A 227700-nucleotide genomic window follows, 5' to 3' on the forward strand; every position below is an offset into this window, starting at 1 on the left:
GTGCGCGTTGCGCCCGAAGGAGGGTGAGCGAGGCAGCAGCAGCCCTGTTGCTCCTGATGCTCATATTCCTCCGGAGCGGCCCCGCGCTCCTTCCCGGGCGCTGGAAGTTTTGGGGAGGGCCGGGGCGGTGCCGCCCCCGCCCCGCGCCACCCGCCCGCCCTGTCACCGCCTGCCGGCGCGGCGCGGTGCGGGGAGCTGTCCACAGAGGGTGGTGCTGAAGGCAGGGAGGAAGCAGAGGGACGCAGACATCTTCGCTCCCCTAATTTCCTCCCTGCCTTCTGCAGCCATTTTGCACCAGCAAAGCTTACGGGAGGTGTGAGGGGGGAGGGAGAGGGTGGGCTGCGGAGGATGAAGGGGAGAGAGTAAAGAGTTACAGAGAGCAAAGAGGCAGCCATGGGAGATCCCGGCTGGTACGTCCGCTAAGACTGGCTCACAGCGGCAGCTGTCATCAGCATCATGGTGAAAAGGAAAAGCTCAGAGGGCCAGGAGCAGGAGAGCGGCCGTGGCATCCCTCTGCCCATCCAGACCTTCCTATGGAGGCAAACCAGGTGAGAGCTGCAAGCCTTGGATACTTGGGATACAGCTGCAACAGGGCAGTGGAAGTGGGGAGGGGGGGCAGGCCAGCTGCTGCCCGGTGGCGGGGAGGAAGTGGTTACTGCAGCTGCAACATGAGGGAGTGAAACAAGCTACTCTCTTTGCACTCAATATAGAGCAATCTGTGTGTATCAGGGATGTGGGGAGGACTGGAGACAGATTAACCTAGTGACAGTCTCAGGCATCTTCTTGATTAGACTTTAAAATGTCCATGTGTTGTCTGTCTATGCACCTCTCCCCTCCTCCATGTCGTCTGTTCTCCCCACCCCCACGTCCACCCCACTTTTAAGAGGACTCCTGGAGCTCTGGTGCCAGAAGCAGCAACCCTCAGTGCTGCACCAGACTTGCAGCTTTGCTTGTATCTGTATTTGCAGCTGTTCTTGAAGTGTAATCTATGCCTTGAGAGGTCACCATACAAACAAATATGTCAGAGTCTCACCTTATTTCATTAGACTGGAGAAATAATTACATATGAGAGGCAGGCTGCAAGTATGGCTGGGGCTCTATGTTTCTTGTGAATCCTGTCTTAGGATAATTCTAAACTGAAAACATTGTGGGGGCTGGGGGGGAAAGGGAGGTTTGAAGGTTGTTGCTCTAATTTAAGGTCTCAATCACAAATTCCTTGCCAGCTTCCGTGTCCTCCAAAAAAAGCCAAAACAACAACCCAAACCAAAACAAAACCACAAAAAAAAACAAACCCAAAGCTGTAATAAGGTGACCTGATTAATTTGTTAAATGTTAAATGTTTAACACTGATCCCATTCTGAAGGGAAATTACTGAAGAGGGTGGGTGTTCTCTACCTAGAGGGTACAGGCCTGCATTTCATCACAAGCCTTCCACATCAGCAGTTGTGGAGGAAAATGCTTAATAGAAAACTGTCAAATGGATCTCTGGCTTAAAAGAGAGGCAAGGTGAAGTTCAGTCATATTTAACACATTTTCAACAGACTTATACTGAAAAATCTTTCACTGAGGCAAAATGGCTGAAAACTGTCTGATGGAAGATCTTATCCATGTGGAATAGGACTCTCCTTGAGGATGGATTACCTGCCTCTTGACATAGCAGTGTGGGTACTTTAGTCCTCTAGAAAAGGTAAAAGCATTTTGTCAGATGTCATCAACAGGTATCTGAACATTGTTTTGGCCTTATGTCTTACTTTATATTAGGTTTCTCAGCATTTTGCCAACCTTCTGACATAAGAAAAATCCTAGACATGAATAAGCAAAATCCACATTTGAAGTACTGCATCTCTAACATTTTTTCTCCCTTTTTCAGTGCATTTTTGAGACCTAAATTGGGGAAACAATATGAAGCTTCCTGTGTGGTATGTACATATTTATCTTTTTCAACTCATATTAGTAAATAACATTTCCTGCAACTTGATCTGACCATGGTGGCTGATCAGCAAGCTTCTCAGATTAAGCCAGAAGTGGATTTAGTCCATTCAGCTTAATTTTGTACTTTTATCACATGAAGGTTTTGAAACCTTTTGCCATCTAGAAAATTTGGTTATCATGTGCATCTCTAGACACATATTAGTGATTTACGTAATTAGTAATTAAATGAAGTAAATAGTGGTATGGGCAGACTGAGCTATGACAATCTGGGTGTAAACTTGCACTTCATCACGTGTGTAGGTTCTTTCAGATGAGAGAGATGTAATTTCAATTTCAGATTACTGGAGTTTTTTCAGATCTAAAATACTGAAAACCTAAACATTACTGAAAGACTCTAAACAATACTTTTACTATTGTATGAAAACATGAAAATACATCTACTGGAAAATAGAAGGAGCATATGTTAGTGCCATAAGTAAAGGTTATTATGTGGATACTAATAACTCTTATTTCTAACTGTATTTTGAATGAAAACTCAATCTGTTGTCTAAAGGGAGGAAAAAGGAAAGGCACACAGGAAGTTCAAGAAAGATGGGTATCTAGGGAATTTCAGAATTCCTTGAACTGTTGCTGATCTTTGGATGGCTTAAAGTACATTAAGCAGTTACAGCTAAACTTGACAGACTGGAAAAATTTGGTCTGGATGTCTATCTTAATAGCTTAAACTACTTAGGTCTCTCTGCAGCAATTTTCTGGCTTCCTTCTCACAAGATATGAAGCCTTAGCTGCTGCTGACTAATTTTCTTCTTCTAAGAAATCCATAAATTTTTCAGGATTATTGCTAGATACTAAGTACTGATACAAACTGGTGGCTTAGTGTGTTCGTGACTAAAATGTAATTCAGTTCTGGATCATGGAGCAAGAAGTGTCATCACTGGTTTATACAATTGACAGTTCCTGCATGTCTGGATGCTAGAAAATGGAGTTTGTTGCCTCCTGTCCTTTACCAGGAGTCTCAGCAGTGTGCAGGACCCATGCCCTGAAGCACTTACAATCTGAGGCTGTGGCCTCACCTGTGAGCTAATGTCTGTTACTGTTGAGTAGAGGGACAGAACTTCCTTCTCCGTGCATTATCCATGGTGTACCTTTCTGTCCGTGACTTCCTTGTGCTTCGTGCTGTTCTGTTGGCAGCAAAAAAACCCCACAAAACCAACAAAACAGACAACAAAAAAAACACAAGCCAAAAAAAAAACAACTAAAAAATCCCAGCAACATAAATCACATGCTTCAGCCAAGGGAAAGGGAGCCCTGGAAAAACTCATTTAATGAAGATCCAATCCATTTCCACCCCTTGGATGAAGGAAAGCTTGATTCTTTTCCAATTAACCATCAGCAAATTATAGTAGAAGGCTCTCAAAGGCAGGGCTTAGATTTGAGCAATTGATGGGATACAGCCTGAGCTGCTGCACCTGCCACCTTCTTTTGCTCTATCCTTGCCAATGCACAGGCATGTCTGCCCACAACACCTTCTGTATTATCCAGTGGGCTAGCAGTGTGCTGCCCATAGGGGTGAGACAGGATTTCTGGAACTTGAGAGGTAGTTGGCTTGTCATTTGAAACATCAGGCTGACTATCTAACACCACTGGATTGACTGGTGTGCCTAAAAATACTGTGCACCTGCTATATGATCTGTCCTTTTAAAATGTTCTATCCAGAATTGTTCTAGACATGTCTATAGGTTGTTAACTGTCTGACAATGTATATGACACAACATTGTGCTGTATGCTATTATTATTCTTGGCTTTAAACTTGCTGCATAGAATTTGCTGCATATTGTGCATTGAGAAAGCAGATGCTGGAGGCCTAGATTCAGTGAGCCAAGCATCTGGTCTGCAAGAGCAGATTGCATTGCTTCTTAGAGCTTTGCTTTTTATTTAATATGTGAAGAAAAACCTGGCCCTTTCATAGCCTTGTTTACTTTACCTGAACAATCACATTGACTTCAATTGGTCTATGAATAACTTCCTTTAGTCTGAAGATAAATATGCCCCCCCACCTCCCGCTTCCACCTGCATTGTCTTACACTGTCTAAATGCTCTTGTGCCTCAATAGGATTTAATGTTCTTCCTTCCCTCTGTTCTGAAGTTGTTCTGCCCTAACACAATGTCATTCCTAAAGTGCATGAGTCAAAGCTGTAAATGACCTCACAGCAATGTATGTGAGTGCTATAGAAAGATGCAGCCTGAGCTTTGGAAGAACAGGGAAGTAAGTTTCCCTCAAAAGTCTGGTTCAGGAAGCCCTGCTCTCCTAGCTTACTGCCTTTTTTCCCTCCCCCAAAGTGAGATCCTCTAGGGCTACTTCTCTGGAGGAGACCTGCAACTCATCTGGCACTCCCGAGAAGGTGGAACCAGTGGGGTGCTGAGCTTCCTGAGGTTCTGGCTCTTTACTGGGAGCTGGGGGCCTGGCTAAACCCTTTGCTACCTTACATAGTTTGCTGCAGGTGCAGCTTCCTTGCCCTCAGAGCAGGGAAAGTTCATGTGATTCTAGCAAAGCTGTCTGGGAAACCATGGCCCAGCCAGAATCTGTAGTGCTTGTCTAGGCTTCATCACGCACATACCTGTTCTTACTCCAGCAGCAAAGTGACACACAGGATTACCATGGTCCTGTGGTTTTTGGTGGAAAAGAAGGTAAAAGGAGCAGTGGGAAAGCAGCCAGACAAGATTGACCACCGCTCCCTGTGAAAACAGATGGCATCACCAGGATAAAAGGAAAAATGCATGTGTAAGTGGCCCTGAGGGAGATGAGCACACACCTAGAGCACTGCTGAGAAGGGCTGTCCTTTCTCCAGCCAAGGCATAACAATGATTTCCCTTATTACCACCTTGGCAGATGTTCTTTATCTTTCTTAGGCACCTGGGGAGTTCCAGGCACAACAAACCTTTTATAAGTATGGAACAGTTTTCTTAGCCAAGCAGCAGCCCTGAGACTGCAGCTCCAAACATACCTATAGCATAACTTTATCTCTTCTCTGACTGACTTACAGACTTCAGACATTCTCATTAAGCCTTCTCATTGAAGCATGTAACTCCTCTGAACTGTAGCAGCAGTTGTTTAGTTCATGTGGGTTGAAAATTTAGTCTTTCATCTTAATGTCTATATATTCTCTGTAGCAGGTCGTAAAAGTTGGAGTAGAGCTACAGCAGACCAAAGGAGGGTCTACAGGAGCAGGGCCTTGCATCTTAAATGTCTGGTGTAGGCAGAAGCTGCAGTCAGCTGGACCTTTATGGACAATTCCAGGCAAATCCCATGGAAACACTCATCCAAAGAACTGCATATTCCTGTTGGGCTGCTGGTGGCAGTTACCAGTGTGGGGATTGATGCCAGCTGGTGCTGACAGTACACACATGGCATCAACTGAGTACCAGCCAGTGCCCATAACACACAGTGGTTTCCATAGTAGCCTTTGTGTTATCATTTTTCTGTCTCAGATGCTTGAGATATGTTGTTCCGGAGGCTAATCTTTCACTGTGGGACACCAATATATTTAGCTTTCTGCTCAGGCCAGGAAAGAACAGAGGAATCTGGTGGCTAACTGTGTAAGAAAGAATGTTGAGGTGAGTATAAACCTAATTTAAAGAATAGATGGAGACTTCTTGGCTTCCTGTTGAGTTTCTCAAGTATGCAGAATGTGGGCCAGAGCTTACTGAAAGCAGTTGTTGGGGGACTTCGTGATGCTGTTGAAGTACCCCTGAATGAGACCTTGAATGGAAAGCCAGAGAGCAACAAGGTGTCTTCCATGACACTTCATACAAGTTTTGCCGCTCACTGTGACTTTTTTTTTCCTTCCCCTTCCCTCCCCAGTGAATAGGTTGGTCACTGTACTGAACTGTGAGCTTATGGCTTGGCTTTTCTCCTGGAGGTGAGAAGACAATTTCTTTCAGTAAACCTAGGTCAGCACTGGTGCTTGGCAAGCTTTTCAATGACCTAAGTCAGCTCACTAATCTGGTAGCAACTACTTACCTCTCTGCTGAGCTTCATTTTGGCTTGTGCTAAGGCTTGATTTGGCTGAATGAAGGTTTCACTGAGTCCTTATTTTTTACTGATCCCCAAGAAGCCAGCATTTTTGTCCACATATTACAACTAATGCCCTCTGATTTCAGCCATTGATCCATACAGAAAATGTATAGAGTTTTCTGACTAGAACCTGGGGTAGGTGAGCAGTGGGGCTTTCTACACACTTAGGTTTGTTGGAAGCTCTGATGTTTATTGTTGGTATTTCCTTAGGTTTAATTTGTGTTGCTACAGTCTTAGTCCTCTATAAGCACTCTTGGTTCTAAATACCCCCTGAATACCTGTCTATAAATCATACTGTCCATCTCCCCTTCTCTTTGTCTATGCCTGGTGCTTTTGAGGAGTTACTGATTTAGGTTGTAAGTGCAGATAAATGTGTTTCTCTGCCCCCATGCTGGCCAGAGCAGAGTTGTTAGGGGATGCTGTAAAACCATGGTGGTGCTGCATTCTGCAGCATGGGGAGGCATCCTGCCTCTCAGTGGAGGGGCTCATGTCTGCCCACACTGGTGGATATGGACATGGCCTGAGAGAACAAACGTGCACAGAAGAGCGCAAGTTACCACTGGTTAGCCTGCCACGCCTGGGAGTGGGACGTTTAGGAGAGCTACGTTATGACTGCTTCCCTTCTTGCTTTTCTTCTTTGTGATTAAGTCTGTTCTTATTAGTCCCCCCAATTTACCGGAAAAATCAGTCTGACTAGTGTTAAAGGATAAGCTTTCTGAATCTGGAGTGAGGGCATTTGAAGCATTCCTTAGGTCATGCATGCCAACAGTTACTTGTTTGCCCAGAGCCTGATCAAATCACTGAAACGGCTTGTGAACAAATAGGTAGCCAGGAGGCTAAGCTGGTGTATGGCAAGGACGTACATTGTCAGTAGTGTATTTCTTTGCTTTAGGAACTTCAGTGAAGGAAAATAACTGCTTTTGTGACCTATAATGAGATCTTTGTATCTGATCAGAAGAAGAACTTATTGAAATGGTTGGAGTAATGAGCAATAAGGAACTTCCTTAGGGATTTCAAAGGCAGATAGTCTTATTTTGTGTTGCTTGAGGTGGAAATAATGAACTTGCTGCAGCCATCAGCTCTTTTAAGTGCCCACAAAACCATTACATCATGGCTCAACAAAAAATTGTACAGCGATTATTTTCTGTGGCAGAGTGTGAAAACATTTCCTAAGGCCTGTATACCTATAATGAGTTGCCCTTTATGTTACACTAAAGTGAAAGAGCATGTGTGTGTGAGAATATCCAGCTCTCAGCTACACAAGCACAGGCTTCATTAGCTCCTGTGGCTTCCAGCAGGATTACTGGCATGCCAGATTAATACCCAGCACAACTGTTAAGTCTGGCTTGATGTTGGTACTTGCTAATATACATGATACTTGCTTTAATTCTTTCTTATTAGAGAAAATATATTCCATGGCCCATTCATTTGTTAGCCAAGTATGTCCATATGTCTGGTGAGCTCTAGTTACAGTCAATCTCTTACAGGAAAAACGTGTGCTTTAGTTATCTCATGAAAACTTAGACTACACGTTTTTAAAATATAATGTTGTTTGTATTAGAAAGTATGTGCAGAAATAGATATACAGTGTTTTCTGGTTGTTTTTTTTACTTTGTTCTTCCTTTTAGTCTTTTGAAAGAGTATTAGTAGAGAACAAGCTGCATGGCCTTTCTCCAGCTCTCTCTGAAGCCATCCAGAGCATTTCTCGCTGGGAACTTGTCCAAGCTGCGCTCCCCCATGTGCTGCACTGCACCGCAACGTTGCTCTCCAACCGGAACAAGCTAGGTTAGTGCTCCTGAGGGTGAGCTTGTCCATTGCTGAAGTTATCAGTCAAAATATGACAGATTGATGCTCAGGTTGCCAATGTATTCTAAATCCTGGAATCCCAGTTAGTTCATTCTGTGGATTGCCTTTCTTGGTCTGTTCTCTCTGAATTAGGAGGTTTTAAACATAATGAAACAGAATGCTGATACTTGTAGTGGTAATGCTTGTCAGGACACTGGGTGGCCAATTTCCTGGGCAGCTGTGAAAGCCTCAACAATACTGTTACTGGCAACCCTGTGAGATACTGTGATGCATTTTTTTCATCCAGGACATCAGGATAAGCTTGGAGTAGCTGAAACAAAGCTCCTTCACACTCTTCACTGGATGCTGCTGGAGGCCCCGCAGGACTGCAGCAATGACCGATTTGGAGGAGACAGAGGTTCTAGCTGGGGAGGGAGCAGTAGTGGCTTTATCCACCAGGCTGAAAACCAGGGGTCACCAGGACATCCCCGGCCCAGCGCCATGAATGATGAAGAGGAAAATAACAGAAGGAAATTCTTCCAGAACTCCATGGCCACAGTGGAGCTCTTTGTGTTCCTTTTTGCTCCCCTTGTCCACAGGATTAAAGTAAGTGGAACGCTGGCGGGGTAGTTGTGTGGAGATGCCTCTGAGCAGGAAAAGAATAATTCTGCCTTTGTGATTGTTAATTAATTCAGCCTACAGTGCACACCAGGTGACCACTGGAAATGTTTTAACAAACTAATGGAATACCATTGCCATTAGGAGGAAATACTTGCAGTGACATGAATAATCACCACAGCATCAGGCAGGTGCAAAGGGAAATAAATCTGAAGTGAGTAATTTTCAGCCCTGGAAATATCGAAGATCTGTGTCCCTTGTGAAGTCTTTGGGCCCTGGAACCTACAGAAAGGATTGCAAGCTGTAACTTGCTCCAGTGATTCTCAGCCATTGCTTAGATGGACCTTCCTAGTTTTCAGGGCTTTCACCATGGGGTTGCCACTGGCATTTGTTGTCATTAATGCTAATATTGAAGCTAATTACCAGGAATGTGTGATAGTGCTATAAACATGGCAGTGGCAAAGGCAATTGACCATCGCTTTGTTCTGAAGTTGAATGGGCTTCCTGTCTGCCAGGGTCCCTCTGTTGATTTCATGCTGAGTCCATCAGCTTTGCAGAGTGGTGTGATGAGGAGACATTTTCTACATGCTGCCTGACTCCTGCCTCTTGTCTTTAGTCTCTCTGGAGGGCTGCTGTTCAGCCTTTATGTTTCCATAAATTCCACTGGCTCTGGAGAGTAGCTGCTTGGAAAAGGTCTATAAAGTCATGAAGTGATGAAAGGTGTTACCTGTTCTAGTCCAGCCTTGTATATGCAACAGTTGAAAAAGATAAGAAAGTACAGGAGACAATTACAAGATTTTGGTTAAGGCAGGTGGAAACACATCTGGAGAGCTAGGTGCTTTCCCTGCTCCTACTACTGAGTTCCTGTACAGTAGTGCTCAATGTATTTTGCCCAGATTTTTCATACTTGTTTACTAGCTCCATATTTTTTCTGTAAGCTACTGGGACATGACAGGAAGAAATGCTGAATTCTTCATAGTGCTGCAAATACAAATGTGGGCTGCCCTTTGAATAAATAAAATTAAACTGGAGGTAGACCATGGCTATGACAGATTAGGTCTCCAATTTTTATATATTAATCTTTCTGGGATGTAGTTTCCCATTTACAAGTTGGGGTTAATAACACTATCTCAGGTTTACCTTAAAAATCTCTGAGATCTCGGAGATACATTGAAAAGCCCGTGAAAACATGTATGTTTCTATCATCACAACAAAAAGGTAAGGCAAATGAGGCATATAAATGGTTCACTAAGTCAGCATTGTCCCCTCTATGTTGCACAGAGGTAGTAGAGATCTCAGGGGAAGAAGACTATCTGATCACATAACCAAAGTAATGCATGCGCTCAAGGAAGGTGATATATCTTTGCTCAGGCAGATCTAAATGATGAAATTCCTCACTTCTGACAGGTTTTATGTCTTTAGCAATGTGTTTTTAAATTAGGCTTTTGGGGGTGAGGGGTATGCATGTCACCCTGTAACAACAACTGTAGATATGAATGTTGGTTTGTCACCAAAAGCTATCAGTAAAAATGAAACACATTACTACTGCCACTTCCAAAAGCCTTGCAAGGTGCTCTTCAGTAAAAATAATAATTAAAACCAAGATTAGTTTATAACAAGGCTTGTGAGGTCATTATGATGGCATTATCAAAGAGCAGGCAATAGAAGGGCTGGAGAGCTACTAGCAGTCAGCTCTTGCCATTTTTTTTTAGCTCTATCTAGATCCTTGATTTCAACCAATACAGCATGTGGAGCTGTCAACAGAAGACGGCAGTGTAGCTATAATTATGCTGCTAAAACTGCTATTACCATGTCTGTTTGCCTCATGGGGATAGCTGGACTATACCACTGCCAGTGTCTCCTAATGTAGATCTGACCTTAGGTCAAGTAAGTGCATACCTGCACCTTGTTACTTACGTGCAAATTGACATTATTTTAGCTACTTGCATATGTAAAACAATGATGGCACAAGTTGAGTAGTACCAATCTCTCTGTATTGACATAGCTCAGGTACTAACAGTGCTAATAATAATATTATGTAATGATGTTTCATAGGAATGTGTTACATTTTGTGACTCCTCAATTTCTAACCCTAATGTAACCCTAGTGTTTCAACATTTATTATTCTTACTCTTTTGGAGAAAGAAGTTCAAGTCTTGGAGTATAAATCCTAAGGTTCAGACTGAATACTAAATATGAAGTGGTTATATACAGTGAGAAAGGATGTTTTGTGATACAGGAATTGCCTTTTACAGCTTAATGTTCTGGGAAGATGTTCACTAACTACTATAGAAATTTAATTTTGAAAAAGCCTCTAATATATTTTTGTTTTGAGGTTTCTGTATTATTTTTAATAACTATACTTGGAATGTATTCATGTCTGCTCGGTAGTGTCGGTGACCCCTAAGTTAGCGTATACTCACCACAGAACTGCACAAGGTATCACTCAGTTCTTGTAAGATCAGAGAAATAACAATCCTTTTGGACTGGAAACAGCATTCTTTTGTGTGACCTTGTGTGATACAACCTCTGTTTGTCTTTCTAGGAGTCTGATCTGACATTTCGGTTGGCTAGTGGCCTTGTTATTTGGCAGCCTATGTGGGAACACAGACAGCCTGAAGTTTCTGCCTTCACTGCCCTTGTAAAACCAATCAGGAACATCATTACAGGTCTGTGACTTTGCTGTGATAATAGCTTCTGAGAGCTGGAAACCCTTTCCTTTGTTTGCCTGATGCTGCCTTACATTCTGTAGCCATTGTATTTGAAGTAATATGTTAATCCTGCAGAAGCTAGTCAACTATGAGAGTGTATAAGGCTGTTTCCCCTCAGAGTCAACCAACATTTGCATAATAACTAAATAAGAGGTGAGAGAGAAATCAAAAATAGGAAATGAGAAACTCTACCTAAGAGTTATCATTTCCTGTCAGCCTCATACCCCTGTTTCACTACACCTTCCTTAGTTGACAAGAAGGGCAAAGGCAGTATCTAGCAGCAGCCTGACACAGCTGGGGAAGACTTTCCCAGACTGGCACTGGACAAAAATGAGCACTGAAGAGCACACATTTGGCAGTGTAGGTTCTCCCACTATATACAATTTGAATTTCACCATTTTATGAAATTAAAGTAGTGTCAGGAGGCTCCAAAGAAGGCTTAGGCTATGAATTCACTTTTGCATACTGGAAGGGATTGCTCCTCCTTTGTACTTCAGCCACAATGAGACTGGAGTTGGGTGCTTAGGCTTCCAAGCCTTTGGGTCTGGCCTATTTCTAAAAAAACTTTTTTACTTTTATGTTTTTAGGCAATAGTTTTTCATAATTCCTATAAGGTGGTGAGTTGAAAATGTGCTGGGTATATTGCTGTAGCATCTCTTGCTTATTCTCAAAAGCATGGAATTGTAATTTTCACAGTAGTGAAAATGTAGTTTGCTAAATCAGACTTTTCTGATGACAAGTCATTTTGGATGTCATCTTTTCTTTTGAAGGCTTTGTAGGCCTCTGGAGTAGTCCAGAATTGAAAAGATGGAAGCCTTTCAAAATATTTTAAAACTATCTTTGACATGTAGTTTTTCCTCCCTCTGTTTCAACTTCTGGAGTTAAAAAATAGGACTTCAGCCCTTAAATTAACCAGAGAAATTAAGACTAAATTTTCTTTGAATGTTGGAATTTCTTCCATAGGTCTGTAGCGTGTTCAGGAAACCAGTAAAGAATAACTTCATTAGTCAAGTCTGAAATGAAAACACTTTGCTATGATTGAACACACTTTCAGCAGAACAGAAATAGAAATTGAAATGAGGATCTTTATATCAAGGAAGATCTTGTTGTCTCAAATTGGAACCAAAAAAGTTAAATTTACCTATATTTCTGTCAAACAACAAATTAAAAATTTCCACTGAAGAAGCTTTGCAATGTTGTATTTGGAGACGGTCTGATACTAATTCACTTCTGAATAGCTTGCAATGTGACAGGATTTCAAGGATTGTCATCCTAGTCCTTGTGAAGCCCTTGTTGTTCTGCAGTGTCACTGATCAAACTTTCTGTATTCCTGTGTTTCCTGTGATGGAGGCTTTTGTCCAACTGGAAATCACAATACATTCTGAGAGGTGTAACCTAGAAAAGGAGCTGAATACAAGTGAAAATACGAGGAAGAGCTCCAAAATAAAAGGCACTAGTATGCACTGGAAAATACAATTTTATGCCAAGTGGATTTAGAATAAAATTAATATTCAAATTTAATGTTAAAGAAGTAGAGATTTTTCAGTAGGCAACGTTGTTGACAAGAAGAATTGTACAAAAGATTAAAACATTCCTTTTTTCCTTTTTATGGTTGTGGCTAATGCCAAGGAAGTCTGCAGCAGAGAGATGCTGCTTTGGGGCTGTTTTTGTGTTCTAGTTTATCCTTTCAGTGGTACATTTTAATATTTGAGGTGGTGTCTGAAATGTCCTCCTTTGACTTCTTTTCTCAGCTAAAAGAAGTTCTCCCACCAACAATCAGAGCGTGACTTGTGAATCCCCTAATCTGGACACTGGACATACCGAGGTAAGTTATATGCTAAGGTTAGACATGCTTGAATAATGAGCTGAGGAAGGAGGGAAATTAATATTGAAACAGCACTTGCAGTTACCACCCTAGGGTATTCCATCTTCAGAAAGTACAGTTCTTTCAAAGGCTCCCAACTTTGTTTGCAATGGAAGCAATGGGTATTGAGTATGGTTCTCAGGATCTCCTTGGCTGTATCCTACCTTACAGGATGGGAGCCTGATCTTATGTACTTTCTTGGCAAGCCCCAGTCTTAGCCTTTGCCTGTACAATGCCTAGCACTGAGAAGCCACAGGCACAATCAGTTTCTCCATGGTATTCCCATGGTATTATGGTATAAGTAATAGTGATGTCTAAGCACAAATTGCAGTGAGAAGACTAATAAGGGAGAGATAAATATGTTTATATACCTATTTCCTTTGATTAAACCTGCCCAAAGGGACTACAGGTGGTGTGTGAGACAACCCAGCCAGATTCTGTACCTCCAAAGGCCACTGTTTCAGCTTGTCATCGTGGAAATTCCTTGGATGGAAGCGTATCCTCCCAAACCTCTCAGGAGAGAGGTACTGCACATCCCAGGTAACAAGCCCCTTCAGCAGAAAGTTGGGCTGGTGTGGCTCAGTGGTGGAGGACACAGAGTCCTTTATCTTGAATCTGCTATTGTCTGTACACACCAAGTGTGCTGGATGCTTATCTCAAACTCTCAATTCAACAAATCTCAGTTATGGTGATGAACGAGGTGCTGACACTTGATATTCAGTGCCACTTTCATTGGAGAAATCTCTAGCTGGTCTGTTGGGACAGTTTCTTTGGTCTTTGCCTATCTGGTTTTCTTACAATTAAAGATGCTAACAAGTAACCTGCAGGTTCCACCCTCCATAGCTAGATTCAGCCTTGGGCAGCTGGTGTCTTTTCTGGCTTCCTTTTGATAAAATTTTCTTTGCCTTTGGCAAAGGATTTTTGAGGGCCTCTCTTCATTGCCTTCGTTGTGCCCTCTCTGCATCGTGCTGCTTAGCATGCTGTAGACTACTGACCCAAAGGGACAGACTAACAGAGAAGTGCAGCCACATAAACATCCCCCTAGCTTGCCCTGCAGAGCTCGAGCCATGATTTTTCAGCATGACACTGATAAATTAACTTATTTTAATCTAGATTTGAGTGGGTAAAATAGAATCAGATTTTCAGTAGTGCTGGATGCTCAGTAGTGCCATAAAATAAATTAAGCTGGTGAGTGTTTTCAGGGAGTGGAGAGGGAGGGAAGCCTAGCTATATTTTTAGGTCTCTATGGATTTAGGACTGTCTCTTAAACGCCTCCTGAAAACTTTCTCCTGTTGCTTATCTCTTTTGGGAAATGTCATATCCAAAACACTGCAACATTTTAAGAAATTGCTTCATTACAGAAACAGAAGAAATGTGGGATGGAGTGGGTTTCTGGATACCATCTAGGAACAGCTCTGATTTCTCAAAAAGGGGTTTGTTGCACCCTTTCACTGGTGGAAAGGGCAAAGCTGTTCTCTAAGGTTCTGATCCCATCAGGAGGCTTCCCTTGGGATTTTGTATCAAGCCTGCTGTCAGTTCTGGGTCTTTATTTAACTTGTATTAATGTAAGCCAGTACAACTGAAGTTGGGAACAGAACTGCCTCTCTGTGTTTGAACACTACTGCTCAGAGAGTCCACAGCCATAAAAAAATAAGCAGCCTTTTAAGAACACAGCATCAGGTGATCAATTTGTCAAGCTGGGTCTGGTGGTTGCTATGGGAAAGAAGCTTCAGACAGGCTTGGAAGAGAGCATCATTATGTCTCCTCATTTGCAGGACTCATTGATCAGTTAAAACTGTGCAGGGAGCTTTGGTTGCCAAGCAACAGACAACTGGGGAACAAATGTTGTTTACTCTACTTACCAACAGCCGCAGTATTCCTTTGTCCTTGGGCAGGGACTGAAGGAAGGCTGCCTTTCCGCCCTCCCTGCAGTCACAGGCAACCAAGAGCTGATTATATGAGCACTAGGTTTCCTTCAAAATGAAGCACAGAGTTTAATTTCTGATTCCTCAGACAATTCTTGAGGAAATGGCTCATTCCTCTGATCCTGGCTGATTATCCCTGCTCCACTCAGTGAAATTCTCCATTTACAGACGATACAGCTTAACACTGAGGCAAATAAAGCTATAGCCCTTAACACAGCAGGTGTCTTGGACACACTGCCTGGGAAACAGACTTTGCAGGAAGAACGTTAGTGACAAATGTTTCATCAAGAGAACATGCCTTGCTCCAGGCTGTGTTGTGCCTTGGGTTTGCCCATGTGTCTGAGTCGACACAGTCTTTCAGACTCCCCCATGTTTGCCACATAGGCACCTCATCCTTCACTTGTGCTGATGAGGTGATGGGCTCTATTTCCTTTGCTGGGATACTTTGAGTATCCCAGCTATCCTTACGTTTTTTTACAGGCTGCATTTATGTGACACAATCTCAGCTGTGACAAAAGCAGCCTTCACATCAGGTTTATGGGGAAAACTTAATAGCATTTTTCCATTTATCATTATTTTCTCCTTCCTTATTCAGTTTTCAAGGTTTTTATAACAGCTGATTTTAAACTCATCAAACTTGTAACATTTTACTTTGAATATAGCACTAAGAGAGAAGCTTGGAATCTATAGATTGTGTATAGTGACATATGCAGACACAAACTGACTGGTCTGCAGTCGCTAAGTGCCTTCAACATTGGGCTGTGGGGCTGGCAGCAAGCCAGCTCCTGCAGGTTGGAGCTCTAGATGCCCACATTGCTGCAAACCCAGCCTTGCCACCTGCCCCCCGTTGCCAAACATGGAGCAGGGTTCAAGTGATCCCAAGCAGTGTCAATGTTCACTGCACACTTCTTTCTTCTCTGCCAGTCCTATCTCTGCCTTGGATGCAACACACAGCTTTGTGGCACTGGGCAGTGATCCAGCAAAGCACTTCAGGCAAGCGCTTCACTTTAAGCACTTAAAGGTTCCTCTGGGCAGTGTTGCTGCTTGTTCCCTAATGCTTTGCAGGACTGTGGCCTTGGACACCTCTGTGCACAATGTGGTGGTACCCAGCTTGAGACAGGGGTGTCCTGCCAATGCTCTTTGCATGTTGTTTCGTGGAATTGATAATATAAATGTTGTTTTAAAAAATATTCCCAAATGCCTGACAATACAATTCATGGAAGTACTGTTGATTTTTATAGAATCCAAAAATCACAGAAGTACTCAGTTCACAGAGGCGTGTTTCTAAGACACTGAGTTGAAACCTTCAAATTGTATACTTCCACAGGCAAAAAAAATAGATCTCAAGTTCTTGCCCCACCCCACACATTTCATACCTTCTTTTACCATCTGATTCTCATGCCTCCAACTCCTTTTCACTCCTTCTTTTTCTGACAGATTGTCTCCTAACAGTTAGGAACTGTATGGAGGGTAGATCAGGCCAGTTGTACTCTGCTGGGAGAGAAGTGGTGTAAAAAAGAAATAGCAAAAAAGTTGGGGCATTTTTTTGCAATAAGGCTGTCTCTGAGAACAGATATACCTCTGAAATCTCTGGAGTCTCATTCCTACAGGCATCTTGCTGTTGCATGCACTAGGTTTTACAGTACTTAGGAAATTCTGTACTAAAAGCAGTCAGGAAATGACATCACCTGAAAGGCAGGAAAACCATAATGAAGGCTAGAAAGGGTCCTTTTCTCTAGCACACCTTGGCAAAGAGTCATCATCACAGTAACTTTTACTTGTATAAGAATCACTGTAAGTGGCTTAAAGGGTTAACTAACTTAGCTGCCCTGCCTACTCCTTCTTAAGTAAGAGCTCATGTGTACAAATGTAAAGCATTTCTAAATGTATTACTAGTATCTGAGCAGCAGATGCTCAAGGGTTGCTGTTTTCCAGCTGAACAAATGAATCGGTTAGCACAGGTGCTGAGGCTTATCTTTAGACCACAGTTGAAAAAAGCAGCTCTCTCCAAGAAAACACTTAACAAAGCATGTACTTGAGTCCTCCAGGGAGCTGAAAGCTAAATCTCTACTTTGTGTCATCAGTAATGCTTTCCTCCATCAGGGCCTTAGTCCCAAAGGGCCAGTGTCAAATGTCCCTGCAAGCTCAAACAGGCACGGCTGTGTGCCCATCCCAGAGATTTCTGCAGGTGGCAGGAGAATGAGAATGTCTTACAGCTCTTGATGAGTGGCGAAATGTTAGGCCTCCTAGTAGAGCTCTTGGGTCTTTTGGGGTGGACCATCATGCATGCTTGGACAGAACTGGTTTCCAACTATCAGAGAAAACTGGTCTCAAGACTGAGCCCTTAAGAACAGTTGGAACATACAAACCTGGCAGATCATTGTTGAGTCGTTCTTTATTCAGAGAGCTGAGTATCCAAGAGGGGCTAAGGAGCATGATGAATAACATTTTCTACTCCTGCTTTTTGGAACAGGGTGTCTTTGGTGATCCCACCGTGCCAGAAGTCTCGCTATGCCACATACTTCGATGTGGCGGTGCTGCGTTGCCTGCTGCAGCCACACTGGTCCGAGGAGGGCACACAGTGGTCACTCATGTACTACCTGCAGAGGCTGAGGCATATGCTGCAAGAAAAGCCAGAGAAACCACCTGAGCCAGAGATCACCCCTTTACCAAGACCTCGCAGCAGCTCCATGGTGGCTGCTGCCCCCTCTCTGGTGAATACCCACAAAACTCAGGTAAGCAGTTGTTAGTAGTAAGAAAACAGCAACTGTTGTGGTGAAGCTGGGAAGTGATAGCTGGACAACTAGTGAAAAGCACAGCTTTGGTGTTGGTTAAACTGTCCAGAGGTCAGAAAAAGACCCTCAGAACATTGAGGGTTTTGGAGGCACCATCTGATGCAGAGAGCCAGAGCTAATTGCTGAAAGCTTGAGCATTGATTTGAGATAATTAATCTAGAATGAATTGTGATAACATTATACTTTAGTGTGAAAATATACTAATGTAGTTGTCAGAAGAAATCAGACTGTCTTTGCATTATGATGTAATGCTCAGGACTTACTGAGCTGCTTTGTTGTAACCCCTCAAAAGAGAGAAAGGGGATTGTGTGCAGTACAGCACTGCACACACCAGGCATGCACTTGACTTAAAATATTGGAGTAGACTTTGCAAACAGTGGCAGTAAGCAAAAGGTCTCCATGTTGTTACCACTTCTCCTGCTGTTATTCTTATTGCACAGCTTTTACCTTTATCAACGTAACTTTTACCTTTATATTTACCAACAAAACCTCAATAGACAAATTGTCCTAATGGGTGTCAAGACTTGCTCCCTGTTTTGCTGGAAAAGCAATGCCAGATGCCTGACCTTGGTGCAGTAAAGAACTTTATGTTAAAGTTTTGCTTTTTTTTTTTTTTCTTTTGGGTAGCTCACTTTAGTTCCAGGCGTAAAAAGGGAATCTACTGCAGTTTCAGTTAATCTCCTTGTTGATTTGTGCTACTTTTAGGTTGTGCACTCTTTTCCTGTCATGTGGGCTTTTAACAGCAAATTCTGATTTACTAACTTGAAGGAACTGCCTAACAATATTTAATACAGATTCTATTTTTGCAGTCCAATTTTATGACACACCTCAAGTACAAGGCTCTGTCTTCCATTAATGTTGCTGTCAAATGTCTTTTTTTGAGTCAGAACCCTCTTAGTTTCTGGTGTTTCTTTCTTAAAATCCTTGCTTTCAGAATTGTAGAGCTCTGACAGTTTTTGACCTGCCATTTTAGAAGGGAGAAGAGTGAAATACCTTCTCTCCTGTACAGCCCAGATGCTGCTAAGCCAGAAGTCAATATAAACGATGTAAATATTAGTACTGTTATTTTTAAATAGCCGTTGTTATGATTTTTACAAGGGCTGGTGGTTACTTGTGGTTTTAAGGACTCAGCAGCAACAGTGTTGTATAATCTGTATTACACTTTAGTGTCATTTCTATAAAATGTTGCCAGTTTCATCCCTGTAGAAGCTTGAAATATCTCCACGAACGCCAGGTGATAGGAACTATTATGCAATCTTAATCTACCTTTGCGTGGGGATTTTATAGGATTACTATGCATGTGCAGAAAATCCTCCTTAATACCATCTCCTGCAGAGAGAATTGGAAGATATTGCTGTTGGTGGGGTCCACTATTTCCATGCTCATAGCAACTCAGATATTTTGCACAAGTTTAGCTCCTAGTGCAACATGGCGTGCAGTCCGTGGTTCTTGGCACACTGGCAGCAAGAATGCAGTTGTCTTCCGTAGCTGTTGTTTGCACTAGTATTCTGCTGGTTCTTCTCTATACAGGAAAACACTTCTGTCCTTTCACACACTTGGCTATTTCTTGCTTTTCCAGGCTGTTTCTCTACCAGATGATTCCTTTGCTCAGTTGCTCTTCACTAACGTTTTTCTGTTAAATCCATTTGGCAGTTCCACTGGGTACTTTCTAGCTGTTAATGTGAGAAGTCTGTCAAGGGCATTCTTCTCTCTAGGGCTAGGTTTGATTGCTTTCAGTAACTTCTGTGTCAGTCGTGTGTGTTTTTACTCCATCAAACTGGAATCTGGTTTTAAAAGGTTTCAAATTTGTTATGCAGAACATCTGTGATGGAGGAGAAAACGATCTTCCATGCAGCAAAAGTTTCAGCTCATGCCCCCCTTCTTTACAACTCTGAGGACTGAATTCTTTGTTATGCACAGAGACACCTAGGCTCTGTTTCATCCCAGCCAGCTGTAGGGCCCTAACTGCTGTTCTTAAATTCGGAGTCTCATCACTCAAGGCTCTCTGCTAGTCAGAGAAGAGAATGCCACCTCCAGTGGGCTAAGAGTTGTTAGTTTTTTCTGTCAACACAAGGGGTTGTATGCTCAGACTTCTCCAGCTCATCTGACACAGGGAAATGGTTAAAGTCTGGGGTTTTTTGTCTAGTTCTTAAACTCCTAAAGCAATGTCATCAATTCAAGTTGAGCAATAAGTTCTCAAAAAATACCAGCACTCTGTGTTTCAGTGGGATAGATTTGAAGTGGCAGCCAGAAAGTGATTACAGACAAAAACAGCAGCCTGCAAATCGCATCAGGGACCAGTAAATTTTTCTGGTAAATCCACATTCTTTCTATTGTTTTGCAGTTTATTGGGGTAACTTCCTGCATCTTCCTAAGCCTCAGCAAAACCCTCACACTTCCTGTTGGTTTCTGTGTGCCTGAAATCACATTTCAAATATAAGCTTGGGCTAAAGGAGGTGGGATCAAGAGAACATGAAAAACATCCTCCATGTATTGCCTAGAGGAAGATTCAGTGCATCCTGCCAGCACTCCTTATTGAGCAGGAAAAGGGGTACTGCAAGGAGGGTGAATAAAATGAATACTAGCTTCCTCTAGAAAGTTACTTTAGTCTAAACATATTTCAGACCTGGCAACACGTGATAAAGGAAACCTGCATTGCATCTGTATGCAGTAAATTCAGTGTAAGGACAGGTCTAGGAAATGAAACCTTCAGAGGCTCACAAACCTCTACAGCCTTGCACTAACATTGCAGGGGCAAAGAGCCAAAGCTTAAATTAAGCATAAAACCAATGCCGCTGTTGTGCTGACTGTAATGCTAATATAAAGCCGAGAGCATCAAGTGTAATATCTTGAGAGCTGAGAAAAGTACTAATGAGCTGGTAGGCATACAGTCATGCAGAAGGAAGGCAATAGAAAACAGAAACAACAAAATCTAAGAGAGCAGCCCCAAAACTATTTTGCTTTCTTACCCATCTTTTGCATATCATAACTGCCACATGGCCTACTGCACTGAATAGCCACAGTTTCAATCAGTGTTCAACAAGAATGCTAGCTTGATTCATTGAAATACATCATATACCACACTGTGCATTGGAAGTGATTCTGTAATTTGGTTTTCTAGTGTCGTTTGCTTGATACCTACCCATAGCAGTTTTCAGAAGTGGGGCTGTTCTTTCTGTCTGTCTGCGTGGCTTGTATCCCAGCAGACCCTGATCCTCACTTTATCTTTTTGGTGACCATAAGCCACTTAATAAAGCACTGATTTAGTGACTAATGGGCAAAGGTAGTGAATCTTAAATAAAGTCATACAATGTTTTCCAGCCAGAAGAAGGCAGAGAGCTGTAAAACTAAGAACCAAGCCACAGGAAGTACTTGCTGGCTTCACTGTTGAGAGCACCTAGGGCTGAACCCTAATTTGCTGTCTGTGGGGTTTTATGTATGACTCCTCCCCTGAATATATAGTTATATATATACAAAATTATTTATGTCATATCCTGACTGAATGTGAATGAAAACAGCTGTGAAAAGGAATCCTTCTGTTGTGTGTCTCCTTCTTTCTTGTGTCGATAAAATTAATAGGAAGGATTCAAGGGCAGTCTTTGATTAGTCTGAGAAGTCTCTGAAGAATGTGTGGTCCCCAGTGCTCAGTACTGCAAACACAGTACCTGGTGCTTAGGACATCAGCTGCAAAGGCTTTCACTGGCTTCTGCTGGACCTTCATATATATACAATGGCATACTTGTGAGCTCTGCAACACACAATCTGCCTAGCCAGAATCTACACCTCCTATACACTAGGAGTTGTTTAATCTATGGTGCCATGTGGCTATCTCTGGAATGAAAGCAAAAAGGTATTTTAACGTGACTCAGTTGTTTAGCACAAGCTTTCTGATGGGGGAGTGAGGATAAAGAGCATCTCCATTGGAAACAAGCTGATATTTAGACAGAAGAAAATTATCTTGCCAGAATTTGGTCAGGTCAGCTGCACAAACATCTCATGAAAAGTGGCATCAGATCTTTAATGAGAACAGATGGCCAGGAGCTGAGCTTATGCCACCTTTTGTAGCAAAGCCATTCTTTTCAGTTGGCAGCTGTGATGTGTGTGGCTCAGGGCAGAAGGGGAGCAGAGTGCCCTCTGCTGAACTGTCAAAAATTAATCTCAAGGTTTTCACTGTGTGGGACATTCTGTGCTGTAAATACAGGGGCTTTCACTAATATGAACTATTATGACAACCTTGATGGACAGATCCTGGAGCTCTGTTACAAGTGAAGGATGCTTACTGATGTAGAAGTCTGATGTTTCTTTAGTGAGTAAATATATTTTTTTTTCAAATCAAGTCTCTTCAAGAGACAGTGCTGCTTATTGTAGTTCAGTTCCAAAATACATGTTTAAGGGCATAAGTCATGAAGGACATATTCTCTTAGATCTTAAATAAAATGCTTCACAAAGGGTGGCCATTGTGACTGCTCATAAATATAAACTAAGGCCTCAAGAAGATTGTCAGCTACCCAGAGTCATACCTGGGATCAGAATCAGAGCTGAACAGAACATGAGTCTTCCATGCAACTAGATCACACTGACAGCAATACCTGAGGCTTTCTGTGGCAACACAATGTGATGTCATTTTTTATTCTGTGGTGACAAAAATATTAGACAAGGTCAATAACTCTGGGACTTTCTAAACTTTGTTCCTTTGTTTTTCTTAAAATGTGCAAATAGTGGTTTGTGTAACAAACTGAAGGTTCTTTTTGTCTACAGTGCTCCTTTTGATGTCAGTTATTTTCGGGACAACTCTATGACAGGTCTTGGAAGTAAGAGCTTTTTTAAGCTGGTTTCCCTCTATTTCTCCTTGTACTTATTGTCTTCTTCTGGCAACCACAGGATCTTACAATGAAATGTAATGAGGAAGAGAAATCACTAAGCACAGAAGCATTTTCCAAGGTTTCACTGACCAACTTGCGTAGACCAGCAGTTCCAGATCTCTCAACAGACCTGGGGATGAACATCTTTAAAAAGGTGACTGGAAGGAAGTTGTACTTCAATTTATTTATGATTCAGCACCTGACAAATAGCAACTGAAGGTCTGCTTGGACTGTATTTTCATGCCATATGTGAGACCGATGTCTCTTTTCACTGGAAGTTAATTCTCTGTGTTATTACATAGGTTTTTATATGCACATTCCAAACACAATACTGAAATCTTTGTACAAATAACTGTCCTGCTGAAACTGCTTGAGGGGAGGGTACTCTAGCAGTGCTGGTTTTTAAGTGCTGGTACTTCTTGTGGTCCCAGTGAAATCAGTAAGTTTTTCCAATGTTTTTACCTCATGAAGCTCTGAGTTTGCAGCCATCCAAGATACTTAGCAGAGTTTCATGTATTCTGCAAATCTAGCCCATGATCTGAGAATGTCATAAAATTATACAAGGGCATCCATCCCAGCCTGGGGCAAGGCTGAGTTTCTTTAAATACTCATATGGTCCCAGAGCGCAGATAGTTGCTAACACAATAAATGGGCAAGATAAAAAGTTCAGAATGGATGATTACACTTGGGCCACAGATCTGTGTTATGTTTTACCTTCTAATGCTAGTTTGCCAAGCTTTTAAGCCTCTACCTGCTCTCATAAACCTACTCTTCCTTCTGCAGTTCAAGAGCCGCAAAGAGGACAGGGAGCGTGAGCGAAAAGGGTCAATTCCTTTCCACCATACTGGGAAGAAGAGGCAGCGAAGGATGGGGGTGCCCTTCCTCCTCCACGAGGATCATTTGGATGTGTCTCCCACTCGCAGCACTTTCTCCTTTGGCAGTTTCTCTGGAATCGGAGAGGACCGGCGTGGCCTTGAGAGAGGAGGATGGCAAACCACCATATTAGGTGAGATGGAGTTATCTCTGCCCCAAGTTCTGTGTCATTCCTGCCCTGAATATTCAGAGAACAGCAGAGGCTCTTTATTTCTTCATCCATCTTTTCAGCACCGTATATCCGTGGCTCTGTTTGCAGCATTACACACTTGTTTGGAGAAGTAGCAACTGTGCTGACAGGAGACCTTGAATGACTTAGGCTTTAGTTCACTTTTTCTCTGAAAACTGCCATCTTTATCAGAATAGTAGCTACTGTAGCAACCTGCAGTCATGGCTGTAACACTTCTATCCACTTTCCCTGAATGGTAGCAAGTATGGAACAAGTGCAGCTTAAAATAGATTCAGGGAATGGTTGCCCTCTCTTCTTTTAAAGAGAACTCTCTGGAGAGGCAGCAATATGGTCATTAGAAGAAGAGCACAAAATATTCACAGTCTTCCTCAAGTGGATACAAGATAAATAGGGTATTATCTCAGATGGTGAGAATTATACTGTCTGGACAGTGCAAAGTTACAGTGTTTAAATGTAAATATTGGCTCCTTCAAGCTTCCAAGTTCACTGAACAGTGTCTAGGCATTGTTTCTGTTTCACAAACTTACTCTTAATGTCATAGGATGTCATCCTGGCACCCTTTTTCGGAGATGTTTGGCAGCAAGATGTTTGCCTAAGGCCATGCCAGAGCCTTCTCATTTTCACCAGCTTGGATGGCATCATTTGGTAAACTCTCTATTGTAAACATGTCCCTCTTTGGGACACCAGACAATTAACTTAGGCAAATGAATAATTAAAGATTCTCATCTGTTTTGTCAATAGTTAGTACATAAACACCTGCAGATTTGTACAAGAATGGCAAACTTAGTATCCAAATCCTCTTTCCCATATCTTCAGTAGCTCAAGAAGTTTGTTAAATTTTGATCACAGGGGCTCCAGATTCTTGTCCTGAGTTAACCTGCAAATTCTTCATTCTGATATCTCAGTGAAATAATGTATTTCAGGTCAAATGGTCAACAAATCCTTTGCTTTAGTGCTCCCCATCCTAATATCCCTATTTCTTTTCAACAAGGGGGGAAGAAACAAAATTCCTATAACTTGCCCCAAAGGGTGGAGTCTTTCAGTGCTGTCCAATCTTGTTTTCCTCAAGCTGCTGGAGGGTGACAGTGTGGCTGTCAGTTAAATCAGTGTGCTGAGGGAAAGAGCCTTTCGAGAGTTTGTACTCTTGGTCTACATGTCAATGAACCCCCACGAGATATTCCACTATAATATTTGGTTCTGCTTCATGGGGTCCTGGAAGGCCTTAACCTTTGCTGACACCAATCCTTCAGTTTCTAACTTCGGTTCACTCTTGCCTCTGAGCACCTCTCAGATGAATAAACTAAATATCCGTTTCTTGTCCTTAACCTAGGAAAGTTTACCAGGCGGGGGAGCTCTGACACAGCAACGGAGATGGAGAGCCTGAGCGCCAGGCATTCACATTCACATCACACGCTGGTCTCGGATCTGCCGGACCACTCGAACAGCCATGGGGAGAACACAGTCAAAGAAGGTAAATTAACTCATCAGGAAGTAAACGTTTCACTGAGATATTAACTCCAAGAAGCTGAGGAAGTGTTACTGTTTTCATGTATGAGTGTGTAACTAATTGGGTTTTTTTCCGTCTCCATTAATTGAGGTTTTTGCTTTGTTTTGTTTTTTTTATCTGTGTAGAAAAGTGTTCCAAACCTTTCCTGTTTATCTGGTGCAGTTTGTAAAAATAAATAAATTAAAAACAAATCAGTGATCAGCAGGGAGAAAGGGAAGGTTTGGGGTTTTTTTGCCTTTCCACAATACAGCACAGAAGTTTGGGAAGAAACTTGGTATTGCTAACTTTAGTGGTTTTGTGTGTAATCTTGTGGCATTGAATGCCCCTTCACAGTCCCCAACTTCTGGATTGTGCTCAGAATCAGAGTTTTTTTTCTTAACTCCCCTGGTTCCAAATAGAAGCTTTGCTTTTAAATTTACTTGAAATCTGCCTGGGGCTCATCTATCGCAGGGCCCTCTGCAGAAATAGCAATGCCAATGTGACCAGGATGGGAGAGCCTCTGGAGGGATGAAGTCTGATCCAGAAGGAAGGCTTTATTGACAGGGCAACACCACCTTTGTCAAACAATGTTAGCTAAGCAGAGGAAAGCTCTCAGCAGGGCTCTCTTCACCAGAGCACTTTGCTGGCACTGCTCCTGTTGCTTAACACAGTTAATTTGTTTTGTCTCTCATGTGTAGTGCTACTGGCCAAACCTGGTCATAGAGATTGGGCTTCACTTGTGACAACTGCAACCTTAAACCTTGATGAGGGAATGGGGTATCCCTCACCCCATGGAGCAGGGCACAGTCTCTCTGTGTGCAAGCTGTCAGGCAGCATGTGTAGAAGGCTACAGATGCGCTCATGTGATATGTGCTGTAGCCTTGGAGCTCTCAAAGATCCATACTCTTTTAGCACAGCAAATCTGAATCGTCTGGGAAAGGATGCATTTGCATCAGCTCTAACCCAGCGTGAGCATGTCGTCTTTATCTCCACACTCCTGAGTGAAGCTTTTCCCCTGGATCAGTTTTGTGGAGTTTGTCTTCCAAACCTGCATTCATTCTATAGACCGTAATTCCACTCACTGCACCAGTTTCCCAGCCAAATTTATTCTAAGAGGTAGCCATATGCAATGCTTACTTTTCTAGTTGCACCTCAGGTGCAATTGTGCAGTAACCATGTGAATAATAGGACAAATCATACTATTTCTAGTGATAGTCTGTGACTTTGAATGAACTGTTCTGTAGTTAGAGAGTAAGTACAAACACTACCTATGTCTTCTGTTTTGTGTGACCAACTATATCCAGGCATACTGGTTATTAATGATTTTCCATCTGTTGTGTACTTTCCCTGACCAGGAGACATTTGATAAAAAACTAATTTCTTCTAGCTGACACAGTGAAAAGCAGAAATAAAAATTAGTTATGTCCTAGGCAGCTGCTCAAGAATAGTCACAGGCACATGGGCATGTGCTACAGGCATGCATGATGTAAATGAAGAGTCTTTAGTCCTCCTTCCCTGCCTCTGTGAGTCCCATCCAGCAGTCAGTCCTGTCAGTGATGATGAAATAAAGACACAACACAGGAAAAGTTACTTTATTTAGGATTTGGATATGGGTTTTTGTTACCCATTTCAAAACCTTAGTGAAACAAAAATAGCTACCTGTGGAAGCTACCCGTGGATAATAATCAAACTTGGTAGCTCAGGAATAAAATTTCCTATTGCCATCTTTATTATTATCTTCACCATGCAAATTTCAGCCATTAAAAAGTCACATTTTCCAGCAAGTAATCCTGTGATTACAGGCAGCTCATTTCTGCCCTGATCAGTGACCCAATTGTAGCCTAATTCAAGGCACTGCGATTGGCCTTGGAACATTTCTCCTAATAAAAAGTGCTAGTTTAGTGTTGGCAGGGTTGCAAAAGCCATGAGGAAATGTAGTTACCCCTCAGGCAAGTTGTTATTTGCATAATATATCATAGAATCACATAATCACAGAATCCTAGGGGTTGGAAGGGACCTCAAAAGATCATCTAGTCCAACCTCCCTGCCAGAGCAGGGTCATCTAGAGCACATCACACAGGAACGCATCCAGGTGGGTTTCGAATGTCTCCAGAGAAGGAGACTCCACAACCTCTCTGGGCAGCCTGTTCCAGTGCTCTGTCACTCTCACAGTAAAAAAAAATTTTCGAATATTCACCTTGAACCTCCTATGCTCCAATTTGATCCCATTACCCCTTGTCCTATCACTGGTCAACACTGAGAAAAGCCTAACTCCATCTCCCTGACACTCACCCCTTACATATTTGTAAACATTGATGAGGTCACCCCTCAGCCTCCTCTTCTCCAAGCTAAAGAGACCCAGCTCCCTCAGCCTTTCCTCATAAGGGAGATGATCCACTCCCTTAATCATCTTTGTAGCTCTGCGCTGGACTCTTTCAAGCAGTTCCCTGTCCTTCTTGAACTGAGGGGCCCAGAACTGGACACAATACTCCAGATGCGGCCTCACCAATGCACAATAGAGGGGGAGGAGAACCTCTCTTGACCGACTAGCCACACCCTTTCTAATGCACCCCAGGATGCCATTGGCCTTCTTAGCCACAAGGGCACATTGCTGGCTCATGGTCATCCTCCTGTCTACCAGGACCCCCATCAGGCCATCCCCAAGTCAGTGCTGGAAGATTCTTACTAGATATATAATATTTTGTTAATTAAAACACACTAAATAGCCTTGGTAGAGGTTCTTTGTTACTCCATAGCCCTGCTATTGTACTGTCTGGCAGACAGTGGTCCAACCAACACTGTGGGACATACAGGGTCTTCCTACACTACAGGATGTATAAACCTACTTACAAAGCACAAAGTGTAGGAAATTATTAAGATTGTGGCCTGGGGTTCAGCTTGAGTTGTAAAACCATAGCGAATTCTTGGTAAAATTAGGCCTGTGTACCCAAAATGCTGTCACTACCTGAGCCAGCCAACTAAAATTAAGCTTGGCTAGGTCATGAGGTCCCTCCTTTGAGCACTGTGAACTTAGACACCACATTGCCTTTTCTCATCGATCAGGTTTGTTTTTTGAAGATGGTTTGGACTGTCACAGGTACTGTAAGGAACACACTGCTCCATTTTTTTCAACTGGTGTGATGAAATATTTCTAACTGGTGTGACTTAGAAAGCTGTTTCAAACTGATGCTGCTATTGCCCTACCTTCACTCCTGCATCCAGCTGCAGAGTCCTTCCTCTTTCCCTTGCTGGGCCAGTGCTGCTTTTAAGACCAGGCACTGGACCAATACAGGGAGCAAAGCTAATCCCCCTTTTTGATTAGATTTAGGTTGGCTGAGCTCCCTGATCTACTTAACTGCCCAGTTGACTGGGATTAACTTAAGCTGCCATGGAACTGTACTACAAGAGCAAGCTTGGGGTTGTTCTAGTTTACACTGGCTTAAAGGAAGGAATGAATGTATGCTTTCATACCTGTAGCCATGATAGGAATTAGGAATCTGTCTTGTTTTTCAGCATTACAAGCTGCATTAAGAGTTACTCCCTTGTAAACAAGGACAGCCTCAGTTTGCCATGTCATAACTCCAGAGATGGAAATTTACAGGTAGCCCTTTTCCCCCCTGCAGTGCGGTCCCAGATCTCCACCATCACTGTGGCCACCTTCAACACTACCCTGGCCTCATTCAATGTGGGCTACGCAGATTTCTTCAGCGAGCACATGAGGAAGCTTTGCAACCAGGTGCCTATCCCTGAGATGCCCCACGAGCCGCTCGCATGTGCCAACCTCCCACGGAGCCTGACAGACTCCTGCATCAATTACAGTTGCCTGGAGGACACGGATCACATTGATGGAACCAACAACTTTGTCCACAAGAACGGCATGCTGGATCTCTCGGTAATTGGCAAGGAATGAGGAAAGCCAGGTCCCTCTTCTGTCAATATAGCTGTACCATTGAGATCAGGGTTTTGATGGGCTTTTCCTCCACCTCTTTATCTGACTTCTCTCAGCAGTACATAAAGGTCAGTCAGATACATTGGTGCATATCATAAAAGTCTCCTCTGAGATGCTGCAACTCCTTTTACTCCTTGCAAGGAGCGCATGTGCATGTGGAATGCACACATCAAATCTTAAGTGATTTTATTTAATGGCTGTGTTCCTGGGGCATGCACCAAGTTTCTTACGCAATAGTATAAAACTGAATAGCACCTTTCTTCTAATGGCACCTTAAAACTCACCTTTTCTGCATTCCCCTTAATGATTTGACAGCTCCTGGTGCACTGAAGCAGTGTTCTCAGGCTCACAGATGTCATCTCGTGGTTTCCTTTTCTGCCTGACTATGCCCAGCCTGTGGTTTCTTGTCTTACACCTAGATTGTGGGCTCTTGGGGGTGAGGTTTGTATGTACTTCATTCTGAGTTTGTACTGTGCCTGCTATAATGAGTCTCAGGTCTGTGACTGGAATTTCCAGGTACTAAATAGTATAAGGAGAGAAACTAAGTCTAACTTAAAATATGACGTTTGAATCCCCCAGGTGGTCCTGAAGGCTGTTTACTTGGTCCTGAACCATGACATCAGTTCCCGGATTTGTGATGTGGCACTGAACATTGTAGAGTGTTTACTTCAGCTGGGTGTGGTGCCCTGTGTAGAGAAGGTTCGGAGGAAGAGTGAGAACAAAGAAAATGAGGCCCCTGAAAAAAGACCAAGTGAAGGATCCTTCCAGCTCAAAGGGGCTGCTTCTGGTGGTTCAGCTTGTGGATTTGTGCCTCCCCCAGTTAGTGGAGCAGGAGATGGAGGGGAAGAAGGAGGTGGTGGAAGTGGTGGAGGAAGTGGAGGTGGAAATGATGGAGGTGGTGGTGGAGGAGGAGGGCCATATGAGAAGAATGACAAAAAACAAGAAAAGGTTTGTCTTGCTTCCCTTTATACGTACAGTTGATCTAGATATATGCATACATGCATACATACAAAAGATCTAGATACATACATACAAAAGATCTAGCTCTGTTAAGACAGAGCATGCATGTGAATGCGACTGCCCTTCTGTTTTCCATCCTTTTTTTTTTTTTTTTTGGCACTGCAATCACAAATTAATTTGTTTTGCTATGGTCCCCACTTGGGATTCCACTCAAGAAACACAGTTGGGAATTCAAGGACTGCAACTACTCCAGCAAAGCAGCTGCCAAAAGCAGAGTTTTGAGCCTTGTATGGACATTTTCAATATCTTTTCTAAGTGCGTGAAACCCTCAACCACAATTATTTTATGGGGGGGGGGGGGGAGGGGGGTCTTGTTATTATTCATAGCTTTTAAGAAAAAACAGAATCCAGCATGTGAGCACAGTTTGTTTTTCCTGATGGCCAGAAAGAATACATTCTTCAATATTGCTATGAGATTTCACCAAGAGATGGTGTTGCTAACCTCCAACTTAACAACTAATAGTAGCTGAATACATAAGGCATTGTAAAAAGATACTTGTCTTTCTGCTCAAGCAAGCCAACTCTCTGGGGTTTGGGCAAAATTTTTTCAAGTGCTGAATGATATTTATAGCAGTATGTAGGGAGCTTCATATTTATAGCATGACCTTTTGAGGGGAGCTGAAAGGGAGAGGGCTGGTCCCTAAACTGGAAAAATAATAGGAGTAAACATTTCAAGACTAACAACTCAGTAATGGAGTGTCTGAGAGGAGAAATGGACAGCAACTTGTTAAAAGTAAAATGCTAGAAAAATGCCAGTGATTGTGCCAGGGTTTCATACAGTCTTTCCCTCTGTAACTCTCAGGATGAAGGCCCATCGCTCAGCACCCATAGGCTGGCACTCACAATGCTGATCAAAATTGTGAAGTCCCTCGGTTGTGCCTATGGTTGTGGAGAAGGACACCGAGGGCTCTCTGGAGATCGCCTGAGACACCAGGTATTCCGGGAGAATGTAAGAGAACTAAAGCTCATTAAAGTGTCCCCCCTGTACTTCTGACATCAGCTGCTGAGATTTGCTGTCTGCACCCTCTGTAGCTTTCTCTGTACTGGCAGTAAATGTGTTGGTCTTTGCCCCAGCTCACAAACTGTGTTACAGCCCAGCTGTAGCACTTTTTCAGCTGTTGTGTTGCCTCCCAGCCTCTGGGGCTTGCTAAGAGCACACAGGAGTCCCAGGGTACTTTTGAGCACCCTAGTGGATGGGTTGTCTGGGAAGGGACAATGGGAGAGTCCCCTGTGTGAGCTGGTGTGCGTGATTTCTCACACTGACCATACCCCAACAGAGTATGCTATTTACAAGAGGTGCCACTATCCTGGACTGGATATCCAAAGTCTAAGGTGTAGTTATGTCCAGTTTTCCCAGTAGTGATTATGACAGGTGCTACTGGGCTGCATCATCAGCTCCTGATAGTTGGAGTGCACTGTGCTTGCAGGCATGTTAGAATGCTGCAAGGAAGTAGAAGGCTCATGTCCTGTTGAAGGGCTGGGTGGATGGTCACTACTGATTCCTTACATATTTTTATTCTGCCCAAGATGAAGCAGTGGAAAGTGCCCAGGTGTAGCCCAGACATCTCACTTCATCCAGAAGAGTTTGACTCCCTTGGAGAGCCTTTGAAAGGCTTTCTCCAGCACATGCCTCCTCCTTGCCTTCTGTGCTTGCAGCAGGAAGCACTTTTGATGACTGTAATGAGAACTGACACTGTGTCCCTCCATGGTGTGGGTGGGAGCCAGGTGCTCCTTCGTGGCTTATGGTTAACCTGAGCCATGCCAGCAGAGCTACAGTTTGGTTCTGGGTTCTGAGCTAGATGGCTCAGAGATGGATTGGCTACCTCCACAACATGTAGCATTCTGTTATCTAGACTGCTGGGTACTGAGGAGACTGCAGCAGCAACGTCAGTTCTGACACAGTGGGACAAGATGGGGTAAGAGAGTCCCAGTGCTAACAGTAGAAAGGTTCTGCACAGAGCACTGGTTAAACACCAACTATATTTGTCAAAATGTCAGTTAGGCTTTCATGTTGTGTTGGACCTGAGCCAACAAAACATTTAGGCCTATACATAACATTAAGCATAAATTGTAGATCTCTTGGAGGTTCTTATCACACTCACTGAATTTATGGAAAGAGATTTTCCTACCTGTCTAAGTCTGCTGCATTTTCTGTGCATTTGTCTGGCCAAACTGCTTTGCATGCACCATTCGTGTCGACTGCATGGACAATCTTGTCTGAGTTTATTGGGAAGTTAAGCGCCCTGCTGTAGGTAGCATATGTGTAAATTGATAAGGAGGTATAGGTGCATCAAATGGGTTGGGTCTGAGCCAGAGGCTGAAAAGCAGATTCCTGAGGCTAAGAACCTGTTTCACCAAGGGAACAAGCCTTGACTGAGGTGGTACATTCCTACTTCATTCATATTCGGTGAGATTTTACCTTGGGGTTAGGGAGAGGAGAGGCTTGAGACATGGCTGGCAGTGACTTCACCACCACCTCCAAACAGTGGGACCTGTACTGATGCCTTCTTGGTGCCTTCAGCACTGTCTCCTTGTGCTGAACTTCTTGTTTGCTTCAGAGGTGAACCTGTTGTCTGTTGCAGGACCTGAACCTTCTGGCTCATAGGAGAGGTTAATTTAGACAGCACAGCAAAGCACTGGCTAAGCAAGAGCAAAAATTACCCTGCTCCTATGAGCAAAACTGGAACGCATACTTTGATGTGATTTGATGGATATCATTGCAGGCTCAGAGCTGCCTCACAAAGCTGTACAAACTGGATAAGATGCAGTTCCGGCAGACCATGAGGGATTATGTGAACAGGGACTCTCTCAATAATGTGGTGGATTTCCTGCATGCTTTACTGGGATTCTGCATGGAGCCAGTCACTGACAGTAAGTACAGCTGGTAGTCAGAAACTCTCACTTGAATAACAGTACCATCAGAAGCAAGCCATGCCTTTCCTTTAAAAAAAATAAAATAATTAATTACTATCCTCAGAATATACAGACTGTATCCTCAGCCAGTGGGGGTCAGGGGAGTTGAATCTCTTCAGATTTGAACACCCAGTGATCTCACCTAGTGATCTTGCATCACCTAGTGCACCTGAAATTGAAGACCTATTGTTCATGGCTCTTCAAAGAAAATATTTTCATTCAACTATGCCTGAGGCAGGGAGTTTTCTGCTTCATGACATGATGAAGCACCACCTGGAATGGCCTGTTTAATCCAAGGTTTATTCTGAATGGAAATACAATTGAGCATTAAAACCCCCTGTGGTGATTCAGGTGAGGCAGTAAATAGCAAGAATACATTGAATGTCCAAGAACGTGAACACATAGATGCACGTGCCTGCAGTTACAAGTGTGTGTGTATGTGTGTCTATGTGTATATATGTATATATGTTTTATTTTAAAATTAGAAAAATTATTCCAGGTGCTATAAGAATGACTAAACATTTATGTTTAGTCACTGCATTCAACAATAGCTAACAATGATAGGTCACAACCCACCTCTCATCTCAGGCATTTCAGAGAAAGCATGAAAAAATACTATATAGCAACTTTTGTAAAGAAGATGTCTGTCTCTGATTGATGGGTGATCCTGCGATTTATTATTCTGGGATTGACTGATGATACTGCAATCGATTTACAATTCTGGGATCAAGTGATGATTCTGGAATCCATGATTCTGGGATATATTTACAATGCAGGGATCAGTCAGTAATTCTGGGATCAATACTTCCAGGAGCGACTGACAAGCCAGGGATCAGTCAATAACTCTGGGATCTATTTACTGGATCTATAATTGTGAGACTGATACATGATCTTGGGATTGATGGTTCTGGGATTGATTGATGACACTAGGATTGATGGGTGATCCTGGGACTGATTGAGGATTCCAGGATTGATAAGTCTGGGACTGATCAATGATTCTGGGAGGGGTTTATTATTCTGGGATCAATTACTCTGGGATGTATTGCTGGGCCTGGGATCAATTATTCTTGGATCGATTGGTGAGCCTGGTGTTGGTTAGTGATCCTGGGATAGATGACATTGGTGTCAAATTATGATCCTGGGATTGATGGTTCTGGGATGAAATTATGATCTTGAGATCGATCTATGAAGAGGGCATGAATTGATGGACATTTGTATGATTCTGGAATAGACTGCTGATCTTGAGAACAAAAATTCCTGGATTAAATTATGATCCTAGAGCGGGCAATTCTGGTATGGATTGATAGCCCTGTGATCTAGAATTCTGGGATGGATCAATAATCCTGGCATAGATGATTCTAGGAGCGATTTTTGTCCCTCAGATATATTAGTCTGGGGTTTAGAGGTGACACTGGGATCAATAATTCGGGTCTCGATTGATGTTCCTGGGATACATGATTATAAGATGGTTTTAGTGTTCTGGGATTGATAGAAGATGCCAGGATTGATGATTCTGGAAAAAAAATGATGTTTCCTGCATCGATAATTGTTGGACAGATGGATGATGCTGCAATCAATTGAGCAATGATTCTGGCTTGATTGAGGTTCCTGACTTCAATCATTCTGGGGCTCGATTGATGTTCCTGGAATCGATGATTCTGGGCTCCATTGAGGTTCCTGGGATCAATTATTCTGGCATCCATTAAGGATCCTGGGATTGATGATTCTTGCATCCATTAAGATTTCCTGGATTGATGAATCTGGGCTTGAATGAGGTCCCTGGGATTGATTATTCTGGCATCCATGGAGATTCCTCAGATCGATGATTCTGGCATCCATTGAGATTCCTTAGGTCGATGATTCTGAGCTCGACTGAGGTTCCTAGGATCCATGATTCTGGAATTCATTGAGATTCTTTAGGTCGATGATTTTGAGCTCGATTGAGGTTCCCTAGATCAATGCTTCTACGCTCGATTGAGATTCCTTAGACTGATGATTCTGGCATTCATTCTGTTTCCTTAAATCGATGATTCTGGCATCCATTGAGATTCCTTAGATCGACGATTCTGACATACATTCTGATCCCTTAGATTGATGATTCTGAGATCGATTGAGGTTCCTTAGATCAATACTTCTGCGCTCAATTGAGAATCCTCAGATCGATGATTCTGGCATCCATTCCGATTCCTTAGATCGATGTTTCTGTGCTCGATTGAGAATCCTCAGATCGACGGTTCTGAGCTCGATTGAGAATCCTCAGATCGATGATACTGCCATCCATTGTGACTCCTTAGATCGATGACTCTGAGCTCGATTGAGAATCCTCAGATCGATGATTCTGGCATCCATTGCGATTCTTTAGATCGATGACTCTGAGCTCGATTGAGAATCCTCAGATCGATGATTCTGGCATCCATTGTGATTCTTTAGATCGATGACTCTGAGCTCGATCGAGAATCCTCAGATCGATGATTCTGGCACCCATTGCGATTCCTTAAATCGATGACTCTGAGCTCGATTGAGGTTCCTGGGATCGATGATTCTGAGCTCGATTGAGGTTCCTTTGATCGATGTTTCTGCGCCCTTGTTCCTTAGATCGATGTTTCTGCGCTCGATTGAGGTTCCTTAGATCGATGATTCTGAGCTCGATTGAGAATCCTCAGATCGATGATTCTGGCATCCATTGTGATACTTTAGATCGATGACTCTGAGCTCGATTGAGGTGCCCTATATCAATGCTTCTGCGCTCGATTGAGGTTCCTTAGATCGATGTTTCTGAGCTCGATTGAGGTCCCTTAGATCTTTGATTCTGGAATCCATTGTGACTCCTTAGATCGATGACTCTGAGCTCGATTGAGAATCCTCAGATCGATGATTCTGGCATCCAATGTGATTCTTTAGATCGATGACTCTGAGCTCGATTGAGAATCCTCAGATCGATGATTCTGGCATCCATTGCGATTCTTTAGATCGATGACTCTGAGCTCGATTGAGAATCCTCAGATCGATGATTCTGGCATCCAATGTGATTCTTTAGATCGATGACTCTGAGCTCGATTGAGAATCCTCAGATCGATGATTCTGGCATCCAATGTGATTCTTTAGATCGATGACTCTGAGCTCGATTGAGAATCCTCAGATCGATGATACTGCCATCCATTGTGACTCCTTAGATCGATGACTCTGAGCTCGATTGAGAATCCTCAGATCGATGATTCTGGCATCCATTGTGATACTTTAGATCGATGACTCTGAGCTCGATTGAGGTGCCCTATATCAATGCTTCTGAGCTCGACTGAGGTTCCCTACATCAATGCTTCTGCGCTCGATTGAGGTTCCTTCGATAGATGAATCTGAGCTCGATTGAGGTTCCTTAGATCTTTGATTCTGAGCTCGATTGAGAATCCTCAGATCGATGATTCTGGCATCCATTGTGACTCCTTAGATCGATGACTCTGAGCTCGATTGAGGTTCCTTAGATCTTTGATTCTGAGCTCGATTGAGAATCCTCAGATCGATGATTCTGGCATCCATTGTGATACTTTAGATCGATGACTCTGAGCTCGATTGAGGTCCCTTAGATAGATGATTCTGGCACCCATTGTGACTCCTTCGATCGATGACTCTGAGCTCGATTGAGGTTCCTTACATCTTTGATTCTGAGCTCGACTGAGGTTCCCTACATCAATGCTTCTGAGCTCGATTGAGGTTCCTTCGATAGATGAATCTGAGCTCGATTGAGAACCCTCAGATCGATGATTCTGGCATCCATTGCGATATCTTTAAATCGATGTTTCTGCGCTCGATTGAGAATCCTCAACCGATGATTCTGGCATCCATTGTGATACTTTAGATCGATGACTCTGAGCTCGATTGAGGTTCCTTAGATCAATCACTCTGAGCTCGATTGAGGTTCCTTAGATCGAGCTCAGAATCATCGATTTAAGGAACCTCAATCGAGCGCAGAAACATCGATCTAAAGTATCACAATGGATGCCAGAATCATCGATCTAAGGAACCTCAATCGAGCTCAGAATCATCGATCTAAAGTATCACAATGGATGCCACAATAATCGATCTGAGGATTCTCAATCGAGCTCAGAATCATCGATCTAAAGAATCACAATGGATGCCAGAATAATCGATCTGAGGATTCTCAATCGAGCTCAGAATCATCGATCTAAGGGACCTCAATCGATCTCAGAATCATCGACCTAAGTATCACAATGGATGCCAGAATCATCGATCTGAGGATTCTCAATCGAGCTCAGAGTCATCGATCTAAGGAGTCACAATGGATGCCAGAATCATCGATCTAAGGGACCTCAATCGAGCTCAGAAACATCGATCTAAGGAACCTCAATCGAGCGCAGAAGCATTGATATAGGGCACCTCAATCGAGCTCAGAGTCATCGATCTAAAGTATCACAATGGATGCCAGAATCATCGATCTGAGGAACCTCAATCGAGCTCAGAATCATCGATCTAAAGAATCACAATGGATGCCAGAATCATCGATCTGAGGATTCTCAATCGAGCTCAGAATCATCGATATAAGGAACCTCAATCGAGCGCAGAAACATCGATCTAAAGTATCACAATGGATGCCAGAATCATCGATCTAAGGAACCTCAATCGAGTGCAGAAGCATTGATATTGGGAACCTCAATCGAGCTCAGAGTCATCAATCTAAAGTATTACAATGGATGCCAGAATCATCGATCTGAGGATTCTCAATCGAGCTCAGAATCATCGATCTAAGGAGTCACCATGGATGCCAGAATCATCGATCTGAGGATTCTCAATCGAGCTCAGAGTCATCGATCGAAGGAACCTCAATCGAGCGCAGAAACATCGATCTAAGGAACAACAATCGGGCGTAGAAGCATTGATCTAAGGAACCTCAATCGAGCGCAGAAGCATTGATATAGGGAACCTCAATCGAGCTCAGAATCATCGATCTAAAGAACCTCAATCGAGCGCAGAAGCATTGATATAGGGCACCTCAATCGAGCTCAGAGTCATCGATCTAAAGAATCACAGTGGATGCCAGAATCATCGATCAAAGGAACCTCAATCGAGCTCAGAGTGATTGATCTAAGGAACCTCAATCGAGCGCAGAAACATCGATCTAAAAATATCGCAATGGATGCCAGAATCATCGATCTGAGGGTTCTCAATCGAGCTCAGAATCAAAGATCTAAGGAACCACAATCGAGCTCAGATTCATCTCTGGAAGGAACCTCAATCGAGCGCAGAAGCATTGATGTAGGGAACCTCAGTCGAGCTCAGAATCAAAGATCTAAGGAACCTCAATCGAGCTCAGAGTCATCGATCTAAAGTATTACAATGGATGCCAGAATCATCGATCTGAGGATTCTCAATCGAGCTCAGAATCAAAGATCTAAGGAACCTCAATCGAGCTCAGAGTCATCGATCGAAGGAGTCACCATGGATGCCAGAATCATCGATCTAAGGAACCTCAATCGAGCTCAGAATCATCGATCTAAAGAATCAGAATCGATGCCAGAATCATCGATCTAAGGGACCTCAATCGATCTCAGAATCATCGACCTAAGTATCACAATGGATGCCAGAATCATCGATCTGAGGATTCTCAATCGAGCTCAGAGTCATCGAAGGAACCTCAATCGAGCGCAGAAGCATTGATATAGGGAACCTCAATCAAGCTCAGAGTCATCGATCTAAAGTATATACGATGGATGCCAGAATCATCGATATGAGGATTCTAAATCGAGCTCAGAATCATCGATCTAAGGAGTCACAATGGATGCCAGAATCATCGATCTAAGGAACCTCAATCGAGCTCAGAGTGATTGATCTAAGGAACCTCAATCGAGCGCAGAAACATCGATCTAAAAATATCGCAATGGATGCCAGAATCATCGATCTGAGGGTTCTCAATCGAGCTCAGAATCAAAGATCTAAGGAACCACAATCGAGCTCAGATTCATCTATGGAAGGAACCTCAATCGAGCGCAGAAGCATTGATGTAGGGAACCTCAGTCGAGCTCAGAATCAAAGATCTAAGGAACCTCAATCGAGCTCAGAGTCATCGATCTAAAGTATTACAATGGATGCCAGAATCATCGATCTGAGGGTTCTCAATCGAGCTCAGAATCAAAGATCTAAGGAACCTCAATCGAGCTCAGAGTCATCGATCGAAGGAGTCACCATGGATGCCAGAATCATCGATCTAAGGAACCTCAATCGAGCTCAGAATCATCGATCTAAAGAATCAGAATCGATGCCAGAATCATCGATCTAAGGGACCTCAATCGATCTCAGAATCATCGACCTAAGTATCACAATGGATGCCAGAATCATCGATCTGAGGATTCTCAATCGAGCTCAGAGTCATCGAAGGAACCTCAATCGAGCGCAGAAGCATTGATATAGGGAACCTCAATCAAGCTCAGAGTCATCGATCTAAAGTATATACGATGGATGCCAGAATCATCGATATGAGGATTCTAAATCGAGCTCAGAATCATCGATCTAAGGAGTCACAATGGATGCCAGAATCATCGATCTAAGGAACCTCAATCGAGCTCAGAGTGATTGATCTAAGGAACCTCAATCGAGCGCAGAAACATCGATCTAAAGATATCGCAATGGATTCCAGAATCATCGATCTGAGGGTTCTCAATCGAGCTCAGAGTCATCGATCTAAGGAGTCACAATGGATGCCAGAATCATCGATCTGAGGATTCTCAATCGAGCTCAGAATCAAAGATCTAAGGAACCTCAATCGAGCTCAGATTCATCTATCGAAGGAACCTCAATCGAGCGCAGAAGCATTGATGTAGGGAACCTCAGTCGAGCTCAGAATCAAAGATCTAAGGAACCTCAATCGAGCTCAGAGTCATCGATCTAAAGTATTACAATGGATGCCAGAATCATCGATCTGAGGATTCTCAATCGAGCTCAGAATCAAAGATCTAAGGAACCTCAATCGAGCTCAGAGTCATCTATCGAAGGAACCTCAATCGAGCGCAGAAGCATTGATGTAGAGAACCTCAGTCGAGCTCAGAATCAAAGATCTAAGGAACCTCAATCGAGCTCAGAGTCATCGATCGAAGGAGTCACCATGGATGCCAGAATCATCGATCTAAGGAACCTCAATCGAGCTCAGAATCATCGATATAAGGAACCTCAATCGAGCTCAGAGTCATCGATGTAAGGAGTCACAATGGATTCCAGAATCAAAGATCTAAGGGACCTCAATCGAGCTCAGAAACATCGATCTAAGGAACCTCAATCGAGCGCAGAAGCATTGATATAGGGCACCTCAATCGAGCTCAGAGTCATCGATCTAAAGTATCACAATGGATGCCAGAATCATCGATCTGAGGATTCTCAATCGAGCTCAGAATCATCGATCTAAGGAACCTCAATCGAGCGCAGAAACATCGATCTAAGGAACAAGGGCGCAGAAACATCGATCAAAGGAACCTCAATCGAGCTCAGAATCATCGATCTAAGGAACCTCAATCGAGCTCAGAATCATCGATCTAAGGAGTCACAATGGATGCCAGAATTATTGATCTGAGGAATCTCAATGAATTCCAGAATAATTGATCCCAGGAACCTCAATCGAGCTGTGAATTATCGATTTAAAGAATCTTAATGAATTCCAGAATCATTAATCAAAGGAACCTCAATCGAGCTCAGAATCATCGGCCTGAAGAATGTCAATGGATTCCAGAATCATCGATCCCAGGAACCTCAATCGAGTGCTGAAGCATTGATATTGGGAACCTCAATCGAGCTCAGAAACATCGATCTAAAGAACCTCAATCGAGCGCAGAAGCATTGATATAGGGCACCTCAATCGAGCTATCGATCTAAGGAGTCACAATGGATGCCAGAATCATCGATCTAAGGGACCTCAATCGAGCTCAGATACATCTAAGGAACCTCAATCGAGCGCAGAAGCATTGATATAGGGCACCTCAATCGAGCTCAGAGTCATCGATCTAAAGTATCACAATGGATGCCAGAATCATCGATCTGAGGATTCTCAATCGAGCTCAGTATCATCGATCTAAAGAATCACAATGGATGCCAGAATCATCGATCTAAGGAACCTCAATCGAGCTCAGAATCATCGATCTAAAGAACCTCAATCGAGCGCAGAAACTTCGATCTAAGGAACAACAAGGGCGCAGAAACATCGATCAAAGGAACCTCAATCGAGCTCAGAATCATCGATCCCAGGAACCTCAATCGAGCTCAGAGTCATGGATTTAAGGAATCACAATGGGTGCCAGAATCATCGATGAGGATTCTTAATCGAGCTCAGAATCATCGGTCTAAAGAATCACAATGGATGCCAGAATCATTGATCTAAGGAACCTCAATCAAGCTCAGAGTCATCGATCTGAAGAATCACAATGGATGCCAGAATCATCGATCTAAAGTATCAGAACGGATGCCAGAATCATCGACCTGAAAATTCTCAATCGAGCTCAGAAACATCGATCTAAGGCACCTCAAACAAGCTCAGAATCTTCGATCTAAGGAACCTCAATCGATCTCAGAATTATCGATCTAAGGAGTCACAGTGGATGCCAGAATCATTGATCTAACGAATATCAATCAAGCGCAGAAACATCGATTTAAGGAATCTCAATGGATGCCAGAATCACCGATCCAAGGAATCAGAATCGATGCCAGAATCATCGATCTGAGGATTCTCAATCCAGCACAGAAACATCTATCTAAGGAATCACAATCGAGCTCAGAAGCAGTGATCTAAGGAACCTCAATTCAGCTCACAATCATCGATCTAAGGACCTCAATGTATGTCAGAACCATCGATCTAAGGAACCTCAATCGAGCCCAGAATAATCAATCTAAGGAATCTCAATTTATGCCAGAATCATTGATCTAACAAATATCAATGCATGTCAGACTCATCAATCTAAGGCATCTGAATGGATGCCAGATTCATCAGTCCAAGGAATCTTAATGGATGCCAGAATCATTGATCCCAGGATCCTTAGTGGATGACAGATTCATCAAGCCCAGGAACCTCAATTGGGCCCGTAACCATCGATCTAAGGAATCTCAATGGATGCCATAATTATCGATCTAAGGAATCTCAATGAATTCCAGAATCATCGATCCCAAGAACTTCAATCGAGCTCAGAATCATCGATCTAAGGAATTAGAATGGATGCCAGAATCATCGAACTGAGGATTCTCAATCGAGCTCAGTATAATTGATCTAAGGAGTCACAATTAATGCCAGAATCATCGATCTAAGGAATCACAATGGATGCCAAAATTATTGATCTGAGGAATCTCAATGAATTCCAGAATAATTGATCCCAGGAACCTCAATCGAGCTGTGAATTATCGATTTAAAGAATCTTAATGAATTCCAGAATCATTAATCAAAGGAACCTCAATCGAGCTCAGAATCATCGGCCTGAAGAATGTCAATGGATTCCAGAATCATCGATCCCAGGAACCTCAATCAAGCTCAAAATCATCGATCTAAGGACCTCAATGGATGTCAGAATCATCGATCTCAAGAACCTCAATCGAGCTCAGAATTATCAATCTAAAGAATCTCAATGGATTCCAGAATCATCGATCTAAGGAATCTCAGTCGAGCCCAGGAACATCTAAGGAATCTCAATCGAGCTCAGAATCATCGATCTAAGGAGTCACAATGGATGCCAGAATCATCAATCTAAGGAACCAGATTAGATGCCAGAATCACTGATCCCAGGAAGGTAAACGAATACCATAAGCACTGATCTAAGGAACCTCAATGGATGCCAGAATCATCGATCCTAGGAATCCCTATCGATCTTCAAATCATCGATCTCAGGAATCTCAATTGCATCCAGAATCATCATTTGAGAACTGAATTATGGATCTTAGGAATATCAATCAAGCCCTTAATCATCAATCTCTAGGTACCTCAATTGATGCTAGAATCATCAATTTCCAGGAACCTTGATGAAGTCCAGAATCATCCATCTCGGGATCATCAATTGGTTACAGGATCATTGATCAACAGGAATCTCAATTTATGTCTGAATCGATCCCAGGAACATCCGTCAGGCCCAAAATCATCAATCACAGGACCATGAATTCATCCCCCAATTATCAATCCTAATGCTCTCAGTCCTTTCCTAAGTCATTGAAGCCAGGATCAACAGTGCAGCCAGAACCATCAGTTGAACTCAGAGCCATCAGTCGAGCTGAAATAATCGGTTCCAGGGCCATTAATTCATCCAAGAATCATCACTTTCAGGCTCATCAACTGATTCTCAAATCATCAATCCCTGGAACATCAATTCCTCCCCAAATCATCGATCCCAGGATCATAAACCTATCCCAGAATAATTGAACATCCTCAGGATAATACATCCATTCTTGGGATCATTGATTCCAGGATCACAAATCAATCCACTGGATCATCCATCCATCACAGATGTACATTATTCTGTGTATCTTGAAGTGAGATATGTGGCTAAAAGCAAGACAGAGTGGTCCTGATCTTTTACATCCGTTTAGAGTCCTCCAGTTATTTCTGGCAAGATCTTATCTTTCTCATTTATTTTACCTGTCTTTTCCGATTTATTTTTGTGGGCTGTGCTTGTGAGAACTGAGGACAGGATGGGTGGCGACTTGTTCTTGTCTTATGTGTCTGAATCCCCTTACTTGTGTCTTTAAGTCATCTTTTTTTCAAATCGTTCCTAAAACTGGGACTTGCTTGTATTTGAATTTTACAGACAAGGCTGGATTTGGTAATAACTTCACCACAATGGACAACAAGTCTACAGCCCAGAGTGTAGAGAGTATTATTGTGAGTGCTATGTTCAAGTCATTGATCACTCGCTGTGCTTCCACTACACATGAGCTGCACAGCCCGGAAAACCTGGTAAGCACTTGAGTTCATGTTAACAATAGTACTTCTCACTTGGGTGTGGACAGTGAGGCTTTACAGTGAAGAATGAATTTAGTTTAGCCAAGTCCCATGACTGTTGCAAGCTGTGCAGTCACAGTTGAAACATGATACAGATGTTATGCCCTTCTTTCCCTTGGAACTTGGGGACTTGGACAGGATACAAAGTTGTGCACCCTGAATTGCATTTTTTTCTCTGGTCAGGCTTTTCTGGGGGTCTATTAAAAGTGGATTAGTAGCATAGTCTGGAGCAAGGGATTAATGAACAAGACCACAGCCAGCATAATTCACCTTTCAGCAAAGTTAAAGCTAGTTTACTTGTTTAAGGACATGGCCCACCTGTGGCACTGTATGTGCGTTACTGAACAGCAGTTTGGTAGGTCTTCCCAAGGTTTAGACAAACATTCAATTTACTGAATTCCTGGAGGAAAGTGAGGTGCTGCTGGTTGCTTCCTACATGCTATTGCCCCCAAGTAGTCAGTAGAATGGATAATATGAGCTCTTTTTCCTAATTGGTTACTAATCTAACAGCTGATCTCAGACTACCTGTTTTATTATAAGAAATTAGGATTTTCTTATGGAAGTAATCAAGAAGCACTCTTGTGCTTCATCCTCACAGTAGAGCTGTAGAGGCACTCAAGTCCAGCTAAAGGGATAGTAATCCTGTGAGGGGGAGGGAGAGGGAAAAGGGAAACACAGTAACACCTAAAACCAGCAGAGTGGTCTGCCCATGTCCCAGTCTATTTGTTCTTATGGACATTCCTCCTTTGGAATGTTTCTCAGTGGACATTTAGGTGGTGGGATGCAGAAAAACATGCACCATTGTTGGACGTAGGCTAGGATTACCAAGCCTAAATTTTCCTTATAAAGTGTATGTATTTCTGGATCTTATTTTAGCTAGTGTGTAAGAAGAAATTTAAACACATCACTATTAAATGTGTCTATATGGAGAACACAGTATGCAGAGTATATATGTGAGGATTACCTGTTTTTCAGTCACTTTTTAAAGTGAATCTTCTGTTCAATATCTTATGAAAAAAAGAGCCTTAATCATTGTATATAGATGCAATTATTTGTTTGTTTGGGGTTTTTTGTTGTTGTGTTGAAAGCTGGCCATGCAGTTCCTACCTGGGAATTTTCAGAATAATGCAAGATCTTTCAGGAAAAATAAAAAATCAGGTTCTGTAAAACTGTTCTTTTTGCCCTCAGACATCGAGGTGATTTATCACATCATGGATGTGTATGAATGTTTGGAACTAAAAAGAGCCTTGAGTGTAGGAGTAGGTTGTGGAATGAGTGAGTCATTCCTGTCTCTTCCCATGATGTAAAGCTCTAAAATAATTAAGAACAATCCCAAGGCACCCACTGGTTTTGAAACAAAACATGCAAATTTTTTGCACTCTATTTTCCACCCAGCTCCTTCATTTGGCTTTTTTGTCCCTTTTAATATTGTGGGCTAGGTAAAGGGGATAAAACAGGTTTTAAGTAGTCTTTGCAACTCCCTTCTCTTGCAGCTGTTTTAACCTCTCACAGCTCTACATCTGCCCATTGCAGAACATGTTCCATAACAATAATGGTCCTCATTGTCAACCTTTTCTGAGTACGCTAAATGGAGTTTCCAGCTTTTGATCCCTGCCAGAAAACACAAACCCTGTATATGGAGAGTATATGAGATAACAGCTAGAGGAAGTAATGGCCTGCTGAAGTACCTTAGAAAGTATTGATTCTCACTGCTTCTTGACAAACTGCAGACTGAATTATTTCATTTTCACGATGTCTTGCTACTCAGGGCTTGTACTGTGATATCCGACAGCTGGTCCAGTTTATTAAGGAGGCTCATGGAAATGTCTTTCGGAGAGTGGCTCTCAGCGCCCTCTTAGACAGTGCTGAAAAGTTAATACCAGGAAAAAAAACAGAGGAAACAGAGCAAGAGCCAAAACCTTCTGGAAGCAAAAGGTGGGTGTCTAGGAGGGAGAAGGCAAAGCACATAGCTGTATGACTATCTCCACCAAACATAAACGTAGAAAGTTGAATGCCTTGTGGTTTATCTTGATAGCAATGGAAACGCTGGGAGGAGGAAAGGTTAAGAGAAGTAAGAAGCATAGTATCAGTCCTGAAACACTGGGTGGACAAAGCTTTTAATGTGTATCACATCCTTAGTGTTGCTTATCTGACAGATAAACCTTGGCACAAGCCCCAGAAGAAATCTAATCCTGACATGCCTCTTTATTAAAAAAAAAGAGTAATTAAAAAATAATAATAAAAAAATTCTCTGGTGCTTTGAGGCTCACCATATTAAAAACTTGGGAAGAGGGATTAATAAAGCTGAAAAACTCCTAAACCCCTTGGTTTTGCTTCAAAGAGCTGATTCCTTTTTTCAAGAATGATACGGAAACAGGCAGTAAGTTGATAGAGTACGTCTCTAAGCTGCTCTTGTTCAGCAGGGCTGGTTTCCTTAGCTATGTGATGACCATGAGATGGACCATCCATTTGTTTAGCTGATGATTTCTATTGTCTGCTTAGATCCGAGGTGGGAAGTGTCATCATTGACAAAGGCCAGGCATCAGCTGCCCCTGATGAGTGTCGTAGTTACATCTCAAGCCGCCCAATGCAAACTCCGGAACAGTAAGTAACTCTTGAGTTGTTTCACTGGTTGTTGCCAGCAGCTTCCTTCTGGGGTCAGTACAGATGGGCAGGATAGCAAGGACTTACCTCTTTGGATGGTACCACAAATGTCTGTTCAGGAACTGCTGATAACACCCGGGTAATACCTATTTGCAGTGCTGCCAACTGGATCCACCCTGATTTTGATGGGAAACCACCAGAGATTTTCAAAATTACAATGGAGTAGATTTATCAATATTGCATACTGTCATAGCCATGAATAGAGTGTTAATTCCTCAGAGATGTCATCACAGCTGTTTTCCAGGCTTTGTTTGTACTTCTGGGGGATGATTATTCATTTTCAACTTCCAAGTTGTTGCTAAGGGTCATTAATCCTTTACTGCCTCCCAAGAGCCAGCCTATTCTTGGCCTTTCTTGGGTGTGTAGTCTCCAAAGATTTTTGAGCTTTCCTTATCAGCACAGGTGCTCTCCCCATTTTCTTACTGAGTGAATCCACCTGCTGTTAGGCATCACATGTTTGAAGTTTCTATTGTCCAAAGAATTCTACCATTTAATATTGAATTAAATCTAACCAATAGTCTTTAAGAATTTTAGAAATGTTTATAAATGGCCACTGGTCCCTAGATAACTTTGGACAGTCATTTAACTTCTCTTTGTCTCTCAATACCCATCTGTCTTGTTAAAGTGCTTTGACATGCATTGTACAAAGACACTGCCCTCCCAAGGGCCCAGAGCTCTACCTTCCATGTTCTGCTGCATTAACTGAGCCTGAGAAGTCTCACAGTTGCTGAGACTGCAAGGATAACACGATGCCCTTTACTGCTCTGCAGAACTGCAGCAAGCTGTTCTGCTCTGAGCCTGCCACAGCCATGGGAGATGTCAAGCATACAGCAAAATATGCTGTCCCCATTCCAATATGTTAATGTGAACTGTGACTCCAGTATGTCCATAGATGGCTATGGTGAGGTCCAAAAGCTCCCCAGTACACATGCCTGTAGAAAGCACCAGTGTAGTCTTAGCACTGTGGGTCATTTTGACCTAAAGAAGATTATTTGTTTTTCAGGCATAGAAAATAAAAATGTGAATGACCTGTTCAGTGGACAAGATCCTCAGGGTAGAAAAGACCTTTATTCTGTGCCTTGAGCAATATTGACCATGCTGTCAAACTTGATTATGTCTCACTGAGAAGAGTATGCTTGGAATTCAAAATGAAACAACTGCAAAGAACAGAGTTCAGGAGGGGGCTGCAGAAGGGAGGCCTCATTCCCCTGAGCATCCAGACTTCACTGAAATGCAGTTCACGCCTGCATCCCTTTTCTTCCAGTGATGAGCAAAATCAAGGGGCTGTTCTGGGACGCAAGGATTTCTGGCGAAAGATGTTCAAGTCACAGAGTGCAGCAAGTGATACCAGTAGTCAGTCTGAGCAGGACACATCCGAGTGCACCACTGCTCACTCTGGGACCACCACAGACAGGCGCTCCCGCTCCCGGTCCCGACGAATCTCCCTTCGAAAGAAACTCAAGCTCCCCATAGGTAAATGTATGTCTCTTCATATTCTATATACATATTGCATGTGCAGAGAAACACAGATAGATATGTTTGTCTTAAGAAATATTGCAGCACAATTCCTTATTGTCCAAGTATATTGTATATTTTACCAAGGAAAGCTGGGAAATGCTGCTCTCTCTTTTTTACAGATAGGGAAGTGAGAGCAAAGAGAAACGTTAGCCATTTGCCAAAGGTAACAGGGGATATCTATGGCAAAATAGAATACTGAATCCGTGTCTCCGAAGCAGTAGACTAGTACTTTAATCTCAGAGGGATAGTTCCTTTCTGTAGAAGGGAAATACTCCAACTAGCATTTGAAAGACAAAGAATATATCCTTTACAAGATCCAAGACCATGCATGGTCATTCATGCATGTAACATGAAAAGGTTGCCCTCCCTTTTCCTCCGATTTTCCCATACCCCGGCTTGCCCACTTTGGAGAGATGTGCTGCAATTGCTAGAAATAGATTCTGCTTGGAAGCATTTTCAGGATTGTCCTAACTGGCTTATTCTGCAACAGGGAACTGGCTGAAGCGATCCTCCCTCTCTGGCCTGGCTGACGGGGTGGAAGATCTCCTAGATATCAGCTCAGTCGACCGTCTGTCTTTCATCAGGCAAAGCTCCAAGGTAAATATGTCTGGTGGGATTGCAGAGAGCTTGGAAGAACAGCATCTGACCAGTTTTAGCTGTCCAGGGAAACACTCTGCTCTGTATGGACACTGCAACTCAGTCACAGAAGTCTTCAGAGTGCCATGGGAACTGGCTCCTGGACTTCTGTGACTCACAGTGAAGACTACATTAAACCTGCACTGAACTTGTCTGTCTGCCTTGGGGTCACTAAGAAAGAAATGCAGGCTCTGTCAACAGACTTAAGGTTTAATTGTTGGTCACCCTTCTCCTTCCTCCTTTGTGCCTTTACAGCCTCTTATAAAAGACCAATTCTTTAAGCAGAAAGCTTAAAAGATGAAGTGTTTCTGCCTACGTAAATCTGTGCAGACCCATTTGTGTTGCTATGGTGATCTGCTGTGTTAAAGCCCTTCTGTAAATGCTTGATATCTCAGCCAGGGAGACCAAGAGGTGGTGGTAGAGTGCAGCTTGACCTGGCCCTCTGTCTTTTGACAGGTGAAGTTTACCAGTGCGGTGAAGCTGTCAGAAGGAGGGGGGCCAGGAGGTGGCCTGGACAATGGGCGAGATGAAGAGGAGAATTTCTTCAAGCGTCTTGGTAAATGGCGCACCTGCCGAAGACACCCATCCAAGCTTCATCACACAGAAGAAAAAGATGGTTAGAAATCAGGGTTCTCGTCTCCTTTTTTCTTTCTTTTTATATATCTTTTTTTTAAAATCTCTTTCTTTCTGTATTTTACTCCTGTCCCTTTTTTCCTGCTTTCTCCACAGTTTTTGTATCCATTCTAGACTTCTCCAACTTTTTAGTCTTGGTAACTCTTTTCTTTCTCTTCCTTCTTTCTTTTGTTTCACTTTAGAAAAAAAACAAACCTCTAGTAAAGTTGACTTATTAAAAAATCAAGACTAAATAAATAAATTACACAAATACAACATTTGGGCTTTTAAAATCAAACTGAATTTGATCAATACACTTGAAAAATTAATGCTTGCTTCAAAGCACTTATTCACTTCAAAATTAGGTGGGTAAATCTTTCATTGCTAATATAACAATGGGTGTTCCATCAGTTTTTTTGTTTGGTTGTTGTTTTTTTTTTCAATTTGTGACCATTTGACAGTTTTAGCAAAGATCAGCACTGATGAAATGGAAAACCTTGCACAAACCTTGTTATAATTATCTCTTTTCTTCTGTGTTTGCATGTCTAGTGTCTGCATACCATCCATTAGGGATGCTGTCCCTTTTTCTTAGCACACAACATAATAATAACACCACTATTTTTCCTTTCCATGGAAGTATATTGAATTGCAATGCCTTTTCAAAATCAGCAATGTTTGAAAAGTGCCTTATGAATAATATGAGGTTATGATATATTCTGTTTTAAAATGTCATGCAGTCATCCACATGCTCATGTCCTCAGCTCAGAGCTCATCCTTGTTGTCAAGGAGACAACCTTGTATCTTGAAGTTCTGCTACTGTTTTTTCAAGAAAATGCAACCCAACTCCCAAAAACACACAAAAATCAGTAGATTTTCTTTATCACCTTGATTTCTATAGCTTTACAGTATGACACGTTCTCTGGCATTATGTTTTTTGTTCTGTGACATTACACTTGGATACTGCGTTGTATGTATTGCACCATCATTTGTCCCAGACCTGAAGTGTAACATGTGAGACATTATTCAGGCAAGTGATACTAGCAAAGTAGGAGTGTAAACTGGTCATCATTTGACCACTGCAGGAACACTGGTGGTGGTTTTCAACCAGCTTCTAGGTGAAAAGTATTCTTCCCTTAGAAGGAGAATGCATCAGCCCAGCAGCTGATTGTAGCTGAAGGTGAAAACCCCCAGAATGGAAGGAACTGCATTGTTTTCTTCATCCGCTACTTTGTGCTGTAGGAGGTGTGAAATATTTCCAACAGATTTTCTCCCAGCTACAGCTGTTTCTACAGTTCTCATGTGAGATGTCCGTCATATTTTCTTGTAGGAAATGTTTTTTTCATCTTGCTAATGCTGATTTTATGCCACTGTGAGTTTGCTTTGGCCTAGAATGTCCATACTCTTTAGTCTTGGCACTGTGGCACATCTCCTGCCTGTACCAAACTCAGATGACACATTAGTATTGGCTTTTTGAACTTTGCAAGTGTTGTGCATACTTTTGCCTTCTGTGAGTAATGTCAGAGTTGATGAAATTGATGAAGAGAACTTGAAACCTTTTTCCCATGCCTGTGAGAGATGTATCTGACACATGCTTGGTTTTGACATATACACACATTAGAAATACCATAGTACAAGTGATGCAATGGATTGAAGTCAAGAGTCCCTTTCTTGCATGTTAGTGTGAGAAACAGGCAAATTGTCCAGTGATGTTGACAGGCAGGGTTGGGCTGGTGCCTGATCACTAACTGAAGCAAAGGGAGGGTATTTACAGCTATAAGGCAAAGTGTGGTGGTGAAAGAAGTTTTATCACCACAAGGATCTCTCGTATACAATGACAGCCACACACCATTGTGAAAATACAAGGGTAGTTGTACATGCCTGTGCAGGTATGTCCTTCTGTGTGTGTAGTGAAATTGATGTGAGGCCTTTTCAGAGAGGGATGGTTTATAACATGGTAGAACAGCAACGTTACAGAGGGCTTTCCAATTTCCATAAAGATCAGCAGGTTTTCTGTGCTTACGCAGAAGAGAATAAAAGCCTGTTGAAAGCAGGTGGAAATACTATTAAATCCCTCAACGTCTGACCCTACAGCATTCTTTTGGAGCCTGTTTCTGACTAGCTGCCTTCCCCTTCTAGTCATTCATGGTGCTATGCCATTTCTTTGCTCACACTTTTTCCATGTGGTGTTTTCTCTTGTGTTTTTTGGGTTTTTTAACACAGTAGGCAAAATTGAAAAGAAAACAGAGAGACAAGAAATACGTTGCAGTAGAATACATTGCAGTAGAATAATGTGTCGCATCATTTATGAATTGTAATCTTCATTGTTATATACCATCTAGACCACTGGAAATTCTGTGTTAGATATGTATGTAAGCATATGTATGTGTGTGTGTGTATCTGTATGTGTGCATATGTATACATATACATACACATAAATATATGCACATTCATGCATAACAAAATGCTTGTTAATGATCTATTTGCCTATACTAAGAACACAGCATGTATACAGATGTGAGTTACAGTATGTTTACAAGAGACCCTGAAGGTTCCTTTGGGCACTTACTGAAGGTATTGTGACTGTAGAAGTTGCCAGGGTGTTCAAAGCATGCAGCACAGGTGAACCACAGCACGTGATTGCTCTGAGGGGTCATCTCCCATTCACACAGGAAGCAACAGGGAGCTCAGGCACCCGGTGTCCTTCTATGTTAGGAATTGGTCTCTGCTTACTGGGTGAAATTTTCTGCAGGGCTGCGTCACATTGACATTAAGCCCCTGAGGGCTCCCCTGCTTACAGCAAGGCCACTCCAGGATGGGTGCAGTGGAGGACAGTCTTTAACTGCTTCTGAAGGATTCTCTTGCAAAGCTTCAAGAAAGTGCAAGGCTGGGACTGCAAAGGGCTCTGAAGGGCTGTAGTGATAGACTGTAGGTAGTACCACTGAACCCAGGGGGGCAAAGCCTCTGCCAGATCGTTATAGTGGGGCTTAGGAAGATGCCACAGGCATGACTTTCTGCATCAAGAAGTCAAGTTTCTGTTTTTTAATCTCAGAAAGGCACAGCCCTAACAGAGCCTTGAGAAGGAAACATTTGTTTGTACCTCAAATCAGTTAGTGTTACAACAGCCATAGCAGGAAGGCTTGGATAGCATGCTACAGGCTATGAGGAAATAGGAGGAGGTGAAAGAAAACAGTATTTGTGCCTGCTTATTTCTGTAAGTGTTCTACATGTTCTTTCTACTTTATCTGTTTTTTCCATTTTGATTATATATTTTCCAATATAGGAACATTATGTTTACTGGAAAAACTATATACAGCTTTACTGGAGAGAGAAAGGACTCAGATGATGTAAAGTCTCTTGACTTTTTCTTCAAGGGAAGAGTGAAGTTCTACATTGTCATTTTCCGTTGTGACTGTTGCTTGTGGTACATAAGTGCTTTCCAAGTAATTCTGAGGAGTGCAATCTCAAAGGGACTTTGAGTTTTCAGGCATTCTTCTCTCCTGAGGAAGAATTCACAAAGTCCTGTAGAGCTGACATTTTGCCTCTTGTCTTTCAAATCCATGTTTAAAGCCAATCTTGAATTCTCCACTCAGTGTTCTCTTCTTCAGTGCTCAATCCTTCAGTGTTCTGTAAACATTTGTACTTTCACATGTACACAGGTAGAGTATTATGGATAAAGACAAAAAGCCCAGAAGCTGACCAGTCTTGTTTTGACCAGCCACCTTGACCTTGATACAACTTTCCTGAGTTCTCACCTGTATCTTTCTGCCACTCTCTCAACTTTGGGTGCCAGCTGCATTCAGAAGTGTTCTTTCTGATTGGCAATGGAATTTCTTGATTTATCCTGTGAACTCTATACATGGAGTTTTAAATCATGCATGAAAAAAGGCCTGGAGGGGGGGTGATAGCTTCATTTTCAAAAGGAACACATATTAGGGAGCTTTTTAACCCAAAGAGTGCAAGGCTGGAATGATGACACCTAGGAGCTGAGTCCAGTCTCACTTTGCATGTTCTGGTAATTACAGAAGATTAATGCCTAAAAAAAATGGACACTACTTGATTTCCACATAAGAACATTTTCAATATTTGCTGTTGATTTTGCTGTCCTAGTAGATGATACATTACTAACTTGATATGTAAGAAATAAGGTTTATGCATGCTCCACTTTAAGGTAAACTTAAAGGAAATAGAGAAGTAAGAGATTATTCAGGAAAAGCAGCCTGTAAGTATGGTATTCTGTGTTACAGAGGTGGGGAGAAAGAGCCATATTCTGGTTCACCTATGTTGGAGTAGATCCTGGGCTTCCACAATGAGTGTAGTGGAATTGCTTTGGGCAAACATCAGTATGACCAAGACCAGAATCTCTCTTGCTGTAAGCCTCTTCCACAGAAGTAATGAATATTGTAAAAATACCCCTGTTATCAATAGCACATCAACGTGAGGAAGAGATTTAGACCCAGACTCTACTCATCAGGGATTTTGTGCCACTTTTTTATTGGTGAGAGGCTGTGTTCCCTTCTCCCTACCCCTCCCTGCATCCCCTCTGTACTCTCTACCTCTTTAGGTTGCCATAGCTTTGATGATCACTTGGCCTCCAACCAAGAAGGAGGAAAATCCAAGAACGTTGTGAACCTGGGAGCAATCCGCCAAGGCATGAAGCGCTTTCAGTTTCTCCTGAACTGCTGTGAACCAGGCACTATCCCCGATGCCTCCATTTTGGCAGCAGCCCTAGATCTTGTAAGTCATTCGTTGGTGTATTTGTATCTGCTGAGTGAGAGCATGTGCATACGTGGTGGCCCACTGTCCTTCAGGAATGCTGTTCGTGATTGCACAGAAAGCAGGTAAAGTGTGACAGCAATGCCAGCTGGTGGTGCTGTTATTAGGTGGAGTTTTAGCCTCTGTGACTGGATGAGTATGCAGGCAAAACAGATCTTCCCTTATTACATGGTTCCCCATAACTAGATTATTGCCAGCAAAAAGATTTCATTGTTAGACTTGAAATTTTGCTCACAGCCTTTCTGCTTCTAGTGTCAATAATAACCTACCAAATAAGGACTGAAGACTGGATGATTGCCTGGAGGGGCATAGTAATCCTCCTCAGGAGTTCTGACAGCATTACAAGTGCATTCAGCAACACTGAAATTTTAGTCAGAAGAGCCAGTCAGAAGGGAAAAAACCCTCAAAAGTCAGTGTGCCTGCTTTTAAATGCACATATGGATAATTTGTAGATCCAGATCACAGAAGTGACACAATTCAGTCCCTCCTTCCTGACACTGAGTGTCCCTTCTGTATCTCCTTCCTTCTTTTCCTTGAAGCTGCTGGATTTTTAACTGTCCCTTCCATTTCTGAAGTGGTGGCCTTCAGCCTGTTGTTCATGGGCCAGTGGGGCTCTGTGAGGTGCTTATGTGATAAGCACAAGAGTGTGACAAAGACAGCTATGAAAAACCACCCTATTATGAGTAACTTCTCTGCACAGTGCTCTTCTACTTCCTTCCATAAGTGTTTGGAAGTCTGCAAACTGAAGAAGATAGAAAGCCACTGCTCTTGGAGCCCCCGCATCCTTTCTATCCCTTTGTCTTCCTGCTCCCTGCCTCTTGCCTCTTTGACTGCCATGCTGTCTGTGCTCATGCTAAAGCTTTTTTGCTTGCTGTTGGAGATGCCAGGCTCATGGACTCTCCTATTCTGCTAGTGCTGTGCCCTGAGTTGTGCTGCCTTGTCTGCTCCATAGTTCTCAGGATGATATGCTCTGTGCACCATGCCTTTATATGTTCTTCTTAACCTTGCATCCTTAGGCTGCAGATTCAAGCAAGTCTGCATTAATATTGGTCCAAAGTTGCTATTGCTATTAGTTCACATCTACTGTTTGGACTAGTCCTCATTCATCTTCCAGTAGACAGATGTTCTCTTCACTAGTTCCCACTCTTCCTGCTGGAGATTGTTGGCCTGCTGGCTGGAAGCTATGGAAGAAGTGACTGATAGGGAAGCCTGTCTCATGCTCTCACAGTCAGAAGTGGTTCCTACCAGACAGGGTTGCAGTGAGCTCAGAAGGTGGGTTGGGGAGACAGTCACTCCTGCCAGGTGGGCTGTGCAAGGACAATTTAATTCTTCAGGGCTGCTGGGCTGCCACCCCACTGTGAGTTCTAAGCTAACACGGAATGTGGGGTGTGTGGGGATAGATACCTCTGAGGATATGCTAGTCTGTGTGCTCATCAATCAGATGATAAACCAGGGGTTTGGAAATTATGTCCCTATTGCCTCTAAATCTCTTTCATTTTTTAAATTTGTCACATGCTTAAGCCATAGACCAACAGACTATGTCCATGTATGAAGTCAACTGAAAACTGCTGGTCAGAGTGCACTGTTTGAGGATGTCTGTTCTGACTTCCAGAGCTGGCTTTTACAAAATAAGACTTTGACTCTGTTTGCTTTCTGCTGAGTGATGCAGAAGGCTTTGGTAGCAGAATGTTTAGAAGGTGTGCAGCTTGAGGGGAAAGAAGCCTTGTTCTAATTACAGACTTGGGAGACTCCTTACAAGTACCTGCTCAGCTGGCATTTTGGTTACAAAGTATTGGAGATATATGGAAGTCAAGTCACATGCAATACAGGTTTCAAAAAGGAAAGCCTGTCATCTCACTGTATGGCTTATTGGCAATGTCTGCTGTCCTAGAAAATGATCACGTTTTATGTCAATAGAGCACACCCAGCAGAACACATTCTGGTTTTTCAACTTCTGTATTCATGCTTTTGAAGTCATAGTTTGAATCAGGTTTGGTGCAGTTTAAAAGCTTCTGAAGTAATTTTATTCAGCTGAATCGCTATGGCAACCTGTAAGGAAGGAAAGGCAAGGAGCTCGTTTCAGTTCTTTGAAAAACGTTTTGACCATGCATTTTCATAAGATTTTTGAAATTTCATTCTTATACGGACTTCAAGAGCTTTGATCAGCCTGGATGTTTATACAGTTTTGCCATAGTGATTGAAAGAACTTAGGACAGTGAAACAAAGGCTGCATCCTTATGGAAGTAATTATATATTTATATATTAAATGGAATGTTTCCTTAGTTTCAGAAATTATGTAATTAACATATTTTTCCAGAAGCAACATCCATTCTTGACTGAATTTTGTAAAACTATAATCAATATGTGGCTTTGCAAACATTCAATGACAACTGATAACGTTGCAGGTAGTTTCATCCTTATGTCACCACCTAAATCCACACTTGGCAATAATACATTGGTTTTATTTCCCTTTTTAAAAACCTTAGGAGATTGAAAGGCAAGTAATGTGATGTTTCAGTCTGTTGTCAAGTTTCTGCAGAGGGTTCTGATAAACCACTGTCTACCATTTTATAACAACATTTCCTGAAGTATCCTAATTAAACTAAATTATTCTGGTGAGGAAACACAAGATTCCCTTTAGCCAATGTAGTGATGTGTGACACCTATCACCTTTATGCTTCTATAAGATGTGTGAGCTGATCTGTTCTAATAAATTAATCTCTTATCCTCGTACAAATGCTGTGATGATCCTGCTTTATGGCAGGATTGTGTTTGAGAGGACCTAGGAAGTTTTGTGAGGGCAGAAGCTAAGTTGAAACTGCAAGAATACTTGCCAGAATCCTGACTCCTTGACACCCAGGATCTTAGGGAGGCTGTATTGTGCCATGTCCCTGTTTCCACAGGATAAATATTTTTCCATAGGAGGGCCTGTGAGCTGGGAGGAAATCACAGAGTGCTCCAAACAGGTGCCCAGAATATATGACTAGGAACAGAAACAAAGAGCTATGTCATAAATTGTACTTGACCTTTTTGAGATATAATCAGAGAGATTTGAACTAACACTTTTGAGGCAATTCTCCCAGACATCAATTAATAATTTACTCACCTATCTTCATATACCTGCTAAGCTATTTCTCATGTCAGACTTCTCTTGTGGCTAAATAAAGCAGAGCTAGCCAGTCAGCATCTTCTGACAGTACTTAAGTTTACTTTATTTACTCTAAAAGTTAATTGTTGCTCTTTTTCTTCCTATTTTTTTCTCCTTGAAGAGACTGGTGGAAATGCATTTTTGCTCCAAGTGCCTTGCAGAGTATAAGAAAGGGCACAAGAAAATTACCACTGGTTGATTAGTCTTGTAAAACTCATTGTCCTTGAAAACAAAACTAGACCTAAATGCTCTGGAGTCATAAAACTGCAAAATCAGCTGTATTTGAACAGTAACGTGGTGCTGTAGTATTCCAAGTCCATTCTGTATTTGCCCCCTTCCAGCCAGGTCATTGCTTTTGCTGTTATTTGTACAAATCACGGTATCTGCTGAAAAGCTCCAACAGGAGTACTTGAAATTTTGTTAAGAAAATGGTGGATTCTTATTCATGTCAACTTATACAGTATAAGAACAATTTTCAAAAGGCAAAGTGATATAGTAGGTCTAATGTTCAAAGTGACCTTGTGAACAGTTTCACAGGCATGGGCAGGCTTGTGAGAGTATTGCTGCTGTGTTAAGTTTTGACAGTGACCATGGTAACTTGTGTTCTTTTCAGCTATGCATCGCCTGTCTGATTCATTTCTCTCCATTTGTGATGTGTTTCTCTGTGGTGTGAATCCATCCCTGTCCATTCTGTCACATCTTCATCTTTCTCTTGCTGCTGCTTCAGGTTTCTCTGAGCCTCAGGTAAGCAATCACAGGGAGCTTGTGCCCTATGATGTTCAGAAAGTCCTCCTTCATGCAGGAGGTCTTTTCAGTGATTTCTAATTTGGAACTCCTGCTCCAGGACACACTCCTCCTCTCCTTCACCCCCCCTCCTACATCTCCTCCTTCAGTAGTAGCTGAGTGCTTCCATAACATTTACAACATGTATCTTTACATGATTCATATATGCTAAGAAATTGTGACTTAACCCATGGTGAACTAAAAGAGAAGACTGAGGCTGGGGCTTCATCTTTTCATGTATGTCTCCAGGTACGGTTAAGGTTTTACTCTGCAAGATGAAAAGAATATAATCCTCACCTGTTTTGTGATGCATATGGGCAACAAGTAATTTGTAATGTTTTCCCCAGGTGCTAGATAGTAGTTTTGTTTCTGGTTGTCTATGACTGTCTGGCTTCAGATTTCTGCATTCCTTGTCAGAACATTGGGCCAGCTTTAATGTTCTCCTTATTCAAGAGAATTGCTAAAAGATTGCTGTTTTCTTCCAACATTTGAATGTAGACAAAACATAATCCTTTTTTTTTTTTTTCTGGCCAGTCTCCTAAAAGGTATGACTTTTTTCAGTCCTTTGGTATTAACTTCTGGCTGTAAGTTAGCTGCAGAACAGAATTTCTTAAATCAATTCCCAAAATTCTGGAGCATTTGTCCTAAATTTCTTGCTTTCAACTTTTGATTAAAGTGTTATTGGAGACACTACTTAATAATGTTCCACAGACCAGCTTGCAGACCATCTTCCATGATCTCAGCGCCCATTTGTTGCCTGTGGACCACAGATGAGGAACCTGCCCTTAGAAGTAGATACTGATACATTTAAATTACCTCACTATAGCTGTCAGCATCTAAATGTGTGGAATACACTTTTGTGCTCTGTGAAATCCCTGTTAGAGAACTTTTCTAACCCAGCTTCTAAATTCTGGACATTGTTGCATCGTTAGTTTTACAACCTGCTGCCTACAGGGGGTTTTTGATTGTGAAAACTGCAGGAAGAGAGATGGGAAATTAAATGGAAATAAAGAGAACAATTTGCTTTCAGTCACTCTCCATGTCTGTAAAGATGTTATTTTTGCGGAGTTGTAGACTGCTAGGAAGAAAGCTCCTTCCTGAGCCTAAACTACCCTCTGTGAAACAAATTACAGTGTCAATTTTTGACATATTTCAGAGTTTCTGGAGTGCTCTTTATTGGCCTAACATGGACCCTGCTGAGTGATTTTATACAAACTAAGATACACTCAAAATAATTTCTCCCATTAAAGAAAAGGTCTCTTCCAGGCTGGGGCAGGACAATTTTTCTCTGGAAAATAGTCAATCACTTCAAAACTCAGCTGCCTGAATTTAAGTTTCAGTACTAAATTGTTTGATGCTTGCTAAGGCCATTGAAGTTAGGTCAGTGACATTTTGTTGATTTCTGCCAGTAATGCCTTTAATTCTGCTTGTTGTAAGTGCAAAATAGCTCTCTTCCTAGTTTCAGCAAGCCTCCTTTCATGCTTCCACCCCCAAGATGCACAAGCAGAACTTAAAAGTGACAAATGCTAGGATGCCATTTGCTCTTGCAATGCTTGCAGCCTTACTGGTGGAGGTGAAAAGAAAACGTGATTTATTCCTCCAGTAAAAGTGTCATGGTTTCTGAAAGAAAGGATTACAGAGAGGTACTGAAGCAAGGTTGTTCTTAAGTTCATAGTTTGTCTCTTTTCTGCCCCTCTACTGGCTGGACTAAGCGTAACTGTTCAGTGTTTGTGAGCCTTGGTTTTAGTAGCTCAAGATGTGAGACCACAGAGATCCTGGTTTCAGATTCTGTTGGACAAACTGCTCACCCTGTGTGACTCCATGGCAAGCTTGCAAAGCAGTTGATTAAAGCACAGAATCCTCTAATGCTCAGAGGGTTTTTCCAATGTATTTCTATTGAAGGTGATTTTTTGCAAACTTTTCAGGAAGCTCCTGTCGTGGCAAGGGCAGCCCTGTTCCTCGAGTGTGCGCGCTTTGTTCACCGCTGCAATCGTGGCAACTGGCCCGAGTGGATGAAGGGCCACCATGTGAACATTACTAAGAAAGGCCTGTCCCGTGGGCGTTCTCCTATCGTGGGCAACAAAAGGAACCAGAAGCTGCAATGGAATGCAGCTAAGCTCTTCTACCAGTGGGGAGATGTAAGTGTTTGCTTCTCTTCTATTTACACCCAAAAAATATACCAAAATGCAAAGGCAATTGTATCCTGTGCAGAATTTCAGTTCCAATAAAATGGGGACTCATAAGCCTCCCTTCCAACTTGCACTTCACAAGCTGCCAGGATCAGCTCTTCTAGTGAAAACAGAGTTTGTTAGGATGTACCAGTGTCCCTTTCCCTCCCCCTTTACCGTGTTCCGTCTGAAGATCCATTTCGTCCCCCCTCCTCTTTCCAGCACTTGTCATATGTGAATGCCCAAGGAAGAGTAAGAGCAGGGTCTGTAATACTACTTGCTTTTGTCTAGCTTCCAAGTATTTTTAGCTCAGGGCTGCCTGAGCTAGATGGGGTGCTGTATATTTAGTAATGGATTTCTCTTTAACCTACTTACCCACTCTCTCTTTGCACCCATACTGACTGTTACCACTCATCATTCTTTGCCAAGAAATTCTACAGGGCTGCTACATGTGATCTAAAGAACTGTCTCTGTTTCTTTTGAGCGTGGCCCCTTCAAGTTGTATTTGAACATCTCTTACTATACATAAACTAGGCAATTATCCTGTCTGGCCCTCTCAGTACTCTTACATACCAGGGTAGATCTGCTGAGTGTCTGACATTTATTGCAAGTCATTTCACACAACTCAAAATAGTGCGAGAAGTTCCTGTGACTTCTGTGGTGCCTGTTACGTGTGTCTATCTGAAGTGAGCTTTGTGCTTCTCACCTCTTTTCACAAAATCAGAGATTGTTAGAGTGAGCATCATGATTAAAATAAAAAATAAAATAAATTTAAAAATACATAAAGTACAAGGCTCAGGGGAATTGGAAAAGCATGTATACTTCAGTCTTGGGATACTTACATAGGCCATGCCAAAAAAGCTTTGCTGACTTTCTGTTGGGTGGCTATGTTAATAACAGCACAAATACCAAAGTTCCTTGATAAAGGACATAGTATTTGTACATTTGTATTTGGTTCTACATTCCATGAAGTTACCACCTTAGCCTAACTCCTTTGAGAACACCTTCCAAGAGAACACAGGATTAGTTAGTCCTTGTATTTTTGCATCCATTCCTGACAGTCAGGACTATCCATCTGTTTGTAGACTCTATGCTTCCAGACATTCCTTTTTTTTCTGACAAAAATGATAGCAAGCAAGCCAGTAACTACTAGAAGCCATTTAGTCTTCTCTGAAGCTGCCATTTTTAGAAACTGAAATAGCCTAAGCTAGAAAAGGTCCAGGAAGGTTTTCTTCTCAAAATGTTAAAAGTACCACCTGCGTGATGCAAGATCACAAGAAAGGAGCCAGGGAAATCTCATCTTAACATCATTCTCTTCACTTTAACTTCAAAGACATCACAAGGCATATCTGGATGCATTCTCCCTGCTAGGAATAATGTGTGTTTGGTAGCTGCTTAGGAACATCCCAGAAGGGAAAAGCCTTTCTTTTACTTTACTGTAAGGCAGGAGAAGATTTGGACAGTGGTCTTTACAGTGTAAACTTCTCTTTTTACTGCAAGGTGTCCTGCCACTCATTAATATTTGAGTTTCTTCTCACTGAAGGCTAGGATAGTATAGTCACCCACAGCATCACCAGCCCCCAAACAGACTCATGCTTCAGGACTTTATGTCCTTTGTGTTGAATGCTGGGCAAGGTCCTCTGGCACTATTTTTACCTCCCAGAAGCTGTTTCAGATGAAGGTGGCTGCAAGCAGAAACAGCAGCCACCAGCCAAGCCTTTAGGGCTGGGGCTCTGCAAGCTGTGTAGGGCTCTGACCAGACTCCAACCAGGTAGGCTGAACTTTGAGGAGAAACAGCTTTCTGTTGCAGTAGTACAGGCACCTGCTGTAGGACATGCTGCCATTGCTGCATGCTCACCTGCCCCTTTCACTGTGGGCACTATCAGCATGAAGGGTGAAGTGATTGTGCACTTCACACAGCCCCTAAGCAGCTCCAGTAACTTGAAGGTGGGATAACTCACCCAGCCCATTGCTGCCTCCATGCTACCAGATCCTTGTCAACACAACAGCACACCATCCTTCCTGCTGGGTGGTAAAAGAGCTGCTGCTCTGGAGGGAAAACTCTTGGACTAAGAGAAAAGAATATATTAGTCTCTGAATGCACTAAGGCCTTACTCTGTTTTTTATTGGGGATTTTTTGTGGGTTTTGGCTGGTTGGTTGGTTTTTTTGCAGTAAATAAGGCTGGAAATTTGTTCTAATTATGGATTCTTGTCTGTCTGTAATTGCTCAATAGTTGTGATATACAGTGCTATTGTCAAAGTTTAGTGAGACCAAGAATGAGTGGAAAAGCTTTTTTCCTCACCCAGCTCCTCTCATTCAGCCTGCCTAATAATAGCCATCAGAGAGTAGTAGTGATAAACCCTTTCCACATGAACTGGGATTTGGACTGCCCATAACAGTGATAAGCCTCTTGAATCAAGCAATGTCACTTTTTATGCTGCCTTTGAAATAATACAATGTTAAATCTATTCTGATCAGGTTCATCTGTCACTTCCTTTGGGTGCTTAAGTTAAGGGGCATATTCTTTTAAAGTGTGACACGCTCTGTTTGCTAGGAAAACCGAGCATAATTCATGCAGATTAATACCTGTTAGGAATTCAGGTAGGTAGGAAGCTGTGGGGTTATGTATGATTGCTTTAATATTAGGGTGTACAACACAGCATAAATAATACATGATATATTAGTGCTTTGTGGAGAGGCATGCAGAACACTTCTTCCTTTAAATGCCTGAAACATGAAAGGGGAAAAAATGTAAGAGATGGGGAGTTTATTTAGCAATGAACAGGCAGGCAGCTGAGATTGGCAGCTATTTGCATCAGGTTGCAAACCACAAGAATACCACCTTATTCTCTTTGTGTAGCAGAGTCTGCCCTCTTGGTTGTTGCTGGGTTTCACAGCAATTGCTTAGTAGCAAGGAAGATGAGTCCTGACAAGTGACTGTTTCTGTATTCCTTCACTTCAGCTGAGACAGGAAAATTATAGTGCTGGCATGACCATAAGTTCTGACTTGTAGAAGAGTTAGAAATCCTCTTCAGTATCTTTCTCTGAAACTATCCCAAACCCAATAAGGCCAGATGGCAAGTGAAAACTCTGTAATTAAACACATTTCCTCCCTCCCAAAGTGATGATATCACTTTTATATACTTATTTGTGTTCTCTTCACCTATCTGCAGCAAAGAAGGTCAAGAATATCCTTAAGAGCTCTGAAGTGTCTCAGCAGGAAACCATTCTTCTTGCTAACACACCCCTATCTGTAGCTTTGCTGAAGGCTCCATGAGGGCTGTTTACATACTCATAATGATGCTGGCAAACAGCCACAAATAAATGAACGTTTCTGGAGTACATAACAGTATTCCATGGAAATCTGTCTGTGTTCTCTCCATGGATCCCCCCTACACAATTACCCATGCACCTTCCCAGCTTTTATTTACATATTGTCAACTCTTTTTTGGAAAGTGCATCAGGGAGTGTCTCCTTGAAAAAATGGAAGCAGGTTTTCCTATTGGCATTCAACAGTTTTGTGGAGGAAACAGGGACTCTTCCTGGACTCCTAAGTAAAATCTGGCACACATATATATTGAGGAAAGAAAGAAAAGTGGAAGAAATTAATACAAAATAATGACCCAATCTCCTCCTGCCTATCATTTGCTGGTTTAGGGTTATTTTTGTTATTTAATCAAATCTGAAAAAAAAATTACCCTGAAATTTAACACCTTTTGCAAATTTTCATTGGAAAAAAAGGGGGAAATTAATTACGGTGTCAGCTGCATCTATTATTCCTTTCCCTGCTGCATCTCACAGACAATAAAAATAGAGCTCCACAACCTGCATGGGGCAGAGCCCTTGACCACCTGTGAGCTGGGCTGAAATTCTCACCTCCTTGTGCTTTCTCACCTCCTTGTGCTTTCTGTTTCTCCCTGGCTGCAGGCAATCGGTGTCCGCCTCAACGAGCTGTGCCATGCTGAGAGTGAGAGCCCTGCCAACCTGCTGGGCCTCATTTATGATGAGGAGACCAAGAGGCGCCTGAGAAAGGAAGATGAGGAAGAAGACTTTTTAGATGACAGTAAGGAGACTCCCTTTACTACAACAACCCCCGCTTGTAAGAACCTCTGCTTTAGGAGCACTTAATTTTTCTTCTCTTTTCATCCTCTTGCCACCCTGCTGTATTTCCCAGTCCCTCACCTTCACCCCGGCTTCCTCCCCTGTTCTTTCTGTGCCTGGATCTAAAACATGAGACATGGGTAGTAGCACTGAGAGACTTTGAAGGAAAGGGGGAGTGAGGGAAACTAGGCAGTAAGTTGCAATTCCTGTGCACTGGCAACTGCAATTACAAGCAGGGTAATAGTGTATTTCTTGAGTCTTGCTGTCACCTGAGTGCCAAAAGTGGTCCAGACTCCCATTCTTCCCAGTTATTTCTGCCAAAGTATTTAGGTGAGATGAGCTGCTTTTCTGCTTCTTAAGACTGAAAAGCTATCTCATGATGTGAATTGGCACAGCACTACCAAAGGCTTTTAAATCTTGACTTTAGAGTATTTGCCAGTTCTCCAGCAGAAATATAACTCAGTGGTGTAAAAAGTATCATTAAAAATCCGTTTAACAGCAAGATAACTAAAATATGCACATATGTGCCTGTATGTACATAAGGGTAGGAAAGGGGGTGACAGATCTCCGATTCTGAAAGTCTAGATAGGCATGCAAATTATAACAAACCTTGTGAATCAAAATAAATTAAGTCAAGACATATACTGGTGTAGGTGCAGGTGAAGGTGGTACCAAACATTCTGTCCTCTCCAGACACCATTTGTATATACGTGTGTGCTGTAATGTTCTGGTTCCTGTGTACATGTACTGTTGTTTGCCCTTGGATGGAGTGTGCTGCCACTGTTTATGTATCTTCTGGTTTCTTTTTCTGTGGTTCTGGGGTTGTTCTTAGCACTGCATAAAAGCCAACTCTGGAGTAGAGAGGAGTAGGTGGGAGCACTGATACGGCATTTGTGGAAAATTATCTCAAGAGGTGTTGGCCCTAAGCTAGACTTCACCTGTGCCACTATGTGGTGTGCCAGCACTGGCAGCTACATGAATATGGGTGGCTCTTCTGGATACTTTATTGGGCCTTTAAGAGAGAGATCCAAAGCAGCAGAGTGCACCGAAGATTTTCCCTCTCCTGCACCATGTATGACTTGTAGGGTGAAGAACAACTGCATTCCTATGACCAAGTGACAGAATAGTTGTCCCTGTTCAGACACTGATAAGGCACCCCTAAGTGGGTGTGGAGCTCCTTTAAAATTGTGGTCTAAGACCAGAAAACAGAGAGAACAAGTTGTGATCTAGAAAGCCAGGTAAAAGCTCAAGTACTCTCCTGAAAGCCAGGGTCTGAAAACAATATATTTGCATTCTTGCTGAAAGCAGAGATTTTTTAAAAACTGCCCTGAATGCTGTGAGGAGTAGGTGGAAGAGCATAAAATATGCAGTTGGATATTTTATTACACTGTAAAACTCATCTGTTTTTGATAGTTCCAATTACTTTATTCCCTACAAAGTCCATAATTTGTTACTGGTACAGAGGAATTAGCAAGCATCACAAAATTAATCTGCTTTTATCTGGTCCCTGCAAAGATCTCTCAGTTGTTTGGTTTGGACTGTTTCTTTGCACAAGTAATTAGATCATACATAGGTAAAGCAAGTGAAAACATAAATGTCTCTGAAATGTATGCAGAAGGTAACATGGTGTGGTTAAAAAGAGTGTGGTTAGTTGTTGTCACAACTTTTTTTTTTTTTTTTTTTTTTTTCTCCTGTCCCTTATCCTAAATAGTATTTTTCAAATTGATCAAATACTGAAGAATCCTTCATACTTTTCCAGCTTTGAATGGCATTAGAGGGGTTAGAAAGTGTAGGGCTTTTGAATCTGGTTGTTTAGACTCAGCTGAGACAAAACTTCAAGTTTTTTGATAATTTCTCTTCTCCCTTTTCTTTTAGGTTAAGCATTCAAACACATAATTTGATTAGGCAGTTTGACTTTTTTCTTATTGACTCTAACTAGCACTTGGAGTCTGTGCACAAATAAAGAAGCCTGGCTTCAAAAAAGGCCATCTTTTCACAGAATCACAGAATGGTTTGGGTTGGAAGAGACCTCAAGGATCATCTAGTTCCAAACCGCCCTGCATGGGCCGGGACACCTCCCACTAGACCAAGTTGCTCAGAGCCCCATCCAACCTGGCCTTGAACACTTCCAAGGATGGGGCAGCCACAGCTTCCCTGGGCAACCTGTTCCAGCCTCATAGTGAAGAAGTTCCTACTGATACCTAAGGGAAAGTAGGGGAGAAGGAGAAGGGAAGGAGGGTGCAAGGAGGGTGTGAAGGGAGGGCAAGAAAGGGCAAAGGGGGGCAAGGAAGAGCAAGGAGAGTCATTTTCAATTTATCAGTGCAGTAGTTAGTAATAAGCACAGTACCTCTTTGCTGCCTAGTCATAACTCCATGTATTTTGAGAAATTTCCCTGTATTTTAAAGTGGTACTTTTATAGAACTGCAGAAGATTTGGCTGAATACAAAACTGTAAAGGGAAATAAGGGTATCTACTTCTTATCTTGTACTTACTCTAAAAGAGGTGTAGACAAAATGCTGCATGATCATGTTATTTTCGTAGATATTTCACCACAATAGAGCAGAATATATACTACAGTGTACTAGAGTGTGTTAGTACTGTTGCACGTGCTGGTAAATACATGGATGGATATTTGCTTGACTAGGTTCTTTTCAGTGTAGGAAAAGCAGCATAGATAGAAGTCTGGGTTTCCCTCTTTTTTAGTGCAGCTTGCACTGTGCATCATGTGTGAAAATGCCCATCACCTCTTGGTTCCTGATTTTATCTAATCTCCTTGCTCACCGTAGAAATGCATTATTTTTTTTTTCTCCTAGGCACTGTGAATCCTACCAAATGTTGTTGTCCCTTTGCACTGAAAATGTCAGCCTGTCAGCTTCTCCTGGAGATAACCACGTTCCTTCGAGAGACCTTTCCCTACATGCCCAGGCCACGTACTGAGCCTCTCGTGGTAAGTGGATAATACACACTGGAGAGTGAGCCATGCCTACAGAAGTCATCAGGCTCTGGGCCTGGCTGAGGAAAGGTAGAGTGGGGTAATAACTCAAGTAGATATCTGATGCAGGCAGAAAAGAGCCGTGGTCTGGTGAACAGAAGACAGGGCACATCGAATGCCTTGATCAGGAAGAGAAGACTGTGAAAGCACAACATGTACTGGAAGTTCAAGAAAGCTTCAAAACAGAGAAGAAGGCAGCACATGGATTCAGAAACTTAGTGTGGGGGGCCTGAGTGGTGCAGAGGATGGACTGCAAGAGGTGTCAGTTCACATGCTGCCTAGCTGATGAGGAGGGCCAGTCAACAGAGAGCTGAACAGTTACAAAAAAGGGAAAAGGACAGTAACAGAGAATTTCCTGGAGTGTAGAGGCTGCAGAGTTTTGGCTTGAGTTAGATAACAGAACTGAAGGGACTGGGGGAAGAAAGGAAATAAACAAAGCAGCAAGGAAAGAAATAGCCATTTATGAGACTGAGAGAGGCATAGGCAAAGCCTCTCATGAATGGTAAGCTAAATGACTGATTAGGTGAGAACTAATTTTGTCAACAGAAGAACACATGAAACCTGATTTCCAGTGATTCGTTCTTGTGTGGATTTTCTTAGGTCTAATAATGTGGTTGAATGTTGCCTTCAGCCTGTTTCACAAAATATGCAAGCACTGAGCAATCTTTTGTCTAATTGGGTTGATGGTGACCTTCAGCTTCAGTTGTGGTTAGCATGGAATGAGATGAGAATTGAATGGCAGAAATGCAGCTTCATCTTTAAAGCCTAATTTCTTTAGGAAATTGGGATAAAAATGATAAAGCAGGAATGAGGAGTTTCCAAGTGAACATGAAGGATTTAGTTCTACTATTCTCTTTTTTGTTAAGGACAGATTAAATTTTGCTGATGACAGTTGTGCTTGACAGGCTGATTTGGTTTGGGCATTATTGTAAGTAGGTTCTACAACTGGTTTCAAAGACTGCAGTTGACCTATGATGAAGCGACTCAGCCCCCATGTATGCAAGAAGGACTTCTTTTTTCAAGGGGTAAATTCAGCAGGAGTCTTCCTGAATACTGTGTTGATATTTTTACCATGTATTGAATGATTGCATCCAAAAGCAGTAGAGTAACAGGGTTTAGAATTAATCTCAGTAAAGTAGTTAAGCTTGGAACTAAGAATATATTGGATAATGAAGGTCAACAGAAATGTGTGCTTTTGTACCAGATAGAAATGCAACTGATTAATAGACTTGTATATGGGAGAGAAGGAGGAGAAATTTTTCTGTGATGTGTAAAACCAGAAGGTCACGTTATGCAAGAGCCTATTAGAGAAAATGGCCATCAAGTGCTTCTTTTAATTGTGTTTGTGGGGGGGGGGAAAGAGATAACACCACTCCAGATTAAAATATTAGGTCTGTATTTATGGAGTGATGCTTCCCTTCCAGGGGAATCAGGTACCTAATGTTATGGTCATAAAGCTGAAATTCCAGTAGAGAAAATCTCACCTCCATTGGTGTTTGCAGGCATACCTGTTCCCTAGGTATGAGAACAGACTTAGCAGCCTTGAAGAACTGAAGCATTTGCCACTGAACTAGTTGTGCTGAACCAGTTTAGCTAATCTGCAGCCCATCCAGACTCATCAGGCTGAGTGCATAAGCACCCTTACTTATGTCTGAGTGAGGCAGGCAGTCCTGACTGATATTTCAGTCAAAGCCTTTTACCAAAGCTGGCAGAGTCCATACAACCTCACTGCAACTGGCTAGGAATTACAAATACACTCTCTTGGAGCTGCTGCTCCCATAATAGAGCCAGGGAACAGGAACTTGTTTGCTGTGGCAGAATCTCATTCATCTGTTTTAGCAGTTGCTGAAGACTGAGTCAGACTAACTGTGCTGAAAGGATATATTTCATTCTGTCAGTTAATTTGTGGGAGCAGCAATTTCTAATGTGAGCATGTTGACAGTCAGCTGGGAGCATTAAACACTCCAGGGAGGGGCACTCAGACCATGCCCTAGCAATATGCAAGTACTGCTATCATGGCCCAGTTCATGCATGCTAATTCATGAAGCTGCTGTAATCCAGACAGATTTGATCCCATATTTTTATCCTGAAATGCTTTAGCCTTTGTTTAATATCCTAACGTCTGTTAGAAACATTTTAAACTATTTAAATGGAAGTTCTCAATGCTAGAGATACTACAGACCATTACTTTAGGCACTGACTTTATTATATCATGGGGTTTTTTATTGAGGAAAGTAAAAATATTTCCCTTATGGAACTAAACTGTTAGCTTTTCTGATAATATTTTTTTGATAATTCTGATAAATTACTGCAAATGGTTTGGGAACTTTGGCTGGTGTTACCTAGGCTTGCTAACCCATTTTAGCACAGCTCAGTCTAGAACAGCTATTTGAGAATAAATGATTATTTTTTTCTAAACCAGCTCCTGGACTAGCAGACTTTGTCACTACCCAACCAGCGAGTATGAGATCTAATATGAGATCACTTAAGCCTACAGAATTTTATCCAGAATATCTATTTTGGATCATTTCAGTGATTTTATCATTCACATTCCTCAGCCAGTCTAAAGGCACAAATGATGTTCTTAAAGAGACCAGCATTTGAACTGTGTTTGCTAGTGTGGGAGTTCACAGTCTTTCACTTTTTCTAGCTGTGGTTAGAGTAAATGGATGATAATCCATAGCTTCTGGAGTCTTAGGACTTTTGCCTTTTTTTGGCCCAAATTGGTAGCCAGTAGGTGGCAAAAACAGTGTCATTTCTGTTAATAGGAGAAAATGATGGTGCAAACAAGTTTCTCTGTGGTGCAATGCATTTATTTTCCAGAATTGAAGTGCATCCAACACATTTATCACTCCTTGTTTTCTCCTGTGTCCTTCAGGCTGATCTGCACACAGAAAGCTTGCTCTGGGCTATGCTGTTAACGGCTGTCACACCATCAGCTGGCTTTCTGTCAGCTTTTCTGCCTCTGATGAGTACAGTGGCAATGCATTCCCTAACCAGCCACAGGGAGCCTTTTGGAGTAAAGACCTAACCAGCCACCCAGCACCTTGGGCAACAGCCACCTTTTCTTGCCACATCTTTTCCCCCCTCAGGAGCTTGCAGACAGGAAGCCTTTTCACTCAGCAGTGTTAAGCAGAAATGTGTGTCTACACCCATTAACTCTTTCATCCCAACAGTGTTTACAGTGTGGCTCAGCGTGCTGTAAGCCCAAAGAGTAGTTGGATTAGGAAGTGCCAGGGTAGATGCAGAACTGTGTGATAGACATAAATTTCCATCTGAAGCAGTTCTTCCTGAAGCTTGTATGATTGCAGTGAAAAGGATAGAGGCTCATACTGCTTGCCCCTCTGTGCTGTCTACATTCTGCTACAGGATCTGGAGAGCTGCAGGCTGCGTCTGGACCCTGAGATGGACCGGCACAGGTATGAAAGAAAGATCAGCTTTGCTGGGGTTTTGGATGAAAATGAAGATTCAAAGGATTCCCTGCACAGCAGCAGCCACACCCTCAAATCTGAGGCTGGCTTCGAGGAGAAAAAAGGTTTGTCAGCACAATAAGGCTTTTGTATTCTCAAAGCTTGTGAAGTGGCGCTTCAGTTTGTTTTCATTTGCATAGACTGTGTTAAAAAGCAGGTGGCCATGGAGTCACGTGGCTTTGTATCATTTTGGAGATGCTTCTGGCCTTCAGGGTTCAATATAACATATGTGAGAAGCAAAGATGTTAAATTTTGTAAAATGCTGCTATGACTGAAACCAATAGAGAGCATTGCAAGATTCCTAGAAAGGAGGATGCCTTGTTTGAATCTGTCTCTCATTGGGATGCTGAGAGAAGCATCACTATTTGATACATTTCAAAAATAAAGATAAAAATTGTTCTTGTTTGCTTTTCATTCTGATAGCAAGTTTTCATTTTGAGAAAACCACAGATAGGAGGGAAGACAGGGATCTTTCTGTGAAAATCTGTCCTGGTTTGGAAGTCATGGCATCTCACCGAATTAGTCATTGATCGCTTGATCTGTTGAATTCTTTGCTACCACATGAAAAACACACCTATGTGGCTTTTGATGGCTAGCAGATTAATGTTACCAATGTACTGTATACTGTACAAGCAAACCTCAAGCTCCCCGTGTTTGCTGAGAACAGCAGATTGTTTCCATTTTTGAGCCATCTCATGCGAAACTCACATATTATCTGATGGTACAATTGTTGCAATACAAGATACAGTCATCATGCGTATTTGCAATTAGAGGCTAAGCTGCCAGACAGTTCCCTGTGCATGATTCTCCCTCTAACAAGGTTTCTAGAACTGTTTAAATTCCTTCTCATAATAGCCATAAAAAGATGCAGATGTTTGAATGGTAACTTTGATGATTGATTGAAAAGGATAAACGTTTGATGGTTGATTGAAAATGGATGGAGGCTGTGGCTGGTTATCCTCTAGGAACTGTAATGTGTATTAATGATTCAGAGGAGCTTTTATTGACTTCAGGGAGCTTTGGATAAAGTTTGTGTTGTCTTCAGCTGTGACCCTGCCACAATTAATGGAGACAATATTAGAACTGTTTCTAAGACTTAATGTGGTATAAAACTGCCTCCAAATGTGTGTCAGGTGGGACAGTTACTCCTGTGAAAAGAGCTAGGTATCTACCTAAAAGAGGTGAGCTGGATAAATTAATGCTCAACCACATTTTTTGTACCTTTGGGATACTGGCAGCCCAGAGAAGCACACAGCTTGTGGTCTGTCTGATATTCTAAGATCAGCAGGATAAGATATCTCTAACTATTAAGATGAGGAAAATCTTGGGTTTGGGTTGTGTGTTTTTTTAAGATAGTTATGAAAATTGAAACCACTGTTGAATCTCTCAGGCAGCAGTCCCATCCACTGGGATGTTACCTGAGTGGGAGAATGCCTACAAGCACACAGTTCTGCTGGAAAATGCTGGTGCCCAGTCTCTAACTATCCTATTTTTCTTGGAGGCAATGCTGACCTAGGTTTTGCTTCATGTGCTACTGTGCTACAGACATAATGCAGTATTGATTTAGTTTTGCAAAGACAGTACTAGTTTTCTGCATTTTTTACTCTGTTAAACTATATTTTCCCTGCAATTTCAGTTGGGTTTTTTTCCCATTCTCCTTTTTCCCTAAGCTGTCACACAGTATTCCCTTACTAAAGCTGCCTCTTTATTACATTATAGAGATGGGAAAAGTGACTATGGTAGGATGGCTGAATCCTAATATACTCTAGAAAAAATATATTTGCAGTATTTTGAAAGTTGGATAAATGATAAAGTTGTATCTTAAAATTCCAATAATTATGTCATTTTCTCTGGCCACAGCATATTCTTCTGGGGATCCACCTTAGCCAAACATACCAGATGCAGAGGCATTTTTTTGCAGTCTACACTTTTCCTAGATAAGAAAATGCTGTTGTGTGAATGTAACTACATTTTTCTTGCCTGCTGTGACAGGTTTCTTTACATCAGTCTCTCCAATGAGTACTAATCTGCTTCCTTTCATTTTTTTTCTGAGTTTTAAAACCTTTGCTCTCATTGCTCACCCCAGGCCTGGCTTAATAGCTATCCAAAAGCTACAAGTTTACTGTATAGAATCTGCTCCAGGTAGGTCTGAAATACAGACTCGAAAGCTAGGTAGATGCAGGCTCTCAGAGTACACATGTACCATCTGGGAGCTACTGATGGGATTCTGCAGACTTCATGAAATGCAGGTACAAGTGCTTGAATGGTTTGGCAGCTGGGGGAACTGAGCAACTGTGTCGAGGCTGATCTGAACAGAATTCCAGCAGTAGTGATTGCTGAGGAAGTCAGCGTGGTCACTTGGAAGGAGGTTCCCTGGTCACTCGACAGTGATTTGCCCAGCTGATTCATGAGGACTGAGGAGTAGCTCACACAACCTCTCCAGCTGTTTCCAGCCAGGATGTTGCCCACTGGAAACGGGTGTGGGAACTGGGTTCTGGAGGAATTAAGGGTTATTCTCAGGAGTAAAGGTGTGTTTGATTTTTTCCTTATATATGCCAAAATATAATTCTATTAAAATATTTTGCTTCCCCATGGTATCTAAAATGTTGTATCCTGTTCATACTGAGCAACACACCAAAATGTAATCGATCACACATGGCCTTGCCTGATTAGATCTGCAGTAAAATGACTGAGTGTTGCAACATTTGGACTGACATACTGCCATGTACTGCCTTTGATCTAAGAGGAGAATGAAAGTGCAAACGGTTGGTGCTTTGAACATTGAACCATTTCATGTCTGTGCTCATCAAAAATGCAGAGTGTCAATGGATGTTGCTAATGCCTGAAAGCTGCTGATTTGTCTGAAGGAGAGGATCTACGTGCTCCCATTTCCTCTAAAGCATTCTAATGATGAAGAGTAACATGCAGAGACACGGATTTATGCAAACCTTACTTCAAAGAAGTCTTGTATGCTAACCTCATGAAGCAGACTACCCTCCTGCAGTCACACATGCTGCACAAATAAATAATTGATCTTACTGCAGAGCTCAGTGAGGTTTACAGAACCCAGGCCCACAGGAAAATAGGTTTGTCCATGGTGCCTTGTTCATGCTTGGGATTCAGCCATCTGTCCCTAGCAAGAGATGATTCTGCGCTAATGTAAACCCCAGCGGCTGGCAAAGAAAACTGCAATTTACATCCATGGGACAGATCCTGTATCCTGGCAGAAATCGATTCAAATTGGTGTGAATCGTAGGTTTTCCTTGTCCACGGTTTGGGTTTCTGTTAGAGCAGCTGACTCTACTTGCTGGTGGTTGAACAAGGGCTAATTCCAAATACAGACAAGGCCTGAGGTGATGTTCCAGGACTCCAGGAAAGGAGGTGTGCAACACATTTCTGTAAAGCATCTTTACTGCCTGATTGACAGAGCTGCATTGGCGGTGGCTTTGGAAGGAGCCTCTGGCCCCACATTCCTTGGTAGAAGCATAGATGCTGCAACACAGGCTGGCAGCAAGGGGTTGGGAGGGAAGGGAGGGCCAGGATATATTTCTTTTTGAAACGGGGAAAAATTAAGGGGAAAAAAGTCCTCTTTTATTCTTTTAATACAGTTCCCAGCAGGAAGATCAGGATAGGAGGCTCCCGCTTGCTCCAGATTAAAGGAACCCGCAGTTTCCGGGTGAAGAAGGGGGGTTCCCTTTCCAGCATTCGCCGGGCCGGCAGCCTAAAGAGCACCAAGTTATCACGGCAGGACTCAGAGTCTGAGAATGAGGAGCTGCAGCTGTCCCACAGCAGGGACACTGTCACTGATATAGGTAACTTAGACAAGTGGGTGGAAAGGGAGGGGACACTAGGCAGGACCTAAACTCTTAATGTGATTGCAGCAGAGCTAGAAACAAGAGACCCCCACCCCAGCAGGTTAGGAAAAACCAAGAGTCTTCTTCAGGGACTGCCTCAACTAGGGCCTGGGATGAGCCCAGCTCAGGTCCTGGGTGCAGCATCAGCTCCATGCACAGGTTGTCAATTCAGAGCTCCGTGTTAGAGCATGAACTCTTGGAATGCTGGTGCTTGCCACCCAGATGCATGCTGTCTTTAGGGGAGAACATGCACATGTGTATATGCATATACACACCTGATATTTTATTGTTCATATTAACAGGTGGGATATATATATATGTACAGACATGCACTTCATATTCTATGTAGCATATGATGTCATAGGCATGCCATATTCCATGTCATATATATATTCCTATATGGAGGACATAACATGTACATGCTGCATACTATATTTCTACACATTGGCATGTACATATCTTTTTACAGTTTATAGATGCCTTCCTTTGTCTTTAAAAGATGAATCCACATATATTTATCTTATGGAAATCAAATGTGCATCCTGCCACAAGAAATCTCTACCACAGTTGAATTAAAGAGGCTCCCTCTGCTAGGGTTGTTAACCAAAAAATATGGTTTAGATACATTTAGAGCTGAAATAACCTCCCAAGATTAATGGTCATTTTTATGTTGCTCATAAGGTGCTTCAGTAGGTGAACATGGAGGGTGCGATTGCCCATTCTGTAGATTTTGTGAAGCCACAGTTCACTCAAAGAGGAGAAAGACAGAATTAACCAGAGTTCATGCCCAGCCATCTCTTAACAGCATTAATGTTAGTATCATAGGAGGCCCATAGGTTATGGAATGGCTAGAGGAAACAGAGGGTTCAGGGAAGTTCCCAGATATATCTCTCCCTTGCCTGAGTTCCTTAGAATTAGTGTGCTAGAATCAGGATTTTTTTCCCCTTTCATCCCCATGACATTAGCATTAGTTTCCCCGGGCAATTGCAATGACTTTGCCCATTGGCATTTCCAGTTGGATGCCACTTCTGGTTGGATTTTTTGTTGACATTTTTGATCACAGAGCCCAGTCAATGCAGATCACTAAACCAACCATTTGCAGCATCTGAATGGTGCAATGAATTTGGTTTTGATGTTTTTCATTTACCTTCTCCCCTTCCATTAAAGAATAAAATGGGGAGGCAGCAGTGCTTGCTACTGACAAGATGGCCTGTGAGACCGGCCTAAATGATTCTCGTAACTTTCAAGCCAGCATGATACAAGGACTGGGGAGGGGTGTCCAAACACAGTCTTTCCAGTGCGGCATTTTCTGTGTACTCTGGTCTGTTCCCACAAGGCTGGCCTGGCTTACAAGTGCTGTCCTGAGTCTTTAAGCACATAGGGAGCAATAAAAACAACCACCTTTTGGGTATTTTTCTTTTGAAGAAGGGAGCCCTTGGAGTGCGAGCGAGCCCAGCATTGAGCCCGAGGTGCTGAGCAACACAGGCACGGAGGAGAACTACCATCGCAACATGTCATGGCTGCACGTAAGTATGAGTCGCCAGCAGCGCTCCCAAGGGTGGCTTTTTTGGTAGGAAAACCTTTGTGCTGGCAATAAGCAGATCACAATCTGTTCTTTCTCCATGTAGCATCAAGGATCTAAAGTGTCAATAAGCTGTCACCTTTGGAAATCGTCTATTTGCCATTTCTAAAATGGACTGAAACCAGAAAGTTGTTGTCTTGCTCCCTCTGTCCATTTCATATATTTTAGTTTGTAAGGGAAAAGGACTATTTATTTCTAGGTGTGCAGAGACAGCCATGCTACCTCAGCTAAAAAATCCATTAGCACAGTATCTTCTCTCCAGCATGGCTCATAGTGAGTGGCTCAGGAAGAGGAATAGAATGGGCTACAGTGTGAGCTGGGCTCCCAGCTTCTGGAAAATGGCATTTGAGAAGCTACTTGAGATGAAGGTTCTGTTGTGACTACTTTGTTTAGTAACTACCAGAAGATTTTTCCTTAGGGAGTTTTCCCAAGCCCTTTTGGAGCCAATTTATACATTTTTTTGTCTCCGTTAACTCCATGGCAATGAACATAATTATGCACTTTGTGGGGAAAAAACACCTTATTTTTGGAACATTTTCTTTGATTCCATTAGATGCATTCTCTCACAATGTCTAAGCCAAGAGGGCCTTGCGGAGTTTTGACTCTATCCAATGGGGGATCACAACAGTGCAAATGTGGTTTAGTCATGCACGGCCTAGGACATCCATGCCCAGGATTTAGACATGCCAAAAGTCAGTTGGGAAATCTGCACAGTTCAATCCACTGGTATCCAAGGACTGTACACGTCTGCCCCTGTTGCCTCATGACGTGCTGTGTTGGTGCAGTATGGTCAGTGTGTCCTTGTACACCTGGGATTGACTCCCTGTGCACAGATTGGTTATATCCTGCACATGTGTATGAGGAAGGATGCCTCCCAGATGTTCCTTTGGACTTCTGAGTTGCCTTTGGGAAAGACAGCTACCAATGTCTTCCTCATTCCCCTAATTATTTCACACACTCTGCTCTCAACTGCCCCATTCTTATGGGGTGTGGGCAGGAACAGGCTTAATCCAATACTGTGATGTCAGAAGCAGTTCTTGATAGGTGTCTTTTGGAAGAGGGTGGCAGGGGAGGGGATGGGAGTGTCACATCTTCCAAGGTAATAACTCAGTCCTTGGACTACTCTGCTTCTCTGCCAGTGCTCTAATGCTCTTGGTAATGTTTACACCTCATTTGGAAATTCCAGTGTACTAAACTGAGTATGTTAGACATGAGAGTGTGTACTAGGCAATTAACTGCTAGAGGACAAAGGCATCTCCTTAGTTGGCAGCTTAGGATAAGTCATGGTGCCTTTGCTTTGTGTGAGAGGATGCATGGACCCATAAATATGAGGCATAAACTGAAGATTGAGATGTTTGTCTCACTTTACATGTGATTAGCCTGCATAGGAGAAAGGAAGATTTGAGAAATCAACCGTTCCAGTTCATGCTACGCAAGTATCAATATCGCATGAGAACCTTTTTGTTTGTTGGAAAGAAGGTGTGGGTGAATGGTCACTAAAACCACAGGAAAAAAACAACCAACCTGCTTTACTTAATGATAATGAGCAAACCACTCAAAAGGATCACTGGTTCCAGTTGCTTCTGTGCATGTGCCAGCATTTCCTCTCCCTGTCCTTTACAGCAGCCAGAGCATGATGTCCTCCCTCTGTTCTGGAACTATGAATTATAACAGTGCACCAGAGGCTGCACAGGGGCTATGCAATGCTGATCAGATTTGTACCATTTGCACTTGGATATGACACTAGTGGCTTGAGTTATTCCTGATTGACCCCAAAATAACATGAGGCCAGAACAGGCAGCCAAAGACAAGAATCCCTCATATGCAGTGCAGATTTGTTTAAAAAAAGCTTCTGACTTCTGAGAAGCCTGAATATTTGAGTAGTGGGAGTGTTGTGGCTGCCTTACTTGAGAGAGCCAGCAGACTGCAGCTGCAGAGACCATAAATGGATGGAAAAGATGGGATAGGCTCTTTCTGGTAGTTCTGGGTACTTCTGCACTAGGTTGTGGGATGAAGAGAAGGCTTCATAAAGGCCAGTTCTGCCCTACAGCATGAATGGCTTGGAGATCTCTGTCTGTTTTCCTCTAAGTGCTTCCAAGTGGATGGATTTGTGTGTGGCATGAAGACCAATTTATAAAGAGCTGCTGGACTGAGCTCTGCTGCTCTGGAAAGAAAGTTACACCAGAGAGCAGTCACTGAGGTGTAGACTTACCCAAGGTTTTCTTTAATTAATTAATGTAGGTACTAACAGTGGTTTTGCTGCAGCCAAGCAGGGCTCAGAATAGATAAATGCCCAAATATTTACTCTGTTTGTTAGATGGGTTTTACAGCTCCTTGCTGCCATATGGCAACACTATTAGAAATTGTAACTGAGCCAGCTAACATAAAGCGAGGCTGGATGGGTGTCCCCGAGCACAGTGAGGGAAGCATATGCAGAACAACTGGCCCAGTTTATTCCTACTTGAGAGCATACTGATATATTTCCTTTCCCATTCTTTGAAGGAAACTAAACCCGAACCTGGTGGGTTTGCAGCTTTAATGATAATTGACGGTTTCCAGTCTAAGATCTCATCTCAGAGTGGTGACACAACAGCTTTTCTGCAAACTGAGAGAATACTGTTTTCCTCAGCCTTAATCTTGCCACAAGACAAACATACACATCTACAGCAGCTCTGTCTCTCTGTCTGCTTTGTTAACACTAATGTTTCTTTAGCCATGCCTAGCTAGTTTGTAAACCACTTGCAACGATGGAGCTCTGCACAGATATGCCTATCTGTTCAGAAAGCTGTGTTGAACTTCATGCCTCCCCAGCTAGGTTGTGGAAAAGTTAATTTGACTGTCCCCATCACTGGCTGCCCTACGCAGTTCTCTCTGTAACTCTCTATTCTATAGGTAACTATGCCCTTTTTTCTTTTCCAGGTTATGATCCTGTTATGCAACCAGCAAAGCTTCATATGTCCCCACATTGACTACTGTCACCCACACTGCTACCTCCATCACAGCCGATCCTGTGCTCGCCTTGTCCGAGCCATCAAACTCCTGTATGGAGACACAGTGGACTCGCTGCGAGAAAACAGCACACTGAACAGTGTGGCCAGAGGCAAAAAGCAAAAGGAAGTGAGTAGATGGAAAAGCAGAATGTTTTGGTGTTTGTCCAGGAAGGTCATAATTACCTTCAAGGACTCCATAATGTACTCAAACAGTTCTTTCATAATGCAATGAACACAGCCCTTCCTAAAAACAACTCCGGTGTAAAACACCTATGAAGTCATTCAGCATTATGGAAGGAACTGACAGGGAAGAATCTTAGTTGCTGATAAGGTTGTTTAAAAGCTTATAGCCTGACCTCAATTTTTGAAGTTCTTTTATGGCCTCTACCTATGAGCCCCTGGAGTCAGGTCTCTTATTTTTCATGTTTCTTCTCATCTGTTAATAAGAATCACTCTTGAAATTACTGTGAAATCTTGTGTAATTTCTTTCTTTCAGGTCTGAGCTCTCAGAACTGTTCCAGGAATTGTATACATTAGTCTTTAATGTTCTAGTCTCTTTTGTGACACAATTTTAATGATCGGTTCAGCAGGATATTCAAACAAAATAATGCCTTTTTAGCCACTTAAGTGGTGCCTTTAGCCTCAGAAGAAATAAATTTCTGCTTTTAGTAGAGTGCCCACCCAGGTACCTACTGAATCATGTCACCAGTTGCTTCATATTTTCATATTCCTGACCACAGGAGGCAGAGGTAACTTATTCTGAATACTTGTAATGGCAGAGTCATTCAAGTACTTTGCAGTAACATTGAGAAGAAAAGTGTTTATGAAACTCTCATGCAGATTTCAGTTGGGCAAAGAGGCTGTCATCCACGCAAGTGGAAAATGAAGGACTAGGAGACAAGTTCATTAATGTTTCTTCATCAACCAGCAGATTGTTTCCTGTCAAGTTAGAAAATTGAAGAGTATTTGTGTGGAACAAAGCACAGAGCAGATGAAACAACAGATAATGATTCTGTTTTCTTGGCTACTGTAACTGCCATATATTTCCTCTGGCACAGAAAAGTAGTGTATCACTTAGTTATTTAGGAAGAGAGGCAGTAATTTCCTCTACAGAAGGCAGGCTTGAGATGAGCAGCTGTCAGTGTTCGTGGAAAGGCAGCAAAAGAACACTGTGCATTTCCATGTGTTCTTTCATCTCCAACTTAGAATTCTAAGGCAAAATGATACACATTTCACCATCCATCAAACCTTCAAAGCCTTTAAGCAACAGCAAGGAAAAAACAGAGACTGGGGGACAATAAGGTTTCCTGCAAACACATGCACCATGTTTGTACATACTCACTACAGGTGAGCAATTGATTAACTTCTGTGTAACAGTAGACTTTTCACGCTGATTCCTCATGCTCTGGTATTCTTCAAGTGTTGCCGCTCTGACTGCACTGGCACCATTTCTACATTTACATGGGTTCCAGAGGAACCTCTCTTTTACTCTCACAGTTTGCAGAATGAAAGGGTGGAGATGGCTGCAATATGCAGACCTGGCTATGTGCTCCATGGGGCTTGTTAGCTCTCTGATAAAAAAGGACCCCTGTGCTAATCAGCAGGCTACCAGGTTGAGGAGAAGAGTCAGTGGTAAACCAGCATTCTGGGAAAGTCCCTGATATTATAAATAATAAATAAAAAAAGGACTTGTCGTTATCACTGTCATTGGCAATCTGCTAGGGACAACTCCCAGGCAGGCATGAACTCAGGTCTTGAAATGTGTTGTCATTTATGCCTTCTCAGGGAGAAGAGAAGATAAACATAGCTGAGAGGAATCCGTGTTGTACACACTAAATGCTTCTGTTGGTAATTTTTTAGCAGGAAGCCTCAGACTTGTAACCTTTAACCTGCTTTAAGTACTGTTCTCCTGAAGTACATGGCTGTGCCACCTGTGAAGATTACACAGAACGCATTCACATTCCTTGTTTGCTTTACTGGCTTCTGCCTGACAGCTTTATAAGGAAAAGCACTGTTAAAAGAAGAAAATTGGATTTGATACTTAATATCTCTGATAGCAGGTCTGTTGCCAGCACAGGTGTAAGCTTTGTCTTACAGTGCTGGTACTAGAGAGCTTCTAGTGTATGAAAATTCCTCTTGTACATCATCTCCTCCTCTGTGTTCTTTGTTTGGGAAATCCAAATGTGAACTCCACTTTCTTTTTTTCCCTTTCAGTGCTCAGACAAGTCATGCTTAAGAACTCCTTCTCTGAAAAAGCGAGTGATCGATATCAATTTGGAAGGGAAGAAGGACTCTGGAATGCTAAAATACATCAGACACCAGGTACCAACCAGGACATATGCTAGCTGGGCTACTGAGCTGTCAGGTTAGATTGCAACAAGAAGGAAAATGCACCTGGATCTCTAAGCCAGTGTAAATAACTATTGGTCCTGAATATCAATTAGTTCACCCTGCATGTTTTCCCCAGCTGAGCCTACTAAGGTAACTCCACCCAAGAATCTGTTAACATGTAGCTCCATTAAATCACAGTCTGCATCACTGACTTCCCATACTGACACATGCATCAAAACTGGGGATAAAAAAGAATTAAAAAAACCCACCAAAACCCCAAACCACAAAAAAACCAACAAAAGGTCTTTAAATACAACTTACTGGTTTACAACAATAGTTTTCTTTGTTCTTTCTTGTTCAGTATTCCTGAAGAAGCAACAGGCTCTTCACAGGCCTGTTCTTGGCAGTCTGTGATACTTCCATGGATCTATATCACTGTGCACTAGCTTGAGAGAGTATGGCTTCCCTTTTGTCCTTTTTATCACTGTTTTGGTGACAGTAGTGACCAGCAACAGACTTGAGGAACTAGCTTGCAAACACTGCTCTTTCAGTGTATGCTGAAAGCTACATTTTCCTGTGAAGCATTATCTGAAATGGCTGAAACTAGAGGTTATTGGTGGGTCACTTGCAGCCCAAAACTAGGGTAAAATCACTGAGCCTGTTGCTCATTGTGGATAGATTGCACAGCTCAGCTGTAAGGCATGGCTCGTTTTTTTGCAGGTAATGAGCCTCTCCCCTGCACCTTTGTCACTGTTAATCAAGGCAGCTCCCATCCTCACAGAAGAGATGTATGGGGACATCCAGCCAGCAGCGTGGGAGCTCCTGCTTAGTGTGGATGAACACATGGCTGGAGCAGCAGGTAAGGGAACAAAACCACTTAGTATGGCTACCCTGGCTGCAGAGTTCACAGAAGTTCACAGGGCCTTGCAGGACAGCTTTGCAGCAGAGGAGCATTAATGACTCCAAGGATTTCTTGGGGGCTGTTTGTTTTTCATAGACCTTCAAGTGCTTTTTCTGCTCTGGACATAAGAGGTAGTCAGAAGGATCAGGAAGGTGGTCTCTCAGATGCTGGTAGCTGTGGATTATTAGAATATATCAGTTGGCCAGAAGATGACTGCCTTACTGAGTAGAATTCAGTTGTGACAACAATAAATACAGTCAGGATGTGTGAGAAGATGTATTTCATTAGAGATTCAAAGTGTTAATGCTGTGTTGTAAAGCACATTGTACAATTACCTGGAACACAGCACATCCCTGTACAATTCTGGTCACTGAAGAAAGAGACATTTTCATGGGACAGGTACAATGAAAGACTGTTATAACAGGAGGAAGAATGAAAAGCTTGTATGATGTGGATATTTGTTTAAGGGATTCAGTTGAAGACTGAGAGGGGATGCTGTTGCTCTCCATAAATACAGCAGACCAGGCAAGGATGAAGAATCATGTAAGCTATGGTAGCATAAGGATGAGTATGAACTCTTTATGACTTATTTCACCTTAAAAACAGAAGATGACTAGCCACCAGAAAAGAGAGCAAATACACTTGGGTTTAAGAGTTTGTGAAAGGGATTAGATGATGTGACTCAGGAATTCTCTTCTAATCTTATTGTCCTGCCCAAATGCTCATAGCCAGTTTGTGCTGATGCCAAATGTTCAGAAATCATAAGCCAGAACCCTAGAAAATGTGACCACCCCTCACACACAATACACAGATTGCTTAAAGCAGAAATTAGAGCAATCAAATTTGTAAGCCAGTCCCCCACAGCTTTTCAGTTTTACCTTTCTTCTTCCCCAGAACCCAAGGAAATGGCTTAAAGATTGCCATCATTCCCAGATTTGTGCACCTAAGGGAGCCTTGATAGGTCTTCTTGCACTGGAGATTAAATTTCAGGCTTGTTATCAAAAGCTGCTGACAATGCAAGAGTTTTGAAGTGCTCCTCAGACATCTCTCACCTTTTTACCACACCTCAATCTAGCTTGAAGTGGAGGATCAAAATCCCTGAGGGTTTGTAGTAGCTTTTTTTTTTTAATAGCATTGTTATTTCAGTCCCAGCATAAATTACTTTCATCAACACCTGTGTTAGGAGCGTACAGCAGCACCATCTACTGACCTCTTCCAAGACTGCGTTTCGTTTTTTTGTTACTTCAGTGGGAGCTCACACTTTTAAATCAGCCCTGCTAAGACTTGACATAGCTACACTGAAAACGCCAAAGGGGGTAGCAAGTTCTCTGAACTGGTGAAACAGGAGGGTCCCTAGAGATTTGAAGCTGGACTTTGGAGCAGGAACAGGAGCCTCTGCAGTGCTGGGCAGGCCCTAGGCTAGCAAAGAGCAGCCTGCTTTTTCTGCAGTAGTTCAGACTGCCTCCCATCAACACAGCTCTCGTGCCTGGCACCTTCTGAATAACCTTTGAGGCAAACACAATGGCAAATGTCCTCTTTCTGCTATGGAGGACCACCCACCAAATCTAGATAAATTACCTCCAGTGATGTGTGGTGAGCTACTGGCCAAAGAAGCCATGGACACCCACTGAACTCTGCCAGCAACTATTCCCCCTGCTTTTTGTTTCCTGTTTGGTGTCCCTCAAATATCCATCTAAATTAGTTGGCCTCCATGGTCAGGAGTTAGACTATGTTTATATTCAACTATGCTCCATTAAAACAGCTATGGGTCAGTTCAATGTCTTTGCTGCTGTTTTCCATCGTGATCTTGTTCTTTGACCAGCAATTCTTTTTTCTCTTGGAGGCAGATTGTGGTATTTGCATGGTTCCCATTTCACAAAGAACTTTAGTTTTATCCATTAAAACAGGTGAGACCTCTAATGAGGCACAGCCTACTGCTCTGGGGGCAAGGCTGAGCTTCTGTTAAACCAGCCTTTATCAGTCATAACAGAAATCACCTGGAAATGGAGTCTTTGAAAGCCAGACTGAATTAGTCCTGTTACTTCAGGAGATGCTCCTTATTTTAAACCAGCCAGGACTGAGATTTTAGTGTGAAGAGCAAAGCTGTGTTTTAGTTTAAAAGCAGGTTTTCCAGAACCTGTTACAAGCATCACATGTAACATTGTGTAGCTGCAAAAGGTGGAATTACATGTGCTTGATTTCACAAAGCAGTACAATTTTTCCTGGGTCTGGTAGACTGCTGATCTCATTTCTGGGGCAAAAATTAGGTTTATTTTGGTGGGGCTTTGTACTGCTGCAGTTTTTGTCTGCCAAATAAACACATTATTAAGGAAAACAGATGATCAGATGTTCTCTCCCTGCAGCTGCCATGTTCCTGCTGTGTGCTGTGAAAGTGCCAGAGGCTGTTTCTGACATGCTGATGTCCGAATTTCATCACCCAGAGACAGTGCAGAGACTGAATGCCATTCTCAAATTTCACACGCTCTGGAGGTTTAGGTATCAAGTCTGGCCAAGGATGGAAGAGGGAGCACAGCAGATCTTTAAGGTAGTTAGAACACGCGAAACACAGTGTTGCTATTGACAGCTTGCCTTATGTGTAGATGGATGTGTAATGACACACTGCTTTGAAATTGCCTGAAAATCTGTTTGGAGAAAAAACTGGTGGTGTAAGTCACACTAATGGGGAAGGTGATGCATAGAACTCCTGCATAAGATGAGGAGAGGATAATGGGAACACAGGTCAGGAAAAACATCAGAGAAAAAAAAGTGTCATACGTGGTGTTACAGTGTAGTGAGATACAGAGTTGAGAAATTTTAAGAGGTAACTGCTATCTTAGGAACTTCTTGTGCTCATGCTTAATCAGCAGTACTGACATTAATAATAGTTTGCTGTTACAAAATGACTTCTATGTTTTGTTTAGATCCCTCCTCCAAGTATAAACTTCACTCTGCCTTCTCCTGTCCTGGGGATGCCATCTGTGCCAATGTTTGACCCCCCCTGGGTCCCTCAGTGCAGTGGGAGTGTGCAAGATCCTATAAATGAAGACCAGTCGGTAAGCAGAGACATTGTGAGAGTAAGCACTGTTTTTTATTTGTAGCAGAACAGGGGAAGCTAAGCCCAAAAGATGTGTTCTAAACTCTGTTTTCTTGGCTGCTTCAGCTGGGAAAATTCTAGTACACAGTCCATGTAGGGCACACAATTTCTACATGGGCATAAGGCTTTCCTGTTTGTTCACTGAGGTACTGTGCAGCCTATCATATCCCCATGAGAGACAGGAACTCAGATCTTGGGAGCACACAGCTGCTCTCTCTCCAAGAGATTAGTTCACCTGAACTGCCTGACAGACCCTTTTCTCTGCACTGGTTCATGTGTTGTCTCTTGGAAGAAGTCTGCACCAAGGATTAACAGCTCCAAGAGAAGTCTCTTGGTGCTTCTCTGATCAGCTAGCACTAGTCTGATGTGTATTCAGAAACCGAGTTGCTTAATGTCACCAAAGTCTATGGCAAAAAATGCAGGCTGTGTGCATCTTTACTTACAGCTTCAGGCTGTGGTTCTTCTCTTTTCTTCCTGACAGAAGTCCTTTTCAGCCAGAGCTGTGTCACGTTCCCATCAGCGAGCAGAGCACATCCTGAAGAACCTGCAGCAGGAGGAAGAGAAGAAACGTCTGGGTCGGGAAGCCAGTCTCATCACTGCCATCCCCATCACTCAGGAGGCCTGCTACGAGCCAACCTGCACACCAAGCTCAGAGCAGGAAGAAGAAGGTGTGCTCCAGGGCTAGGAACTGCATTCCAAGAACCTGGGAGCACCAGCCCCCAATACAAAGTGCTGCTTAGGAGTGTGATGTCCAGAAACATTAATTGTTAGTGTTGGGGAAGTAACAACCACATCGATTTGTTAAACAGTCCAAGTCATTGAGAAACAGAGTAACTAAAAATTATTGCAAGAAAAACACAAAACCTTAGATATATTAAGCCCCTTATCTCTCTCCTTCAAACTTCAGTGGAACTTGTCAGCATTTAACATGTCAAAGCTGCCAGCATCTTGCAAATACTAGGAATGAAATTTGTCTTTCCTAATTTTAATCCATTAGCAATTAAGGGGCAGGAGGAATCACCCTTTGGCACTATCTCTCTTAAGACACATAGCTTAGGATAGGCTGAATTGCCCCTGGAATTTCTACCTTTATGGTGACTGGTGGGGGAGCCTAGCTGACCAGCTCAGCCTCAGTACCAGACTTTGAGATAGCCCAAGTTACATGACACAAGTCAGGAAAAGCTTAGTCTTTGGGTGAGAATTTCATTGGTCCAGGCTCATAGAACAGAGAGGTTTCATTAAAGGCATTCCAGGATATGTGCCTTTAGGTGAGTACAAGTGATGTTCAAATCTAAACATACATTAGGAAGTCTGTGAGCAGAAATCCCAAGTCTTAGGAAAAACTAAGCACCAGCAACCATGATGGTTAACAGGATGTAGATGAAAAGAAGTATAGAGCTGACTCAGTTACAATGTGACTCTCCAAAGCACTGGACTCTCTTACGGAACAGTGCTCTTCTGGATCCCAAAGCATGAGCAAACTACCTGTCTGACTGATCTTTATCAGTCTGTGCCTTTTGTGTGTGACCTGACTTGAATTTTCAATGTTCCAATTTGGTCTTAAGTCCCTTAGAAAGCTCCCTGAAGTCTGTCAGTTGGATCTGGGTTGACATTTCCCGTTCTCTTTGTCAGTAGAAGAAGTTGCCAACCTGGCCTCCCGCCGTCTCTCTGTGAGTCCCTCCTGCACCTCCAGTACATCTCATCGGAATTACTCTTTCCGCCGGGGCTCTGTCTGGTCAGTGCGGTCAGCAGTCAGTGCAGAAGGTGTGTAGACTTCACTTTGGAGTATCCTTTCCTAGGATTTCATTCACTGGAAACCTTTCTTGTTGACCCATACAGCTGGTGCCATGTCCTCTTGCTGAATGTATTCCCAAACTTGAGCCACTTTATCATTAATTTGTGCCCTGCATTATTTTATTCCCCTCTGTTGTCACAATGTCTTCCCTTTCCTGTCATGTTTCATTTAGAGAGTAGTGCCATGGGGAGCATTCTAGCTGAGAAATAGTAATGGAATAGGATTTCTTTAAAAACAAAATGCGTTCCCTACATGAAGATAAATGTAAATGTAAAAAATATATATTTACAATGAAAATTCTTGATGAAGAAGTTGACTGGAGGCTCACTTTCTTCTTGGAGATAGCCCATTGATCGGACAGTCTATCATTTTGTTCTGTTTGTACAGCACCTAATGTAAATGTTTATCTAACCTGCCTGGATCATACCACAGCTTATTCACTAACACTCTTTCCACTCTTCTTACTGCTTCAGATGAAGAACACACTACAGAACATACTCCAAATCATCACGTGCCACAACCACCTCAAGCTGTGTTTCCAGCATGCATCTGTGCAGCAGTGCTCCCCATTGTCCATTTGATGGAAGATGGAGAAGTCCGGGAGGATGGAGTAGCTGGTACTGACCTACATTAAACTTCAATTGCTCTAGGGTGGCAGAACCTGCCAGCACTTTGAACAATGGCTTACATTTGTTAGGTGCCATAACTAAAGTGGAAAAGAAGTGTAACACAACCTTGTATTTGCTCACAGGTCATGTTTCCTGGATGTATTTATTATGTGCCATGTATTGTTAAGAGTATATATGTTTGTTAAAAAGGTAATGAATAATCTATTAAATCCTCACAAATTATTTGAAAGTACATTCACAACAGAAATATGACTTTGTAGGGGTTTTACTTCTCTATGATTTGTGCTTGGTTTTGAGCGATTTTTGCTCTTTTGGGGCCCAAAAATAGCCCCCAGCTCAAGATAGATATGGAGAAGCTGAAAAGTGTATAGTGGGGGGATATCAGGGTGGTAAGAGGCCTAAAACAGCTGTCCTCTGTGGAGTGATTGTTGAGGCTGGGCTTGTTTGGTGTGATGAAAAGGAAACAGAGTAGGAGGAACTCTGACGCAGAGGTTTTAACTTGCACAGTTCAGGTTAGGACTGTTGCCTTTCCATTCTCCTAACTCATCATGTCAGCTGACTGCACATTTAACTTTCTGTTACATTTTTAATTTAGTTTGGGTGGGTGCAGTCAGCCATCTAAATAATGTATATCTCATTTTATGATCAGAAACTGAAAACAAAAGAATGAATAATTCTCTGTTTGCAACTAATTACACTTTGGGAAGTTGATCATCAGCACAAATCCCTGCTGACTATCTAATGCTGTTCACCAATACCTGATAAAATCACTCAGTGAGTCCCCACAAAATTCTACTTCTATGCCTGATCACAGAAGTACATGAAATGTTTTTCCGTTGCCAGACTTGTCAATGTGGGGTTGTAAATACAAATCGTTATTTCTTTATTATTCCTCTGACTACAGTGGTGAAGTGCTTCCTGTCACATCACCAGAAGCTAAGGAAGGTTCAAATATTAGACCTGTCTTTACTGCTTGAGATGACTGCACTGGTGACCAGGAATCCTAGTGCCTCAAAGAGCATCCCGTGTGTTTTAGTACAAAACATGACAATTAGGGTAGAAGCTTGGGAACATTTGTGTCTCAGAGCACCAGCTCAAGGCTTTTCCAAGGGGGACTGTTTTGACTGTGTTTTCTTTCTCTCTCACAGTGAGTGCAGTTGCTCAGCAGGTCCTGTGGAACTGCTTAATTGAAGACCCCTCTACAGTTCTGCGCCATTTCCTTGAGAAGCTCACAATCAGCAACCGACAGGTAAACCCTTCCTCCCCCCCTCTGGGTGTCTTCATTGCTTAGAGCAGGGGAGCACAGCTGCAAGCAGAATCACTCTGTGGCCATCACTGGAGAGCAACATTTGCTTTTACAAGGTAGCTGGAAGTCTTCTAGGCCATATCATCAGTCAGTTTCACTCTTTGTCCACTAATGTAAATGGGTCATAGATGATTTGCTACCACTAAGGATCTGACTTGCTCTAAGCAAAGCTTTGAACAGTTGCTTCGTGAAGCTCAACCCTTTCTACCTAACATAGGTGATATTGCCTCCACCCATGCCACTCTGTTCAGCTTCTTCTGGAAGACAGGGGTGGCCTTGTCTCTCCCTGGCATTTAGACTGCATTCTAGTGCCATAACTAAGCTTTATGGAAGAAAGGCATACCAGTTCTGACTGCATGAAAGGCAGTGAGACCCTCCATACTGCCTTCTCAACTGCACACTTGGTGTACAATATCAATAATAGTATCGCTGTCCTCATCTTCCAAGCCATCACCTAAGAACTGACCACAAAATGAATATTAAACCTTGAGAAAGGCCAGGAAAGGCTGCTTTTCAACTCCTTAAGTAATCAGGTTTCAGTGGCCTTGCTATTCCTGAGACTTTTTCAGCCATAGTTCCCAAAGCTTCTGCTCAAGGTCAGAGGGTCACTCCTGTTTGTTAAGTATCTCTGAGAAGGAAGCTTTATGCTGTCCAGACTCAGAGGCCTCCGAGCTATCACAGTCTGCTGTTTTAGCGTCTATTGATAGGCCCATTACAATCATGAGTACAGAACAGAGAATAGGTGTATTTCCTTGGAAGCTTCCAGCAGCTGAATCACTGGCATGGGTTGTCCTGCGCATATTTATACCCCTAACACTAGCTCAAATCTGCTGTTGGTTGAGGATGAGTGCCATAGAAGAAATTTATTATACAGTTTGTCTGTCTTTAGCTAACAGTGAGATTACTTCCCCTCTACCCCCTTCCCACCATAAGAAATGTATTAGTCTAAATTTAAAGCAGGCAGACTCTAAAGGAAGGAAGTTAGTCTGCCCTCACCTCTTACCCAGCAGCCACAGCTTTTGAATTGAGCTTAACTAGATTCCACAGATGATCTAGGTGGCCATTTCTTGTGATAAGCAACTTTGGGATTATCACAGGGAGAGGAGTGCAGAATCAGGATGCTACAGACAGTACAAATTATAATAGGAGGTATTTGCCTCTCTCAGATAAAAAAGAAAGACATTCTCCATTTTGTGAGAGAAAGAAAAAAAACATTTGTTCTTCTTCCAGGATGAACTGATGTATATGTTAAGGAAGCTTTTGTTGAACATTGGAGACTTCCCTGCCCAGACATCTCATATCCTCTTTAACTACTTGGTAAGTAGCTTGTGGGTCCACTGTGCCATCCAGAATCTCATATGTGTCCTAAGAAGTTAATGTCACAATCTGCAAGGAAAGGAATGCTTTTAACTTTTCCTTTATAGCTCATCACTGCTTCTGGTTGTGGGTGCAAGTCACCAGGCTTAGACCAGCCTTTCTTTCCTTTTAGGAAGAGGAAAAGGAACCTTTAACTTTTTGTGAAACCCCTAAGCAACCTGTCATGGATTTCTAAATTGCACAATGGACAATGAGTTGTAGACCAATAGTAAGACCCAAGTGCCAGAAACTTTTACTTAGGTCCCTTAATTTTGATTCAGGAAGTGCTTTGCTCTTGGAAAATCCTGTTGGACCAAATCTAGTATCATTTTTCCAGACTGTGGAAAATGCATTTGCTGCAGTTCTCTCAGTTAGGAGATGAAAAAATAATCAAGATATATGCTACTCCAGGTGAGTTGTCCACGTGACAGCACATAAGAGCAGAAGGTACAGGAATTATCTTACTGCAAAGGTTCTCCCTTCTCGTCACTATAATGGCTTTTGAGGCTGGGCTGCAACAGTACTTTTTGCCCCCATCCCTCATTCTCTCTAGAAAAAGCAAGACTGGTACTGGCAGATACTTTCCTGTTCTGTGTTTATACTATGCTCTGCACATTTAAGAGTGTATATAACCTGCTATTCCTTGTACTTATTACCTGCAGGTGGGACTGATCATGTATTTTGTACGCACTCCATGTGAATGGGGCATGGATGCAATATCTGCCACACTTACCTTCCTTTGGGAAGTGGTGGGCTATGTAGAAGGACTGTTCTTCAAGGATCTCAAGCAGACTATGAAAAAGGAACAATGTGAAGTGAAGCTGCTAGTGACTGCCTCGATGCCAGGTATAAGAAATTATTCTTTAAATCTCCTTCACTTCCAAGTTCATGACCCCCTCTACCAAAAAACAATCCATCAATACTGGATCAGAAAAAGTTCTGGTACAAATGGCTGCATGTTTTAAGTCAGTTTTACTTGAGCTGTGGATTCAGTCAGTAAAATCCACCTATAATTCCCTGAGATTCTAAGAGGTCTAAAAAGAAGCCAAGTGAATTAGAACAGTATTTTCAACCCAGAGCTTTGTGCCAGCTGGTATGTGAAAGGCTAGCAGGATAATCATTGTAAGACTGTACTATTCTGACTCAGTTTGATTTGATGCAACCTCTCATTTAAGTCTTGGGAGGGGCCAAGAAGAGCATGCTGTGAGCCTGGGACTTCATGAATCAGGTGAGGGATATCTTGCTGAAAAGCAGATTTGACCTTTTAGGTTTGTTACTTCCTCAGAGTGACAGTTGCTGCTAACGCCACCTAAATCCTTTAGGAACAGATCGACTTCTTATTAACTGTGGAAATGTGAGGCTATGCTAACACTACAGAATGGTTTCCAGCCAGCACCACCACTGTCTCTGCCCAGGAATTAATTTTATCTATGAATTTTTCTCCATGAGCAATCTTTTGAAATTGAGTTAATTAGATAGGCCAGGGAGAATTCAACTTTTTTTCTTCCTTTAGGCACCAAGACCCTTGTTGTACATGGACAGAATGAGTGTGACATCCCAACTCAGTTACCAGTCCATGAGGACACACAGTTTGAGGCTCTTCTGAAGGTAGGAGTGAGTTTTTGAACTGGACAAGCTGCTTAATAGTATATTTATCTGCCATACCTGTATGCCAGCAATACATTCTGCCTGATCATTCTGCTTCAATGGGGGGTAAGAGAAGTTCTGCTGTAACAGGCATTTCTGTCTCCATATGAGGAGAGCTTGGTTGCAAGAAACAAGGTCCCATATTAAAGGATAATAGAAATGCCCTGTCCTCACAGACAGCCAAAAACCCCACAAATTCAACTACATTTGAAGACACTGCAGTTTGTTGGGTATTTGCTGCATGCTATCTTTTGGATAAATACATAAATAATTTAAATGTTTGGTTTTATCAACACTAAAGACTGAAAAGTATTACAATGGTTGGAGCAGAAATGATGGTGCAGTGGTTATGACAGTATCTTGAGATCTGGAGATGTGAGGTCAGTTCCCTCTTCTGCCAAAGATTTCCTGGATGACAATAGCTGAGTTTCCTATGAAAGAGATTTGGAAAAGTTTGTCCAACTATGTTAAATTTGAATTGGAATCACACATCTCAGTGATCTGAAGGATTGGAACTTAAGTGTCTCTGTACATAACCTATCAGTAAAGCCTGATGTAGGATGGAACTGGAAGCTGCAATACCCAACGTGGCTTATATAGCCAGACAAGCATGTGCAATGTGAAGACATCAGGACTGTGATATCAGCATGCCTTGATTATCACAAACATATTAATGCACTTTCAGTTTAAAAACAAATCAATTGAGAATTGATGGCACAAGAGTGTACCAGCCTGACTAAGGCACTGTGCGTTGTGCTTTTATACATTATTAACTGGTTATTCTTTCTGATGTTGTGGCCTTAGACAAGCACCTAATAAGTAACAGAATGCTTCTTCCATTTCAGGAGTGTTTGGAGTTTTTTAATATACCAGAAACACAGGCTTCTAATTACTTTTTAATGGATAAGCGATGGAATCTTATTCATTATAACAAGGTAAGGCAAAGGTCATGTCCAGATGACTTTGGTTTTGCCATCTTTTCCCTTTTTAAACATTGGGGTTATCTAAAGGAGGACAAGCAGCACATAAACAGACAGAATTCTGTCCTTTGTGCACCACATCTTGGATATTTGTGTGTGGTGAAAGACTGGGGCTTGACAGAAGAGGCAGGAGTGCAGTCCTTTGCTCTTAAGTCATTTATGTCTAGCTTTCTTGGAAGAGAGCAAATTTATCTTCTTTTATGCTCTTCCACGACCTGACACTGACTGAAAGCCCCTACCCAAAAGCTTCAGAAAGGGCTGAAGGGCCTTTTATTCAGTCCTGTTGAGTGATGTTGTTACAAATACATTCATTTAAAATACACTTGTTTCCTTTCCTGGCAGACCTACGTCCGTGACATTTATCCCTTCCGGAGGTCAGTTTCTCCCCAGCTCAACCTGGTGCAGATGCATCCAGAAAAAGGTCAAGAGCTCATTCAGAAACAGGTATCTGTCACCAAACATCTCCCAGAAACAAACTCTGTAAATAAACGTTTATTTTCACTTTAAAGGCCTTCACTCATGCTTCATGCAGATAGAGAACTTTGCTGGAGAAGAAGCCATTTCATGAAATCTGCCTTGATGCTGTTGGACAGGTGTATGGTGTTTAAAGAAAAGTCAGAGTGCACTGTGAATGCCCTCTCACTTTCTAACCACCAGTTTCATTTAGGTGTATCATTTTGTACTCTACTACACTTGGCCAGAAGTACTTCAGTTGCCTCAGGTTCAAAAGTTACAGAATCATAGAATGGTTAAGGTTGAAAAGGACCATGAAGATCATCAGAATCCAACCTCCTTACTAGGAGCAGGGACACTTCTCACTAGACCAGGCTGCATGAGGCCTAAGGTTGCTTATTCCTTTCTTAAACATGACTTCTGACTCTTTAGGAACCCATGTAAGAACTTTTATCTGCAAGTCCCGCTGGCTGTGGAGCCAGAAATTGTCTGTTCTGTCTTCCTCTCTGCCCTCTCACTGTCGAAAATGTCCCTGCCTCTCCTCCTTGCCCTGCTTTCTGATATTAGTCTTTTACCATAGCCACCCTCAGAGGCACAACAGTAGCAATTGTTTTGTCAGGGGAATATCTGCCCTCAGAAATACTCTGTCCTCCCTACCCTCCAGCCTTGTGACCCATCTGTCCCATCCTGCTAATGCTCCGCAGCTCCCAGGATCTCTCCCTTAGGAACTAAATTCTAACCAAAGCAGCAGGGTAGTGTTTTTTATGTGCTGCAAATCCCTACAAGTGTCATTGCTTTAAAGAGTAAGACAGTGGTACTGAGCTCACTCAAGCCATGTGCTCTGTTTTAAAAAAAAAAAACAAACCCAAATTGGTCTTGGTAGTACAGGGCTGAGTGTTGAGGGAAAAGTCTCTCTAGCTGTATTTGCAAAGGATGATAATAAGCAGGAAATAAAAAGGAGAGGGAATGTTGTTAAACTGTATGAGTTTGGCATTAACAGTTGTATTATTCCAGCCAAAAAGCAGCTACTGCAGTTGTGTCCCTGCCAATCTGACTGCAGGGACAGGAAAATATCATCAGGAATGGTTATAAAAAGCAGCTATAAAGCTGCTTGAGAGGGACTAGCAGCTAAAATAATGGAGAATATAGTTAATACTGTCTCATATGTGTATGGAACCCATTTGGTTCCTTCTCTGGCAGAAATTATTCTCATTGTGGTTCTAGAAGATGCGTGCCACGTAATAAATAAATTAGTTTGATATAATTTTCATGACACTACAAGATTAAAATGGCCTGTGCAATTTTGGCAGGGCTTTATTTTACACACAGAAAAATGTACGTTTTTCTATTTAGAGTACTCAGAGGCCAAAATATTTCTAAGGTAAAACTGAAATCAAGCATCTACCAGCCTCTCTGTAGTCATGCAAGAAGTTGCTGGACAACAGCCAACTTCAGCAAAGAAAACAGCACTGTGGAGTCTACCCACAGAGCAGCAATCCATGGAAAAGTACTTTCTTTACTGTTGATTGATTGAGCACCCAATTCTAAGCTGAGTGTACTTCAGAGCAAGGTCATAGCAACTGCAGGATGTAGGAAGCTCAGCTTTGTCACATGTTAAGCCACATGCTTCAAGTTTTGGCTTCATCCCAGTAGCTAAGAGCTGTCTCAAAACTGTTTCCAAAGACAGTTGCTTCTACTGCTGAGCATCATTCAGCCTTATGGTTACTTTTAGCATCAAAATAAATCAGCTAACTGGACTACTCCCTACCACTGAAAAGTTTAAAGGAGGCTGGTGGAATGGAACTTGGTTTCCTACTTGGTGTAAATGAGAAGCAATAATCTGAACTCAGCAGGACTTTGCTCATTTTCAGTAACTAAAGAATCTGGTCTGCTATGTTTTATGTCTACGTTTATTTTGCATCTATAGCCAGACATGAGCCAGCCTCGACCCAGAAGGTAGATAACAATTCCAACCTCATATTGACTATGCTTTAAGACCTTGCAGAGATCAACTGCAACTTTTGACTGGAGATTGCTTTCAGTCTGGAGTTAGTTTGCCTCTGAACACCCTGGGACTCACACTGGCAAAACTTATGTTAATCTACAAAAGACTGCATAGCACAGCTGCAAACTGTTTGACAACCACTCAGGGACCTCCACAAGACTGAAATAGAAAGCGTTGTTAAAACCTCTTTTTTGCAAACATGATCCATCTTTGTGGAGCTGGGCTGAAGAACAGTGCTCATACAAATTCTAGCAGAGAGGTGGAGCACTATCCCTGTGGATTTCAACAGGTTTCTCTGGGCCATGGTTGCAGCATCTCCCATCAGAGAAAGCCATAGAAGCTAACCCAGGAAAGTGCATATAAGTAGTAAAGAAGTTTTTGCTCAGACTGTTTATGATCCTTGTCTCTTTTTCTCTCAGGTGTTCACACGTAAGCTAGAAGAGGTGGGGCGGGTGTTGTTCCTCATATCACTGACACAGAAGATCCCCACTGCCCACAAGCAGTCCCATGTATCTATGCTCCAGGAAGACCTCCTCCGCCTGCCTTCGTTCCCCCGAAGCGCCATTGATGCCGAGTTCTCCCTCTTCAGTGATCCCCAAGGTATGGCCTTTGGATAGCTTCCTCTGGTGGTTCTACAGGGCCCAGAAGGTTTCAATGAGGTACTTCCTTTGCCCTAGAAACATACAGAATTGCAGCATTACTGAAAGCTGCTAAATCTCTTCCTACCTAGGGAAAATGATAGATGGTTGTTGGTTTGTAAGCACAGCAGCAGAAAGGGTTTTGCTGTTAGAGGTCTCCAGACAAAGCTTCTTTCCTTGGACCCAAATAAGAATAAGTTATAATTATGTATTCAAATTCTGCATGAAGCTACAGCTGGGATAGTGTGTCCAGCAGCATAACAGCACCTAAAAAGGTGTTCAGAGTCCATTGCCATGTTGAGGAAGCAATGGACTTTCAATGAAATAGGGCAAATTCTGCAGCAGGGATATAGAGTCAGCTGTGTTTCTAGAAACTTTGCTCTGAAAGTAGTGTCTCCAGCCTGGCTTGGGTGTTAAAACAGGCCACTGCTGCAGGGTGGTAAGCTTTGGCAAGTTCTGTAACAGGCCTTAGAGGCACTTGCTAATGTCCAGTAAAGTATGGGCCACTTGAAGAATAAAAATTCAGCAGTAATCCACACAGCCATTGAGGTTGTGTGGGGCAGATGATGCACATGCAAGCTCAGATCTGCTTTTGCTTTTTAAGACTAAAATTTCTAACCAGTGGGGAGCAGATTAAATGAGCTGAATTATATTCATCTTTCATCTTTATGTGTGCTGCTTTCAGTCAAGGTTTGCTCAAGCCGTGGGATCTCTTCCAGAAGTACAGGATGGGTGAAATTACTTTTATAAGGCAGAACAGCAGTCAGTGTTGTGGAATGGTTCTCTGGAGAGGCCTTTGGCCTCTGGGAATATTCTAAGGCTGGGTGTGGAGGACAGAGTAGATTGCTGTTGCCTCTTCTCCCCCTGCAGCTGGGAAAGAGCTCTTTGGTCTGGACACTCTTCAGAAAAGCTTGTGGATTAAGCTTCTGGAGGAAATGTTCCTTGGCATGCCGAGTGAGTTCCCCTGGGGGGATGAGATCATGCTGTTCTTGAACGTCTTCAATGGTGCCCTGATCCTGCACCCTGAGGACAGTGCCCTGCTGAGGCAGTACGCTGCCACCGTCATCAACACAGCCGTGCACTTTAACCACCTCTTCTCCCTCAGTGGGTACCAGTGGGTCCTCCCCAGCATGTTGCAGGTGAGCCATCTCCATCGACAGTATGACTTCAGAGCAAGCATGGTGTTACACAACTGACTGTTCATGGGGAAACCTTAAACTGCTGAATCCTGGTGAGCTCACAGAGTTTGGCAGCCCCAAGAAGACAATCAACATGATCAGTGTGGGAGGGCTCAAATCAGCATTCCTAAGGCTGCATTTCCTTTTCTTCTTGAGTAAATAACTACATTATCTTTTTTTCTTGATATTAAATAAATTTACATCTGTTGCTCTTACTATGTGCTTCCATACAGAAATGTTAAATTTCTGGAAAGTTTTTGGACATTTGGTATTCCTCAATGTTTTTTCCTCCAGGGATGGCTGAAATTTGAGGAACAGTTGAAACATCTGGAATTGTTACTTGCTGATTGAAACTAAATTATATTCACTTCTTTAAGTATGGTCATTGTGTTATCTCCAATTTAAATAGCAATAGAAAATAACACTTTAGTGTTTATGAAAAACAGGATGTTGTCGTTTCATGTGAATGATGGGAAACACTGCAAGTGCACTCCAGACTTGAAGTGCTGGCTTTGTCCAGCCGTGGGCACATCAGTTAACTGAAAATACTGCAGACTGAACAGGGATGTACATCTAGAAAACACATCATATGGGAAAGGGCTGAAAGAGCTGGGATTTGATGAAAAAATATGAAAAAGATGAAGATTGAGGAAGAAGTAAATAACTGGCTTAAAAAATGTAAAATGTTTCTAGGAAGGAGAGGGAAGGGATCTACATTTGATACACAGGACAAAAAATGTTGGACTTAAGCTGTGACAAAGAAGGTTCAAGAGTAACAAGCAAACCTTTTTTTCTAGGGATAGTTTGTCCCTGAAGTGCATTTCCAGGGTGGACAAGTCTCCATCTCTAAAAACATTAGGCAAGCATATCAGGAATGACAAGGCCATAGCTGATTCAGTTTGGGGTCAGGAGATAAAGAGCCCTTCCACTGCAGCAGTACTTCCATGTCCTTTTTCATTTGCTCAGGTATATGCTGACTATGAAAGCAACCCGCAGTTACGCCAAGCAATTGAGTTTGCCTGCCGCCAGTTCTATGTCCTGCATCGCAAGCCCTTTATTCTGCAGCTGTTTGCAAGTGTGGCCCCTCTTCTGGAGTTCCCTGTGAGTAAAACCATCTCCTGAACTATTTCTGCATGCTTCTGTTCATCAGTTACAGAATCACAGAACTGTTCTGGTTGGAAAAGACCTTTAAAATCATCGAGTCCAACCATAACTTTACCAACCACTAACCTTATTCTACCAAGTCCAGTGCTTAAACCATGTCTCTCAGCACCATACCTATTCATCTCTTAAACACCTCTAGGGATGGTGATTCAATCACCTCCTTGGGCAGCCTGTTCCAGTGTTTAATTACCCTTTCCATGAAGAAGTTTCTTCTAGTATCTAATCTAAACCTTCCCTGGTGCTATTAGGGGCTATTTCCTCTTGTCCTGTTGCTTGGGAGAAGAGACTGACCCCCACCTCGCTCCAACCTCCTTTCAGGTGTGAGAGTGAGGTCTCCTCTCAGCCTCCTTTTCTTTGTACTGAACATGCCCAGTTCCCTCAGCTGCTCCTCATAAGACTTGTGCTCCAGACCCTTCCACAGCTTTGTTGCTTAAAACTGAACACAACACTAGAGGTGAACTGAGCAGGTGGCTGAGGTAATGGGCCACTGGTATCCAGGCTAGTAAATGTGGTCTCGCTTTGAATTTCTGTGTATAAATAGGGTACAAAAGGACAATAATGATTTGTAACTCTTGAAATGCAAGTCCCTTCTTAGAATGCAGCAATAGGAACTAAAAGCTTAATGCCAAGTTTTAGTACATGTGAACTATAAGACTGGATTAGCCATGTCTTGAAATATTCACTGATTACTTTTCAACAATTTAATGAGTTAAAACAAGTTAATGGAATTTTAATTTGAAAGGGAACTGCCCAATCTAACTGCACTTACACTGTAAGCACACACTTCTTTCATCTTCACAGGGCAGCAGAGATAAGCTGTTGCTGAGAAGTAAAGCTGTGTGCAGTTTTCAGACCACAGTTCCACTGTACAATCAATCTGTTGAGCCAGGCAAGGCTTGTTGTTTGATAGCAATAAGCTCTTGAACACCATGAGGGCCCTTTGCCAAAATAAATAAAAGGCTGCCCACACCTCCAAGTAAAGATTCCTGAGATGCACACAGGCCCTCAGAAAACCAACCATGAATGTCTGTTATTGAAACAGGATGCTTCAAACAATGGAACCAGCAAAGGAGTGTCAGCTCAGTGCCTCTTTGACCTGCTGCAGTCTTTAGAGGGAGATACTCCAGACATTTTGGACATCTTAGAGCTGGTGAAAGCAGAAAAGCCTCTCAAGTCACTAGGTAACACCAAAGCACCCTTTATTCAGTAATTCTGGTTTGTTGTTTATTGATTCAGTGTGCATCTGATGAAGCAGGATTTGTTCATAGAACCACAGAATAATAGAATCATACAATGGTTTGGGTTGGAAGGGACCTTAAAGATCATCTAGTTCCAACCCCCCTGCCATAAGCAGGGACATCTCCCACAAGACCAAGTTGCTCTGAGCTACATCCAACCTGCCCTTGAACACTTCCAGGGATGGGGCAGCCACAGCTTCCCTAGGCAGCCTGTGCCAGTGTCTCACCACTCTCACAAGGAAGAATTTCTTTCTAATATCCAACCTAAATCTCCTTTTTTTCAATGTAAAATGGCTACCCCTTGTCCTATAACTACCACTCCTGATAAAGAGTGCCTCCCCAACTTTCCCACAGCCCTCCCTTTAAGTACTGGAAGGCTGCTATAAGGTCTCCTTAGTTCAGAGCCCTTTTCTTCTCCCAGAGTGCAGTAATATATGTTCCTTATGCCTCATGAGGCTTTTAACATTAGCTTTATCACCACCATCCTTTTACAATCTTCTGCAGGAAGGGAGCTATTAATTTCTTTTACTCCAGAGCTACTTTTTCTGCATTGAGCCTAACAGTCTGAGACCAGCCCCTGACATTTTTAATTTTGTTATGTGTGGATGAAGAAGAAAGATGCCTAATAAACTGTATCATGCTGACAAGATCAGAGTCATCCTCTCCTCTGCTCCATGTGGTCTGGAGACAAAACCATCTTCTCCCATGGTCAAACTATGACTAGTAAATGATGGATGTCATTCAGATGTCTGACAGTTCTGTGTTCTAGGGGGATTGTTGATTTATCACAAAGCAGAATATGTACAGCTGCACGATGTATCCAGGACACTGTGTTTCTTGATAGTTGGCCATGCAATGGACCACTTAAGAATCTGGCTGCTTTGGGATTTGCAGGGAAATAATCCTTGCTAGTTTTCATAAAGTTCTTCAACTTATTTTCCAAATTTGCACTTCCCTTTAATAATACTGATTTTGATGGCCTGTAAAACCTGTCTAGCTTTAGAATTAAAGGTTTGTTACATACTGAGATTTTATGATGCTGCACCATTACATCACAAGTTACAAAATAAAATGGTACAGAAATCGAAGATATTTTTTTCCTTTTTGTGGATTGTACGAAATATTTATATAATAGTTTTGGGTTTTCTGTGGAAGGTTATTCAAAGTAGTCTCTGAAGATGCCCAAGTGTGTGTTGACAATGAGACTGTAGATTGCGTGCCTGGTGTTTTCCATATGAAGATCAGAATTATTTAAAACATCTTGACTTCCAAGTTCAATTGTTCAAAGTGATTTACACACTTTAGGATCTTAACTTTGACTGGGGCTTCTGTATAGCAAAGTAACTTCTGAAATTGGGACTGCAGTTGTATTACAAATATTAATCTTGGGACACTTCAGTTTCTTGGTGCCTGTCACTAATAATCCCCAAAGTAATATTTCTAGTATGGAACTTCAATACTTTTGAAAACTTTTTCTCAAACCACTAGCAAACCAGACTCACTTTTGTGCTGGTGCCCATGTGGCTGCCAATATAGAGGGGGATTGATTTTTTAAAAATATAACTATCTTATGCCATCAGTGGTGTATCAGCATAATTTTTAGTGCAGTGGAAATATCTAGGAAAAAGCGTAGGGAGCATAAAAATTGTCATTAAGTTGACACATGTTCTTGTAATGTAACTTAATATAACTTAAGATTTTGCTTATGATGGGAGGATATTTGAAATGGGATTCCAGCAGTAGCTGTAGGCCTTCTGCTTACCAGTGATTTGACCTACTGAGAACTGCTCCTCACCTATGGAGTTCCTGGACAGCAGAGTGGAAGTGAGAGAGCAGCATATGTTTCCTCTATATAGACAAATTTTTGTTAGAGATCAAGAGCCTATTTGGGATTGTTAACGTGAGACGCAAGCAACTGAAGAGGGGAAAAAGGAATGAGCATGCTAACTCCTTTTATATTCAGCATGTTTGTGTGATAGTCTTCTCATATTGCTTTACTCCCTCAGATTTCTGCTATGGGAATGAAGACTTGACCTTTTCCATCAGTGAAGCCATCAAGCTATGTGTGACAGTGGTGGCCTATGCTCCTGAATCATTCAGAAGGTGCTAGTCTGTTTTCTTGGTTTATGCAGACTCAGACAAGGCATACAAGCAGCTTACAGCATGCCAAAGCAAGGCTGACAGATGGAGGCACAGGATATAGAAATGCCTTCTAAGCACAGGACTGCTCTGTGTGGCCAAGCCTCTGCCTGTTGATACCTGTCCTAAGGCACCAGCTCTAAATCCTATCAGCTGCCAGCTGCAGCACCAAGCTGAAGGGCAGTCTGAGCAGCAACACTTAAGCTCTATTTCCAAGTGGGCATCACACTGTGTCCTGCAGGTTTCTGGTGTCAGAGAAGCAATGAAGAGGGAACTGGAGGGGAAAAACAGCTCTAAAGAACAGGAAGATTCAGAGAGAGGGGAGGTAAACTGGTAAGGCAAAAAGGTTAGTTTCAAGAGGGAACCAAAGAAGAAAGGAGTCTTTGGAAGGGGAAATGAGTATCTGCAAATGGATGCCATATTCAGCAGATACCCAGAAGTTCAGGTTGTTTTCATTAGTATTGTTTCATGCAGCAGCTAATTTTGCCCTGAAGTCCCTGATCTAAGAGATTCTTTGGTCCAGGACTGCTTGTCTAGCGAGAAGCAATGAAATCACAAAGCTAGTGAAAGATCCAGGGGTCTTCAGATAGAAAGTTATGCCTTTGCCTGGTATGAGTTTCAGGATTGACAAAATACAACAGACCAATATTGGTTATTTTTCCAGCCTCCAGATGCTGATGGTCTTGGAAGCACTGGTTCCCTGTTACTTGCAGAAACTAAAGCGACAAACCTCTCAAGTGGAGACTGTGACAGCAGCTCGTGAGGAGATTGCTGCTATGGCTGCCCTTGCAACCTCTTTGCAGGCCCTCTTGTACAGCGTAGAAGTTCTCACCAGGTAAGCCACACAGTTCAAAGGTCTGAATCTGCACTTGGTTATCAGTGTGGGGAGAAGGAATGCACAGGAGGTCACGATATGCAGCTCAGCTTGAATAATGGTTTTGTTTTAGATGTGGTAACATTAGTGCCAAATTTCACCAGATCACAAATAGAATTTCAGTGTGCTTGTTAGATTTATTCACCTTCCCTTTGCTAGGCCTATGACAGCCCCACAGATGAGCCGATGTGACCAAGGACATAAAGGGACCACCACAGCAAACCACACCATGTCAGCAGGTGTGAACACCAGGTAAGTCGGCAGGCTTTTCCTTCTTTCTCATTTTTCTGAATGTCTCCACCCCACCCCACACCCCCCCCCCCCCCCGGCCCCGAGTAAGGTAACATCTCATTGCTAAGAGTGCTCTAGGTTCTGTGACAGAAAACAGTTAGATAGAAATCACTCTCTGCATGAATCATCAAAGGCCTATTATGTCCATTTACAGATGGAATCAGTCTGCTATTCTTTAAGACCAGTTCAGGCATGGATGAAACACAGCTTTGTCTTTCCATCTCAGATCAGAAGTAGATAAACCCCTTCATGCTCAAGGCTGCAGTGAATATTTGCCATTTACTTTGATTACAAGATTGCCCACATGCAGGAAAATAACATGTAACGGAAAGCAGCGCTTTATTATTTGTCTGCTGATTCTGGAGTGCAGCTAATACGTATCTGCTGAAAGGCAGTGTAGAGACTCCTGATGCTGTGTGACTCAGACATCTTGGTTTACATTTCTAGACCTTTCTGATTATCAAATGTTCAGCCTCTGATCTGATATTTTTGTGCTGCTCCACGTTTCCTGCCCTCATTTCTTCTGTTGTGTTACCACTGCAACAGACATCTGCTACCAGAAGCAGGAGTTTCCTGATGATAGAATGATCACTGTTCCAGCCTTGAACATGTTAGCCAAGTGGTGCATGGTTTGTTAATGCTTTCTCAATAAGTAGTGACAGGAGAAAATTACAAAGAAACAAAAAACATGCTGAGGTATTCTTTCCACTAGGTTAGTTGAGGCCTTATGAAATAGACCAAGCACAGTAAGAGAAATCAATAAGAGAAACTGCCTGAAAGAGGGCTATGGTGTCTAAGCCTGAATTTTTCCTTTCATAACAAAGGCAATAACTATAGAAATCCATTGTTTGCTGCCAGCTGGGAGGTAAAGGCCACTCAATGTGGTCACTAACTGTGTAGCCATTGTTCCAGTAACACAAGGTACCATCTGCCCATGGTCACCTGCTTTCTGAAAGGCACAGTTTAGTCACTACTAAGGTGCTATTTACAACCACACTCTTTCTGTTTTCCCAGGTACCCAGAACAGGGAGCCAAACTGCACTTCATCAGGTACAGTAAAATCTTGGCCCAGTCTTCTCTGACATGTGGCAAACTATTCCCCAGCAGTTAACTGCGTCCCATCCACTGTTGCTGTGACAGGCAGTCTTTTCTTAGGGGAGGGCAGCAAAGAATAATTAATATAGAAATTATTTAAATTTCTATTAAGATTTGGCAGATTATTGTTTATTTATTTATGTATTTATTTATTGCAGATGCAACTACCCTTCTTTTCAGTTGCAGTGAAAAGCTGGAGAGGTTGTTACAATCTGTCCTTGCTGCATATGACACTTCCTACTTTTTCTGATTTTAAATTCTCCAGGGAGAACCTTCACTTACTGGAGGAGGGCCAAGGTCTTCCCCGAGAAGAGCTAGATGAAAGAATTGCCAGAGAGGAGTTCAGAAGACCACGGGAGTCATTGCTGAATATCTGCACAGAGTTCTACAAGCACTGTGGTCCACGGCTTAAGATTTTGCAGAATCTGGCTGGTGAGCCCCGAGTGACTTCTTTGGAGCTGCTGGATGTGAAGTCCCACATGAGGTATTCCACAGGCATTCTGCTTTTACTTGTTCATTTCAGGGCAATTCCTTTCTTTTAACTCTTAATTTTTCATAGTAACAGATGGAATCACTTTTTGGTAGTGTAGTTGCATCTTACTGCCTGAAACATGCAGAACTTGTTTTGGGTGTTCCTCAGCTTGTACCTGATGCTACTTGTGTGTAAGTTTTCCTATGCTCTCCTCTGGTCTCATTCAGACCTCCATCTCCAGGGGATGAAATTGCTCTGTGGAAGCCTGTCTGATACATCAGAATAAGCTGCAGTGAGGAGCAGAGCAGAAAAAGCTGTCCCTGCAGGGCAAGGGGTGGGGAAGCTGTCTACGTGGCTGAATACAATCTTTATCCTTTCCTGTGACACTGTGTATCAGAACCAGCTGCTAACAGGCCTGAAGGGCAAAGCAACCACTGCACCAAATGGCATAAATTCCTGAAATATGGGGGAGGATGGACCAGGACCACCACCTCTGTGTGTGATACAGCAGGTACACAGGTCCTTTATTAAGGTGCAGCACTGAGCCCAGCTTGCTGGTTGGATGCTCACTGCAAACCATCTCATGTGTTGCTGACCTAGAAGAAGTTGGGGATCTTCTAAGGGCCATCTAAGCACTTTAAACCTGATTCTCTGTGTTTGCCATTCATGGTAAACACAAAAGAGCCTAAGTTGCTACTGAGAAATCTGTCTAGATGTAAAAGATAACAAAAGCTGTGACAAGAGGAGATGGAGCTGACTCTGTGGTCAGGTTTTCATTAACTATCAGGGGAAACTTCTTTCTCACCTAGTATTATCTCGGGAAACATAAACTCTAATGCAAGCAGCCCTGATACTGAGTGAGCCAGAGTTAGCACTGTTTTAACTGGCACTCACCAGAAGGAAAACTGGGATTAATATGTGGTAGTCCTAGTGTATCCCTTGGCAAGGGGGTCACAAGGAGACAGCTATCTCCATTCTTTTAGGAGACAGAGAAATACTTCAAGATCATTCTTTGAATACAGAACTGGTAAATACCAAGAGGCTATTTTTTTATGGCCTAAGCCAAACAATGCTCAGTGGAGTATTAAAGTAAACAGGAAAGATAGCAAAAATATCTTAAACTCTTTGGATTGGTCTCAAAAGTGAATCAGAACCACCTTAACAATAATTTATATTGCTTCTTGAACCCCAAGAGGCCATTCTGGCTGTGAATTATGCCTCTGAGTGCTATACTTTTTCCTCAGGAATACCCTGTAAAGGAAGCTGAAGCGTGACAGGTCCTAGCTATGCATTGAGCCAGCTCTGTTCCTGGACCAAAGCAAACACTCTGAAAGTTCTTCTGCATTTTACATGCAAGCTCTGAAGAAAACAGCAAAGCCCCTTAGCTGGCAGATTCTGTCAGAGAGATCTTTGGATTCAGGCTGTCTCAATGGAACACAAAATTGTCTTTTACATTAATGTAGGTCTTGTGAGCTGGGAGGTGTTTTTGTTTGGCTTGTGTGTTTACATATGAATTGAATGTTGCTGTTCCCCCCCTCTAGCAAATGTTTAATAATTTAGAGGGTAATGTTAAACCAGAGGTGTTTGTTTCCACAACTGCATGTCATTCTTATGTAGTGCTTGGCTGCAAACAAACTGAAAATCTGATGGACATGGCTGCTTTTGCAGTGCCATTTTGTCAAAGGACAGAAGCCTCAGAAATCAATACATCTGTTTAGCTGCACTGCAGACTCCCTGACTTTTAGCAATAGAAGCCTAAGACAGGTCTTTAATCTTATGTGAGAAACAAAGGTGAGATTCTCTGGACAGATCATGTCTTTGGTTAGACATGGTGGATTTTTTTCAGTATTTCAATGGGAGTGAGGAACACATGTCTGATGGATGAACTTCATTTACTGCAACAATGCAAGGGGCTTCCTTCTTTTTACTATCCTAATCTTACATTTGCATGTCACATAAGAATGCTCTAATATACTACCCAGAACTAACTGCAATTTAACAGTAACATGGGAACTTCGTTTCTACATGTTTTTATATTCCAGAATAATTGACTTAACTGTTAATTTTATGCACCTCTTAAAAGATGAGTTTAACAAACTTAAACCCCTATGTACAGAAGGTGCTATTGGTATATTTTCTGGAAAGATACATTCTTGTGAGACAATATTTGTGAAGCAGAGTCACAGTACACAGTAGTGGCTTCAAAGTACTGCATTCTTTTCAAGAGAGGTGGTCTGTCATAACCAAAGGTTACAGCTGTAACCTTTGATTTGCAGATTGATTTGCAGAAGATACTAAGTTGTGCTTTGATTCTCTTATGTCTACTGAAAAGTGCTAGAAATAGCTGCTTTATTGGGGTTGGAACCTGAATTGCTTTGTCACAGCCCTAAATAAAAGCACACATCATCTTGATTCTTATACAAGTAAGTATCAGTGGAATGACTGACAGGGTTTAACTGCTACAGGAAAAAAACCTTTTCTAAGCAGAGAGCAGATTTACCAGAATGTGATGTGACAGATGTGGTCTTGGGAGTCTGACAGATGCCATTTCAGAGACCTCAGAAAACAAGTTAATATGCTACTAACTTCAGACAGGATTAATCTCACCCAAGTTTAGCCATTTAAATTTAAATGTTTGGTCAGCAAAAGTCACAAAGATCTTATACTTTATATATACTTTATATACTTTAAGGCAGATACACAACCAATGAGCTGTTTATCTTACTACTTCAAGAAGGCAAGAATTTCCTCTGTTTATTTCTGCATAAACGGAGCCAGAAGATTAATTGAGGTTGATGTCTCAAGTTGGACAAGATGGATATCGCACTTTATAATGCATAAGAAAGTTTTCTTATACCATTATGTGCCACTGATATTGTATAATTGATAACTTAAATTTCACAGCTTTTAAAAAAACCCAGACCTACTCCATAGTATGACGAAGTAGTTTTTAAAAGCAATAATAAAATACTGGATAAATAAACACTTTTATAGCACTTTTGGTTATTCTGAGGAGCTCATTGCCCTTGATATGGCTAGGCAGATTTTAAAGAGAATGGAAATAAGTTGCATTAGTTGAAGGCATTTCAGAAGAAATCCCCCACAACAGGAATGGGATTGTACCATAATCATCCACTACAAATCTATTGATGTTTCAGGGAGCATACAGGTTTCTCCCTTTGTTGGGAGATGTAGCTTTATTACTTGTCTTTGTCTACCAAAAATATTCAACTATTTCAGTAAGTCTTTGTCAAAGTGTAAGTTAAATGTTGACATGGTATTTCACGGTCAATGCAAAAAGTGCCATCAGCGAGGCCATCTGGGAGACTTAGAAGAAGCAACAGCAACACAATCTGTGAGGTGTTAGGAGAAACAAATCAAAGTTGCAGGGAATAATTATACAAAGTACATGTTGTGTAAACCTATGGGGTGGCACATTATTTTTAAAACTTAATAACTGATGATGGAGCACCTCTTAAAGTGGTGACACTGAAAACCAAGCATAAAACCAAACCAAATCACTCATTAATTAACTGACAGATGACCACAGAATAATAGAATATGCTGAGTTGGAAGGGACCCATCAGGATCGAGTCCAACTCCTGTCCCTACATAGGGCAGCCCTAGAATCACCCCATGTGCCTGAGAGCATCATCCAAATGCTTATTGAACTCAACCAGGTTGATGCTGTGACCATTTCCCTGGGGAGCTTGTTCCAGTGCTCAAACCTCTGGGTGATAAACCTTTTCCTGGTATCTAACCTAAACCTCCCTTGATTCAGCTTCTTGCCACTTCTTCGAGTCCTGTCATTGGTCACAGGAGTGAAGAAAGAGGTCATCTCTTTCTGTTGTGAGGAAGCCATAGGCTGCAATGAAGTCACCCCTGTATCACAGATGTCACATCTGTGTTTCAGAGGCATTTGCAATGTTGTAATCTTACAAAGACCTCAGGTACTTTGTTTTTAGCTACACAAATCCATGATTCCTGATGCACCTTTGGTGCATTTAATATCAATGTAAAACTATTCTTTAGTCCATTCATGCATACATAAACAGTGATTCCAGCAAAAGAATTGTAACAGATCAGGAACTGTGGTATTGAGTCTAAGAGTTTAAATAGCAGCACATTTGACTTGTGCATCTTTATACTAGGCTACTGAAGATTTATCTGTTAGTTCAGTGGCATGTATGGAGAAATGCCAGTACATCTGCAAGAAATGCAACTGAATTTGATTTTCCTCTTCACAAACCCTGGTTTTAGATTGGCAGAAATCGCACATTCCCTACTTAAACTGGCACCTTATGACACGCAGACAATGGAAAGCCGAGGTCTCCGGCGGTACATCATGGAGATGCTGCCCATCACTGACTGGACAGCTGAGGCGGTGAGACCTGCCCTTATCCTCATCTTAAAGAGATTGGATCGTATGTTCAATAAAATTCACAAGATGCCTACTTTGAGGTGAGCAAGTAGAATGAAACCCCCCCGGGGTCCGTATCTGATGTTGCAAGCCTTGAAGTGTGGGTATGTCCTCTAACTGAACCTGTCATGTTGTAGTGAACCTTTACAACACATCAGAAAATGAACAGATGTTTTTCTCTCTGTAAGTGTGCATTTATGTTGACATCTCTGTCGTGTCTTCTGGTATCAAGAGGAAAAATGCATGGTTATTAAGAACTGCAGAGAGAACTTCCAGAAATCCAATTTTTCTATCTCCAGAATAAGCCTTCAGATTTGTACCATCTCACTACTCTCTTTATTTATCTTAGCTGTGAGCTGAGAAGATGAGTTTTAATTTTTAATGGAAAGTTAAACTGTAGTAAGTGTATTTCTAGCATGGCGTCTCATGACAATACTGTTATGTTCTCTATAAAGTGAAAAATAGCCTGGAGCTATGCAGTAGCTTCTGAATGCTCCTTAGCAAAGGGAACAGAACTGCATCAATTGCATCTAGTCAGTGGCTAGTGAAAGGCTGGTGCATCACATAGGAGCATTATGGTACAGGCTTTGGCAACTTCAAGAAGTATTCATTATGAGAGCATTCCTGCCTTGAAGGCAGTGATACAAGTTCAGACTGGGTAGTATAAACTCTCTCAGCCCTGTGGATTTTCCAGTGAACTGAGTAAAGAGTCATTTGTCTTAGTCACCCTCGTGGGCATATGCTTGAATAAGTTGCTTTGTTGGCAGTCTCAGCTGAGAAGCCAAATGATGTTAGAGAGCATCAGAATTTAAGACTGAGTTACTAAACTTTAGGTCCCAATGGGAATCATATGTACACAACTTAGATGGAGGAAATAACAGGGAGATGATCTCTTCTTTCTGGCATCACTGCTTATCCCTTTCCTTTGGCTAACAGTCTGCTTTGAGAAACTCCTGTCCCTGAAAGGAATTTAGAGGCAGAAATGTTAATGTTTCTCCTTCCTGTTGGTTTGATTCTTTGCCATGTCTTGCTGCCTTCTCGCTTATTCTTTCTTTCCTCGCTTATACATTCTTCTGCCTCCAAGGCAGCTTAGGGGTCTCCGTATTAAAGGTCTTTCCTCTTTCTTTGTGTAAGCTGAATGAATGCTCATAAATTAAAATTCCCTTCATATTCTCTCTGTCTGTGCCTGTACCTATGCCTGGCTGAAACTGCACTTCTGTACACAAAGGGATAGAGACAGCAAAGCCACTGGACAAAATGGAGGAAATACATTTAAACATCATTGGGCCAAGAAGCTTCTTAGAGATGGGGCTGGGTGCCAGAGCCCAGGAGCCATCCAGTGGCTCGTATCAGAATCTTACATGCTGCTTCCTGTGGGCACCCCACATCAAAACCAATGTCCGACAGGAGTAGTATATGTATAAGAACAAGAACAAACTACCACTCTGGAGATTTAGGAACAGTGGATGCTGAGAGATTAGATATCTGTTGGTCTGCATAAGAACTTACGTAGTGAACACTTGATCCCCCATGTGTCTCTGAGAAGTCTGCTGAGGGGCTTGACTAGGCTAGTGTTTAAGTCTCGAGCTAAAAAGTTAGGCAAGCCCTGTTTTTCTGTCCCAGAAAGAGTACAGACAGAGGCTGACTTGTGAAGTATACTTACTTCCAAGACTCAGGCCCTGAGGTGTGAACCACTTTGATGTTACCTCTGCTGTGTCTGCTTACAGTTAGGAAGATCCATTCAGCATCTGTCATGAGCCCTGTAAGCTATTTTGCTGCAAAAAGCCAAGTGTCAGGGAAGAAAGGATCCTGGAATGAAGGCCCTTGGCGCTGGTAGGCAATAGACCTACCCTCCTGCACAGGGTGAGGAAAGTAAACATCGTACTGCTGGGCCAGGTTAACTTTAGGACAGGCTCTGGCAGAGCAGACTAGACTGAAAAAGTAGCTTGCAGAGGATACTCACAGCTGAGGGGTTTGTTCCTTTCTGTGAGAAGATCCCTGGGCCAGGAGAGGTGGAGGAGCCCCCCTCAGCAGGCAGGCTGCCCTCACCTCGCAGGCTGCTCTCCTCCTGAGGTGGCCAGCAGGCGCTTCCCGCCCTTTGCCCTTTCCACGCGGGAGGGAGCGGCACAGCTCGCTGGCCGCTGCCGTTGCCACTGGGGCTCTATGTCACCAGTGCAGGCCCCTCTGCTGTGTTTCTCGTCTCTCTCAAACGTGCTCTGTGGCTTTGTGCTCTCCCGAGCTATGTGGGTGAAGCCTTTCCTCTGTGGTGCACTTTGTGCTCATCTTGGACCTCGTCACTGTCTGAAACATTTCCTCTGTGGGCGTTCGTGTGTGTCGGTGGCCGTGTCTGCAAGCGGCTGGGGGGGGGGGTGGAGGCCGGCAGCTAACGGCAGCTACTGTTGTATTGCAGGCGCCAGGTTGAGTGGGAGCCTGCCAGCAATTTGATTGAAGGGGTTTGTTTGACACTTCAGAGGCAGCCAATCATTTCCTTCCTGCCTCACCTTAGGTCTCTGATCAATGTCTGTGTCAATCTGGTGAGTAGCCCAGCGGCAACCCCGTGGTGAACCTTTGCTAAACCTCCCCCCTGCTGTTGACTTCTCTGAACTGAAGAAGACAGTTCATTCCCATTCCTGCCATTTTACCTGTCCCCCTTACCCCTCACAAGGGGACTTCGCAAGTGACACTAGAGATAGCAAGGTTCATTTTTGAAGTGGTGCATGGGGAGATACAGTGACCGGCAGTGGTGGTCAAGCGATTCATTTCCGTTGCTTCCCACGCACCACTTTGAAGATCCACCTTTGCCAGATTGAGCTGAGAGTTGAGGGCTGCAAGTTGGAGAGTGGGGTGGTGGAGACTGCACACACCTGGTAGATACAGGGAGAGGGTGGCACTGGGGATACCTACCGTCTCCAGTGGGGAAGGACCTTGGTGGCCCTTGGTGGCCAGCAGGGGTTGGCTAGTTAGAAAGGTTTACATGGGTGGATTCATTCTACTGTTCACAATGTCCCTGGCTTGATCTAGTACAGGTTTGCATTGTACAATGTTCAGATCCCACTCTTAGTAGAATTTATGCTTCTAAGTTTGTTACAACAGAGAGGTGATATAGATGGAGCCCGTCTGGACATTCAGGGATAGATTGTAGTGTTTCTGCAGCTGTTACACTCGGGCCGAACCCTCAGTTTGGTATCACTGTTAATTCCTGCCATTTGAACAAGCATACATGCTTACATTCCATGTGCAGAAAATACAAATAAAGGGGGAAGAGCTGCCCTAGCATTTTTATTGTTATTGGGCTTTATAACATTCTCTTCTTAGAACAGAAAACCTCCCAGGTTTTTACCAGTGATCTGAGGAGCTTTAAAAACAATGATAATCAGTTAAAATGCAATATTAATTTTTGTCAGACTCCCATCCTTCAAGTCCATCCACAGCACTCATAGTTGCGAGGGCAGGGAAGCTCCAGCCTGTCAGAGTAAGACTTCTCCCTTGTTCAAGCAGAGGTAGCTACTTGAAGGCACTGCAAATCTGGGCCCTCAGGGTTGCTGCATGGTGATGTTGCTACAGAGTTATCTCAAATACAAGCTTAGAAAGGACTTGCAGTTTGGCAAGCAGGCATGGCAGAGTGAATCCCACCAGTAAGCTCTCCAAAGGGCCTGCATTAAGAATTAGCCAGTGATCTAAAAACAGCAGAAAGCTCCGCAGTGCTTAAGTGCTGTCATAGTGCATACATTCAGCTGGGTGGGGGCATCAGGAAGAGCTACCAGGAAAATATGTGCTCTTGCTGTTAAGAGTATTTTACCTTTGACTGTCAGAACTATGGCTGCTATGAGCTGTGGGAGCACCCCTGCCTGCATGCTGTGTCGTGTGTGGGCCAGTTGCATCATGAAGCCCCAAAAGAGATCAACCAGGAAGGGGGGAAATGTCTAAATGATAATCCATCGTGATACAATACAAGACCTCTGCCTCCTCCCCTTATAAATTGTACTTTGGTTTTATGGCAGAAAAATAGTTACTGCCTTTCTCCCCAGGCTGAATTTGAAAAAACACATTAATCTCCCCTAAGCTTAGGTGTCTGCCAAGTAGCTTCTCCCTGTCATTTAGATGTGTCTCATCATAGTGAGAAACAGGCATGTGCAGGTCTATGATTTGATTCCTACTGAGAGACACATCCAAAATGGTTCAAATAACCTTTCCCTAGAAGTGCTGTTTTCTCGTGCTGATATTTCAAGGAGTTCAGACAACCAGGCCACATGCAGGTGACTCTGCTTCCATCATCTGGGGTCAGATGAAAGGAATCATACTTACAGTTCTAAGAATGGACTGTGTTTGGGAGGAATCTGAACATTGTACAAAACCTGGCTTGAGTCAGACTTAGGACATTACTTTTCAAACAGATCAGCAAGACAAGGGAAAAGATGACCAGTTTCAATGCAGACTTATTGCTTTGATGACATATTATTATTTGTTACAGTCCTTACATGACATATCCTCCAACTCTAACTGTTCCACCAGTCCAGTGCTGGTCATTCAGGGCTGGTACTGGGTACATTTATAAATGTACCAGGTTACCTGTGCACCCCTCTCATCCTTGCTGGTTCCCTCTTCTCCCCTCCCTTTCCCTGCCAGATCACCTTCCCCTCACTGGCCCCAGCTCCCACAAGGATCACTGAGGGGGCTGGTTCTCCTACAGCCACCCCAACTCAGTGCTCGATGGAAAGCCCCTCCATTTCACTAGCCTTGGAGGATATGGCATGGATGAAATTACAAGCAGTCAGTTGTGGTGATGTGCTCTGTTTGTATTGCAGGTGATGGGAGTGGTAGGACCCTCCAGTGTGGCTGACGGATTACCCCTTCTTCATCTCAGCCCTTATCTCTCGCCACCTCTGCCCTTCAGCACAGCTGTTGTCCGGCTTGTAGCATTGCAGATACAGGTGTGTCTGCCCTGGCCTGTGGCCAGGCCTGTTAGAGCTTCTGGTTGAGACACCAGCTCATGGTTGCTCTGTTTACTTTCTGCAAAAGCTGGGCAAAAACTGTGGAACATACACCAAAAATGAAAGAGAAGCAACGTGTAAATTCTGCCTTCTTTATGAAGGCTTGAACTGAGCTCAGAGTTCACCTGTTGGGGCCAAGTCCACAGCAAGCATCCATCAGCTTAACACTGCCATTGAAGTCCAGGGAGTTCTGCTGATTGATGCTGTGAAAGGCTCTGACAAAGACATTAGGATTCTCTGCAGGATCTAAGGAGCTATCGTCACAAGTCTCCTGCCACGGGGAGATGAGCCCTGGCCTGGGTCACATCCATGCAACCCTGTCTCTTTTCCTGTGGGACCATGTGTGTAACTCAGAATGGGTTTGTGCTCTTCTTTTCTTACCTGAGCGGGTCACGCACTGTGCCAGCTCAAAAAAGTAGGGCAACTTGGCTTTTCAGCTGCTGACTCAATGGCATCCTTGCCGTCCAGAGTTTAAAAGAAAACAACATCCTGGACTTTTTGAAGAAGTCACCACTGTTTCTTTCTCATAGCAGTGCCATGATTATAACAGAGTCCTTCTGCCTCTGTATCCTTTTCCCTCCCCATTGGCATGAAATCAAACAAAATGGTGAACAAGAAAGGCACAAATTTCCTAATTTCACTCCAATTTGCATTTTTAAATATGCATTAGTACATCCAGTTGAATATACTTCAGCAGGCATTTCTGAGCAGTGGGGCAGCTTGGGAAGAAAGGCTTGTAAGGACCAAAACACAGTGCTGTACCTCAGAGCATGAGGCACAAAAGGGCTCTGTGGTACCAGCTGACACAGAAAGAGGACAGATTTCTTCCAGCTCTGAGGTAATGGTTCTTTAATGAAAAGCGAAAAAGTGGCCACCTTCACCTTCTCTGAAATCTTTTCTCTTTTTAAAAACCAGATACCAAATCATTTTTTTTAGTATTGGGAGTTTTTACTTGTATTTTGCTCTGCTCTCTGTTCACTCATTCCTGTCATGGGATTTAAATGTAATGAAAACCAAACATGTCAGAAAAACACACGAGTGGTAGTATTCCTAATACTTCCAGCAGGATATAAACCAGAAGTACTTCACACCCCATCAGAAAACATCTTCTCCTGGAATTTCTCAGCCCAGATGTGCAAGCTTGACAGTTGCATTTCACAGCTAAGTGTAGCTACTGGGAAGTTGCAAATGAGCAGAGTTCTACTGACAGTCATTCGTATTGCCTCCTCTGAAGATGAAAGACCTTTCAGTTTAGACTTGACTATGCATCAAGAAGCAAATGTGCATTTTTATTTTTTTATTTTTTTCAGGAGTTCATTCTTTGCGTTAGGGAGGATGATAGAGCAGCACAAAGTGAGGCAGAACAAAAATTGTGTTTGGGAATAACCTCCACGTTCAGACAGCAGAATATTTAGATCATGTCATTTGTGCAGTTTCCCCTGTTTTTTTATTCCCCATAGTCTGGGTCAGATCCTGATGTCATTCACAGTAGTGCAGAGTTGAGGGCTAACACTCAGCTGACTCCTGTGGGATACATCTGATTTTGTTAATAATGTTTATGAGTTAGGAACCAGGGCTTCTTTCTTCTTGGCTGTGACAAAAGCAGGTGACACTTACTCTACTCTGTGAATTCCTTTTACTCCTGACTAAGTGTTCTCAGGGCTTCAAATTCAATCAGGACATAAATGCTGGTGTTGTACTGTGTAAACAGGATGCCCAGGGGATCGTCATTCCCTGCAGTAACTTGCATGCGTGATCTGCTAATGAAATCATTTAATCCTTTCTTATTATTACTGCACAGGCTTTGAAAGAAGATTTCCCCCTAAGCCATGTCGTCTCCCCATTCACCAATCAGGAAAGAAGGGAAGGAATGCTTTTAAACCTACTGATTCCATTTGTGCTCACAGTAGGATCTGGAAGCAAAGGTCTGACTAATGTAACAAAAATAATTTTTCTCCCCCTTTTCTGACAACCAATGTTTGCGCTTTCCTTGCTCTCTGTTGATTGTATTTATTTATTTATTTATTTTGATTTGTATTTCTGTCACTGGCAGTGTGTCAGCTAAGTGCCCTTTGGATCTGAGACTGAAAAGAGCCCCACTGGGAGAAGCTGTTGTTTCTTCTCTTTGTTTCAGCTGTGTCATGGTTCTTGAGTCAGATCTTACACAGATGTGCTCCTCCTTTTGAAACTGGAGTGCCGGGCAAGATGAGTCTGTTGTAGCAGAAGCCACAGAGGGGAGCAGAGGTCACAGAAATGGTGTGCCCCTGTGGATCACAGTCTGCCCAATCCATGCCAGTTGTCTGGCACAAGTCCTTCTTGCTTTCTTCTATAGTGGGGGATCACTGGTAAATCCCCAAATGAAAGGAAAGAGTCAAGGGAGAGGGGAGTGTCAAAAGGAAGTGAGATTATAAGACTACTGAATGGGATGTTTCTTTGTGCTGTGCAGCTCTGTGTTTGTGTGTATTGGTGCTAAAATAAACTTTGCCTTTACTTGCAGGAGGAGAAGCAGCATAACAAGGTCTGGGGGACGGTGTTTTGGCTTAGGGGACATTTAAGATTGTACCCCATTTTGGAACTGAATAGGGTCTGGATCTTCTGGATGTCTTTGATGGAATGTAGCCTGACCTTTCTCTCTCTCTCCCCTCCCAATGCATCACAGACAGTCCCTGGCTGGAGCAGCCTGAGGTCCTGCTGCTGCTCCAGACTGTTATCAACATCCTCCTGCCACCTCGCATCATCAGCACTTCCCGCAGCAAGAACTTTATGCTGGAGAGCTCCCCTGCCCACTGCTCCACCCCGGGGGATGCAGGGAAGGACCTGCGGCGGGAAGGGCTTGCAGAGTCCACCAGCCAGGCTGCCTACCTGGGTGAGTGATGGCTTCTGCCCACTGCTGGGAAGAGACAGAGGTAAAACAGAGCATTCCAGACCATAGACAGCACCAAAGAAAAGTCTCAAGCAGGTTTAAGCTTTTTAGAGCTACTTCAGGTCTCGTCCTGAAGAAGAGACTAGGCCAGAATGTGAAGCCAGGAGTACCTCTGGAATATATTGCAATGTGAGCAATGTCTGCACTGCAGCTGGAGGAAAATGCAGCACGGCTGGAAGTTGCTCAGTTTTCACACCACCAGGATATGGCAGTGAAGCCACAACAAGCAAGTAAGTCACACTGCCTACCAGCCCCTAACATCACTGCTGCACTGGCCCTGGGCTAGTCAGGGTGAAACAAGATGCAGTGTGCCTGCTTGCTGGCCCTGCACATGCACAGTCCTTACTGACTGACGTTCCCTCTGCTCACTCTGTGCTGCTGCAAGGCAGTACTATATTTTCTCATGTATGACCCACAAGTGAACAGAAAGAAAAAATAATCAAACTGGAGACTCAGCAGCAGTGCAGATTATCAGGGCTTTATGGGGAGAGTTTTGTCCCAAAGCTCTCACTCCTTCCAACAGCTTCACTGTTCCTGATTTTGTGAGGGCATTTACCTGAAGACTATTCAGGTCTTTTATAACCCACATCTAAGAAACAGGGTAATCCTGATGAAAAAATGACAGTTCATCACTGATCTAGCCCCTTACCCCACCAAACCTGGATACAGATGTGTGATGACTGATATGTCTTGGTCATTCCATCAAGAAAGATGGAGCTGTTAACCTTCCCCCAACAATTTGCATGCTTCCCCGTTTGTTCCAGACCAAGGGAGTATGGAAAGGGGAAGACTCCTTATGAGTTAACCATCAGGCACTGCCCACTTGAATACAGAGCATTGTTGTGAACCTCGTTGCTGCTCATGCTCATTTGTAATGCAGTGCTCTTGTGAATTATGGCCCTTGGCTTACTGGACCATATTTTTGTTTAGATTGCAGTTTGGCCATGACTCATGCAAGCTGCACTGCTGGAAGGTTCTTTTCATTACCCCATAAATAACCTGGGGGACGTTGTGCTCACAGGGTGACTCTTTGTGTGGATAAGCTTGATCAAAATTTTGGAGACTGTCTGATCAGCCAGGGCTGTATTTCCCCCCCAAGTTGCTTTCAAAATATCTGAAATCCAGGAAGACAAAAGAAGTCTGCAGGGAGCCATAGGAGGAGCTAGAGCAAGAAAAATACAGAGGAACTTAGGTGTGAAGTCAGAAAATTTATCTGGAAATGAGACTCTCGGTCCTGATCCTCATGCTTTTGTTATGAGGAGGTTGCCCTCCTTCCCTGCAGCATTTGGAGACCAATAGAAAAGGCAGTTGTGACTCTGAGGGGTGTGCGTATGCATGCCTGTGTAGGTTTGTGCCTGCTGTGGCCCCCCCATTCCTCCCTCAATGTTTGTAAGGGACTCTGACAGCATCTCTGACTGCCATTTACTGGTGTGTGTTCTCCTGTAGCCCTGAAGGTGATCCTTGTCTGCTTTGAACGCCAACTAGACAGCCAGTGGTACTGGCTGAGCCTGCAAGTCAAAGAGATGGCGCTGCGGAAGGTGGGAGGGCTGGCCCTGTGGGATTTCCTCGACTTTATCGTACGGACACGGATCCCTATCTTTGTGCTCCTTCGGCCCTTCATCCAGTGCAAGGTAACAGTTGCTTTGGCTACATCACTTGCTGAGGGCAAGATATCCTTAATTCCCCTGCTGAGAACAGAGAAATGGCACTCCTGGAGGAACTGGCTGTTTATGTAGGGAGTGACTTTTCAGAAGATAGTAGCCTGATGAACACTTTGAAACTAAATCACAAGCCTTTTTCCTAGACAGTACTAAAGACTATGCCAATCATACAGGAGCTCTCATCCATGAAGCCACAGAGCATAGGTAATCTTAGTCCCTCGGGATGGGAAAGTACTCTTGGGCTCAGCCAAGAGGGTCTGAATGTGGACTTAGTTTTTCAACAAAGACACTCAAAGCACTTGGCAGCAGTGTGGATGCTCTGAATGTAGTTGGGGTCTGCACCCCTGGGGGCCTGGGGATTGGCAGAAATCGTCCAGAAGTGTCTCTTCTGCACAGAGCTGGGCAATAAAGCTAACAGTTGGGAGGAACCACCCCACTTAACATTTTTTGGGTGAAGGTCTGACAAGGCTCCTGTTGCTAGGCTAAGGTGGCCTGGGCTTAAGCCAATAATGGCCCTTCCCTTCTTATCAGGTAGACTAGCACGTGGTACTCCACCTTATTTAGACTACTGTGTCTCACCGCTTGGACAGACTTAAATCATCTTGGAGGGAGGAGCTGTTTCCTGTCTGAGGGTAGAGCTTAGCATAAGGAAGCCCTCATCCCCCTGTAACAGTGAGGTTTTGATTTCAGTTTGGTCATATGTCAGTTTGTCCCTGAAAGACAGCTGGAAACCTCCTAGCTGGCGTCAAAACTTCATGCCTACCCAAGAGGACAGTCTGCTGGCTGCAGGCTTATGTTGGTCTGGAGACCAGTCCCAGTTCTTAGGGCACATTTTCCTGCCCTGCTAACACTTCCCAATTTTGCAGCTGCTGGCCCAGCCAGCTGAGAACCACGAGGAGCTGACTGCCCAGCAGCACATTGCCGACCAGCTGGAGAGACGGTTCATACCACGCCCGCTCTGCAAGAGCTCCCTCATTGCTGAATTCAATAACGAGCTGAAGATCCTGAAGGAGGCAGTGCACAGTGGGTCTGGTAAGGAGGAGAGGGGACAGTTAAGGGCTATCAGCTCCATCTGCCCAGCTGGATCACCTCTAAATTAACTGGTGAGGCAGATCTGCCTGCTGCCTCAGAGTGGGACGGGGCAATCCACCCGCACCCTGACAGTCTGTACTTGGATCAGGCCCTGTGCTCAGCCCAACCTTCCCACTGGATGGCCAAGAGAAGTCCAGGTTGGTTGTGAAATGCACCTTGTTTTGCCCATTTTTTCCCACTAAGTCCATGTCCCATTCCTCAGCACCTGCCTCTCACTGTCACAGTGCAGCCCCAACCCCACAACACAGCCAGCCATGATTTACATCTCTGTAAATACGAAGCTGCTTGTGTACAAATGTGTGTTTGTCAGCAGCAGACCTGTCTCCTCCTTTCTCCTCTTGGTCTCTTTTTTATATTCCCTGCTGTTCCCAGCCACATCCAGAGCAGCATCCCCAAACTGGCAGTGCATGGACTTCTCTCCTGCATGAGGGGACTTTTCTCCTGGAACAGTCATACTTGTTGCCACGAGATGGCAGCCATTGCTTACACACAGCAAGAAATTTTATGTGCTTTGTCTTCCTAAGAAAGGAAAACAAATTCAACATAAAATACCTCAGCCTTTTTTTTACTTGGTAATAATTGTTTCTAAGCTCATTTGGAAAATATGGTACTAAGATTAGGGAGAAAACCAGGCTGCATAAGAGAGATTTTGGAGAGGTGAGGTGAGCCAGGGCAGATGTGTTTGTTTCACCACCTTTGCCAACCCCTGTCCTACCAGTCTGGTGCCTGATGTGACTGGAATGCTTGGCTGGTTTTTCATTTCCAGTGCCATCACTGACCAGAGTTTGGTTCTTCCACTCCTACACAGCTTACCAAGGGAAGACATCTGTCAGCACCATGGGCACCTCCACCTCTGCCTACCGCCTGAGCCTGGCCACCATGTCCCGCTCCAACACCGGCACTGGCACAGTCTGGGAGCAGGACAGCGAGCCTTCCCAGCAGGCCTCGCAGGACACACTGAGCCGCACGGATGAGGAGGATGAAGAAAGTATGTGGCTACTGATTTGAGCTAAGCCCTCAGTATTCAAGATGTTTTCTTGATGCCCCAAGAGGGTGGCTGGGAGAGAAAGAGTTGTCCCTGCGCATGTGTGACAAAAGGCCCATAAGAACATGAGGCTAAGAAAGTGCTGTGGTTGTGACACAGTTCATGGTGTTAATGCTTGGCGTTATGTACCTTCTTACTCCCTCCTGAGCTCTGGGAAGGAAAAAGAGAAGGGCACAGGCAGATTTTTAGTGTATGAGACCTGGGCTGGGAACACATTTGGCAGTCAGTCCTCTCTTTGACGTCCATCATGACAGGAGGCAGGGGCTGTGGCTGGCTCTATAATTAGGGTCCTGTTCCTGCAGGATCTTAGTACTTCCTGCTCATCAGTTTCTTCCAGATGCTCAGACGTGGATTATGTTCTCCTTATGCTGCATGCGATCCAGCTGTGGATCTCTGCAGGATAGAATGTCTATGTGCTTGTGTCTCTTGATTAACAAAGAGGAAATTAAGCCTTAAACCTACTGACAACAAAAGCTTGATCTCCTTTTGGGCAGCTGGCAGGTTCTGGGGTTGCCAGACTTTCTGGTGCTGGTTTAGAAGGAATGGGCTAGTGAATCTTTTGGGGAGTAATTTGCAATGACCTGAATGTTGCTCTGTCATTTCAGCTGAGTTTCATGTTATTCTTGGAATCTTGCCTTCTCTCTGCTTCTGAGCTGTCCATCTGTTTCTGAGCTGTCCATCATTGAAAGACAGGGTAGATAACCCTGCTCATATGCCATCAGGCTTGGCCTTCCCCCTCCTTTAGAAGGGACATTGTCTTCTGGTGCTGCAGTGGTTGGTTGCCTCAGTACCTGAAACTCAGGTGCTTCACTTCTGTATTTGAGCACTGCTGACTATTCCTCAAAGACACTGAACAAAAGGGGTGAAAAACAGGCTTAAAAGAAGGGCCTGTGCAGTTATGGCAGAATTGCCTTTTGGGAAAGAACAGCCTGAAACTTTCCAGGCTTAGCCCAACTTTCTTTTAGCTGGGTTCATCACTAAACATTGCACAATCCAGCCAGGATTGTACTGCTGATACATCACTCAGATGCTCACTGTGGCCAACTCTGGTTTCAGCCTCAGATGAGTTGTGAGCCACTCTGTGAAATGATGAGTGACATCTCCCTGTTCGCTTGCAGCACTATTACTTCAGCCCCACCTTGGCTTAACGCTGCCATAAAATACCTCAGTATTTCAAAACTGGAAAAGGTCAAAAGGAAAAGATTACAGAAAACTTCCATTTGTTTTATTTGTTAATTTGTAATTAGAAGTTGTTGTGGTAAATACCACAATGGAGTATTTTCCTTCTAGGCACTTTATATAATTTTAAACAGCACCGAAAATTTCTAGCTCTCCTTGATCACAATCCCACTCTCTGCACAATTCAGTTGCAGTATGGTGTATTTGAGACAATTCATCCGATGTTTTTGGGTAACATTTTAAAATGCATGTTCCAAAAGGTGGTAAAGGTTGTCAGTTCTGCATTCTGTTGTTAAGTCTTTTAATTTTTGAGACAGTGCTTTACTATATTGTAGCAGCAGTTTATTTCACACCAGCAAAATGTCCAGGTGCAACTTTTATGCCAGAAAACACTATATATTAAACAGCCATTTACTAATCACAGGAATTAAGCCCTAGTGGAAGCTGAATTCCCTGCACAGATTTTCCTGAGAGCCATATAAGCTGAAAGCATGCATAAATCCTTGCCCCACGTGTGCTGTGTTCCTCATCCTGCAGGGTTTTATGCCTATGTCTTTCTGCACTGTGACTGTAAAAATGTAATAGAGCTATTCAAATTTGCAGGCTTGGTAAGTAAATGCTGGGTATGCCAAAGACATCCTGTTATCTCTTGTCAACTGTAAATATGTAGGTGGGGTTTGGGATGGTTGTTTCCTCTCCTTTCCTGTTTTTTCTTTCTTTCTAGATGACTCCTTGAGCATGCCCAGTGTGGTAAGTGAACAAGAAGCATACCTTATGGGTGCCATTGGGAGGAGGCGGTTCTCCAGCCATCTCTCCAGCATGTCTGCACCTCAGGCTGAGGTGGGCATGTTACCCAGCCAAAGGTAACAGCATGGGTTTTTCACCCTTCCCATTATAGTCACAACAGCAGAAATGGTGCAGGTATATTATGTGTGCATCAGAGTCATGGAACAGTATAATCAGTGCCAGAGTAAGTGATGCTAAATTTATTCACCCTGAAATAGTGTTGGTTCAAGGGTGCAGGGTTGAAAAAAAAGATTTTCCAGGATGATCTGTGTTGCATAAGGTCCATCAGAACAAGCTGTCATCCACAGAAACCTTCCTTTTAAACAGCTTCAGAAACCCTCAGCGCTATTATTTTCTTCTGCTACTACCGTGGAAAGAAAACACACAATTTTGGGGTTATCCACTGAGCCAGAGGACTGTCCACAGTCGGTGTAGGGAGCGGGAAGGAATCCTGAGAAGCAGGGCAGAGGCATCATGTTTGATTTACTTTGCTTTCTTCCATGTAGTCTTTGTCCTTCCTAGAACAGTAGTTATCACAGAAACTGAATGTCAAGTTCAAAGATGGTGTTTAATACTGTTTAAAACCAGAAACCTACTTGTTGATAGAAACAACTTTGAATGCCTTATTCCTGGTTCATATGGAGTAGTGAGAAAGAGACTGGAACTTGGAAAATGTACATCTTCAAAAGACACAGGGAGAAGTTGTGCATTTAAATGTTTTGGTTGTTTTTTTTCCTAAGCAAGCAATGTTTACTGTTTTATTGGTCTGCGACATTATTCCCCAAGGATATATGACAATGGATAGATTAATTTGTTTCCTTTGGACCTTTAAAGAATACATTTTACATTATCTCTTAGCCAGCCTTGTAAAAATCAGTTTCCCCCTCCTCCCCAGTCTTGCTTGGAGTTAAAGAAATAACCTTGATACATGAAGGATGTGGTGCATACCAGCAAAGGCAGAAGAAGTGATTTACAAGAGAGAAGTTACATAGATTTTATCTGGGAGTTCTCACAAAAGGGCTTACAGGAAGTCATTTGAGTTTTGAACTCAATTGATTCAGTCCCTTTGTTTCTTGAAAAATTAATATGCAAGACTGCATTTTCCTCAATCTTTCACTACCATCTTCAATGCATAAACTTCATAAGTCACAGCTGACTGACAGCAATGGTTGCTTTGTGCAATCCCAAGTCATGGGGATGCTAAGAAAAAAAGACTTTAATTGCAACAGAGCTTTGCTCTCTACTTTCTAAGCACATGGTATACCAGGAGAATTGCTTTTCATCTATGTAGGGAAAGTACAAGCTTAGAAAGCATCATGCCCTTTTTAGTTGCGGTCTCTGGGCTTTCAGACTGCCTCACAAATGTAAACTAATTAATGTTAAGTAATATTATTATTGCTTTCCTGCTGGTAACCCAGCAGACTCTTCTCTTCCTTTTATGTTTTCCTATGGGCTGAAAAGGCTGCTCCTGCCTGAATGGCTGAAGTGTAGAAAGCCATGTGATAGTGTACTTGTTTGCCAGGATCCAAGCCAGATGTTAACTTAGATTCATTGCACTACAAGACCCTGTCTTCCAGATGTTTGTCCTTAAGAGTTGTACCAGAAAGAGATAGGTTAGCCCTCCCTCAGGAAAAAGTGGCTCATGGGGAAGGGGGAAGAAAAAAGCTTTCCAGGAAGCTGGAAGTAAACAGAGCTGGAAAAAATGAAAATGCTGCAGGAAAAATGGCTTTGAAAATAGTTCCCTGCCTTCATTTCCTGTGGAAATGCATCTACCAAACTTCTCAGCTCCCCAGTTTTCTGCAGAGGTGTACAAGTCTCCCTGTAGTGTAAACTCTTTCTAAAGACTGCTCCTGTTATCAGACGTTCTTTCAGCTTCTCTGAGTCATATATGTGCTGTTGAGCGTGCAAGACCAATTAATGTTACTGTCCTTTTTTACTTTTTTTATTCCGTTGATATTTTTTCCCTTGAAAACAGAGACAAGCGCATGCTTTTTTTCATTTTCTTTCCCTAAATTCTTAATCTCCCTGCCCCTCCTGCAGTGAACCTAATGTCCTCGATGACTCCCCGAGCCTGGCCACTGAGGGCAGCCTCTCTAGGTACAGTGTTAACACTACCTGTCTGTCAGTGTGTGTGCTGGGAAACAAGCCGTTTCCAACCACCTCTGTCTCTTCCCCTCACCTTTTTGTCGCTCTTTCCATCTCTGTCTCTTGTGGCTCATTGATATTCAGGCCTGTGAGTCAAAGGTGTAGCAACCCACCTTCAGTTTTCAGCTTTGATTGCCAATAACTTTGAGGAGGCTAAGGGGAAGGGGAAAAAAAAAGGTGTAGCAAGTGAAATAGCAGTCTGGCTGGCTAGCCTCAGGATTTTCCCCTTGTTTAGCAATTGCTTGAAAGGCATGAGAAAGATTATCCACGAAGCATTAGCTGTAGCCTGTTATAAGCATTAGTCTGGAAGCTTTTATAAAACAGAGACATCTGTTTTTCCATTAAGCTCACAGTGCTGTCACCACAAAAGGCTTAATAATGATATCAAGCTGTGTTCTTTAGCATTCACTAATAAAACTAATTACGATAACTCCTCTGGAATATAGATCTCTGTGGATTCTTCACAGTAATTCTCATTACTTTTCCAAAGTGTTTCCAGTTCTCAAATGATGGCTTGGAGAGCTTGCAGGTGAACACCATTAATACATATTTAAAATTGTCATCAGTGCTGGAGTTCAGGTCTAGCTGTTCCCCGCTATCCATGAACAGGGGAGTTTGTGTGCAAACACTGCTAGGACCATGGTGTCAAATGGATCAGGAGTGAGCTTGGAAAGGAGGTGTGCACCTTTAACAGCCAGTTCAGTCATGTCAACCATCCTTTATGTCCTGCTGCTGCTGTGCTCGCACCTCTCAACCCATCCTTGCGAGGTCAGAGAGCTGTCCTTAGTTCCAAGAGCATCTATGTTTCCTTCCAGACAAACACAGTCCCTTACATTGACAACACAGGGAGTAACACACTATTTCATGACTTTATCACACCAGCTGAAGATTTGTACATGTAGAGAGGCGTTTGTGTGAATGGTTCTTATTTTGTGAGCTTGGTTTTAGATGTCAGTGGTGGCTTTTCGGGGTGGGGACTGGCTGCTTTGTCCGTTTGTTCATTCTTCTCATCTGACAAATGGCGAGTTTGTCATTGGTGTGTCACTGAGCTCATCCCATGATTCATGGTGTCCTTTGTGTGCGTGAATCCTTTGGCAGATTGGTTCCTAATCGGTGCTACTGTAGGAGTGGTGTTAGGAAAAGACATTGGCTTGTTGGCAGCAGCAGGCATTATGTTATCTGCTTTTGTAATAAAGCAAAATGCTCATCCAAGTGTGCTTTGGGGCCTAAAGAGAACAGAAGTCATTCAACCAAAGAAGTTAAGTCTCATCCCTGAAGTAGAGCTAAAACTCATTGCAGTTGAGTAGGATGATGAAGAAGGTTTGTACCTGAGTTAAAGCCATAATGACCTGACAACAGGCTACATCAGGGTTGCTTTTGAAATGTTTTGATCTTGTTAAGTGGGGGGGACTCACTCTTAAGAAGAGTGGCAAAGCTGAGGAATACGAGACAGCTAAGTCAACAGATGAGTTTCAAATGCAAGGATTTATTTTGAACCCTGAAATATAATCAGCTGTACAGTGAGTCCCTACTAATTTCTGTCACCAGTTTTCACTAGGGACCAACACACTATCCTCCACCTGGTACAGAGAATTCCTTAGGCAAAAAGGTTAACAGATGTACTTGGGAGTCAGTTCTGTTGAGGTTTATTATTCTGTTCAAGGAGTGGACACTACATCTGAAGAAGGGCCATCAGGACTTAGAAAGAAAGAAGGCAGGGAAATACTACAAATGTTTATAAAAAGGCTAGGTTACAGTTCTGTTAAGAAGAAGGGATGTTTTTAATGCATTGTTACATGTGCAAATTGGATTCCTCCTCTAAAGGACAGAAGTAATAAAGCAGATGTTGTCGGAGCTCATTGTGCTGTGGGGATGAGAGGACAGAGTTAACGTGTTTTTATATTCAGGAACATTAGTTCTGAATAAAGCAGGCTTGAGTTTTTCTTACATAACTTTGATTTTGGCTGGAACATAATGATAACAACTGTTTAGCATTGCTGTCTGAATTAAAAAGCTGATGTTTAGTCATAACTGACATAAAGAAATTAATCATATGGAGACTACACCCTTGTGGAAGATAGGAGTTTTAAATAAATTAAATAGTGACAAAAACAAACAAAAAAATGAAGTCTGTTTCCCTTTTTTCTAAAGCAATTAGACCCAGCTATGCAGAAGAGCAGGGAAGACAGGAAGGGGAGAACATTTAAGTGCTCAGAAGACAGCATGGGGTACAGGGCCGAGAAGCATGTGTCCAACACTGTGATGTGTGGTGGTTATAATCTGACAGGAGAAGATCTTTTCCCAAAGCAGAAAGATGAAGAATGAGAAGTCACTATAATGGAAATCTGTTGCACAAACACATTTCCCTTAAATGTTTGTCCTAATGCCCATCTTAGCTTAATGGTGCCCAGGAGAGGAAAACAGAGCCAATTCACATTGCCAGGGCAAGAACAGCAGACGTAACACGAACTGGGCCAGGATGTGTTTGGGAATAGAAGAGCTGGAGTTCACCTACATTTTAACCCATTCCCTGCCAACCTCTGTCCACTAACTCTCTCATTCAGATGTCTTGGGACCCAAAGTGTGTACATTCTACCATAGCAGTGTGGCAAGCATGTACATCTTTTTGTTAGAAATTAAACTCCTTGCTTCTTTGGTCTCTGTTTTGTTTTATTCTTTGTTCCTTCTTTTCTATTTTTTGGCTGCGTGGTTTCTTGTAATTTATGAGCATCACTTACCATAACTGCCAACCTGACAAAGTTTATTTTCACCCCCACTGTGTGACTGCACTAGCTATAATTTCCTGTAGTGCTGGCATCCTGCTTCCACAAAGTTGGGTTGGTTTGATCTTTTGCTTACCTGTCTCTGCCCTAGCTATGTAATGGGAGTGACATTATTGTGAAGACAAAATCCCTGACAGAGATACTCAGAGACTGACAGAGCATCTTCATGTTGGGTAGGAAAAACTTCTGTTTTTCCAAATAAATCTGGCTTATGTAGTGCAGAATAACTCTTCTTGTCAATCACATTGCCACAGGAGGGAAATGTACTATCAGCTGAAATGGCATCTGATTCAGTGTTCCTTCCCTGGGTCCCATGGGCTGCCAGAAAAACAGTATACTCCTGGTCAGGTCTGGTAAATAAGGAGAGACAGAAAGGAGGGAGGCAGGGCTACACAGAACCAACAGGCTGCCTGCCACACTCATCTTCACAGAAACAAGATCAGTAGTGCTGTTCCTTCATGTGAAAAGAAACCCTCACAAACCCTCATGAAGTGAAAGGCTGTATTGAAAAATTCAGTCACTCATCTGAAATTTGTCGTGATTACAAGTCTCTCCCTCTTCCCTTCTTTGAAATGTGGGGCTAGAAGGCAAAAACACAGCCACAGGAGCACTGTGCTGTGTGTAGGCAGCTCTGCTAAACTCAGCTGCTCTCGGGCCCACCATTTGCCTGAAGCACATACCTGCAATTTCAGCTCATAAGATCATCCCAAATTATACCAATTTGTTTAATGATTCAGTACTGGAAATAAAACATCCACCCGCTTCACTAAACTCATTTTACTTATAAGCCAGGCTGAAAATCCCAGACTTACAGCAGGAAGACAAAACCCAGCCTTTCTTTTGCTCACCTATTGTTTGTCTTCCATGTACAGATTACTCCATGGAAATATTTTTTTTCCTCATGTATAGCCTCTGTGCCCTCATGCAGTCTGTGTACTCCCCTTATCTCATGACTTTTCAAAGTGTTTTCATGATGCATGTAAAATGAGCTTGTTTCACCGCTATAAACAGTGTTTTGAACTGAATATAATCGTAGTCTTTCTGCCACAGACATTGATGTCTCCTCATACATAGAACTAAGAGCTGCTATTCCTTCATCAGAAATTGTAATGGTTTTCTCAAAAGCTAGTCCAATAGAATTTTTTTTTTTTCCCAACACCTTCTCCAGCTAATTCCTACTTAATTCACATATTGGTAACAACACTAAAATCTTCTTAAAATTCAGAGGGATTATTTAAATAGTCTTTGAGACAGAAGACTATGAAAATTCTACAAGCTGTAATTCAGGTAGTCTGGATCACAAATCTAAGGGCAAATTTAAGCAGTCTCTTTGCTTTAGTGAGGAATGGTGTGTTGCTTCTGGACCTACCAGTCATCTGTGCTGCAGTCAGTGTCTGTGTCAAGAACACAGTCCTGCTAACAGGAAGAAACTTTGGGGACTCTGCTTATTCATAACCAGATTTGCATGATATTTAGGATGCTCTGTATATAAATCATGTCAATACCCTACGTAAAAGCTGGAAAATATGTTCCAGAGACTGGTGATCTCATCTGGAAGCACTGTCTGAGGGAAAAAGGACTCAAATATATCTTGTTTGTTCTGGCTTTGAGTTTACAGAAGCTTTTCCTTTTTTTTTTTTTTCCCTAAGCCACCACAGCTGTGGTGAGGTTGCCAAGGGCATGCCGAGGATTATTAGGCTGTGGCCAGACAATCAGAAAAGAAACAGCTTCAGGGGCTTAAGATGTCTCTCCTTGAAGCTGCCCATGTTGTCCCCATCAAAGCTGGTAGAAACACATGAATACGGTTTAGTGCAAAGTCTGGCTTCAGTTTAAACTGATAAGGGAAGAAGGAATAGAACTTTCAGATCAGGTAACTGGACTTTGACCTGAAGCAGGCCAGGAAGCTCTCATGTTCTGTTCCACCAGACCTTCTAAGGGCAATAACTTCTGACAAAGCAAAGAGTGAGTTGTTCAGAAGACAGAACTTTTTAAGCTTCTTCCATGTCTTGTCTGACCATGTCCTTAGGTTTGTTTTCTTCCTCCTCTCCTGTAAGGTCAGGCAATAAACCTTAACTCTGTTGATAGTACTGATCTCCAGGGAGATCTAAGGAAAACATCTGGAGAAAAGAATGTTGTTTCCCTTTAGATTAATGCAGACCAAAGGCAAAATGGATTGTAATGCTGCATCTTCAACAACACATACCAGAGAGAGCTGGGAGTTGCTTAAATAGGATGTGTGGCTCAGTGAATTCCAGTCTGTCCCAAATAATCAGCTGCCTGATTTAAAAGTCCGTCTTAAATGTTAGCTGCGATTGTAACCATGTGTCTCTCAGACATAGTTCCTTGAGCTAAAATGCTTTGTGACTACTGTCTGCTAAATGACCAATTTTTAGCTGCTTAGAGGAATACAGTACTTTGATAAAAATGGGGGGAGGACGGTCTTTTTATGTTAAGCAGACTAAAAGGTCAGTTGAATCGTAGAATGAGATGGTATGTAGCCAAGTATGTTTTATTGCTAAAGATTCTTTTGCTGCAGAGTTTCAGATATTTTGTGCCAAGATATTAAAAACTAAAAAGCTGTGTTTCTCTCTCTAGATATATATTTAATTTATGTTTACTTGTCTCTTTTGTTTGTTAGCCACAAAAAGACTAAAGGCTGCAAGTGTTGAGTGTGGGGCCTTGTTTACATAACTCATGCATCCATTATGTGAACAGATCCTTTGTCACTTTGTGTTTGTTTTTTGTTTGTTGACTTAAATTGCAATTAAAACCAGGTGACAAAATTGTGATGAAGCTGTGGAGTCTACTGGGGAGGAAAAATAATAGCTTTTACACCATTGTCCTTGAAAAAGGAAAAGTAACCAATAAGGCTTGTGAGCTAGGAAACTGATATTCTTGCCTTTATTAATGTGGCAAAGGATGCAGAGAAGTGAGTGTTGTTCAGTGGGATGCATCAATCAATGACTGAAAACTGAAATCTGCAGTTCTTTATATCTGGATGCTACCTGTGCGTGGCCAAGTCCTGAATGCCATGACTCCACCTCCCACCCTTTCCTGAGCTCCAGAAGCCACAACCCAACAGACACGTCCCCCATCCTTCAAAGAGAGTATTGCTCTTTGAAGTGACTGTGCCATTAGTGGTCGGTTTATTTATTTATGTATTTATTTTAGTCACAATTACCAGGACACCTACTAGTTACACAGGGTGCTTTCTGTGCTTGGCCTAACGCTGTCAATATCTAACAGGGTGGCAAGCGTGCAGAGTGAGCCAGGACAGCAGAACCTCCTTCTGCAGCAGCCCCTGGGGCGGAAGAGAGGCCTACGGCAGGTGAGAACATGGGGACTGAGCAAACCTTCTCTCTTTTTTTTTTTTTTTAATTAAATGATCTACCTTACATTCAGCGCTGACACTGAGAGGGTACAAAATGCAGAAATTCATAGGAAGGAGATGTCTGAGCCATGCAAACCTTAAAACATGAACCTGCTAAAAGTAGGGTAAATGGACAACTGGAGGAATAGACAGTGCTCTCCTCACAGAGAAGCTGTGTAATATGTGAATGTACATCAGCCTAACTCTTTCTTGCAACATTTAGCTTAGACGACCACTGCTGTCCCGCCAGAAAACCCAGACTGAACCTCGAAGCCGTCACGGAGCTCGACTTTCAACCACGCGGCGGAGCATCCAGCCAAAGCCAAAACCCAGCGGTAGGGGAGTGTTGCATCTCCAGAAACAGCACTTTGTATTTGAAACTACCAGCTATTATGTTGTTGTTTTAGCCTAAAGGAAAACTCATGCTGGTGTCAGTAGCCTATATTAAAGTGAAATCCCAGCAGCTTTTTCTTTTTTCCCAGTAAGTGGATATCCTATCAAAAAATGACCCCCTTAAACACACTGATAGTTTCTCAAAAGGTTTTCAAAGTGAAACGGGACATGCTCAGTGAACAGAGTGTTTCTTAGAGGTATGGAGAATCTAGGGGACAGATGTTCTCTATTCAAGATGCCTTGTCCAAAATCTCCAGGTGTTTTTGAAGCTGCTATTAAGAGTAGCAGAAAGAAGGAAATTCCCCATCATTTGTAAGCTTAGCCGTGCAGAGCTTCAAGTGTTGTATCTATCAAAGTGAACACTAGACTGCTCTAGTCCATGCTGAATGTTTCCAGGAGTAAGCACTGCCAAGGAAAGCAGATAGCTGTGTTCTGTACCATCTGAAGTCAGCAGTGAACTTTGGAGAAAGCACCTGGAAGAGCAAAAGTTGCCAGCAAACTTCCTGGGGTTCTAACCACTCAGGACTCTGCTGGGGCAACAGCACTGCTGGAGATGTTTCAAACAACAGAAGTAAGAGCAGGAGCAAGAGTATCAGTTTTAAGTCTTAAGTTTTAGTCTAGCTATCTTCACCCTGTGCTTTTCCGTTATTCCCAGATAGTGAACTCAGTCTGCAGGAATGGGGGCAAGCAGCTGCCCTCTTTCTTTTCTCAGATTTCCTGTAAAACCTTAGGCAATTCCCTTATATAATTGCCTCTGAGTTTTCCTTCCATAGTTGAGGTCAGAAATGCCTAACTCAAATGGGAATTAAATTCCATATATTCTTCTAGGAGGGAATGATGGTATGGGTGGCATATATCCCACCAAGCCATGCCAAAGACAGGCTGGTTGACTGGTCTCCAGGAGGTCCCTGACTCTTGCTGTGGCTTTAGAGGAAGCGTAGAGTAAAAGGTGTTTGGATTAGACTCCACTTAGCTTATAAAAATGGCATTAATTGCAAATCCTGTCTTAGTTGTAAAAACTCCAGGGATTCTCACTCTTCTTTTCTTGTTGTGTTTTTCTTCTCAAATTGTCACATTTTACAATTTTTATGGGCTTTTACCTTCCAGCAGAGCAGAAGCGGTCAGTGACTTTCACTGAAGCCCAGCCTGAGGCACCAGCAGCCCCCCTGGGAGATCCCCCAGCTCCAGTAGCCCAGCAGCAGGGCTGCAGCCACAGCAGCCCCCAGGCCAAGCAGGAACCACCAAGTAAACCTGTGCTGACTTCCTCACCTGCCATTGTTGTAGCTGATCTCCACAGCCAGACCACTGCCCAGGTAATGTGACTGGTGTATCATGTGTGTTTGTCCACTGCTTCAGTAAAGCTGCAGGGAAGATGTGTAGGGAAACACCTGATGCACCACTGCACTGTGACAAAAGCTGGCAGGTGAGTGAAGACAGCAAACTCCTCTTTGTCTGTTCTCTAGGCTGAGTTTGCTGTCCAACCCCCTACTTTTGTAAACCACTTCTAGATCTAGGCAAAGATTCTTGATTTGCAAATGTATTTCCTACATCTTCCCTTTCCATCTCCCCATCACATACAGCAGTCCTTCTGGACCTGCTCACCCGTGCATGTTTCCATCAACAGTTTTTACAGCTTGCTCTCTGAGAAATAAGTCCTTAAGGAACGGCTCCTTCAAAACCACAGGACTGTCTTAGCAAAAGCATCACATTTCAAAAGAAACTGCTTGTCCAACATTTGTCTGTGTTGGACAGGACTGAGGACAATGCATGGACAATCACAGTCATCCCTTCAACACATCTGTGACATTGAGACCACTTTTACAGGCTCAGACCCTTACTGTCTCTTGGGGATTGTGTCCTTTGCCATAAACAAATGAAAAGCACTTAAAAGTAATGAGGAAATGTTAATGGCTGAAATCAGATAACCTTTCTGCTCATTGCTACAAATTTGATTCACCAGCAAAAATATATTGTTGTTAGGGCAGAATTTTAGGGATTTATAATCTGCAGGTGCCCTGGTCCTTTACGGTAAAAAGTGTTTCAGAATGAGAAAATACTTAATAGATGTTCCCATGCTTTCTGCTTCCCTCTCCCTCCCACTTTTTCTGAGCCTGACCACTGGCTACCCTTAATTGCAGAGTGAGGCACTTCCTGCTGAGGATAAGGAAGAAGAGCAGGGTTTGGAGTCCCAGCCAACAACAGCACAAGGCACCCCACCCACCCAGCTCTCTGACACTGAGGACTACGCTGGCCTCGAGACCACCAGCTTGCTGCAGCACGGGGACACAGTCCTTCACATCAGTGAGGACAACGGCATGGAGAACCCCTTGCTGGCCACCCACTTCAGCTTCACGCACGTGGAGCTCGGGGAGACTGATGTTGATCTGGATGAATCTCATGTCTAACCCCCAGGGAAGTGCAGTAGTGGGAGAAGGAAGAGAAAGTCTGCCTTCTCCTTGGAGTTCCCTGATAGCTAGTAACTAATTAAAACAAGAGCACTTTATTATCCAAAAGCAGAAAATAGCTAACAGCCGCTTGCTATAGACTGGCCAATTTCTGTTTGTGAAACACATTTCAGTTCAGGGCAAGATAGCAGGAACAGAGAATTTGTACAAAATTCTCAGGGCAGGGATGTGTGTGGGTAAATATGTGGTCCATAAGCCCTTGATCTGGCAGCCATGTACCGTGACCAGCAGCCTGGCTGGGTAAGCAGGCTGTTGTACTGTGTGAGACAGAGAAGTCTCTCTGGAGATTGTGCCTGAGATTTATTTTTGTAGCATTTTTGAGAGGAGGGCTAGAGCAGCTGAATCCAAGGCTCTTACACTTTGGTACTGACAATGAAAACACTGACAAAAAGTACCAATCTAAAGCTTGATTTTTCACAAGCCCGCAACCGTAGTTTCTAACTTGCAGAGCAATGATAAGCACCATAGAGCAATTATACTTCTCTTTTTTTTTTTTTTCTTTCTTTTTTTTTTTTTTTTTGTCACTGCAGACTTGAGTTTACTTTTGTCTGTTGGTTTCATTCCACTCCGTAAGATACTGCCCTTGTGCTACAAAAATATTTGCTCTGTAAAACTAAATACAGTACATACCGTAAGAAGGAATGCACGTGCTGTGCACAGACATAGATGGGCAGGGGGTGAGTGGTCTGCAGATGGTATAAACAGCCCACGCTGTCCTGCTTAAATCTACTGAGTAATTTCATCTCCACAGCTTAAAAAGACCCAAGAAACCGCATCTGGAATGCATGGCCCTCCCAGCACCTAGCAACTGCTTCACTGATGCTGTCATATGTACTTAGATATAGAGATTTAAAGCAAATATTTATATATGGTATTTTCATGTTCCTAAATATATAAAAGTATAAATATGTATGTACATTGTAAACAAAAGATGGATATTGCAGGGCAGAAAGTTGACGAAATAATCTATTTTTGGCATGTCGAGATGGTATTTAAAAAGGTTCAATTTAATGTAGGTAATGTTCATGGCTGAAAGTATTAGATATATAAATGTAACATTTATATGTGGGTGGAGATCCCTGTGGGGGGATCAGCTGAAGTCCCAGCTAAGTTATGGGCTATGCTGCAGCACCATGGAATTACACTGAACTGTGAATTTAGCCATTAGCTGCCTATGGGCAAACTGCACAACAGCTGTGAAACCAACCATGAAATCATAAGCAACGCCCAAAGTTACCCTGTGCTTTGGGAATCATATCCTGCCTTTTTCAGCTTACGTCAGAAGAACTAAAGTTTATAATCATGGCATTACTGAGCAGAGGAAAATGGTTTAGATCATCCTGGGAGCCTGTAAAATGTGGTAATTACCGGTTTGGTCCTGAGGGCTTGTCATTTGGATGCAGGCATCATGATACAGGCTCTCTGGGAAGACGGAACGATATCCTCCTCTCCGTCTCCGAAGAAAGGACTCGCATCTCTCCTCAACAGCTCCCAAGTAGCTGTGTAAAATACTGCCATGCCAACGACGGCCCTGCTGCCATAGTGCAGCATGCAGCCTGTAATGTGGCGTGGAAAATTAACCATACAGGTTTCAGCCTGCTGAAACCTATGGAGCCTTCGGGCTGTGCTGCCTGGTGATTGCCAAATGCTCAAGTGTGACAGGAGCTGTGCACACCCGTCTGGGGAGGGCACTCACGCAGGTTAAACCTCTGAGGACAGCAAAAGTCATCCTTCTTCAGGCTCACTCATAGGTGCTGAGCATGTCTGCTTCCACTGCTCTGGTGGGAGATGGAGACTCAGCACCTCTTGGGAAAAGCAGGGATGAAAAGGCAACTATTTTTGTAGTGTACTGCCTGTATCACCATATAAATAGAGGTGTTGCACCGGTGCAACTTTAAAGTCTGGAGGGTTTTCTGAGAGAGATGGTGAGGTGAAAATGGCAGAGTCTCACATTTGCTGCTCAGAGGGTGTCCTGAATGACCAACAGCTGACCCAGACGTGCTGTACCACTGCTTATGTCCTCAGCACAAGGCAGCCAGCACCAGCTACCTATAGGAGACTGCTTTGGATTAGCTCCTGGCTTGGAGGTCACTCAAAGAATTGCTAAGTTCCAGATGCTAAGTTGTATTATTAACAGTGACAGAGAAATGAGAAAAAAACACAGCTTCACTGTCGTAACCCCACAGCAGGCTGGGTTTATGGGCAGCCAGGCATGGGAGGAGAGTTGTAAATGTGAGCCTGAGTAAACGGCCAGGGCACAGCACACATAGAGCTCGTGGTGCATTGTATGGAGTGACCTTTTCTGCTGAAAATGAGAAGGAAGCAACTTCCTTAATGAAAAGTAGATGTCTCACCGTGGTACTCCACTCTAACGTTGAGAAAATGACTGTGATTTACTTCATCTGATTCAGTATATATAATAAATGTTTCCATTCAAGTTTCCCACTGCCACTGGTGAACTCACAACAGTAAGCCATAGCAAGGTCTGAAATGCTTCTTCTTAATGTCTATCTTGCTAGAAACCAGTGCAGCTTATTTATGATAAAACCCACGATTTCCTTTTATTCAGGTGCCAGGCGGATGCCTGTCAGGCTGAGAGGAGGAGCAGGCAGGCAGCCCCACCACCGTCTCCTCACGTTTTACTTTCCTGCGGGTTGCGCTTAACACTCTACTGATGAGGTGCATACGATGTACGCCCGCTGCTTGCGTGCTTCCCTCCAGTATTTCTTAGCAGAACTGCTCTATCCCTGCTGTGAAGACGAACGACGCTGCTTAACCCGTGGGAGAGGCCTCAGGCGCAGGTCGCGTGCCACAGACCTCCGGCCTGCGCGTCTCGCCAGCGTGCCTGCCGGTCCCGCCGGCCGCCGCCTGTTGCGCAGACACTGTCCGCGGGGCTAGGCAGAGCGGAGCGACGGCAGCAAGGGCCGAGACCGGTGCCGCCGCTCCCCGCACGGCCCCGCCGCTCCCCGCCCCGCAGCCTCCCAAGATGGCGCCGCGTCTGAGGCGGCGCGCGGGGCGGGGCGGGGCCCGCGCCGCCGCCGTCCCGGCATCCCCCGCGGCGGGGCGGCAGCCATGGCGTCCGGGTGCCGGGTGGGCCCGTCCATCCTCAACAGCGACCTGGCCGCGCTGGGCGCCGAGTGCCGCCGGCTGCTGGGCTGCGGGGCCGACTACCTCCACCTGGATGTAATGGACGGGTAACGGCCGGGGGACAGCGCGGGGGGGCCGGGCCGGGCCGGCGCGGGGCGCGGGAGGGCGGGCGGCTTGTCCCGCCCCGCCGGCCGGCTGGGGGTAACGTGCGGGCGGGTGGGTTTCTCTCTTCGGCCCCAAGACACTTCGTCCCGAACATCACCTTCGGCCACCCCGTTGTGGAGAGCCTGCGCAAGCAGCTGGGCCAGGAGCCCTTCTTCGGTAAGGAGGAGAAGGGAGCTGCGGGCGCGGCGGGAGCCGGGCAGGGGTTGCGGGGCGCTGCGGGAGCCGGGCAGGGGCTGCGGGGCGCTGCGGGAGCCGGGCAGGGGTTGCGGGGGCCCGGCAGGGGTTGCGGGGCGCCTCGGGGACCCGGCAGGGGCTGCGGGGGCCCGGCAGGGGCTGCGGGGCGCTGCGGGAGCCGGGCAGGGGTTGCGGGGGCCCGGCAGGGGTTGCGGGGCGCTGCGAGAGCCGGGCAGGAGTTGCGGGGACCCGGCAGGGGTTGCGGGGCGCTGCGGGAGCCGGGCAGGGGCTGCGGGGGCCCGGCAGGGGTTGCGGGGCGCTGCGGGGGCCCGGCAGGGGCTGCGGGGGCCCGGCAGGGGTTGCGGGGCGCTGCGGGAGCCGGGCAGGGGTTGCGGGGGCCCGGCAGGGGCTGCGGGGCCCCGGCAGGGGCTGCGGGGCCCCGGCAGGGGTTGCGGGGCGCTGCGGGAGCCGGGCAGGGGTTGCGGGGGCCCGGCAGGGGTTGCGGGGCGCTGCGGGAGCCGGGCAGGGGTTGCGGGGGCCCGGCAGGGGTTGCGGGGCGCTGCGGGAGCCGGGCAGGGGTTGCGGGGGCCCGGCAGGGGTTGCGGGGCGCTGCGGGAGCCGGGCAGGGGTTGCGGGGCGCCTCGGGGACCCGGCAGGGGTTGCGGGGCGCTGCGGGCGCCGGGCAGCGGGCAGAGGGTGGGGGTTCGGCCGGTGCTGCAGCCCCAGCGGTGTTGGAATGGTGAACGGCTACAAAGATCCCGGGGTGGGCAGCCAGGTGGGCGCGTGCAGTTGGTGCGGGGCATCCCAGCTTGGCGGGGGGAGCAACCTGATTTGAAACACAAGGCAGCAGCAGCCTCGTCTGAAGAGAACAGTAAATTTCTGCCTTGGTTCGTGAAGTTAGGAGTGGCGAGTGACTCACCAGGCATTTGCTTCACTGTAGTTTCATCTTTGTGGGCATGTTATCTGCAAGGCCCTGCTGATGCCTTACCAGGTGTGCTGGCGGTGCCAGGGGCAGCTTAACCTGCTTTTCTGTGCAGAAATGGAATGAACCCAGTGCCTCAGCTCTTGCCTCTCCATTGCTATTTGCACACTGGGTGGAGAACCCAGTTTTGGGGACACCTCCGGGCACTGCCACCTTGCTGATGGTTCTTTGCTCCCTCTCCTTCTCCAGACATGCACATGATGGTTGCCAGACCAGAGCAGTGGGTGAAACCAATGGCTGTCGCGGGTGCAAACCAGTACACCTTTCATCTGGAGGCTACAGACAACCCCGGGGCCTTGATAAAAGACATTCGGGAGAACGGAATGAAGGTGAGGGGAGCGTATGCCTGGAGCAGCCCACTGCTCCCTGCAGAACTACCCACCACGTCTCTGGCAGTGAAGAACCCATCACTGCAGTTCTGGGTGGTCAGAGATTGGCGTGTGCAGCCCCAGCATTGTGCACCAAGTCAGTCTTGAATTTCAGTTTTAAAAAAATGAGAAATGTTTCTTTAAAGCAGCCTGCTCTTACTGCACTCGCACAGACGCGTTATTGTTTTCCCAGGGATCAGGCCAATCTTGCTGCATTTGTGTCATCCTAAGGTGCACTTGGATTTGTCTTTGCCTCTCCTGCAGGTTGGCCTGGCCATCAAGCCTGGCACCACAGTTGAACAGTTGGCACCTTGGGCCAACCAGATAGACATGGCTTTGGTGATGACAGTAGAACCTGGATTTGGAGGGCAGAAATTTATGGAAGACATGATGCCAAAGGTAAGCTGAGTTTCTTTCTTTATTTACTGAGCCTAAAGGTGATGAACAGCATGGAGTGTAGTGGCAAAGTGAATAAACCTTGTCTGGGGGGGTCAGAAGGTAACTGTAGCAGCTGAGTGTGGGTCTTCCTGCCAACCTTTTTACGTGATGTCTCAGGTTCTGTGGCTGAGGACACAGTTTCCCTCGTTGGATATTGAAGTGGATGGAGGGGTTGGGCCTGACACCATCCATAAGTGTGCAGAGGTAAGAGGCTGAAGCACAGCAGCGCTCTCGGTCACTGTGCTGAGAGACTTCACAGCTCCTTGGGAAACCAAGTTGAGGAGGAATTGCATTTTGGTGGTCAGTCTTCAGAGAGAACAGTAAAGCCCACTTAATGTAAAAGTCTACTCAGAGTCTGATCTTGTGTCTTTTTTAGTAGTGGCTCTGGAAGCCTCCCCTAAGCTAGAGAAGTGGGTTGTTTCTTGCATGTTTGGGTAAATGGGCACAGTGATGAAGAAATTACCTATTTGGGGAAGAGCTGTCTTTTCTGAACTTGATTTCTGGTTGTAGTTAGAGGTGTGCAATATCTGTCCCACAAATAGTCCTTGTGTAGCCACCAGCCTAGAATTCACCACCTCCTTATGTGCTTTACAGCAAGAAGCCTCTTTTAGAAGTGGATCTGTTCCATTACAGAGTGGATGTTTAATGTCTTTCAGGCAGGTGCAAATATGATTGTGTCTGGCAGTGCTATTATGAAGAGTGCAGATCCAAGATCTGTGATCAATCTCCTGAGGAATGTGTGCTCAGAAGCAGCTCAGAAGCGCTGCCTGGATCGATGAGACCTACCCCAAGCAGCGTCCAAGGCTCTGTGCCTGCAGGAGAACCCTTGTTTCTCATGTGTAAGGGAGGGCTGGATGAACATTTAATTACAGGAACTTGTTGCTGCTGAACAGAGGAATCATTCCTTCGCTGCAATGAAGCAAGCAGCAGTGAAAAACATTCTGCCTGTCTGTCAGGGCTGGAAATGCAATGGTTTGAACCTGTTTCTTGATTCTGTGGAGGCTAATTTTATGGCACAACTTCTAACGCTGACTGGATTGAACAAAACTTCAGTCACTTTTTATTGCTTGCTAGAAGAGTGTAGCATCACCACAGGCAATCTCTCTTGTGGAAGACTAATCAAACTGCTGTCTGTATTTTGTCATTTGATCTGTGCATTCCTACAAAACTTTTTCAATATCTGCATTAAACACCCCTCCCTTGGTGTGGTAAGTCTCCTTTAAGCTGACTGTGGAAAAAAAAAAAGAGTAGTTTTGGGAGTAAGTTTGGGGAAAATGCAGTTTTGAGAGGGCTAAAAAGTCCCACAGGTGCCAGAAATGTCCCTGTTGTGCTTTTATTGCATAGAAGTACTTGACCTCAAGCATCTGTACCAGGTTACAGACTGGGAAATAACCTTCTGATTTACCTTTCAAGTAACCAGCTAAGACAGCTGTGTCTGAAATTCCTGGAAGTGATGAGATTTGATGGAAGAATACTGCCTTTAAAACTTGATCTTGACACACAGCCTCCCTGGTTTGCATTCACGCCCTGGTAAGCATTCAAGATGGAGACCTGGAGGAGTGTCAGCTACTGCAGTGATTTCTGGTGGCTCTGTAAGGTGGCTTAACAATCCTCTTAGGAAACCAGATGGTTCTAATACCTTCAGTTTGCTTGTGCTGACTTCACAGCCTGGCCTGTTTGGGCATGTGAAAGGTGAGGATTACAACCCACTAGAAAACCTGAGCAGGTAATTTTAGATAGACCCGCCTCCCATGGCTCTAATTAGTATTTCTGACTCTTTTAATGTTTCATGGCATTCTGCATGGTATTTTTCCCTTTAAGTTGTAATTACAGAAGGGTTGCAACCAGTCTGCTGCCCCAGGGGAGCAGGCCAGAAGGCTCAACAGCTGCAGCCAGTCCCCAAGGCCAAAGTCAAAGCTGTCTGTCCTTCCAACTTGTTGCCTTCCAAACGCTGAGGCAGTGCTAGGGCTGATGCACCCATTCTCCTAAGCCCAGGACCTGCAAAGTGTCCCACAGATCAGCCTCTGCTTGGTGGCTGTGGGAGGTGACAGCTGGGTGACTGCTGTTGTTAAGGAAGAGGAGCCAGGGGTCATTCAGACAATCTAGACAAGTGTCTGAAATGGCTCACCTACTGCTTTTTCCTTCATGGTTAATTGGGGTTTAGGTGAAAAAATGTCTTTGCTTCCTGTTTCTACTTGCAACTTCATTTGTGAACTAGCCAAAGAAAAATGGAGTCATCTGGACCTACTGCACTGAGGATGTCTTTCAGAAGAAAGCTTGACTAGGAAAGGCAACAGTCCAGATCACTGTTAGATGTGGAAAAGCAGCTTATTTGTAGTGAGGAAAGAACCTGTGTAGAGTCTGATACAGTGTGTGTAGAGAAACTGTGTGTGTAGAGAAACAGGCTGTGGTATCTGAAATACAGGCCAAGCAGCCACTAACAGGCTGCGAAAAATGTTTAGGAATTCGAAGTGCAGCTTTTCATGCTATTGAAAGCAGCAGGACAACAGCTGTCATGTCCTTGCCTCCTGCCAATGGCCTTCAGCTGATTGGAAAGGGTAATCAAGCTATTTCTGGTTTGTTGTGGTTTTTTTTCAAATTTGGGGTGGATGGATATCCCAAAGTCATGCTAGTTAATTGAGGGTACTATGCTTTGTTCTGAGCATGGAACCACATGGTAGGTTTTATTTCACAGGTTGTGGTCACTTGGTCCGTGTTAAATCTGGTAGTTTGCACTTGCATTGATTCCCAGGTTAGGAGTGTTATGGGAGGGAGAAATTTAACAGTAAAATTGCCCAATTGCTTCTTTCTGTCTAAATCCCACCAAGATGGGTTTATGCAATTGGCTACTACTGCAGCAGCTTTTTGCACATCTAAGGTTAAAGCTATGAGTGACCACAGAGCATCCATGGAAGTAGCAGTAATGATACTTGGTCAGTTAATGCTTAAGCCTCTTCCAGTCTTGCCTTTTTACCTGAATAGAAGTTGGTTTTTTTAGGCCTGACCACAGTAATGTAACCCCACAGCAGAAGCACCACAGCTGCAGGACTTGAACGCAACACTAGCATGAAAACCACAAGAGCTGTTTGCATGGTGTCCAGAGGGCCAAACAAACCCAGGACCGTTTGATGTTGCAATACTCTGATAAAGTTTCAGCAACACAGGAGAGCATGGTCTGGTGATTCCTAGTCACATGGTCTAGAGTAGTCTAGGGTGATCTGACAGAGAAAAGGCTCTGTCTGCACTGGAAAACAGGATAAATGAATCTCTGATGTAGGCAAGTAAGGCTGGGCTTCACAGGGTGGTAAAGCAAGATAAACAACTGCAGCAGACACACACACAGCTTAATTTTAATAGGGCTGAGAAGTTTGTATTTGTACTTACATTCCAGTACTAGGTCCTGGATGCAGAGATGAAGCCTTTAAACCCTGGTAACAGCAGGAAGCAGAACGTAAGTGGCCTTAGAAAAATGTCTCCACTGAAAATGGTTGCTTTGGGAAGCTGCAACATCCCAGCTTAATGTGGGGGGCTGGAGAGAGGCCTTGCTGCATTAAGTTGGTATTTCACAGTCAGGCTTTGTAATACCTTAAGCCACAATATTAGGAGCAGTGCTGACAGCTGGTTTGTTAGTTTAGCAGCCAAAAGACAAACAGTTCTGTTTCTTTCCCCCTGTTTTAAAAGGAAAGACACCAAGCAGGGGTTTCTCACACATTTTATGGCTTCAAGCATGAGCCTGGCTCTGAGCTCTCAGCTGGCTCCCACCACCAGCAGCTCCCTCATGACACCAACATTCATGCAAGACTGAACTGTCTGGAGATGCGAGTCCGGCTCTGCAGGGGAAAAGGGCTGCAGGCAATAAACCAGAGTCCTAGTGCTGACCCTAGCTGCATGCAGCACAGGGAAAGGAGGGGGCTGGTCCTGAGACAAGTTCAGTTAAGGAAGTTTTCTAACCTTGTCCCAGTAGTGAAATGGGGCTAACTGAAAAATCAAGTACCTTGCTGGCTGGAGCAAAGATGCACAGAGTAGAGACAGAGGGCAGAGCACAGCGCCTGGTCTGCTGCAGGAAGGTGGGAAATGACTGCTGGTGCTGTGGGTGAGGAGCACAGCCAAGGGCTTCCTGAACGTCATCTCCCTGGACATGTGCACGCCGCATTCCCCATCTGCTCCTGCCAGAAGAAGGGCTGCTGGAGGTAAGCAGGCGATGCAGGTAAAGCAAATGCAGCCTGTTCTGGGTCACCCCCTCCCTGCTGGCCTGTGCCTGCCACACTTCCATGTCCTGCTCACCTGATGGCAGGGACCTGGCACCACCCTGGCCTGGAGGGCAGCCCTGTGACAGGGTGGTGGGGAGGAGGAAATGCTTCAGTTGTCTGGTGGTGCAGGCAGTCCCTGAGGCAGCTCTGTGTGAAGGCAGTGGCAGCTGCTGTCACAGGTCTAGTCAGCTGAGGGGCAGCTGTTAAGAGAAAGGCCTTCTGACGGTGGTGGGGCAGGGTAATGACCAAGTAGACTTTTTTTTTTAATAGTTTCTCCAAGGATTTTTTTTTTTTTTCAGTCTTCTGATTACCCAGCCTTTCTTGGCTAGCCTTTTTACTGATGCCTTGTCAGGCCCTAGCTGGTTCCTCCAGTGGCTGAAAATAAGATCTAAAGAGGGGATCAAGAAAAAGTGCTTACCCTTGCTGGTATCAGTAAGGATTTGTGCAGGCCCTGAAACTGGCAAGGTAGCAAGCAGCTGCTTTAGACCAGCACACTGAAGACCACTGACCCAGTGGTTCAACAGCACAGCTGGGCACTGAACAGCAGTCCACCAGGTTAATCCAGCTCCTATCTCACAGGGTTTTTGGAGCCTCATTTTAACACCTTTCCCTTCCCATCTCTCAAACTAGAAAATGCTGTGTTATTGCATTTCCATTTCCTCACAGCACCTTCGTAAGGCGACTCAACCACTTGTCTGCTTGGGCTGTCCCATCTCTTAACCTGCAGAAACTCCTCATGCTGCCCCAGGGACCAGACAGAGCAGGAAGCCCGGACCTTACAACAAAGCTGGGTAAGAGCTGGTCAGATCAGGCTTCTTAATGAATGGATATGGGTATGGAAAAGACCTGCAAAGCATTTGAGACACCTAACTCTGAGAAACCTCTTCCCAAGAGCAGATGCACATGCAGGACAAGAGAGATGGAAAAATCCACCTCTCTGCTGAGACACTGCAAGGAACCTTAGCCTCATCATGCTGCTAGTGCAGCTTCTAGACCACAGGGAAGCTTAGTGCTGCTGCCACTACAGTGTGTTTGCAAAGCCATTCTTGGGCCAGGCAGGTCCCTGTGCCAAGAGGAAGCATTACTGCTTTCTTCACTTCTAAAAGGCCATCAAATTCAGACTATATACAACATATATATAGAAATAACTTTTAATTAAAAAACCAACCTTGCAACAAAGATTATTGTATCAGACATTGAGGCAAGATTCAAGTTTAAGACAAACCAGTGTTAAAAAAGTGTTTAAAAAAATAATCAGAATGTGCAATAAACTACAATGTAACAATAGGTTGTAGTGTTGAAACTTTACTGAACTGTTTTCAGATGCCCAGTGTATATTTCCTGTCATTCTGACCAAAAAAAAAGGACACTAAAACTGGGTCATCTGTCCAGTGCCATTCCAGATATTACACGTGGAAAAAAATTTTGCACAAAACCAGAGACTCCTATTAAATTGCCTTCAACTGTCCTACACAGAAAAACTTCCTGTTGATGGATTATACCTACATTCAATGTTTAATCTTTGTTAACACCTCTTGAGATTGCAGATAGATACATTCCAAACTATGCTATTCAGCTGCAAGTTTAAGCAACTTGCTTTTGTTTCCTCACTGCCAACTGACTGGGAAATTAAAAATCTATCTGGAATCACAATGGAAAGCTTTGGGTTTTTTTTTCCTTTATTGGTCTTCTAGACATCAATCATCTTTTCCTTTTCAGCTAGTCACCAAATGTTGGCATACTTACGAGACTCTTACAAGGCACTGTACAGAAATTGGAACAAGACTTTGTCTTTAACATATTAAAGCAAAATATTATGAGCCTCATTAGCTACTGAAGGACTAAGGAAGTAAGATGACTCGAAACACAATATTCAAAGAGCTGCGCCACTGATTAGACTCGACTCCTCTTCCCTTCTGTTTCTCTATACCCACAGGACTGAAGCAGAAACCCTACTTTCTGAGCAGCAGATACATCAACTATTGCGATGCAGTGGTCTATTTCTATCTTATTGCTTGAGGACATCTATATGAAACACGTCCTGGCACTACTGAGAGCTGAGTACAGATTTTAAGCTAGATGCAAGGCTTCCAGAACGCCTGCTCTGAAACTGCTGGTTCACACCTACCCTTATCTTAGGTATGGGTTGCACACATGCATTTAGAGAGGCAGATTTTTGCCCCATGGTCATGCCACGCAGGAAAAAAAAAATTGAGGCTATTGCTTCTTCCTACTATTCTGTCAAGTAGTTTTTCTGTGTTCAGTTGAAGTTGTTGGTTAAGGTAGACAGCATATCCCTGCTGCACCAGAATCCACTAGAACCAGAAATGCATTTGAACACAAACAAAACAGAAAAGGATGATTATTAACAAATGTGGCAACGTGACAACAGAACATGAATGGTGCCAGCAATTTATGTGCGCCCACTCCCGACACTGGGAATATTAGACTTCCAGCTTGAAATAATTACTTTCTCTTGGGGTTCAGGAAGAAGAAAGTGTTGTCTTTGGGATTTATCCTGCCTGTTACAAAGCAAGAAAGAAAATATATTATATGCAGCTAACGTACAAGGTTTGAATTGTGCTGTCATATGCTGTGTGAACAAGAGAGATTTTACCTTACACTTTTCTCCACCTTAATTGGCTTTCTTAATGAACCACATTATTCCCTGTCACCTTTGTTTTCTTGTGTTGCTGATTCCCAGGCAGACGTTTTCGCAGTCTTCTGACTCTTCAGCAGATTGTTTTCCTGGTAGATGGCCACTGTCTGGCAAACCAACGGGTGTGCATGAAGTACAGAGGGAGTCGCTAGGGAAAGCTGCACTTGACATTTCAGTCGGATTCGTTATTTGATCCTGGCACAGTAAAGCTTCCACCTCTTCATCTTTTAGTGGAAAAACTCGGCGTTCCCACAGCCCAGACTGAAAGGAATCAGAAGGGTAGGAGTGAGGGTGGAAAAAGAGAAAATGGGGAAAAGGGATTTTAGTTGAGTCTGAACTGATTAGCAATGTGCAGAATGGGCTGCTATCAAGTAACAAATGAGTGTCTTTCTTTACAACGTTGGCAGGGCTCTTCAGATAAAGAATACGACACTTAGAGGCACCAGCTGTCGGTGTAAGCTGGCTTCATAGGGTGTTGAACTAATAACAGAGCTACAATTGAACAGACACAGTACAGAAAGGGGGAAGTGCTTCTCCATGGTGCCAGACCATCAGGACACCTGACCTCATAACCATCAGGCTTGTCTGGAATCCTGGTCAACATCTCTGAATAAAGATCCAGCCTCCCTGAACCCAGGCCTGCCATACTTGCCTCAAAAAACACGTGCCATGCATGAGCCATGAAATGGTTACCTGTTGACAAATCTTGGGCTTAATTCATCAAGCACAGCAATCTGGTTCTCAACAGGAGCACTACCTTCAGTCCACAAAAATTAGGGTAACAGCCTGAGATTCTGCTGATCAGTGGGACAGCAGGATATGTTCAGGTTTTTTGCTTTAGGTTAGAGACAGTGATGACTGAAGACCTGACCAGACTTGGAAGCAATTGGAAGCACCCACCTTTGCCTCCTGGGTCTCCCTGCAGAGGTGTGCAATCCCTGAACAAACAGAGCTGTGGGCTTCTACAGCCAGGTCGGGAAGAGGTTCAGCAGCGCCGTGCAGTGAGGCACAGGAGGGGCCGTGGGGGTCTTTCTGCACTGCATCTTGGCTGTGTCTTCCATCGGCGTTTTTGCTGTAAGACCTAGTGCAGGAGAAGAGATGATACTCTTTAGAGCTACTCCCTGTCCTTTCACCTCACCAGGAAGAGTTCACATTTTCTTTTCAGTGAGTGGTTTCTCCACACAACACACACGGTTCTTGACAACTTCACTGTCACAAGCCAAAGCAAAGTGTGCTACGTGGAAGAGCTAACCAGATGAAATGGGGCTGGAACAGGCACACTCTGGCTGGAGAACAGCTGCTGGCTGGTCCCACTCCTGCACCTTGCTCCACATGCTCACCAGAACTGTAATTCTGGACAAAAGAAGTCAGGGAGCCATGGGCTGTTCCCAGTTGGGAAAACATGGCATCATTTGCAGGAGCCTGTGGAGTCCAAACTGCACTGTCAGCAAAATGAGCCAATGTAACTCGAGAAGAAATGACAGGACCTTGGGATTCTTCCTCTTATCTCCAAAGTGGTCAAAATTATGTATTAAGATTAAAAATTTTGACCTCGCCTTTAATTGCAAATTTGAACTAAATATACAATACTGGCACTCAAATGGCAGGTGGAAGTCTGACCATGCTCCTGCTAACAGCACTTTTACTTCTGAATTCAAATAGGGCTGAGATTTTGCCAAGGAGTTCACAGTTTCAAAATTAAGGGTACATCTGTAACTTTTTTTGTCGCTTAAAATCGAATTCCTTAATATGGCAAGTTCTAATTTTATCCTGCATTAAAGAAAGCCATCTTTGCATATTTGTTCAGTATCACAGTTCACTTTCACCCAGGAGTAGACACAAGCATATGATAAATAACAGAAGAAGTTATCCCACCATTTATAGGATTATTTTTGTCCTGGCAGATTCTGAAGCAATTTAGGAGTATTTTCCCTGAGCAAAACTGCAAATGCAGCTTTATGACATTTGCTCTTTTGCAAGACTTTTAGGAATTGAATTCTGATTAGTTTTGCTCCAGACAGCAAGCCTGCAAGAATCAACCTTTTTCACACAATGACGTTTTTAAGTGTAAGGTTCCCCTCACAGCCAAAGGCCCTTCAGTAACATATCTCTGAATGCAGCAGACTTTCATCTAAGTCAGGTGAGTGAAGAAGGACTCATGTTACACTTGGTGGCTGAAGTCATAACAACTGGGAGTGGCACAAACTGGCAGAGCTATGTGTTCAGGATGGGAGTAAGATTTTTACTCACTAATACCAGGTCACTAACATGCCAAATCTCTGGAAGTATCCGTGCTTCAGAACTGCCTTCCCTTTCCAGGCACAAAACCAAACATAGCCGTACTGTCCCCCACAAGTTAATTAATGAAGAGTGCTCTCCTTTTCAAACTTCTCTGTGACAGCATTTCTGAAACTGCTGCACCAACAACCAACACCAGTGGCTCAACAGAAATGCTCTGATCCAAGTCAAGACACCTGCCTGCTGTTCCTTCTGGGCCAGCGGCTCTGCTCCCACAGTGACCACCTTGCTCTTTCCCTTTCTTCATACTTGGTATGTCGTAAGGAAAAAGCTTCATCTGATAGATCTTCTATCTGTAACAAAACACAGGGAGAGCTGCTCTCGTAATTGTGGACACCACTAGAAACTATATTACATGTATTTCTGCAAAGGTCTGTTCACCAAACAAGAGGAGGCAGCACAATGCATGCTTGCAGCATAAAGGCACATCAAAATACACACATTCAGCTTACGCTCCTGCTGGAGCTCTGGTACACAGGATGCTGTCACTTTCACTTGATTTCTTTACACGTCTGCCATTGATCTGAATGGATATAGAAATTATACCCCCCCCATGCAACTAACACATTTTGTCTGTGGTGAGAGGCAGAAAATTAGGAGGACAAGTATTCATTTGCAAATCAAGGCATTATTAAAAGCACATAATAAAGACAAGCAAAAGATCCAAGTGCTTCCAGAGACCGCTTTAGGAGGAGGTTGGGAGGCAGCAGAAATTTGCCAGATGTACTTTAAGCACAAAGAAATAGGTCTGAGATCACCAAGGACTTCCATAGCTCCACACTGAGAGGAACTCAGCAAACCTGAGGTGCTGCATTCCTGCTACGAAACCAAGCAGAAAATGACTTCTGCTTTGAAGAGACTATTTCTTAGCAAATCATTTGCATGACCCCAGTACAACTTACAAGGGCCCTAATGGGAGTCCTTTTAACTTGGTTGCCCTTGCCCCTCACTGCCCTGATGGTGGGGTGAGCTCTTGGCCCAACCCCTCCAGCATAGCTCAGTTATTTCAAAGTGCTCCAAACCATTCAAACTCTTAAAACTTCACCTAAAAAACTAAGATTGGCAAAAGCATATGTGTGCTGCAGCCATGGATTTTATGCCAGCCACTCCCAAATCAAAAGCAGAGAAATTCTAGTAAAGAACAATTCCTGCTCAGGGAAGCTGTGAAGCTGCACTGCCAGATCTATCCTGGACAAGAACTGTGTCATGGGTCACAAAAAAGAAATATGGCCCAGAAAGCCAGCTGTGTCCTGGGCTGCAACAAAAGCAGCGTGGCCAGCAGGGCCAGGGAGGTGATTCTGCCTCTCTACTCTGCTGTTGTGAGACCTCACCTGGAGAAATGTGTCCAGTTCTGGAGCCCCCAACACAAAAAGGACATGGAGCTGTTGGAGCGAGTCCAGAGGGGGTCTGGTGAGACACTGGCCCAGGTTGCCCAGAGAAGCTGTGCCTGCCCCATCCCTGGAAGTGTTCAAGGGCAGGCTGGATGGGGCTCGGAGGTCTGGTCTAGTCAGAGGTGTCCCAGCCCATGACAGAGGGGCTGGAACTAAACAATCTTTAAAGAGCCTTCCAACCCAAACCATTCTGTCAATTTATGATCCCAAAGACTTCAGTGCTATCTGAAACAGCCACAGGACCTACCTGCTAAGCCTGCACCTGCCTGGTTCCTACTCAGCCCAGCACTTACACAGTAACCTTCAGACCAACAGGCCTGCTTTGTTTGCCCATCTCATGACCACTTTCTGAAAGCTCCTCACTGCTTTTATTTATTGATGTTAAACGCAAACCACTTTGTTAGCTGCTGATTTCCTTTCATGCAAGCCAACCTAATGGGTTTTCTCCTCTCCCTGAAAATCTCCAGCTCTGCCACTGGGATGGCATCAGTAAAGGGCTGCACCTCAGTTCAGATTCTGCCTTTCCAAGGTCAATGATGTATAGCGTGAAAGTGAGAATTTTATGAACTACAAAAGTGCTATTCCCTCCGGGAAAATTCAGGATTCTTCTGTGTGCTCAGATTTCCTTTGAAGTGGAAACAAAAGATAATTTTGAAAGAAAAACTTAAGACTTTGAAAATACTATTTTTAGCAAATGGCCAGAACTTTTCATGCTGGGAAGAAACTTCATTTTTAACAAGCTTCCTTTCAAAAATCAAAGTCCACATTCCTCTCCAAGTGAAGAGTTTTGAAAAATATAGAAATAAGCCTTACTGTTCCTTTTCCATTGCTGATGACAGCAGATTTAACTACTTGTTTATTTAAAATTGGTTTTACCCTATTGCATTGAAGACTAACAAGTAATACATTTTCTTATTTAAAAATTGTTCTACGTATAAAATGACATTATATCAGAGTGAAAGGTCTCTACTTGGATCAGTAGAGCTGCTGCCCCTCTCCAGCTTTGATATGCTTTATATGTATTTCCTCCACCAATGTTAGGTGCTTTAACTCCAGTTATAGCTAATGTTTAACTATATATATTTTTTCTCCAGTTGCTATAACTAGAGAAATTTGATCTACTTTTTAAATCTCTACTAAGGTTAGTTTGGAAAAGGACAAAAGAACTGTCATTCCTTGGTGGATGGATCTGGCAGTGATGCTGAGAGAACTCACTACTAGAAGGTCTGTTTGTGAGGCATGTCTAATGATTTCACTCAAAGAAAAAGACTTGAAGCAAACTAAGATCTGGATCCTCCCATCACATCTATTTAGCTACAAGACACTGTGCATTAATGTTGAGTAGCACCAGGAATATTTCTGAAAGGTTCTCAAAAGAACAAAGTCTGTGTTTCAGTCTTTGGCTTCACAGGAAACACTGAGTCAGTCATAAGCCATGAAAACACTTATGCAAAACTAATTATGCACAGAATCATTCCAAAGTATTTGTCATTACTAGAACACAACAAAATAAACTTGAGCATTAGTTTACAGCCCTGACTTGCCAAAAACCTTAACATGAACAAAACAAAATAAAACCAAAATAAAACAGGAAAACCCGTGCCACACCCTCCCATGCCTTAAAGCAATAACAGACTGCAAATTCATACATGCAAACCAGGAAATTCAAATGCTTTATTTCAAAAGACTACGTATTTTTAGAGCAAGTAATAGAGCAGACACAGATAATAGAGTAAATTTTGCACTGCCCAACTGTTGTGCTTGTCCTTGTAAGGCAAAATTTCCAGAAACAAACATTACACACTCAAAAAAGCTAAGCTTTTTGTAATCAAATAAAGGTAGAGTAAATGGGTCTGATTTTCAGAAAGCAACAAGTTCCTGTCCTTGAGTCTCTTATAGAACATGACAAATTGGAGACCCCACTTTTTTTTTTTTAACTTGTGGAACCTTTAGGTGCAAGTCTATTGCACAGATACAGGTTCACAGAATCACACAATGCCAGGCTGGAAGGGATCTCAAGATCACCTGGTCCAACTTTTCTAGGCAGGAACACAGTTTAGATGAGATGGCCCAGTACCCTGTCCAGCTGAGTCTTAAAGCTGTCACATTGGGCAATAAGAGCCTTTATATGAAGAAGAGAAGGAAAAAAAATAGAAAAAAAAAATTAAAAACCCCAAAAAGATATTAAGTGGATGAAATCCCTAACTGCTGGTTGACACACAGACAACTCCAGAAGTTTTAAATTTAGCCATGCAGAACACACAGAAAAGAAAGTACTATGCAGTACCACCACAGGCAGCTATGCTGTGGAAAGCAAAGCAAAAGCTTACTTTATATAAAAACAAAAAGTACGTTTTGCCCTTTCTTGTCCTTCACGAATGATCTACTGAAGCTTGCCTTGATTTCAGTACAAGGGACCATTTCACGAGTGTCAGAGTGTGAGTGCAGAAAAAACAAACCGATAATGCTGTTTTCTCATGTCTTATTACAAGCTTGCTCAGCAACAAATCTAACTCAGCCTAAAACCTAAAGCAAGGAAGTGGAAGAATTATGACCAGACCACCACATTTTCTCAGCACTCTGAAAATCATCCAAATCAATTAACACGATCCCAACAGAAAGGGAAAAAACTGGCAAAGGATGATTAAGACAAACGAGATCTTTAGCATTTTTCTCTTGTCTGCCATCTCTTTTCTCTCATTCTACCCAGCAGCTGACAGACAATACAGAAAGCAGTGGACCACAGCAGGAGGCAAAGCTGCTTTATTGTTAACTCAAGTTATTTCCTGGCCAAAGGATGAATCATACAGGATCAACTAATTATGCCAAATACAAATGTACTGGGAGGGCTACTAAAGGAGCAATTATCCCATGAGCTTCACAGAGAGACACCTTGAAGTCCCTTCAGCAAAATAGGCTAAAAGTATGTTAGACAAGTCATCTGCGTGGGATCTGAAATCAAAACAAGAAATCCAGAGTCCTCCAAGCAAGTCCCTTGAAGCCCTGAAGGCAAATCACTGTTGAAAACCTTCTTTTCCCTCCACAGATACCAGCCTGAAGAGTGCCCTTGCTACCTTATTCTGCAAATGGTTTAATTAAATATCCTTGCAGGAGGCTTCTTTGGAGTATATAATTTGACCTTCTCACTACAAAAGAAGATCAGGCATGTTTCCTGCTAGCAGAGACTGTACCAGACCAAAAGGCGGTGGTGGAGGTGACATGAATCAGATCACCAGATTTCACAAGTACTTCCCAAGTGCATGAGAAAGGCAGGACAGAATCAATTTTTCTTTCTTCTGACCCAAGAGTACAGTGCCAAACCAGTGCAACTACACCAGCTAGGAACCTGGTATCTTGGTCAGGGACACCTCCCACTAGACCAGGTTGGCATAACCTTCTGTACTGCTACCCAAATGCAATCTTTTTTTCTACTACTGAGACACCTAAACCTTGGTTCTAGAGCTTCTCTGAAAAAGGAGGTCAAGAACAGATATTGTGGCTGAAGGTACAAACAGAAGTTCTGCAGTTACAACAAGCGGCCCTACAGCAGAGATTGGAGGGAAATTAGGTATGTCCAAAGGACAGCAAGACTGACAGGCTTCTGGAAAAGGAGCCACATAAAGATCAGAAGGACAGAATTCCAGGTTTGAGACCAGACCTGCTAGTACATTGGCACTGGGGTTAGGACATGCCTCAAACCCCTGATTAGGGGACAAGGGCACCCCAACCTGCAAAGTCCACAGACATTCCCTGAGAGAACAGGTAGATTCTTACGTCTGAAAATAGTAGGTTCATATATCTGGAGGAAACAAGAGTAGCATATGATGTGCAAGCTTAGCTCAACAGGCAAGCTGGAAATGTTCAAGCTTATGTTGCTCCTGACAAAGCAGAAAGAAGTAAAGTTTGCTCCCAACAGGAGGGCTGCAGGAAAATGAACCCTGAGGAGAAAATGGAAGAAACCTGTTGGGCCCACAGGCAAAATGCCAATTTTCTTCCCAAGAACAGGCCATGGGAACTGGCCATCAAAGAAGAGGATGAGAAAAAGGGACAGATGTTGTAGCACCGGTAGCTGTGAAGAGAGTGTGGTGCTGGGAGACCCAGTCTCCCAACACCCAGGAGCAGGGGAGGCAGAGGACTGAGCAAGGGGTCCCTGTGGAAGCGCTGACCATGCCAACAGCAAGGGCCAGAAGAGCCCAACGAACAAGAGAACAATGACTGTCTGTGGAGATGTACACATTTCTGTCATCCACCAGAGGGCCAAGTAGGTTGGGATAAGACACATCTAATACATCACAATCTGATACTTAAGAAAGTTCTTTTTGAAATATAAAACTTAGCAGGATTTGCATGAAGTCTTGTTGACTTTGGAAAACACACACCGATTAGTCCAATTATAGATCTAGTTTAATTAAAAACTAGTGGTTTAATTAAAATACAGCCTACCTCTTCTTCATCTGTATGAGATCCTTCTAAAGGTTGAAGTTCAACAACTCTCCAGCTAGAAATGAGACAAGAAAAGTCAAATTAATTTACATAAATATTGTTTCATTATTTCAGCAGTAGAGATTGCTTTTCTGTTTCTACACTATATTGTTAGCTACTCCTCCTTCAACACTGCTTGTGCTTCAGAATTTCCTTCATATGAAAGAAAGTCAAATTTAAGGTGCTGATAACAGAACCCAACATTTAACCTTTCATTTTCCCAACACAGTCCTTAAGCTACCCAGTAGGCGTAACAGTATAATTACAGATTTAAAACATGGGACAACTGCATTTAGCCATTTCAGGCAATTTGCTAGTAAGCCACTGAATTACAGCACAGGAGATCAATTCACCTGTTTTAGCAATTTAAAGATGTCCTCTTTCTTTAAAAAAAAAAAAAAAAAAAGAAGAGATGTCTCTAGAAATCATGGATTATAGGTTTATGCTGTATGGAAAAAATTAAGCTTGTTCTGCTGTGTCAAGAGTGAGTAAATTTTAAAAATATGTGCTAAAACCATTTCTGTTTAGTTCATTGAAAATAGTTAACTATTTTCTCCTTAACTGTAACACACAAAAAAGAACAGCAACTTCTAAAGACCCATTCAGAGCATGACAGCCTTCCAGCACATCTAAGGCCACGAATATCATTACAATTAAGATTATATAAATCCACTTATTTTTTTAGCCAGTTTGTGCATCTGCCACCTCCCTGTGGAGGGGACTATTTCCCCTGTGCTATCCAATGCCCAGTCTTCCCACCATTCCAGTCACACAACCTGAAGTGCATAGAAAGAAAGATTAAACTGAATGCATGGAAAGATAATCTTAGTATTATAAAATTATCTAATGACATGCTAACAGTATTCCTAGTTAACACTCTCATGTTCATTTTGGTATCTTCTTTGCAACAAAGTACGTTATGAACAAACCTTGGGGTAAGGATTTCTTTGTACTGTAGTTTCTCCAGCTTCGACGGTGCCACCAGTGACATGGGAATAACAATGTTGTCTATATCATAGGAGCTCTCACTTCTCAACCTCCTCCTGGAGTTATGCTGTATGACATAATAAATACAGATGAGGTCAATCAGCTCAAATCATAGGACCCACATATTAGCTGAGAAACATTATAGCTGCATGAGGAGAAAGTCTGTCACTTGAACACATTTTCTAGTGGTGTAATGACTTCTGACTTTCCCCCTCAATGGAATCTCAACAAATCTTAAAACTCTCTCACCTCTGGGATTTGCTTCTTGCTGGCATAACTCTTATTGAAATCAGTGGGAGGCTCCCTTCCTTGATTTTAGATACAGTTAATTCTGGCTGCTTATGAGAACTTGGAAGTTAATGCTGCCTTCTTCATAATGTTCAGTCTACGAGGACAACCTTCTATAAACTGTCTGCTAACCCCTAACACAAGTGGTTCTTCAGAGGGATACAATTAAGAATAAACCTACATTTGGCAGTGAAGAACAGCCACAGGAAAGTGGTTTTCTGAAATATGTGCAAAAGACAGAAACTGAGTTTCTTTGCTGTGACCATAGAAGGATTCCTGGTGGTGTTCTCTGCACACTAGTGCCTGGAACCTACATGCCTAGAACCTACTTCAAAACCTGAATTTCCTACATTGCAGGAGAAAGCTTAGTTTTAAATCACAACACATTCCACATTACAACACCTCAACTTTTAGCTGAAAGTTAATGGAAGCACCTATTCTAAAAAGCATATTTGATGATGGTCTCCTCCAAACAAGGGAGAAAAGAAGGAGTGTACATTGCCAAAAGCTACATGGGGGACACAGATTTAAACTGAGCTCTCCAGGAGTTGTCACCAGATTGAAACATGACAACTTGCAGAGCACCAGCATACCACTAGGTTTAGCAGAACTGTGGGACTGAAATCTCAATATTATTAAATTCTCAATAAATTCCAATAAAACAAAGTGTGTTTCTGCAGGGACTTCAGTGAACCAGAGCTGTGCTGCTCCTCAGCAGATTTATATACCAGAGACTGTCTGTAGTTGTGCACAAAAGGTTTTAAAGAGTGAAGCTGAGAGTTAAATTCTGTGACTTTATTTGCACTGTGAGGCAACTTTATGTAGCTGCACCAAGAAAAAAAGCGTCATAAGAGCCCTTGTGTAAAATCTGCAACATAAATCACAGTATATTTAATGAAATTTAGAAAAAAAAAAAGAAAGGCCCAATGCCAATAAACTAAACTTACACTCCAGTTATATGATCTGCAAAATTATTTTACAAGCAAGTATCTGCTTTAGGAACACCGCACACTCAATCTGGAATAAATTACTTAATGTAATCCACTTAATTAACTGTAAAAATGCTCTGTATTGTAATTTAACACTAAATTAGATGTAAAAGGCGTGTGGTTTTGGATTATCAACTTGCACAACTCTGTCGATATTTGTTAAGACTGATACATTTTTTGGTTTACCTGTGATGAAGTGCTGTGAGTGGGCCTAGACATGGCACTGACATTGGTCACAGCAGCAAAACTGCTCTGGGATTCTGGTTCTGCATGTTGAAAGGAGAATGTCTCAAGCCTAGCATTGCGTTCACCTGTCACAAAAAGGAAGAAGAATAAAAATGCACACCAGCTGTTGTCTGTTAGACTACAGATATTTTTCCATACAGTAACAGCAAAATCATTTCTAGAAGCCCACAGCTAACCACTCACAATTTAATGAAAACTAAAAAAAGCCATCTAAATAAACACTTGTTACTCATCCTGTCATTGCTGTTCCACAACAGCCATCCCTCTCCTTCTACGGAGGATTACTTCTCGTGGAACCAGCTTCATATGGGCAAATCCTGCTTCTTTTTTTGGAAGCTGCCATAGACTTACACACAGAGCAAACACAATCAGGCTTAGAGGAACACTCCCCTAGTTCCCCAGCAGCCTTTCCTGAGCTGGGCTACTGCTCACTAACATACCAGTTCACTCAGCCCTCACTGACTCTTTCTTCCTTGATAAATGACAAAACAAAACTGGCAGCAAAGGTAACAAATGAAATCAGTTCCTAGGTTTCCACATGTGGCTTCTTCTAGTAGTGGTCCACTCCTCCAGACAAAGCATAATTCTGGTTTTCTCTTGTTCAGTCTCAGTGCATGCAGCACTTGGGGGCATTCAGAACTTAACCACCTGTGTTCTGCTTTCTTTGTACCTTAATTTCCAGTAAGAAAAAAGGACTCATATTTAATATGCCAACTAATAAAAGACTTAGTGTATTCCAACACGGAAAAAGAGGATAAGACTGATCCTAAAGACTGTATTGCACAGGCTGGGTCAAGGACATGAACTCTCATCTTCCAGGAAGCTCTGCAACTCCCGGGCACACAGCTTTTATTTTTGGCCTTGTTCATCAGGCTGACCTTCCCCATGGATAATTTCTCCTAGACAGAGCCCAAATTAGGAATAAATATGTAGTACTACACCCATAGCACTAATAAGCTAGAGCTTCTGCTACTCCCAAATACACCACACAGCAGTTTTCTGGCACTGGGAAACTGTCATCCTCAAGACAAAAGATTGCTTGCTTTCTTCCCATTAACTCAAAGAAGTAAATACTATGGGCAGAACACTAATTGTAACACCAAAATATTTATAGCAAGAAGTTCTCTCTCTTACTAGTGCTCCCAAGTAACTCCAATTGTTGATCTCAGTGTGCATGACAGAACATGCTGGAAACAATGTGGTTTCAAGAAACACTATCTCAGCATCTGCGTTTTTGGAGACCAGTGACTGGTTAGAGGAGTAGGTGGTATGGAAAAAAGGATCCCTGATGGCAAGGGGGGACAGGGCACAGCACCCCCACAGAGACAGGCACAGAGTGAAAAAGAAGACTGCAAAGCTATGGGGAAGGCTTTGATGCACAGGGGGAATGATGCAGAGCAAAAAAAACCCTTCATCTACATCAAAGACAAGTTTTCAGTCTGTCCAAAACCACGTTTTATTCTCTCCTGTAACTTGCAAATCAATAGGATTTTTTGGTTTGGGGTTGGGGTTTGGTACCAGTTTGTTTATTTTTAATAGATCATAATTTTTTTCTTAAATCATCTCTGCTTTAATTCCCATCTCTCTACTTCTATTGCAAGATTACATTAGCAGTTTTACCTGGATATGAAACAGAAGTTTATCTTTGCACGTTAACTGTTCATTTATATATTTTATTTCTTTCTTAGGGAAATTTTAAACTAATGTAGTTTGCCCTCTTACTCAAGTGATTTATTTTCTTCAACTGTCCTGTGAGGAATTTTGCCAAAAGTTTTCCAGAAATTCAGATAAATTAATCTGTAACCGAATCTATTACGTTTTACATTCTGTCCACCCAGAGAAGTAAGATGCTATTTATCTTTACAATGGTATGCCAACTTTTTTGTCCCTAAATTATGACATTATTCTTTAGAACATTCTGGGCACTTTCTATTAATTTACCTAATGCTGAAGAAGAGACTCAATGGCTTAAAAGATAAAGATAACAATGGTGAAAACACTAACTATAAGCACTGGTTATCCACAAGTCCTCTTAACAGTCTGGAAGGAAACCAGAACCACAATTGACAGCACACAACAAACGAAACATAGCTGACCAGAGATGCCAGGAATAGTAAATGTTTGGTTGGGCACATGATTTGACAGATAACTTTGCAATTCAGTCTGTTTCACTGGCTACTATTTAAAAAAAAATCCTTCATACGGAAAAGAATGACACTATGACACTCAGTGTTAGAAAAACACAGCTGGACTGCTGAGCAGTTTCATTTAAGAGCATTCAAAAAATAAAATACAGAAGCTCATCTCATTTTGTAATATGTACTCCAGAGGAAAGTGAAAGATTCCTATGCTTTCCAAAGGCACATTATTTTCATGGCCCTAAGTCCACTTCTTCACTCCTGTAATGTTTCATAGATTGTCATTTTTGGAGAAAACTTAAAATTAATTCTCAAAGCTCAGTGATACTAAGCTAATTTACACAGTACATGTTTTTAAAGAAGTAGTGCTATCTTAATACCATTTTTCTCTTACCTACTGCTGTCTCACTTAGGTGTCTTTTCTTTCTTCCTTCCAACAGCTGGTCAGATGTTCCTGACACTGACTGGGATTTGGAATTAGATAAACAGCCACTGCTCCATTGTTTGGCAGAAAGGTTATGTTGATTACAGTCTACAACAGAAAAAGCATGTATTGAGCTGAAAACATATTTTCTTTTGTTGCAATTTATAGGCAATCTAAACTGCTGAACTATTTATAATGGGGAAAAAACTCCACAGATTTCTGATAGGAATCCAAATAGTAACCAGTACTGCTGTCAGGCACCTGTGTCTGCAAAGAACCCATGGTCCAAACTCCCCCACTTGTATTAGTGCCCTCCTACAGCTCTGATGAGATCATTTCAGTGCAACAAAGGAGAACGTGACACTGTGATCTGGGAGGAGATTCCTGTTCCACTCTTCTACATCAGGTGGTTACCTTCTCTGATAACCTGCTGTGTGCTAAGATTATAAACTGAACCTCTTCAGGACAGAAAGTACTGGCCAATGGATGAAAAATGATCTTGCAAATACTGAAATACTTTGCTTTACTTACCATTGTCTGGAGATACTTTAAATTCCACTCCCAAAGATGAGGTATCAACAGGTTCTCCCTTGATGTCATCATTCCTTAGTAATGTTTCAAAGTATATGTGAAGAGGAATATCTAATAATAAAAAAAAAGAAATCCAAAGGGAATGGAATCTGTATCAGAAAGATGGCAACCTATGAGCCAATGAATTCTGCATCATCTCTAAAGGTCTGGGAAGCAATCAGACAACACTGTGCAATATAATCTGTGAGCAATACTGCTCCCTTGAGTCCTTCAACTCATGCAGTGCAAGGACCGACTGCTTGTTTCTGTTGCAGCAGTATCTTCACAGGGTCAGGCTGAAGACAATATAGGAAAACATGCTCTGAAAGTGGTGAGAGCCAAAGGGAAGCTCTATTACACTACCCTAGAAAAAGAGCAGTCAGACATTTAAAAAAAAAAAGTGGCTTTTGCATGAGTAACTAAGAACATTTGAGGTGAGGTAATTCTCAGCCAGATGATTATTTCATCAGCGCTGTCCTCCACTGCAGGCAAAGAACTGCAGTCTTTCTTATCTAAGCAGTACACAAGATTATCTCCAGTAATTGCCTGGATGAAGATCTCAAGGTACCTATCTTTCTATTAAAGGGAAGTGAGAGTTATGCCATGGTAAAAACAAATCCATTTTTAGCTGTGAAGCTGCGCTGCCATACATGCTGCCCAAGGCAGTGTGCTTAAGTGCTTCCAGGCTCTCTGGCATTAAGACCTTCTAAGGGCTGACAAGACAGCTCAGATCAAGGTAGGACTCAAACCTAAGGAATGCTCCTGAACAAATCCCAGTGGAGGCACACACACTTTGCAGATTAACAACACTTTTTTGGTGGTCAAAGTCAAAGTAAGAAAGCAAGGTTGTCTGACATAAACTATGTCCCTACCTGCAGTCATTCCAGAACTGTTACTAATGAAAACAAGCCCTGGAGGGCAACAGGTGAGAGTAAAACTGGGGTCTTCCCCTCTTGACTAACTCCTGCACAAAACCCTACACAGTAGTGAGCATACAGTGAACTTCTCCTGTAACCTGAAAAGCCTTCAGTTCAGCCTTTTGGGTACAGGCAATTAATGCTTTTGGAAATTGTTACTGCTGGGAGCCTAGAGGTAATTCAAGTTACATTCCTTCTTTCTCTCTCGTAATTCATTTCCCAAGGGAGTTCTAACCAAGAATTAGTCTGCAAAACGTCTCAAGTGGTAAGTAATTTACCCACTGTTGTAAGGCAGGAAGGCTGAATAAAAACAGGTTTCTGTCTGAAATGCCTTTCTGGAAACATTACAAGAAAGAAGAGAAATTAAGTAGAAACAAATATGTCAACTTAAGAACCAGGCTGGACTACCACTATGATCAGAATGAGAAGTCTAAAGGGCAGGGCAAAGGGTGGGCATGAAACTCTTTTTATTTACATACAACCTTAGTTTCATGTGCCTTCAGGACTTGCCTGGACAGAAACTTCCAACATATTCTGCTAACTGAAAGGAATAATTTATTCAAATTTGATAAGCATTTAACTAGGCATTTTGCCGCAAGACTAATGTGACGTGTGAAAGGTTGTTTCCCCCCAAGGTTTTTGCTTTGTTTGCTATTGTACTTGAGTCAAACATAAAGCAGGTCTGAAGGGTTTATTAGTCACAACATTTAACTAAAAAGATAAACACAACACTTGTCCTGTTTTGTTGTTGTTGTGGTTTTTTCTGGGGAAGCACCTGGATGTCTCCAATATCTTTTCATTGTGTGCTCCTGTATCACAATTAAAAGGGCAGGAGTGTTTGCTCCACTTTATCTGCACGTTAGATGCAGAAATACCAGAAGCTCAAAATTCTTAGATGCAAACGACAATTTTCCAGTTATCAGGGTGCAAGTTTAAGGAGGAGCTTTTATGCTCAAGGGATGGTGCAACCACTGACACACTTTTAGTCAAGACCCTTGGTTACATAGAAACTCTGCAAGCAAGACTTAGAATTTTAAGGACACCTACACTTCCAGAAGCCTTTACACTAGTGAGCCAGCCCCACTGTGCTGTGTTACTACATTGCTTGCAAATTATGATTCTCCTTTGAAAGTAAAAAATAGGCACAAGAGAGAACAAGATCTGCATCTTGAATTTTAATCCCTCCTCACATATCGAAAAATCAACTCCGAGTTTTAAAATGGAACAAATATCAATAATACTTTGTTTTAAGAATGAAGGATATTAAGCCAAGAACCTTTTCTTCTACACTACTGAAAAACATTTTATTTTAATCAGAAGAAAGTGTTAAGCTGGGCTAGGTGAGTGATGGACAGCATAGGTAAACATTTCCAAAGTAGTATTCTCTCCACAACAGAGTCCTGCTGACTGGGATGTTTGCTAAAGGGAGTGGTTCCTCCTCTTTATCCCACGCATGGGATGTAAACACTTGTAAACCTGCAAGAGTCAAGACCTTCTCAGGATTCCATGTCCACAGTTGGGTCTTCTCTACTGGTCAGTGATGAGTTCTCCAAACCCAACACTTACTTTAATCCTTGACTTCCTATGACCAGGCTGGAGTGCATACGCTATCATTCTGGGCAGACAGTGGGTTTGATCAAAGCCTCGAGGAGATCCATGGGCCCCATGTTCAGGATTACTTTGTGGCAAAGAAGCCCTCAGAACAGCAGAATTCCTGTATTGATCAGGACCTACTTGGCAATAGTTTTTTCCTAAAATAATAAACAATAACCAAAACCCAATAGTATCTGCTGGTATCCACTCTCTCCTGCTGGTAGCAGCACTACATACCCTATTTTGAAGCACAAGGTGCTGTCAAGTTGCACCTGCACTAGTTTCAGGGCTAATAAGAGTTAGAAAAAACAACATCTGCATGACTGTTCAAAAAGATTCAAGAATCAGATGACAGAAACCATAAATTTCAAAGACCACCAAAAAGGCTGGCTATCACAAAAACAATTAGAAAAACTACATAAAGCTTTTTGGGCCTAGTCCACAGGGCCTGAACTGAAAGTTGCTCATAATAACAACACAAGAAGGTAAGGCAGTGTGCTGGCAAAAGCATCATCTAGAGGACTAATGTGGACTTAATTAGACACACCATGAAACATACAAAAAACATCTTAACCAAACTGGTTCCCCTGATCTTTTTCTTGGCTGTAACCACATTACTGGTATGGGAAATCCAGAAGGTTTACTTTTTAAATGTCAGGAAGAAGTTAAGATTTTCATTTATTCTACACTCATATTTTACCAGTATGAGGTTTTCTGTAAGAGAATTAAGTTCTAAAAATCACTGAAAAGAAAAGTTAGTCCATAAACTCTACAGCTCTCACAAGCACACCCACTCTCTGTTAGCGTCTAACTCCACTGAGTTACTTACCTGAAGGGAATGATAAGACTGGATGGAAGGAAGAGTCCAGCTCTTGCACATAATCTAGTATTTTAGATTCTGTGCTGTATTCACTACTGCTGAAAGTAGAGGCTGGCACCACACATGGTAACTGAGTTTTGTATGGAAAGGAGGCATCTCTAGATGGCAAAGCCTGCAAGGACATAGAGAGACAAAGGTTAACTTCTCTTCTACTGGCTTCCTTCAAATTAGACCAGAAAGAAAATAATAATAAAAATCTGAGTAACATTCTTCAATATGAGAAGGGGAAAAAAAAAATCCCCCAAACTTCACCTAGTCTAAATATGACTTACCTCCACCTATCACAGACTATGGTGAACAATACAAAGAATATAAAAATACCCTTCACTTAGGGCCAGGAAACAGTTGTCTCAGTTTCCAGAGAAAATGTAACTGTAATGTAAATGTAAATGTAACTGTAATTCTAATAATTATTCTGATACATCCTATAATAAACACACATCCTTTAAAACTCCATTCCAGCACAACAAGCATGATACAGATACACAAACAAACTAACACCAGACTAAATAGAGAGGTCTCCTCCATTTATCCCCTTAAGTCTTTTTAAGGTTCTTAAGTGTCTACACTGCTAGACAGTTTGAACTCATACACTTCAATGCAAGACCAAATATTGAATGTTTTGAGCACACTGGGTACTTAGAGAAAGCAAGAAAGCAAAGCCCTTACCTTGTTATAATTTAAATATCAGATAAGCAACACAAACATTAGAAGATACAAAGCAATAAATACAGAGAGGAATGCATCAAGGATTGATTAAGGGGTGGTACAAGGAACTACTAGGAAGAGAAGAGCTGCTAAAATTATTAATTTAGCTGCTTATTTAAAAGGCTTGTGTAGGAATGGGAAGTAAAATGATGGACTGAACAGAACTAGTAGGTGTGAGGTAGCAGGACACTAAGGCAAAAGGCAGGGTGAAAATGGGCAGGAATAAGCAGCAGAGTACAGACAATATACTGAGCTCCAAAAGACAGAAGGAAAAGAACTAATGTCATCCTGTAGAGCAGCAGTCAACGGTGGTTTGTCCTTCAGAATAAGCTACACAAACAGTTCAGAGAAACAGTGGTGTTTGTGTCACTTTCAGCCTTCCTGGATACTAGCAGTAGTAACCCCAAATGTACTGACATTTTTAAAACCTTTCATCAATTTTTGATACTCTGCCAAAGGCTGCAGAACCCTCTTAAGGGGGAGGGGGGGGAGGGGGGCACTGGGGTAATTTGAGATTCTCAGCCTAACACTGTGCAAACTGCCACATTTATCATCTCCTGGAAAAGGATTTCAACACAAAAAACAACCCTGTAGGAATGAATATAATAGTGGTCACCTTGATTTTCTTATCACTTTTTATGGAATGACAGGAAGACATCTAGCAGTTGCATCAGAGGCAAGACAATCAAATTACATTACTTCTATTTTTAGTACTTCTAATTTCTGAATCCAAGAAATCTCTGCTGTTCCCTCCTGTCTGAAATACCCCAGGCTGTATTCTAGCAGTACCACTCATCTGTTAGTGATGCAGTGATTATGTCCATAACATAAAATCCCTCTCCACTTACTAAGTTCCTCTGTCAGGTGGCATCAGTATTCACAACCCACTTTAATGCAGAAAATGCCCCATGAAAAAGTTCCCCCTTTCCATCTCTTCCCTTCACAGTCAACAAATTCCCAATGCTGGTGTTGCACTGCAGGAACTATTAAAATGAAGTAAGGATTTTATGATGCTGGAGCAGAGACCCTGTAGTAGTGGGGGAGGTTTTTGTAGTTCACTTTTTTTTCCACAGGAAAACACTAACAGTCCTCAATCCACCTTGATCTCCATACACAGGTGTATCTAGCATTACTTTTAACTTAATTGGGAAAGAATTCCTTTCTAGCCTAGGACTTCTGACTCCTTAAATCACTGTTCTGTTATGTCCCTGTGACAGACATATGGGACTCTTCATCTGTTAAACTTTAAACATCCATGAAACGTTGACAGAACTGCGACCTCTGTTTGGAAACATTAGAGGGATAAATACTAAAGCAAATTTAATGTTTCCTATTATATGGACCATTAAACTAAAGCTTAAAGAGCTGTCAGGTAGCTGCTCAATGTTTGATGCAAAACGGGACTGCTTTTCTGAAATGCACAAAAGTGCATTTCCTCTTGCCTTTTGGTTTTCAGAAATGAACTAATTTCTTGAATCTCCACTGTTTTAGCAGACACTACTTGCATTTTGTTATACAGAAATGAATCCACGTTGCAGTAAATTATAAGTCTCTCATTTCTTTAAAAAGAACTCTCCAAACACTGATCAGTAGAATTAGCTAGAAAATATATAGGTAAGACCAACACATATGGATATTCAATCCTTTAGTCCTGACTTGCTTTTTCTTGCTTTAATTCACTTCAGTCCGAAACACATTTACAGTATAGCTTGAAGCTAAGTCTGCTGAAATACATGCACACATGGTCAAAGAACCTCCACAATTTCTATCTGCTTTGAAACAGTATTACAATCCAACTCCCAACGTTGGTAAATGCCAAATTCATTTCCTCATCTTGCCTGTGATGGGAGTTACAAAGCCTTATGCCTGAATTTGTGTGTTATTTCCTTGAAAGCTCTGGCATCAACACCTAAATAATTAAATCTTTCATTAAGTCAGTTCATAATTCAAAAGAAAATAAATAGGAGCAAGACTAATTTTATTTAAATGCCTGTGAAGCTACTACAAAAAAGCTAAAAAGTTTGGCAGTGTTTGTGTTTCTAGCTACCAGGTCTGGTACAAATTTTTGATGGAACCATTTTCTACTGGAAAATGCTGAATTAGTGAAATCATGATCTTTGTCAGGAACGTTGATTTAATCGACTCTGGATGAAAAGATTTCTGAAGCCTTTCACTTGGGAATAAAATTGTGTTGCTTAGTCAAAGAAAGTAGCTTATTGAAACAAAACTGAAGAACTGTTTATTGGAAAACTAAACTCTCCCCCCCTTCCAATTCACTACAGACCAGAGTCTACAACCCAACTGGCTTTTCCATCCCTTAATCATTAATTTTGTAACATAACCAAAAAAAAAAAATAATCACCAAAACTCATCTGAACACAACCCCACAAATACAGCCATTCAGCCACAGCAATGAAAGGGGTTTAATGAAAACTAAGGCAAGCAACTTTCGCAGGAGAGGACTTGACAGCAAAGCCTGACTACAGTGCCAACCCTCCAGCAAGACAGAGAGATTACTAAACTCTAATCAATTTTCCCCCAGCTACATCTCCTGGTACATCTCCTGGAATGTTTTTCTTTGTTCCTGAAATAAAAACCTCATGCTTCCTGAGCTTAAGTAGATATGAAGAATAACATGATATTAAATAGAGTCTATTATGGAAAAGAAAATATGAAGTATTTAAGAGGAAATCAGAAGTGTGCAAGCTTTAAATCTTCAACTAAAATAGCAGCTATGTTTTAAACTTTGTAAGAAATGGTGTCACCAAGAAAATCTAATTTTCTAACGTATTAGGAATTTTAATCTTCTTGGAATATTTTTCCCTTAGTACTGTTTCACTAGGTCACAGAAAATCTAATAAGCAATTTATTTTTATATTCAAATAAATTCTTGCACTTGCTTGTGATAAAACTGATGCATTAGACAAAGCACAACTGGCTCACACCTCAGTTCTAGAAGGGTCAGAAGGCTGAACTCAACTGGCCAACCATCCTTCTGCAGACAATAAACTTTGAGTCTATGCAGCATGCAGTAACTGAAAAGCAAAATGTTTTGTGCTCTCAGTTAAAAATTCTCAAGAGAATACTCATTTCATGGTTTCGCTACTGAACACTTAAAACTCTCAGCATTTTTGGAAACATGCCTAAGTGTAACAGTACAAAGAGCCACAGCTCAATTACACCAATGTGGATGAATTCAGTAGGGCAATTTAGTTAGCTACAATACACTCTGCTTAATACCTGTCATATCTGCTTCTGATTGCTCTTATAAGCCGAAAAAGGCAAGGAAAAAGCATTTATTCTCCCTACACACAGCACTTTTTGGCAATATCAAAGAAGAGCTGTCTCCCTCAATATTAAAAACTGTTCTTCAGTAAATGAGTCGCCAACACAATTGCAGAGGTTTAATTACAGGACCCAAGAGAATCACCATGTGGGTGGCTGATGCCTCCTCTTTGATCACCAAACATGCTGCTGACTTTCAGTCCTCCAGAAGCACTATGTACAGCTCACACCAACAGAGCAAGCACCACACTACCTGCTTGCCCCTGCGCTTCAGCATCAGCCTTAGGGGTCAGCCCGCTTCTCCATGGCCTCCCTCTTCTGCACACCATGATCTGCTCTGAGCAGAGCTCTGCCCCTCGAGTAGACTATACAGTTAGATGAAATGTCTTATTTCACAAGCTAAGTAAGTATCAGGGGTTCCTTAAGCAGGAATTCACTGCAGAGTGCTTTTAGGAAACATGAAGAGCGAAAGGTTAATCTGAAAGCCCCAAAGACTTTCTCATCAACAGGTAGTGAGGGAGAAGGTAGCATCTAAGACATCCATCCCTACATGGGGCAGTGCACAACAGATAGCACCAACAACACATATTACCTGACAGACCCTCTTCAGGTTTCTGAACATGTCCAATGGACGGACCTTTCCCATGCATTAGCCTGCAAATCTGTACACAGGTCAGGTACAGAGAAGCAAGCTGCCCTGGGATGTAAACAAATTTAACTGCCTCTGGCCCCTCTGAAGCTGTTGATAAGGGTAAAGTGGCAGATCCTGTGGCAAAGACCAGTTTTTCCAAGAACGGAACTGAGACTTTAATTAAACACTAACAGCAACTTACTTGGCATCCAGCTTGTCTCAAATTTAGATTTTTAGCTAGTGTCACAGAAGGAGTGGTAGCTTCTACCGTTCTTGGAGACCACCCACCACCTTTCATAAGTACACATGGAGTTTAGTTTCTTTAATCCTGTTATAAGACAATGGGAGATGGACTTTCACCTGCTCTGTGGGAAATGCACACTGTCCTCAGCATCCTGAAACAAAGAGCTTTTGTCCATCTAGCAAATCCATTGTAAAAATCAAGGATAGGGCTTAATCTTTGACTAGTTAAATAAACCCAAAGAAGGAAAGATATGTTAACCCACAGGGACATAATTTGAAAAATGTCATGTAGAAATTAAGAGTATATGTCATCAGTAAAACACTACAGAAATATATTAAGCTAAAGGTGCAGGATTATGAAAAACACACTTTGGGTTTTTCATTTTGGAAAAAAAAAAAAGGATTTGTGGGCTGACTGGCTTGCCACAAGTCTCAGAAAGGATGTCCTTAGTTCCACTGGCATTATCACTGTATTACAAAAACCAAGTGTTCTCCCTTCCTCCTAAGTATACAACAGACTTGTCATGCACTCAGAATAGCTGAATGCACAGAAATACTTATTTTTTTCCCCATTCAGGTTTTGTTGATTTTTAAGTAATAGAAGATCTTCTTTTTTAGCTTCAGTATTAAGGAAGTAATTTTATCAATGCTTATTTTCACTTACCAACCTGGTAAACCACAACCAAGTGATTCTCCTCCCCAGACCAGAAGACTGACATATCCACAGAAGTATTACACCATTTTCTCTGAAGCAGAATACATCCTCTTCTTGAAACCAGTTCAAAGGAGACTTGGCAACACATCAACATTCCCTGTATTAATGGCTTTTTAGAAGTCAGCAATGCCAGGAAGCTATGCAGAAGCAGCTGGTGGAGCCAATATCTAGGGATACCAAGGAGGGGGATGACAACCAGTAGACTCCTTTCAGTGGAACTAAGAGGTAATGACCATTTCAATGTGTGAAAGTCAAAACTTCTAGCTGACTACTGAATAATATGCTCGATAGTTACTAATCTAGACAGTGCTGCTTCTTTAAATTTACAGACTGAGGGAGCTAGAGAAAGCAGTAATTGATAACAGCCACAAAACACTCACCCCTACCTCCTCAGATGCAAATAAACCACAACACAGGATAATATCATAGAGGAAATGGGATTATATTCTAGGAAGCAAGTGCTAAAATATTCTTTCCCAGGCAAACATATCACCTGGCAGAAAACAGGGAACAACTTCCACTCTATATGCTATATTCTGATTAAGCACCTTGTTTGCACATGCACCCTTCTCCCTGTCCCTTATTTGCCTTTACTGCTCACTAGACTGTCAGGAGACATTTCACAAGTAAGATAAAAACTCTGCATGCTGGGTATAATACAAATTATAAATATGTTTGTGTGTGTGTGTATATATACAAACACTTTTCCCCAAAACCTGAAAATTAAATAGACTCAGTGAAAGACTGGTATGTACTTATCAAGTGGCATCTACAAGAAGTATCACTGCCCCTCGGCATGTACTTGAGAATGCAGCACGACACAAATCATAAAACTGGCATGAGAAACAGATTAAAATAAGAAACCCAAACCCTGTAATTTAAATACTTTTTTCTTGTCTATTTTGAAGCCTTCTGGAGAAGCACTCACTTTTCCCCCCCCTTTTTTTAAAAAAAAAACCAACAAAATCAAAACACTAAACTAAAACAGATATTCTTCTGCTCTCACTTAACTCCTGTTTGAGACTGAAGAGGAAAAAAGTGCTAATACTCAATGGCAAGAGTTGGCAACATTATACCAACTGATTGCTTGTGGCATCTACGTAAGCTTTTGCACCTAAATTCCACACTTTTGAAGGTGCTGGCACCTTTACAAATTTGAAATCCAGTTTTCTCCATGTGCCTCAGTCCACACAACCAATTCTTCCACCAGCAGGTGGAGATACAAATACAATGAGAATTTTCAGATTAAAAAACATCCCATTGTGCTCTACAGCCCTGCAAAGAAAGGTGCAGGGCCAAACCCAATAGTACTCAGATCACACTGTTCTATTTATTGCCTCTTACCTTTATTTATAGCTGCATAAAGTTTTCATAGATTGAAACACCACCTAGCCTCAATGACATCTCTTGGCTAAGCATGACAAAAAAACCCCACAAAAACCAAAACCAGTGGAACTAATGTCATTAGTTAGGATGCTAAATGAGAAAGTAGAAAAATATATTACTAAAGCAAATTGTTACTAAAAAATCACTGAAGGAAGCTACATGGATAAAATACTAGAAAAGAGAGCAACAGGGCACATCAGCTGAGGAAAGACCTCTCGAGAGTTCCTCACTAGTAACAACACTTGTCTGCTTTTAAACAAACTTAATAAACTTTTGATATCTCACAGATAATTCAGATCCTTCAAGTCTAGGCAAAAAACAGCTGGAGACAGAGATACTATAAGTCCTCACTGTAGGAAAAGCATTTGCGGAAGCACCCAGGCATCAGACTTTGGAGAATCCAGTGGGGAGGGGGAAGAAGCAGTTATAAATGCAACAACCACTGGGAAATTATTCAATTTGAGGTCGTGTCTTAAAGTCCTGAAAATTATCTGCAACTTACAGACTTTCTCGGTTTTAATGTTTTGATACTCTTAGCCCACTTTCTTAGTGTTAAAGTATTACCTGCACTTTATAGGAGGAGACAATGCCCCAGAGGTTGCCCTGCCAGCTGTAACAGCGAAAACAAGTGGCAGATCCAGTGTTTTGAACAGAGCATTCTCAGACTTCCAACCCCTGACTGCAAGCCATGTGTCCTCCTACTTAGACTATGCCTGCAGTTTACTCCTTTGTCTAAGTTTTAATATTAATTAAAAAATCACACTGAAGAAATGCACCAGTACAATCACATCCTCTAGACTGAAGCACACACTGCTGTCCCAGGGTTTACTGTGGATGTGGATTAGTCTGAGTGACCTGTGCACTGACTCACTATCAAGAAATGGCCTAAGCTCTTACCAAGCTACTGAGATAATGAAAGAAGAAAGATGCAAAACAGATTCCAGGGCCAAAAGATGACTCACTGTGGTACTTAGTAATTCTGAATTAGGGGACGAGCGGATTTGGCCCCAAAGGACGTTTTAAGTTCCTGAGGATACTGCATGGTGACAGATAAACCAAACACCCTGCATCCTGTTTTATTTATCCCCACTGCTAACTAGCTTGTCGATCTGGCAGGTCTTCTAGAGTTTCATAGCGTGTTAAGTTTTCTTTTAGATACTACTCTGTGCATTATTTAAAGCACCAGAGCAGGGGAAGGTATAGTCCTCTTCAGAAAAGAAATACAGTGAAGCAGAGGACAAGATGGGGCACCTCTGAACAGGCACTAGGAGAGTAAGAGGTCACTGAATACTCAGACTTTTGACAGCACTGTAAACGTATGTGGCATGGCAGTAGATAAGAGAAAAAATGTGGCTGTCTTCCCAGTGACCTTATGAACTGACAGATGGAATACAGTTCACTGTTTCATACTCTGCTTTTCCTAACATGGATGCTGGGGAGTAGGGGGTGTGGATGAGCTTCCCAAGCAAATCTGAAGAGATGTGAAGGACAACACTGAATGCCATTTGACGCACAGAGGGTACAACCAGTCAGCCCAAACCCACCAAATTCCTCAAAGTTATTCCAGCATTTCTTAATCTCCAACACATGGGAAGTCTACGTTTTGCTGTGATTCTCTGGTCAGAATCTGTTAGTCATCATCTGCTCCGATTACCCTGCAGAGCAGCTTTGCCTGTCAGCACTGCCAGGCGCTTGCTTGCCGGCTGTTCAGACCAGGCAGTGAGAGGAAGCTGGTGCAGGAGCACTGACGTTCTGAAGATTCACACTTCTCCTCAGACTTCGGCAAGCTGGTCTCTGTTAACTCCACATCTGCTGCAGGGAGGTGGCAGCAAGTCTTCCCTAGCTCCAGCTTGCTCTGTGGCCAGTGATCTTAAAGAAATGGGGGCTCTCTCAGACCACAGTACTATAAATTACTATAAATATGTAAAACTTGAAGAAACACAGCAGCAGCACTTGCTAGAGATGGCACACCAACAAGACATTAACAATCCAGCTATTTTCCGTGCTGCTAAGAAGTAACTCCTTTTTCTATGAAAGGCCAGAGGAAATTTACTGGGTTACTATTGGGAATATAAATGCATTTCAAAGAAAACTAGGCATTAATCCCAGAGGCCATTTCTCATTTTGCATCCTTGCCCTCAGACATCTGCCTAATCTAGCAGTCAGTCTGGGCTGATAGCCACTGGTCTTCCATTACAAGCTCATCAACAGCTGGGTAACCAAGTGTAGCAAGCGCAGGTCTAAGAAAGTGACAGGGCTTGAATGAAACAATACACTGATGATGGTTCTTCATTCAGAGACTTGATACCCATTTTGGTCTGATTGTCAGAATGTGCTGGAAATGTCCAGTTCAATTTTATCACTTCCTTCCCCAGCAGGATCCCTGATAGACTGTTTTTAACCAACACTGCGGAAGAGGCTTTGTTTGCTGCTTCACCTTAATTTTGAAAACTTTAACTGAGTTTGGCACTGGAGTCAAGTCTGAAGCTGACAGCTTGATTGCTGCCACCCCCCCTGATTTTCTCCAGGAAAAGGAGCAGGATCTATCTGTAGCATACAAAGCAGTATTCCACATTGCTCCTTGGTTAACTTCCCTACAGACAGGACATGAGAAAGCAGAGTCTAAACACGAGGCTTGAAGCCGAGAGCTGCAGTAAGCACCAACAGTCCTGCCTACAGGGGTGACTTCCACACTGTCTCTGGGACATCTCTGCACCTGAGGTACAGAGACAGTGGAGCTCAGTTAGCATGTGGTAACCCAGCACTAGAAATGTCACAAGCATGGAGCAGACACACAGCTGCACCAGCTCCAACACTGGAAGCCTGCACCTGTAACTTAAAAATGCACTTTTTCACTGCAGTCCACAACCAAAGTTAAACTACAAATTTATCTTTTTAGTCAACAAGCTAAGGTAAGCTGTTGAGCATTCAAAGCAGCTCAAATCTAAGGCTGGTTGAAGATAAAAATCTAAACTCTGCTTTGCATTCCTGCTGCTGGCTGCAGAAATGAAGTTTCTGTCCACAAGCTTCTACTGTTATGCTCTGAGCTGCTCTAACTCTGGCCCAGTTTTCAAAAGACAGAGATATAGGCACCACTCTTAAAAATATGAGATACTTGAACCAGAAAGATGCAGGCTTCCAGAAAAACCTGTTACTTAAAAGCTGCATCTGGAGTGGAAACCCCTCATATTTAAGTAGAAGGAATGGAAAGTCCTCGAGTCTCTTGCTAAGGAGCAACTTCCACAGCTGCAAGAAGCAGTTCTGGTACTGGAGGCATCAGTTGGGGAATGAGGCCTCCACCTCTATGAGGACACAGACTGGACTGAGTGGGAAACAAGGGAGCCCAAGTCAGCCACAGGCTCCTTGGTTAGTTCAAGGAAGGTGAAAAACCTAAGTGCCTAGGAGGTAGAGCTCCCGAACTCCAACCCTCCACCTCCATCCCCCACCATCAAGCCTTCAGGCAGGCTGCTGAACCTTTAAGCCCTGCTGCCAGGAAACTGGGAGGTCAAGCTAATAAGAAGCCAGACAGTTTTTCAATAACATATCTTGCTAAAACTAGGACACTTCTGCAATTTTGCAGGGGATGCTGAGTCAGCACAGTCACACAGAACAAACATCCGTGGCAGGAGTAATTTCTCCCCAGACCACTGGTACACTCAGTAAAACCTAGACAGTTTAGCCAAGGAGACATGGAGATTTTTCTCCATATAACATACTTTCAAAAAGCAAAGCAAAATCAAGAAATTAAAACCTCTTTGGATTAACACTGCTCTACTGAATGAGTTCATACCATCTCTGCTCCCAAATTAGAGCAGAGATGTTGCTTTAAGCATCACAGCTAAACTCATTATATATTCTTACCAGCAATATGCTAACAATATCAGATGTGAACAGATATGTTTTACTCTGCACAACAGACAATGTTGTTTTTCCCATTTTAAAATATAAACTTCTTTGTAACGTGGAAAATGTTAAGAGTTTTAAAGTGTCATGAAAAAGGCAATATAACTAATCTGGAACAGCAAAAACGGAAACAAGATTAAGATATTGCAATTTAATTTCCTAGAAAATAATGTGCCACCAGCTGTGTAAACTTTCTTGTAGCTAAAACAAACATTCTGAAAACAAGCAGGCAGCTGATTTACACTGTAGCATGTTTCCTCAGCAGTCAAACCTCCCAAGGAAGCTCGAGTTGTCTCTTAGACTGCACCAAGGCTTTAAAGACAGCCCCACAAAAACTTGGTTTGATAAGCAGTATTCTGACCCATCTTTAATTTTTATTTTCAGCCCATTAACTCTGAGCTCCTGCTGAAACAGCCAGTACTCCCGTCACATACACTCTATGTTCCCTGAATGTAACAAATAACCAGTACAGCAGGCACTCTTCTTCTGACATACCAGACCGGACACTCGCAGACTCTAGCAGCTGGAATCTTTGGGTTTGTCTCCTCAAGAGAGAGGCAAGGGCCTACCTGCTGGCTCCAGTAACAGGCACCGTGCATTCTGTAGAGTTTCCTCTTCTGGAAACTACGAAGTGGCCTTGTACGGGCTGATGTGCTCACATTGGACACGGGGAGAGATCGTAGTCTTGTCCTGTCTCTTCTTCTTTTCTTGATGTGCTGATGATCAAGCAACCAGCTGCTTGAAGAGGATACCTCTCTGTTGTCTGATGCTCTGCAATTTCATGATTAACGGGAGAGGGAAATACAAAATGTTAAGTATGTTCCACATGCACAGGCCAAGATTCTCCTACACCGGTTATCATTATCTATCTAATTCTATGGGAATTTTATAAACACAAAAATGTTTTAGCACACTGCTTCAGGAAACCATGCATGAGCTTTGTTTGCTCATTGGTTAATTCTATGTTAGGTTACAAAAGGAAGTTTATCATTCTTGTTCACTTTACTGCTCACAGAACAAATGTCGAACTTAAGCCCTCAAGCACGAAGTGGTTTCTGGTTTTTCCAAATTCAAGAATTTTTTAACACTTCTAATACCTATGAATTTCAAGTTACAATTAATATTTCCCTAAAAAAACTTACATTCAATTCAAGATAACAGTCTTGCTAACACAAAGACAACCTACGGTCCTGCCCTAATACTTCTGAGATGTTCTAATTTTGCTTGTGAACTGAAACTTCAGTAAAACTTTACCTACCAGAGACCATTCAGCATAGGGGTTGCAACTCATTGTGAAGCACTTGTATCAAAATTAGGAGCTCTGCACACTCAGTTTAACCAGCCCAAGGCCATTAACTTCACTCCCAGGGTTGTGCCAATAGAGCTCCCCCATGTAGCCCAAGCCCGGCCTAGGGGAAGCTCTTAGGGTGGAGGGAAAGCCTTGCCTGTTTGTCTGTCTTTATGACCTAGAAGCTGATTAGACCCAGATGATTTGGAAGAATGTAAGCTGAGCTTACAACGTGACAGGGTCTACAAGGCCCCTGTATATATATATCCATCTTGGATCACTCTCACCAATCTACAGCCTGTCTTCTCACCAGCACAGGGAACACTGCAAAGTATGAATTCAAAACACCCTCCAGTGGGCTGGGAATTATCCCACAGGAAGAATGCACTTCACATTTATAGGTATCCTGATCTTATTTTATTGCTGTAGCAACATCTGCCTGCAAAGCCGAAGGCTTGCTGCAATAACGGTGCGTTTGTTTTTACATTACTGAAGACCTTGACTGCAACCCTAAACTGCCCGAGAAGTGCAAGTATATGAGATACTTTGGCCTTGGTTCATAACAGGTCGTTATCTGCACAAATGATTATTTTCTCTTATGAAGTTTATCTGGCAAGTCACAATCTTATTAGCAAAGCTGTAACACACAATAAACCATGAAAATGAATTTATTACAAGGCCACTTATCAATCTTTTTTGACATGTAGTATTCCAGCAGTACTCTTTATTAAATAGAAGTGCCCGTTATGAAAGTATGATTAAACACCATCCCATGCTGTGCTGGTGTGGTAATAAGGCTTTACAGACATGAATTTGAGCTGTCCTGCTGACACATCAGAACAAGCCCAATAAGCAACACAGACTCAACGAAAAAAATGTGCAAATTAAAAGAGGGATGACACACAGTACTTAAAGAAACATATTAGTAAGTGCCAAGAAAAAGCACAAAATACTGAAGCATGACATTCATAATGCTAACAATGACTTTTAAAGGCTTAAGAAATAGTGTTTAAAGTCCATAATATTCTCTCCATTCTCAAAAAGACTTCATCTGTAATTATCCACCTTGATGTCAGAAGGTGCCAAGCCCAACTTCTTGCCTTCCACATACCTCCCTCTTATATGAAAGACAACTGGGAGAGGTAAATGAGAACAAAAAGCTCCTTAGTCTGTCTCTTCAAATTCTTTGATTCGTGCCTTTGTTCTGCTGCTCTGCCCTGGTCTTTGATAACCTCTCTTCAGTCTCTGCCAGCTGCTTTCTTTACCCTTCATGCCTTACAGTAACACACAGCTCCATTTTCAGATGAAGCAGAGACCTCAGTTCTGTGGCTTGGAGCTCCAGTACACAGCAGTATGATTTTCCTGCCACTTGTGTAAAGAGGCTTCCCAGTCAAGGTCTGAGTTGTCTGTTTATTATTATGTTAGTTTGGATGTTTTTCAAAGTATGATTCTACAGAGGAGCAGGGATGAACCATCACCAAGTGTAAAACTCTCAAATTTGCGGAAACACTCCTTTCAAAGCCCATAGTTTGGCCTTTCTTGCACCGTCCCCTAGCTAAATAGGAGAGTGATGGACTTTTTCATTCCTCTCTCCTGATAATAAAGTGTTTATCATTAGCTTAGGAAACTGTTTCTATGAACATTTACCTTCAATGCATCTGGCTAATCTTGACATCTAGACTCAACTGAACAAAGAAAAGCTACATAGGAAAATTAAGCCACTAATGAGATTAGACCACAACAAATGGCAATCCAAGGTTACCCACATTTAATCAACTAGGAACTGTACATGCACACCACTTCCACTGGGAACAGCCCAAGTAACCAACCTTACTGCAACCCCATGATTAACCAACCTCAAAGCATCTCAGTCTAAGACCTACTTTAAATATGGACTGTGGTACCTTTTACAGTAAGAGCCTACAACTAATTTGAAGAGTTTACCTAAGCAAAAATCACTGCCATCCCGTTTTCCCTCTTCAAAAATAAAAAATCATGTTATTTTCCATTGGATTTCTACTTTCTCAAGTATTTAACAGAGTCAGAATGAGCTCTAGAAAGAGTGAGGGGAGAAGCAGACAAGAAATGAAGTTAACTGTAGCATGGCAACTGTCTCAATTAATTGCACACAACACTACTATAACAACAAAACACAAGAAAAGGAAACACACCCAAAACCCAAGAAGTAGGAGGTAGTGAATTTCCCTGCAGGATTCTCATAATAACCACTCTATATAGTGCTTAATTACCATCTTTAATGAACGGTTTTTATTTGTAGATTTCAAAACACTTCACAAGAAGAAAAAAATTAACTATTTCTGATTTTTAGGATGATGTATATAAAAGGTCTCAAGTCTCTGAGATTCCCTTCCAACACCTAACTCAATGACTCCAGTTTAGAGCTACAGCACTGGGAAAATCATCTCATTCTTCTTTGGGCTTTTCCAGGCTGTGAACAGAAAACAACCAGCCTTAGAGAGAGTGCTCCAAGAACAAACTGTGCTGCTCATAAAATGGGAAGATGACTGATTTTGGACAGTGTCTGATAAATCAGAACAGAAGCGGCTTGAAGTTACATCATTACCTCATCATGAAGTCACCTTCTAGTCACTCCTAAAATAATTTTTCAAAGCAGGAACCCTTCCTCATCCATTTTCTGAAAAAGTCACAGGTTCAAGACACAGCCTTCTCACAGCCTAAAATTACTCTCTTCTTCCACACAGCCATCTCTATTAGTAGCTCTTATTTCAGGGCTTATTCCAAAACTCAGAGGAATCTTCTGATTCCCTCAGTATGCAGTAAACAACAGGTACGTCAGGAGCACGAACGCTACATGACAGGACCTCGTCATCCTTAAATTTAGGGCACGGTCTCACAATGGCTTTGGAACAGACGGCAGTTAGAGAAGCTGCTCACCATAATCTCTTTGGGGGAGGCTACAGCCTCTGCAGCAAAGCTGCTGAAACAGACGGCGTGGCCAGCTCTGCCTGGAGCCAGGGAATTACCTTCTGCTGCAGACACTGCCACACGCCCCCCCAAGCTCTAGGCGGAACACTTTCCTCATCCACTGCATCTTAATTAAGACCTATGAATAACAGCAATCACTCCATCCTCAAAAATCACATTACCAGTATCTCAGGAGAAATAATAACCTGCATACCTGGGTCTTTTGTACAATAGGCCTGTAGTCAATTACCTTCATGCTGGCTTGAGATTAATAGTGATTATAGCCTCTACAGTATTTTAAAATCTTTGAATAAAAGATGGAATTACTTACAAGTACAGAGTAGTACTGAGAAACATTCTTCTAAAGTATTAATTTTGAGCTGCTACAGTCATCCTGGAAAGTATATCAAACCAGAACAAAAGACCACAAATGAAAAAATATTATCTCCAACTTCCTTGTATTGGAGACCGACGTGCTTAAAATTGATGAACCTGCTACAGAAAACTGACACTGACCCATGCTGAGGCACAGGTGACATTGCTTGTGTACTCTACTAATCTAATGAAATCTAGTTTGTCACTTTTCCAGAAATACAGTTGCCCTTGTAATGACCAAATGCATGAAATTGGAAATAATCAGCAGTAGCGTGTTACTTACTGTGACCTTCCCCTACTTCACCGACACATTCATCTTGCCAGTACTTAGGTGTACTCCCAGGGAATGCATACTTTTAGGATGTCTTTCAAGAACAAAACAAAACCCTACTACTTTCAACCTTACAAACAAGACCTGATTACTCTTGAAGCACGTAGATTAAGCAGCTCTCTTTTCCTGATTTATTACTGTGGTGAGTATCAGTTCCATCTACATAACTTTACCAAAAGTGCTTCTCAAAAAAAATGCGACCATACTGTCACCTACCTGAAGGAGATGCCATTGACCAGTTGTCTGTGCCTACAGGTCTTGGATGAAAGAGATGAAGATGATGGAGACAGATTGAGTGGAGCAATTAGGCTACTAATAATTTCACTCAGTTGTGCGCTCTGGAAAAAAAAATTTTAAAAGGCAGTCAGACTTTTTCCCAGACTCAACGCCTCAAAGGTCCTGGGTTTTTGTTGTTTCCTGCTAAGGATTCCAGTCACATCTATCATGGAATAATCATATTTAGTTTCTTCTTGTGAATAACCAAGAGTGGCATGTTTGTTTGGTTTTATTTTCACAATTACCATGTTCAATTAAACACACACACAAAAAGAACACAACAAAAAAACAACACAACACTGAACAACCAGCCAAGGACATTGCTTAAGTAGTACACAAAACACATTAATGATTTTAGTGTTTTATCCTAAGGTTTTTAGAAGGGCAAAAGACATCAGAACACTTTACAGCTCATGTTACAACAGCTGCAGCCCAGAGCTGCTAACTGGCCATCCAGCAAGCACTGCAACAGGACAATAAAAGCCTGCTGTCTACTCATTGTACATTTTGTTCAATCAAAGTAGCATTCTTGTTAAAAGAATCCTCTTCATTGCTCACTGTAGTTTGACAAAGGTATTTTTACGAAAGGAAGTGTAACTACAGGAGGACTATTGTAACTACAGACAGAATGGCTAAAATCTTCAGGTATCGTCAAAAACAGCAACCAGAAGCTTCCACCCAACCAAAACCCAGACTTGCAGAACTGTCCCAGAACAAATGCAGCTAATTTGTTAGGATGAAGAATTACTCCTTATAAAGCAATGAATTGTGGACTGCCTCCAAATAATATTTCACAATGATCTTTTTTGTTTTAAATGTCAAACCTTAAAGGCTATTCTGACAATAAATGTAGCTTTCTTAGAAGAAACTGTGTGCTGCACATTCAACAGAAATGAAATGTATCTGAAATGACATACTACTCTTTTTAAACTCGTAAATTATTTTGTAGGATTTTCATTCAGAACTGAGTGCTTAAAACAAGAACTGCTGAGAGTTAGTAAGTTTTCTTTACATTTTGAGGTACTACCACTTATGCAGAAAGAGGCAGAAAAAATTATTTTCCATTTTATTACAACTCATGCCCTTTCTGTTCATATATTAGTGATGCAGTGGGGCAAAAATATCTTGTCAGAATAAAACATCCAGAAATGGATATTAAAGCACATGAATAGCAAGTCAATTATAAAAGGCCCGGGCAAAGCAAACAAGATGCCAGTAAAATATTTTGAAGATTGATTTAAAAATCTCAACAGAATTGTAAAGAGCAAAGTCTCTACCAAATATAAAAGCACAAAAATAATGGCAGACTTCCAAAACACAAGGAAAAACATAAATCTCTTTAAGATGTTGCACAGCTTTGAAAAGGACTTGAAAACAGTATTAATAAAATGTCCAGGCTCAGTCACTTTATATTATTTGTGATTATTTTTTTTTGTTCACAAGCAATATTATTTATTTTTAACAAATACATGTTTTAGCACAGGACTGAAGAATTCTGTGGGAATATCTGTGGATGTACTGCAGCCTACAGCATCACTACTCCTGACACTGAACAAGAAGGAATTCCAACCTTCAGGGTTAAGGCTAACAGAACTGATAGTCAAAAAGCAAACAAAACCTCCCAGCTTTCCGTGACGTAAAGGCAAGAAAACCTTTAAATGAAGAACATCTCTACTTCCAAGTAATTTTCAGAGCATCAACGTTCTTGGACCTCTGTTTGTAGCTACTTAGATACCCGGAAACATATTGCTATGACTTGCACTGCCAAGCGTCTTACTGAAAAGTGTGTTTCATTCTCCAAGTAATCACCTAAAGAGGGGACATTCACCCAGTTCTAAAAATGCTCTTCAGTTTACCTTGTGCAATTGCCAGCACTGCACATATAAATTTCCTGTTTCATTGCTTCCTCACTCCTGTCTGTTGTGGGTAAGATCTATCAAACAGGGGAAGCATTTTAAGAACAGGAAAGTATGACTATCAAATAAGAAAAATTGGCACAGAGATTCAGGAACAGGCATTAATACCTAAAGCTACTTCTACCCCATTTAAAAAGAGTGTATGACCACGAATATCTGTAGAGCAGCAGAGCCCCACACTGCCTTTGTCCAGCTTGCTTTATGCTAACTGCATAAATTCATTCTGAAAACAAATTTCCTGTATCTCCCTCAGCAATGTGATCCTACCACATTCTTTATGTACTTTCCAGCAAAAGAAAACCCTGCCGGAGTCTATATCATATTTCCTGGATTTAACCTTGGAAATGACTGTTTTGAACACCATGAACCGAAACTCTGCCCACAGCTACGCCCACGCTGTGCCTGCTCAGTACCTGCAACTCCTCAGCTCCCAGCTGGGGTCCTGGGAGGCTTGAAAAGGCAGACCAGTAACTATCTTCTGTTGGGACCTTTTTGTTTGTTTGTTTCAAGTGCAACATACCTCTGTACTCTTTCATCTCCTGTAAGAATTTCCTTAAACAATCTGTGGCAGCTCTACATTGAGCCTAACTATCAAGGAGAGGCAGGTTTGTGGTCAGCCATCAGGAGCTGTCACGTGGCCGCTTGGATGGAAACAAAGCGGTAACACAGACATCAGAAATAAAAGGTTAATTTGTAAACCTGGTGTACAGTGTGCTTATTTAAGCCCTTAAATTCATCAGCATCCACTCTCAGGACTGCAAAATATCTTCCTTTCTGGAAGTCATCTCCATGGCACCTGCCCTACTTCTGAAGTAAATCATTTGGCTCCGTTGACTGTTGGGTTATTTTACTTTACCTGTTTTTCTATGTTTCGTAAAAGCAGGGTAGGGCTGCTGGGTGACATTTCAAAGTCATGCTCCGGCAGAGAATCCTGTCTCTCAATGGCAGCTTGCGAATTCCCTGTGGCGTTTAATAAAGCTTCTCGGTCTGTCAATTGTATTTGCTTCTTCAAAATGTCTTTTGGAAATGGGAATTCTTCTAAGATCACCATCCCCTAGACAACAGCAATTGAACACAGTTGGTTGACAACGGATTAACCGTCCTAAATCATTTTTAAGGGGCAGTCGAACCTGGTACTTCCCCCTTCAACGCTCCCAGCAACTCTCTGGAGCATTTCAACTACATTTTAAATACACTTCACAGCTAAAATATAGAAATAGCAGGTATTTGCATCAATGAAAAGCTGCACCATTTATGCTACTCCTTGTAACAGCAATCACTTTAGTGTTATACCACTGCTTAACCGTCTGTGCCAAAATTCAAATCAGAAATTCATACTTATTAGAGCAAACATATGATCAGTTGCCCACCGATTTAAGAAGAGGTTTTTACCACCCTTTGATGTGAAGTTGGCTCTAGTCTTTGCAGCCAATACATTTTTGCAGAGGCATTCTAAAGTGCTCTATTTTTTATTCCCCTCCATGTTCTAAGCAAAACATCAAGGTTGTTATTTTTTATGTAGCAGAGATGGATACAATGCAAAACAAAATAATAACTGATTTTTTAAAGCTGAGCATTTTTAGAGTTTTGTTTTTATAGAGGTAGCTATCTGAAATACTCTAGCAATTTCATTGTTTTTCAAGACAATCTGCACAAATGTGTTCTCAGGCGTGGTCTATCATCCAGAATGTCATCTAATAAGATAAATATAACTTCATATGATAGGGAAATAACAGTTTCATAAACAGAACTAGGAAAAGAATACCCCCATTGTGTTTTCCACATAACAGATTAAAAAAATAAGTGTCAAACACAATCCTCTGTAAAATCTCAGTCGATTTAACAACTTAAAATGTTAACAAAATAATAAGCAAAAATAACTTTGTAACAATCAAAACCAGTTCCTCAAGTAGTCCCTTAATTTGTCATTACCTTGAGTAAATAAATGCAATACTCAGAAAAGTCTATCCAACCTCTGCAGGCTTTTTGCAAAGAGAAAGATTAAAAACTTACTTGCTTTCCAGTACTCCTGACTGTTACTCAAATATCAAGTAGATACTGAAAGAGTGGGATGATTCAATTACACTGCCTCAAACTTTTCTTTCTAGTGTGAATATTCCAGACAACAGCAAGGGAAGATTGCCATCATCTGAATGTAAAGAAGCTCTTTGTTATTTCTTTTAGCAAGACAGACTTCACCTAGGTACTGGCTGTGGAAAATTAAGGATCCTACCTCGACTCCTGTCTCAGCAGCAACTTGCTCTACAACATGACAGCAAGTCTCAAAGAGACTTGAAAGAACAGACTAGGAAAAATGTCTCATTGTGTCTTTAACTTACTTCCCTGTTTGAGTTACAAAATTCAAAGCTGAGAACAAAGATACCCTCTAAAAATGGAGGTTCTTGAAAACTTGCTTCAGTCCCTAAAAGGGGCACAGAGATTCTGGATTTCTATCCTCTCAAGACTACATTTACCCTCAGGTAAGTAGCCCATCATCTGTGCTTTTCCATTTATAGCAGAGAAGACAAATCCAGACAGTATCACAGTACAATCTGTAGACCAACAGCAGTTACAAAGTGGGCAGGACATTCAAGGAAACTCAAGTACAGATCTAATTTTTATGTGCCATGACAGGAGGACAAGCTAGCTCAACAGCTTTAGGCTCTTGGAATTCAAAATCCCTACACCTTTTTAGTAGAAGAATTACAGGTCATGACCACAAAGAGATTGAAAAACATAACCTGCAAAAATCTAAAATTCTCAAGTCACAGGAACAGGAAGACACACAGGAAAAGTGGTGAAAAAAAGGAGGGGACCCTCTCCTTCCATTGGAATTTTATTTTCTTAAGTGGCAGAATCCTGTTGACAAGCACAGAAAGGGGAAAGCAGAAAAGGAAGGAGAAGACTGAACACACTGTATGAAAAGGAAGGATGGAACAGGCACAGAAGAAAAGAGGAGGCATAAAGAATTAGAAGACTAATTCTGACTCTATAGGAATTATAAGTTAAACGGGTTACAACCAGTAGGTTTGGGCAACAAACTCCCTCCTCCCACTCCCCTGCCCCCCTTAAATGGAATTGTTTTGGTCTGCAGACATATATTTTTCTAAATGGAAAGATTCTTAAAGATCCAGAGCTGCTACTTCAGTGTGCACAGAGATGGAGAAGACACAGTGTAGTGGGCAGGAAAGTGTCCACAAGTTAACAGTCTCCCCTCCTACTGCGTCATGGTCTTAGAGGAGTGGCATTTTCCTTGAAATTATTGTTCACTGACTATGAATCAATTTTTTCCCACTCAAAACACATGAAAAACACTCTGAAACCATTAAACGTAACAAAAAAAATTCTAATGATATTGTGTAACAACTTTGCAGCCACTAAATGAAAACAAAGAGCTCTTCTGTCAGCCCATGCATCCTTCCTAGCTGCTGAACTGGTGTATACAAATTTGTACACAAATGTCTATATAAAAAATTACAGCAGAAGAAAGTGTGTATCTACCTCCACTATGGGACACAACACCAAATACTGAATACCACAGCTGGCAAAAGGGGCATGAAGTTTGCAAAAAGGAATGTTACTAAAGATCTCCAACAGGAAGATGACTAGGCTCCAAGCCAACATACCACCTAATGTGAAGAAAATGCATGACTAAAAGAATGTTCTGTTTCTCTCTGTTATTTATTTCTCTGTGTTCTGCAGCTCATGAGACCCATGCCACCCTAAAGGCTGATAGCTTTTGGGTGTAACAGTGTGCATGTACTTGCTCTTTAGGACAACACTAAAACATGGGCATTCTCACCCTTCATCAAAATCCAAAATTTCCTTTCACTTCTTCAGGCACAGAGGCAAAACAGATGCTCAAACAAAGGCTCTTCAATTATTTTTTAAGAAAAACCTGACTGGGGACAAGTTGTGAGCAGGAGAGACAAAGTTGGATATGAAAAAAACAGCTTTGAGGGCGAAAGGAAAAGAGGGAATATTTTTTTTTTTTTTAATAGGATCATTCTGGAGGTGATTTCCCTCTCCCTTTGAATTCCCTCTAAGTCCCACATTCAGTCACATAAAGTTTAAAGCATCTTCTGGCTCCTCTCCATCTGTACTTATCTGACTCCAGCACAGGTCAGACAACGTACATGAGGATCATCAATGGAGAGTCAAAGAGCCCTCCTCTAAAACCCCTTATTATCACACCACCAGAATTATCACAGGTTTTGGCTTCTTGCACACAAGAATGACCTGGGGAGCCCATTAAATTGATAGTTAGATTATTAATGTTTTAGGAATGTGACTTTCCCACTGTCTAGCCAGTTCGATTTACAAAAACTAGTACATGAGTTACACACATTGGAATTTTAGTAATAATTAATCCTTGACCTGTTCAAAGTGCTGTACAAACATTAACTAGCTAGTCCTCAGAATAAATATGCACGGTAAATAACAAAAAGAACCCCACCCTGAAATCCCACAACACAAAAATTAATAACTAACCACCCCACCTGAAAACCAAATCTTGCCTCTTCTGCAGTGGGAAAAACTAGTGTGATAAATGCAGAACATTGTGGTGGGCCCCTGACTAACCAAATTACTAACTACCAAAGACAGGAAGGTAAGAGTTCCTGACTCCCAGTCCTGTACTGGTGCCTCGAGATTACAGTACTTTCTGATGTCTTTCTCATTAACCTTTGCATGTGATATCCTGCGTGGATAAAAGAACTCTAGGGAAAAACAAACAAAAACAACACCAACACCACCAACAAGGAACCAAATAAATATTACAAGAAACACTGTCAAAAGGTTATTTGAAAAGCCCATTTGTGGGCTTACAGACAATACCTTGGTGGCACGTATCTGCCTGTGAAGGTCAGTTAGTTGTTGGATTTTGTATTCTAGTTCTGAAATCTGGGCCTGAAGCCATGTCCAACGGCTGCCAATTCTAGCTCTCTCTGCAAGCCACTTCCATTCAGAAGTATAGCTGCTGTGAAGACAAAATGCTGGTTAGTCCAAAAATAAAGATAACCACATTTGCACAAGAACATTTTTGACAGCTGCTCTGCCTCATGTTGCAAGCATCTCAGTTGCTTTCAGAAGATATCTGATTATGCCCATCAAGTTTCAAATCAGCTTATTTCTGTAACTACAGAATTTGCCCAAACCAGTACCATCAATGTTCACTGGCTACTCCCAGGCTAAGCTACTTTTCTGTTCTGTATTATAAACTCAGAGCTGGTGAAGCTACCAAACGGTATCAGTTAATGCAGATTACAGGTTTGTAAAGAATTCTAGCAACTGCACCAGCAAGAATCCAAATTCTTACACCACACTTCCTCCCACAAGCTTCCACAAATATCATTTGCTAACAACTGGAATCTAATAAAACATCATCCAGCAATGACCAGCTTGATATCAAGTCATGGCCCAAAAAAACAACTAAGTAATGTAAATTTCTTTCATTTCAGTTATTTTCTAAGTATAGCTGTGTAAGTATAGTCTAAGTTAGGTCACTCTTACTGCTGTTTACAAATAGGTGCCGTTTGTAACACAAAAGATACGCCTCCCAGTACCTGACATGGTGATTAGCTTAACTTTATCATGCTAAATTCATCACTGGTATCAGCAGGCTTTACTCAACCTACATATTAAGTAAATGAATGACATAACAGTACCACTCAACAGATCATCTTAACATCCATTAAGTTTAACCAACAGAGACAACACAATGCAATATTTCAGTATGCAACTTCCACTAGTATCCTACCATTAACAGAGTTTATCTAAAGAAAATGACTGGTGTTTTTTTCCCAATAAAGCTTGTCAAGTAGTTTGCCACAGTCAACTTGAAAAAAACTTTAAAAACAAAACCAAACAACTTCTGGAAAATAAGTGTTTTTACTCAAGTTACTGGGATGACTACTGGATCTAAATCCTGGATAAGACTGTATGGTAAGTTTTTCACAGGCAAAATCTGTGATTCCCCCATTCCCTCGGCAATGAAGTGTAGCACAGAAGATGTAAGAAAAAGCAGATGCCAGTGAATTGGCATAGGAACATCACACAAGTGCAATTGTTTCATGCAGAATTTTGTCAGCTGCCTCAGCAATGAAAGTAAGGAAATACATTACCCTGCAGAAGATGCTAGACATTTCCTGGCATGTGTAAAAAATCACTAAACTCGAGAATCTTAATCTTTCCAGGGCAAAGATTATAAAACATAAAACAACTCAAAATCTTGTAACTTTCAGTCTACTTTAGCTTTCATAAACAGTAAGAACAGACACAGTATCTGGTAGGTTACCTGTAAAATACAAAATTTCGCCATTTTTTAACATCAATTATCTGCCCACATATATTACAACCAGCTTAAACTCTTTCCTACATAGACCAAACAAACATACAAAATTAGACTGGAGAATGAAATGTCCTGTTTAAATCCAGATTCTACATGCAAGCAAATAAAATGGATTAACACCAAAAAGGAACTCAAAGAACTCTGTAAATATATACCATAGTACAATGGTTCCATTTTATATATTCTTTTAGTGATTTTGTCCTAGGAAAAAAGATATATGAAGTCATCTTTTGAATACCTATTTTTCTGACAATCTCTTTGTATTTCTCATTTTCCCATTATGACGAGCACATAGTAAATAGTCCTGGTTACTTATGCTTTAACACTTATGCTTGGCAGTACCTTCTTGCCAAGAACTTTTCTGGGATTGACAGCCTTTGCATGTTTGGGCTTCCAGAAGTCATGAAATACAGTTTGAGGAAAAGGGAATGATCTGAATTCCTAGTTGGCCCAAGTCAGAGTTCAGTTAAATAATGTGTTCACAAAAGTGTGGTGCCTGGAATAGTTGGCAGTTGTCTCAGGACTCTGGGATAGCAAAAAGCTGGTCCTAAGAAAGAGCTGCCTAAAGAAGCTGTAACAAGTTCCTTAGTTAATAATTTTAACAGAAAAAGTTAAATAGGAATAAAGAGGATAACTGAATGAAAAAAAAAAAAAAAACAACAAGAGTGTTGAGGTGCTTATTTTCATTCCCTTCTCAAAAGACACATGAACAAACAACAAGACCCCACACACCAGGACAATGAAACAAGAAAGCCCATTTGAAAGAAAATAAATTCCACTGACAAAATTCCACTGCCAAACTAGATGCAACAGTTTGGGGAGAAAGGTGACCTATCCTGCAACAGACTGAGGAGCAGGGGGGAGTAAATGAGAAAAATAAAAAGTGCCCACACAGCTGGGAAAAAGAAATGGAATGGAAAGCTGCAGCTGGTGTTACGTCACACAGGCTGTATGAAACCAGCACGGCAGGAAGGGGATTCATACTCAACACAAAACCACAGCAGGTAACAGAAGAAGTGCCACATTTTGTAACCTGAAGACAAACAAATCATATCCTCTGCATATTGCTGTCTTACATATATTAAAAAAATATAATAAAATTCCTCTGCAAAGTTACATCACAAATTATTTTCCAAACATTTGCAGCTTTTTCTCTGAAACACAATATTAAATCTTGAATTAATTTAATTCACTGTTAAATATATGAGGTATATTTTTAATTAATTCTAAAATACAATGCAAGTATTTCTTAAGGCTTTAAAGTGTACTATATAATTAAACTAACAGGATTTAATTGCACTGTAATAATTATGTCCTTAGGCCTGTCTGTGAGGAAGAGTTTCCACTGAACTAAGCACAGACATTTTAAGCTCAGGCCAAAGGAAGCAATTTTAGCTTCTCTCTCCTGCCAGCCCAGGCTGCCCTATGCCCAGCACCTGCACAAGCACTCGGGCAGCTACACGATGACATGGATTTGAGTGGCTCATGGTTAATTTTAGCATCAGCAGGAGGGTGAATGAAGTGAGTTTAAGTCTAGCTCCCTTTCCCAGTTCTGATGCCCTGTGGACAGACAGGCCCATGCTTTTGCATTGGCAGGAGGGAAGGGGCAGGAAGCACAAGGCTGGGCAGCGAGCATGAGCTCACCTGTACAGGACTGGAGGCAAGACACTGCTGAACTCCCTTCCCATCTCTGTCACTCATTTGTTTGATCTTGCATTACTTATTTAACATACTTGCCTCCAAGTCTGTTTCTCTACAAACTAGTAAATGCTGTAACTTCTCAGAGGAAGATAAAATCTTTATAAGCTAACCTCACCCTCCTAAGGTGAGCTGTTTGCATGCAAAGTATTATGGTAACTCAAGTAAAACATGGTAACCATCCATTATTACAATTATAAAAACCCCAAATAAATCAACTTGGTAAATCTGTTCCTGGGATGTTACAGGGTGCAGCAAAACAGTCAGTCAAGAAACAATGCAACAAGGATTTGTGAGGCATTTTTTCATGAGCAGGAGTAGATGACTAATTACTTTTAACACTGTGACAATTAGGAATGTGGTGTCTCTCTTTTGCTTGGTAGATTTATGTGGAAAAAGAAAGCTGTTTCAAGGTGGCACCCGCGTATTAATTAGTTCCGTAAGTCCAGAAGAGAAAAACAAAACAAAAACCAAACCACAAAGAGTTAGAAAAATAACCAGGTCTGTTACTAAAGGAGGAAGTTAGTGCAGGTGCTACAGTAGAATCTCCTGCTCTGGTTCTCTATTGGGAATGAGACAAGAAAAAAAAGAAACTTCTGTCTGTGCTGCTTCCTGTGTGCTCCTTTTGCAAAGCATCTTTATTTGTTTCTGTGCTTTCACTCTAACATCATACATCCTCCCCAAGAATTTCAAATTTGTTCTTCTGCTGGCAACTCAATATAAACCATGTTCCATTTGCAAAAGTTTCTAATGTTCAGGACTGTAGTACAGTAAAATATTAAACTTAGATATAAACTTACTGCTCTTGCATTGACTCTTAAATCCTCAAATGATCTCCTGCATTCATCCAGGACTATTAGAGTTGGAAGAGAACGAAGCAATATTGATTTGGTATGAATAAAACACCTCATGTAAATTTCCCTAGAAAAAACATGCTAGGATTGCGTTACAGGCAAAATTTGTTTCCATGTGAGATACTGGCTTGCATTTCCCCTGTTTTGGTTGAACTGCAGGAGGTCGATCCTGCACAACTTACAAAAGAAAGAAAGAAATGCAGAACAAGCAAGCCACAAGGAGCAAAGACACAAATGCAAACAGTCAAAGTATAATAAAAAATGTAACTAGGAAGCAGATGTTCAGGCTGTGCTGTGTCACTCCAAAATACAGGAAAGAATTCAGCTGGGGATCCTCAGCACCAGCAGTATAAGCATTTCAACAAAGCTACTTGCTTTGCTGAGACCAAAGAGGCAAGTGAAGAGCACTAAATAAGATACTGTTAGTATAGTCAGTAATATGCTTAAACTGACAGAATTTTTTTAGCCAGGATCTGTGGACAGAATATATGAATGAACACCTTAACACTCTCACCTTTCCCAAAAGGGAAAACAGAATTAAGAACAAAACAGGCTTTTTATGTAATCAAGCCAACATCAGAGAATGCAACAGGACTAAGAGAAGTATTTCCAGTGCTTCCATTATGTTGCAGGTAAGATTTATGTTTTCCAAAAGTGAAGATCAGCCTGTCCCAAAAAACAAAACCAGGCAGCCTAACTGATTGCAGAGGGGAACTGCTAACCAAAATAAAATTGCTGTGCCAGACACACACTCTTCTTTGGGTTTGTATGTCGGCTTTTTAAGCCTGTTTGTTTGTTTACAGGGAAGAAGAAGTGGTAGAATTTAAACTCGTTATGCATATTTTATTTTTATAAGCAAGAAAACAAGCAGCCTGAAAAACAGTTCACAGATAATGAAGGAGAAACAAAGTGGTATTTAAAATGCACAACCAGAATCGATAGTAAGCATCTAGGATGGTTGATTTAAATTGGTACGGTGAGCACAGGAAAGGGCCTTTTACAGCATGCATCCTCTGTGCCTAAGGCAAGATTCTTCATAAGTATCATATATCCTGAAAATTAAAAGAAACTGAGTCCCTCCAGCCTCGTAACTCCCAGTGAAAACAAGTAATGTGCCCCTACCATGACACGGCAGCAGGGACAATGACAGGATGCCTCCTACTGCAGAGGAAAGGAAGGCGCCTGCAGAAGACTCACATCAAAGCTCCAAAAGGAAGGTTTGCCAACCCAAAACAGTCTCCTTCTAAAAGTTTTTTTTCAGTGAACACTAATGTTTTCAAATTGCAACATTCTTAAACATGAAAAAGATGGAGAGCAAGACACCCATGTAGTGTGGGTGGGGAAAAACTTCTTCAGTTCCAAAATTCTACACTGAACAGAAGAACTCAGCTCTTCCGGACATCCTCTCACACTTAGATTTTCACTCAGCTTCCTAACATGGTGTATTTTGCTCTTTCTGCCAGGCCATGACTCCTTCAGCTTAATCCACATTATTTTGGTATTCAGTTTTCAGATGATTTTAGTCCTAAAGCAACCCTATGCCCCCGACCTAGGCCATCCCTGCTGGTTCCTCTCTTCTTGCTGCTAACTCCTGGGCTACCAGAGGCTTATTGCCAATCTTGCAACAGCGAAGTATATGGGAGCCAGAAGCAGCTCATAAACTACAGACTGATTACCCACAGGATAAAGAGCTAACCACCTTCCTTGGTGGGAGTCACTGAAAACAGTAACAGAAGTTTATAATTTTGATGATGGATTCAACTTCAGAAACTGAAAAGAAAAAAATCAGAAAGTTTTGCAGATGTTTAAATCCCATCCCAGGTATCATATGACTCACTATGAAATTCATGAGAGTTAATATGCTGGGAAAAAAATAATACATCCCCCAATTCTCTTGGGAAGCTCCCTCAGTTGTATAAAAATACAAACCAGTTCATATTTACCACACAGCACTCTATCACAAATGCTCAACAGCACACGAGTATTGCGGGGTTCCCCCAGGACTAGAGCTGCAAGCCTGTGAACTTCCTAAAATGCCCCTAATTTTACACCAGCATTACAGTCAGTTTTCCTGTGACTACACATGGCAATGCTCAAAAAGCAGCTGGCCTGAATGCAACTGTTTTCCTGCAAGCCATTAAGGTGAGCGCAGAGCTTCTCCTATGTGCTGACAACACATTTAAATGAAGGGAATTTAGATTTGTAGTGCATGTATTTTTTATAATCTTATCTAGATTTAACTCATAAGACAACAATGCCCACTCCCAACAAAATCTTCCAACACTTGTGATGGGTAGCAAACATGTCCAACTACGAAATGATCCTTAAATGCTTTCTCAAGGACTAATTCTCCCAGCACACCCACTTAATGTCTGTTTTCAGAATGAACTGACTTCAGTTGCTGTTAAAGTATTCATTTCTCTGGACCAGTTAACTGTTAAATCCACAATAACCACATAATTAAAAAAACAGCAAGTGCTGTTTTATGATCTCAATATCTTCTGTGCATTCCAGACTGCAAACAAGATTAAAAAAAAAATAATGCAACAAATATTGTCCTCTGATACAATATCTGATCAACACTAGAGAACAAACCATTATTTACTCTGACAGTTCACTGTCAGCCTTTGCTCAGATCATCCAGGAGTGCTTGCTGCAGACTGACTGCAGAGAGCAATATGCTACTGCTTTGTGACCACCAGCACCAAACTCAGCTCTGCACAGAAAAAATAAATAAATCCATCAATTAAAGAAAATTCTCTGGTACTCGAAATAATACTTCAGTCTCTGTGAGGAACTTCAATCAGGTCATTCTTCTGGAGCCTCTGGGGTTGCTTTCATCCTTGGTGTTTAACAGAAATGTCTACCTGGCAGATTTTCCCCTGAAACACTACACGGCTTCAGAGCAGATGGGTTACAGTTCTCCGTCAACTGCTTATCACAGCAATTCCTGGCACCCAGGCCTGGTCCCACCATCTCTGACGTACTGTTGCCATTTAATACTTTCAGAACTGCACCTAATAACATATGGTGATACTAATATATAATACAGTCTTATCTTCCCAAACTGAAAAACTTTATCCAGCTGAATATTTCTGCTAAGCCATCAGGCCTAAGGAATTTATACAATAACACCTGAAACTGTCAACCACAGCTGCTATTCTCCCTTGAAGAGAAAATTCATGGTACTGAACCAGAGCGGGGAAAAAAATTAAGTAACAACAGAGTAAGATTTTTCCATCTTCCACAAATAAATTCAGAAGGGGCAGTGGGAAAAGGAGAAGTGGAAAATCAGTATTCCAGAAAAAAGGCTGTAGAAAATAACTGAAAAAGTAAAAAGGGGAAGTCTCTTCACTTGGATGCCCTAGCAAAGGAGAAATTTCCTAAGAATTTCACACTGGAGCTCTATGTGTTCCCTCAGAAGTTACGGCTTCTGATCTGGTGAGATGCCACAGCCAGTACTTGGAGCCAGCTACAGGGTTCCTGCAAAGAATCACACTGTTACCACAGGTTTCATGTACGACTGAATTGCTACGCTTGCACTGAATTGTTAAGTCAATTTAGGGCTCAAGGAAATGAATTAAAAATTCAGCTTCTTAAAGCAGTGTTGTCTGTTACAATGGTGAACTTTCCCAATGGCTTACTTGACCTGGTAGGTGCTTATCTTCAGTTCTGGTTACATAATTCTTTAAAGCTGTTAATGATAAAAAGCCAGATGGGTTGGTGGAAGTAGGGTCAGTTAGAATATTAACTGACCAAGAAGTAAAAACCTGTGAAAGATAAAAAAGCAGCAGCATTTCCTCTTGTTTGTAAAAATACACTGCAAAATGCATAACTGCTAATGCCTTTTGTTAAATATATTTAAAAATGAACTTTTAAGATTCCATTGGCTCCCCCAGCACCCCAGTTTCATCCACTAAACCTCAGTATGCTGTACAGCAAACCAACATGGAGCAGAGAAGCAAAGAAAAAAACTTCAGAACAAGCTTTGGAACTTTGGAAACAAGCTTTTTTCCTTGCCTTTGAAACGGCACAACATCAATAGACTTAACAACAAAACACCAGGAACACAGGCCTAGAAATTCTCTGTAAGTATTACACAACTGCCCCTGGAAAGAAATCTAGTAGTGTTACATCTAGATCCCACACTCAACTTAAGACAGGGCTTACAGTATATTCCTTTCAAGATATGTGCAAATGGAACCTTATTACACAATACAAGCAGCATATCAATGCTGTCTGCCCACTGAAGTTGGTCTCAAAATTTGTACATATATTCTTCACAAGGAGTAGATGGGCATGGTACTTGTATAACATCTAACTCCAGCTTAAAACTGATTTCATCCTAGCTGTATATCGTATCAGATTTCAATATAAAAACGGATATGAGACTTTTTTTTTTTTTTAGACTTTTTGGACAGACAACTAACAGTTGTGTCAGAACACACATGTCACATGCACTGAAAATCATCAGCAGGATTTTGGGAGTGAAGAGGCCACAGCCCTGAAGAACAGGGGAAAAAACTGCCTGGCCAGAGACTGGGAGGATACTGGGGAGAGCTGTGGCTGGTATGGAAGCTGATGTAGAGCAATCAATCAGAAGCAAGGAGCAGGGGAGGCACCAGCACAGATTGACCTCCACGTCCTGTGACCCCTCACCTCACTGAAGGGAAGGTGCTTTGCTGCCAGGCAGTGTGAGCAGCATCGGGAGGCCAGGGGGTGCTGCAGGGGATGGGCCAACAGGAGAGGTGGGGGGACACCAGAGCGCTCCTTAGGGTGGGAGGGCAGCCAAACAGAGGTGGCACAGGTCCTGGACACAGGTCTGGACCCAGCCTGCCCGTGGGAACCGAAGGAAGCTGCGCTGAGCATGAAAGCCCCCGTTTGGGTGAGCCCCTGCGACATGCCAGCCCCAGAGCTGTCCCATCAGAGACCCGCCCTGGGGACACAGGACATCCTGGTACCTCTGACACCAAGGCCCTTGGGTCCTCCGCAGTTGCTGTAAGCCTGATATAATTGACAGAGTGGGAGGTGTCCCTGTCCATGGCAGAGGGCTTGGAACGAGATGATCTTTAAGGTCCCTTCCAACAGAAACCATTCTGTGATTCTATGAGTAACCAAACAGTACCTGCCTGGCTGCTTGGAAGGGCACAGACGGAGTTTGTCATGACGTAAAACACTACACTTCAGGGTCTGCAGGGACAAGGGGTGGAGAGTGCAACAAACCTATTTGAACAGTTGCAAACTTCTTGGTTTGGGTGTTTTGCAGGAGCTTGGGGTGGAGTTTCACTGAGTTTTATTAATGCCCTGTCAACCTCCAGGGGCTGGGAAGCAGCGGAGTTTATAAGGCACATATATTCAAACATAGACATCCATACATACATATATATTTTTTTAATACCAGAATCAGTAATTAAAAGCTTACCAATTGAAAATTAAATTGAGTCAAATTCCCCAACAGAAAACTTCCCAGCAACAACAGCTAGGTAAAATGATGGGATGAAAATTGTTTACAGCTATTTCAGTTTCAATAAAAAAGAGCATGGGTCGATATATTTAAATCCAACATCTAAAGTTACATTCCTAACCCATATTTAGCAGTATGAATGAAACCCTGTTACGGGAGAGCTTTCCTATTTTGGGAAGTCTTTATGCACACTTTCTATTTCATGCGAAAAGGAAAGCATTTAAATGATTTCCTTTATCAGTGGCCTCCATATGCTGGTTCTCAAAGGCACTGGATTTATCTCTTTGAAGTAGATTCTTATGAAATCAATGTTAACTATAAAATGAATTCACGCTGTCCTCACTTTACAAGATGTTACAAAGGCAGTTCATTGTTGTTTGTAAACAAATATCTTAATTAAAACAAACGCATTTCACATCTTAGCAAAATAGAAAAGCTAGCCATAAACCACTCATTAATCAGCAGTTGACATCAAGCATCCAACTCTTCTTGATCTACCATTTAATTAAGCATGTGAGGTTATCCTGGGTACAGAACTGCCTCTTAGATTTTCTATTCTACTATAATGTATTGACTGTGTATGAAACTGTCATTCAGAAGAGTAATGCAAAGTTTTTATTTAATGTGCATTCAACACCTATCTCAAAAGCTTTGACATTCCTGGCTCTGAGATTCCCTTACAGGTTACAACTTGTCAGAACTTTTGCCTTTCATTAAAACCTCTCAGTCTGCTTTCAGCAGCTTAAAAATCTTCATGTAATTCCAGGTTAGAAATCAGGATCCTCACTCACAAGGAACATTACTCTGGCGTTGCAAGAAGGTAGTCTTGCTCAAAGGTAAGTTATTACTGCTGTACATCAGATCTCTAAAGAAAAACAGCAGATCTATGTGGGACTCTAAACAAGTTGTAAATCCATCTTATGGAAATCCAACCAAGCCATGTTGAATATATTCTGAAATAATACATGTATCCACAGAGCGAAAACAGAAGGTAATATGAAGCTAGCTTTTCTTTCATTCCCTGGTAACAATTCTCCTCCCACATCCTAGTGACAGGGGCCAAGAATTGAAAGAATGGAATTCATGAAAAAGCAACGTATAAAACACTTAGAAAACTGCGTATTATTAACACCTATGAATTTAAACTTACCCCAAAGCCCTCATGTTTATCATCTATGCAAATATGACATTCCCTGGCCTTGTAAACTAAAAAGGTCTTAGAAACTGGAAACAATTGGGGTTTTGTGCTTAAGTAAAACGGAGAGCAGTAGTTAGTCCTGGCAGACTCCCTTCCTCCCCTTCCCAAAACCAGAATTCAGCTCTGCTATCAGTTAGGAAGCAAAATTATAGCTCAGAGTGGAAAATTAGGACACAATCTTGCAAAAACAAACAGCTTCCTCTTATAACATGGCTCAAAGACATGCAATAAACCCCAGCCCTTAAGCAGTGCTTTCTATAGTGTGGCCTGCAGAACCACACCGATGCTGCTCAATTAGCCACGAGAAAAAATGTTAGGGAAAACGGAAAATAATCTAGAACAGATCAGATCTGGAGATACTAGCCATAGTATTTTTTTTCTTCCTGTCTTCTCTCTGCATTACTGCTCCCCTCCCCACTAAGTATTTGTTGCAAAAGCAGATTTCCCATCTTCTTGCTTTTCAACCAGTAAACTAAGGGGAAAAAAAATGAAGGGGGGGGAAGAAATATTTCCTATCTTTTCACATTTATTGTGAAAGCTTCCAGGCACAATAAACCCTGTGGACATGGAAAAATACAGAAGTGCTTCTTCATTAGGCTTGAGGTTGCTGGAGGATAATCAGTAAAACATGTCTCTTAAAAATCAGAGGAAAAACATTAAAGTATTTCAGAAGGGAAAAATCATACCAAATGATACAAAAGGACTGTATTCAGATGGGGGAAGGCGGACTGGGGAAAAAGGGCACAAGACTTTCCACAAGTAGACAGAGCTACTTATTTTGCAGAAAAATCTACTGTGAGCAGCTTTTCTCTCTAATCAATTGAGTACATGTATTTTGGAGTGAGCAGCTGTGCCTTCGAAGAACACCATTGATGCACCTTCTGATTCTGGAAGACCATACATGCAGTCCATGAAGAAAAACTCTGTTCCCTCCAACTTTAAAGGTTTCCCAAATAACCAGCTCAGGACCAGACTTCCTTGTGGTAAGCTGTAAACAACCAGAACTTCTAACCACATCAGGTACATGCACAAAAGACATTAATAAGGATGTGGGGTTGGCCTGGAAGGATACAATACACAGCTCCCAGACCAAAACTGTGCTGTTGAAAGAAACTTTAAACTCATATCCTCCCCCAGTTCACCTTGGTTTAAATCTTTGATCCTTTCTATGGATACTCTTCCATCTTCATAAACCACAAAGAAGATGTGATGAAAAAGTTCCCAGTAAACTCAGCTGGTGAAATGTTATGTATGTTGCATCTGAAGTGGTTGATGGTAGTTGTGAATTCCTGAAGTATTCCAGAATACCTACAGTCAGCTTTGTGATACACTTTGTGATACAGCACCTGACATCTGCCTGTGAGAAACCAGAGAGAAGTACCACCATAACCCCTGTGTAGTGTCTTGGGAATTTCCTACACCTGAAGGCTGGAACAGTACTAGAATACACTAGTAAATTACTGATGGAAAATTGGTGCTTTGCCTAAGAAAACTGACATGAAAACAGACAGGTTAAAGACATTCAGAAGCTGATGCTAATAGCAAAGTGACCAAATTCCTGAAAAGAGCCAACTGTTTTTTCATATTTCTTTTTAGCAAATATTCAAAGGAGCAAATGTGTTTTGATTAAGCTCTTGAAATGAAATGAGGCTTTCCAGTTACTCTGGGAACTGAGAAGTACAGTAAATACTGTGAATTGTTAACTAGAAGAATTGCCTTCACCAACAGATGAAGGATCTCTCCTGTCTTGAGGACAGCAGCTATGTAATGCACAAGGTATGAACAATGGTTTAAATATCTTATAACAGCTATTTGCAACTAAACATCAAAGGTATTGAAATAGATGGATAAAGACAATCTTACTTGAGACTCAAAGTATTGAGATACAGCTCAAAAGAGCTTACGTCAACACTCATTGAGCAAAACTCTTTTCAGGATAATGAGAATGAACAGGTTCAAAATGCCAAAAATAGCTTCAGGGGCTTTTTTGTTTCCCTACTGTGAAGTACTGGAGCTGGAATCAGCTTCTCCCTCCTGATGGGAAACAGACTGTTTTCAGGTATATACAGTAACTGCAGGTTCCTCCCTCTTTGCACGTCAGATTGAAACCTCCTCCTTCCAAAAAAAGGATAAAAAGCACCACAGTGATGACAATGACCAGCCACCAGTGTGATTATACTCAAGTGAAATGCAATCAGTATAGCGTGATACAGGCAAAACCAAAATATTTTTTCATCACTTCATTAACAGAACCTTACAACATTTATAATTGAGTATTATGAAGAATATCACAGAGGAGGAGCCTTTCCAGGTCAGTGTAAGCTTTCACTATGAAAATTAAGTCACAGGCAAGGAAACAAGTATTCTCTCACCCACATGATCATGTTATTTCTGGAAAGCACTAAGAGTCAATTCCCTAGGAGAGGAAGGTATTTCAAAGAACAGAAATCCACTTAGCAGAAATAAAAATGGATGTTAATTTTGTTTGTTTCTTTTGCCCAGGTGATCCGAAGAGCCTCAAAGTGGTAGAGCTCAAGAAACAGCCTATCTCAGTTTCTGCACTGGTGAATAATTTGATTTACCTCTGCCTTTCAGAATGAAAAGTGCAGCCTTTTAGCCACAAAGACGAATCTTAGTTAAGCTGGAGAAATGAAGAAAACCATTCCAAGCTGAAGATAATGATAAATTCAAGTAAGAGACAGCCTGTCTTCACTGCAATGTTCATTTAAGCATTGCCTCAGCTTGTGTACACAGACAAGAGTCTTCTGCTTAAATTAGGCAGTACTTTAACTCTGAGCTTTCTTGCCCAGCAGCAGAGTCCAACCACTAGTGATTCTTGCACTGCCAAAGCAGCAAGGCCTTAGCTGACACACATCGCTAACTTTGTCACGCCTGCTGCTTCACTGCTGTTCAGCAGGAAGAACATGAAAACGATGAAAAAAAACAACCCACAAACAAAGGGTTGCACTGAGTCAGGCTATACGCAGCCTCATGCTTCTTACCAGTGTCAGGATAAGTGTCTTGTAACAGGGCAGGCCTGGAGGCAGCAGTGCTTCTCCAGAACACTCCCCTCAGCTGCCAGCAACAGCACCTTGGGGATTTCCTGAACCAAAGGTGATGTCTTTGTACTTAATAATCCTCTAGGGATTCTTTCCATTAGAGCAACTAAACAAACTGAGTAAGCCTTAAGTGGAAAGATAACTTAAGGAATTCAGAAGCCCCAAGAAGAAGGGTAAAGGACTGGCAGGCAGAGTTAGAAACTTGACTGTCCCTGGCAAGGAGAAAAAAGAAAACCCTCACAGAGAACTTCAGTCCAATTTTCAGATTACCCACTACCCTTCAAAAATCAGTTTCTCATAGTTTTTTCTTTTTCAGTTCATGTAATCACAAGATAAGAATTCCAAAGGCAGAGCCTATTACTCAGAAGTTCAAACATATCAGCTAAAAGAATGTGGATTCTCCTACGCTGGGAAAAGCCTAAAGTGCTGTTTCTTCATTGAAGTATTTTGCAAACTCAAATATTTAGGTGATCCTAACTTTGTTGGCAAGTCATTATGCTTTGGTTGGACTGAAGTACAGGATTTACCATTCTGACAATATGTAAAAGAAACTGAAAACTAGTTTTTACTTTGCATTTTTTCTCCTCTGTTTCCCAGGCCTATAGAGTTTAAGGAAACAGCAGCTATTTGATAGCACCATGCTACACTGAAGCTTCCCTAACTGAAGCTATAAACACATGACAGGGCACAGCTCTTTTCCAATTTAAGTTGAAGCTTCCTTGATTTCTTCCCAACTTCTGCTTTTCAAGAAACAGCCAAAGAAATTTCTTTTAAAATATTTATTTTTCCTTAAACACCACTGTCACTCTTACTGAAGAGAAAAACAAAATTGTTCCTGACTTTAAGTGACAGAAATGTAGGTAGGTGCTACAAAGCTCCTACCAAGCTGCTGTGTTTGTGTGAAGCTCTGTTTTGTCTATCACTGTCCTGACTATCACACCCTTACAAACCTTAAGACATACTCTATTGTCTCTAGCTGTAAGAAGGGGGAAGCAGCCATCCTTTCACTGCCTTCTAAAATTTCTTTACCACAGATTGTTTTAATAGTGCAGAAAGCTGGGGGGAGGGGGGGATAAGAAAAAAAAAGAAAAAGAAGCTGTACCACCATCAAGAAACAACTTTATTTTTTACTTCTCTTACTCACCGCTGATTTCCTAAGCTACAAAAATGTGTACTGACAGCACCCCTGCCAATTCAAGACAGTATTAGTTAATATTAATTTCAATCTGGTTCTTCTTGAAAAAGAAACATTTTAAAAATTCTAATTCAAAGAACCAAACTTCTACAATATACAATCCCCAAATACTGACCATCATGATACCTGCACCAGATAACCATTTTTACTCTTTATCCCATTGCCATGGATTTCTAAATCCTAACACTGACTATCTGTTAGTGACCCTATAATAAAACTATTTTCATACTGGACAATAATATAATTTACAGCACTGCTATGACTATTTGCTTTACAGCACCATCTGAATATTGAATAATTAGCAGTACTCATGTAATGCACATGTGTGCAGCACAAAATCTAGCTCTCTACAGTCTAGTAGAGCAACTCCTGCTTAAATGCTGCAATTAGGAGAAGTTCTTACTTTCTGTCTGGCTCCTCCCAAAGCCTAGCTCACACAAGCAGGCCTGCTGATTGCAGTAGGACTACCTATTAAGTGAGGTTACTCACACAAGAGGGATCTGCAGATCTAGACCCTTCCATCTTGATTTATAAGCATGAAGCACACGAGTCTAGCAGGAATTTAACACTTACGCTTCCACAGTGGTTCTTACAGTCTGTTCCTCACCATCTTCATCTGAGCTGCTACACGTTGCATCAGAGTCCAGATCCTTCTCCACACGAGACAGCAGCCCTCCAGTAGAAAGTGCAAACCCCAGGATTTCACCTGGTGCAATGCTAACTCCATTCTGTACGTCTGTGCTCGAACTACTCTCCAAAGTAGTTGCGTTGTTTTCTGGCCAACCTTCAGTGCACCTGAGGGAGCTACTGCTCGAAAATCTGGTTGGCTCATGGAAAACCTTCATTCTTTGTAGCTGATGTTTCACAAAGCATTTCAGCTGCTGATCACAGTGTTTGATAACATGCTTTGCTAGGAGCATTTGTAAACGTTTCTGAATTCTTTTGGCGCGACTGATTTCCATTTGTTGCTTAGTGACATACTGGAGTAAGCGAGCATAAACCTCCTCCCGGGTGCAGCTCAAAAGCCCTTCTGAAGGCCTGTGAAGAATTTGGTGTAATAAATCCCCTTTTATTGATTCGGCGCAGGCTTCCAAAGCCCTACCCAAAAAAACATTCTTCTTGTACCATTTACCATTTAAAAGCTGCATTTCTTCTGCATTACCAGATTCAGTTACATTTGGAAGTCGCCGTGTTTCTGCCAAACTCAGAGATGTGGTCTCTGGAAACGTCTCCCCTTTGACCTGTTCCCCAGGTTCCGAATGACTAATCAGACCAAACGATGTGTCAGCACCATTATGTAATGAATTTCTCATCCTGGAGCAGTCGGGCTCTCCCGCTTTCGTCTGCTTACTGGTTCTGTTGCTAAACGCAGAATTTCTACTCATTAACAAGACCGACTGATAGCGCCTGGAGGATGGTGGAGAACCGAAATGCTGCACACTGAAGATATCATTCCTGAGCTTGGGCTCAGCAGTGGGGAACCCCAGGACTGAGCAAGTAATCTGTGCGATGGAGTCCTCTTTTATCTTCTCTTCCACTGCTCTGGAATTTTCCATGCACAAAGCTGTATCAGACTCCATAGCTCTAGAGGACAAAGAAGGTGACAAGTGGATACCATGACCTTTTGTTGCTGCCTCTCTGAGGGCTGGTGTCATTATAGCTACGGTAGGTAGTTTACAGCAAACCTGAAAATAACATGGGCCATGTAAATTTTCTCATTTTCATGACACGGTACAAATACAACAGTTCTGTTAGGTATTTAATTATTTAAATATTTCAACATTATTCAAAGATTCCATAAAAACACATTCTCTAAAGAACACAGATAGCTTATGTTCCCTCCCAACTCAAATAAGAACACTTCTGGTTTTTATTTCATTCAGAGGTTGTTCCACGTGCAATGATAGCCTTTACCTCTCAGGGGGGTAACTGTTCAGACTTCATGGCATTTCTGATCCTATTGCTCTGAGAAATAAGACTCTCAAAGCTCAAGACTGTCACCTCACCTTGCCCAAACTGAAAAACATTACCATAAACCATGCAACTGCAAGGATGCATTTTTAAATATGTGTGGTTGTATGTATTGGCACATACACAGAGAGACGCACATCTACACATTCTCACTCCAGAACTCTGGCTGGATTTTATTTTAATTTGCTGTGGAGATAAGTTACTTTTTGAGTTGCATTTGGTCTTGTTCAAGTATTTATTTTTATACTTAAATAAGTCAATATCAACAATATCACAGAAATGGGAGCTATGCAGCTACCTATTACAAGTTCAGCAAAGCAGAACTTCTTCTACCACATGATGAAACGCTCTGAAACAAACTCGGAAGCAATACTGGGAGAAGGTATTTAATGCCTATCTATATAAAGCAAGCACTTGATAAATGAATGTATCATATTTTTTTCACAAATACACTTTAGAAACCAAACAGAGGTCTGTTAGGTTCTAAATGTTTCCCAAAAAAATGTCTACTGCGTGTTTGTATCCAGTTCTTCTTTATTCATAGGCACTGCCTGAATAATACAAATATTTTTTTATAACCATTTGGTTAAAGACACTTTTCCTTCACAAAGCTTTGTGCCTATGGCTTGCCATGGCTTGGACGAAGAGCTCCCAAACTTTGGGATCAAAAGACCAGTATCAACATTCCCCTCTTCTTGTCAGCAGCTAAGCTGCCATGTCATACCCTATCTATTCCACAGCCTACAGAGCAGGAATCACTGCCTTACGCTGTGCTTTCAGCTTTGATTAGGAGATGGTTAAATAAACACAAAGAAAGATTTAACTGAACATGGCCTGCAGAAGCATGAAAGATAAGCTGCTGTCAGTTCTTCGTTAAGAAACTAAAGACAAAGCCCAAAAGAGTAAGAGAGCAGTAACAAAAGTCAGTGTAGCACAACAGTTCCACAGTAAATTCTGTTTAACCAGCGCACTAGTTCAGCAGCATTTCCATTGCCCTCCTTTTAATATCTTCACTTTCTTTGATCTCCACAGCAACTGCCTAGCTCAGCAATTTTCAATGCACAGATTCCATAAGGAGTCAATGATTCTGAGACTGCCACATATGGATCTTCAGAAAAGCAAACTCCCTCTCTGAAGCCTTAGCTTATTTATAACTACAGATTTTACACTGAAGGAGCAAACATGAAAGGGAGATGTAGAAACCTAAGGAGCTGAGAAGTACCAGGCTGGATACTTTCTCCTTAACCCTCAAAACCCTCACCTTTCACTGCTTCATGTGTACTTCAACCATGAGGTTTTCATCTCTGTACATCACCTACTCAGCATCACAGGGACCAGGTTTGGTGGTCCCAATGCTGATGACACTACTAAAAAACATTCTGAATGCTACTATGAAAATCCACAGCATTTTAATTTTTATCAACAAGCCAATAACTTCAGACTATATAGGAAAGTGGCACAAAGTCCCCTCTGCTGGACAGTCATTCAAGCATGAGCCTTGTTACTGGGTCCAGCAAGGGAAATACACTGAGGAGAGCTGGAGCCCCAAACTGCAAAGGTTCTGGTGACTTGGCAGTGCTCTCAGCATCTGGCTGACTCACGATTTCTGTCTTTCCACTCTTGTAAGAGCTAACAGGCACAAGAATTTTTCATTCCAAAGGGGTATGGATTCACACACCTATGCCTGCCCTCCTCTCAGCATATGCTAAATAACGGTGATTTACATGGCTAAAACATACAGGGGAGAAAAGTGAAGCCCACACTTTCTCTGTGGGGTTACCTTGAACTCAAGGTCCCCATGCTAGATCTGTCCCTGGGAACTCCAAGTTCTTTCAGAAGAAAGCTGTCAGCCTGAGATCTACATACACTGACCAATGAAATAATAGCTGTTTCAACTTTACTATCTACCTTCCTTAGCCCGCGTAGTTTACCAGTCATACATTGCTTCTTCTGAAAGCCAGGAAACACCCACATGCAGCAGAGCTGCTGCTCAGGCAAACAAAACGTTTGGAGATGTGTATCTCAGACCTGAGATGTGAAGATGGAGGCTATGAAAAAACACCGGCAGCACAAAATGTTCAGAGTGACGTGTTTTAACTCGATCATATTCCCTCAAATACTACATACTCTCTGGTACAGCTTCAAATTTCAGTGAATACCATTAGCAAATTATTTTAAGGGTTTATTTGAATTTAGGGGCCTTATTTTCCCATCTTTTAGGGAAAAGAGGGCAAGAAATCAGAATATCCTTAAACTGAACTATAAATATTAAAGAGAAATGACAAACCACTAACTAATGAGGAGTTCTGGCAGAAGGTGCTTAAGCTGCAATATAGCTAAAAAAATAAAATACTTTTTAAGAGAGGAAAAGCTCAATTAACCCCTCCCTAGCAACTTCACACAATGCTTCTGCCCTGCAGACAGTTGTGTGAGACACTTCAGGTGTGTTCCTCTCATTTCACTGACACCTAAAATACTTCATAAAAGCTGATACTCTCCCTGTCTCCAGGTCCTTGGCATTTCTCCAAGAAGTTCACTCACACACACACCCACACAACATCAGTATATGAGCAAAACAAAAAAAAAGTATCAGCTGCCAAAAAAGTTAGAAGCAAGCTTTAGTACAAGTTATTGGCTCCAGACAATTTTCATTTTGACACATTTTGTTTCATTTTGGCAGAAAGCAGCAAAAATAATTTCACTCCACCCTCACTGGGAGGGAGTTTCCAGAGCTAAACTTATTATATTCTGGGATAGGAAAAAAAAAAGTGCAGAGGGAAGGAAGACAAGTACTGCAACACAGTATTCAGGAAGAGTCTGCATTTTCACTCTGGGAAAAGCTTTTTTGTCACAGGTAAACCATTTCCAGGATTTTTTTCATTATGTACTACCTGAGGCTTCAAAAGCTCAATAGCCAAAATACTTCTAAACTGGCAAATAGTTCGTTTTTCATCTGCTGAATACCCACTCCACTTGAAAGACTAAAAAGTATTGTAAAACGAAAAGCTGATGTAAAGTGCAAGGAAAGAGAAAAAACAAGTACCAGACATGCACAGGAGAGTAACTGGTGATTCAAGTGACCTCATGCTTATCCTCTCCTAATGCCTCAGTTACCCAGGAGGATATTGCTGGGAATTGCAGATTACCACAGCCCCAGCACTCCCCTGACCCTGCACCTTGCTCCCTTCTCTCACCACAGCTACAGGTTCCTAATCCCCCAGTGACCCTTGCTCCTATACCCTCTGCTACCTGTGCTTACTTCTTAGTCTTTACTTGACATTTCCATGTTGTACCCTTCTCCACCAGGCTTACCTCAACAGAACTTGTCTACATCCTGAAACTTGTGTCTTCATGTGGGTAATTAGCAGCACCCTATTAAAATAAACACAACACAACCACAAACCTGCCTGCACACAGGGTGGCATTCCCTCCCCAGCTTTTGTTTATAGCCCTTTCACTTCTTGACTCTCTCCCTTTGCATAACACTCACTTTTGTTACACAACACTGCAGACAATGTTTTGGGGGAGGACTGCTTTGTCTTCTAGTTTTTTGTTTGCAATCTTTTCCTTTACAATGGTAATAAAACTCCATTTGCATGACTGTAAGTCTGCATCAGCTCTTTTTCCTTGTAAATCCAATCATCTTTCCTGTTCCCAAATACTTGAAACTTCCTTGTTAATAATGAGATTCACAGAGACAAGCGGTTTTTTACATTTAGGTTTTGGCTTTTTTCTTTCTTACACATTCAGGGGCCTATAAATATCCTTTCAAAATAATACACCTGTTTCCAGTTTATTCATAGATTAACAGTGTTTCAGATAAGCAAACTTCCAATGTCTATTCCTTGTCTAGAAGCAGCAGGCAGCACCTAGTGAAACATCCAAAATTAAGCAGAGCAAGAATGTTCCAAAACACTGTATCTCAAACTCAAGGTCTCTTAGAGAAAACCTGCAGAAGAGATGACAAGCTACACGAGCAAGCTAGATCTGCCTACAAGACAACCGACAAAACCTGGTTTCTAACAGCTTTGCGTTGTTTGTCCCGTAATCCCTAGCTCCTCTTGGACAGCCTTCCTGCTAATCTCAGGACAAAAATAAAGTGGTGCTCTGGCAGCCAGGAGCTGCTGCGGCACCGCCGGAGCTGCGCTGCCAGCATCCAGAGCACCCGCCGAGCTGGGCACCCAGCAGCTCCCTCGGGCCAGCTTCTCCAAGACCTGCCTGGTGGTAAGCAGCCACTCGGGTATGCTGTACCTTCCTCCCCCCATCTGCACAAAATTTCCAGGATTGGAATCGTTGACTCTAGGAAGAGAGAGGACAGCTCAACAGCATAATCCGCATTTTTCTCACAGAGCAGTTCGTAGCAATGACTGCAAGAGAGGTTTTGGTCCCACTGGGTATGTCCTGGTTAGGAGCGTGAAAGAAAATGGAAAGAAGTCCATATTTAACACACCTGGGACTAGCCTTTAAAAAATAAAATCTCACTAGGCAGCCTTTGTTTTCAGTTCAAGAGCAGCCCAGTTCTTCACGACGAGTATTTAAGCATTTTAGTATTTTGTTCTACTAGTAGGTTGGAAAAAACAAAACCAAACCACCCTAAAAGGCTTATGTGGGGAGTCTCAGCTTTCGGCAGCACTCACTGTGCAGGCAGTACCAGAGAGATAAAACTGCAAACTCTACTGTTTTGCACTCCCCAGAAGATATAAGCACAAATTCCTCCTCTTTGAAAAACAACACACACACCAAAACACACACACACCTAAAAAGGATCTCTCTTTGAACAGTAAGAGAATTCAATTTAAGACAGACCACCCAAACAGTTTTAATCATTAAACACATCAAACAAGACATACTTCAAGTGGAATTCATTTATGATAAAATCCATGACTCATTAAAATCTCTGAACAGGGTTGCTGTTCTCCTTGTTCATAACTGCTTCTCAACAGAGAATCATATATTATTTCCAAGTTTACTACCATGCCATCAGCTAATTCCTCTGCAGCCTATAGTATCATGTATTTGCAACTTAACATCTGAAGTAGTTTTTAAACTTCAGGTAAAAAATTAAGCACTTTTTGTAGTACAAGACAGATGCCACTGTTAGTAGGCTGCCCATATGTCTCTGATATAAAGATCTATAATACTTTTAGAACCACAGTAAAGTCCATATCAACATTTCAGTTACCCTTTTGAATTTCAGTCCTCGAAAAGAGGGTCATAGAACCTGATCTTAAACAAGACCCATTCAGCTCTTAGACACTAAGATGACTGGAATTTCAACTCCCCAAACCATTTACAGGATTTCACAATCTGGACCAATAAGGAAGCAGAGCCCTAAGGCACAGAGATAAGCTTTCTGGGTTGCTGCACCTACTAGCATCATAACCATGCTTCATCCAGCTCCATTTTCAATACACCCTTTTTATGAAATTAGGAACCAAAAGGAAATACCTACCCTGTGACAATAAGCATGTTAGTAATTTGGAGATTTTTTTAATATTTTTTTTTAATCGGTTACTCTGCTTCCCATTGCTGAGGAGCACCAGGTACCCTGCTACATTCTGTGGGAAACGCTTCAGCGTTTTGCAACCAGGGAGCTGATGCACAAAGTGGATTAAAAGACTTGCTCAAAATCACACTGGAAATCTCCAGGAAGGCTGAGGGACACACCTGGCTCTGAGCTGCTGTCCTGAGCTCTGCTAGGTACTTTTATCTAAAGTATTCAGCTTTAGAAGCGACCTGTAGTCTGAGAAGCCAGCTCCATCAGTCACTCGAAGGGAATCTGGCAATCCACTCAGCTGGATGATCAGAGAGAACTTTTAACCCAGGAATTAAAAAAACGTAGACATGAAACTGCAGGCTGAAGCCTTTCCCCCGCCTACAGACCCAAGCCTTATAAACAAAACACAGCGAATAAGACAGCACAACACTATGTACCTACTCCGCCGCGCCGCGGGGCAGCAAGCGACACCCCGGCCCAGCGCGGGCTGCTCGCTCCCGCACGTCGGCGGCGGGACCAGGCCAGGCCAGGCCAGGCCAGGGTAGGGCCGCGGCCAGACAGCCGGGCCGGGCAGGCAGGGCAGCGCCCACACGGCGCGGAGAGAACCCGAGACCCCCCCCCATGGCAGCAGCGGCAGCGGCCCCGCACAGCCAGGCCCTACAGCCGGGCCAGGCCCTGCCCTGCCCCGCACAGCCCGGCCCGGCCCGGCCCCGCCTCACGAGCCCCGCCCCGCGCCCAGACCGTTACCCCCCCCCCGCCGCCCCGCCCCCACCCGGCCCCCTCCTCGCGCGTGCGCGCCAGCGCTCGGCGGCGCCACCGCCGCTCCCGCCGCTCCCGCCAACGGCCGCCCGGCCCCGCGTCCTCCCCTCCTCACCGCGCCTCAGCGCGGCGCTTCCCGCGGGCGCGCAGCCGCCGCCTCGCCGCCCGCCCCCGGCCGCCCCGCGCAGCCCCCGCGCTTGCCTCCGCCCGCCGGCTCCTCCCCGCGGCGCTGCCGCCGCCTGCCCGCGCGGCGCGGCGCCCGGCGCGGCTCCAACTGCCGCTGTGGGAGCGTCCGCGCCCAGCGAGAGCGCGGCCCGGCGGGCGGGGCGGGGGCGGGGCCGCGCGGGGAGGAGCGCGGCCAATCCCCGCGCGCGGGGGGCGGGGCCTGGGGCGGGGCCTCCCGCCCGCCATTGGCGGGGCCCCAGGCGGGGGCGGGGCTGCTGGCGCGCGTGCCGCGGCGGGGCGGGAGGCGGCGCGCGGGGCCGGTTCCTCCGCGCTGTGAGGGAGGGAAGGGGACGCCCTGGGGAGACCGGCCCCTGCCGAACCGCCGAGTTACACGTAAATAAACGAACACAGCGGAAACCGGTGCTTGGTAGGGTTTTCCCCGGGGCTCACCCCTCAGAAACACCCGCAGATCCTCCCCGGCACCACCTTCCCGCCCTCAAAACTGCCCCTCCCGGCCGCCAGGTGAACAGGGGCACGGCGCAAGCGTTCCGCTTCCCCCCCCCAGCTCTGAAGCAAGGCAGGCAACCCTCGGACTGCATAGAAGTGCTTTATTACACTTATTTGAACAAAGTAATTGCGATAAGGCATGGGGGGTTACATGCAAAGGCAGGGGTCAGGGATGCACTCCTTCCCCCCAGGAAACTAGAACTGCAGCCAAAGTTCCAGGTTCTGCTTGCATACAGGGGCATTCATCGAGTGGAAATGAAATTTCAGAGTTACATTAACGTTTAACGTTTATTTGTTCAGGACGCAGCTCCTCTGCAGCAGAGATGTGACTGTGGGAAGCACGAGCGGGGCTGAAGAGAGCAGCACCAGGGCTTGAAGACCAAGTCACCCATTAACTTCCAGGAAAAAGAAAAAATTGCCTTTCACTACCACAGCTTTAGGAACCCAGAGAATTACTGTGTTGTCCAAATCGTTAAATTCAACGTTCATTAAATATCAGTTCATTAAATATTAGATCTCCTGCATATAAGCCCACTGGCTTTAAAATCCTATCACTTTCATGAAAGAATACAATATACCACATTTTCAGTCCCACATCTGATTTTATGCCATACATGAATACCAAAAGATTCTGAAAGCCTCTCCCAAGTAGTGAGCATCTGCCCTACTTGTCACTGACAATGTCTCTAGCAATAAGCTCCTTCATTATTTCATTGGTACCACCATAGATGGGCTTAACACGGGCATCAACAAAAGCTCTGTGGGGAAAAAAAAACAAAGCAAGGACTGATTAAAAACGTCTCAGAAGGGACAGACAAGCAGAAGAAAAATGTTACATTTTACATTTGAAGATCCTTTTTTTCAAAGTATGCCATTCCCATTTTCAAGTTCACATTTTCAGAGAGGCTTCACCTAGATAAAATCTTCTACCTTTCCATACTGTGCCAAACAAAGCATTTGGTCCTTTTCCCAGGGCTTTTGTTTACCTTGTGAAGTCTGCACTATCACCCCTAATTAAAGAATGGATTAAAGCACTGCAATACCAGACTCCTACCACTTTCCCCCAATTCTTGCTCCCTCCTTTCTTCACATCACCTGAGCATTAGCCACAAGCCCCTTCACCCACCCTCACAGCCCACAGCCCAGAAGAGTCTGCAGGAACTGACAGACCCAGGTGTCCTTTTGTTGAGAAAACAACTCCTGCAGAGCCCGATAGTTATCGTGGTAATTTGCTCTAATGCCCTGGCCTGTCCGATCCTGTCAAGAGGATTGCTAAAGGGGCTGTCAGTTCTTGCTTTGAGGTGGGACTCAAAAACATCTTGGGAGAAAAAGAAAATGCCAACTGGTTCCACGTTTGCTGGCTACAGCCTTCTTCTGCCACCAGCTCCACTTGGGCCAGCAGCCAAATCACTGCACACAGCCAAACCATTTCCATCCTCATGCTGGAACCAGCCCCAGTACACACACAGCTGGTGACAGCACACAGGATGATGACAGCGTGCTTTTTCCATCTTAATTCTGCTTCATTATACAGAGAGCAGCCCGGGAGCAATGCTCTAGAATCATGAGTGTTGCTGAAGCACAGGGATAATAAATCCCTGTATGGACAACTACAGCACACAGAGATAAGCAGGGGTTCGAGGACACCCTGAAGAGGACTTGCTGGCCTTCCTATTTAATAAGATAGGGTGCCTAACACTCAAAAGTAGTACTCAAAAACATGCAGGAAAAAGTTACTTTAAAGCAACATTCCATACTCTTTATTCTGTATTAAGAATTAATACAAACCCCTAAGCCTACCCAGTTAAAGAAATTAAAGTTAACTGCGTATGACAACTGCACAGCAGTCCTGATGGTAGAATCAGCAAAACCAAATTACCCCCTTTCTGAAAAAAAAAAACAAAACCAAAACCAAACCACCACCAACATAACCACTGAAATCTCTGCTGCTATTAGTGTGGCAAAGGGCACGTACACAAAAGGAAAGAAATCTTCCCAGATAATATACAAGGTAACATGAAATACTACCATAAATGTCCCTAAACTCATCAAGTAAGCAAAAAATGGGAATGGCACACTCTTCCCTATATATAATTCTCTTAGATTTTTCATTTATAAAGGTGTAAAAAACTGAATGTAGCTACTCATACTCTTGATTAGGCACCTTGTTATTCTGTAGTATTACAAAACATTTAGGCCGACCAACGTGTTATCTTTCCTTTTAGATGTATGAATTTTATTTCAGATAAAGACAACTAGCTCCCCTCATTTTTGCTTTCACATTGCTTCTCTTTTTTTTTTTCAATTAACTTTTTCTTCCAGAAGAGCAACTTCTGTTTTGTGAAAAAGAAGTAATAACTGCTGAACAGCTTCTGAGTAATTTGGAGAATCAAAACAAAGCCTTCCTGCAGACCTCTGCCCAGTGGATCACCTTTCAATAAACACCATGGGAAAATGAACAGTAAATCAGTACTAACACAAAACAACTGACAAGGAGACGTAAAGGAAGTGTCTCGTTTTACTTTTGTGGTAATCTCTCTCATCATTCAAGCCTGAAATGTTACACTTACTTTGCAATTGGATACTCCCACATGTACCCCCATCCTCCGTGCAGTTGCACACACTGAGTAGCTACGCTGTTTTGGAGATCAGAACACCTTAAATGGTCAAAGAGAAATTTGTTTTTTAGAAGGATGTTTTGCTGTGAAATGTTACTGAAGATACAGACAAGTTGGCAAGACAAAAACATGACCAAACTTTGTAGTCTATATAACTGATCTTAAATGATGGCCACTAAAATACTTCCTCTTATGAGGGACCTTTTGTTCATCCTGCACCATTGGCAAGAAATTAATACACTCAGCTGAAGAGTATTAAGATGTTTTCTCCTTATGGAAGAGTTTTTGGAGAAGGAAAGCTTTTGGAAAAGACAAAGCTTGTTTACCTTTCTCACAGGCCAGGAGATTTTTCTTTATCGAATCCCCCAGCTGTGTCATAAAAACAGCAGCATAGGCTTCTACCCCCCAAACTAGTAAAAAGCAGGATGCTCTTTGAATATAACCATTACCTGGAGATCATGTATTTTCTTCAATAGATTTATAGTTTCCAGTTTTCAGAAACACTAATTCTTAAACAGGATTGCCCACTTCAAAATATTTTATTATTCCAATATAAAAAAATACCTTTAAAAGCATTTCATTTTGTCAGTCTTCCCTCGACAACACGACAGACCATGTCATTTACAGTTGATGCCCTGTATCTCAGCTTCTGGAAAGCTACATAATTGATGATATTTCAAACACTCAATGAGAATTACATGGAAGAACCCACAGGATTTCAGCTGCACTGCAAGCTCAAGGTAAAGTTGAAATAGATGAAAGCCACGTTCTAAACACCCGACTTCCACAGTGGCAACAGAAGTAAAGAAAATGCCAATTGAAGTCAACTGGTTCTCTTGGAATAATTCAAGAGTCCTTTTATCCAAACCATCCTCCACCCTGGCCAGTTCAACCCTTACAGTTTATTATACCAACTTCAAATCCACAACTGTGAGCTACCACAACTGTCTTCTCAAAGTGTTTAAAAATTCATTTAGCTACATGGAACAACCTGTCACCAGAAAATTAAGACCTACAGACCTTGAATCAGATATAGGAAAAAAGAACTAAGTTTTACAGTTCTTCAAAGCTCAATTCAATACACTGACTGAGCAAAAGGTTTGAAGCAAAATTAACTGGAGATAGCCTCCTGAAACAGTAGGAAATAAAACAAATCTCAATTCAAGTGTTTTCTAGACCATGAAAAGGAGTTTTACGGTAGGGAGCCACAAGAACTCCATTAGGGAAAGAGGAAATTCTAAATGGAATGTGGCACTAACATCTGGGAGGGTGGGGGAGCTTCAAACACCTCACTTCAGGAAAATTGTTGAGGAACAAAGTGTGTAACTGAGTTGGCACTGGTTGTTTCCTCCTCCTTGAAACTAAATGTCTCTGCTTATGCACCTGGTACTTCTAGGTAATCACTGCCAGCAACAGCACTCCAAAATCCTTCCTTTCATGCTAAGCATTCTCTCTAGATTCCCTTAGTATTCTCTGTTCATTTCCTCTATACTTACTTTTAAAAGCCTAGAATCTGTAAACATGTGCATCTTCCATTAAATTATTTGTTCACGTCTGATGTAGTTTTTTTCCTCCCATCTTTGCAAGGGAAATACAACTATGCACATTCATGTGCCACTATCTCAGATCCTTCCACTCATCTAACTTTCTCTGGTAAAACCTAAGTTAACAGATAACCCCACCAAGTACAGGGAGAGGGAGGAGGAGTCGTGGCCAATAAAGGAAAGCAGTTCTTAGCCTCAGTTACAGCAATAGCTGCAGCCAACTATTTCTTCACCAAACCAGGTCACTTCAGAAACTGGCTGGGCCAAACAGCTATTGCTAAGTAACATGAACTAGAAGAGCATAATAGGAGCTTCAAATAAACCTATGCTTTTTTAAAAAAGCTCGAAAGAAATACCACCCCCTTAAAAAAACCCAAAACAAACAACCAAAAGAAAACAAAACACACCCAACAACAATCTGCTACAGGGAAATGTGAATATTTGTCTAATATCAATGAAGTACTGACATTTACTTGAAGCTAAAGCTGAGTCCTGATCTTGTTATTAATGGAAGCCTATTTTAAAAGCATGATGTTATTCTGAAATTGACCTGCTTAACCAACACCAGTTTTGAACACAACTAAGATTCTGGGTGACTACATGATTGAAGTTCAAGTTACTGGTCTCTGTTAGAAGCTGACTATGCTGTTATTATTAATCAGATAGTCATTTTATCTTTCCATTAGATCAGAACAGTTCAGTGTTTTTATTATGAGACTCCTGTCAAGACCATGCAAGCAGCATTTCCCAGTTCCTTGAAGCACATACCAGTACTTGGCCATGGAAGCGGTGGCAGAGTCCAGGCGTTTCTCCGCATGCAGCTGCAAACAGTTGTCCATGAAAGCTCGGCCCACACAAATCTGTGTTTTCATTTCTGCCAGCTTGTGCTGTACTGTCTTATTTTGGCAGTGGACAGAAGAGGCAGAGGGAAGAAAGACCACAAGTAGTATAGTTTTCAAGTTATATTTCAAGTAGAAAGTGGAGAGTTTTCTAAAAGGATTTCTGTTAGAAATCACCATTTCAGACAACATTGGCTCTGTACATCAAAGGAAAACTTACTTTTGACACAACTACAGCCTTACCCACCTCATTACAGAAAAGTACTGCCCTTTACTATTCAAGTCAACTCAAAACATGACATTAAGAGAAAAAAAACAGCCTGAAAATACAAATCCCTAGAGAGTGCAGAGCAGGAGGCTCTGGGCATTCTGTCACTCTCAGCTCCCTCTTGTGGGGCAATGTCCCTTCGCTCTCTACAGCCACTCACTTCCCCAGTTATAAGAAAGATTTCAACATCTACTGGATGGATTTTTAAAAGTATTCAGTTCTTCAGAGCTTAAGTGATATTAGAGAATCATCCTGGTTGGAAAAGACCTTCAAGATCATCAAGTCCAACCATAACCTTAAATATGAGAAGAGACAAGCAAAACCAATTGAAATTTTAGACTACTAGCAAGTTTTCCAACACTGAGGTCTGTCACACTGGAAAAGTTTCTAGATAAAAAATGTTAAAATCCATCACTAGGGTTATATAAAATCAGACCAGGCAAACATACTGATGTTTTCTTGTCATTCTGGTAGGGAGGGGATAAAAACACCACCCAGAAAAAAAAAAAGTGTCTTATGTCAATAAGAAAATTGTGTAACCAGAACAATTCTATGACTCTCTTGACAATAAATATAATTGGCCAGTATGCTACAATTGCAAAGAAAAGATTTGATTTCAAATGCTGTTCTGTGGCAAGACTAAGTGAATTAGGAAAGGAAGAGCTCTATTATTTGCACATTCTAGTTATCAGCAACAAAAAAACTGAAGAGATAGAAAGAATGGATTATTTTTTTGCAAAAATAGACTTAAGTCTATTATTAAGTCCACAAAAACAATAGAATTAAGTTTACTGGCCACCTGGTGGCTGGCAGTGGGTTAGCTAGAAAATACTATACTGGCTGTCTGCAGTGACCTACTACAACAATTGTGAAGTACCTGAAAAAAGGTAAACATTTATTTCTGCATATACTAAATTCCATGTGGAATTACGGATTTCTGAATGTTAACCTGACAAACAGATGAAGACTAATTTTCTTAAAGATACCCACAGACACCTAGCTTCTAAAGGTCCTAATTCTGCTGCTATTCACAACAACTAAAGACTTGATTTTGACAAAGGAATCCTCAAGACTTTGAAACATACCTATTTCTTTTTTTAAGTATTTCAAAAGTATATAAGAGAAGGACAGTCAACATCTTCTAACCCATATGAGTCACTTCTATCCTGCAAAAGCAAACATGCAGGAGCTTGGTCTGGCTCAGCCCCAACAGCTAATGTTGTTTTCACAAAAACTGCAATGTCACAATCCTGCAGGAAGCAACATCTGTTTCATGACTGCAACAAAACAGTGTAGGCATCAAGGTCTCAAAATACAATTGACTACCACTGTCAGGAGTGAGGTGCTCTCAGAGAATGACCTGACAGTTTCATATGCAGTCACCTAAATACCCAGCTACCTGAGTAATGTCATTACCATGCCCATAAAGCTGAACACAAACACCTCTGCAGACACACAAGCAGTCAGGTCGCTGCCTGGGAGCCCCCATCAGCATCACAGGTCATTTTGCTGCAGAAGCACAGTACCTGCATGTGCACCCAGCTCATCTGTAGGATTCCAGGCAGGTACAGAAATACATGCAGGTGTAACAGACCTTGTGATTAGGACCTCTGGCAGTAAAATGCAAGTCTAAGGGCAACAAGATAATTTTCCTTCATCAGCAGCAAAAAGCCAGTATAGTTTCTGCCTGCACATTTCAACTTCAAAAGCAGCATTGTGGGAGGTACCTAACTCAACAGTAAAATATATACATTAAAGCTTTTTTAGTGTTGCTTTTTAAAGTGTTTTTGTATTTCAAAAATAGCCAATGCAAACCACAACCACAGCCAAACAGTGAAACCTGTGCAAAAAATCCTTTGAAAACAGCAGAGATTCTCACTTGCTCACATTTCAGACACACAGATGCAAAATAAATGCACCCTGCCATCTGTACACCATTCTCTCAGTTCAAGCTCACCTGCAAGTGTGCAACTGTCTTCCCAAATGCTTTTCTTTGCTTCACATAATTCCTTGTTTCTTCAAACATGAATTCACAACCAGCAAGAGCCATATCAGCAATCAGCAGTCTTTCCTTTTGAAACACAAAGTACAGAATGCACTTGAATTAGTCCTACCTTTCTCCATATTAGATGCACAACTGGGACACAGATGTGCCATGTTGTTCATCAAGAGAGGGGGTAGAAGTCACATTAAGTACCAAACCAGACACACTGCATTACTGAAATTACTGAGTGGGACAAATGCCTTGTTGCCTGAAGCTCCGTTTTAAGTCATTTTCAGGGTTAATGCCTTAGCACAACAATGACTCAATAGCTACACATGAACCACAGGATTCTTACTGACTGAAAAATTCACACTGAATTATGTTTCAGTTATTGGTTTTCACTGCTCAGTTTGAACAACTGTCTTTAACAATTTCTATAGGACACCTCTAGAAATAAAACAAAACCTAGAAAGAAACTAGTTTTTTCTTCTTTATAAGATGTTGAAAAACAGAAACTAAGTACAGAACAATTACTTTCTAACACCACTGAAATCATCTGATGTATCACACTGAACCTGCTCATGAGAGCATCTGTTTCTTGAAAGTAGTAAAGTATCTCCTTTGATCAGGTTTCATATTTACAGTATAAAATGAAATAAACATAATCCCTACCACATGAGGTAAACACAGTCATCTTTTTGACAAAGTACAACCACATTGTGAAAAATCACATTGTGTCTTTGTCCTTCCCAGTAATTCCAAAACTTTGTAAACTGTTATTTCCAATAGGAAGGTATTTTGACAATTAAACAAACTCTTCACTTTACTACAAAGTTCCTTATATATTTAATATGCTTCTACTAGTAGGAGAACAACAGTGCTTGCTTTCTTCTTTCACGAGAACGAAAAATGCATCAGAGACCTCCAAGCTGTATTTAATTTATTAAGCAAAGTGATCCCATGCTAGAAGCACAGAAGAAAACTGCGCTATTTTCTTTTAAATACACTAACCAAAGCTCATGTTCTTTGACAGTTGGGATGCTGATTAAGATACCTACCTTTGAGCTGGTGTGATATCAACATTTTTGCCAATGCACAAAATCATTGCACTTCTATCACCAGGAACCACATGCTTCAGATAAAAAGCAGAAGCATCAACACAACTTGGGCTGCAGACACTCCGATTCTCGGCCCGAGACAGCTCCCCACAATACATCATTAAGACTAAAGCAGATTCTTGCCACGACAACAATTGCCTGTATATACAAACAGCAAACATCCATATTCCTCTTACCTGAGGGAGCTCTGCCATCAGATAATAGAAGCCTTTGTTCTCTTTTCCAAGCAAGGCACTGGCGGGCAAGCGCACATCTTCAAAAAACAGCTCTGCTGTGTCCTAGGAGGATGGTAATGCAACAGTTCACAGCCTGACCTTCTCATCTCTTCATCACACTTCTATTGCTTCATTCTTTCTCTTGCTATTGTGTACTTTAACTTGAAATTATAGAATCATTTAGGTTGGAAAGGTCCTCCAGTGGTCATCTAGTTTATCTCCTACTCAAAGCAGCTCCAGCAAAGCAAGCAGCTGAGAGCTTTGTCCAGTTATGCCTTCCAAAGCTCCAAAGAGGAAGGCTCCATGACCTCTGGGCTCCTGTTCCAGTGTCTAATCACTTTTATGGTGAATTTTGCTGAATACCTACTTAAAATATTCCTTAAAGTAATTTGTGTCCCTTTCACTGTGCTCCTGTAAGAAAAAATCTGGCTTCACCATCTCTACAGCCAACTGTCAGGTAGCTAAAAGACAGTAGTAAAATCCTGTCCTTCATGGCATCTTCTGAGTGAAAAATTCAGCTTCCTCAGCCTCTCCTTGCACATCGCATCCTTCTGACCTCCACAGGCCAACTCAGCAGACATACTTTGCACGTTTACTGCTTGTGCTCTAAAACCTAAGAGCCTGAACACCACCACAGTTCTACTTCATATTTATTTAGCTAGCGCCACACAACCAGCCGTTTTAGACTTCTTCCCAGTCTCTTACACTTGATGGGTTGTATGAACTCACTTGAGCTTTCAGGCCGATTTTGTTCAGCTTGCGTCCTTTGATGAAACCTTTTGTTCCATTTTCCACCAGAAAAAGGCTGATCCCATGAGCAGGAGATGGGGCTTCCCTGTTTGTAACCGCAACCACGATCACTACATCGCACATCCAGCCATTAGTGATAAACACCTGTGAAAAAAATGCAACTTGGAATAAAGCAGCAAGCCAGGTGGATGGTAGTTAAGAGATCATCAAGCAGCAGAAAGAAAAATCCCATTGACACTTCAACAGGTGAACTGAAAGCCAAAGTTTAAATGTCCAGAAGAATTTTAAGCTTTCTGAATTAAATGCTTTGGAACAAGGTTGATAAAAAGAGGAATTAGTTTGACAGGTCTTGTGTAGGTCAGAAGCATGAAGTTAAAGAATTCACAGATCTGTATTTTTTGTCTGTCCCCTGACAAAGAAGGAATGTGGTACTGAATTGACACAGGTTCTCTTTTCTAGAAATTAACAATGTGTAACATGTGAAGCTATTGATGGCTTCTTGTCACAATTGCTTACTATAATCCTGTAGAATGCCTCATGAACCTGCTAATGTCACCTATCTTAACTCCAGCAAAAGAAATGAGCTATCAGTCCTGCTTAGCTTCAGCTCTGCAGCATGAGTCCCTCATGAACACCTCTATGTACATATTCCCTTGCACACACTCTCACCACTTGAAATTCTGCTAAGGCCAGAAGTCTGTCAGCACCATATTATTAGCAGGAATACAAATGAATGAGAGAAAGAAGGTTAAGACATTGCATAGTTTTAAAGACATAACCCACAAAAAAACCCCAAAACTGGAAAGACTAGGGTGAGACACTAACAATGGTGCACACCCTTCCCTGTCTAATTGCATTCAGCTCCCAAAGACTATGAGCAGTATCTGTGTCTGTTCACTCACCTTACTCCCATTAAGAATCCAGTCACTTCCATCCTTTTTTGCATGTGTTCGTATTCCCTGCAAGTCACTGAAAAGAAAATTCAAGAGGTCCCTCAAGAACTATTCCAGCAGCTGCAATTTGTGTCTTGATTTCTACCTGGTATAAAATAAGGTAGATTTTATACCAGCCAGGTACAGACTCAGTGAAAATGCACACAGGGATAATGAAACACCGTGAAAAGGCTGAGAGCGTAACAGAAACCACAGACATGCTACAGCCAGGGATGATAAATCTATGCAACTGAACAAGAGCATGAGGTTCTGTTTTAACCATCTGCTTGTGGAGGGTGGTGTAATACAAGCACTGACACCAGGAGGTCTGCATCCCCTTACATCAACATGCCTTAGATGGCAACCAGAAGACAAATCCAAATCCTCTCAGCAGGCCCAGCTCTGAAGAGGAGGCTCTGTAAAAAGCCACCAGGCAACATCTACCATCATGTAGAAGCATGATGCCCACAGGTTTTGCTCTTGACCTGTCCCCGTTTTGCAAGTCAGCCAGATGAGCTGTGCCTGCTCCAAATATGGGCTGTCTGCCTTTCAAGAAGGATGGCCAAGGAGGGACATTTCTCTGTTTGAAAGGATTCAGAGGAAAGGAAATAAGGTGTTCTATTCCACAGCAAAAGCTAATAGTAAAGTCTAGTCCTCTTTACCAAGCTAATTTTCTCCTGACTACATTTCATATTAAAAATATGTTCATGTAACAACCAAGTTAATAACTATAAACCCAGAGCACAGAAGGAAACACAAAACCTATTTGCCCACCATGGCATGATCCTGAAACTGATTCTGAGCAAGTAACTTGAAATAAAAAATCTCTAATAAAGTATCTGTATGTAACACTTGTTTTTTGAGGTACTGCCTAACCCAGGATTCTGTCTAGTCATTAAGATGACCATATAACCCAGAGGGTTAGAAATTTTTTTCCCCTATGTGCTACCTATTGATTTAAGCCTACTGTTTTAGTACTTACCTGCCAGCCCCGGGTTCTGTCATGGCTATAGCTCCAATACACTTGCCTGCAACCATGTCAGGGATAAAGCGTTTAATCTGTTCTTCAGAGCCATAGTTTGCAATGTAGGGCATGACTATGTCTGAATGAAGGCTGAATCCTGGGCCAGTACAGTTAACATACATCCTTGTGGAGAGGAAAAAAAAAAAAAAAAAAAGGACTTCAAACAGAAAGACAACAAAGATTTAAACACTTAACTTTACACTACAACAGACCCAACCCCACCACACAGACATCTCAAGACACAATCTGAGCTTGTGCTACTGTTATTTAAATAATGGACTTTGACAACCAAATGTGTGTATAACCTTCCAGAATAATTAAATGCTTCCCCCGGTCAGAAGTCCCAACAGTGGAGGATAAGGACATGTTACTTGAACCATCATCTGGGACACTTAAAACAAGAGGCATTTACGTATGTCTGAACTATCCTTCCCATGAGAAGGATAACACTGCTTTCTGTAAACAAGCATGTTCCATGATGAGGACACCTTGTGGAAAAAAACACAGTCTCTTGATAACATCATTGAAATTCTTCCAGAAGTGTTTAGTACTTACTGCTCCTCCCAGACCACAGCTGAAGAGAGAATATCTGCCCCGATGCCTCCATGTTTTTCAGCAATAGCAACACCCAGCAAACCCTGTTGTCCAGCCTTCTGCCAGAGCTCCCTGCTCACCTGGCCATCCTTCTCCCATCTGCAAAATGAACACAAGAACAGTCAGGCATCAAATCTCCCATGTGCTACTGTTTAGTTGTCATGGGTGCTGCTTCACACTCGAACACTCACAGCCAGTTTCACCATGTAGGAAGACACCTTCAGTCTGACCAACAACATGTAAGGCAGACAACTACATTTTGCAGCTAAGAAGCAGTGGCTTAATAATGGGTTTTCTACTCTTCAAAGTCCACTGGTGCCTTTGGCATTACAAGTGCACTACCTGCACAACAAGTTTGCACTCCTGCTTCCACATATAACCCGACATGTCTATTAGACTTGTTATGAAAGGTACTGCTGCCTACAAGCCTGAGTACCAGACTGGTATTTAGGAGATTCAGCCACCCCATCTGGGTAATTAAAAGCAGGTCTTCATCTTTCTGACATTTTCCCCGTGTACAAAATGAGTATAACACATCATTATCTTTCAAGAAAGATTTCAGCTCCGCCAATGAGAACTGCTTTGAAAGAGCAAAGGATCAGCACATGAGTCACTTTCCTACAAAAATTGGTCTCTGGGCACTTACTACACATCAGTACTGTATCTTGGTAAACTACTGCTTTAAGGAGGCTTGAAGTTTGTATATAGCTAGTCAAAGCATATCTGCTGACAGTTTGCAAAACTTTAACACCACAGGAATCACTGATTCTTGGAAAAGCAGTGACTCTATAGAGCTTACAATTTCAACAGAAAGCTGGATGGCCCTCAATGGCCCAGCCTTTTTTTTAAGAAGTCTTTTCTTTCTTTTAACTCCAATTTAAAAATTCTACGGCAGATGACTTATATCAGAGCCACTCCTCTGACACACCTATGTGCAACAGAGCTATACCTCAGCATCTCACCCACAGTGAGCAGAGTTCTCATCATACTTATTTAAGCTCATCCCAAGAGCTTTTGCTCCTACAAATTCCTGTCTCTGCCCACCACAGCTGCTTCTCCTCCTCACACTAATGCACAACTGCATTGAGTGATGCCACATTTGTCTCTTCATATCAGTCCAGCCAATTAATAGACTATGCCTGAAGCCTCCTTGTTTATTTGAAAGGTGCAAGAACAGAATGGTTCATAGCTTGCTGAAGTGATGCAAGAACACAAGTCCAACTTGTTCCAGCCTCTTGAGGAAATCGTGTCAGCAAGCTGGCAAACAGGATCGTCAGTACCTGTTCACAAACCTGCACTGGAAGACATTCTAATAAAGGTTGAGGGAAAACCTCCGGGTTTGTGGACAGAATAGGATCGCACAGTGGAAGAGCGCAGTACTTTGAGGTTGTGGTTTGAGGATGAAAAAAATAGTCAGCAAGTATTCTGATGCAAGCTGTTTCCATTGCCTCCTGCTGTTCATTTCTGTCCCCGAGCCACATCACCCCACCCACTCCATTGTGCCATCTCAACTGTTTGTGGATACACAATGGGAGCTGCATCAGGCAACTCATCTAGCAGCATGATTTAAGACTAAGCCCTTCACTACCTCCTGGTGTTTTCGAAGGAATGTAGTAACTAAAGATTGCCTAAGACACTACTGCATCTTAATGCTTTCTGTTACAAAAAACATGTTCCAAGTTGATTTATTTTCCTCTCCCAAATCTAATGTCATTGGATACAGCTAAATAAGGGCAAAAAACACCCTTCAGCTCCAGCTGAATAGAAGCACAACACTTCTACTCTGTGCAGAAGACAACACATTTCCCCAGGGGCAAAAAAGATAAAAATTTAAATAAGGACATTCTGTGCAAGTTTTTTTCGCAATGCATAATCCATCTTACTATACTACAGGTACCATACTTACAAAATCTACTGCAACCTAAGCTTGATGCCATGTCAATGCTTTTTTTGGATGACAGGAGTACGACAGTGTGTGAACTGAATTATCTCCGTAATTCTAACCCCAAGACACCAGTGTCAGACTTACTGACTATAAGCAGGGACACTTCTGCTGCAACCCTGCAAACTGCATTTGTCTGCTCACAGGCCTAGGAGGACAATGCTAGATTGCCTACACTGAAGCTCATGGAATGCAGTGAATTGTGATTACATGTGTTTGTTCTTTTCACGTATGATTTCCATAAGCAGGCTTGTTTTGATTGAACCAATTTGAAATAGAAAGCTTGCAAGTGAAAACAAAAAGCCTCTTTATCCTGTCACCTTAAAGATAACAGCCCAAAAAGGATTTGGGGAGAAAAAAAGGCATATTATTTGACAAACCAGTGTTTAAGGGGCATCTTACTCTGCATGAAAAGGAAGCACTTCTTCCTGAAAGAACTTCCTGGCACTCTCCCTGAAGATATCATGATCTGAAGAGAAGATCCTCCGAGTACCTATATCAACCAAGCTTTTAGCAGAAGATGGCTCTGGGCGCTTCGTGCCATGCTGTTCAGTTTGCAGGGGACTGAAAAAGACAAGTGAAAGCATCTTTCAGGACACAGGCACCCCCATTTACTTAACCCTTTCGAAAGAAATACCTGTGCTGTCAAACACAGTTCCCATGCCAAGCCTAGCAAATTATTAGGTCCAAAGGATTCCCACTGTAAATATAAAAACCTAACACATACTGTACTTTATTAGGCTGTAAAAGCAGATAAAGCAGGAGTGGTTTGTCCTATATGCTTCATATAAACTAAAAACAGTAATAATACATACACAGATAAGAGGATAATGTTTCTGTTCATTAGTGATGATAAAAATCATCACTGCCTTCTCCCCCTGCCCCACAGCCTCCAAAACACAATTCAGCTCAATTTGAACTGAGGTGCTAACTTCTTGACTAACTGTGACCTGCTCTGGCAGAGGAGCTGGACTTTATGATCTCCAGAGGCCTCTTCCAACCCCTACCATTCTGTGACTCTGTGGGGTTTGTTCATTCTTTACACGTCACCCAAAGTCTCAAAACAGCAAATCCGTGACACTGAAAATTCACACACTCAAAAGTACAGCATGGAAATGTACCCTCTGAGGGTTGCACTATTCTCTGCAATATCACTTATATCATCTGCACAGTTCTACCCTTGAAAAGAATACTTCCCAGTTCCTTCTAACTTATGTAATTTTCTTGTACAGGGAAGGCTAATCCTCCCAACCCTCTAATTAAAAAAAAATACATAAAAATAAAATCCTTCTCTAAAAAAAAAAAAAAAAACAAACCAAAAAACTGAAACAGTGGTAGATGTCAGTAGATGGAACCACACAAGGAAAGTACAATTACAAAATAACAAGGAAAGGTTTAAAGCTTTTGTAGAGGTTTGGAATATCAAGGATGACATGCTACTTCAAGGCTGAAATGAAAATTTACATCTTGTTATATTTGGCTCCTTGACTTGTTTTTATTTTATTGCTGCCAAAAACAGAAGTTATAAATACAGGGCTGAGCTATAGTAAATAGAAAAGGCATTTGCTGTTCCTTGAACTATTTTGTTCACCTCTCCCGAGTTCCTCAGCAAAGTAATTGTGTGTAGATCCAGAGAGCTCACCTGAGCATACACTTACTTACCCCATGACAAAAAATAAGGTCTTTATTTCCTGCCACATGAAGTTACTCACACTCTACCTTGTGCAAAAGGATTAAACACCCCTGAAACACAACCTCTATTTGCTTCTAGAGGTATGTGGAAGAAACAGGCCCCTGCAACCTTCTCGTTCAGTGTTTTGTACGCTCAAACGCAGGCTTCCCATGACAGCTGCACAGCGTCCCTCCCAAAAGCTTCACCTTATTTTTAAAGGCATTCAAGAGGAATCCGAGCTTTCCTGCAGACCACCCTCGGTTGAACTGCAGCTCACAGCCCCCTTAGCGCAGAGGAAAGGGCCGGGCTGCTCCCTCACACCACCCACAGCCCCGCCAGGCAGAACCGCCAAATCAGACGAGGGCTGAGCTCGCTCCTGCTCCCCCAAACCCCCCCGTTCCCCGAGCCCCAGCACCCTGCTGCCGCGGGGGGAGGGAGCGGGAGCGCGTCCAGCCCGTCACCTGCGGACACCGCGTCCCTCGGCGCGGGCAGCATGTGGAGCAAAGGTCACCCCGCCGCGGGGACGCACAGGGCTCCCCAGCCTGCCGGGTTTGGGGGCTCGGGGGGGCTCCCGGCCCTACCGAGCACAGGGGGGGGGGGCTCCCGCCGCACCCCGAGGCTCTCAGGAGGCTCCCCAAGCATAAATACGCACCGGGGGAGCCCCAGACATAGGCGCCCGGGGGAGCCCCTGAGCTCCCCAGCCGCCCCGCGGCCCGCGCAGCCCCCCGCGCAGCCCCCCGCGCAGCCCCCCGCGCAGCCCCCCGCGCAGCCCCCCGCGCAGCCCCCCGCTCACCTGGCCTGCGCGGAGAAGGCGCGGGGAGCGGCGCCCCGCAGCAGCGCGCGGGCGCTGAGCAGCCGCGCCGCCATTTTGAGGCCCGGCGGGGCGGGGCGGCCTTAAAGGGCGAGCCCGGCGCGGTGACAGCAGCGGGCTGCGAGCGCGTAGGTGTTACGTGTCTCATGGTTGTTACCGGTCGTTCTTCCTTGGGTAGTTGTGCGGTAGCTTCTCGTTTTCGCCGGGGTCGCTTCTCCCCTCGCTGTGCCTGGCGAGTGGGTGGGTTTCTGCTGCCCAGACCCCCTCGCAGTGCGCACCTGGGGCGTCACCCCTGCTCCTGCCTTCCTGCCGTTGTAAATCCCTTCCGATACGTGTCTGGTCTGATACTGGGGTTACGATGAAACATCAGTATGTTCGTTATCATTGTGCTAATGTAGTTTTGAAATCAGATTAGAGAGGGGAGCCGACCCGGGCACACCGGGGGAGCTGAGGGGGCCGCCAGCAGGAAGGTCACGGTTCCTCGGGGTTGGCCGGAGCCGCTCCCGGCCCCTGCGGACCCTCCCCGGGGCGGCAGCGGGGGTGGCCTCCCCTCAGGGGTGGGGCTGCCACCCCGCCCGGGTCGGCTTTCGGGGGGCTTGACGCCCCCAGCCTGGGGGGGCTCGCTTGGGCGGCGGGACCGGCCCTCGCTGCCTCCCCCGGCCCGCTGGTCGCTCCCCCGGAGAGAAGCCCCCCACGCCTTCCTGCCGCGAGGAACCTTGTGGCGGTTTCACCTGTAAACCAACACCTTTCAGCTTTTTTTTAATTATTATTTATTGTTATTTTTAGGCTGCTTCCTTCAGAAGGTGTTTTGCAATTACTACGTGAAGGGCCTTTCTAAAGGATGGAGAGAGCGATACTTGGAGGAGAAGAAAGGTGCTGGTAGTTCTTCCCCTGTTTGGCTTGTGTCTTTGCACAGCCCTGACTGGTAATAATTTCCCGAGTCAACCGTGTGGGCAAGTTTTGAGCTGTAATCGGGCATCTTTCTCTGAGAAAGGAGCTCCTGTCTGCTTCCTTCAACAACAAAACCCTGAGATACAAGTTGACCAGAAAACGGATGTCACTGTGATGGGGCTTGGGTTAAAACGACACACACTCCCCAGCAAGGGGGTTTAAAATGTCTTCCTCGCTCCCCATGGGGTGCTGGGGAACCTTCAGGTGTTGCCTGCCAAAGTCACGAGATGGCACAAAAACTGTAAGCAAAAAGTGAGCCTTTGGGCCTTCTTGTTTGCTGAGAAATAGCAGCTGAA

At 42.6% G+C, this 227700-nt stretch overlaps 4 protein-coding genes across 15 annotated transcripts; 2 read left to right on the forward strand and 2 right to left on the reverse strand.

The window, feature by feature from the left end:
• Positions 1-348: 348 nt before the first annotated feature.
• UNC80 (unc-80 homolog, NALCN channel complex subunit) lies at positions 349-134037 on the forward strand. Of its 5 annotated transcripts, none has more exons than XM_051623948.1 (65): positions 349-548; positions 1871-1919; positions 7636-7792; positions 8100-8398; positions 10956-11079; positions 12873-12946; positions 13386-13525; positions 17384-17645; positions 22587-22721; positions 23351-23573; positions 24961-25101; positions 28740-29008; positions 29645-30013; positions 30887-31033; positions 32808-32955; positions 43773-43921; positions 45735-45901; positions 46469-46570; positions 47895-48109; positions 48639-48745; positions 49241-49400; positions 53958-54130; positions 60026-60238; positions 64197-64368; positions 67184-67317; positions 70732-70897; positions 74441-74644; positions 76112-76212; positions 79188-79385; positions 81473-81580; positions 82310-82448; positions 84854-85035; positions 85412-85543; positions 86066-86252; positions 87217-87348; positions 87853-87996; positions 89157-89257; positions 90545-90631; positions 91333-91516; positions 92184-92278; positions 93163-93252; positions 93640-93741; positions 96175-96355; positions 97264-97532; positions 98538-98672; positions 99778-99916; positions 101980-102076; positions 102777-102947; positions 103146-103238; positions 104292-104327; positions 104638-104856; positions 109105-109305; positions 111675-111798; positions 114070-114195; positions 116057-116180; positions 116915-117121; positions 118625-118809; positions 119706-119871; positions 120740-120919; positions 122880-123018; positions 124982-125038; positions 131116-131197; positions 131463-131574; positions 132740-132945; positions 133771-134037. In XM_051623948.1, the coding sequence occupies exons 1-65, from the start codon at positions 457-459 to the stop codon at positions 134035-134037; spliced, it is 10089 nt and encodes a 3362-aa protein (XP_051479908.1). In that variant the 5' UTR covers positions 349-456. The 5 variants fall into 5 exon arrangements, with proteins under 5 accessions (XP_051479908.1, XP_051479909.1, XP_051479910.1 ...); XM_051623949.1 differs by having other exon boundaries at positions 47895-48103; positions 49241-49340; positions 64197-64332; XM_051623950.1 differs by having other exon boundaries at positions 47895-48103; positions 49241-49340; positions 64197-64332; positions 87220-87348.
• A 3110-nt stretch (positions 134038-137147) lies between these two features.
• RPE (ribulose-5-phosphate-3-epimerase) lies at positions 137148-140523 on the forward strand. 2 transcript variants are annotated; one of them, XM_051623980.1, is made up of 6 exons: positions 137148-137291; positions 137426-137505; positions 138695-138834; positions 139138-139272; positions 139429-139515; positions 139968-140523. In XM_051623980.1, exons 1-6 carry the CDS (start codon positions 137170-137172, stop codon positions 140088-140090), a joined length of 687 nt encoding a protein of 228 aa, XP_051479940.1. In that variant the 5' UTR covers positions 137148-137169; the 3' UTR covers positions 140091-140523. The 2 variants fall into 2 exon arrangements, with proteins under 2 accessions (XP_051479940.1, XP_051479941.1); XM_051623981.1 differs by having other exon boundaries at positions 137148-137280.
• A 4173-nt stretch (positions 140524-144696) lies between these two features.
• KANSL1L (KAT8 regulatory NSL complex subunit 1 like) lies at positions 144697-209601 on the reverse strand. 7 transcript variants are annotated; one of them, XR_007889945.1, is made up of 16 exons: positions 209149-209188; positions 201817-202928; positions 186263-186404; positions 182283-182480; positions 179451-179572; positions 174864-175065; positions 163373-163535; positions 159995-160105; positions 159434-159571; positions 156842-156966; positions 155321-155445; positions 154353-154407; positions 148699-148811; positions 147121-147301; positions 146179-146481; positions 144697-146083 (listed from the first exon to the last, which is right to left on the reverse strand). XR_007889945.1 is itself a non-coding variant. In XM_051623975.1 (15 exons), exons 2-15 carry the CDS (start codon positions 202896-202898, stop codon positions 146233-146235), a joined length of 3006 nt encoding a protein of 1001 aa, XP_051479935.1. In that variant the 5' UTR covers positions 202899-202928; positions 209586-209601; the 3' UTR covers positions 144697-146232. The 7 variants fall into 7 exon arrangements, 6 of the variants coding, with proteins under 6 accessions (XP_051479935.1, XP_051479937.1, XP_051479934.1 ...); XM_051623975.1 differs by lacking the exon at positions 209149-209188 and adding an exon at positions 209586-209601 and having other exon boundaries at positions 144697-146481; XM_051623977.1 differs by having other exon boundaries at positions 144697-146481; positions 186263-186401; positions 209149-209189.
• Positions 209602-210229: 628 nt separating this feature from the next.
• Positions 210230-226546, reverse strand: ACADL (acyl-CoA dehydrogenase long chain). The gene is made up of 11 exons (XM_051623140.1): positions 226436-226546; positions 224373-224534; positions 221990-222127; positions 221393-221557; positions 220381-220447; positions 219458-219622; positions 218690-218791; positions 217369-217482; positions 215073-215200; positions 212713-212799; positions 210230-210900 (listed from the first exon to the last, which is right to left on the reverse strand). The coding sequence occupies exons 1-11, from the start codon at positions 226507-226509 to the stop codon at positions 210807-210809; spliced, it is 1296 nt and encodes a 431-aa protein (XP_051479100.1). The 5' UTR covers positions 226510-226546; the 3' UTR covers positions 210230-210806.
• Positions 226547-227700: the final 1154 nt, after the last annotated feature.

This window comes from Apus apus, chromosome 6 (assembly GCF_020740795.1).
Source record: "Apus apus isolate bApuApu2 chromosome 6, bApuApu2.pri.cur, whole genome shotgun sequence".
NCBI lineage: Eukaryota > Metazoa > Chordata > Aves > Apodiformes > Apodidae > Apus > Apus apus.

Bases quoted from the DNA above. Each gene is read 5' to 3' on its own strand.
- RPE (XM_051623980.1), top strand. From the start codon at position 137,170: ATGGCGTCCGGGTGCCGGGTGGGCCCGTCCATCCTCAACAGCGACCTG. The intron at 137,292-137,425 runs GTAACGGCCGGG...TTCGGCCCCAAG, and splicing joins CACCTGGATGTAATGGACGG to ACACTTCGTCCCGAACATCA. The intron at 138,835-139,137 runs GTGAGGGGAGCG...CCTCTCCTGCAG, and splicing joins TTCGGGAGAACGGAATGAAG to GTTGGCCTGGCCATCAAGCC.
- KANSL1L (XM_051623975.1), bottom strand. From the start codon at position 202,898: ATGACACCAGCCCTCAGAGAGGCAGCAACAAAAGGTCATGGTATCCAC. The intron at 154,408-155,320 runs GTTTGTTCATAA...TCTCATTTCTAG, and splicing joins AAAGAAATCCTTACCCCAAG to CTGGAGAGTTGTTGAACTTC. The intron at 147,302-148,698 runs GCAGGTGTCTTG...CTCCTGCACTAG, and splicing joins TGGCCCAGAAGGAACAGCAG to GTCTTACAGCAAAAACGCCG.
- UNC80 (XM_051623948.1), top strand. From the start codon at position 457: ATGGTGAAAAGGAAAAGCTCAGAGGGCCAGGAGCAGGAGAGCGGCCGT. The intron at 25,102-28,739 runs GTAAATTAACTC...TCCCCCCTGCAG, and splicing joins GGAGAACACAGTCAAAGAAG to TGCGGTCCCAGATCTCCACC. The intron at 81,581-82,309 runs GTACCAACCAGG...GTTTTTTTGCAG, and splicing joins TAAAATACATCAGACACCAG to GTAATGAGCCTCTCCCCTGC.
- ACADL (XM_051623140.1), bottom strand. From the start codon at position 226,509: ATGGCGGCGCGGCTGCTCAGCGCCCGCGCGCTGCTGCGGGGCGCCGCT. The intron at 222,128-224,372 runs GTAAGATGCCCC...TTCATTTTGCAG, and splicing joins GTGCTTCCTTTTCATGCAGA to ATGGGAGAAGGATGGCCAGG. The intron at 212,800-215,072 runs GTATGTGCTTCA...TGACCATTTAAG, and splicing joins GCTTCCATGGCCAAGTACTG to GTGTTCTGATCTCCAAAACA.